Source organism: Scardinius erythrophthalmus (assembly GCF_964197995.2).
Source record: "Scardinius erythrophthalmus genome assembly, chromosome: 4".
Lineage (NCBI taxonomy): Eukaryota > Metazoa > Chordata > Actinopteri > Cypriniformes > Leuciscidae > Scardinius > Scardinius erythrophthalmus.
The window spans coordinates 50989737-51278094 of NC_138224.1; the positions used below are offsets into that span (position 1 = coordinate 50989737).

Below are 288358 nucleotides of genomic sequence, written 5' to 3' on the forward strand. Positions count from 1 at the left end.
TGAGCCGGTGGTGTCTGTTCCTGAGCCGGTGGTGTCTGTTCCTGAGCCGGTGATGTCTGTTCCTGTTCCTGAGCCGGAGCCAGCGTCTGTCCCTGAGCCGGAGCCCGCGTCTGTCCCTGAGCCGGAGCCCGCGTCTGTCCCTGAGCCGGAGCCCGCGTCTGTCCCTGAGCCGGAGCCCGCGTCTGTCCCTGAGCCGGAGCCCGCGTCTGTCCCTGAGCCGGAGCCCGCGTCTGTCCCTGAGCCGGAGCCCGCGTCTGTCCCTGAGCCGGAGCCCGCGTCTGTCCCTGAGCCGGAGCCCGCGTCTGTCCCTGAGCCGGAGCCCGCGTCTGTCCCTGAGCCGGAGCCCGCGTCTGTCCCTGAGCCGGAGCCCGCGTCTGTCCCTGAGCCGGAGCCCGCGTCTGTCCCTGAGCCGGAGCCCGCGTCTGTCCCTGAGCCGGAGCCCGCGTCTGTCCCTGAGCCGGAGCCCGCGTCTGTCCCTGAGCCGGAGCCCGCGTCTGTCCCTGAGCCGGAGCCCGCGTCTGTCCCTGAGCCGGAGCCCGCGTCTGTCCCTGAGCCGGAGCCCGCGTCTGTCCCTGAGCCGGAGCCCGCGTCTGTTCCTGAGCCGGAGCCCGCGTCTGTTCCTGAGCCGGAGCCCGCGTCTGTTCCTGAGCCGGAGCCCGCGTCTGTTCCTGAGCCGGAGCCCGCGTCTGTTCCTGAGCCGGAGCCCGCGTCTGTTCCTGAGCCGGAGCCAGTGTCTGTTCCTGAGCCGGAGCCAGTGTCTGTTCCTGAGCCGGAGCCAGTGTCTGTTCCTGAGCCGGAGCCAGTGTCTGTTCCTGAGCCGGAGCCAGTGTCTGTTCCTGAGCCGGAGCCAGTGTCTGTTCCTGAGCCGGAGCCAGTGTCTGTTCCTGAGCCGGAGCCAGTGTCTGTTCCTGAACAGGAGTCAGTGTCTGTTCCAGTGTCTGTTCCAGTGTCTGTTCCAGTGTCTGTTCCAGTGTCTGTTCCAGTGTCTGTTCCAGTGTCTGTTCCAGTGTCTGTTCCAGTGTCTGTTCCAGTGCCTGTGTCTGTTCCTGTGCCTGTTCTTGTGTCTGTTCCTGTGCCTGTTCTGGTGCCTGTTCTTGTGTCTATGTCCGTTCCTGGGCCGGTGGTGTCTGAGTCGGAGCCGGTGGGACTAGTTCCAGTGCCTGAGCCAGTGATGCCAATTCCAGTGCCTGAGCCGGTGGTGCCAGTTCCAGGGCCTGAGCCGGTGGTGCCAGTCCCAGTGCCTGAGCCGGTGGTGTTTGTTCCAGTTCCTGCGCCGTGGCCGCCCGAGGGGTCTTCTCCGCCCTGGCCGCCCGAGGGGTCTTCACCGCCCTGGCCGCCCGAGGGGTCTTCACCGCCCTGGCCGCCCGAGGGGTCTTCACCGCCGTGGCCGCCCGAGGGGTCTTCTCCGCCCTGGCCGCCCGAGGGAAAGTCTCCGCCCTGGCCGCCCGAGGGAAAGTCTCCGCCCTGGCCGCCCGAGGGAAAGTCTCCGCCCTGGCCGTCCGAGGGAAAGTCTCCGCCCTGGCCACCCGAAGGAGAGTCTCCGATCTGGCCGTCCGAGGGAAAGTCTCCGCCCTGGCCGCCCGAGGGAAAGTCTCCGCCCTGGCCGCCCGAGGGAAAGTCTCCGCCCTGGCCGCCCGAGGGAAAGTCTCCGCCCTGGCCGCCCGATGGACAATCTGCTCCACCCTGGCCGCCCGAGGGACAGTTTGTTTCTCCCGTCCCGCCCTGGTCTGTTTCTCCAGTCCCGCCCTGGTCTGTCCCTCCCGTCCCGCCCTGGTCTGTCCCCCCCGTTCTAGTGGAGTGTCTGGAAGCCACTCCTTAAGGAGGGGGTTATGTCACATGTCTGTCCTGTCTTGTTCTGCACTTGGGTGTCTGTTATGTTGAGCCATGTGCTTGTGTTATTGTTAGCCCCGCCCTACTTGTTATCTGATTATTGTTTGAGTTCTCCCACCTGTTCCCCCTGATTAGTTTCCCTTTATTAGTTCCCTCTTGTTTGCAGTCTGTGTGGATCGTTGTCTCTGTTTCCCCCTGTGTTATGTTTTGAGTGTTTGCCTGCCTTGTTTTTCCCCCACGAGGGAGTTTTGGTTTTTAGTCTGTTTTGTTTGTTATTCATTAAAATTTTCCTTTCCTGCACTTGAATCCTCGCTTCACCTTTTGACTTCCCGTGACAAAAGCAAGATTTTTAAATCAACAATAACTCAGTTACTACTGAGAATGGTCTGGTTTTAACCAGGCTAGTCAAACACTGATGTGAGAGAGAAACTCTTCAGGAAACACTCTGAAATCTTTTTTTTGAACCAACTGCATTTTTGCAATCCCCATTCATACATTGTATGGACATCGATGTGGTCATAAATCATTTTGACACAAGCTGAATGACATCATCATAACTACTAACATGAACTGTTGATGAAACGCGCTCATGCCAACTAGAGATGAATGCGAGTGAGCAGCAGACACAGAGCTCTTTAGTTCACGATCAACCTCATTTTATTGTTTATCGGTTTATTGTAAAGTGAATTCAACAAGGCATTCCTTTTCTTTGAAGCAACAAAGGCTAAATAATTTGTTACAGTTATTTTTTGTAACTGGTGTGGATGACTATACAGTTTTATAAAGTCAGAACGTCTGAAGCACAGAGAGACACGTTAAAGCGTTGACCACCCAGCTATCGTCTGAACACTGTCATATGAGCATGAGTTTAACGCTTTATGCTTAGGCTGCGCAAAGCCTCATAGATGTGACATTTTTCTATTGCAATGTTTATGTTGAAATGTTTTCGTTATTTATTAAAGAAAATAATGCAAATCATAACAACCTACTATTTAATTCTTCATTAATCCTAAAACACAAATGCTGCCGACTAACATCGGTTAGCAAGTAATTTTACGATCATTTATTTTAATTTATTTCACTGTTATGTTCCAGTTCATAAATCTAGGCCTACTAACAAATTAAAATAACATGAAGTATAAGACGCATAACCTTGACATGCATAGCCTTTCTAGCTAGAGAAAATCTGGGCACACAATGTTAACGTTTAGCCTACTTTGCTCAAATTTGATGCAATGATAGAAGCCTACATTTGTTTCATTTCTAAATTTGTACTGTAATTTCAGTATTGTGATTATGAATTCGTTTAACTACAACGTTTCACTTGAACTTATCTGCTACCAGCTCTCAATCACTCTCTATTAGCGGTGGCCGATTATGCAATAGAGAGAATAAACTGACACTTTTTAAAGTCTGTGATTGTAGCGCATCTTAGCGGTAAAAGGCAGCAAATACACACCCCAGTTTTACCACCGCGGGAAAGGCAATGTACTAGTTGTTTGCAGAAGATTTAATTAGGGTTTTTAGACCATTGTAAACCATTTAACCATTTTGTAAAATCAGACACTGTTCTATTAAATGTACTTGTATAACATCTGTTGCTATTCTTGGCAATGAAATTGTTGCTTGCTTTTATACTTTCTTGTGTCCATGTACAGGAAGTACACATATATCTGTTTTGAATGAGCTCCAACAGCGACAGATGTCTTCATGTTGCCTGTCACCTACATTACAGTCACAGTGAATTAAACATTACCTTGTTTGTGTTGCTTGTGATTGTTCTCCAGCTGCTCAGCCAGATTATTCTGGTTCATCTTCCTCAGGATCTCCACTGTGTTATTCACAGCTTTGTCTGGTCCAAAACATGCTACCATCTTATCCACAGTTTTCAACCTATCTACTTTATCCATTTCAGACTTTTTTATACACTCATGATCTTTCACTAGGTGCCACTGAAACATCTTCTGTTCATCTTCTCTCAGGTCCATCAGCGAGTTCAGAAGCAGATCTTCGTCAGACGCCATCATCCTTCACTGATTCACACAGATTCACAGCTGCAGGGTAAAAAGAAAAAGATCTGAAGTAGTTTCACTCCTAACATTTGGACCTAAGCACTCAAATGTTATTTGGGTTATGAAATGAAGCTGTGATTGGGTTCGCTGATCGATTGCTCCTGTCTGCCTCGTTGCTTCGTCTAAGTTCGTAAGGAGGAGTTGAGACAGCAATTACCACTTGAAATAAAGAAAATATTTTTTATTGGTACCAGTTTGTAAACACAATTGATAAAACAACAACAACAAAATACAATCATCAGGCCTGTTTGGTATAACAAATAAAATAAATGGTTCCCCAAACACAATTCAGAAAGTCTTTTCCTTGTGTTCTTATTTATTTTCTTTTATAAAGTCTGATCCTTCCAGGAAAGAAATATTGAAGTAGAAAAAAAATAGAAGCAGAAGTAGTCACGTGACAAAAGAAAGATTTACTACCCGGGTAGTTTTAAACTCAGTTTCACTCAGGTATCCGCAGTGTATGGTGTGTTGTATTCTCTTATCTGTTTGATGACAGATTAAGGATACTGAGCTCACTCCAGATAAAGATGAGTTGTGACATCAACTAGGCAATGTTGGCTCAACTCAAGAAGTACACACCAACAGGAAACAAGAAGAAGAAAAAAAAACTGCATAATGCAGAGAACTTGTCACTCATTCACATTCACTTCATCTGAATTGACAACAGATATAAATCACATGAAATTTCAGATCTTTCACTTTTCTTTCTTCAACTGCATATTAACTCATTAACTTGTTTAACAAAGACATATTATTATTGTATGACTCAAACACTAAATGTCATACGTATTCATCAAATCACATACTCCGATTCTTTTACAATAAAATATCCCCAGAGTTAATTAACAATATCAAACTATCATCAAATGGCTCTGTTTACACAAACCAATGCACATTAATTAGTATGTGACGCAGGTGATTTTAACCCTCTGGGGTCTGGGCTGTTTTTGGGGTCCTTGAGATGTTCTGACATGCTCTTACATTTGTGCTTTTTTCAGTTGCTTATAAACATATTAATGGCAAAGGTGTAAATTCACTCTATATAGCACAAACAGGGCTACCATAATATGTGAGCAACATCATGGGCGTCAGTTTGGTTTGAAATGTGCTGGGGACAGAGACGCATTCGGAAGTGCATTTTCGGAAGTGCTGGGTACAATGACGCATTCATTTTTTTTCTCTCTTTCGCGCAGGTTATGTTTTGAAAGACGATGTCCTGTAGCTCAGGCACGGCCCCACTTTTCAACAGGCCCACCTAAAACTTTCAAAAAAAAAACAAAAACCTTTTACTATATTATAATTTTGTCAATAATTATAAAAAAAATCGCCAATAAGCTCATAATTTGTGCTAAAATAGTGTTTAGTTTTAAAAAACATTTTAAAAAGCTGGTTATATTTTGATGTTTTTTGCGCAAGTCCAGCTGACAGTGAGGTTCGGGTTTGTTCCGATCAGAGCTCGTGAGTGGAGAACGTATTTCTGAATATTCCACTCCGCTCGTTCATTCCGCAGGGTCAACCCAGATGTCCTCTTGCCTGGTTCGAAAATATGTGGAATAAGGGCTGCTTCCGACTAAAAGTTTTTTTCCTAGTCGACTAGTTGTTCATTTAAGTCATTCGTGGACAAATCGCCCCTTTATATTAATTTAATTACTTATATAGCCTACAGGCAGGGCCGGCGCGTCCATATAGGCGAACTAGGCAATTGCCTAGAGCGGCACTTTTGTAAGGGCAGCAAAATGTGTGCCAACCGGTAATGAACAATTCACAAAATAGGCTATATGATTTGCTGAGCTGCCGCTCCCCCGCCCCAGCCCCCTCTCCCCGAACCTTTAAATATTCTATGTTCACTACCGAAGCTTCGAAGCTCAAAAAAATGGTATTCGGACCAGCCCTAGGGGCGGCACAATTGTTTTTCGCCTAGAGCGGCAGAAGTGCACTCGGCGGCCCTGCCTACAGGATAATGAGCTTACGTAATATAGACGCACTCAAGCGCACGACCGCACGCATAAAGCTTGCCACAAAGAACCGGTAAAAGTAATGATTATGACTGTGTCTAAATGTGTCTAAATACGCTGTGAATGTGAATGTGCATTATACGCTGAGTTTCGGTTAATTTATGAGACGAACTCCAGTTCACTCGCCGGCGCCTCTATGTCGTGATTCTGCTATATTTACTTCTTATTTATTAAATCTAGGCAATTGGTTCATGAAACATTGATTAAAATTAAGATATAATTCATACAAAACGAAATTCACTTTAAAGAAAGGCAGCTGTTCTGTTTGAGGTCTCTGTGAAAGTTTTAAAGCAGTCTTTTAGTGCCGCTTTCAGAGCGCTCACGTCCGTAACCGAGAACTGACACGTTGTTTTTTCCCTCATAAATGCGAACACGGAAAATAAAACAAAATGAATATTATAATGTTTTTTTGTTGGGTCAGACAATTATTACCAAATTTCTCTCTCATATTGCTCATCACAACCACTGAAAACGGTAAAAAAAAATCGAACCAAAAGTCAAAATAATATGGACGGAAGTTAAAAGTGGTGGGTACAAAATGACTCATGACGAAATCTGGTGGGTATGCGTCCCCCCCGTCCCCCCGAAATCGACGCCTATGAGCAACATGTATGTTCATGTTTGTATTTTTGAGAGAATAATGCTTATGCATGGTTATTGAAAAAAACTAAAAATGAAAGTTTCTGAAATAAGGCCACAAAACACATACTAAATGTGTGTCAATAAGACTTTTGACTAATGCATTTTGTCGCTTAGAGTTTTTTCTTCAAAATGATGTGAAAATCACCCTGCCTAATCATTCACATAAAACAATACATTGATTTCAATTTTGTAAAAGGATAAAATATATATATATAATTGGTTCACAGTTGGAAACACAGTTGTTGTTTGTTTTTTCCACAAATTGCAAATTGTATAATATCTAAGGTAAACATTTCTAGTAATTGTGCAGTTAATTGTTCTCATGCTGTATTTTCAGATTTGGAATATATTCTCTACCCAAATGTGTCACTAATAAAACACAATAAAAATAATTTAAAGAGAAGGCTTATATTGACCTTTTAAGTTTTTGTTTACATCTATCCTTTTTTTGCTATTTTATTAAAAAGGTTATACAATTACAACAACAATTAAAATTGTAACAATGTTATCTTTCTTTGTAAAAAACTAAAGTATACATTTTATCATACGTATTTCAAAGTTAAGGATTCATTAGTTTGAATATAGCCTACATTGGAACAAACACTATAATAACATCTTAGTTGATGACTTTATTTTTGACAAAACATAGTATATATATATTTAACATATGAGCAGAAATTGGCAACATTATAAGCTTATTTGATGTGGCAGTATTTTACAGTAAAAACTTTAGAATCTATCCGATTTTACTCATCTCAGTATAGCAGTAGAGTTTGGTAAAAGCTGTTCATTCATTCACACACAGAAACAAGATTCATATTTAAACAGTATTTTTGCGTGTACAAACACTTGCGATTAGAACAAAGCAAATATAGAACTGACCTATTCCTCGGCCAGATCCGTTGCTCCTCGAAATGAAACTTCCAGCACTTCTGAGGTAAATTTTCCAGGATTATTATTAAGATAGTATTATTCCTCACAGCGTCGTAAAGTACATGACTCTGATTACTCGCGGTGTGTGTTATCCAGCTGATTGTGGGCGTTTCACAGGTGTGCTTGGATTGTGTGATAATTTGCGTTTGACTAGCGCGCTCTCCGTGGGCGGGGTCACATTAAAACATAATGAGCTGAGATGAGAACGACTGACATCTCTCTCTTTTCATACATATTACATAAACTGTGAATATTTGTTTTTTATAATAATTACTTAATTTAAAAGAAGAGAATTCAAACTTCATGCCTGTGTGTCTGTATGCCTGTTTGACTGAGTATTCGCTGAGTTACTGTTCATTTTCGGACGCGTTTCAGAATGGACTTCAATGACAGAGAAAAGGCAGAAATCGCTTCGTGTTTATTTTTCTTTATTTGGCGAAAAGCACACTTTGTTTTTATTGTAAGTATACACAAAAAAATACACATTTAACTGGATCGATTCATGTATGAAACTTGTATGCAAGATCAAAGTCAACAGAGTATTTTGAGTCTTTGCACTGATAAGAAAAAAAGCGAGCCTATCGCGCCAGCGCGATTGTCGACCCCAGGGGGTTAACATCACATTGGATTCAACATTGGATTCAACTCCGATTGGTTTAATGACAAAACTATCCTTTATCTCTTCATCACAACATGCATATTTCAATATTTACTCATCTTCAGTTAGTTATCAATCATATTTATTCTGTAAATTATTAATTGAACACATATGACTGAATGTACATTTCCTGAAGAAAATGTGAGTGGTGCTTGCAGTGGCAAAATTCGGCACGGTTGCTAGGGTCTTACTAGGAGGTTGCTCTGGGCGGTTTCCAAGGTATTCTGGGTGGTTGCTAGGGAGATGCTAGGCAGTTGCTAGGGTGTTCTGGGTGGTTGCTAGGCGGTTGTTAGGGTTTTCTTGGTGGTTGTTAGGGAGTTCTGGGTGGTTGCTAGGCGGTTGCTAGGGTATTCTAGGTGGTTGTTATGGTGTTGCTAGGCAGTTTCTAGGGTATTCTGGGTGGTTGCTAGGGCGTTGTAACAAAACACTCACCGGAGTTCCTTGAAATAACAGTATGAAAATATGTTTCTTCCCCCGGATTTCACTAGAAAAGAACTGTGTGAGGCACTGTAGTCGCAGGACAAAACACCGTTCTTCCGTTCCAATTACAACATCAAACAGATTCTCCCCACTCAGTGAAACACCCACTGAGAATCCTGTTGAATGTGCCCTAGTTATTGGCGATTCTACGCGGAACGTGAAAATAGAGACACCAGCCACCATAGTCACATGTTTGCCGGGAGCCAGAGTGCCTGACATCAAAGCAAATTTAAAAGTGCTAGCTAATGCTAATCATACATTTTTCTAAGATTATTATTCACGTTGGCACTAATGATGTTCGACTCCGCTGGTCTGAGATCACTAAAATTAACGTTAAGGAAGTTCAGAAACAGTGCACACTGTCACTCCAGCAAGATTTATTCTCTATATCAAAGTGCTTTTTCGTGCACAAACAGCAACATTACACATTAAATAAAGTTGAACATTTAAAAAGGCATAATATGAACTCTTTAAAAAGTTGATTCCTCACACAAGAGTCACACAAACACTGACACACAAAAACAGGCAGACGGGCGTCAAGCTCAAAGTGAGGTAATCAGATGTGCAGGCCGAGGTTTGACACAGAATGTTTCTGTGGACAGACTGAATTATGAATAATATACTCTCACATGATCTAAATTATTTATTTAAAATAAAGGTTCTGAGATGAATGTGTGTATTTATAAAGAGAGAAATGAGATACTGTCTGATTTGAGAGACATACATATGAGGCATCAGAAAGCTGTGTTGGTTAAATCTGCTAAAATTACTGTAAAAGATCAAATATTGCTTTGAGTTTTGTTAGCAATCAAAAAGGTAATATGTCACAGGTCGGGGTGGAGCGCCAGCGGGCCGCCCACCCCTTCGCTTGCGTGCCGCCCCTGAGGAGCCGGCCGTGGACACGAAGGACACAGCATTCAAAATAAATATACTCTTTATTAAATAATAAAAACAATGTTAAAAGTCTCTTCAGTTCAAGTTATCTCTTCATGTATCTCTTCGCGTTTCTCAGCACCTTCGGACAGAGAGAGGAATGGACATAATCCACAGCTTCCGCATTCTCTTCAGCGTTCTCTTCGTGTTTCTCGGCACAGCATTAGCAGGCTCTTCACTGGACTCAGACAGAGGGAGGAATAGACACGTGTAACTCACAGCATTAGCAGGCTCTTCACTGGACTCAGACAGAGGGAGGAACAGACACGTGTAACTCACAGCATTAGCAGGCTCTTCACTGGACTCAGACAGAGGGAGGAACAGACACGTGTAACTCACAGCATTAGCAGGCTCTTCACTGGACTCAGACAGAGGGAGGAATGGACAGCTGTGATTGCGAGTGAACAGCAAAAACAATTCCCACACTCACTTTTCCACCACACACTGTAAGGTTTCACTCGTGCTCGGTTTCACTCGTGCTCATTTCCACAATAAAACTGCAACTCAACAGACCCACAGTGTACCAAGGCCTCCGCCCGCAATCCAGCCGAAGTTCCCTCTGGCTCTCTCATCTGTCTCTCTCGTCTGTCTCTCTCATCTGTCTCTCTCGTCTGTCTCTCTCGTCTGTCTCTCTCGTCCTCTCTCTCCCGCGGCCTCCCGCCGCGACCGCGGCCACGGCCGCTCACGTGCTGCGCGCCTCACCTCACCTCTCTCGTCGACTCCCTCTCTCCTTATATCCCATCCTAATAACAACGTGTCTCATAGTGCACAGCTGGCGGCAATTTCGGCTAATTATCCTGAGTGCGGAAGATTTGCGCTCGCCCGGAACTAAGCCGGAGTTCTCGTATTTTGGGTGCGGCGGGAAGCAAATCCCGGCGGACTTAAGTTCCGCCTTGACTCAACCTAGAATTTTCGTCACCCCGTGACAAATACACAGTGTGTCAATGCTGTTTGATAAGTCTAGATCAATGTGAATGGATTCATGACATTGTTAAATCTATATATGTCAGTATTTTATGAAGTAGTATTTACTAACCATGAATAATGACGGTGAAGATGAGCCTTGTTCCTCCACTGAACTTGAACTGTCTTGAGCAGAAGTTGCTTTAAAACTGCTTTAAGTTCTGAGTTATCATAAAGGACTGTGGAGGGGGAAGTTTTCTTAAGAACTTAAACCTGTTATACCAGAACTTTTTCTTAAAACTAATAGAACAAGTTTTTTCAAAAGGACTCGTGACGTAAGAGTGAAACTATGTGGAGAATCACAGTCGTCAAAAGACTTACACACGACATATCTGAAATTACAGGTAAAAAAAGACAAACAGACAAACAGCACCGAAACACTAAAATATATAGTTGAGACACAGACAGACAGGTAAATAGACAGACAGCACTGATATATATAGTTAGGAGACAGACAGACAGACGGGTATATAGGTGTCTTGGACATTGGCTGCTGCTCGATGAAACATGAAGTCGGACACTTTCTGCTTCCCGTAGTGACGCTCACGTGGTGTTTGCATACTTTATAATAGCTGGAGTTAAATAAATGCAATATTTGTCAAATACACAGACGTTACAGATACATTTCCATTTAACACTTTATGTACTGCTTAATACAGCATCTGTTTGTACAAGAATAAAGTTCAAAATAAGCCTATACTATTTAAATACAAATGTAGTGGGGTCTACGTTTTTTTATCAGTTTTATTTCGATAAACATGACACAATATAACATCACGACTACATGAAAAGAGTCAGTTGTGGATCAGTTGTGTCGTCATCAGAGCTCGCGAGTCGCTTTGTAGAAACTGCTCTGAGTCCTCCGGCTGCTCTCGAATCGCTCTCGCCGTACTTTGATGACGATAGATTAGAAAAATAGATTCCAATTCTGGAATCGAATACTTGAGGTCAGGAATCGGATACTTGTTATAAAATAAAAATTTCGATTGCTCTTATCGATTCCTTTGTGAGCATTTCAAATGACTTTAAACAATTCAAGCGCGAGACGACTTGCTCGTTGTTCCCTGTGCTGAGCACACATCCAAAGCGTGCGCTCAGAAAAAGTGATTTTAATGTCAGTTGTATCTATTCATTATGATTTTTTTATCTTTAATAATGGTTGAAATGTATATTAGTTCGGCTAGTTGTTTTTCTATGGTATTTTTAAACCACAGGCACAAGTTAGATTCCGGTTACTTAACTGTAACCTTGTTCCCTGAGAAAGCGGAACGAGATGCTGCGCTGCTCAGCGCATTGGGAACGTCTTTAGTCGTGACCAGCTGTGAATATTGTGTGTAACACGTTGGGCTTTATGCACAGCTGCACTACTTCCTGAACTTCAGCCAGCTCTTTGTTTCCTGTCTGTCATTATTGGACAAACTGATTAATCCAGGTGTGCCTGATTATTGTTACTGAGGTCAGACACACCTGGATTAATCAGTTTGTCCAATAATGGCAGACAGGAAACAAAGAGCTGGCTGAAGTTCAGGAAGTAGTGCAGCTGTGCATAAAGCCCATTGACAGATATAATATAGCCTCGGTCGATGACGTCATCGGGACGGACCCGTCTCTTGCTCGTCATGCAGATCCATACGAGAGCCCCACGATGGTAATGTGGGTGCGGACTGGAAATAGTTGAGACGAGTGCGAAGCATCTTAACTGTGAGCTGCTCACAATGCTCGCACTCGCCCTTCTCTAAAGCCAGAACCGCGTGCTCTTCCCCCAAACAAACAAAACAGTAATCGTGTGTATCCAGCTCAGACATGGGACGGGAGCATGGAGGAACACAACGCTTACTGATTTGTTGGCTCATTTCTCTTCTTTTTTTGCTTTTTAAACTCTTTGTTGTAACGTGAGAGAAAAAGATTTGAGAATGAGAATTTTCTGCACACTGCCTGACAAAAACTAACTCCTAGCAAAAGATCTGATACAACAGATGAGAGATAGAGAGTGTTTGCGTTCACACATGCACAGAATGGTCTGAAGACAAAAGACCTGACGATGAACCTGTGGCTCATCTATTTATAGCCTCGTGTTGCGGGTGCGCGCCGATGACGTCATCGACCGAGGCTATCACTGCATGAAAAGAGGTGTATCCGGACCAGTATACTCCTGTATACACTGCTGGAATTCGGAAGAATCCGGGAGTATACTGGCCGGATAGCTCAAATTCCATGGGTCTGTATATATCCGTATACATCCGAAATGATACCAAATCGGATGTATGTTGTGGACGTATACTCCCGTGCTACAGCCATTTGTTGCCATGGCAAGTAATCCCTCAAAGGTTTTTTCAAGAGAACATTTTCACACCTTTGTGCACCTTTTGGCCTTCCCCCCTATTGGTCCTTTTCTTTTAAAACCACTCCCATTACCCAGACCACTATTGGAGGACAGGATACATTGAAAACCCAGGAAAGTGATTTGATTGGTTACTTTTAGAACATAACCCACCCTAGGCCTTTTCGCACAGTGATTTGATTGGTTATAGGCCAGCTATGCAGATATTGCTCAGTATACACTAAACCCCCATTACCCCAATTTTAATACATTCAAATATAATTTTAAAAACACACACAAAGAACAATGAGAAAGTCTGACATTTTTATTAAGGTAAATAAAACATTACAAAGAGCATTATAAACAAGCATTAAAAAGGAATGGGGGAACAAAAATATTTGAGGGGATGAAAATTTAAAGGAACAAAAACAAATATAACATGAACATTATAAACATACATTAAAATGAATGGGGAAAAAGAAATGTTAACAAAGGTGTAAAGGAATAAAATACAAAACGTGGAGATCAGCAACATGCACATCAAAAAGGAACAAATATACAAAGTATACAATATAAAACAATTTAAAATCAATAAATAAATATAGAAATTAAAGTGTATATATGTAAATATTAATTTTTTCAAACTGCCATGATGCACTGGTGGTGTGACGTAGCGTGGGTCAGCCTCTAGTCTGGTTTGTAGTACCTGGCAGAGAGCAGATAACTCTGTGGTTCTGTTTGGTGGAGACCTCAGCATCCACACTGGCCTTCCATCAACAATAGCATCTTCATCAGACATCAGTTCTATTGTTGCAGTCTTCCAGAGGTCCCTTTATGTGTTGGGTTTGTACAACACTGGACATGGTCTCCAGCAACTGCAAAACATGACAGTAATTTAACCACTAAAACACAGAGAGGAGGACAGTTACATTCTGAAGAAGAAAAAAACAACAACTGCTTAACCAGTTTCTTAACTTACCCGTCTCTTTCTTTGACGGTTCTTTGCAGTGTTCTTCATAGTGTTTCTTTTCTTGGCCTTTTCAGGCTGAGCCAAAGAATACTTCCTCCGCAAAGTCTCAAAATACGTCTTGCAACCTGTTAAATAAATCATAAATAAATGTAATGCCAATAAAACTAAGTAAAACAGAGGACATTAAAATGATTACAACATCTTTAAGATTACCTTTTGCACATTCAGGGTCAACGTCTGTAAAAGTTGTCCTTAATTCTTTGAAGAGATAAGTGGTCACAGCCAGGTTATGTGATGAATTTATTCTGGGGGAAAAAGTTGCAGGCATCATTAATGAAATTCAGTTTTAGTATTTCAAATCCATATAGTGGTAGATTAAACTAACATTTACAGTATACAATACGCAGTCTTACCCAGTTTGTGGATCGTATTTGTGTGGGTTGTTCTCTGAATTATGGAGGCGCTTTACGGGTTCCTGTAAAGTTTGAAATTAAAAAGCGTTTAAATGGATTCACAATCTGCAAGAACCTCAAAAGTGAATTTTCAGTTTGAATAAGTTGGCCATCACAGTAAACATAAGAGACAAAACATATCAGTTCATAAGTCTTTAAGATGTCACTCAGCGCCTCTGATATCTTACCGGTTCGTGCCGCCTTCTGCCTATACAAGGCCACCAGTGCAGGTGTGTGTTGGTCAAGCACAGCATAGAACTGGTTCCGTATGTTGACGTTTGTGATGCGTTGGAACTCAGCACAAAGCTACAAAAACAAACAAAAATAATTATATAAAAAGACTAATACTCGATTTGCAACAGAAAACACATTTGTGATGCAACATGTTCCGTTAAAATACATTGTTGAGCAACATGGTCACATGCAAAGTGATAGTTCTTACACACAGTGAATAGTGGCATTTGCTGTTCCATTTGAATGTGATACATATAAAAAATTTGGCAGTGAAATATGTGTGAAGAGTGGCAGAAAAGAGAAGTGAGTCTGTTTTACCTGTGATTCAATCCGAAGAGCCGGCCATTTCCCCAAGAACTCCTTCACCTGCACAGATAAAACAATCAATATGAAACCAGTCAAATTATGCAATCAACCTCTTTAATGACAAATTAATGATACAGAATTTCAAGTGAATGTAACTTACCGATAAAGTTGCTCTCTGGTGACAATGTAGGTCTGCACATGCACACAAAAACAGACAGCAAGAGATTTAATTTTTAAGAGACGTTTGATTGATGCTAATGAATTAGGCTCCAAATAAAAGAAATGGTGAAAAATAGTTACAGACTAAATTAACATTTGAGTCACCTTGATTTTGGGGATGCTCACTGCACTCCTTCCACTTAAACCTATAATGAAAAGACGTTTGTAAAGGGTTTAATAAAAACTTGCATAGTTCATTCGGTAACTATTATGTCCATAACCTTAACTTTGTTTGAGTAAAAGTTAACGTAACTGCTAACGTTAGCCACTAGCTCATTTGGGTGTATCAGCATGTAGATAACATCACATTGAACTTGCCAGAGCAGGGCGCTTAACACAAACAGCAGCAACACACTCAAAAACAGAAGGACTATCACTTGCTGAAAAGAGTTATTGACTAACGTTAACATTATTGCCCTGCCACGACATTAACAGTACACAGGATATTATCTGTAACTAGCAGGCGGACTGACGGCAATCGCGCCCGCGGAACCACGCTTGCAACTTAAAAATAGCCTCGTCTAAGTCAAATATCACGTGTAATATGATATTCTTACAATATTACAACAAGCAAAGTAGTTTTGAAGTGTTTTGGTTTACTTACAAGTTGTTTCATTCTTGATACACGTCGCTCAAGAGGGTAGCCATCTTGGACAGATTTTTCAGGTAACGTCAGCTGCACGTCATGACGTCATATCACGTGATCGACAGTACACTTTAAAATAGTGAGTAAACCAGCGGTGTTCACTCAGAAACGCTGAGGCACACAAACATAAAAATACATAGGCTATTTGTTCATAGACATTAATAGTTTAAAGGTGGATTAAATCAGCAAGAGATTTTAACTGTAGTGACCTCGGTCTTCAATTCAGTGGAGTAGAAAAGCTCAGGTTCCTTCTACCTTTTTAATAAATATCAAGTCACCTTTATTTATACAGTGCTTTTTACAATACAGATTGTTTCAAAGTAGCTTTACAGAGATAACAGGAAAGTAATGCAAGACAGTTTGTTTCCAGAAGAAAATAGCTTCACAGTCCAGCTTAAGTCAGTTCAGTGGTGATTCATTTTGTTGTATAAATAAATAAATAAATTTAAATGTGGATATATATAGCCACTTTGGAGAAAACCGTGATGTCATCGTCCAGCTCAGCTCAGATCTCATATAATAGTGTCAACGCAGGCAGATCAATAATATTGTTGAATATTAAATTAAATTTCCCCAACTAAGCAAGCTAAAAGCCAATTGTAAAAAAGGTGACAATTGTTGTTGTCTGCAATTTGTAAAACTTCACAATAAAATTTGAGATATTCTGAAATGTTTGGTTCATTTTTCTTTATTTGTTCCATTAAATTTATTGCTGGGAAAAAAATTAATTGCGATTAATCGCATCCAAAATAAAAGTTTGTGTTTGCATAATATATGTGCGTGTACTGTATATAATTATTTTGTATATATAAATACACACATATGCATGTATATATTTAAGATTTTTTTTTTTTTTTTTTTATTAAATTATTTATATTTATATATAATATAAATTGTGTATAAATGTATATACAGTATATACATGCAGATATTTCTTAAATAAATACATGCATATGTGTGTATTTACAGAATAATTATACACAGTACACACTATGTGTGTGTACTGTGTATAATTATTCTGTAAATACACACATTATTATGCAAACACAAACTTTTATTTTGGATGCGATTAATTTTTTCCCAGCACTAATTAAATTCCTTTGTTTATTTCATTAAATATTCAGATGTTTTTGTGAACGTATATGTTCAGACTGGGTGTTTATTTTGTCCTGTTTTTATAAAAAATATTTGATTAAGAGACTTTTTTTCATGCAGTGGTTTTAAGGCCCTGACACAGGCGACGTGAGCCAACCCTAGAGTCGGCTTTAGTCATTGCTAGTTCTTTGACGTCGGTTTTGTGTTTCAGGTCCTTAAGAATTTATTTATTTTTCTGTACAAAAAGCTTGTTTGCTTTAGCCTATGGTAATCCAGAGATAATTCTCAACCCTGAAGTCCTCCCTGGCCACCCCTCCCTCTGAGAACAGCCAGCACCTTTAGTGTCAGTCATGAAAGGTCTTCACACCTAACAGTTGTCAGTCCTCTCACACCCAGCAGTGTTTCAGCTGTATATGTCCGTGAAATTTCACGGATTCCTGTATATGTCCGCATATGTGAGGTTTCCGGGTTTATCTGGAAATATACTGTTCCATGTTACTCTGATCCGCTTTTTCCCGCATACATCCGGCAAACATCAAATTACACAGGAGTTTACCATGCCCGTATTTTGCCGGATTTGAGTCTTTTCATGCAGTGTATATTACCTCCGGGTCAATTCTATCGGCGTGTTACACACAATAACAGCTGGTCACGACTAAAGACGCTCCCAATGCGCTGAGCAGCGCAGCATTGATTGTAGCTTTCGAAAGGGAACTTTGTGTAAGTGTTCTTTAGCCTGTTGATTTTTGTTCATGATATTCAGCTACAATTAAATGTTTTGCAATAAGACTAAATGTGAATGATATCTAAGTTTTTTTCCCCTTGCAATCAGAATGGACTGGAATTGAAATTAGGAATTGATAAAAATTGGTGTTCAATGACCATGTGAGGTAAACAATGAGTCCGCACGCCAGAAAATGCTCCTAGCAATTTTAATGGTTGCTCACCACGTGTAACGTTTCGGGCCCAAGCCCTTCATCAGACATGATGACCGTGTGAGGTCACCGGAGAATTTGATGTTCTGTGATTCAGCTTCCGTGCATTTGATGGATTAGGGCTGGTGTTGGGTTTCGGTGTGTCTAAAGTCAACGATCATCTCTTGTCTTGTTGACTTTCACAGAGAGATTATTGTAGTCGTGAAGGCTATGAGTTGGTCCACTTCATCCCTGTATGCTACTTCATCATTGTTGCTGATGAGCCCCACAACTGTGGTATCTTTGCAATTCTATCTTCTAATGATTCACAAAAGTTTCTTGATTGATGATGTATCTGTCAATCAGATGCACTGATAGCAACAGTGGGCTCCGGCACATTTTTTTCTCATACCCCAGTTTGTTTTACTTGAACTATTTTATTCATACAATTTGAATCCCTCATTTCTTTGATCAGACCTCTCACTTCCATTCTGTGCTTTTGCCCTTCTTAAAAAAAACATTCAGATGATCTTAGGTGGACTTCCTTTTCAAAATCAGGAATAAAACAATCGCTCTTGGACTATCCCTGTCGTCAGTATGGTTGCTTAACATAGTGAGATTAATATCATGGTTTGCTCCAAAATCACTATATATACACGTCAGTCGTGTTTGAAATAACTTGCTTCTGTGGTGCCATGTTGTTACTTAACACAAAATTATATAATTTATATAATTTTATAAAAAATTCTATACTCCGATACGAGCTGTCGGTTAGCACTGCATTATATACATCATTCTGATGAAAATACCTGAGATGGCTTGAAGAACACATTGCAATCTTGTTTATTGTCTTCATGTTTCATTAGTCAGAGCGTCTCTATCTGCATGTTATTCAGCTGTAGATTTCTGATGTCCATATAAGGGGTTTCCTATAAGGAAATATTCCTCCAGTATGAATGAAACCGAAATTACATCAGAGTGTTTAACACGCCTCATTCTGGATAAAAATAGAAACGTATACTTAAGTACTTTGTAACATAGTAACTTGAGTAGGTTTTCAGCAAACTACTTATTTACTCATATTCATATTATTTTCCATTACTTCTACTTGAACTCAGTAAATTATTTATTAAGTAGCAATAACACCTATCTGGATAAGTGTCTGCTTCCGATCGCCACAGTCGGGAAACCAGGTTTTGTGCACCTGATCAAGACCATAGACAAACGGTACAACATTCCCTCTCTGTCCTGTTTCCCACACTGCTTTCCCCCAAATATACGAGTATACTCGCGACTGTCATGTTGGAACTGAGAGATGTCGAACATTTAGCGTGTACGACAGACCTCTGGTCCAGTAGGACAACAGAGCCGTACATTAGTTTAACAGTTCATTTTATTGACCAAGACTTTAAAATGAGAAGTTGGTGCTTACAGACGGCATATTTTCCCAGTGAGCACAGCAGGAAAACACAGTTCTGGGACTGCGAGAGGCTTTTTCTGCTGGGAATTTGAGTCAGGCACGTCTAGTGTGTTTTACCACGGACAATGCAACTAATATGATCAAAGCTGCGGTAATAAATGGTTGACCCCGACTTCAGTGCTTCGGCCACAGACTACACCTGGCTATTGGTAAGTGTGAAGTTAATATTTTAGTATTATGAGTTATTTTAACATATAATAATTTTACATTAAACATGTTTTATTGTATATTCTGTCACACCTTTTCTAGTGTTCACACTATTTAAATTAATAAAGCATTATAGATAAGTTACATTATAGATGTAACAGTTTTATTAAAATTAATTTGTATTTATTTTATGTACAATTTTAATTCAATGAAACTATAACGGGTTCCAGGTGATGGGAATCTACTCGTTGTGTTGATGGACTGAATAAAGACATTTCAACCCTCTTGGTGTTCAGCACTGTATTTATTTTGTTGATTTATTAAAGTTATAAACGTGTATTTTGTGTCTTTCTCTGCATGTAATAGCACCTGTTGGCAAACGGAGAGTAAATAAGACATGCTCATACAATCTCCAATAGAGTCACAATCAGTCACAAATACATTTTTATAATCCCACATCACAAAGTATGTTTTACAAACTGAGAAACAGCTTAAGTTCAAAACATATCATCAAATATAAGCAATATTATCATTCAATGGCTCATTGAGCCGCGAGACAACCTCCTCTCTATCCAGAAAATGCTGTTAAAGGTGACGCACACATCAGTCATGCTGTAGGAATGTGCAAACGGTTGGAGGGACGTTTCTCTCATAGTTGGAAAAAACAACAGAGAGAACTTAACCTGCCAGAACATGATCTGATCACAGAGTCTTCAACACGATGAGGCACTGAACAGCAGATGATGGGAAGGACACTGGAACAGCAGAGGGATCTGTCACCAGTTCTCTCAGAGAACACGACATCTGCGGGACATTGATGTCCTCGAGTCAGTAAACAAGGTATTGAAGCCTCTTTAGGAGATTACAGATGAACCTCTGAATCCTCTGACCAAGCAATCGTTGAAGCAGAATTTAACAGACACTGTTCTTGTGGGGAATTAAGGCCAATGTTCCCCACTTTAGCAAGCTGGTGTTAAAGTATCTGTCTGTGCCTGGCACTAGCACACCCTCTGAAAGACTACAACACCTCAGGCAATGTAGTTACATGTCCACACACATCTCTCAAACCAAGTGTCATTTTTTTAATGCAACAAAAAATATACAAAGATTTGTACATGCATACACACAGTGTTGTGCCTGAACGCGTTCATTGAACGATAGTTCATGAACTCGTTCATATTTTGGGCAAACGTGAACTGAACGTACCGCATTACTGCCTGATGAACGTTACTGTGAACTCGTTCATTCTGGTGTCTGTGAACAAAATGAACAAATCTTTTTTCGAGTCATTTCGTTCATTTAAGGGGCTTTAAATGTTACTATTAACTGGCAAATTCCCCGAACACATCCACCTACGCAATCTTGATCATATTCTGAATTAAGAAATCATTATAATGCAGTCAAAAATCGCAGGGAACATAAATAATTACTGCACCTCGAGTCTTTCATGAACGACTCATCACTTACGTTACAAATCAAAACAAAAAGCAGCAAGGAGGCGTCGTATGATCATTTAAACGAGTTTTATGATAAGGTCGGTGAAGATGGGAAAAAATCTGACGCATATCTTCAGTGTTAAAACTGATAAAATAATTGTCTGTGGTAGCCTAATATGGGCTGTGGTAATCATTTTGAAAAATAATATCTCGCAGCAACATGGAAAAAAAGAACTATGAACTAGTTCATTTTTGGAACTGTGAACTTAGTTCAAAATTTTGAGTATATGAACTATGAACTGAACTAGTTCATTTTAAAATTTTTGAACTGAACTTTGAACTAGTTCATGTAGAAAGTGAACTTTCCCAACACTGCATACACACCTCACAAGTAGAAAATAACATACATAAGAATATGTAAAATAAAGTAGGTCATGCCAGGGGTAAAATTACAACAATTTAAAGTAACAAAAAGCTTCATAAGTCTTTCTTGCTTTTTTTGCTCTTAATTTTATCTAATGTAGTACCATATTGTTTAATCTCTTTTATAAAATGTTCAAAGCTTGGCTTAGTTTTAGTAAAAAAATAAATAAAAAAAAAACACATGAATATGATATTTTCAAAGTAAAATAAAAAGTTGTATAAGGAAGCACGTCGTACTTTTGGAAACAACATTGTCTTGTACAAAAAAATAAAAATAATACAACATCATACAGATCAATTTGTAAACATGTTCCAAACAACCTAGAAATTAAATTTGAAACATCAAACCAAAACATTTTTGAATATATACAAGAAAAAAAAAAAAAGATGAGTCACAGATTATTTGGCATTGGCACAAAATTCACATAATTTTTCAATATTCAAATGGAAACGTTCAAGCAACTCCTTGACAGGGTCAATTCTGTGTACAGTTTTATAGGATACCTCTCTAATTTTATTATAAACCACTCTTTTCCAGTTCATATTTTCATATTCAGTAGACCAAAACACTGCTGAACAAGGCAAATAGTTTGTTTTTAAAATATTTCTAATATATTTGTTACTGCATTTATCTATGAATATATTAATATCCCCAATAAGTATTGCATCACTACAAAAACTGGTTTGACACCCAACATTTATAGGACAGAATCCAGGATTTCACAATATTAATACAACTCTGCCAGGGATTGCATCAAAAATAATAGCATATTCTTTTGGCCTCACAGGAATCATACATTTGTTGAGAAATTCAGAATATGTTAAAAGTAAACCTTGTTCATTAAGCAACAGATTAACAGTAAGAGTTCCATTGTCGTACCATGTCTGATTAAAGATTGACTTTTTTTGTACAAGATATCTTTGTTATTCCATATAAAGTATCGATGCGGTGAAAAGTTATGTTTATAGATTAATTGCCAAGCCAGCAGTGCTTATGAAAGCTTGCCAGTTTAACTGGGATTTCTTTCAACTGAGAAATTACATTTTAAAAGAAAATTAATGCCACCCAAAGAGTTAAATATGTAATTTGGGAATAGTTGATTATTTGAACTATACAATTTACTATAAAATTGATTAACAAAACAAAAAATATCCTTGGGATTATCATTAGTAAGTCCATTTATTATTAATTTGTTTACAGAAGTTATTTCTCTATTTCTTATTTCTAAACCAAAAAAATATTTAGTATTTTTTTCTCCTGCTTCCGTCCATTTTTGTCTAGACATAACAAAAGCACCCCTAGCTTTCTCTTCATAAATATTATTCAGCTCATTCTGCAGTGTAGCAAGCTTTAATAATTCACTGCTTGACATATTTTGGGGATATAAGGGATATTATTTCATTAATTATTTTGTTTTCATTTTCTTTTCTTTTTCATGGATTTTCCATACGATATTGCGAATTTCCTTATTTCAAATTTTGTTTGTTCACATAATTTCCCATAGGTTTGAATCAAAGAAGCTTGTTGCCTATATTTAACAATTAAATTCTTAATTTGGTTACAAAAATAATTATGTTTCAATAGACTATTATTTAACTTTCAATGTCCTCGTTTAACTCTACTTGAATGACAAATTAACACATTAATTTTAATAGATATGCCTTTGTGATCTGTTGAAACTGATGGTTCAATAGTAACAAATTCAACTCTCTCTTTTATATGTTCTGAAATGAGCCAAAAATCAATATGCGATTGTTGAGATCTGTCCCTATTACTCCATGTATACAAAAGTGACTGTGGATTTTTACACCTCCATATGTCAATTATGTTCAGTCGTAAACGGACATTACTTAATGCACTTGCCATATTGTCAATTCTAGGTGGCAATTGATCCGTAACACTTTATAATAACGTTCAGTTGTAAGCCATTAATAAGTGGTTAGTTAATGATGAACTAATCATTTACAGAACATTCATAAATGACTTGCAAGTGATATACTAACATTGTATGTATGTTTTGTCGATTCAGTTATAAGTTATTTACAATTCTAATCATTTACAAAACATGAATATGCATTTCATAAATGTTTAATAAATAATGTTATTATTATTAAAAAAAATGTATGTATGCAGCAATTAGAGGGTGCAGAAAGTGTTGTAAATGCCTTGAATACACGTTCAGATCATTTGTAACAGGTAAGTGTAACATATTTACAAGTGATGAGTAGTTTACACTTTAGATTAGGGGATGCAGAAAGTGTTGTAAATGATTTATTCATGCGTTATAACAGGTGTTGAACACTGTAGTGTGTAGTGTAGTGTAAGTGCTGACTGGTGAGGGTATAGACAGCTGTCTTCTGTAGTGTAGTGTGTAGTGTAGTGTAGTGTAGTGTGTAGTGTGTACTGCAGTGTAAGTGCTGACTGGTGAGGGTATAGACAGCTGTCTTCTGTAGTGTGTAGTGTAGTGTGTAGTGTGCACTGCAGTGTAAGTGCTGACTGGTGAGGGTATAGACAGCTGTCTTCTGTAGTGTGTAGTGTAGTGTAAGGTGTAGTGTAGTGTGCACTGCAGTGTAAGTGCTGACTGGTGAGGGTATAGACAGCTGTCTTCTGTAGTGTAGTGTGTAATGTAGTGTGTAGTGTAGGGTGTAGTGTAGTGTAGTGTGCACTGCAGTGTAAGTGCTGACTGGTGAGGGTATAGACAGCTGTCTTCTGTAGTGTAGAGTGTAGTGTAGGGTGTAGTGTGTACTGCAGTGTAAGTGCTGACTGGTGAGGGTATAGACAGCTGTCTTCTGTAGTGTAGTGTGTAGTGTAGTGTAGTGTGCACTGCAGTGTAAGTGCTGACTGGTGAGGGTATAGACAGCTGTCTTCTGTAGTGTAGTGTGTAGTGTAGTGTAGTGTGTACTGCAGTGTAAGTGCTGACTGGTGAGGGTATAGACAGCTGTCTTCTGTAGTGTGTAGTGTAGTGTAGTGTGTAATGTAGTGTAGTGTGTAATGTAGTGTGTAGTGTAGTGTGTAGTGTAGTGTAGTGTGTAGTGTAGTGTGTAGTGTAGTGTGCACTGCAGTGTACGTGCTGACTGGTGAGGGTATAGACAGCTGTCTTCTGTAGTGTGTAGTGTAGTGTAGTGTGTAGTGTAGTGTAAGTGCTGACTGGTGAGGGTATAGACAGCTGTCTTCTGTAGTGTAGAGTGTAGTGTGTAGTGTAGGGTGTAGTGTGTACTGCAGTGTAAGTGCTGACTGGTGAGGGTATAGACAGCTGTCTTCTGTAGTGTAGTGTGTAGTGTAGTGTGTAGTGTAGTGTGCACTGCAGTGTAAGTGCTGACTGGTGAGGGTATAGACAGCTGTCTTCTGTAGTGTAGTGTGTAGTGTAGTGTGTACTGCAGTGTAAGTGCTGACTGGTGAGGGTATAGACAGCTGTCTTCTGTAGTGTGTAGTGTAGTGTGTAATGTAGTGTAGTGTGTAATGTAGTGTGTATTGTAGTGTAGTGTGTAGTGTGGTGTGCACTGCAGTGTACGTGCTGACTGGTGAGGGTTTAGACAGCTGTCTTCTGTAGTGTAGTGTGTAGTGTAGTGTAAGTGCTGACTGGTGAGGGTATAGACAGCTGTCTTCTGTAGTGAAGTGTGTAATGTAGTGTGTAGTGTGTAATGTAGTGTGTAGTGTGTAATGTAGTGTAGTGTGTAATGTAGTGTAGTGTGTACTGCAGTGTAAGTGCTGACTGGTGAGGGTATAGACAGCTGTCTTCTCTGACACACATGGAGTCTTTAACCACTGTGCACCTGATGTGAGCAAAACATACCAAAAAAATTTAACAATTTATTAATCATTTATGAATGCATAGTCATGTTTTGTAAATGATTAGTTAATCATTAACTAATCAATTGTAAATGACTTGTAACACAATTTACAAAACAAACATAAAATGTTAGTATATCACTTGCTAATCATTTAGGAATGTTTTGTAAATGATTAGTTCATCATTAACTAACCACTTATAAATGACTTACAACTGAACGTTATTTGGTTTATATCAATAAGTAGAGCAATCCAATGACCTTGATCATCTGTTTTGTGACTTATAACCTTCCCTGAAAACCTGTCCTTTAAAACAGCGACACCTGCTGTCCTATTTGAGGCACCAAAAGAAACCAAATTTCAGATCCACACTGATTCTTCCAAAAAAGCACATCATCTTTGCAGGCGTGGGTTTCTTGAATAAAACAAAAATCAGCTTTTCCTTTACAAAGCAAAAACAGAGCTTTTCTTTTTAGCATGTCTCGTATACCCCTAGCATTAACAGAAAATATTGTTATTGACACAGACTCGAACAAGAAGGAAAAAAAACCCTAATAGAACAATTATGTGAACAGTGAGCAAATTAAAGCGCAACTCTCGCCAAAATGCAACCTAGGCTCTTTATGTGAATCTACCCGAGGCAAACTTTAGTTTAAAGCATAATTAGGATGGAAACGCGACTTTTAAGTTTGACCGTATTTTCGTTTTCGGTCAAAATGCCTTTTGAATGGGAGTGCTTGGGGCACTATATATATATATATATATATATATATATATATATATATATATATATATATATATATATATATATATATATTTTTTTTTTTTTTTTTAAGGGATTATAATTAATTATAAATATTTTAATTATTTTTAGAATTGACTGTAGAAGAATTAATAGTACAATTATTTAATCAGTTCATCCAATGAACAGAAAGCATAATCAATTATTGATTCTAGGAAATATATCTTCCCGGCCAAGAAAGAATATTGTCAATTCTAGGTGGCAATTGATCCGTAACACTTTATAATAACGTTCAGTTGTAAGCCATTAATAAGTGGTTAGTTAATGATGAACTAATCATTTACAGAACATTCATAAATGACTTGCAAGTGATATACTAACATTGTATGTATGTTTTGTCGATTGAGTTATAAGTTATTTACAATTCTAATCATTTACAAAACATGAATATGCATTTCATAAATGTTTAATAAATAATGTTATTATTATATAAAAAAAAATTGTATGTATGCAGCAATTAGAGGGTGCAGAAAGTGTTGTAAATGCCTTGAATACACGTTCAGATCATTTGTAACAGGTAAGTGTAACATATTTACAAGTGATGAGTAGTTTACACTTTAGATTAGGGGATGCAGAAAGTGTTGTAAATGATTTATTCATGCGTTATAACAGGTGTTGAACACTGTAGTGTGTAGTGTAGTGTAAGTGCTGACTGGTGAGGGTATAGACAGCTGTCTTCTGTAGTGTAGTGTGTAGTGTAGTGTAGTGTAGGGTGTAGTGTGTACTGCAGTGTAAGTGCTGACTGGTGAGGGTATAGACAGCTGTCTTCTGTAGTTTAGTGTAGTGTGTAGTGTAGTGTAGTGTAGTGTGTAGTATAGTGTAGTGTGTAGTGTAGTGTGCACTGCAGTGTAAGTGCTGACTGGTGAGGGTATGGACAGCTGTCTTCTGTAGTGTGTAGTGTAGTGTGTACTGCAGTGTAAGTGCTGACTGGTGAGGGTATAGACAGCTGTCTTCTGTAGTGTAGTGTGTAGTGTAGTGTAGTGTAGGGTGTAGTGTGTACTGCAGTGTAAGTGCTGACTGGTGAGGGTATAGACAGCTGTCTTCTGTAGTGTAGTGTGTAGTGTAGTGTAGGGTGTAGTGTGTACTGCAGTGTAAGTGCTGACTGGTGAGGGTATAGACAGCTGTCTTCTGTAGTGTAGTGTGTAGTGTAGTGTAGTGTAGGGTGTAGTGTGTACTGCAGTGTAAGTGCTGACTGGTGAGGGTATGGACAGCTGTCTTCTGTAGTGTGTAGTGTGTAGTGTAGTGTGTAGTGTACTGCAGTGTAAGTGCTGACTGGTGAGGGTATAGACAGCTGTCTTCTGTTGTGTAGTGTGTAGTGTAGTGTAGGGTGTAGTGTGTACTGCAGTGTAAGTGCTGACTGGTGAGGGTATAGACAGCTGTCTTCTGTAGTGTAGTGTGTAGTGTAGTGTAGTGTAGGGTGTAGTGTGCACTGCAGTGTAAGTGCTGACTGGTGAGGGTATGGACAGCTGTCTTCTGTAGTGTGTAGTGTAGTGTGTAGTGTACTGCAGTGTAAGTGCTGACTGGTGAGGGTATAGACAGCTGTCTTCTGTAGTGTGTAGTGTAGTGTGTAGTGTAGTGTGTAGTGTAGTGTGTACTGCAGTGTAAGTGCTGACTGGTGAGGGTATAGACAGCTGTCTTCTGTAGTGTAGTGTGTAGTGTAGTGTAGTGTAGTGTAGGGTGTAGTGTGTACTGCAGTGTAAGTGCTGACTGGTGAGGGTATAGACAGCTGTCTTCTGTAGTGTAGTGTGTAGTGTAGTGTAGTGTAGGGTGTAGTGTGTACTGCAGTGTAAGTGCTGACTGGTGAGGGTATAGACAGCTGCAAAAAGCGAGCTTTTCTTTTTAGCATGTCTCGTATAGCCCTAGCATTAACAGAAAATATTGTTATTGACACAGACTCGAACAAGAAGGAAAAAACCCTAATAGAACAATTATGTGAACAGTGAGCAAATTAAAGCGCAACTCTCGCCAAAATGTAACCTAGGCTCTTTATGTGAATCTACCCGAGGCAAACTTTAGTTTAAAGCATAATTAGGATGGAAACGCCACTTTTAAGTTTGACCGTATTTTCGTTTTCGGTCAAATTGCCTTTTGAATGGGAGTGCTTGGGGCACTATATATATATATATATATTTTAACGGATTATAATTAATTATAAATATTTTAATTATTTTTAGAATTGACTGTAGCAGAATTAATAGTACAATTATTTAATCAGTTCATCCAATGAACAGAAAGCATAATCAATTATTGATTCTAGGAAATATATTATCTTCCTGGCCAAGAAAGAATAACCTTTTCCAGCTAAAGTAAATAAAGCACTAGCAGGGTAATAGCAGGTATCGCTAGATCAAGATGTTTAAGTGACTTCGATATGTGGCAAACACAGAAACAATAAAGCGTGGATATAATGGTTTAATAAATTAAACTACAGTAGGCTACACACACAACTAAACTAAGCAAAGATTGTATACAGAATCAAGAAAGTAACGAAAAGTGAAGAAAGAGACACAACCTATGAGAAACATCAGAGGATCAGGGTCACCTTGAAGGGGCACAGTAACTTACAAACGCATCTTAACCACGGTTACACTGAAACTACATTAGCCACGGTTACACTGAAACTACATTAGCCACGGTTACACTTAAACTACATTAGCCACGGTTACACTGAAACTACATTAGCCATTAGCCACGGTTACACTGAAACTACATTAGCCACGGTTACACTGAAACTACATTAGCCACGGTTACACTGAAACTACATTAGCCACGGTTACACTGAAACTACATTAGCCATGGTTACACTGAAACTACATTAGCCACGGTTACACTGAAACTACATTAGCCATTAGCCACGGTTACACTGAAACTACATTAGCCACGGTTACACTGAAACTACATTAGCCACGGTTACACTGAAACTACATTAGCCACGGTTACACTGAAACTACATTAGCCATGGTTACACTGAAACTACATTAGCCACGGTTACACTGAAACTACATTAACCACGGTTACACTGAAACTACATTAGCCACGGTTACACTGAAACTACATTAGCCACGGTTACACTGAAACTACATTAGCCATTAGCCACGGTTACACTGAAACTACATTAGCCACGCTTACACTGAAACTACATTAGCCACGCTTACACTGAAACTACATTAGCCACGCTTACACTGAAACTACATTAGCCACGGTTACACTGAAACTACATTAGCCACGGTTACACTGAAACTACATTAGCCACGGTTACACTGAAACTACATTAGCCATGGTTACACTGAAACTACATTAGCCACGGTTACACTGAAACTACATTAACCACGGTTACACTGAAACTACATTAGCCACGGTTACACTGAAACTACATTAGCCACGGTTACACTGAAACTACATTAGCCATTAGCCACGGTTACACTGAAACTACATTAGCCACGCTTACACTGAAACTACATTAGCCACGCTTACACTGAAACTACATTAGCCACGCTTACACTGAAACTACATTAGCCACGGTTACACTGAAACTACATTAGCCACGGTTACACTGAAACTACATTAGCCACGGTTACACTGAAACTACATTAGCCACGGTTACACTGAAACTACATTAACCACGGTTACACTGAAACTACATTAGCCACGGTTACACTGAAACTACATTAGCCACGGTTACACTGAAACTACATTAGCCATTAGCCACGGTTACACTGAAACTACATTAGCCACGCTTACACTGAAACTACATTAGCCACGGTTACACTGAAACTACATTAGCCACGGTTACACTGAAACTACATTAGCCACGAGTACACTGAAACTACATTAGCCACGAGTACACTGAAACTACATTAGCCACGAGTACACTGAAACTACATTAGCCACGAGTACACTGAAACTACATTAGCCACGAGTACACTGAAACTACATTAGCCACGGTTACACTGAAACTACATTAGCCACGGTTACACTGAAACTACATTAGCCACGGTTACACTGAAACTACATTAGCCACGGTTACACTGAAACTACATTAGCCACGGTTACACTGAAACTACATTAGCCACGAGTACACTGAAACTACATTAGCCACGAGTACACTGAAACTACATTAGCCACGAGTACACTGAAACTACATTAGCCACGGTTACACTGAAACTACATTAGCCACGAGTACACTGAAACTACATTAGCCACGGTTACACTGAAACTACATTAGCCACGAGTACACTGAAACTACATTAGCCACGGTTACACTGAAACTACATTAGCCACGGTTACACTGAAACTACATTAGCCACGGTTACACTGAAACTACATTAGCCACGGTTACACTGAAACTACATTAGCCATGGTTACACTGAAACTACATTAACCACGGTTACACTGAAACTACATTAGCCACGAGTACACTTTAGCCATGGTTACACTGAAACTACATTAACCACGGTTACACTGAAACTACATTAGTCTCTAAAGGGCCTGTTCAACACATTTCATATTGTGTGTCTAGATAATGATCGCTTTATTCTAGCAACTCTATTTGTTATAACTTGCACAGAAAGGCCGTGCCAGCTTATGTGTCTGAAAGGGCCTGGCCATTCAACAGCCTCATTTAGGTTAAATATAGGCTACTCTGATTTTAGCACAAATGAGATGCAACATTTTTTACGATATAGCACACGATTGAAATCTCGTTTCCACAACACTGTTTTCATGGCCACACATTGCCAGTAGCCCACATTTATTCAACGGTTTGTGTGTTTAAAACGCAATCGAGGGAACGTTGTTTGCTGTCATGGTCCTGAACCGGGGAAATCTGGAAAATATTATTTGTTGTGCGTGTAAAGGATGACATGCCATGACACTTCTGTAAATGTAAGAGTTTATTAAATGAAGTAGGCTATTTTTTATATTAATTTTAATCTGAACCTAAATTAACAGACCAGCTCAAATTTTCTAAAAAGTGAACACGAACATCACACATCACATAGAAAACAACAAGTCTAAAAGAATATAAGAAAACAAAAATCTTTCTAACATTCTGTTTAGGAAAAATGGGTTATTCCGTAATCCCGATTGTAGGGCTCCTCTGACTGTGACCTTGGGTACTGGACCGGTGTCATGATCCAGGGCTGTAACGGGTAAGCACGGTCACCTTCAGCATAAGAGAGAGAATGGATTCCCAGAAGTCATTTAGTAAATATGGGCCTTGGAAAAGGCTAATTGACTCTATTGTGGTTTGGCTGGAGAAGGCAGTTCGAGATGAACAACATCCATGCCACTTCTGCAGGCTTACTCTGTGAGATAAACATTCACTCTGTTCATAGCTTATGCTCTGAGACGGTCGCTTAGTATCTCTTCTGCTCTTTGTCCAGCAAATAATCCCTCATCACTAAATGAAAGCTTATTTCAGGGGCCTTGTCACAAGTCCATTATTTCTGAATTTCTGTTTTACTTTTGCTATATTTTCACACATAAAACAATTATTTGGTAATCATTATAGTAATCATATATAATTCACACACATCCCTTTAGGTACCTTTTCATTTCAACCAAAAACAGACAAACAGAAATAGCAAAACTAAAATCATTAATTGTCATATTTAATAGTTTTCTTAAATGCATTCAAACAGCATTTTGTGAACGGTAACCAATTAAAATGCATGTGACAAAAAAAAAGTTCAGTGCAATATAAATATAATCAGATTAGATGTAGCACAAACTATTTCAAGTGCATCACTTGTTACTTAGTATTATATATATATATATATATATATATATATATATATATATATATATATATATATATACATACTGTGTACACATATATAAAAAACTTTGGGGAAAAAAATATATACATACTGTTACAACCCTCCCCGTTTGTCTAGGGGTAGAAGAGGAAGTAACAATTGTAGTAATCAAAAATCAACATAAATGTAACATAAATTAGCTAGCTAGTGCTGTCTAACTCTCCTCAAACAACACATTTGTTTAGAAATACATCCACAGGACATGACAGTTTTGAATTAACATTTAAACAGAAAAGTAATATTATCCTCAAAGATGACAAAATGACACTATCAAAAAGGCAAGAAGTATGGAGCAAATGGAAACATGATTAAGATGTAAACTGAAGTGCCTCACACAGTCTTACAGCCTCTTGCTATATGTCTGTGCCGAAACAAGTGCTGCTCATCAATGGATCAATATTCTCTCGAGGCACAGCCAGCAATGCATCCTGGAGAGAAGTGGGTGATCCCGGGATTTCAACACTCCGGGAATCATCTGGTTGTGGTACTGGTCCATCCCAATCTACGGCCCAATAGGTGAAATCAGTCTAAAAAACATTAGAAAATTCACTTGTAGTGATTACTTTCAGCTCTTTAAGGTTATGCTGAAGAAAACAGTGTCAGGCTCCTCACTGGATCATTTGGCGTCTCTGTTGTTAGACCAAAAACATTAGACACCTTATCAGGCTAACTAAGTGCAGTGAGTTTGCTTCTTTCTTCTCTGAGAAAATCAATAATATCAGAAAGGTGATCAGCACATCCTTGAGGTGCACTGGGGTCAGACAGATCAAACCACCTGAGAAAGTAGTTACTATGTCTGACTTCAAAGAAATTGATGGTAAAATTTTGGAAGAAACCGTACAGCACCTTAAAACATCAACCTGCGCTCTTGACACACTTCCCACATCTTTTTTCAAAAGTGTGTTAAACAGTCTAGAAGCAGATCTTCTAGAAGTGGTAAATGCCTCACTTCACTCTGGTAGTTCTCCAAACTCCCTGAAAACTGCAGTTGTCAAGCCCCTCCTGAAAAAGAGCAATCTGGATAAGACCATATTAAGCAACTATAGACCGATCTCAAATCTTCCTTTCATAGGCAAGATCATTGAAAAAGTTGTCTTCAATCAGCTGAACAAATTCTTGAGCTTGAATGGATCCTTTGACCATTTTCAATCTGGTTTCCGACCGCACCACAGCACAGAGACAGCGCTCATAAAGATAATAAACGATATTCGCTTAAATACTGATTCAGGCAAATTATCAGTGCTGGTACTACTCGACCTCAGTGCTGCATTTGACACTGTCGATCATAACATACTTCTGGACAGGCTGGAAAACTGGGTGGGGCTTTCTGGGATAGTCCTAAAATGGTTCAGGTCATACTTAGATGGGAGAGGTTATTATGTAAGTATAGGAGACCATAAGTCTAAGTGGACATCCATGACTTGCGGAGTCCCTCAAGGCTCAATTCTTGCGCCACTCCTGTTCAACCTGTATATGCTCCTAATGAGCCAAATAATGAGAAAGAACCAAATCTCTTACCACAGCTATGCAGACGACACACAGCTCTACTTAGCCCTATCGCCCAACGACTACAGCCCCATTGACTCCCTTTGCCAATGCATTGATGAAGTCAACAGTTGGATGTGTCAAAACTTTCTTCAGTTAAACAAAGACAAACCTGAAGTCATTGCGTTTGGAAACAAAGATGAAGTTCTCAAGGTAAACGCATACCTTCACTCTAGGGGTCAAACAACCAAAAATCAAGTCAGGAATCTTGGTGTGACACTAGAGTCAGACCTTAGTTTCAGTAGTCATGTCAAAGCAATAACTAAATCAGCATACTATCATCTGAGAAATATTGCAAGAATTAGATGTTTTGTTTCCAGACAAGACTTAGAGAAACTTGTGCATGCTTTCATCACCAGCAGGGTGGATTATTGTAATGGACTCCTCACTGGCCTTCCCAAAAAGACCACAAGACAGTTGCAGCTCATACAGAACGCTGCCGCCAGGATTCTGAGCAGAACCAGAAAATATGAACATATCACACCAGTCCTCAGGTCTTTACACTGGCTCCCAGTTAGATTTAGGATTGATTTTAAAGTATTATTACTGGTATATAAATCATTCAATGGCCTAGGACCTCAATATATTGCAGATATGCTCACTGAATATAAACCCAACAGATCACTCAGATCATTAGGATCATATCAGCTAGAAATACCAAGGGTTCACTCTAAGCATGGCGAGTCTGCTTTTAGCTATTATGCCAGCCGCAGCTGGAACCAGCTTCCAGAGGAGATCAGATGTGCTCCTACTGTAGTCACATTCAAATCCAGACTCAAAACACTTCTGTTTAGCTATGCATTTACTGAATGAGCACTGTGCCACTGTTCGTCCGACTGTTTGTACTGTACTGTATTTTATTTTTCTAAACTGTTTTAATTATTTCTTTTATTATTTTAATTTCTTCTATGTAAAGCACTTTGAATTGCCATTGTGTATGAAATAAACTTGCCTTGCCTAACTTAGGTCTAAGACTCTGTTACCTTGGCAACCAGCAGTAACAATCAGTTACATCACAAACAGACAAAAGAAAAGGGAAAATGGCTCATAATTTAAACATTTCTTCTTGTTACTACATTCTCCGCTAAATTTCCCAAGTAAAATCTCCTTGTAACTGTTATACTCCTCCAGCAAACACATATTTCCCGCTGGGGTAAACTGCACTGAGCGGCTGAATGCGCTTACTCGATCCGCCATGTTTTTTGTTTTGAAAAGTGTCTTATTTTACCCAGAATGCATTGCAGTGTAGTCCTACTTAAGATAGTCAGAGTCTTAAGTGCTTTGTGCAACGGTGTGATTTAGATGTCTGACTATCTACTATATCTAAGCCATAGTCAAAGTCTATCTTTGTGAAACCGGCCCCAGGTGTTATATTAGTGTCTGCTCTTCTGACATTCTCCTGGCTCTTGTGCTTACTAACAGAGGGACGTGACCTGAGTCCCAGACCTTTTTGCTCTTCTTGAACCAGTGGTCTACAGCTGGAACTTTAGAAAGCTCTCCTGACCAGGGAAACAGGGGCGGCTGGACACTGAGCATACAAGCAGTGAGTCTGTAATTAATAATACTGCTTCATTTGTAGTACTGCATCTGTCAACTTTGGCATCACTAACAGTCTTGCTAACCCTCCCCAGTGGATCCACTGCTTTAAGCATGGCTAGTAGCCGTGATCATTGTCCTCTAGTGGTAAAGAAGGTGTGTAAAATAAATAAAACATCTGTTGTAGAATACACTTAGAAGCATATCATTTTTCATTGGTATGAGAGATAAACATATATTTAAAAATATATATTTGAAAAGCAATTGTTTCAGCAATTGATATTAATGAAAGCATGTGAGGATGTATCTGTATGTGGAGACATAACATTGCTCATAAGCTCTTACCTAACACCACGAGCTCACAGAAGACCACTAGCCCGTCTGAAGCCAGAGTTTGGGAACCGTGAAGTAAACTCTTCTAGATGTTGTCTGAGGTCCTCATCAGAGATAACGCTGTATGCCTGTCTGACTGACAGACTGAACTCACAGAGTCTTCTCTTGACAGTTGATCGACTCACACTCAATAATCTGGCCATGTCTGGGACTGAAAACTGCAACTCGAGCAGAAACTCCAGCTGGTCGTAGGTGATTATTAAAGCTGGTCGCCTCTGTCCCGCTACATAAAGCTGGAACTCTAAATCGTGTGGTTGTATTGTTCATGTTTGCTTGTAGAAGATCACAAGCTCTGGATATTTGTTCAGTTGTGGGTTCGATACACTCATGAGGCAGATCGATACACTCATGAGGCAGATCGATACACTCATGAGGCAGATGGATACACTCATGAGGCAGATCGATACACTCATGAGGCAGATCGATACACTGCAGCAAAAATGCCATAATGTTTTCTGCCTGCTGGAGAACAGCTTCTGTCTGTTCAGACGGACCTTGTTCAATGTTTTCACTGAGGAGATTTAGGAACTCCCCCAAAACTTGCTTGATGTCGTCAGGAAGTCTATCAAAAAAGAGAGAAGTTTCAATTCACAAAAACACAACAATAAAGTACACAAAGTGATGTTTAGATAGCCTTCAGGTTGACCTACTCCCGCTATCAACATATCTTTCATTATGGTTGTCAAATGGTTTGGGTTTACTCATGCCTGACTTAGAATAAACTACCAGTTCTGTGTATTTTAATGGTATCTTGAACATTCCTAATTATTTTGTATTTGTGCACTTTTTCCGATACATTTTACAGGGAGAAAAATTATTAACTGCAATTACAGTCCCCGTGAACCGGAAGCTGCTGCTGACTTTACTTCAGTGTTGTGCCGAAGAGAGTGGTGGAGGTGTGACACATTTTTATAGGCCAAAACCATTTCCGGTTCCATCACCCCGAAGTCAATGAGTTTTTTTGAATGGTATTTTGGTCAGACGGCTGAAATAAGGTTATTTATAAGGTTGGAGGGGAGTGGTTAAAGGATATTCAACCCTATAGCCTTCAAAGTGACGTCATCAGAGAAGAAACGCAATTCCAGAGCGAAAGTACATTTTCAGACTTTGATTAAAGTCTATTTTTTCCTGTCTATTTTTTTGCACAGATTAATTGTTCACCACAAGACTAGTAATGTGCGCTACTAACAAAGTAAATAGGATCAATTCAAAAACGTAGTGGGCGTGGTCAACCGAGAGTGACCAATAGAAAAAGGCCTTTCATCCTGGTGGGTCTAGATGTAACGGGTACAGAAAGTGTTCTGTTAAAACATATGTATTGGTTGTTATAATTCACACAAAATGGTTAATTTCCATATATCTGGTACGCCTGCCTGAATGAGCGTTTTTCCCCTTTAATTGCTGTGATGTCATCATGAGCCTACATCATTTCCTGTTTTGTCTCCTCCTCTTCCTCTTGGCATTGTTAATGCACTGAAGAGGTGACTTATTTTTGGCTCCTGTTAATCTTAATCTTTAATTTTAAGTGTTGCTTTTATGTCTATATCTTCACTGCAATGTATGTGTATTGTGTTATTTTAATCACCTGTGTGGTTATTTTTGTCATTTTGCCCCATTTAAGTTATATTTTTGTCTTTGGCCTATATGTGGAGATGAAAGCACATGGTGATTAAATGTACATCGCATTTGTTTTATAGAGCAAAATAAGGGTGATATTCTCAGAGGCTGCTTTTATTTGTCTTTTATATCAGATAAAATCCAGTGAAACTGCCGCCTGTTGTCCCGCGTCTCCACAACACTACACAACGCAGACAAGTGTTTGTATAACTGGTGTCGCGAGCCACCGCTTACACAGAGCCCACTGAAAAGCAGCTTCAAAACTTTTCAAAAAGATAATAAAAAAAATAAAATAAAAGTGCACTAAGATTTACACACACTGCAATGCATTTTATCAACAAGACTTTTATTACAAAATAATTACTTTAATAATAACTTTCCAACACACTATGTTTGATTGAATAAAAAAGACACAAAGGAAACTTTATAATAAACTTAGAGTTTCCATAATCGCCTACAAAAGTCTCAATGTACGTTTTGACACCTGATTTCTAACTCAATTTTAGATATGATGATTTCGAATATGAAATTTAATCCAGGTGAACTGCTTTGGAGAATTTGAGGTTTCCCCGTTCACAGAGATAGGATCTGCACTGAGCGGCGGGTGACATTATTTTAATGATTTTAAATGATTTAAATCTATGGGATTTTTTTCGAGTTTTATTCGTCATTTCTAGAAAAAGTCTGATCAGTTAACAAAGATGTAGTGACCTGAGTTAGTAGGCTATAATCTGAAGGTCTGCCTTGTTTGCTGGTTCTAGTTTTAAAGCACTTGAAATAACCGATAGAAATTTTAGTCTAATCATAATTAGTCCACCTAGCATTTCAAAGTTGTCGTTCTCAAGACACATCTTCCCTAAACCGAAACAGCGATGATTTATTTAGCCTGATAGACAGCTAAACAATGATAACCACCAATATGCTGAAAAAACATTAATTTGGTCGATAAGTTACAGGTAATATGTGGTAAGAAACTTACGCTAAACCTGCTTCCATTCCTGCAACTGGTAGCCGACAAATGATTAAAACCTGCAAGAAGAATCTCCTTCTGCATTACCTATCGCCACCTATCGTCCTCCAGATACTGACGCTACTAGGCTACACCTTTACATATAGGAGGAAATTTGAATAGAAAAAAATTAAAATAATTATTTTACTATAATAAACTTTATGTTTAGATTAAATGTTCAATAGGCTGACTAATATCTGCTGAACATTTGGAATACAAAATATGCTGAAAACCCAAACAACATGTGACAAACGAAACAACTTAGGCTATCGGTTTATGCTTCTGTTATGAATTTTGAATAGCCTAAATAAATAAATAAATAATTAGGGCTAAATAAATAAACAAACAAACGACGAACTACAGTAAAGTAGGCATATAGCCTAGCTAGGTCATAAACTGTTTTGATACCCTAATAGTTTGTTTGCAGATTGCAGTTGCAATTGGTGTCTTCACACGTAAACAACACGTTGAGAAGAGATCAGTTACTCACACTTCTATGGCGTGCCCCGTGCCAAAATGAAACATCCGAACGACCGACCGACCGAACGTCTATCCGAACGTCTTGTACTTTTGAGCGTCTTACTGAATGGGTGACCCACGTGACGACCTGACGTGACGTCAGCGTCTTGAAATTAGCTATTTTTTAACCATGCAAGTGTAACAGAGTTAGAAATGTAGGTTTGTGTTTGTATTAGTGGTCGACCGATATATCGCCGAGGCCGATATATCGGCCAATATTTGGATTTTTTTAGATATCGGCATCGGCCGATAAATCTTTCCGTTTGGCCGATATATTTCAAAACAGTTTGTGACTGTGCATTAGCGCTTTTTTCCACTGACGCGAACAGAGCGAGCATGAATGAACTGAATACACTCGTTCTGCTCCGCCCAGCACCGTAAAACAAGCCACTCAGAAGTGAAGCAGACATCTGACAGACATGACCAATCAGCATTCGCTTTCTAACCTGACGCTACATTGTGTTACACACAAAAACACTCCGGCGTGCAGCAGAGTCTATTCAAACAGTAGCCTACGGTGATATGTCAGATCCAGCGGTAGCTCCAGTGGGGGTCACAGATGTGATATAAACGAATTCAAACAAAACGGAAAACATTTTACCTCACAAACAGTCAAAAATCCTGTGACTGGCTGTTCCTCAGATACGCGCGTTGTTCTCGGGTTACATTTAAACTAGACGCTGTTTTCCAACGGACTCGCGTGCACGGAAAAGCTGGGTCGCGTCACTCGCGTGCATTACAGATCAGTGGTCGCGTGAGGTGGATGAGAGGAGAACACTGCAATAATATTACGTTTGAAAATAAATCCTTGAAAATGTTATGCACTATAGTTTCTACTGTATTTATTTATCCATGATTGGCGTAATATGTAGTAGGCTATACATTTTCATATGTTCATGTATTAGTAAGCAACAGATCCGCACACCGAATAAGCTCCCATTCAAAAAACTTTTATTAGTGACGTTTCGGGCCTCACATGGCCCTTCCTCAGACTAACAGGAAGTGTACAAAACAGTTACCCCTTTTTAAAGTCTGTATCACGTGACCCCACCATCACACAAATTGGATACATCCATCAACATACATTGATATTTACATATTTATACATCGTGTCCAGCAAGGATTAAGAATTATATATTAACATATTTACATATTGATTCCCACTGTTAAATTGTCTAACATACATTTTTTTCATATTCCAGTGTAAAAAACATATCAGATGGTACATCACACTTATTACATTATTTGTACAGAAAAAACTAAGAAATTCAAAAAGACTATATGTATTACCATTCATAAAGACTATCCGTACGTCAAGACAAAAAACATAGAGAATCAACAAGCATTATTGAAAAATCCCTATTAAGGTAAAAGTCAGATGGGGATTCGGACAATTTTCAAATTTGATCAGACAAGTAAAAAAAAGCATCTGTTATAAACACAGCATTTCATTATTTATATACAGAGGACCAAGTTATTCAAAGAGACTATACCTATACATCAAGAGACTGTAGAAAAAATAGAGAAAATAGAGAAAATAGCAAAATAGAGAATCAAAGAACCATATTGTTATTTAAATCATCCATTAATTTAGAAAAGGTCTAATATCAAAATCCTCATTGAGGCCTCTGGGAGCTAAAGTGTTTAATGTGTAAATCCAGAACAGTTCCCTTTTTAAAAGCAAATTATCCACATTACCACCCCTTCTAGGACATTTGATATTCTCAATTCCCACATATTTTAAACTAGATACATTGTGTTTGGCTTTCATGAAGTGTACAGCCACAGGGCTAGATGTCACACCATTTCTAATCGCACTACGATGTTCGGAGATTCTAGTTTTTAATGCTCTAGTGGTCTTGCCTATGTATGATAGTCCACAAGGGCATGTCAACATATAAATTACATTCATAGTAGAGCATGTGATTATCTCTTTTATCTTGTATTTAATGCCATTATGCGGATGGTTAAATGTATTAGTTTTGTAAGTAAAGTGGCATTGTTGGCATCTTCCACAAGGGTAGTTACCTGTAGGTAAATCGTTTAAGAAATGAGGTGTAATCAAAGAAGGTACATCAGCTCGTACTAATCTATTACGTAGATTAGCTGTTTTTTTAAATACCACTCGAGGAGGATATTGAAAACAGGATTGTAATGCTGGATCTGTATTAAGAATGTGCCAATGTTGTTTTATGGAACCCTCTATAGCTTTAGCTACCGGTGAGTACTGAATGGCACAAACTATTCTATTCTCATCCCTCCTGATCTTTTTCTTTTTTAAACAATCTGATTGTGATACATTTTCAAAACGTGTTGATGCCTCATCTATCCAGGATTCTTTATATCCCCTTTCTGTAAAACGTTTTTTTAAAATCGATCCCTGACGCATAAAATCATCATCAGAACTACAGATTCGTCTGATCCTATTAAATTGAGAGATAGGTAAATTTCTTTTAAGGTGAATAGGATGGTATGACTCACCATGTAAGATGGAATTTCTGTCTGTGGGTTTACGATAGAGATCAGTTTTCAACCTGTTATTCTCCTTAACAATCAAAATGTCCAGAAAGTTCATTTTTTCTTTATCCGATGCAATAGTGAATTTCAAATGTTCATTCTTGGAATTGACAAAGGAAAAAAATTCTTCTAACAGTTTTTCAGATCCTGTCCACAAGAAAAATATATCGTCGAGGTACCTCCTCCAGACTGATATGTGGTCCAGGTAAGGATTTACTTGAGCGTTGTAGATACTCTCCTGTTCAAACAGTCCAACATATAAAGAAGCAAAGCTGGGTGACATTTTTGACCCCATCGCGACACCCGAGATCTGAAGAAAAAAGTCATTGTCATATAGAAAGGCATTAGATGTCAGTACCTCTTTAGTCAACTCCAACAGACATTGGGTACTAGGAATAGTCTCAGATCTGGAATTTAAAAAGGTCTGTGTAGCACGTAATCCCTCTTCAAAAGGCACATATCTTCAACGCTCAAGTAAATCCTTACCTGGACCACATATCAGTCTGGAGGAGGTACCTCGACGATATATTTTTCTTGTGGACAGGATCTGAAAAACTGTTAGAAGAATTTTTTTCCTTTGTCAATTCCAAGAATGAACATTTGAAATTCACTATTGCATCGGATAAAGAAAAAATGAACTTTCTGGACATTTTGATTGTTAAGGAGAATAACAGGTTGAAAACTGATCTCTATCGTAAACCCACAGACAGAAATTCCATCTTACATGGTGAGTCATACCATCCTATTCACCTTAAAAGAAATTTACCTATCTCTCAATTTAATAGGATCAGACGAATCTGTAGTTCTGATGATGATTTTATGCGTCAGGGATCGATTTTAAAAAAACGTTTTACAGAAAGGGGATATAAAGAATCCTGGATAGATGAGGCATCAACACGTTTTGAAAATGTATCACAATCAGATTGTTTAAAAAAGAAAAAGATCAGGAGGGATGAGAATAGAATAGTTTGTGCCATTCAGTACTCACCGGTAGCTAAAGCTATAGAGGGTTCCATAAAACAACATTGGCACATTCTTAATACAGATCCAGCATTACAATCCTGTTTTCAATATCCTCCTCGAGTGGTATTTAAAAAAACAGCTAATCTACGTAATAGATTAGTACGAGCTGATGTACCTTCTTTGATTACACCTCATTTCTTAAACGATTTACCTACAGGTAACTACCCTTGTGGAAGATGCCAACAATGCCACTTTACTTACAAAACTAATACATTTAACCATCCGCATAATGGCATTAAATACAAGATAAAAGAGATAATCACATGCTCTACTATGAATGTAATTTATATGTTGACATGCCCTTGTGGACTATCATACATAGGCAAGACCACTAGAGCATTAAAAACTAGAATCTCCGAACATCGTAGTGCGATTAGAAATGGTGTGACATCTAGCCCTGTGGCTGTACACTTCATGAAAGCCAAACACAATGTATCTAGTTTAAAATATGTGGGAATTGAGAATATCAAATGTCATAGAAGGGGTGGTAATGTGGATAATTTGCTTTTAAAAAGGGAACTGTTCTGGATTTACACATTAAACACTTTAGCTCCCAGAGGCCTCAATGAGGATTTTGATATTAGACCTTTTCTAAATTAATGGATGATTTAAATAACAATATGGTTCTTTGATTCTCTATTTTGCTATTTTCTCTATTTTCTCTATTTTTTCTACAGTCTCTTGATGTATAGGTATAGTCTCTTTGAATAACTTGGTCCTCTGTATATAAATAATGAAATGCTGTGTTTATAACAGATGCTTTTTTTTACTTGTCTGATCAAATTTGAAAATTGTCCGAATCCCCATCTGACTTTTACCTTAATAGGGATTTTTCAATAATGCTTGTTGATTCTCTATGTTTTTTGTCTTGACGTACGGATAGTCTTTATGAATGGTAATACATATAGTCTTTTTGAATTTCTTAGTTTTTTCTGTACAAATAATGTAATAAGTGTGATGTACCATCTGATATGTTTTTTACACTGGAATATGAAAAAAATGTATGTTAGACAATTTAACAGTGGGAATCAATATGTAAATATGTTAATATATAATTCTTAATCCTTGCTGGACACGATGTATAAATATGTAAATATCAATGTATGTTGATGGATGTATCCAATTTGTGTGATGGTGGGGTCACGTGATACAGACTTTAAAAAGGGGTAACTGTTTTGTACACTTCCTGTTAGTCTGAGGAAGGGCCATGTGAGGCCCGAAACGTCACTAATAAAAGTTTTTTGAATGGGAGCTTATTCGGTGTGCGGATCTGTTGCTTACTACTGCATGGATTGTACTGGTGGTCCAGCACCCGTAGTGAAAATAAGATGTGCGTGATTTACTCCTGTGGATACTATATGTTCATGTATGTCATGCAAATACATGTGACGGCTTGCAACGTTTTAAAGAAACAAACAAGCAAAACTAAACACATAAATCATTATTATTTAAATATACTTGAAGTAAAACAACTTGTTTAAAATAAATCGTGTAAATAAACTATGTGAGATTTATATTTAACTATGTATTGTACATAAAATATATGTAATTTCACATACTATTTTGTCAATAATTTATGAATATTGTTTAGATTGGTTCATTAATGATAAATGTTATTTGTAACCTGCAGTAAGCAGCAGTAATTATTTATGTGACTGAAAAAATTACTGTAAATATTAAAGCAGACAAGAAGCTGCACTAAAACTTTATTTATTGAAGTGTTACCTTACCTTTTTTTTACATTTTAATTTCTTAGTAAATATTTTTTTTATTGCAAAAATAATTGTGCATAAATAGTATGTACAATAAATGTTCATTTAGTTTCACCAATATTCTTTATGTCTCTCATTTACTGTATTCACATGTATTGTATCGGCCTCATATCGGCCAGATTGCTTTCTCAATATCGGCATCGGCATCGGCCATTAAAAATCCCATATCGGTCGACCACTAGTTTGTATGTGATTTTTGCCGTAATTAAGCAGCTGTATTGAGTTTGGTGTTTTGGAGCCCCCTTTGGAGAAACGGTGTACTGCAGCTCTGCTACGTTTTGTCCTTGTGTTGATGCCGTACCCGATCAGAAGCGGTATGCTTTACATTGGGTAGGTGGACTGTATAAAGTCAACCTACCCCACTTTGTTTTAATTTTGTAACTGTAAAATGTTAAGTTGAAAACTTACCTTTTTTCCTTACCCCTACCTTACCTCGTTACCTATATAACTTTACATGTATTGTTAAGATTTGGGTGCAATTCTAGCAACTTAGAGAAAGTTTATTAATGTTTTCATTATGACCACGAGTTCATACACACTGAGTCTTACGTAACTAGCTGTAAACTCCGCTAGCAACTTTCCATGCATTCAGTGTATTTCTTTTATTTTGTATGTGCATATGCTGTTTTATGTACGCCAGTGCCTGAAGGCATGTTTTGTGTTCTGATTTTCCCAAAGGTATGTTGTTCCATATGTAAAATGTGAATTAGTTATAGAATGAGGAAATATATTCCTGTGTATTTTTCTTAAGTTTATTTTATCCCTGTCTAGTATGCTAAAGGTGTATCCTTCTGTATGAATGTCTCTTTTTATAATAATTTACAACAGACGATCAGAAGCGGTATGCTTTACATTCGATGCTGTTTTATGTACGCCAGTGCCTGAAGGCATGTTTTGTGTTCTGATTTTCCCAAAGGAATAAATGTAAAAAGAAAGAAAGCCAGTTTTGGTGTCAGTCCCTTCACCGCCTGACCATCGTTACATAAGTATCCAAGCTGATATGCAAAGGCTATAATTGGACATATATATTATACACGTAATGGCGCTTTTCCACTGCATGGTACAGTACTGCTCGGTTCGGTACGGCTCACTTATGGCACATTGCCACTGCATGGTACAGTACAGTACGGCTCGCTTTAAATGGTACCTGGTCTGTTGAGGTTCCAAGCGCACCGTACCGATACTACAATGTGACGTGAAAACACTGCAGATCACTGATTGGTCAGACAGAATCGTCACTACCAGCGTCATTGTATTTGCGACACGAGACGCTAAACCCGCTAGATTTAAATAGCCAGTAGACAACAGCCAACGCTGTAGCACCTGTCAAAAAAAAAACGCCCACAAAACCTCTCGCAATACAACTTTAACATTGTAGGATGTCCTGTTACTTTATCCTCTACAGTAAAAGACCTGGGTGTTATACTCGATTGCAACCTGTCTTTTGAAAATCATATTTCATATGCAGGGTATATGCAGGAATCTTGAAGTTAATTTTAATACCTTTTCAAGACTTTTTCAAGACCTTCTCAATATTTTTTAATACCTCACCGCCACTTCAAGCGTGGCCACGAATTAATAATACCTCAGCAGGTTATACTAATTTGTTCCCTCGTTTTACTATATTGTGGCCACGTTGTAAATTTGTAAAACATGCTGAGGTATTATTTATTCGTGGCCACGAAACACTTCACCTGAATATTCACCAATTCACAAAAAAAGGAATAAAAAGCTGTACGAGAATAGTCGGCCTTCACTGAAGAGCTATCTTCACAGGTAAGAAAAACAGTTTAATAATTATTATTAATTCGTGGCCACGAAATAATTCACCTGAATATTCACCAATTCACAAAAATAGCTCTTTAACATTCACTAATTAATAGTATCAAACTGTTTATTAAACGATTTAGTAAAACGAGGGAACAAATAAGTTGTCGTGACAACTAATTATTTAGATCAGTGGACAGGGCGCAAGAACAAACAGAGAGAGAGAGAGCCCCGGCCGCGCGCGCGCACTCTCACCGCCTTCAAACAACACGAGCGCTGTATTGCTCTCTCTCCTACAGCTAATTCAGAAAAAAATACTTTCAAAATTTAAGACTTTATAAAGCCTTGATAAGACTTTTTAATACTTTTTAAGGGTCTTAATTTTCCCAAAATTGATTTATCACCTTTTAATACTTTTCAAGACCCCGCGGATACCCTGATATGTTACAAGAACAGCCTTTTTCCACTTTAGAAACATTGCTAAACTACGTAATATGCTATCAGTTTCTGATGCAGAAAAGTTAGTTCATGCGTTCATGACCTCGAGACTAGATTACTGTAATGCTTTATTAGCTGGTTGTCCTGCATCCTCAATAAACAAGCTACAGTTAGTCCAAAATGCCGCCGCTAGAGTTCTTACTAGATCAAGAAAATATGATCATATAACACCGATTTTATCATCACTACATTGGTTACCTATAAAGTTCCGTATTAATTACAAGGTATTGCTATGGACTTATAAAGCCCTAAACGGCTTAGCTCCAGTCTATTTAACGGATCTTCTATCGCCCTATAATCCATCGCGCTCTTTAAGATCAATAAATTCGAGGCTTTTGGTCATACCTAGGATATCCAGATCCACCAAAGGAGGGAGAGCATTTTCACATTTAGCTCCAAAACTCTGGAATAGTCTTCCTGATACTGTTCGTTGCTCAGACTCACTCTCCCAGTTTAAAACTAGATTAAAGTCGCATCTCTTCAGCCAGGCATTCATATAATATTTGTAATCTTACAGTTCAAACTACAATCCGGCCTCTAGTTCATAAACGCCAGAGGAGAACTGGCCCCCGACTGAGCCTGGGTTCTCCCAAGGTTTTTTTTTCTCCATTGGGTCACCTGATGGAGTTTTTGGACACCATTAGGTCACTTGATGGAGTTTTTCGGTTCCTTGCCACTGTTGCCTTTGGCTTGCTCAGTTGGGGATATTTTGGGGATATTTAATTTAATTTTATCAATCAATAAATTCCACTAGAAATAAACCTTGTTGTATTATTTTAATTTAACACTGTGAAGCTGCTTTGATACAATCTGTATTGTGAAAAGCGCTATACAAATATACTTGACTTGACTTTTTAAAGTATTTGCTTGGAAAAATAAGATTGTCCATTGCTCCATTGTTCCTGTGTTGTGCGTTTGAAATGTGGCACGTTTAAGATGATGTCATGGCAGTAGAGGCAGCACAACTATAACGATCAGTCCCACCCACTGTGAAGCGGTACTAACTGAAGTGGAGAAGCGACCGAGCTAAAGCGAACCGAACCATGCCGTACCGAGTCGAACCGAACAGAGCCGTACTGAGTCGTACCACGCAGTGGAAAAGCGAAGCGAGCCGAACCGTTCCGCGCCGAGTCGAACCGAACAGAGCCGTACCATGCAGTGGAAAAGCGAAGCGAGCCGAACCGTGCCGTACCGGGTCGAACTGAACAGAGCCGTACCATGCAGTGGAAAAGTGAAGCGAGCCGAACCGTTCCGCGCCGAGTCGAACTGAACAGAGCCGTACCATGCAGTGGAAAAGTGAAGCGAGCCGAACCGTTCCGCGCCGAGTCGAACCGAACAGAGCCGTACCATGCAGTGGAAAAGTGAAGCGAGCCGAACCGTTCCGCGCCGAGTCGAACCGAACAGAGCCGTACCATGCAGTGGAAAAGCGCCATAAAACAACACTAAAATATTTACTGCATCCTGCTGTATTGTAGCCTATACTTGAATAAGACATTTACAGTTTTTCTGAATTGCTAAAACACTAAACTCCATTCTCTGAACCATATTCTCAATCGCCTAAACCAATCTGTCGAATAAATCTCTATTTCTGCAAAACCTTAAACAAGTTCAGGCAGTCAGACACTGTTTGCAAATCTCCTGCACTCTTTTTGCAAAACTCTAAACACATTCTCCCTTATTAAAACACATATCGCACTGTGACACATTTGTGCCGCAAATATTTAATTTTAAAGCTACCCTAAAAAATTAGTTTTAAGGTTTTGTGACATTCAATAGGCCTACTATTCAATATTCAGTAAAATACTATACTTGCAGTGCATACAGTACCTATACAATATGTTCACCTCATCAGTAGCCATTACTAGACTTTATGTAACTGCAAAAATTGTTTACTGTACACAATATTATTATTTTCTGTAACGCTTTAGATGCTTTATTCTCCTTTTTTTATGTAGCGTCTAATGAATGATTTGTAGTGCTTATTTTATTGACTTATGTGTATTTTTAGTACAGCAGTAGGCTAGTTGCACGTGGCCGCCATTTGGATTTCGGATCAGCGAGTGTGCGGTTAGACACTTCCGGTTTCGCATTACGCCCGGTGCAGGGAGCCGGAGAAAGCCGAAAATTATCTTTTATAGTTATTTATAGAATCAATTATCATTTAAAATACTACTAAGATCCATATTACTATCACACGAGCCAATGGCAATTAAATGCACGGATGCATAGTCAGATTAATGAATGAAATACAACTGTTCACGAACAGAAGATTGTATTGGACTCATACTGCATACACATATGCAATGACAATTATGCCTACTGTAAATATAGAGTTACAACTACGATTAGAGTTGTTTGCATAAAATGCACCGTGAACATTCACATGTTTGCCCTGAGATAGGCTACAATTGATCTCCATAAATACTATTTTCTCAATTCTGCACATATATTTTTACTTACTTACATCAATTGCTCGATCAATATTATCATCACATATTTTACATTTACATTTTTTACTGTAGGTGCCACAAACAATTTAATATAGGTAAGTTTGTGTATATTTTACACGTAGTACTGTACAATACTGTATGTGCTGCTTATAAACGCCAGACAGATAATGATTTATGAAACAGATCTTTACTCATCTCACTTGCACAAAATAAATGCAGTAATAGAAAGCATAGAAACGCACAGGTGAAATACACTGAAAATGATATGCATTTAAAAATGTGGTGGGGTTGAAGTCCTCCCTCCGGATCTTCTGTATCCACTCAGCCCGTACCGCAGTGTCAACGGGGGAATGCATGAAAGCTGACTTCTCTGTTGTAACGTGATGAAATGGTACATAACGGCACACAGCGATGAAGTGCTGAGACTGTCACCGTCTGAAAGGCAAGTCGCCTCTCTTGAATCCTAAAAACACTCATTGTGAAAAAGTATCTCTGTGGTAATGTAACTCGGTCGCTGTTGTCTCTCGCTCTCGCTGTCAGATCACCGGAAGTACTGGCCCACACACTCAAGTTCGAACGTCAACGGTCGCCGTGCACGGAGCGAATTGTTTGACTTTTTGAGAAGAGTCGATGGTTTTGTGAGTTTAGTTTGAAAATGTGGATTTGTGTTTACAGTTTTTCTGAATGGCTAAAACACTAAACCCCATTCTCTGAACCAAATTCTCAATAGCTTAAACCATTTTTATGTAAAACATTACGTTCACAGGTAGTTAAAACACTGTTTGCACATCTCATGCACTCTTTTTGCAGAACTCTAAACACATTCTCACTCACTAAAACACATTTCTCACAACGATGCACTTATGTTTCAAAATGCTGAACACAGGCAGGCAATATCAAACAAATAACAAACAAATACAGAGTGGATAAAATCTAATCAAGCATGATCTTTTATTTCAAGAACTAATTACAGATCTCAACACTGACTCAATCCTAATTACTAAATTATAATCTATCACAAATAAACATCATAAATGTTAAAGTGGAAAGGTTAGAAACATGTATAAGAGTTCTAGAAGCCTATTACATTTGGACATAATCTGCTGAATATACTTTACTTTGTAATTAAGTTTCGTTGATTTTCATGTCTGCCACATAAACTAAATCATTGATCATTTTCATAAAATCTTATGTAACACGTTCCTACATGTGCTCACGTGTTGTTAACGCACTCCTAGACTTTTTATTTACAGTTTTCTCTGATGGCTTAAGCACATTTTTTGTAACTATTGGCTATTTTTGCCAAACTCTACACACAAAATCAGCAAAACATTGCAGTTCTCTTGCAAAAGCTAATAAACCTTGCTTAACTCTTCAAACCTTTGTAAAAATGGTATTTTCGTATCAAACCGTTAACACTAGCCATCACATTAATAAGCACACAATGCGCCAACTACACACTGATGGTATGAATAAAGAACACATCTGGCTTTTGCTTTCTCTGTGCACAAGGTAAGCTGTGTCAGTTTGAGGTCATACTTCTGTCATAGTTCTGTAAACATACAGGGATCCAAACTTCAAGTATTGGTGTTTATTTACACACATCAAAACAAACACAAGTGTTATTTTCAAAGTCAAAACACAAAATAGTATTTTCACTGAGAAAATAAAATAAATCAGTCTACATCATGTCGTCTCTCTGGGTCCGGCCACAAAATTTCGTCTACATCACATGCAATGTCCTCTAGTCCAAGGCACCGGGGAAAATATCTTCTGGAATGCCGTATCCAGGCCTGACATGATGCCTGCTCAATATCCCCACATGCCTCCTCCATTGCCTGTAAAAGGGCTATGTGTTGATGGGGATGACGGTCATAGACCTTCTAGCGCCAGGCAGAGAAGAACTCTTCAGTTGGATTCAAGAATGGAGAGTATGGGGGAGGTTGACTACAGTGAAGAGTGGGTGATCTGTAAACCAGTTGCGGACCAAAGCAGCCCTATGGAAACTAGCATTGTCCCATATGATGACGTATCTGGTCTGCTCTGGTCTCTGAACATTAGTGAGCATGTCATGTACGGTGTCCAGGAATGTAATAATGTGTGCAGTGTTATATGGGCCTAGGGTTGCATGATGGTGAACAACACCATTTTGACTTATAGCTGCACACATAGTTATGTTACCGCCACGTTGTCCTGGGACATTGATTATGGCACGGTGTCCAATAATGTTCCTGCAACGTCTCCTTGTTTTAGTGAGGTTAAGACCTGCCTCATCCACAAAAGTAGCTCATGACCCATGGCATCTGCCTCTAGCTCCATCACTCTCTGGACAAGACACAACACATGCAGCACAGCAGGCCCATGCACAGCACTACAGTACGCACTTCCAGATTCAGTCCAATGATACTATAGCTTTCCTGCACATAGTCATATCGCAGTTGTTTTACACGTTCACTGTTTATATATATATATATAATATCCTAATGATGCTACAGTGTAGCGGCTCAAGTCAGGCTGAACCCGTTGGCCCTCAGGGTCATTCCATGGTTGATTACAGGGTCCACTATTGTAGCTCTGATGTCATCAGTAATTCTATTTCTTACTCTTCTTACCCTTCCTCTTCCTCCTCTTTCTTCTCCTCGTCCTCCTACCCTCTAACTTCACCTCCTTGTCGTCCTCTTCCTCTCGCTTCTTCACCTCCGCGTCCTCTTCCTCCTCCTCCTCCTCCTACTTCATCACCTCTGCGTCCTCTTCCTCCTCCTCTTCCTCCTACTTCATCACCTCTGCGTCCTCTTCCTCCTCCTCTTCCTCCTACTTCATCACCTCTGCGTCCTCTTCCTCCTCCTCTTCCTCTTCCTCCTACTTCTTCACCTCCGCATCCTCTTCCTCCTCCTCCTCCTCTTCCTACTACTTCATCACCTCTGCGTCCTCTTCCTCCTCCTCTTCCTACTACTTCATCACCTCTGCGTCCTCTTCATCCTCCTCTTCCTCCTACTTCTTCACCTCTGCGTCCTCTTCCTCCTCTTCTTCCTACTACTTCATCACCTCTGCGTCCTCTTCATCCTCCTCTTCCTCCTACTTCTTCACCTCTGCGTCCTCTTCCTCCTACTTCTTCACCTCCGCGTCCTCTTCCTCCTCCTCTTCCTACTACTTCTTCACCTCCGCGTCCTCTTCCTCCTCCTCTTCCTACTACTTTATCACCTCTGCGTCCTCTTCATCCTCCTCTTCCTCCTACTTCTTCACCTCTGCGTCCTCTTCCTCCTCCTCTTCCTCCTACTTCATCACCTCTGCGTCCTCTTCCTCCTCCTCTTCCTCCTACTTCATCACCTCTGCGTCCTCTTCCTCCTCCTCTTCCTCCTCATCCTCTTCCTCCTACTTCTTCACCTCCGCGTCCTCTTCCTCCTCCTCTTCCTCCTACTTCATCACCTCTGCGTCCTCTTCCTCTGCCTCCTCTAATTCTCACTCTTCTCACTCTTCCTGCTTCCTCCATTGTACTCCACAAGCACAGCTTACCTGTGTCTTATTTATAGTGCTTAGGCTGATTGCAAAGTGAACTAATTATCTAAAACAGTTTTCCCATGTGACAGTGTGCCGGACAGTTGGCAAAATAGTGTAAATAATAGCCATACATGTGTATAGTTTTGCTAGGAGTGTGTTAATCACTTGGAAATTGAGTGTAAAGCAGTGAGTTGTGTTTACAGGTCTGCAGAATGAGTGCTGTGCAGTGGATTGTACCAACAGTTTTGCAAAGTGTGTGTTACAAAATTGCAAACTGAGTGCAAAGCAGTGTTTGTGCTTTTAGTTTTGCAAACTCAGTGAGTGGTTTTGGTATAAGTATTAATAGTTTTAGAAATTGTGTTATAAGAATCACGGTTAGGGTTTAAGCGTTCAGAAAAAACTGTAACAGGTATATGTTGTGTGAAGACTCTTATTTTGATATCCGACAAGAATTCTTCTCCTTTTCTCTGGGTTTTTATTTATTTATTTGTCTATTAAAAATCAAAAGTTATTCTTCAGTGAGTATGTCAGACTTTGCTGGATCACCTCCGCCGTATGTAGGCTACTAAAGTTTTTCTTTTTCTTTTTTAATAATCAAATTTATTCAAATAATCGGGACAATCCTACTGGATAATAAGCTCGATAGCCTAGCGTAACCTGTTTCATTGGCTTATTGGCTCTCTTCCTCGTCAACATCAACACCTGGCCTGTCATGTGGACACAGTGTCTGGCGAGGTATCTTTGCCTTACTTTGAGGTTCCAGGTATAGCTTATATTTTTGCCTATTTCTACGCATATTTGTTCCAAAAAAATACTAATAATGATGGAAAGTGCTGGAGACGAGTTGTTGAGTTCTTATCCCGTAATAAGGGGGCGGAGCTTAGCTTGAATCCATCTGTAAGCGGTGTAATTCATCTCTTAATTAATACAATTGAGTGCATTATTGCTGCACTTTTTTCAGCAGCGCAGGTTCCGGAAGTAGTTTTTCCATTCATTTATCCCATAGGGATTTAACAATAGTCTCCATTAAAGTGTTAAACCAATCAGCTATGAGGTGAATCATATTATTATACACTTTATACACATCATACGCTTGTTTCGGGTCTCTGATTGGTGAAATGATCTAAATAGCATCATGGGAAATGTAGTTTTTAACCACAAATTCTGCTGTTAAACTATCTTTTTCTTTCTTTTTTAAGTGTGACAAGACAAATGACAAGACAAAAAAAAAAAAAGGGCAGCAGTTAAAAACATACAAAAAATGAAAAGTTTAATGGATATCCTTAAAGAAAAGAAAAAAGTTGACAAAACACACGAGTATGTCCCCATGGCTGTGCACAAGGAACTGCAAGACAAGTACTACTACCTCAACAAAAGGAGGATATGAGTAATAAAGAAAAAGAATGAAAAACATGAAATGTTTAAAAGAAGAGAAAAGGGACACGAAAGCTGAACTGCAGCAACTAAGGCGGTTAAACCTTCATCTCCAAGAGGAGCTCTTCCAAAACAAAAAAAGTAAGCATTTTCAAACTGGTTGGCTATTCATTTAGCATAGATGGTCCTTAGAAAGAATTGGACACTTTTAACCCTCTGGGGTCTAGGGTGTTTTTGGGGCCCTTGAGATGTTTTGACATGCCCTGACATTTGTGCTTTTTTCAGTTATTTATAAACATCACTCTATATAGCACAAACAGGGCTACCATAATATGTGAGCAACATGCATGTAGATGTTTGTATTTTTAAGAGAATAATGTTTATGCGTGGTTATTGGAAAAAAATAAAAATGAAAGTTGCTGAAATAAGGCCACAAAACACATACTAAATATGTGTCAATAAGACTCTGTGTGTGAATGAATGATGATGTTTTAGCAAACTGTATTGCTATACTGAGATGAGTAAAAATCGACTGAAATATGTTGAAATAAAATGTAGGCTATTTGTATAAGCAACGTATTAACCCCCTGGGGTCGGCTATCGCGCCGGCGCGATAGGCTCGTTTTTTTCCTTATGAGTGCAAAAAATAAATAAATAAAAAATATTAATTTTTATCTTATATGCTTGTGTTATACATCAATCGATCCTGTTTAGTGTGTATTTTTTGTGTATGCTCATAATAAAAACAAAGTGTTGTGCTTTTCGCCAAATAAAGAAAAATAAACATGATGCGAGTTCTGCCTACTCTCCGTCAGTGAAGTCAATTCTGAAACGCGTCCGAAAATGAACTGTAACTCAGAGAATACTCAGTCAAACAGACATACAGACACACAGGCATGAAGCTTGAATTCTCTTCTTTTAAATGAAGTAATTTTTATAAAAAACAAATATTCACAGTTTATATAATATGTATGTAAAGAGAGAGATGTCAGTCGTTCTCATCTCAGCTAATTAAGTTGTAATGTGACTCCGCCCACGGAGACTGCGCTATACAAACGCAAATGTGAGGTGATGCATACAATACAAACCTGTGAAACGCCCACATCCGCTGGATAAGGCCGGTGAAACACTGGATGCGTGGCGTAAGCGTCTCAGCTGCATGGCGTGTCCGTTTTTATTTCGCCTAATATTTCATAAAAACAACGTTACAGTCAGGCGAAATATGAAAGAAAACATTTTGTTGACTAGATTTAGGTACAGTTTTTACTGTAGAATATACTGCCACATCAAATAAGCTTTTGTTTAGCAATTTCTGCTCATATGTTTTCTCATATGTGTGCTCAAATGCAATTTTCAGCGTGGCATGGTTGTTGGTGCCAGACGGGCCGGTCTGAGTATTTCACAATCTGCTCAGTTACTGGGATTTTCACGCACAACCATTTCTAGGGTTTACAAAGAATGGCGTGGAAAGGGAAAAACATCCAGTATGCGGCAGTCCTGTGGGCAAAAAAGGCTTGTTGATGCTAGAGGTCAGAGGAGAATGGGCCGACTGATTCAAGCTGATAGAAGAGCAACTTTGACTGAAATAACCACTCGTTACAACTGAGGAATGCAACAAAGCATTTGTGAAGCCACAACACGCACAACCTTGAGGTGGATGGACTACAACAGCAGAAGACCCCACCGGGTACCACTCATCTCCACTACAAATAGGAAAAAGAGGCTACAATTTGCACGAGCTCACCAAAATTGGACAGTTGAAGACTGGAAAAATGTTGCCTGGTCTGATGAGTCTCGATTTCTGTTGAGACATTCAGATGGTAGAGTCAGAATTTGGAGTAAACAGAATGAGAACATGGATCCATCATGCCTTGTTACCACTGTGCAGGCTGGTGGTGGTGGTGTAATGGTGTGGGGGATGTTTTCTTGGCACACTTTAGGCCCCTTAGTGCCAATTGGGCATCGTTTAAATGCCACAGCCTACCTGAGCATTGTTTCTGACCATGTCCATCCCTTTATGACCACCATGTACCCATCCTCTGATGGCTACTTCCAGCAGGATAATGCACCATGTCACAAAGCTCGAATCATTTCAAATTGGTTTCTTGAACATGACAATGAGTTCACTGTACTAAAATGGCCCCCACAGTCACCAGATCTCAAGCATCTTTGGGATGTGGTGGAACGGGAGCTTCGTGCCCTGGATGTGCATCCCACAAATCTCCATCAACTGCAAGATGCTATCCTATCAATATGGGCCAACATTTCTAAAGAATGCTTTCAGCACCTTGTTGAATCAATGCCACGTAGAATTAAGGCAGTTCTGAAGGCGAAAGGGGGTCAAACACAGCATTAGTATGGTGTTCCTAATAATCCTTTAGGTGAGTGTATATGTATGTATGTATGTATATATATATATATATATATATATATATAAAATACTATTTTTGTCAAAAATAAAGTCATTAACTAAGATGTTAGCTGTTCCAATGTTGGCTATATTCAAACTAATGAATACATATGATAAAATGTAGGCCTATAATCATTTTTTTACAAAGAAAGAGTACACTTGAAATATTGTTGAAATTGTAATTATTGTTGTAATTGTAACCTTTTTAATAAAATAGCAAAACATATTTACAAGATAGATGTAAGCAAAATCTTAAATGGTCAATATAAGTCTTCTTCTAAATATATCTTTTGTCCTTGCATTCATTCTTGGCTCAGTCAGTGTCACACCTGAATGAATGGCTCATTATGCAGAGTCATTACGCATAATGGGTGGGACATTGTATTCTCAAGTGTAAACCACTCCTCGTTCACGCCCCCCTCGCATATTGGCTTTCCAAGCAAAACCTGTCTTACACAATTTAAATCAATGTATTGTTTTACGTGAACGATAAAGCAAGACTATTTTCACATAATTTTGAAGCCAGAACTCGAAGCGACAACATCCATTAGTCAAAAGTCTTGTGGACACATATTTAGTATGAGTTTTGTGGTCTTATTTCAGCAACTTTCATTTTTATTTTTTTCAATAACCACGCATAAACATTATTCTCTTAAAAATTAAAAAGTACTACGGCCAGAGCACCATCAAATACCTGGCCTCCTTTGCACCATGTGGACTGATCATGTTCATCTCACCAGCGTATGGAAGAAGGTGCAGTGATAAATTCATAACTACAAATTCAGGGTTCCTGGAATACCTTCGTCCAGGCGATGAAGTAATGGCAGACAGAGGCTTCACTATTACCGATCTCATCTATGAAAGGAAGGTGAAACTTGTCCTTCCAGCATTCTCTCTGAAGAAGACACCACTAACACTAGGCGCATCGCCAATGTACGTGTCCTCGTTGAGCGGGTCATATGCCGACTTAAAAACTTCAAAGTCCAATCCAAGTCCAAGTTCCAATTAACCTCACCCCTAAAACTGATAAAATTCTAAGAATTTGTGCAGCCCTGTGCAACCTGCGAAGCGGCATAATTTCTGATATAGAGGATGAATAAATTAGTGCTTCTAGATGTGCTGTGTTTGACAGAAACCTGGCTAAAACCAAGCGATTACATTACTTTAAATGAGTCCACCCCGCAAGACTACTGTTATAAACATGAACCTCGTCTTAAACGCAAAGGGGGTGGTGTTGCTGTAATTTATAGTAATATTTTCAAAACCACTAAGAAATCAAGTTTCGAATATAATTCTTTTGAAGTGTTAGTGCTTAATGTAAAAATATATAGTATAAATGATAAATCACGTTTGAGATTTGTGCTGGCTACTGTATACAGGCCACCAGGGCACCATACAGACTTTATCAAAGAATTTGCGGACTTTCTATCAGAGTTAGTATTGGCTGCAGATAAAGTACTAATTGTTGGTGATTTTAATATACACATCGATAATGAAAAAGATGCATTGGGTTTGGCATTTAAAGACATTGTAAACTCAATTGGAGTTAGACAACACGTGTCAGGACCTACTCATCGTCGTAATCATACTCTAGATCTAATATTATCACATGGAATAGATGTTGATGCCGTTGAAATTCTGCAGCAGAGCGATGACATCTCAGATCATTATCTAGTCTCGTGTAAATTACATTTAGCCAAGGCTGCAAAGCCGACTCCATGTTACAAATATGTTAGACCTATCACTTCTGCTACTAAAGATTGCTTTATTAATAATCTTCCTGATCAGTTTCATCATTTTAGCATCCCGGATAGCTTAGAAAAACTTGATATTGCAACAGAAACTTTTAACTCTCTCCTTTCCAGCACTTTAGACACAGTTGCTCCTTTGCGCTTAAAGAAGATTAAAGAAAATAATCCAACGCCGTGGTACAACGAGCACACTCGGGCCCTTAAGAGAGCAGCCAGAAAAATGGAGCGCAACTGGAAGAAAACAAAATTAGAGGTATTTCGCATTTCATGGAAAGAGAGCTCGATTGCTTACAGAGAGGCTTTAAAAGCTGCTAGATCTGCTTATTTTTCAAACCTATTAGAAGAAAATAAACATAATCCTAGGTATTTATTTGAAACAGTGGCTAAACTAACGAAAAAGAAAGCTTCAAACACAGAAGGTTCCAAGCAGCACAGCAGTAATGACTTTACGAACTTCTTCACTTATAAGATTGATAATATCAGGGACAAAATTATAACTATGCAACCGTCTACTACAGTATCGCATCAGGCAGTGCATTGTAGTCTCCCTGAGGAAAAATTTGATTCATTCATTGCTATAGGAGAGGAAGAATTTACTAAACTCGTTAAATCATCTAAATCTACAACATGTATGCTAGACCCTATACCGACTAAGCTACTGAAAGAGATGCTTCCAGAGGTCATAGATCCTCTTCTTAATATCATTAATTCATCTTTGTCTCTAGGATACGTACCAAAAAACTTTAAGCTGGCTATGATTAAACCGCTTGTTAAAAAATGCAACTTGATCCTTCAGAATTAGTCAATTACAGGCCGATCTCGAATCTACCTTTTCTGTCAAAGATACTAGAAAAGGCAGTATCTTCACAACTATGTTCCTTTCTAGAAAGAAATGATATCTGCGAGGATTTTCAGTCCGGATTTAGACCATACCATAGTACCGAGACAGCTCTCGTTAGAGTAACAAATGATTTGCTCTTATCATCCGATCGTGGTTGTGTCTCTCTATTAGTGTTACTCGATCTTAGTGCTGCGTTTGACACCATTGACCACAACATTCTTTTAAATAGACTAGAAAACTATGTTGGCATTAGTGGAATTGCACTAGCATGGTTTAAATCATACTTATCTGACCGTTATCAGTTTGTAGCAGTAAATGAAGAGATGTCTTATCAATCACAAGTTCAGTATGGCGTACCACAGGGCTCAGTACTAGGACCGCTGCTGTTCACTCTGTACATGCTACCATTAGGAGATATCATTAGGAAACATGGAATTAGCTTCCACTGTTATGCCGACGATACTCAGCTCTATATTTCTTCAAAACCTAACGAAACTTACCAATTCACTAAATTAACAGAATGCATAGCTGATATAAAAAATTGGATGACTCGTAATTTCCTACTTCTAAATTCTGAAAAAACAGAGATTCTAATTATTGGACAAAAAACTTCCTCACGTAATAACCTAGAATACTGTCTAACACTTGATGGCTGCTCTGTTAAGTCTTCGTCGTCGGTTAGGAACCTGGGTGTGCTCTTTGATACCAATCTTTCATTTGAAAGTCACGTGTCTAGTATCTGTAAAACCGCATTTTTCCATCTTAAAAATATATCTAAATTACGTCATATGCTCTCATTGACAAATGCGGAACAATTAGTCCATGCGTTCATGACCTCAAGGCTAGATTATTGTAATGCTCTACTGGGTGGTTGCCCTGCACGCTTAATAAACAAACTACAGCTAGTTCAAAACGCAGCAGCTCGAGTTCTTACCAGAACCAGGAAGTATGACCATATTAGCCCGGTTCTGTCAAAACTGCACTGGCTCCCTATTAAACATCGCATCAATTTTAAAATATTGCTGATTACTTACAAAGCACTAAATGGTTTAGCTCTGCAGTACTTGAGCGAGCTCTTAACGCATTATAGTCCTTCACGTCTATTGCGATCTCAAAATTCCGGCCAGTTGATAATACCTAGAATATCTAAATCGACTGCTGGCGGTAGATCCTTTTCCTATTTAGCACCAAAACTTTGGAACAGCCTTCCTACCATTGTCCGGGAAGCAGACACACTCTGTCAGTTCAAATCTAGATTAAAGACACATCTCTTTGACAGAGCGTTCACATAATACATTATAGACTTCTATAATTCAATATTAGGCTGCATAGATTAGGTCAGCTGGAACCGGGAACACTTCCCATAAATCCTGATGTACTTGTTACATCATGAGAAGAATGGCATCTACGCTAATTTTAGTGTCTTTGTTTATCCCAAGGTTTTCCCGCAGCCTGCCGGATCCAGGCCGTTTCCAGATCTGATGAAGGACCTTCGCCTGGACCCGATGTCAACGCAGTGCTGAAGTGCCAACTAGTCTCTCCCTATGGAGGATCCCTTTCCCACTCTACAGATAACGCGTCGTCGGGAAAACTCAATTTGCGTATCTACCCCGAATTGATAAAATAAAATAAAATTCTGAATCAAAACTATAAGGAAACACCAGTAATTTGTTTAGGCTTGGTTTGCAGGGAATTCCAAACCTGCACACATATATTCAAACGCACATAACTATAGAACCCGTTCTTAATGCGCATCTGAACGCCATCAGCGTTTCTCACAGGTTCGCTAAAGTCTGTGTAGAGAGAATGGTGTCGTCTTGGCGGCCCTAATTTAAAAACAAATGATCGTTGCGACGGAAGCGAATCAATCAAAACTAACTTTAGCTGGAAAATAAAATAACTTTATTAAAGAACCGCTATAAAGCCAAAACAATCTTACGTTAAATTATACATTTATCTCTGTAAAGCTGCTTTGAGACAATCTACATTGTTAAAAGCGCTATATAAATGAAAATGACTTGACTTGACTTGACACTAAAGAAATATCATTCTGTAACACAGGGACGTCGTTAGGCCTATTTTAGGGGGGCTGAAGCTACCCCAAAATGGGTAAATAGGTAATTCCTAAGCCCCCCTAAATGATAATAAGAAGAACAATAACAATTTGATTTATCAATAACCGTATCGTCATTCATATTTAGACGCAACAAATGATATATATCCAGCTACAAAAAATAGCCTTTTGGAAGTTGGACAGAAGTACAAATAGTCGTATTACAGAGCTGCCAACTCTCATGCATTCACCGTGAGACACACGTAATTGACACTTTTCACACACTCTCACGCCACACATCCATTTTCTCACACACGAAATTCTCTTTTTACGAAATTCAAACAGTAAATACCGTTTTGGCGCTTGTAAATGTGACGTGACAGATCCCTAGTGCACGTGAACCGATCGTCTACTAGCTAATAGTAAAAAATCACGAACACTGTTGAAAGATACAGTAGTAGGCTACAACTTACCGAAATGTATATTCCTCATACATAATATCGATCAATTCGTGTTTTCTATCAGCGTGAAGAGGTCAATAACATAGCTGGAGAACAATTATGTCACATTTACCTCAGGAACTCCATTTAATGAACATAATATAGGCTATAGCACGTAGTTGGCAAGAAAAAAGAGCTATAGAGAGTATTTTGCTAAATATGTGTTCAGTGGTGGACAGTAACGAAGTAAATGTAATTCGTTACTGTACTTAAGTAGCTTTTTTGCGTATCTGTACTTTACTCAAGTATTTAAATTTGGGAAGACTTTTACTTTAACTTTACTACATTTCAAAGTCAAATATCTTACTTTTTACTCTACTACATTTTCAAATCAGTCGTTCCTTTTTATTTATGAGTGAATAAAAACTTAACTGGTCAAACGAGCCTCCAATCACAGTACAGCACGCGTTTTGTTTTGAACTTGCCTTGGCGGTATCTACTATTCGCGAACCAGAGCCGTTAAATATGAGAGTTGCGACCATAGACGGTTGCTACCATATAGTATATAAGGTTGCGACACACTAGGCTTGGGCTTGTTCGACTTGAACCGGAGCTGCAGAGACCGATCAGTTTATTATGACATCAAAGTATAGAGCGAAATCGCGAGAGCAATTGAAAAGCATACAGAGCCGTCTACTCTCTAATCGCTCTCGCGATATTTTAATGTCATTTACCGATTGGTCTGTGCAGTGCCGGTTCAAGTCCAACAACCCTACTGTGATCTCGCCGCCGCGCGGTCCCGTGATTCGTCTAGCTCTCAATAGTTCCAAACGAATCGCGTTTGCCAATGATTTTTAGCAGGGCAGACTCAGAGAGCAGCAGCTATTATTGCAGCAATTATCGGTAAATATTGACGCATAATGAACATTGCTTATTACGTTGACACTAAAATTACTTGCATATAATAGCATTTTTCTGGGGAGTAGCAGAAACACTGCATTAATATGGTTTGGTGTTTAATTTTGGAGGGATTTTGCTTTTTAATTTTGCTCCCATAACGTAGATGTGTGTGTGTGTGTGTGTGTGTGTGTGTGTGTGTGTGTGTGTGTGTGTGTATGTGAATGTATCATAACATTATGTTTATAATTATGACCATAGACGCTCGTGAAAAATATATACAGTAAATACTGTAAATGTATTATACCTTATGGGAACAGTCCCATTTCCTCCAAAATTAAACACAAAAAATGAATTCAATTCAAATATATATATATATATATATATATATATATATATATATATATATATATACATACACACTCACCTAAAGGATTATTAGGGATTATTCAATTTCTCATTAATGCAATTATCTTCAATGCATTTAGGGGTGTGGTCCTGGTCAAGACAATCTCCTGAACTCCAAACTGAATGTCAGAATGGGAAAGAAAGGTGATTTAAACTATTTTGAGCGTGGCATGGTTGTTGGTGCCAGACGGGCCGGTCTGAGTATTTCACAATCTGCTCAGTTACTGGGATTTTCACGCACAACCATTTCTAGGGTTTACAAAGAATGGTGTGAAAAGGGAAAAACATCCAGTATGCGGCAGTCCTGTGGGCGAAAATGCCTTGTTGATGCTAGAGGTCAGAGGAGAATGGGCCGACTGATTCAAGCCGATAGAAGAGCAACTTTGACTGAAATAACCACTCGTTACAACCGAGGAATGCAGCAAAGCATTTGTGAAGCCACAACACGCACAACCTTGAGGCGGATGGGCTACAACAGCAGAAGACCCCACCGGGTACCACTCATCTCCACTACAAATAGGAAAAAGAGGCTACAATTTGCACGAGCTCACCAAAATTGGACAGTTGAAGACTGGAAAAATGTTGCCTGGTCTGATGAGTCTCAATTTCTGTTGAGACATTCAGATGGTAGAGTCAGAATTTGGCGTAAACAGAATGAGAACATGGATCCATCATGCCTTGTTACCACTGTGCAGGCTGGTGGTGGTGGTGTAATGGTGTGGGGGATGTTTTCTTGGCACACTTTAGGCCCCTTAGTGCCAATTGGGCATCGTTTAAATGCCACGGCCTACCTGAGCATTGTTTCTGACCATGTCCATCCCTTTATGACCACCATGTACCCATCCTCTGATGGCTACTTCCAGCAGGATAATGCACCATGTCACAAAGCTCGAATCATTTCAAATTGGTTTCTTGAACATGACAATGAGTTCACTGTACTAAAATGGCCCCCACAGTCACCAGATCTCAACCCAATAGAGCATCTTTGGGATGTGGTGGAACGGGAGCTTTGTGCCCTGGATGTGCATCCCAAAAATCTCCATCGACTGCAAGATGCTATCCTATCAATATGGGCCAACATTTCTAAAGAATGCTTTCAGCACCTTGTTGAATCAATGCCACGTAGAATTAAGGCAGCTCTGAAGGCGAAGGGGGGGCAAACACAGTATTAGTATGGTGTTCCTAATAATCCTTTAGGTGAGTGTATATATATATATACTAATTAATGTCATTTTATTAATAGATTGGTGTGCCCAGAGTAACATTATAGTCTTCACGTAGACTGAGTTAAGCAAGAGTCTGGTGACAAAAATTATAATTGGACATTATAGCCATAAAAAAAGAATAGTACTTGGATACTAAAGTACATTTGAAGGCAAATACTTTTGTACTTTTATGAGTAATATTTTACCTTGAGTATCTTTACTTTAACTTAAGTACATGGTATGTGTACTTCGTCCACCACTGTATGTGTTCTATATTACATATTTATTATATTTTTACTTATATCATTAAATAAAGTTGTTATTATAATAAAAAAATGCATTATATTTAATTTGAGTTATTTTGAACTTTAAATAATACTACCAGCTCATAGGGCTATCTGTATGTTTACAGAATTAGGCGAGTTTTTTTTTCTTGAGAAAAATTAACGCTATTTTGAGTACCTAATATTTATCCAAATTAGTCAATATTAAATCAAATCACAATAATTGAATTGAAATAATAAAAAAGCATAGCTTACTAGAAATTGTACCATGCACCATAACATTTACATATAATTTTACACTTATGCTATACTAAAGCCTTAAATGGGCACTTTTTGTGACAGCAACTTCATCATTTTTGATCAGAGATGTGGCTTAACTTCAGAATTTGAACTAAAATCAGTATTCTTATGATTGCTCTGAACATTTCTGACTAAGTTCAACAAACATTAAATTACTTATTCATAAACTTAAAAAAATAATTAATACAATTATAGGTGTGACAGGGTTGAGACTAGGGTAACAGGGTTGACGATGGTAACGGGGTTGAAGAGACAAATACAGCGTATTGAGTGTGTGTGTGAGAGTGTGTGTGTGTGAGTGAGAGTGTGTGAGCAAGTGTGTGTGTGTGTGCCTGTGAGTTGTGCGTGCGTGTGTGTTAGAGCTTGTGTGAGTTTCCGTCTCTGTGTGATTGTGTGTGTGTGAGTGTACAAGTGTGTACGTGAGTGTGTGTGTGTATTTGTGTGTGTGTTTATGTGAGTGTGTGTGAGAGAGTGTATGTGAGTGTGTGTGTCTGCGAGTGTATGTGTGTGCGAGTGTGTAAGTGTGTGTGCACTTGAGTGTGTGTGTATTTGTGTGTGAGTGTGTGTGTACGTGTATGTGAGTGTGTGTTTGTGTGTGACTGCACGTGTGTGTGAGTGTGTAAGAGTGTGTGTAAGAGTGTGTGTGTGTGTGTGTCTGTGCACGTGTGTGAGTGTGTAAGAGTGTTTGAGAGTGAGTGTGTGTTTGAATATGTGTGTGTGTGTAAGTATCCGTATGTGCGTGCAAGTGTGTGTGCAAGTGAGAGAGTGTGTGTGTGTGTGTGTGTGTGTGTGTGAGTATCCGTGTCTGTGTGATTGTGTGTGTGTGAGAGACTGAGTTTGCGTGTGTATATGTGAGTGTGTGTACTGTGTATGTGTGAGAGATTGTGTGTGCGAGTGTGTAAGAGTATGTGTGTGCATGTGAGTGTGTGTGAGACAGTGTGTGTGAGACAGTGTGTGTGTCTGTGAATATATGTGTATGTAAGACTGTGTTTGTGTGTGTGACTGTGTATGTGTGTGTGAGTGTGTATGAGTGTGTGTGTGTACGTGTGTGTAAGAGTGTGTTTGTGTGTGACTGTGTAAGAGTGTGAGTGTGTAAGAGTGTTTGAGAGTGAGTGTGTGTGTTTGTGTGTGTGTGTGTGAGAGAGAGAATGTGAGTGTTTGTGTGTAACAGAGAGAATGTGTGTCTGTTTGTGAGAGACAGAGAGAGAGAGTATGTGTGATTGAGTGTCCTTATGTGAGTGTAACTGTGTGAGCGTTTGTATTTGTGTGTGAGTGTTTATGTGAGAGTGTGAGTGTGTGTGTGAGTGCATGTGTAAAAGTGTTTGTGTGTGTGTAAGAGTGTGTTTGTGTGTCCGTGTGACTGCAAGTTTGAGTGTGTAAGAGTATTTGTGACACAAATGAGTGTGTGTTAGTTTTGAGCGTGTGTGTGAGAGTGTGAGAGAGAGAGAGAGAGAGAGAGAGAGAGCACGAGCGAGTGTTTGTGTGTGTGCGTGCAGGTGTGTGTCCGTGTGTTGTGTGTGCATGTGAGCGTGTACGTGTCTGTGAGTGTGTGTGTGAGTGTATGTGTAAAAGTGTTTGTGTGTGTGTAAGAGTGTGTTTGTGAGTCCGTGTGACTGCAAGTTTGAGTGTGTAAGAGTATTTGTGACACAAATGAGTGTGTGTTAGTTTTGAGCGTGTGTGTGTGTGTGTGTGTGTGTGTGTGTGTGTGTGTGTGTAAGTGTGTGAGTGTCTGTGTGACTGTGTCAAAGTCAGCTCTGTAGATAAAATTGTGGTCACTGTGGGAAGCTAGTTTGATTTTGACAGACTGTACAGACATGACTATAATTATTCTTAGTTATGTTTTTTACTGTTTCTAAACATGAAGATGCTGTGTTAGTTTGGGCCACGAGTCTACGTGTATGTCGTGAAATCTGTTAACACAGCACTGCTATTTCTTCTGACCGCCGGTAGGGCTGAAACGATTAGTCGACATTGTCGGCAACGTCAATAAAAAATTGTCGACAAAATATCTTTGTTGTCGAGTAGTCGTTTGATCCCATGTGACCTAATGTAAGGGCCTGCAATATCGCGATTTGACCGCTACGGCGCTGTAGCGCTAGAGTGTAATGCAGCCGTTACAAATGCTATAGAGCTGGTAAGTCCCGCCCATCCGTAAAACCCCGCTGGACCTCTAGGTTGAAAAATCGTCAATGCAAGTGAATGGGAGAAAATAATTATTTTCTGGTCCCGTTTGAATTGTGCCATGAATGTGAACATATGTTGTCTGTGAATTTTTTATATAATCTTTCATGTTACGAGTTTGACAGTATATGGTATGATTCTTCGACTAGCAGTTGTGGAAAAGACATAACGAGAAAGACTACATGTCGCCTATGTGACGTCACCCCATAAAGTTGACTTACCCGTGGTTTTCGCCAACCTCAACGATTTTGTCCTCTCCCTGAAAGAAGGCGGTGAAGTGCACCAAAGGCACAGTCATGTTTAGCGGGATCCATGAGCTAGAGCCGTGTGCTAGTGGTGGTGACGTTTCAAACGCGTCGAAAGCAGCGAAGAGTTGTAGTCCACAAAGTGCTTTCACACAAAGTCTAACCGTATCAAACTTCTACCCGCTAAATTGTAGCATTCTTTACACGAAAAGTTATATAAAAAATTCACAGACAACATATGTTCACATTCATGGCACAATTCAAACGGGACCAGAAAATAATTATTTTCTCCCATTCACTTGCATTGACGATTTTTCAATCTTGAGGTCCAGTGGGGTTAGCGGAAGGGGCGGGACTTACCAGCTCTATTGGGGTAGATGAAAACACAGCGTGAATTATGACGGAGTGCAAACGAATCTAGCTAGGTGTGTGAAAGTTTCACAAAACTTCAAACCAAGCTGTCGTGTGCAATACATGCCAGGCAGAACTTGCTTTTCACGGGAGCACAACATGCAGGTTAAAGCACTTAAAGAGGAGCCGGTGAGAGGTGAATGTTCTCCCGCTGGAGCTAAATAACTAGCAGTAAATCTCTTTATTAGAGAATGCAATACAACTAATAATAGTAATAATATAAAAAATAAAAATATCATTGCATTTGATTGGTTTGTCCTGTGTTTGTTTGTTCTTGAAAGCATCATCAATCTTCAGAAACTCATGTTCCTGATTGACATCTGCCATATCTCCCTCTGTGATGAACAGTTCTGTGTAAACAGCTCTGAGATCTGCTTTATTTTCCTTTTTCCCCTCAAATATACATTCTGCTTTCTTCTGCATGTTGGCTTTGTGGTTTTCCAAAAACTTTTGCAAATTCTCTGTATTAAAAATAATGTAAGCAAATTAAATTACAGGCAAAAAGAGTTTTATTTTTAGACCACACTTTTTATCAGGTGCCTTTACCATATACAAGAATACAAGATTATGGATTTACTGTGTGACTACACTTTGTTCTGGATGATTCCCACATTTCTGCTAATGAGCTGAGTTATGGGTTTGGTTAAGGGTTAGGATTATTGGGGTCAGAGTTAGCTTTTGGGTCAAGGGTTGGGCTACAGTTAGGGCTAAAGTTAACTGTAACTACAAATGTTAATTAAATGCATGTACTTTAAATGTAACTGCACTATGGAGGCTGTTGAATGCTTGATTCTGATTGGCTGACAAACTTTCTAAGGTGTGCAATTATTTTCCAGGAAATGCACAGCTAAAGTAGTTCCAGGCAGGACACACACACACACACACACACACACACACACACACATGCAGCAATGCTCCACAACTTTAGCAAAAATAGTTTTTCAACTGAAAAGAGAAAATGAGTACATTTATACAAAGGAAAGAGACAATTACACAGAAGAATAAAGTGACAAGTACCTAAAGCATTTCTGAACAATATGGCTACACACTAAACTTTAGTGTGCATTATTTCATATATGATTGTTAATAAGCAGTGTTTCTCAGAAAGCAGTTATTGTGTCTTTTTAAACAGTACAATTTATTATATTTTCACTATATGAATTGTATTATAGTCATTATAGTCATTATATATATATACTATATTACCATGTCCTGCAGTGTTTAAGTTGAAGGTCATTGGGGCTGTGAAGGTGTTATCACTGACTACAGGAGCATTGCTCCTCATCTGGCCTGGAATAGAGATAGAGAGATTAATGACATTGCTTAATCACAACTTTAACATTTCCAGTGAGTACACATCAACACTGACTCCAGTGTCAGCATTGCTGCTCATCTGGCCTGGAATAGAGATAGAGAGATTAATTACATTGCTTAATCACAACTTTAACATTTCCAGTGAGTACACATCAACACATGCTAGTAGTGATTATGATATAGCATGGTATGCTCTAGGCCAGGGTCTAATATATCCGTTTGATCAATTTAGAAGATTTTGACTATTGAATCACACACACACACTAATAATTGTAATTATGCATAATTGATAGTTATTACTATAGTAACAAGGACAAGGACACTGTAAAATAAAGGACTACCGAAATTTCTTTTAAAAAATAAGAGACTACATGAGTAAGAAGAGAAGGAAGAGAAGAAGCGAGACAAATGAGAGAAAAGAAAAGATAAGCTAACAAAAAAGACAAAATGAGAAGAAATGAAACAAGAAAGGATGAAATCAGAAAAGATTAAATGAGAAGAAAATATATGAGACAAGAAGAGATGAAATGAGAAGAGGAGAGTGAATGTGAGGAGTGGAAGGCATCATGTAAAAGAGGGTGTCACACACACACACACACACACACACACACACACACACACACACACACACACACACACACACACACACACACACACACACACATTTCATAAGATTTCACACTAACTAAAGTTTAAAAACATTATTCTTTTAAAAGTGTATAAATTAATATATTTCTCGATATAAAAATAAATATCTTGCTAAGTTTAGAGAAACAATTGAAACAGTTAATTATGGCTATTATGAATAAACAAAACATCTTGCATGTTCAGCGAGATAAAGAGCTTAGCATTGGAAATGTGTTCAGTGATGTGGTTTACAAAATGCAGTAAGTTTAAAGCTGAAAATCTCCTGAGTGTTTCTTAGAGAGATAGAGAGACAGACACACAGGTGTGAGATCACTGCACAGAACACACTCCCATGGGGAAACACTTGCGCTCCACACACCAGTTTTCTAATGACACACTCTGCATTCTTTGGATGCCCTGCGGTTGTAAACTGCTTCAATATATTTGCAGAAAGCAAATTTGCAAATGGAGTGACATCTCGCAACACACACACACACACACACACACACACACACACACACACACACACACACACACAGGTTCTATAAAAGGAGCTTATCTCTATTTTAAATTAAATGATTATAAATAAAATATAGAACTCAGTGAAAAATAACAAATATTACAAAAACTGATTTAAACAGTTTTAGTTATACAAATAATTTGGTTAAAAATAAATAAATACATATAAATATGAAAACACCTTACATTTTCAGAGAGCTGAAGAAGTAGTTCTTTATGCAATGATAAAAAAATAAAAAAACAATCCAAATAGTGTAAGTTGTCATAAACAAGACAGTCCCAGATCCTCAAGTGATAAACCACAGTGTGAAATGAAGCGTCAGACGCTCACAGAGACGGAGGAGTTACAGACCAGACGAGCCTCGAGACACAATGACACAGTAAAGCTAGTCTGCGCTCCAGAGGTTTATTCACACTAAATTCATTTAAAAGCATAAAGTTTGAATTAGATCTTTTACAATTAAAAGACTGTTTAAATAAAATCTTTAAAGTTTTATCAAAATGCATTTTCTATTTATCTTCTAGAAGACTTCTGTATGAGATAAAGGATTTTGCTTAAATTTTGATTTTGATTTGGGGGATGTAAAAAAAAATCTTGTATCACATTAAGTGTATTGTTAGTGCTGGGAGGTTTGACCAAAAATCCACATCACGTTTTTTTTCTAAATTATACCGGTTTCACGGTAAATGAGTTTTTTTTTTTTTTTTTTTTTTAGCATAATGGGTGGGTGCAGCCGCGGCGCTACCATTGGGCCCGGGTGGGCCTGGGCCCACCCATTTTAGGTCCGGGCCCACCCATTTTCTACTATGGTTTTGTACGTTTCTTCATTCGGATCTATTTGCGATCCATTCCATTCTAAACAAACAACGCAGTTTAGCCTACATGCTTTGTCCTTGTTACATTATTCATTAAGATAATAATTAATAAATGCACGCATAATTATCAGTGGACTTGATAAATGTTGCAGATATGTTTTACTATGCACAAACAAATGCCTTTTAACTTATGTGTGCAAAATTCAGAATAAAATTAATGTGCAGCAATTTGTACAAATAGAGAGTCTGTAGGCCTACTATATGTGTTGTAGCCATCAAGATCATTTAGTTTCATATTTGTTCAAATATTATAATGTTATTTTTTCTTCTAAGTTGATTAAGAAAAGTGAACCGCACGAGTAAGATAGGATATACAATATCGAGAGACATGGAGCGGGTCAGACATGATTTTGACCACTTAATTAAGTTAGAAAGCCCTTTTTTAAGTGAATTTCGTTTTGTATAAATTGTATCTTAATTTTAATATTTTTTTTTTATCAACCAATTGCCTGTATTTAATGAAACAAATAGGAGATGTAGGATTGAGTGCGAAACAAACACAAATGAATCTTCCAGGTGAATTGTTCAAACATAGTTTCTCACAGAACTGAACATTCCAGACACCAAATCACCAACCCCAGAGCCATAAAAGAAGGCTCCAGCCAGCCAGTCTCCGCTGACCAACGAAAACCCCCAGCTAAGAACTTTATGGCCATGCAAGCTTCAAAGAAGATGAGCCCAACTAAAGAAAGAACTGGTCAATGTAAGATAGCTTGGAAAAGAATGATTGGCTCAGAGATAGCACAATTCAGCCCGATCAAGATAACAGCAGAAGCTGCTCGAGCCCACAACATTCCAGACTCCCCCCCCCCGTAAGGACCTCGGATAGACCTCAGGGTGTAAAATCGTTTCAAACCACAGAGCTGAGATTTTACCTATAACATAAATAAAATCATTCAAGAACAATTTTCAATGGACTTATAGATCAAGCATCATGCAACGACATGATTCTATATTGTTCCTACAATAGATGGGTGTATCTGATATGCTTAGATGCCATACAATTCATGTAATTGTAATAATTGATAGATTTTTGAATGAAAATGTGTTGTGTTTCATATCGATATGATCTTATGTTCTTAATTCAAAGGATGGCTTGATTGAAATCTGTGGAAAATGTTTCGGATTCTTATAATAGTAATAATGTCTTAGCTGTGGCCTCTGTACTCTTTGCTAGAGCTTAGAGAGTAAGGAGAGCACAGATAAGCTTGATTTATGATAAGAAGTGAAGAGAACGCCACCTCCTAAACAAAGACAGTGTCTAATTGGTTAGAACTGATCCAGGAGGCTGGGTGGACATTTGAGTTTAAAATCTTAACACCAGAACAAAGTAGAGTTTCAGTGCAGAACCAAAAATGCAGCGGGAGATGAAGATCTAAGACAGACAAGTAACCATGTAAAACGCGCAGACGAAATAACCCAAATCAAGATCTGAAGAACATGGGTTAAACAGCTTCATTCAAGCCATCATCTACTCTTCTCAATTTCCTTTCTTTTCTTAGTTTCCTTTCTTTTCCGTTGTGAGTCTCGGTTCTAAGTTAAGTTTTGCGACAAGATTTCGAGCCACGTTTCTTCTGCAAAGCCAGCTTCAAACAAAGACTTTCATTCCGCCAGCACGCCACGTGACTGACCACGTGACCCAGACATCAGGCACGCGGAGACCAGCCAACGAACGGACCGGGAAAACCCTTTACACCCAACAAAAGGGAATCCCCAAAAGCAAAGACAAGCAAGTACTGCCTCCAGACTCTTAAACTGAACTGGTGTATTTGATACTGATTTAATAACCTAGGAAACGATAAAAGGGTTAAACTAATGATTGATGGTTCATTCAGGTTGTGTTTTATAAGTGCATAGAAACTTGGGATTACATCATCTCACTCTTAAACTCACTCTTAAAACTTAATCTTTCCTTACTCTCTTTCTTTCTGCAACGCGTATGAATGTGTGTGTCTGTGTTAGATATTAGTTGTATGTGTTAGAATAATCAATAAAGTCTTGTTTGTATTTTAAAGAGAAATATTACTTGTGTTATTGTGCTTACAAATTTAATGTCTTAAACTTCTGATCTAAGTTACCTTGCTAACTGATAGTGTTTCACTATAGTTCGGATATTTATATCCGTTGCAGAGTTGATAATTGCAGCCAGTTCAAATGAACCGCGAACAAGTCATTTGCTCGGTTGTAATAAGTGACTCTTTTGAATTCCCTATAAATTAATTAATAATTCCTTTGAGCTAAATTGTAATCACTACAAATTACAAATATCTTACATATTGGTGGAGAATGCGGGCAGTTTAACCTAAAATTGTAAGCATATACGAAGTAATTATATTGTCATAGTAGCCTATGCGGAGAGATCCGAACCTCCGAGTCTGTGTGTGTGACGTATGCAGCGCGCGCCGCGCGCTCTGTTTGAATGAATGACCTGCTGCTTGAGCTGTTACTCTAGTCTAGTCTGCCTCCCCATTTTATTCTTTTTATTTGTTATTTTATTCAAACTGCAGTAAAATAACCCAAGATATAAGATCCCACGCAACGATAAGGTAACAATTGAGCGTGTCCCTCGATTCTGAAATACTTTATTTATAGCTTAAGACATCTGCGTGTTCCAGAGTCTTTCAAATAGCTATAACGTTATGTGTGTTTGTATCAGTCAGAGAGATGAATTAAATTAAAACTGCAGTAATTAAAATAACCATGTAAAGGACGGACGAGCGTGTCCCTCGTCTAACGTGAACGTTAGTCCTTATTTATCTGATCGTCACTCAGTGCGTGTTCCACTGGGACAACATTCTCCTCACAGAGCGATGAGCGTGTTTCTAACGTTATTTGTTTGATTCACCGTGCGTGTTCCACGGCGATTCGTGATAAACTTAGAAGCCTATATTTGTGACTGGCAGTGCGAGTTCCACTGCTAGGACGAATATTCTCAGTTAAGTTTTAGTTTTTCCCAGGTTGTCAGTGCGTGTCCCACTACAATCCCCGTGATAAATAAGCTTATCTGTGTCTGTTCAATTAATTTTCGTATAAACACTGCGTATGTCCGAGTGTAATTGAATAGGAGTTATTTAAAGTTGTGTTCAAGTAAAGCTTGACGTTGAAACTCAACCAACAGTTAAGAACCCTGTTGTTTTCGTGTGCTCAGATAAAATTGCACAGAGACGATCCACAGAGATCGCTATAGCGATATATTGTTCCATCTATTACAGCACAAAGCTGTCCTTTAAAGTTAATCACTCTTAAACAACTGAGTGAAGCCCCACGTCGTAAAAACAGCTACGAGTGGTGTCCTTTATTTGTATTTTTGAAATGCGCCGACATTTCACGTAAGATGATCGACGTGTATATTCTTTGAACATTGTTGAAATGCGCCGACATTTCATGTAACATGCGTAACTGTTTACAAACTGTTGCAATTCACATGTTTGCCCACTAGCGTTGTTTTGTCGCCATAGTTACAATCGTGACACGGAAGTCTTAACCAACGCTTCCGGGTGAACTCTGACCAACGCCAAAGTGTAAACAAACTGAAACAAAACCCAGTTGTGGCTAAGCTAAGGCTAAAGCTAAGCTAAGTAGTTGTTTACAATTGAGGCCTAATATTAAATGCTAAAGCCTAAGCATTATTTCCGGTTATCAGTAGTAAAATCAGTGGTTAAATACAGTGTCTGTTTGAACAACGTTAAAGTGATTTAACCATTTAAACACCTTGACTTTTATACCTGTTGGTTCTTTTCTTCTTTCCTCTTTTACCTGTCTCATACTTTATTTTTCTGTGAAAAGGAAACTTCGGTTCACAATTATTAATTTCATTTACCTGCATTTTACTTGAAAATAAAAGACTGGTTTATGATTATTAATTGCCAAATTCTAATTTGATTTAAAAAAGGAAATATTAAATCAAGATTGAAGTTTTATTTTTCTAAACAGGTAATCTCTAACGATTTCTAGATTTATTTTTAATAAATCTAATTTCTTAATTCTCATAATTTCTAAATTTATCTTTTAGATTTAATCACTTCAGGTGAATAAGTCTTAAACTTTGAAAGTTAAGTAAACTTATTCAACCAACATTTCCCTATTACAAATATTGTTAGACTCATACTTGCTCCTGTATTGTTAGTGCGTTGTATCCTCCGTTTCTCCTTTCTTTTTGTTACGGTTATAAACCTAACTATTCTATCTGATTTAGTCATTTACCTCTTTATTTTAATTTCCCTTTTGCTTATTTCGTCCATTACATTATTACTTTCTTTCATCTTTTTATTACCTTTTTCTTTTCTTTTTACTCTAGCTTGGGAGTAACACACCTGAGCCTCAATAGGAGACATTGGTATCTCACTACAAGTGTCAAATAAATCAGAGATAACCCTCTCCTACAAAGTTTTATTTTTGAATGTTTAGTTGTTGGCAACTAGCAATTCTGCACTCGTAGTTCGACAAAGGCTCCAGAGCCATTTGTGGATCCAATCTCCTTCCCTCCTTTCCTTCTTACATCCTTCCTGTTCTGTCCTGCTTTCCCATTCTTCACATTTGTAGGGAACAAACCTGGAAGAACCATAAATCGAGTCTAAAGAAAGAGAAAGATAATTTTTCCAAAGAAAACAATTATTAGGTATTTGATTTTTGATCAAACCCTCTCTGTTCTCCATACTCTCCCTGCATCTGTAAACGCAATTTACAATTTGACATCTTATCCAAGATCAATTAACAGAGACAAGTGTTGAGCAACCGTCGCCTTCAAAGCATCCCATCAGAGCTGTAAGCGGTCCAAACTGAAGGTGTGTCAATCCTGTCAAACTTAGAAAAGAGGTATCAGCATTATTATTGTATTATTTTTCGTTGGAAAACAAACAATTATATTGTTTACCTTTCTGGAAACAGATTCTCTTTGATAGGAAACGTTTACGAGAAAAATATTTCTCATAGTTAAGAACTTTCTTTCTTTTTGTTATTGAATTTGTTTTAACCTTTTTCTCTATTTTTCCCTCACTTAGTTGAGTGACAAAGTTTCCACATCACTAACCTACCTGTCTACACTGAGACCAACACTTAGACATTGCAACACTTCACTATTGTTGTACAGTCACTGAAACGACACTTAGTGTTCAACCACATATACTGTAGCTCATACCCCTCACAGATCTGTGTCAGTCTCTTCACTCCAGCGTGCCAACATGCCGTGGACGACAAACCCCACTGACGACGTGGACGTCTGGCTCAGAGGCATCACAGACTGCCTCACACCAAAGACAATTGAACTGTTATTATTTTTAATAATAATCATAACGCTGAGAAGATTCCTGACAAATGATTCAAGCCAAAACCACAACCACGTGGAACTAACCAAGATCATCTGTTCCCTAAGCAATGCCTTTACAGCCCAGCTGACACTAAGCGACAAGCACATCACCCACCTTCAGGAGGAGCTGACACGTGCCCAGAGCCGCATAGACAAGCTGGAAGTGAAAGTCCAGGACGACTTCAAGCGTCAGACCACTGAGTTCTTGAGAGAGCTGATGCACACTCAGCGCTGCACAGACCAGCTCAAAATGAAAGCTCAAGACAAACTCATGCCTGATGTAGTGGAGCAAGAAACAAAGAAACAAGTTGACAAGCTCCAAGAAGCCCTTGCAGTCACTGAACGTGACAAACAAGAATTAAAGACTGTCCAGAAGCACCTGGTAAACCAACTCCAGGCTGCTGAACATCAGCTAGAGAAAGCTAAAGCTGACATTAAAGACAAGAACTCTAAAATTAATGCTCTGAAAGACCACCTGGAAAGGTGCAGTGCTGACATTGACCATCTGACCCAACAGCGAGATGACGCCAACGACGAGCTCTACGCGGTCAGAGGTGAACTCCAGCACATTTTCCAACAGAAACCAGAGCCAAGAAGGGAGAGACCTCCCTCAGCATCACCACTGCTGAGCAGAACAGAGTCCTCCATCCAAGAACTGCCATACAACAGAAAAGGTGAATGGCCGCAACCCAAAACATCACCAGCCTTCACTACAGAACTGTTCACTGCCAACAAGCAACGAGAGCTCATCCAGGCAGACTCCAAAGCTGCGCAGGCGATGACCTTTAAAGATCTCAACAAGCTGGTTAAGAATATCACTCAGTTCAACCCGAACTCCACAGAGGGCCAAGACATTGAAGCCTACATCCGAGATATCAACTTCCACCTAGAGGTGAGACCACATGTGACTGACAGAGACAGGTTCTACCTCCTCCGATCCACCTGCAGTCCAGAGGTACGAAGCTTCCTAGACCGACAACCTGCTCATGTCAAGTCAAACTACCAGCTGCTATGTGAGACACTGATTAAGGAATTCACAGGCCCAGAGTCGGAACATGGTGTGTTAATCGCCTTGGAAACCAAACAAGGTCGACACGAGACTCCCCAAGCCTACTACCACCGTTTTCGACAAGCCTTCTTTGGTGCACATAACTCACCTGAACATGAAGAGGATGTGAATTTCAAAACCCTCTTCCTGAGAAACCTGCACCCTGGATTGAGTCATCATCTTTATCTCATGGCCAGCCCAGACACAATGACAATTCAACAGCTACGTGACCTGACACACAAGGCCCACATCAAACAGAAGATGTCCTCAAAGAAAGGTTTGAAAACATCCACAGTGTCAAACTCCTTCAGCCAAGACACAAGCTATGCACTGGAAGACACCCAGTGGCATGACAACACCACAGTCCTTCGCAAGGTGCACAGAGAACGTGACCCCCAGGCCAATGACGGCTACCACACCAACCGCATGGAAAAGCCATGGGACCAGCCACGCTTCTCAATGAACCCACAAGAAGGAAACAACTGGAATCCTAACTGGATATCCAAAGGCTGTCAACCAACGCATCCAAAAGCATTCAATGTGAGTAATCGACGACGAAACTCACCTCGGCACCACTCAGTCAAACACAACACTGAGTGTGCCCAAGAACAAGACAGTTTACCCTCAGAAGACATGGAGCAACTAATGAGGCAAATGAAAGTGTTCATAGAAAACAAGCTGAACACGAATGACCAACAAGATGAGTCAAATTCACTATGACTAGCGATGGAACGGAAGACCAATGATCATCTGGTACACCTTCATAATGAAGATGACGACCACCTGTTCTACAACAACACAGAACAGAGGGGTCTCTCACAGCCAACCACTGACAAACACCCAGAGGTACCAGAAAACACCACACTGGCTTCCCATTACTCACAAAGAAACCATCACACAAGCTCCAAACTCAAGAACCACGTGTGTGCTACAGTAACCACAGTAAGCACAGAAGGTCAGAAAGTCTGTCACAACCAGAAGGCATCACAAGAGGAGTGCAACAACGGAGACAAAGTTTTGCACCACAGCTTCACGCATCCATGCCAAACTGCCTCCCAATGTCTGCCAGAGAACTTCCTGCCTTACTGGACTGACCCCCAGCAGATCATAGAAGATCCCTTTCCTAAGGCAATGATGCAACAAGCCAACCTTCATCTAAGCTCATCAAAGCTAAGCCAAGAAGCACGTGGGCAAGCCTTCAAGAAAAGGGGGGGAGCCAAACAGACTGAGACAGATCTGACCATACATACATACATACATGCATTACCCTACGCCACTAACATGCTCACTAACACGTAGAGGTTAACCACATCTACCATGGAAAACATTCAACAAACATGTTTTCCCCACAGGTAGAAAACTAACTTCAGAAACTAGCTTAACGACTTAGCTACACTTACCATAGGAAACATACTAGCTATCCATCCAACAAGTAGAACACCTCTCATTACCCTGTGATACCTGACACCTTAGCTGCACAACAGTAGTTATAAGCCATACTAGGAACACTCAATTGTTTTGTTTTACCTCTTCCTTAACTTTCCTTCTTCTTGTATTAGGTAAAATGCATGTCTACCCCCCCTAAGGGTCAAGGTCACGGTAATAGGATTGACGCACCACGCCTGACACTTGTAAGCCGCCTTAAAACGAATGTGAGCCAGAGAGCTCCATGCATGATGGGTCACATAATTGTTACCACAAATTATTTCACCAGAAAATAAAAGGTAAAACGTCTTAACGTGAAACAACTTAGAAGAGAAGATAACAAACAAACGTAATCACAGAATTTGATCAAAGAATCACCGTACCGAAACAAATTAGAATAACAATCCCAAAATTTAAACTCTACTCAATATAATAGACCATATTGAGAGAATGAACTTGAACTTTTAATACTTAAGTAATCTAATGCCCTGCACCAGTACAGTGACCAGTCATGGAGGTGTTGTCTTGTTGTTTGCTTTGTATGTGTCTGTTTCTTCTACCCGTGTTTCTCCAGCGTTCACCGATGTCTTCATCTTAACACATCGCCGTACGAAGAGGGGATATGTAGGATTGAGTGCGAAACAAACACAAATGAATCTTCCAGGTGAATTGTTCAAACATAGTTTCTCACAGAACTGAACATTCCAGACACCAAATCACCAACCCCAGAGCCATAAAAGAAGGCTCCAGCCAGCCAGTCTCCGCTGACCAACGAAAACCCCCAGCTAAGAACTTTATGGCCATGCAAGCTTCAAAGAAGATGAGCCCAACTAAAGAAAGAACTGGTCAATGTAAGATAGCTTGGAAAAGAATGATTGGCTCAGAGATAGCACAATTCAGCCCGATCAAGATAACAGCAGAAGCTGCTCGAGCCCACAACATTCCAGACTCCCCCCCCCCGTAAGGACCTCGGATAGACCTCAGGGTGTAAAATCGTTTCAAACCACAGAGCTGAGATTTTACCTATAACATAAATAAAATCATTCAAGAACAATTTTCAATGGACTTATAGATCAAGCATCATGCAACGACATGATTCTATATTGTTCCTACAATAGATGGGTGTATCTGATATGCTTAGATGCCATACAATTCATGTAATTGTAATAATTGATAGATTTTTGAATGAAAATGTGTTGTGTTTCATATCGATATGATCTTATGTTCTTAATTCAAAGGATGGCTTGATTGAAATCTGTGGAAAATGTTTCGGATTCTTATAATAGTAATAATGTCTTAGCTGTGGCCTCTGTACTCTTTGCTAGAGCTTAGAGAGTAAGGAGAGCACAGATAAGCTTGATTTATGATAAGAAGTGAAGAGAACGCCACCTCCTAAACAAAGACAGTGTCTAATTGGTTAGAACTGATCCAGGAGGCTGGGTGGACATTTGAGTTTAAAATCTTAACACCAGAACAAAGTAGAGTTTCAGTGCAGAACCAAAAATGCAGCGGGAGATGAAGATCTAAGACAGACAAGTAACCATGTAAAACGCGCAGACGAAATAACCCAAATCAAGATCTGAAGAACATGGGTTAAACAGCTTCATTCAAGCCATCATCTACTCTTCTCAATTTCCTTTCTTTTCTTAGTTTCCTTTCTTTTCCGTTGTGAGTCTCGGTTCTAAGTTAAGTTTTGCGACAAGATTTCGAGCCACGTTTCTTCTGCAAAGCCAGCTTCAAACAAAGACTTTCATTCCGCCAGCACGCCACGTGACTGACCACGTGACCCAGACATCAGGCACGCGGAGACCAGCCAACGAACGGACCGGGAAAACCCTTTACACCCAACAAAAGGGAATCCCCAAAAGCAAAGACAAGCAAGTACTGCCTCCAGACTCTTAAACTGAACTGGTGTATTTGATACTGATTTAATAACCTAGGAAACGATAAAAGGGTTAAACTAATGATTGATGGTTCATTCAGGTTGTGTTTTATAAGTGCATAGAAACTTGGGATTACATCATCTCACTCTTAAACTCACTCTTAAAACTTAATCTTTCCTTACTCTCTTTCTTTCTGCAACGCGTATGAATGTGTGTGTCTGTGTTAGATATTAGTTGTATGTGTTAGAATAATCAATAAAGTCTTGTTTGTATTTTAAAGAGAAATATTACTTGTGTTATTGTGCTTACAAATTTAATGTCTTAAACTTCTGATCTAAGTTACCTTGCTAACTGATAGTGTTTCACTATAGTTCGGATATTTATATCCGTTGCAGAGTTGATAATTGCAGCCAGTTCAAATGAACCGCGAACAAGTCATTTGCTCGGTTGTAATAAGTGACTCTTTTGAATTCCCTATAAATTAATTAATAATTCCTTTGAGCTAAATTGTAATCACTACAAATTACAAATATCTTACAGAGACAATATAAGAGGCGTGCCCGCGCGGTCACTTGCATTGCTCGTGAACAGGAGCGCATCTCATCCTAACTTAACGAAACTCAGCATATGCCTCACAGACATGAAATCTATCTTAAAGCTTGAAATGTCTTTTTAACAATTTAAAACGAAAAGAAAAAGGCTAGGCCTACTCTCTGATTATGCAATCCATGATGTGCATTTCTCTCTATAGGCGCGTTAACGGAGTTGACGATCGACAACTTCATCTTTACAGCTGTTGCTGCTGTTAATAAACTAAAAATAATAGGCCTATAATTTTGTTAAACAATACATTAAATGAAATTGTAATTTTTTTTTTAAAAGCAACAAAAAATTCCTGTTTAAGTTTTTCTTTTCTTTTTTACCTGTGCTAATTACGCATTAAATTCAGGTAATGAGTCGCTGTCCTCAGTGCCGCAGAAAAGCGCTGAAACGGAGATGAAGGGAAACCCTTTTTTTTTTTGGCTTATTTTAACTGGCCCATCCAGTTTTCTGGAGGCCCACCTACAATCAAAATCCTGGTGCCGCTAGTGGGTGGGTGTTAACCACATTTTCTACTGAGTGAGAGAGTTAATACTGCAGTAGATTAACTTATAATGCCCTATTTTATTGTCATGAGTGAATATTATAGAAAAAATATTATCCACTCTAATATTAATAATACAGGTTTGCAAGGCTGTTTACAAAGAGTTTCAACAGGTAACGGCTGTAACGTTACACAAAGCAACAATGCTCATAAACGCTGCTTTATCAGGAAAAATAAATAAAGATTCAATCGTAATAACAAAGAAACTTTTCCAAAGACCGTCAGTTCACTTCAGATATGTTCATACAGTATAAAAACACGCGCGCGCCGCGAGAAAAAAGACACTCTCACCCCCACACGTCTGCGGCGCATTACGGCTCTGCGACACGGCTACCGGAGCTGATCGCGCCCATTCTAGTCAATGCCTGTGTTTCAGATCGAAGCTTCCCAGAAGCGGCTCTCCACGCAGCTTCGCTAAATATAGGCGCCTAGTCTATTTTGACGCACCGCGTGGAGGACGGAATAAAACCTTGTCACAGCCGTAATGCGCCGCAGACGTGTGTTGTAAATGAGGGGTGAGACAGTGTCGCGCAGCGCCGCGTTCCGATTAAAGCGACATACACCGGTATTGCGGTATATTAAAAATTCATATCGTAACAAAAATAAACACCGGTATTCGGTATGAACCGGTAAACCGCCCAGCACTATGTATTGTGATTGTCAAAACATTTTAATAACTAAACAGAATTTTATTAGGTTAAAGGACCACTCCACTGTTTTTATAAATAGGGCTTATTCACCATCTTTCCTACATTTAGATAGGTGGGCAAACGCATTTCTGTCAGGACCACTATCGTCAAATACGATTGACAATCAGCATACAGTTTGGATTGGCGGTATGATTCTGTTCTGGGCAAGAACTGTAGCCTAGCATGGATAAGAGCAGGAGAGCAGCATGTCACGATACCACACACAGGAAACAAAGATAGATCCAAGAGTAGTTTATTGGGTAATCCATAAATCATAAACCAGTCCAGGCAGGGGTCAAAATTCATATAAGCAGTCCATAACGAGAAACAAAACAAGAACAGGCAAGAAACAGACTTTCAAAGTGGTGTGACGAATAACAAGGACTAAACAGAACAAAACAAAACAAAAACACTAAACAGGCAGGGTATTTGTACACACAGAAACTAACAATCATGATGGGGAACAGCTGGGTGCAATGAACAGCGATGAGTGCAGACAAGGATTGTGGGGAATGCAGTTCCTAATGTGAATGACACTGTGGGGAAGAGGACCTCTAGTGGACACCCAGGGAAACACAAACCAGACACTGTGATATAACCCCCCCCCCCTCCCTCTACGAAGCGGCTACCACGCTCCAAGACCCACAAAAAACAAACAAAACAAGAGTCCAGGAGGGAGGTGGAACGGTGGAGGATCAGGGGGAGGGATGGGGGCCAGGTCCATGAAGGGGAACAGGAATAGGGGGTGACGGCTTAGCCGGCGGCCAGGGCGAAGCAGATAGTCCATCGGGTGGCCAGGGTGAAGCAGACGACCCATCGGGCGGCCAGGGCGGAGCAGACGACCCATCGGGCGGCCAGGGCGGAGCAGACAATTCATCAGGCAGCCAGGACGGAGCGGATAGTCCCTCAGGCGGCCATGACGGAGACCTCCCCTCAGGTGATCAGGGCGGAGAAGATAGTCCATCGGGCGGCCAGGGTGGAGACGACCCTTCAGGCAGCCAGAGCGGAGCAGACCCTTCAGGCAGCCAGAGCGGAGCAGACAGTCCATCTGGGGGCCAGAGCGGAACAGACAGTCCATCTGGTGGCCAGGGCGGAGCGGACAGTACATCCGGCGGCCAGGACGGAGACGACCCTTCGGGCGGCCATGGCGAAGACGACCCTTCGGGCAGCCACGGCGAAGATGACCCTTCGGGCAGCCACGGCGGAGACGACCCTTCGGGCAGCCACGGCGGAGACGACCCCTCGGTGGCCACGGAACAGGAACAGGCACCGGCTCAGGAACAGATACCGGCCCAGGAACAGGAACAGGAACAGACACCGGCTCAGGAACAGGAACCGGCTCAGGAACAGGAACCGGCTCAGGAACAGGAACGATCACCGGCTCAGGAACAGGAACGGACACCGGCTCAGGCACAGGAACGGACACCGGCTCAGAAACAGACATAGGCTCGGCGGTGGCCATCCTGTCTGGAGACACTGGCTCGGTGGCGGAGACACAGGCTCAGCGGCGGACATCTTGTCCGGAGACACTGGCTCGGCAGACGTGACCTGAACAGTCTCTGGATCGGCAGACGTCCTGTGTCTCCTCCACGCATGCAGTACCACCACTGCATAAAAGAGGAAGACAGCCCTCTTGGCTGTGGCAGGACTGATGGTGGGCAGCTCTGAGACGATCTCAGGGACGACAGCGGGCTGCACGGGGACGACCTTCGGGACGACAGCGGGCTGCACGGGGACAGCCTTCGGGACGACAGCGGGCTGCACGGGGACGGCCTCCGGGACGACAGCGGGCTGCACAGGGACGGCCTCCGGGTCTTCGGGGAGGCTGGAGCTCTTCCTCCTTCTCCACCGTTTCTGATGGCGATGTACAGGCTCTGGGCTGGATGGGAACCGCGGCGAAAGAGCTCTGGGCTGGGCGGAAATCAGCGGCGGATGGAGCTCAGGACTGGACATCACCAGCCCAGGTTCGAAGAGGGGCCAGAGTGGAGAATGGTGTCGGGATTCCTCTCGACCGCCTCCTCCACTGCGGCCTCCACGGGTCCCGGGAAATTTGACCAACCGGGTCCCCTCAAAAAATGGTCTTTTCTCCCGCTCGGTGGCTGGGGAAGAGACATTAAAAAACATACCGCTGGATCTTGTGTAGACAGAGTCCTTCTGTCACGATACCACACAAAGGAAACAAAGATAGATCCAAAAGCAGTTTATTGGGTAATCCATAAATCATAAACCAGTCCAGGCAGGGATCAAAATCAATATAAGCAGTCCATAACGAGAAACAAAACAAGAACAGGCAAGAAACAGACTTCCAAAGTGGTGTGATGATTAACAAGGACTCCGTAACAAAACACTACACAGGCAGGGTATTTATACACACAGAAACTAACAATCATGATGGGGAACAGCTGGGTGCAATGAACAGTGATGAGTGCAGACAAGGATTGTGGGGAATGCAGTTCCTATTGTGAATGACACCATGGGGAAGAGGACCTCTAGTGGACACCCAGGGAAACACAAACCAGACACTGTGACACAGCAATAACCCCCCTAAGGGTAAACAGAACAGAACCAACATGAATGTATTGCAAATGTCATTAATTCAAGATTTTAAAGTACAACATAATTTGAGAATTTATTCTGATTCAAAGAGCGCTCAGGAGGCCAAATCCTGACTGACGAGAGGAGGAGCTGGGGAGGGAGGAGGGTAATCAGCTCCTGAGAAACGCGATAGCTGCTGATAATACTGAAGGAGCTTATATATGTAAACTGTGATAGGCGTCTTGTTCCCATAGGTAGACGGTTATGTGACATAATTGTTCTCCAGTTGTTTTACCTCTTTCTGCTGTTGAAAATCAGAATCAGAATCAGAAAGAGCTTTATTGCCAAGTGTGCTTGCACCCACAAGGAATTTTTCTTGGTACTGAAGCTTCCAGTGCACATATACAAATACAAATACAACATAGTAAAAAACATAGTAATACAAATTCTAAGAATAAAAATATATAAAAAATAAATAAAAATAGTATAAAAGTAAAAAAGTAGGGTCACAGTTGGGTTTAGTCTTAATAAACATTTACAGATTATGAACATATTTACAGTATTTTGAGTAGTATGAATAATATAAATATAAATATCACCTGAATTAGAGAATATTACACTAGACAGTGGGAGTCTAGCGCATGTTACAGATTATAAACATATTTACAGTATTTTGAGTAGTATGAATAATATAGATATAAATATCACCTGAGTTTATTGCACTAGACAGTGGGAGTATTGCACTTACAGGCATATGCCTTGGGGGGCATGTTAAGTGTTCAGAAGGGAAATGGCCTGTGGAAAGAAACTGTTCCTGTGCCTGGATGTTCTTGTGGCCAGTGATCTGTGTCGCCGTCCTGACGGTAACAGTTCAAACAGGGGGTGTCCAGGGTGAGTGGAGTCCGTGATGATTTTACCTGCTCTCTTCCTCACTCTGGAAGAGTACAGGTCCTGGAGGGTTGGCAGGGGGGCACCAATAATCCTCTCTGCAGTCCGGACTGTCCGTTGTAGTCTCCTGATGTCCGATTTGGTAGCTGAACCAAACCAGACAGTGATGGAAGTGCTTAGAACAGACTCAATGACGGCTGAGTAGAACTGGATCAGCAGCTCCTGTGGCAGATTGAACTTCTTCAGCTGGCGAAGGAAGTAGAGTCTCTGCTGGGCCTTTTTCACAATGGAGTCAATGTGATTTGCCCACTTCAGGTCCTGGGAGATGGTAGAGCCCAGGAACCTGAATGACTCCACTGCTTCCACAGTGCTGTTCATGATGGTGAGAGGGGGGAGTGCTGGGGTGTTTCTCCTGAAGTCCACGATCATCTCCACTGTTTTGAGCGTGTTCAGCTCAAGGTTGTTATAACTGCACCAGACAGCCAGCTGTTCAACCCCCAGTCTGTAAGCAGACTCGTCACCATTTTGGATGAGACCGATGACAGTGGTGTCGTCTGCAAATTTCAGGAGCTTGACAGAGGGGTCTTTAGAAGTGCAGTCATTAGTGTACAGGGAGAAGAGCAGTGGGGAGAGAACGCACCCTTGGGGGGCGCCAGTGCTGATGGTGAGGGTCCTGGATGTGAGTTTCCCCAGTCTCACTAGCTGCTGCCGGTCCGTCAGGAAGCTGGAGATCCACTGACAGATTGTGGATGGCATGGAGAGCTGAGTCAGTTTGGCTGTGAGAAGATCAGGGATGATGGTATTGAAGGCCGAACTGAAGTCCACAAATAAGATCCGTGCATAAGTCCCAGGTCTGTCAAGATGTTGCAGGATATAGTGCAGTCCCATGTTGACTGCATCATCCACAGACCTGTTTGCTCTGTAAGCAAACTGAAGGGGATCCATCAGGGGTCCAGTGATGTCCTTCAGATAGGCCAACACCAGTCTTTCAAACGACTTCATGACCACAGACGTGAGAGCGACAGGTCTGTAGTCATTAAGTCCAGTGATTTTAGTTTTTTTGGGAACCGGAATGATAGTGGAGCGTTTGAAGCAGCAGGGAACTTCACACTGCTCCAATGATCTGTTGAAGATCTGCGTGAAGACTGGGGCCAGTTGGTCAGCACAGGCTTTTAGACAAGCAGATGAGATGCCGTCTGGGCCTGAAGCTTTCCTAGTCTTCTGTTTTTTGAAGACTCTGCTCACGTCCTCCACACAGACCTTAAGCTCAGGTTGGATGGCAGAAGGGGGGAGGAGAGGGGTTGCAGGAGGTGATGGTGGATGTGTGAAGTGCACATCAGGGCGGGTGTGAGGTGTGAGTCTGGGCTTCTCAAACCTGCAATAGAATGCATTGAGAGTGTCAGCCAGTTGTTGATTCTCCACAGATGGGGGGGATGGTGATTTGTAGTTGGTGATGTTCCTCAGGCCTCTCCAGACTGATGCCGGGTCGTTGGCTGAAAACTGGTTTTTCAGCTTTTCAGAGTAGCTTCTTTTAGCAACTCTGATCTCCTTTGTCAGTTTGTTTCTGGCCTGGTTATACAAGATTTTATCCCCACTTCTGTAAGCATCCTCTTTGGCATGACGAAGCTGTTTGAGTTTCCCAGTAAACCATGGTTTATCATTAGTGAATGATAAGAATGTCCTGGTAGGAATGCATGTATCCTCACAGAAACTGATATATGATGTTACAGTATCTGTGAGCTCATCCAGATCGGTGGCTGCATCTTCAAAAACAGTCCAATCAGTGCAATCGAAGCAGGCCTGTAGATCCTGCTCTGCTTCGTTGGTCCATCTTTTTACAGTCCTTAATACAGGTTTAGCTGATTTCAGTTTCTGCCTGTAGGTCGGTATAAGATGAACCAAACAGTGATCAGAGAGCCCCAAAGCTGCCCGTGGGACGGAGTGATACGCATTCTTTATCGTGGTGTAACAGTGGTCCAATATATTACTGTCTCTGGTAGGACATGTAACATGCTGTCTGTATTTTGGCAGTTCACGGGAGAGATTTGCTTTGTTAAAATCCCCAAGAATGATTAAAAGAGAGTCTGGGTACCTTTGTTCCATTTCAGCTATATGTTCAGCCAGCTGTTGTAGCGCCGCGCTCACACACGCGTCTGGAGGAATGTAAACATTCGCGAGAATGAATGAGGAAAACTCCCGCGGCGAGTAGAAAGGTTTACAGTTTATGAAATGTGCCTCTAAATTAGGAGAGCACATCTTCTTCAGTGTTGTTACATCTGAACACCAACTTTCGTTAATGTAGAAACACAATCCACCACCTCTCGTTTTCCCCGTTAGTTCCGCGATGCGATCCGCTCGGAACAGCTGGAAGCCCGGCAGATGTAGTGCGTTGTCCGGTATGGCTTCACTCAGCCAGGTTTCAGTGAAGCACAGAGCAGCGGAGTTTAAAAAATCCTTGTTAGTGCGGGTGAGGAGAAGAAGTTCGTCCATTTTGTTAGGAAGAGATCGGAGATTCGCAAGATGAATACTGGGTAGTGCAGTGCGGAGGCCGCGCTCGCGGAGTTTAACCAGCACGCCGGCGCGCTTCCCGCGTTTGCGTCTGACCGCGCGTTTTAACAACACCGCTGCCCCTCCAACGAGAATGTCCAGTAAAACGTCTGAGTAATCAAAATCTGTAAAAAACTTGTCTGGTGTGTGTTTCCTAATGTCCAGAAGTTCGTCTTTGGTGAAACTGATAGGAAAAGAATGACTAAACGCAGAACAAACGAACAAAAACAACACAATGACTGGAGAGCTCCACACCGAGGCAGCCATCCGCGGCGCCATCTTGGACATCACGATGCGACCAAAACCCTGATTGGTTGATATTATGTATGAGGAATATACATTTCGGTAAGTTGTCCTGTATCTTTCAACATTGTTCATTCGTGTTTATTTACTATTAGCTAGTAGAGATGATCGGTTCACGTGCCGCTAGGGATCTGTCACGTCACAAGCGCCAAAACGGTATTTATTGTTTGAATTTTGTAATAAAATTGACAGAATTTGAGAGCTGATATTGTTTATATCATAAGTAACCTGCTCTGTCTAGTCTGTCGGTCTCCGTGTCCTCTTTGCTTCGCGATTTTTCTGTGCGTGAGAAAGTGGATGTGTGGCGTGAGAGCGTGAAAAGTGTCAATTGCGTGATTCTCACGGTGAATGCGTTAGAGTTGGCAGCTCTGCTTTTTCTACGGTAGCTATGATCTATTCAGTGTGGAAACACACAGGGTGAAACCCTTTACTGAGAATATACTATCTACTCAAAATATATGTAGAATTTAGGGCTGCACGATATTGAAGGAAAATGCGATATGCGATAACTCTTTAAATAATGCGATATTCGATATGCAATACAATAATGCTTAAAAAGTGTGTAAAGTAAACTTAAATTATCTTTAAAATATATTTAAAATGATATAACCTACATATGTTTCACATTCTTTTTGTGACAAGAAAACATCCTTACAACTTCTGACAGTGAACAGCAGTGTATAAATGTAAAATAAAAATAAATAAATGTAAAAATAAACACTGCTTAGTTATCACTGTATGAAGTAAATACTGATTCTTATTAAAGCTACAAAAGTTATTCAGCCGAGAGCAGTGACTGATTTTCTCTTTGTCTTTTGTTCATGACCCCAGTTATTGCAAGGTGTTGTGATATGCGTATTGTGATATATACATTTGCGATATTTCGATATATTGTGCAGCCCTAGTAGAAGTTTAAAGTGTTAGCATCTGTTGATGGACAGGCTGTCTGTCTGGTGGCCGCATGAACAGACTTTGAGGAGAGCTGATGATACTATAGCAGGACACATGACCTCTGACCTCCTCGATCTTGGAGGCTTTTTTTTGTATAAGATCCTAAAAGTTAGTCCTTAACCCCCTGAGGTCGGCGATCACGCCGGCGTGATCTGCTCGCTTTTTTTTAAAAGAGACTCTAAATAGTCTGTTGACTTTGATCTTTCAAACAAGTTTCATACATCAATCGATCCTGTTAAGTGTGTATTATTTTTATGTATACTCACAATAAAAACAAAGTGTTGTGCTTTTTGCCAAATAAAGAAAAATAAACATGATGTGAGTTCTGCTTTCTCTCTGTCAGTGTAGCCCATTCTGAAACGCGTCCGAAAATGGACAATAACTCCACGAATACTCAGTCAAACAGGCATACAGACACACAGGCATGAAGCTTGAATTCTCTTCTTTAAAATGAGGTAATTTATATAAAAAACAAATATTCTCAGTTCATGTAATATGTATGCAAATAGAACGATGTCAGTCATTCTCATTTCAGCTCATTATTTTTAATCTGCCCCGCCCACGGAGAGCGCGCGCTATTCAAATGCAAATGACTGAGGCATCCATGCAAACTGTGAACGCCCCCATATCAGCTCGAGAAAACACATCAAGTTTATTCAGATCATTGTACTTGTTTACACCGTCTCGCAGCGCTGTGTGGAATAATACTATCGTAATAATAAAAAATGGAAAATGTACCTCAGAACAGAAGTGCTGGTATTTCGAGGACGATCCGAGCTGAGGAATACTGTAGTACGTTTTTTTTCATTCTCAAGTGAATCGCGTTTCTGTGTGTGAATGAATGAACGGCAGAGACGCGCGCTGTTTACCACAGCTCGCAAAAAGACAGTTTAAATTTGAATTGCGTTTCTGTGTGTGAATGAACGATGATGTTTTAGCAAACTATATTGCTATACTGAGATATGTAAAAATTGACTGAAATATGTTGAAATAAAATGTATTTGTATAAGCAACGTTTTAAACTGCAAATTAACATTTATATTCCTTATAATAAAAACGGAAGGCCTATGTTACAGACATATGAAAGACAACATTTCGTTGACTAGTTTTGGATAGATTATACATTTTTACGGTAAAATATCTGCCACCTCAAATAAGCTTTTGTTTGCCAATTTTTGCTCATATGTTAAATATAGTATATGTTTTGTCAAAAATAAAGTCATCAAATAATATGTTATAGTGTTTGTTCCAATGTAGCCTAGGCTATATTCAAAGTAATGAATCCTTAACCCCCTGGGGTCGGCGGTATCGCCGGCGATACCAGCTCGCTTTTTTTATTATGAGTGCAAAGGAGACTCCAAATACTCTGTTGACTTTGATCTTAAATACAAGTGCCATACATCAATCGATCCTGTTAAGTGTGTATTATTTTTGTGTATACTCACAATAAAAGCAAAGTGTTGTGCTTTTTGCCAAATAAAGAAAAATAAACATGATGCGAGTTCTGCTTTCTCTCTGTCAGTGAAGTCCATTCTGAAACGCGTCCGAAAATTAACTATAACTCAGCGAATACTCAGTCAAACAGGCATACAGACACACAGACATGAAGCTTGAATTCTCTTCTTTTAAATGAAGTAATTTATATAAAAAACAAATATTCTCAGTGTATGTCATATGTATGAAAAGAGAGAGATGTCAGTCGTTCTCAGCTCATTATGTCTTAATGTGACCCCGCCCACGGAGAGTGCGCGCTATTCAAACGCAAATGATCTGAGGCGATCCACGCAAACCTGTGAAACTCCCACATCAGCTGGATAACACACACCGCGAGTTATCAGAGTCATGAACTTTACAACGCTGTGAGGAATAATACTATCTTAATAATAATCCTGGAAAATTTAGATAGGGTCTGGAAGGGTCTGGAAGTTTCATTTCGAGGAGCAACAGATCCAGCCTGAGGAATAGGTCAGTTATATTTGCTTTGTTCTAATCGCAAGTGTCTGTATGCGCACAAATACTGTTTAAATATGAATCGCGTTTCTGTGCGTGAATGAATGAACAGCTTTTACTAATGAATTATACACGTATGATAAAATGTATACTTTAGTTTTTACAAAGAAAGATTACACTGGAAATATTGTTAAAATTTTAATTGTTATAATTGTAATTGTATAACCTTTTTAATAAAATAGCAAAAACTATATAATTACAAGGATAGATGTAAACAAAATCTTAAAAGGTCAATATAAGCCTTCTCTTTAAATTATTTTTATTGTGTTTTATTAGTGACACATTTGAGAATATATTCCAAATTCCATTAACTGCACAATTACTAGAAATGTTTACCTTGGATATTATACAATTTGCAAGCACAATTTGAGGAAAAAAACAACAACAACTGTGTTTCCAACTGTGAATCAATTTTGTATATATACATATATATATATATATATATATATATATATATTGTCCTTGCATTCTTTCTTGTGGCTCAGTGACACACCTTAATGAATGGCTCATTATGTATGCGGGCCCCATTGTCTCCTCAGGTGTGCTGATGACCACTCAATATGCATGATGGTGTTGGACTCTGGCCCACTCGCATATTGCCTTTCCAAACAAAAAGTGTCTTACAAAATTTAAATCAATATATTGTTTTATGTGAATGATTAGGCAGGATGATTTTCAGATCATTTTGAATTATTTTCTTCAATTCAATTCTTCTTCATTCTACAAATATCAGCCTGATAAATATGGAGTTAATACACAATGAAACATGCTACCAAATACGTCTGACACAATGTTTTTAAGAAAAAGCAGTGTTTTAAAATACAACTAAACCAGATGATTTTCTTTTGACAGTCCTAGAGAAATGCATGTTGATTTCTAAGTTTCAGGAATAGTGCAAACATGCAATGTTCGAGAAAGCTAATATTCCGGTAATACCATGGAAATAAACAAGGCTTCATTTTACAGTACAGTTTCACTTTACTTACTGAGTAAATTGTCATGTTTTCCTTGGTAACGTTGCAGGACAAATGAGGTAAAAAATTGTGACTATATGGAAAAGGGAATGATCAAGTTACATGGTACAATTCCGATAATACCATGGAAATAAACAAGGCTTCATTTTACAGTACAGTTTCACTTTACTTACTGAGTAAATTGTCATGTTTTCCTTGGTAACGTTGCAGGACATATGAGGTAAAAAATTGTGACTATATGGAAAAGGGAATGATCAAGTTATATGGTACAATTCCGGTAATACCATGGAAATAAACAAGGCTTCATTTTACAGTACAGTTACACTTTACTTACTGAGTAAATTGTAAAAACATTTGCAAGAACATACCCAGTATTTAAGATGTGCCATGACATTAGGGAAAACTGTTCCTGCGGGGTAGTTACCAGGTAAGTGTAAGGTAAATTATTTGACAAACCCTCTATAAATGGGTGTAGCAATGAACAACAACTATGTAAGACAAGGTAATTAATTGGAAACTACCGTCTTAATTTCAAGATAGTAATAAATAAACATGGACTGTTACCAACATAACCCTAGGATAACTACAAACCTAACTTGAATTGATGGGTAATACTGGAGGTGTTTCTAAAAATAGTCTGCCTACATTCTGAGGAAGTACACAATTAAATCGGAGTTATTACCAACCTAAACAGGTAACAAGTACACAGTACTTTGTTGAGTTGATATTTAACAGTGGTGTTTTTTTCCCTGGTAGTTTCTCTGTAATTGCATACTAATCACCTTAAGTAATTACACACTAAAATACTATAATTTACCATATGCTTACCAGGTAAATACTTAGTAGTTTCTCTGCATTTACATACTTGTTACCTGTGGTAATTACCAATAACCAACTAAAACTTACCATATATTTACCAGGTAAATATCTAGTAATTAGTTTGTAGTTTCTCTGCATTTACATACTTGTTACCTGTGGTAATTACCAATAACCAACTATAACTTACCATATATTTACCAGGTAAATACCTAGTAATTAGGGGACTGTAAAAGAAAGGGTTACAAAAATACATGAGATATTACAATCTAGAGTCTGTTATCAGAGAAAACTAAGTTTTGTATTTCAGAAATGTACATATACAAATCACAGTTAGCTAAAACTGTATTAATTTAAACAATCTAATATTTTAAGGCAGATGTCAATGATTTTATTGAAGTATTGAATACTTGTTTGTTAACAAATGATTATGAGATTTAGAAATATAGCATTGGTAAGTGTTGATTCACTTTTAGAGTATTTTGACCAACATTAATGAAGGAAAACAACATTTCACAAGATTAAGATCAAGAGGAAACTCAAATATGAGCAAAAACAGCAAAACTAAACACAACCCTGACAACAACTACACTCACCTAAAGGATTATTAGGAACACCATACTAATACTGTGTTTGACCCCCTTTCGCCTTCAGAACTGCCTTAATTCTACGTGGCATTGATTCAACAAGGTGCTAAAAGCGTTCTTTAGAAATGTTGGCCCATATTGATAGGATAGCATCTTGCAGTTGATGGAGATTTGTGGGATGCACATCCAGGGCACGAAGCTCCCGTTCCACCACATCCCAAAGATGCTCTATTGGGTTGAGATCTGGTGATTGTGGGGGCCATTTTAGTACAGTGAACTCATTGTCATGTTCAAGAAACCAATTTGAAATGATTCGAGCTTTGTGACATGGTGCATTATCCTGCTGGAAGTAGCCATCAGAGGATGGGGTACATGGTGGTCATAAAGGGATGGACATGGTCAGAAACAATGCTCAGGTAGGCCGTGGCATTTAAACGATGCCCAATTGGCACTAAGGGGCCTAAAGTGTGCCAAGAAAACATCCCCCACACCATTACACCACCACCACCAGCCTGCACAGTGGTAACAAGGCATGATGGATCCATATTCTCATTCTGTTTACCAGGCAACATTTTTCCAGTCTTCAACTGTCCAATTTTGGTGAGCTTGTGCAAATTGTAGCCTCTTTTTCCTATTTGTAGTGGAGATGAGTGGTACCCGGTGGGGTCTTCTGCTGTTGTAGCCCATCCGCCTCAAGGTTGTGCGTGTTGTGACTTCACAAATGCTTTGCTGCATACCTCGGTTGTAACGAGTGGTTATTTAAGTCAAAGTTGCTCTTCTATCAGCTTGAATCAGTCGGCCCATTCTCCTCTGACCTCTAGCATCAACAAGGCATTTTCGCCCACAGGACTGCCGCATACTGGATGTTTTTCCCTTTTCACACCATTCTTTGTAAACCCTAGAAATGGTTGTGCATGAAAATCCCAGTAACTGAGCAGATTGTGAAATACTCAGACCGGCCCGTCTGGCACCAACAACCATGCCACGCTCAAAATTGCTTAAATCACCTTTCTTTCCCATTCTGACATTCAGTTTGGAGTTCATGAGATTGTCTTGACCAGGACCACACCCCTAAATGCATTGAAGCAACTGCCATGTGATTGGTTGATTAGATAATTTAATTAATGAGAAATTGAACAGGTGTTCCTAATAATCCTTTAGGTGAGTGTATAATAATAACATGATAAATGCTGTAAATCAAATGATAACTACATACATGACTGAAATACACACACACACACAGGTTTCTATAGAGAATGAGATCCTTCATTCACACAGGAATTGATCAACAAACTGTGATATTGATTCATTCTCTTGAATATGTGTCTTAATTCCCTCGACTTTAACTTTCTGTTCCTGTATTTCTTTCATTGTTGCTTCTAAGTTTAATATCTTTGTCTTCTGACATCATCTTTAAATGTCTCTGTTTTATGATTTATTTATTGAATTTTCACAGCAACAGAGACAAACAATCAGAAAAGTAAAATAAAGAAACAATCACACATCTATAATAAAACAAGAATAATAATAAAAAGATAAAGATCAATCCAGAAACCCCCACTAACAGGTTTAGTACAGTACACAATAGATAACAACAGAAGCGTCTTTAATAATACAGACATAACCCAAAGCAGAGGAATCATGTTTTGAACAGATCCGAGAAGTTGAGATAAAACATCTCTGAATGTCTTAAACTGAGTTTAGAGTTGAAAGTCTAGTTTTGCTCGTATCATCCAGACATGTTTCAGTGAGTCTCATTGTGTCTCATATTTCCTCTCTCTTCTCTGTGTATCATTGTCTTTTTCTCTTTATTTCACTGACAGAAGTTCAGCTGTGTTATTAATGTAATGAAGAGACAATAAGAGACTCTAGAACATCTCACTGTCACTGATTTATCATGCAGCTCAAAGCATTATGGGTAGAATCTCTCATCAGTCTATTCTCATTCATCAACAGAGTTTCAATGATGATTCAAGATGATAAACCCTAAACCCAGGATAGAGCTTGTGTGTGAATGTGGTCTGGACTGTGTGTATGAGGCTCAGTGTGTTTCTGTAGATGCTGTAGAAGGACAGAGTTCCTGCTCTGTAATCCACATACACTCCTATTCTACTGCTGATGGACTCTACAGGGAGTTCAGTCACTATGTTATTGTGTCTGAATGAGTAACTGGAGGAAGAGCAGTCCAAACTCCAGGACTGATCATTAGATCCAAACCGACACTCATTACCTGATCCCTTCCTGCTGATGCTCTTATATGACACTGATATTAACACACCATAACCACTCCACTCAATCTCCCAGTAACAGCGTCTACACACACTCTCTCTACACAACACCTGATACACATCAAATCTGTCTGGATGATCAGGATACGGCTGGACTGTGTCAGTGACATTAATCATTCTGTTCATCTCAGACAGACGGAGGAGTGTATTCACTGTGTTCGGATCCAGAGTGAACTGATGAGAATCTGATGGAGAGAAAACACATCAGTGAATTACAGAAACTTTTTATCTTGAGTTTTCATTTCAGATCTGACTAGTAAATTAGCATTTTTCACAAGTTTGTATTACAGAAGCAAATCTTAACTCTATTTAGGATTCTTATCCTATCTTACAAAATTTCCTCTGATCTGCAGTGAGGAAATCGACACTCGGTCACTAATGAAACCTTGGTTCTCTCTAGAGAGGGAATGAGTGTTGCTTAAGTTTAGCTTACGCTACGGGAAAACTCCTTTTCTCGAGAATACTGAAGCAAAAAATTATCCTTAATTTTTAGAATGTAAAACCCATTTGCTGCAGCAAGCAGACCTCACGCGCCTATTGGCTGCTCTGCGGCAACTGCTGCAACCTATCAGTGCGTCAGGCATGACGTCAGCGCCAATGAGAGGCTCGCCTCGTGCTGTCGTCATGGCCCGCCAAGATGGGTGTGGCCTTAGCCTATAAATACCCACCGCTGATGTTGCACAATGATTTCAGTCAACTGGAAGCGAAACCATAGCGCAGCACAAGCACGGCAGGCTACACAACTCTCGTTCCCTCTTTAGAGAGAACCAAGGTTACGTTAGTAACCGAGTGTCATTCTCTTACGAGAGTACTCTCGTGTTGCATAAGTTTAGCTTACCCTACTGGAACCCTATGTAAAGCGTTGTGCGTGCTGAGGTTCCAACACTTATGTCCCAAGGGCAGTAGCCCGGGGCTCATGTATAAGTGGAACGGTTGCAACGGCAGAAGAGGGCGGGACGACTCGGTATTGTGAGATAGGTTCATACACATATATACAGTTAAGGCAGTATATCAACCTTGAAACTGCATAAGCCCATAAGCATATCAACAGTCTAATCAAACCGAGTTGGGTAGACAATGTTAATATGGCATAATCAGACTGAGAACAGTCTGACCTGTAGGGCGGGTACTTCCAGGTTATAGAACCTTGCAAATGTAGACCGTGAGGCCCAGCCTGCTGCCATACAAATGTCATGAAGTGAGACCCCACTTGTCCAGGCCCACAACGAGGCCATGCCTCTAGTCGAGTGGGCCCTAACCCCTAAAGGGCAATCCAGGCCCTTGGACGCATAAGCCGACGCAATAGCGTCTACTATCCATCTGGACAGGGTCTGTTTCGAGATGGCTAGCCCTTTGACACAGCCACCGAACGAAACTGTAACGAATGAGACCAAATCAGACACAATTATTTGGTACATGTACCATGAAAACTTTCAAACTTCTCTGGGATCTGCGTCCCATCCCCAAACAGGACAAGACGGTCTGAGTTACCCTGACAACGATCAGATAAGTTAGTTTTATGGCCTGTAGCAATGTGAATAGGGTCCTGCTACAATACCTACAGAACACATTAGAACAGACTCTCCTGCATTCATTTATTGATGAACTGATTAACATGAAATTAACATGCATTCCAGAACATTTTGTGAATGATTTACTTTGGTAAAGGATTGTCTTGTGTTGTGTCTTGTAATACTGTTATCTGTTAATACTATTATCTCTTTGATACTATATATCTATTATGGGACCCACAGCCAATGTAACCCCACGTATACCATGTTTGGTTTCTATAAATTGGTAATTTGAAGAGCGAAATGATTGTGTACATGATATGCCAATAGCTGTACAACATATTAGTATTACAAGAATCTATCTTAGTTTCACCTTCAGAAACCAACCCAGTGTGCCACTGCAAATGAGCACGCTTAGTACAAAGGCTCGTAAATCCTCGTCACAGAGGAAATTCCCACCAGAAAGTCCACCCTTTTCATTGGTCCAGCAAAACCCAGAGAGGTGGAACCGTTCTCAGTAGGGGTGTAACGATTCGTTTTAACAACGATTCGATTCGTATCGCGATTCGTGGTTGTCGATACGATTTAAGGACGATATTGGTTCATTTAGAACGATACGATCCGAAACGATTCAGTGACTTGAAATCGATTCAGTGACGTTTTAGCCAAAAATTCTTTTAAGGGAATCAGGTATCAATTAATTATGGATATAAACAAACAAGTAAACAACAAATAATGTCAAATGCATTCACATTTTATTTGAATAAAGTAGGACTGAACGATTATGACAAAAATTATAATTGTCGATTATTCCCTTGAAATTGTAATTGCGATTATTAATTACGATTATCACAACATTGAATGATGTTTTGAATAGTTTGGCCATGGGACCCACATTTCCCCATGGTCATCAAGCCGCGACCCACCTTTTTAGGAATTATATAGGCCTATTATAATACATTTGTTTACACAAAAATTGTTGACACACAAGTTCTGTCCCCCTTTACTTAACATACAAAATTTTTTTTAAGAATATGACAAACACTGATAAACAGTAGGCACTGCGAGGTTAAGCTATTAAATAGTAGTCCCAAACTAGTTTTTGTTAATACAATCTTGGTATGAGCCACCACAGTCATATAAAAATATACAAAATAACCAGTAAGTGGCATTTTGTTATGGAAACAAACAACAATTAGGCGACCATGGTGATACACAATACTTAGAAGAATTGGTAAAGAAACATGGAAACTGCTCCTGATAAATAGCAACACACATGACGTACCAATAACGTAATTTATTGGTATTTTACTTTTATTTCTTAACTTACTAATTTACGACGTTGCATTCTCGTATGTCTTTTGCACTTTAGTGAAGTGATACAGCGCGCTCCACCGCATTTGCGCGTGCAATTGAAGAGTGCGCGCTTCTGCAGTATAGCGGCTGAGAGGACAGGAAAGTCCGTTTTTCTGAGGTGAGAGACTTTGCGCCGCTTGACTGCCCTATGCTTGACTGTTGTCTTTGCGCTGCTGCTGGCGCGTCACGCATGGCGACGACGTCACAGATAGGCAGACTGATTCGAGTAATGTTTAACGCCTTTATCATTAAAAGTGCTAAGAAAAAAACCTCCATATAAAGTCTGACGTGCTTAAATCCAATGCGTTATTTCCTAGTATCGATACAATCGATTCATTACCTTTTCAAACGATGTTAGATCGATATATGTCGTCCGGAAGACCAACTTGCCGAGCATGGATCGATGTAGTTGGATCGTAGGAATATAAATCGATACATCGATGTAGTTGATGAATCGTTACACCCCTAGTTCTCAGGCTTTATTAGAGACAGGCCACAGTGACCCACTGGGGCCCAGAGCAATGCCTGCCATGCTTTCATGCTCCCAAAAAGGGAGACTGCAAAACTGCAAACCTACCATCACTGAACGGGCAACCATCAACTCTTGGCCTTTTTGGCACTTCAGGATGCCACGGGACGTCCAGCGTACCCTTAGCAGGCCAGGGGACTCACAACAGCCATGTGATCGAAGTCACCATGCGAGCTCCGACCCACAACAGCGTCGGAACCACACAATGGCAACTTGCACCAGTGACTTTTGACACTCAGGGACCCATCAACGCACTCCAATTTCAACCACTTCAAGAATTGTATCCACTGCAACCGACTATGAAAGTATCAATTTAATGAGGTGCTCTGAAATAAGCTGATGGTTCTTTTCATACTGAAATAGATCTTGCTCCATAGTTCTATTTCCTGCTTCCGGTTCAATAACACTCACCCCTTTACCTATGCATGTATGTATGGATGAATGTATGTATGTATGTTTGTTTGTTTGTTTAGTGTTAGTTATGTTTGTGAGTTAGTTAATAAAACTTGTGCACAATATGGATGTGGTTTCTAAGTATCTCTGCTTGCATACAAAGTCCCTTTTACGATCTTGATCTTGTTACATGCTCTAAGTGTCACGTTTTCATGGACTTTCTGTTTGTTTTCTTTGTCATTAGTTTCATCATCATCATTAGTTCAGTTCTGTCACCTGTGTTTAGTTAATTAGTCAATCTTCATCATCACCGTCACCTGTCGTCACACATTATCTTCTGTGTATTTAAGTTCCTGTCTTTCACCTTTCCGTTGTCGGTCAATGTGAATGTTAGAGGTTAAGTCTGTGCTCTGCACACACGCTACCTGTTTTCTTGTATTTGCCATTTTGAGAATTAAAACCTTTGATTTATTAGTATCTTCGTGTTCGCCTCCTCCATCATCTACCCAGAACCTGACACTTAGCACTGTACATGCTAAGGAATAATTATTTTTCAGTGACCATGAAAGATACACTTTTCTTAGAATAAATGAATAATCAAAGAGTTGGTTGGAACTGATTAATTGATTGTAATATTAATTGGCTTACCTCAAAGTTAATCTAATTAACTGACCCAAATATTAATAATTAATCATAATTAGTAATTATGGATTATTATTAATATTTCCCCTTTGAGCTAATATCATTACAAAACAAAAAGCTGCTCTGTTTGCCTAAAGGCAGCAGAGCGCTCCACATAAATCCTTAAAGCCCTTACTGGGCAAAGAAAGTTAACCCTCTGGGGTCTAAGGTGTTTTTGGGGTCCTTGAGATGTCCTGACATGCCCTGACATTTGTGCTTTTTTCAGTTGCTTATAAACATATTAATGGCAAAGGTATAATTACACTCTATTTAGCACAAACAGGGCTACCATAATATGTGAGCAACATGTATGTACATGTTTGTATTTTTGAGAAAATAATGTTTATGCATGGTTATTGCAAAAACTAAAAATGAAAGTTTCTGAAATAGGGCCACAAAACACATACTAAATATGTGTCCACAAGACTTCTGAATAATGCATTTTGTCGCCTTTGTTTTTTCTTCAAAATGATGTGAAAATCATCCTACCTAATCATTCACATAAAACAATACATTGATTTAAATTTTGTAAGACACTTTTTGTTTGGAAAGGCAATATGCGAGTGGGCGTGATTCACACCTAAGAAGACAACGACCCGCATAATGAGGCATGCATACATAATGAGCCTTTCATTCAGGTGTGTGACTGAGCCACAAGAAAGAATATACACAGTGTGTATTAGACATGTGCCGGTATTCGGTAATGCGATAAATCGCGGTAATGAATATGCACGATTTTGTTATCGCGGGCACTTCAAAATATCGTGAAAAATAATAGATCAGAATTTATATTTATAGAACGCGCATTAGCTTATTTTCCATCAACCACTTAAACAAACACTGCTTGTATGCTGCGCGAAACACGTGCGCACTCTGATGTAAACAATCCCCACATACAGCACTGTGTGCATGCGGCGCAGTGCGCACTCTAGTCTAATGTAAACAATCCTCACAAGGAGAAGAAGCACGGCGGAAGGAGGAATGCTGCAGACGATTTATCCATAGACAGTAAAATAAAGGATTTATCCCCCTTCTAAAAGCAGGGCTGCCAACTCTACGCATTCAGCGTGAGACTCACGCAATTTACACTTTTCACACACTCTCGCACCACACATCCATTTTCTCACGCAGAGAAAAATCACGGAGCAAAGAGGACGCTGACACCCGACAGACTAGACAGAGCAGGTTACTTTTGATATGAAAATATTACATTTGTATTATATTTTTACTTGTGTCATAATTGTTATTATAATGAAAACCAAATTATATTTAATTTAATTTGTTAATTTTTAACCTTTAATAATACCAGCTGACAGGGCTCTCTGTATGTTTACAGCATTATGTGAGATATAGCCTATTTTTTCTTGAGAAAAATGAACATGTAGGCTTATCTACTGTAGCTTACCTAATATTTATCCAAAGAGTCAATATTGAATCAAGATTGAAATCAAATCCCAAGAATTGAATTGAAATCGTGAAATTGTGTAAAATTCTGTTTAGTTACCAAATGTTTTGACAATCACAATTACACCTATTGTGATACAAGTTGTTTTTTTTCTACATCCCCTCCCAATCCATCCGTTTCTCTTGAGCAATTAAAATATCGTGATAATACCGTATACCGTGATAAAAGCTCAATCAATTAATCGCAGCATGAAAATTTGATACCGGCACATGCCTAGTGTGTATATATATATATATACAGTGTATATATTTATATATATATACACTGCTCAAAAAAAATAAAGGGAACACTTTTTAATCAGAGAATATCATCAAGTCAGTTAAACTCCTGGGATATTGATCTGGTCAGTTAAGTAACAGAGGGGGTTGGTAATCAGATTCAGCTGCTTTAGTGTTAATGAAATTAACAGCAGGTCCACTAGATGGGCAACAGTGAGACAACCCCCAAAACAGGAATGGTTTTACAGGTGGAGGCCACTGACATTTTTTCCCTACTCATCTTTTCGGACTGTTTTTCACCAGTTTTGCATTTGGCTAGGGTCAGTGTCACTACTGGTAGCATGAGGCGATACCTGGACCCTACAGAGGTTGCGCAGGCAGTCCAGCTCCTTCAGGATGGCTCATCAATACGTGCCATTGCCAGAAGGTTTGCTGTGTCTCCCAGCACAGTCTCAAGAGCATGGAGGAGATTCCAGGAAGACAGACAGCTACTCTAGGAGAGCTGGACAGGGCCGTAGAAGGTCCTTAACCCATCAGTAGGACCGGTATCTGCTCCTTTGTGCGAGGAGGAACATGATGAGCACTGCCAGAGCCCTACAAAATGACCTCCAGCAGGCCACTGGTGTGAATGTCTCTGACCAAACAATCAGAAACCGACTTCATGAGGGTGGCCTGAGGGCCCAATGTCCTCTAGTGGGCCCCGTGCTCACTGCCCAGCACCAGGGAGCTCGATTGGCATTTCCCATTGAACACCAGAATTGGCAGGTCCGCCACTGGTGCCCTGTGGTTTTCACAAATGAGAGCAGGTTCACCCTGAGCACGTGACAGACAGGAAAGGGTCTGGAGAAGCCGTGGAGAATGTTATGCTGCCTGTAACATCGTTTAGCATGACCGGTTTGGTGGTGGGTCAGTGATGGTCTGGGGAGGCATATCCATGGAGGGACGCACAGACCTCTGCAGGCTAGACAATGGCACCCTGACTGCCATTAGGTATTGGGATGAAATCCTTGGATCCATTGTCAGACCCTATGCTGGTGCAGTGGGTCCTGGGTTCCTCCTGGTGCACAACAATGCCCGGCCTCATGTGGCGAGAGCATGCAGGCAGTTCCTGGAGGATGAAGGAATGATATCATTGAAGGGCCACCACGCTCACCTGACCTACATCCAATAGAACACCTCTGGGACATTGTGTTTCGGTCCATCTGACATCACCTGGTTGCACCTCAGACTGTCCAGGAGCTCAGTGATGTGCTGGTCTAGATCTGGGAGGAAATACTCCAGGACACCATCCGTCGTCTCATTAGGAGTATGCCCCGACTTTGTCAGGCATGCATACAAGCACGTGGGGGCCATACAAACTACTGAGTACCATTTTGAGTTGCTACAATGAAATTTCAGCAAAATTGACAAGCCTGCTGCATCATTTTTTCACTTAGATTTCCGGGCGGTCTTTGAATTCAATCCTCTGTAGGTTGATTATTTTCATTTCCATCAAACGATGTGGCATCTTTTCATTCATAACACATTACCCAGTCCATATTAGTATAGATATCCAGCATGATATTTTTCCCCATTGAGATCTGATGTTTTTTCAAAGTGTTCCTTTAATTTTTTTGAGCAGTGTATATATATATATATATATACACTCACCTAAAGGATTATTAGGAACACCATACTAATACTGTGTTTGACCCCCTTTCGCCTTCAGAACTGCCTTAATTCTACGTGGCATTGATTCAACAAGGTGCTGAAAGCATTCTTTAGAAATGTTGGCCCATATTGATAGGATAGCATCTTGCAGTTGATGGAGATTTGTGGGATGCACATCCAGGGCACGAAGCTCCCGTTCCACCACATCCCAAAGATGCTCTATTGGGTTGAGATCTGGTGACTGTGGGGGCCATTTTAGTACAGTGAACTCTTTGTCATGTTCAAGAAACCAATTTGAAATGATTCGAGCTTTGTGACATGGTGCATTATCCTGCTGGAAGTAGCCATCAGAGGATGGCTACATGGTGGTCATAAAAGGATGGACATGGTCAGAAACAATGCTCAGGTAGGCCGTGGCATTTAAACGATGCCCAATTGGCACTAAGGGGCCTAAAGTGTGCCAAGAAAACATCCCCCACACCATTACACCACCACCACCAGCCTGCACAGTAGTAACAAGGCATGATGGATCCATGTTCTCATTCTCTTTACGCCAAATTCTGACCTTACCATCTGAATGTCTCAACAGAAATCGAGACTCATCAGACCAGGCAACATTTTTCCAGTCTTCAACTGTCCAATTTTGGTGAGCTCGTGCAAATTGTAGCCTCTTTTTCCTATTTGTAGTGGAGATGAGTGGTACCCGGTGAGGTCTTCTGCTGTTGTAGCCCATCCGCCTCAAGGTTGTGCGTGTTGTGGCTTCACAAATGCTTTGCTGCATACCTCGGTTGTAACGAGTGGTTATTTCAGTCAAAGTTGCTCTTCTATCAGCTTGAATCAGTCGGCCCATTCTCCTCTGACCTCTAGCATCAACAAGGCATTTTCGCCCACAGGACTGCTGCATACTGGATGTTTTTCCCTTTTCACACCATTCTTTGTAAACCCTAGAAATGGTTGTGCGTGAAAATCCCAGTAACTGAGCAGATTGTGAAATACTCAGACCGGCCCGTCTGGCACCAACAACCATGCCACGCTCAAAATTGCTTAAATCACCTTTCTTTCCCATTCTGACATTCAGTTTGTAGGTCAGGAGATTGTCTTGACCAGGACCACACCCCTAAATGCATTGAAGCAACTGCCATGTGATTGGTTGATTAGATAATTGCATTAATGAGAAATTGAACAGGTGTTCCTAATAATCCTTTAGGTGAGTATATATATATATATATATAATTGGTTCACAGTTGGAAACACAGTTGTTGTTTTTTTTCCACAAATGAGAAAGTGCTTACTGAGTGCTTGCAAATTGTATAATAGCCAAGGTAAACATTTCTAGTAATTGTGCAGTAAATTGTTCTCATACTGTATTTTCAGATTTGGAATATATTCTCTTACCTCTCTGAGGTAAATTTTCCAGGATTATTATTAAGATAGTATTATTCCTCACAGCCTTGTAAAGTACATGAGTCTGAAAGTGAACTCGCGGTGTGTGTTATCCCGCTGATGTGGGCGTTTCACAGGTTTGCATGGATCGCCTCAGATCATTTGCTTTTGAATAGCGCATGCTCTCCGTGGGCGGGGTCACATTAAAACATAATGAGCTGAGATGAGAACGACTGACATCTCTCTCTTTTCATACATATTACATAAACTGTGAATATTTGTTTTTTATAAAAAAATACTTCATTTAAATGAAGAGAATTCAAGCTTCATGCCTGTGTGTCTGTATGCCTGATTGACTGAGTATTCGCTGAGTTACAGTTCATTTTCAGACGCGTTTCAGAATGGAATTCACTGACAGAGAGAAAACAGAACTCGCATCATGTTTATTTTTCTTTATTTGGCAAAAAGCACATCACTTTGTTTTTATTGTGAGTATACACAAAAAAATACACACTTAACAGGATCGATTGATGTATGAAACTTGTATGCAAGATCAAAGTTAACAGAGTATTTTAAGTCTCTTTTGCACTGATAAGAAAAAAAGCAAGCCTATTGTGCCGGCACGATTGTCGACCCCAGGGGGTTAACCCCAGCCTCACTGTCAGACGCAGGGAGGGCCAAAAGGGAAATGACTTGCGCTCTAAAAGGGGTCACAAGCACCTTTGGGACATAACCATGCCTTGGTTTGAGGGTGACCTTAGAGCAGAGGTGCCCAATAGGTCGATCGCGATCTACCAGTCGATCGCAAAGACAGTGCTGGTAGATCGCACAAAATTTTAATATATGCTTCTGTTAAATTTGAAAAAATAAATAAATATAGCATTGTCCTTCCTTCTCCTTTTAGTTTCTGTCTGACTTGCACTTGATGAATGAATTTTGACCAGGCGGGATTTTTGTTTATTCGGTTGCCATGACAACTAGCCTGCTTCTGCTTTCCAACTCAAGAGCTTCGGAGAACAGAGCACGAAATTGTGAAGCTAACAGTATTCGGAATCGGTAGCGTACACAAATGACAATCATTCATTCATAAATTCCAACCATTTGAAAATGGGTGCGGTACCAAGCAAAAAGCCCAAAACCTGCCATTTCCATGCGGAGTGCTAAGGAGATTTTTTTTTCACAATGTCCTTTTCTAAATGCATTTGCCTGATCTGCCAGACAAGTATTGTTAGTCCAAAGAAAGGAAACGTTGAGAGACATTTTCGGACACTTCATAAAAACCATGAGAACGATTTTCCTGCAAGAAGCGAGTTAGAAGAACAGAGGGGAGAGAACTGAAATCTCAGTTAACTGGTCAACAGTCACTCTTTTCTCGCCCAGGCCACGGAGGTATCATCCCGGGTCATTCCGAGTCATAACCTCGGCAAACATAAAAAATCTTTCCAAGATGGACAAATGATAAAAGGCTTGTCGAAGCAGCAGACTGTTTGCTTCGGGATTTTAAAAACAAATCTGAGATTGTGTCCGCTATCAAAACTGTCAAACTTTCGAGAAATACAGTTACACGTCGTTGACTTGACACAGCAACGTAAAAGGGACATAACTGACTGTGAACGTTTCTCTCAGCAGTCGACTGTTCGATCGGATTCATTGCCAAATGCACGGAGGAGGATGCTTTTCCCGACGTCCTTAATTATCATTGTATAATTCACCAACAAGCACTATGTGCGAAATGGATTTAATGGATATGTCCATGAAAATCGTGCGTATCTGGAGGAAGCGGACTGCAACCACACGGATCTCTACTGCATACAGATGTCAGATGGGTCACATGGGTGATCAGGGGCAAATTCTTGGAAAGATTTCGCGAGCTACTGCCTGAGATAAAGGAGTTTCTCCTTTCTACAAAAAATACAGAGTACAAACAACTTGAGGATGATAGTGGCTTTTAGATTAGTTGTTTTGACTGACCCGACTAACATGCTGAATGAGCAAAATTTAGAGCTACAAGGTAAAGCGACTGGACATTCAAAGGCTTCGTAAAAAACGTTATAGCCGCCACATACACCTTGAGCGGGGATGGGATTATCCCGCTGTCCAACAGCTCTTGTAAGAAAGAAAGCACCACCGTTACCTCACAATCTAGCGGATTTAAGCCATGAGCTGAGCACCATTTAGCGAACACTGACCATTTAGATGCATAGAGCCATCTAGTAGACGGGGCTCTAGCCTTTGAGATCGTGCTCAGCACTCCCCCCGGGAGGTGAAATGATGATAGTTGATCGCCCACACATGTAGGGCCCACAGCTCGGCGGATGGGTGCCAAATTGCGCCGTGGGCCTGGGACAGCAGATCCTTTCTCAGCAGAATTGGCCATGGAGCTGTGTTCCCCAGTTCCATCAGTTCTGGGAACCAGACTTGATTCTCCCATAGCGGGGCTACCAGGAGTATCGAGCATTTGCTCTCCCTGACTCACTTGATTACCTGTGGTAACAAGGCAACCGGGGGAAACGCATAGAGAGGACGCCTGGACCAGTTTAGGGCCAGCGCATTTCTTTCTTTTGAAAAGAACATTGGGCAGTGAGTGTTGGTTTGCGGCGCGAACAGGTCTACCTCTGCTCTGCCGAAAATGTCCCAGATGTTTTGCACCATCAGGGGATGCAGGGACCACTCCCCTGGGGAAAGTTTTGCCCTGGATATCATATCTGGGCCCACGTTCAGGACGCCCGGCACATGAGCCGCTCTCAGCGAGCACAGATTGTGCTGGCCCCATATGAGGAGGCGTTTTGCTATTGCAAGAAGGCTCCGGGACCTGAGGCCACCCTGGCGGTTTATATAGGACACCACCGACGTGTTGTCCGTTCTGACAAGAACGTGGTAGTTCCTTAACGTGGGGAGGAAAAACTGAAGGGCGTTTTCGACCGCTTTCATCTCTAGACAGTTTATGTGTAGACGCTTCTCCGCGTCTGACCACAGGCCCATAGAAGGTCTCCCTTCGTATAGGGTGCCCCAACCCATGTTGGAAGCATCTGTCGAGACAACTTTGATTCGTGAGGCGATGCCCAGGTTCACGCCGGACTGGTACCAGCCGGCTCTCATCCATGGTTTCAGAGCTGCAGCGCATGTCTGATTCACCATGAGACGAAGCAAACCTGATGTCCATGCTCGCGCTGGCACACGCCATCTCAGCCACAGCTGAAAAGGGCGCATGTATAGCAGACCCAGCTGCAGCACCGTCGAGGCTGAGGCCATGAGACCTATCATCCTCTGAAACACTCTGAGGGGGAGGTTCTTCCCTACAGTGAATGTCGCTGCCGCGCGTTCTCGCGTCAGGCGCGCCACCGTAGATCTGGAGTCCAACTCTATCCCCAGAAAGGATATTTCCTGGCTGGGGGATAGAATACTTTTGGCCCAGTTGATTCTGAGACCCAACTGTTCCAGATGGGCCAGCAGTAATGCTTTGCGTAACACCAATTCCTTCTTCGACTGTGCTATAATTAGCCAGTCGTCGAGATAGTTCAGGACTCTCACGCCCCTTCGTCTGAGGGGCGTGAGCGCCGTGTCCATGCACTTCGTAAATGTACGAGGTGCCAAAGACAGGCCGAATGGAAGGATGGTGTACTGATAAGCCTGGCCCTCGAAGGCGAATCTCAAGAATGGCCTGTGACGGACTGCTATTTGGATATAAAAATAGGCGTCTTTCAGATCCACTGATATAAACCAGTCCCCCGGTCGAATTCTAGTGAGGATTTGTCTGGTTGTGATCATTTTGAACGAGCATGTCATCAGCGCTTTGTTCAAACGTCTGCGATCTAGTATAGGGCAGAGCCCGCCATCCTTCTTTGGTACTAAGAAGTAACGGCTGTAGAACCCCGACTCGCTCTCGACCAAGGGGACGGTCTCCACCGCCCCTTTTCTCAGCAAATTCGCTATCTCTGTGCGAAGTAGGTGTGCTACTTCCTGATTCACCGAAGTTTCGACCCGGGCTGTAAAGCGCGGCGGTCTGCGAGCGAATTGTAGCGAGTAGCCCTGTTTTACTGTCTTTAGCACCCATTTTGAGACCCCTGGGATCAATTCCCATGCTTTCGCGTGAATGGCCAGGGGTAGAATGAAATCTGGGCTCCGGTCGCTCGGATTCGGGGACCCGGCAACCCAGCCATGATGACGTACTTCGTTCACCATGCTCATTTCGAATGGGGCAGACAGCACTTCGTGCGGTGGCTCTGTGACTGGCACCCCGGCCGTAGAAACAGGGAGATGTTGTATTACAGACACAGCTGTGTGGGCTTGTGGTGCAAGGCACAGAGTGCTTTTCACAAAGTGTGTGCGCTGAGAGGCAGACACGTGATCTGCACTTGAAACACTGCTAGCTCGAGCGCAGCGCAGATACAGTTGTTTTCATTGGCAGGTGTGAGCGCTGTACAGCGGGCACATTTCCAACACTTAAAACATAAATGACATGAGCCGATTTGACTGATATGGACCCTGTGGTGGTGTGAGACACTGTGTGGGTAGTGCTTGTGTGTAGGGGTGAACACTGGGTAGCGGGCACTTTTCCTACACTTAGCGGTCGAGCGGCCTGAGCCAGCTTTATTGTTTTCGACCCTGGATGAGTGTGACACACAGAGAGAGTAGTGTTTGTGTGCAGGGGTGGGCACTGGGCAGTGGGCACCTTTCCTACATTCAAAACACCTTCGGCATGAGCCGGACCAACAGACATAATGAGATTTACCTGGGTTGCCGTGAAAACGGCGTTTGGGTACAGGCGAGCGGGTTGTATAACGGGCTCGTTGGCTGCAAAATACACTCCTCCAGTCACATCTGCTGTGGGAACTGTGCGACCAAAGCGTTGGGAAGAGTACAGCGAGCTCAGAGGAGAGTGCAGTACAATTTATATCTGCCACCAGAGCCGGGATTCGAACACGGGTCTCTGGCGCAAAAGCTTAGATTTCGCCACAGCGAGAAATGACATAAGCTTTCATAGCGTGAGCAGATAAGAGAGCGTCATGTGAGTCACGCGGGGCACCGGCGTGGGCTCATATGTTTAAAACGCTCAAAATACTCGAGCCCCACCATTTGAACGGGAGGGCGCGAGGGGCGGGTTCGCTTTCTGAGCTCACGATGCACGTGGGGATCCACCGGCGTGCATTCACGAACAGGATCGCATTCTGGTGTTCTCTGCGGGCGTCGCTTTTCGTCGCGACCCGAACGAGAGAGGCGGAAGCGGGGTCCACGAGAGGCGAGCCTCTCATTGGCGCTGACGTCATGTCTGACGCACTGATAGGTTGCAGCAGTTGCCGCAGAGCAGCCAATAGGCACGCAAGCTGTCTTGCCTAGTTCTGCCTGCTGCAGCAAATGCGTTTTACATTCTAAAAATTAAGGATCATTTTTTGCTTCAGTATTCTCGAGAAAAGGAGTTTTCCCGTAGTGTAAGCTAAACTTACGCAACACAAGAGTACTCTCGTAAGAGAACTTGAGTTTGGTGCTCGACTCTCAGGTCTGTTGCCAATGTTATACTCATACACTGTGGTTTGCTTAATTTTACAGAGACTCAAGTTGTTGAAGGTAGAACTGCATCAACTGGCTCCAAATTACATAACATTACACAATCATCTGAAGTTGTATAACATGAGAATTAAACCCACAATATATGGGTCAGGTGCTTGTCACTCATCCCATTGTGCCACTGAGAAGAGACACACGTGCCAATCTCTGTAGTTCAAGTGAAAATCAACTCAAAATAATTAAAATACTTGTGTATGAATGCAGTACATTTTTTACCCCATTTAAACTAAGTCACTCATAAACGTACATGTAGAACAAAAATAGAATCAACTGAAGCATCTTTTCTTGCCACTGTATCTCTAGTGGTCTGGGCATATGCCACACAGGATTCAAACCCATGACCGGAATGGTTCAGGATTCTTGACACTTGGTTTAGCAACTTGCGCCACTCAGAGGACGTGAATTACAAATCTGCAGAGAGGCTTCAATGTAAGAATAAGCACACAAAATCATGTTAACGAGATTAGCATGCTAAGCTAGCTTAATGCTAATGTAGCTTATGGTTATCCTGATAGCTGAAGAGCCACGTTAGAAAGAATGGCATCTGGTTACAGTTTTTCTCAATCGATTTGGTACATTTCTCCAAACTCAGGTAACTGCTCTTAAAACATTTAACACAGTGATCTGTACACTTTGTAACTGTCCTAAACAGATAGTAAATTTCCTTCATTTCATACAAATTACAAATCAAAAGCATCGTTTTCTCAAAACACTGTGCACAAAATTCCCTAATGTTATCACAGCAGTTCATACAGCCAACCAAATCTTTAATATATCACGAAAAACATTTGCAGCTTTTTTATTGGTCTTCACAAAGATCACAAGCATTTTGTACCATTTTCAAAACACAACAAACAAAACTCTGTGAATTGTAAAATAGTCAGTTGCACACCTTATGTCCTCAATTAACCCCAAATTGATATCTGACGAGTTAGTAATCCACTCAATAAAGAAAAAGCCTATTTCCTAATTGTTCAAACAGCTGTCTTAATTACAACAACTACAAAAGGGGAAGAGAAAAACAACAAAGACGACGAATGTAGTACATTTTATTTACATATGTACTTATTTGCTTTTTTTTTTTTTTTTTTTGTGGGGTGACAACTCATTGTTATACACCTTACAGTAGCATGGAATAGTTTATTGACACATACTTAAAATTCAGGAAATATATATCTTTGTGTTGACTGTAAAAGTGCAGTAATCGGGTTGCACATACTTCAACAAACTGGAATCGCAACTCCTTCACTCTAACGGAGTTCCTCTCAAAGGGCACTGTGTATACTTGTTTCATTCGGTTTGCATTTCTCCTTAGAACACGATCAATTGTGGAGAGACTGCATTGGTGGATATTGTGGAACAGTTGATTGTCCTGTGTTATTCTTTGCTGAATTTCTTTGAGACGGAGGGTGTTGTTCTGGACCACCATGTCAACAATGGCATGCTCCAATCATTCTCTAACTTCAATTCTGAAAATGTTTGGACAAGCAGGAACATTTACTGTAGAAATCTAGACCTGTGTCAAACAAGACTACATGGACTCTCATTGTAGAAGTAGAATGATATAGTTACCGGTTTTCCCTTTGAAATGTGCGGATAATTGAAGCCGCTGTGGATCTGTTTATATTGGACTGAACTCTCTGCCCAGTTTCTCTCAGTGAGAGACCATGATTTATGACATTGTCAATAAGTGTGGCTCTGATTTCATTTGAAACACGTGTGTACCCTATCCTTCTACCTCTCCTCGCTCCTCTTACACCTTGCGCTCCTCTTCCTCTCTGTCCATCTCTTCTTATAGTTTCTACTCTTTCTCTTTCCACTATACCATTGCCCTCCAATCTATCCATCTCTTCTTCCTCTACTCCTCTATATTCTCCTCTTCCTACATCCTCAGCTCTTCTTTCTCTTTCTCCTACATCCTCAGCTCTTCTTTCTCTTTCTCCTACATCCTCCGCTCTTCTTTCTCTTGCTGCTTGACCCTCAGCTCTTCTTGCTCCTTCCCCTACATCTTCAGCTCTTCTTGCTCTTGCTCCATCTCATCTCATCTCCTCTTCTTCCCCCTCTACCCTGTCCACCACCTCTCACTCTTATACCTCTTCCTTTTCCATTGCTCATTCTTCTTCTTTTTATTGTCTTTTCTCCTCATTCGTCTTCTTTGTTGTTTTTCTCTTCCCCTTTTGTAGTTGTTGTAATTAAGACAACTGTTTGAACAATTAGGAAATAGGCTTTTTCTGTGTTGAGTGGATTACTAACTCGTCAGATATCAATTTGGGGTTAATTAAGGACATAAGGTGTGCAACTGACTATTTTACAATTCAGAGTTTTGTTTGCTGTGTTTTGAAAATGGTACAAAATACTTGTGATCACCAATAAAAAAGCTGCAAATGTTTTTTCCTGATATATTAAAGATTTAGTTGGCTGTATGAACTGCTTTGATAACATTAGGGAATTTTGTGCACAGTGTTTTGAGAAAACGATGCTTTTGATTTGTAATTTGTATTAAATGAAGGAAATTTACTATCTGTTTAAGACAATTACAAAGTGTACTGATCACTGTGTTAAATGTTTTGAGAGCAGTTACCTGAGTTTGGAGAAATGTACCAAATTGATTGACTGTAAAGAACTTAATGAAAAACGTGTATTTTCATTTATTTCTTTGTGTATCTTCAGCTGAATTTGTTATCAAATCAACCGAGAACACACTTTTAGTTTTGATGTTAATATTGAATTTCATTTACTAGAATAAAATGCTGTGTTTCATTGTGCAGGGAATACTTAACTGTTTCGCCAACATACAGTGCTGGTCAGAATTATTTGCCCCCTTGGTAAATATGATCAAAGATGGCTGTAAAAAATAAATCTGCATTGTTAATCCTTTTGATATTTTATAAAAAAAAATTGCAAAAGTCTAACCTTTCATTGAAGTAAAAGAATTGAAAGTGGGGGAAAAATCACATTATAAAAAGAAATGTTTTTCTCCAAAACACGTTGGGAACAATTATTTGCCCCCTTTTATTAAATACTTTTTGCAACCTCTTTTTTCCAAGATAATAGCTCTGAGTCTTCTCCTATAAATTCTCCTATTCTCGTATAATATCTCCAGATCCTTCAGATTACCAGATCCATGTTGGCGCTTCTTCTCTTCAGTTCAGCCCACTCATTTTCTATAGGGTTCAGGTCAGGGACTGGGATGGCCATTACAGATGCTTGGTTTTGTGCTCAGTGACACATTTTAGTTTTGATTTTGATGTTTGTTTTCGGATCACTGTTCTGTTGGAAGATCCAAACATGGCCCGTTATTAGATTTCTAGCAGAGGTTGTCAGGTTTTGATTTTTTATCTGTTGGAATTTGATCAAATCCATGATGCCATGTATCTGAACAAGATGTCCAGGACCTCTGGTAGAAAATTAGGCCCACATCATTAAAGATACAGCAGAGTATTTCATTTTACACATGGGCTACTTTTTTTCCCCCTGTATGAAGCAAACCCATGTTAAGTGTTTGCTGCCAAAAGCTCTTTTTTTGGTTTCATCTGGCCATAGAACGTTAGAAAAGTAACTGACACTACTGGAACTTCAAACGGGACAGGTTCTATGGCCAGATGAAACAAAAAAAAAGAGCTGACCATCCCAGTCCCTGAACCTCATACCTGAACCCTATAGAAAATGAGTGGGCTGAACTGAAGAGAAGAAGCGCCAACATGGATCTGGGAATCTGAAGGATCTGGAGAGATTCTGTATGGAGGAATGCTCTCTGATCTCTTGTCAGGTGTTCTCCAAACTCATCAGTCATTATAGGAGAAGACTCAGAGCTGTTATCTTGGAAAAAGGAGGTTGCAAAAAGTATTTAATAAAAGGGGGGTAAATAATTGTTCCCAACATGTTTTGGAGAAAAGCATTTATTTCATAATGTGATTTCCCCCCCCACACTTTCAATTCTTTTACGTCGATGAAAGGTTAGATTTTTGCAATCTTTTTTAATAAAATATCAAAAGGATTAACAATGCAGATTTATTTTTTACAGCCATCTTTGATCATATTTACCAAGGGGGCAAATAATTCTGACCAGCACTGTAAGAGTGTGTTTAGTTTGCTGTGTTAAATGTTTTGAGAGCTGTTACCCGAGTTTGGAGAAATGTACCAAATCGATTGAGAAAAACTGTAACATGCTAACCAATTATTATGCTAAGCTAACTAGCATAAGCAACAAACACAGGCTAGGTCAACTTTGCAGACAAATATCTTGGGAACAGTAGTGAAAATCAAAAATCTGCTCAGTCATTTCTATGCGGCTTGGTCCAAAGATCATCTGAGCAAACTTTGGGCAAAATTGAGCAAGATTTGAAGGAGGAGTAGCGAAAAAACTGTTTACCATTTGCTTCAATATGACGGATAGTCACATTGTTGGAAAATGAGATATCGTCTGAATTGGCATAACCCAAGGAACATAATGACATAAATAAATCAAGATTTTAACAATATTTTCAAAAGTTATAAGCATTTTTGCAAAAAAAGTATATCTCTAGAACACTAGGTGGCGCTCTGTTCAAACTTCTCATGTCCCTTCAGGACATTGTGTCGATGATCCATACTAAATTTTGTGAAGATATGTCGAATAGTTTAAAAGTAATTGCAAATTATGACAAAATTAAAAATGGCAGACACATGGTACATCCCATCCTGGCAAAATTGGTATCCACGGATTCGGCATGACACAAGGAATCCACAGACACCAATATTATGATTTTCTGACAAACTGTTCAAAAGTTATTGGCCAAAATAGCCATTTTCCAGATCTCATGACCTGTAGGTGGCGCTGTTCCCAACTTTGGCATAGATCCTCAGGTCATGGCTCTGATGAATTTTAGTTTTGATTGATCAAAGTTTGGCTGAGCTATTGCTTCAAAACCAATTTTGGGTCGACCTGGTTAACTTTTCGACATCATAACTTTCGAACAAAGATTAATAAAAAAAATCTGTTCGGTTATTTCTGTGCAGCTCAGTCCAAAGATCATTTGAGCAAATGCTGGATAAAATTGGACAAATTTTGAAGGAGGAGTAGCGTAAAAACTGCATACTGTACTTTTCAAAATGGCCACTACTGTAATTGGCGGAGTCTTAATGTAAGATATTGTTTGTGATCACCATAATGAGTGGAATCAGGTGTATAAAGTTTAATTTTTCTAGATCAAAGGGTTCAAAAGTTATAACCATTTCAATTTTGAAATTTTGAACTGGTGGTGGCGCTATAGAGTTGGTCCTAGAGTCTCAAAAATTGGTCCAATTACTATTCATTACCATCACTACAAATGTGCCAAATTTCATCATTTTCCTACTTACGGTTCATAGGGCTGCCATTGAATCCCATTTGGGAAGGAGGAGAATAATAATAAGAAAACTAACAGATACAATAGGGGCTATGCCCTTTCAGGGCTTGGCCCCTAATAATAATAATAAGAAAACTAACAATTACAATAGGGGCTATCCCCTTCGGGGCTTGGCCCCTAATAATAATAAAACTAACGGATACAATAGGGGCTATCCCCATCGGGGCTTGGTCCCTAATAAATATAGCTGCAAGCAGCGATACAGGGGCCAAGCCCTGAAGCAGCAGCAACTCTCCCCTGCCCCGCCCTGCCCTCCCCGCCCCGTTCAGCGATCAGGTTTGACTCCGGCTCAGCATGTTTTGTGACTTTGCGAGCCGCTCCACTTCCGAAGATGCACAACTTTTCAGTGTGATCCGCTGTGTGTGCGCTGTGATCTCCTCTCCGTGTTTGCAACATGTTCCGCTGTGTGTGTGTGCGCTGTGCTCTCCTCTCCGTGCTGACGCCCTGAATCTAACGAGACCACTTTTATGATTTTTGGACAAACCGTTCAGAAGTTATAAGCAAAAACAGCCATTTTTCATATCTCCGGACCAGTAGGTGGTGCTGCGCCGAAACACAGCATGTAGCCTCAGGTCATGCTTGTGATGATATAAGCAGAATAAGACGACAAGACATGCCAACACGGTGTCAGACCAACTGCAACAATGAGCAATTAAAGACATTTAAAGAGGATTTTAGGTGAAATGGCTGAAAATCATTTAAAAAGTAACTTAAAATATGATTTAATGGATTATCACTTTCAACCAATAGGTGGCGCAGTTACAAAACTGATGTGATGTGGTCAGAGTGAAGTGACATTGACACATACAAAGTTTGGTGTCAATATGTAAAGGCATTGCAGAGATAAAGCCTGAATAGTCATATTTGCATCATGCCTCAAATTTGCTGCTGCGCTATACGAAAACGGTTTCGTCAATCGACACGAAATCTATAACTTCAAGTCGGCACAGTCTGGATATAATACGATTCGATTTTGGTGAAAATCGGACAAACGGTCTAGGAGGAGTTCGAAAAAGTAGGTTTTGAATGAAAATCAAGATGGCGGACAGGAAATTCGGCCAAATAAAGTAAACTTTGGTATCTATGTTCTCGGCGTGACCCAGGGAATCTATTAAGACCAGTGGCATTAAAAAAGGCAGATTTATTCAAAAGTTATTAGCCTTTTAGGAAATTGTTATAACTTTTGACCAATAGGTGGTGCTGTCTCAAAATATTTTGAGTACCTTCAGGGGATGGTGCTGATGGCACACTCTGAGTTTCGTAACATTACACCAATGCATTTATTAAGTATAGCATTTTATGTCACAGTACTGTATTGAAGTCAATGGGAATTTCATGTTTCATTCTATTATAGCGCCACCAAGAGGCTCAGTCCCACAATTTTTTTTATGTGTCATCAGAGTGAGCCCATACATCTGTGTGTCAATTTTGGTGAAAATATCTCAATTCGTTTCGGAGTTCTAGACATTTATATGAAAAAACACGTAAAAAATGACTGACACATGACTTTGATTGGATTTTACTATCCCTTACTATCAATATTTTGGCATTTGGGCATTGATGTTTAGCCATCGACCTATGTTTCCAAACTTCTGACGTTGGTTTCGTCTCGATCGGACTAGTGGTTTCGAAGATATCGCCAAATGTTTTTTAAGTGCTAAATCACAATGCTACACAAACCGTAAGGCGAAACCTAGCATGTTTGGTATAGTTGGACTCAGCAAGGATTCAGGAGTCTAATCAGATTAGTCTCGTGAAAATAAGTCGACCACACCCAAAGTTATAAGCATTTGGGAAAAAAAATCACCACTAGGTGACGCTGGTTCGAAACTTCTCACGCTCCTTCAGGGCATCGTGCTGATGACCCATACCAAGTTTTGTAACAATCCGTTCATGCGTTCTTAAAATACAGCATTTTAGCACAAAATTATAATACATATATATAATAAAATATAAGCAAAAATGCCATTTTCATATCTCCGGACCAGTAGGTGGCGCTGCGCTGTAACGCAACATGTAGCCTCAGGTCATGCTTGTGAAGACATGTACCAAGTTTGGTCTGAATCCGATAAAGCGTTGCGGAGATACAGCCTTACGTGTGACTGTGCATGTGAGTTTGAGAGAGAGTGTGTACGAGTGTCTGTGTGTGTGTGTGCCCGCGAGTGTGTGTGTGACTGTGTATGGGTGCGACTGTGCATGTGTGCATGTGTGAGTGTGCCTGCGAGTGTGTGTGTGAGTGTGCATTGGTGCATGTGTGAGTCTGCCCGCGAGTGTGTGTGTGACTGCATGTGTACATGTGTGAGTGTAAGAGAGTGTGTGTGCGAGTGTGTGTGTGACTGTGCACGTGTGTGTGCTTGTGCACGTATGTGTGAGTGTGTAAGAGAGTGTGTGCATGCGAGTGTGTGTGTGTATGCGAGTGTGTCTGTGCATGCGTGTGTGTATGCAAGTGTACGTGTGCATGTGTGAGTTTGTGTGTGTGAGTGTGTAAGAGTGTGTGTCCATGCGAGTGTGTGCATGCGAGTGTGTGTCTATGCGAGTGTGTGTATGCAAGTGTGCATGTGTGAGTTTGTTCGTGTGAGTGTGTATGTTAGTGTGTCTTTGTGAGTGAGCAAGTGTGTGTGCATGTGTGACTGTGCACTTGTTTATGAGTGTTTGTATGTAGACATACATTTCCGTACTCCTGCTGTAATCCTGATCTCTCCTCCATGAGCCACACTAGAAAACACACACAGTGACACAATCAATCATAGATGTAACGGTTGTTATACTGTACAAATATATATTCTCTTCATGGAAGATTAAAGGGATAGTTCACTTTAAAATGAAAATTAGCCTATGATTTACTCTCCCTCAAGTCATCCTAGGTGAATATGATAAAGTGCATCTATCCATGATAAAAGTGCATCTATCAATGGTAAAAGTGCATCTATCAAAGGTAAAAGTGCATCTATCCATGATAAAAGTGCATCGATCCATCATAAAAGTGCATATCCATGATGCAAATGCATCTATCCATCATAAAAGTGGATCTATCCATGACAAAAGTGCATTTGTCCATCATAAAAGTGCATCTATCCATCATAAAAGTGCATTTATCCATGATAAAAGTGCATATCCATGATAAAAGTGCATCTATCCATCATAAGTGCATCTGTCCATCATAAAAGTGCATCTATGCATCTATCCCTCATAAGTGCATCTGTCCATCATAAAAGTGCATCTATCCCTCATAAAAGTGCATCTGTCCATGATAAAAGTGCATCTGTCCGTCATAAAAATGCATCTATCATTAAAGTACATCTATCCATGATAAAAGTGCATCTGTCTATCATAAAAGTGCATCTGTTCATCATACAAGTTTATCTATACTGTCATGTGGTTGAAGGAGAGAACCCAAATGCAGACGATATGCAGACACTCAAGGTTTATTATGACACAAAACAGAAAACAAAACCCACAAGGGGGCAAAACAGGACTGGAGGGGAATTCACCTAGACTAAGACTAGATAATAAACAAAGACTGGACTCTGACTTGACAGGAAACAAAACAGCAATACAATCTCTCAATTCTCATAAAACAGGATTCAGACGAAGTACTCACAGGACAGTCACAGAGTTATACACGCAATGTTTGACAATGTACCGACACCGGACAGAAAACGTGAGGGGATTAAATAGGGAGCAAACTAATCAGGAACACAGGTGAAGGTGATGATAAAATAATTACAAGATGAGATAACAAGGGGGCGGGGTAAGGTGACAAGACAACGCAAGCACACAGCCCAAACAAATGGCCATGTGCTTACACATAAAACATGAGTCTGCCATGATCCCGCCTCAAGACAAGAGAAGATCTGGTACACAAAGGCAGAATCATGACATATACATCATAAAAGTGCAATTATCCGCCATATAAGTGTATCTATCCATGATAAAAGTGCATCTATCCATCATAAAAGTGCATCTATCCATCATAAAAGTGCATATCCATGATAAAAGTGCATCTATCATGATAAAAGTGCATCTGTCCATCATAAAAGTGCATCTATCCATCATAAAAGTGCATCTATCCGTGATAAAAGTGCATCTATCATGATAAAAGTGCATCTGTCCATCATAAAAGTGCATCTATCCATGATAAAAGTGCATCTATCATGATAAAAGTGCATCTGTCCATCATAAAAGTGCATATATCCATCATAAAAGTGCATCTGTCCATCATTACGTCACATGCTCTCATTGACAAATGCGGAACAGTTAGTTCATGCGTTCATGACCTCAAAGCTAGATTATTGTAATGCTCTACTGGGTGGTTGCCCTGCACGCTTAATAAACAAACTACAGCTAGTTCAAAATGCAGAAGCTCGAGTTCTTACCAGAACCAGAAAGTATGACCATATTAGCCCAGTTCTGTCAAAACTGCATTGGCTCCCTATTAAACATCGCATCAATTTAAAAATATTGCTGATTACTTACAAAGCACTAAATGGTTTAGCTCCGCAGTACTTGAGTGAGCTCTTAACGCATTATAGTCCTTCACGTCTATTGCAATCTCAAAATTCCGGCCAGTTGATAATACCTAGAATATCAAAATCGACTGCTGGCGGTAGATCCTTTTCCTATTTAGCACCAAAACTTTGGAACAATCTTCCTACCATTGTCCAGAAAGCAGACACACTCTGTCAGTTCAAAGCTAGATTAAAGACACATTTCTTTGACCTAGCATTCACATAATACATTATAGACTTCTATAATTTAATGTTAGGCTGCATAGATTAGGTTAGCTGGAACCGGGAACACTTCCCATAAATCCTGATGTACTCGTTACATCATGAGAAAAATGGCATCTACGCTAATTTTAGTGTCTTTTTTTATCCCGAGGTTTTCCCGCAGCCTGCCGGATCCAGGCCGTATCCAGATCTGACGAAGGACCTTCGCCTGGACCCGATGACAATGCAGTGCTGAAGTGCCAACTAGTCTCTCCCTATGGAGGATCCCTTTACCACCCTACAGATAAAGCGTCGTCGGGAAAACTCAATTTGCGTATCTACCCCGACTTAATAAAATAAAATAAAATTCTGTATCAAAACTATAAGGAAACACTAGTACTTTGTTTAGGCGTGGTTTGTAGGGAATTACAAACCTGCGCAAATATATTCAAATGCACATAACTATAGAACCAATTCTTAATGCGCATCTGAACGCCATCAGCGTTTATCACAGGTTCGCGTTTAAAGCCTGTGTAGAGAGAATGGTGTCGTCTTAGCGGCCCCTAATTTAATAACAAATGATCGTTGCAATGGAAGCGAATCAATCAAAACTAACTTTAGCTGGAAAATAACTTTATCAAAAAACCGCTATAAAGCCTTACCTTAAATTATACATTTATCTCTGTAAAGCTGCTTTGAAACAATCTACATTGTTAAAAGCGCTATATAAATGAAGATGACTTGACTTGATAAAAAAAGTGCATCTATCCATGATGTGCATCTATCCATGATAAAAGTGCAGTGCAGCATCTATCCATGATAAAAGTGCATCTATCCATGATAAAAGTGCAGTGCATCTATCCATGATAAAAGTGCATCTATCAATTATAAAAAGTGAATCTATCCATCATAAAAGGGAATCTATCCATCATAAAAGTGCATCTATCCATCATAAAAAGTAAATCTATCCATCATAAAAGTGCATCTATCCATCATAAAAAGTAAATCTATCCATGATAAAAGTGCATCTATCCATCATAAAAGTTAACTTATCAATTATAAAAAGTGAATCTATCCATCATAAAAGTGCATCTATCCATCATAAAAGTGCATTTTTTAATATAACTCTGATTGTATTCGTCTGAAAGAAGAATGTCATATACACCTAGGATGACTTGAGAGTGAGTAAATATTGGGCTAATTTAAATTTTTGGGTGAACTATCCCTTTAAGAACCCGCTCACACAGAATGCGATTTTTGCAGTGAGATGCGCCTTTAAAAAAAAAAAAATATATATATATATAATGTTTTTATTTTGAATTTAAGGCAACATATGGGGGAATGGGGGTGATTTTACAACTGTTTAATTGTATCAGTTCCTCTTTTTTTATACATATTTTTATTTTTATAATGCTATACATATATTTCTAGGCCAGTGGACTCAGGCAATGTGGTGATCACTTCCTGCTCAGCTACTGTTCGGACGCTCTGGCTTACTACTCCGCGCTTATCTCTATCGCTTTTACATTTTATCTCCTATATTTTTATATTTTATTTCCTTTTATCACCTAATTTTAACTTCAGCAAATCAGCACAGTGCTCATACGACAAAGTTTGGAATACCACAAAAACGCAGAATTCTTTTACCCGACCAGCTTACATTCCGGGAAAGGAAAACACAACTGCCTACAAGGATAAGAGAGAAAATGCCTCTTCTGGTTCAAGAATCTACTTGCTGCACTAACTGCCACAGACTGTTACAAAGGATTGCAGTTCTTGAAACAAAGTTACTTACGGGACCACCAAACCAGACGGAGCACATAACAGAGCTTCGTCATGGACACCCTCAGCATACCGGTGAGTCCCATGAAACTAGTGCTCCTCGACAGGTTGAGAAACAAGCCGATCGACTTACTAATCGATGGCACAAACAGGGAGCGAGACCCAAAGGCACTCGAGACATCAGATTGTCACGAGCATCACATATTGCCGCAGTAGCATCCTCTACCCCAGATACAGCTCTGACAAGGATTGCAAACACTGGTCTGCTACCACCGCCTATACATCTTGAGAACAGATTTGAAGTACTAATGAATGTAAATGTAACAACATTGGCTATCGAATCATTCGTCGTTTGTTCTGAATTAACAAATTCAGACTCTCTTTGTTTTCTAAGCACATTCCTTCCCAAAACGTTCTTTGCTAAGCTTACTAAAGCTTGTAACCTCCTGACTCCCAAATGTATATCATACGTCGGCTCCAGCTAGTCGGACTTTTACGACACTAAATTGCACCTCAGAGACACTCCAGAACCTGAAACTAACATTCCTCTCTGTACCAAGAAGATAACGAAACTTCCTCCTGCTACGTAACATCACACCCCCACACACACACAAACATCCCTTTGTATTTAGAATTAGGATAGAATATCCTTTAATATAAGTACAAGTACATTATGCATATTTTATTAGTTTGTTTGATCATATAATATGATTTTCTATTGTCTAGCTCTGAAATGTATTGTTGAAGAATGTCTTTCCAGTGGAATCGCATTCCGTAACCCGACTCCTCTTTCTAAAGGGTTAACACTTTACGACCCTGCACGAAGCTGCAGCCAAAGCTTCTCTGCAAGAGATAACGGGAAGCGCAACGTGACAGACATTTCAACACGCACATTAACGCACACACATACACTAACTTTGGACATTAAACTTAGAATATAAGCATGTAATTTTTCATATACTCCTGAGTGTTTCCTAGGTTATATTCACTTCGTTTATGACGTTTATTTGAATGAACAAAGCTTAAATGTGTGTAATTATGCGTATCTTATGTAACTTTGTGTATTCCTATAATCTTTCATATGACATGTTTTATATCATTTTAAATCTTGATACTTAACGGAGTTGAATCTCGATAATAGATTGCAATGATATGATTATTACTATATGAATCGTCTTACTAGAGTATAAAGGCTCAAATTCTGACAACACCATAACTCCCTCGAAAGGAACTTTCCCGCTTCAGATCTCTGGACGTTCATTGGTTGTTCGCGCGAACCGAGGCGTCAACCCATATTTTCCATAAAAGACCGACTCAGGAAATCTTAAAGGAGCACTTTTACGAACCCTCTTCGCCAGCGAGAAGATCCAAATGGCTCCCTAAGGGAGCATTCTCCGTTCTTTTATTTTCTTTAAGTCTTTTCTTTATTTTCGTATTCGGACTCAGCGAAGCAAACGCAGCAAACAACTTCAACTCAAAGAAAAAGACTCTTTTGAAAATCCCGCGGCCGCGCTCAACCAAAGCAAGCCCTGCTTCCTTAAAGAAACACACGCACGCTGCTCATTAGGACACACGCACGAACTCGGCGTTCTTCAACAAAGAGAACCATTTTGCAAGATAAGTTTATTGAACTTTTAATGTGATTTGATTCCTTGTTGTCTCTCAAGGTTACCCTGCCTGTGACTTTGCCTAACTGTGATCGATCTTTGATCGCCCATGTTAGTTTCACTTTCTCTCATCTCTCTTATTGTCCAATCTCTCTCTCTCTCATTTTCGTTATGCGTTTAGTCTTGTATTTGTTTACGTGTTCTGTATATACATACCTATTTACTCTGTGTGAATCGTAGTTATGTATTCATTAGTTCAATTATTAAATTCCATATATTCCTGATTGTCTCAATGCTCATTTACGGAGTCAATGATTTGTTGATCTTAAGCTACAGAGCTGATTTGTTACTTTTAAGTAACCTAATTTTATAAGAACAGGAGAGTTGTTTTCATGGCCAGAAAATAGCTTTCTTTGAATTATAAGAAAGAGATAATTTTGTTGAGAAGTTGATGGAATTAATTTCACGACCAGTTTGCGGGACAAACAACTGTTTAATTAATACATTAATTTCCCTTAAAAATTATTCTGATTAATTGATCTGAAAGCGGGACCTTTTTGTATATTAATGATTAAATTATAATTCATTGTAATTGAATATTGATGTATACGAATGGGTCTAAATTTCAGCTTCAATAATTTATTAATATTGTAAGAATATAGATGAATCAACCCGATTCATAATTTTGATTCCCTATAATCATTTGAGCTAAGTCATATTCCTTACAGTTTGGTGGAGAAAAATGCGACGCATATCAAACTTCGTTTATGAGCAATTCAGTTTCAATCTGTTTATATGAATATTAATAATGTTTTGTGCGCTATGAAATTATGAAATCGTGAGATAAGTCGCAAACGCGAACTCACTCCTAACTGACCAAGGCAAAAAGCCGAAGTCAGTAACGTTAGCCTACATTTTAACAAGTTGCTAAAATATGCCTAGACAATTTTAGCACTGTTAAATGCTATACACTGCAGTATTAATATTACAGATGTCCTGTTAGAGACGAAAGAATCTCTCTGCAGGTGATACATTTCTAATATTTGTTTTAAATCGCTGTGAATGAAGAATTCTCACATGCGTAGTACCGGTATTAATAAATATGTTTTTAAGAGAGATTCCTTTTAAACATAGGCCTTGCATGCAAATATCGTTATTGAATTTGTGGTGAACCACAGTGATATTCAAAAACGATAAAACTCCTGGTTAACATTGACCTAGCTAATCAATCGAAAACCTAATACATTTAAAATCATAAGTGCTATTGTGATAAGTGTGTACGGGAGTCTAGCAACAGACGGAAAATTCCTGTTGTCCACATTTGAGTATTTGCGGCGAAGAAACCCCGCCATACTCTCTTGTACAATATAGCACCCAAAGGTCCTAGAAACCTTTGCCTGCTGTTTGTCTATTTGTGATTTGGTTGTAGAAAATCAGCGCGCGACGCGAGCTGAAAGCTCTTAGCTTTTGAAATCACATTGTAATGGGTTGTAATTCCGCTGACCAAACACCAGAGGGCGTCCTTTAAGTTTTGCAATCTCCAATTAAGCCCCGCCTTCTGATTTCAGCCTGCATTTACAGCTTGGCTTGTGCAAATATTATTTCATGTTTGACAAATTTTTCTGCTTTTGACTGGTATATTTACTTTGAGTTTGATTCAAAACGAGATTTGAATTAAAACTTGAATTAAATCCCAGCTCAGCCATAGAGAGCCACTTAGAAGTCCACCACCTAGTGGCCGTTCCAGATAATGCTCTCTTATTTCCCTGTTATTATTGAATTAGCCCTCTAACTTCTCAATAACTATTTGCAATTACAGCTTTGCTCGTGCGAATATTATTTTGTGTTAGACAATTTTCCTGCTTTTGACTGATACATTTACTCTGAGTTTGGTTCAAACAAGATTTGAATTAAAACTTAGATTAAATCCCAGCCATTCACGTAGAGGAAACAACGGCACCTAGTGGCCGCCTCCCGCTAGGTCGGTTCACTCAGCTCTCTTTTCTCTCTCTTCAAATCCTGTCGGGAATTGTTTATTTCCACTTTTCTCTTTTGATTATCTTTATAATTATGGATGAGAGGTCACTGTTACCATTAATTATTATGGGATATTATTCTGAGTTCTCCTTTTACGTTTTCTTTACATGCTCATTTTAATTTGATTTAAACTAGTTTGAATTTTAAATTTAAATTGAGTTGCCTATTCAGCCCCTGATATCCACTTGGAGGAAACAGCACCATCGTGTGGCCTTGTGGATACTAAGTCGGCATCACTATTTTCCTCCTTTCACTCTTTCATATCGTCTTTCTCTCCTGATTATTTTTATAAATAGGACTGATACTTTAGTGTATCTGGATTATTATAGGATATCATTCCGATTTTTACATGTCCTTGCATGCTTATTTCCAATTTTAATTTAAACAAGTTTTGAATTTTTAATTTGAATTAAGTTTTCGGTTTGCCAGGTTAAGCACAGAGAGGGAGCACGCCCCCTTGTGGTGAAAACACACTACTGCGGCCTGCCTCTTCTCCTGGGTTCATCCTGTCAGTTCATTTTGATTTTGATTTGCAATTTCTATTTTTATTCTATTATTTTATTTCTTTTGGGTTAGGTTATTTCGATAATTACCATCATTATCATAATTTCCTTTTCATTTTATTTAGTAAACCCTTTGACTCTGATTGCTACGCAAATAATTAATCCATTTGGTTTAAACAAACTAGCCTTAATTCACTTTAAGTTTCACTTGTTTATCCTTTGTGTATTTATAGGTGGCATTCACTAGAGCACAGGGGTGAGTTGCAGTCATCTCGGGTTGGTTTCCGCGAGCAAGGTTGCCTGACCGGCGTTACTGACGCTGGCCGTACGTGAGTTTCGGACACTTCCAAATCCCGTACCATCGTTGCGGCACGCAACTGCGACATTAGCAATTTGGCACTCCAAAGGTCAACCGCGCCAGCCGACACACACAAAGCAATTTTGGGACAATAAACCCGAACTGAGGCCTAAAAGTGGGCCACTCTTCGGAGAGTTCCGGGCGAAAACCCACTTTTGCCGTGTTGTCTGGCCGGGGACACCTTGGTGTTGCCAGGTTGTGTTTTAAAGTCGCAAGTTGTCTGAGAGGGCGCAGCGAGGTACAGGGAGAAAACGAAGTTGCCCGAGAACACTGCGGTCAAGTGTTGGGAACCGTCGGAGGGGTTGACTGAGCCACGGGTTCCCACCAGAGGGACCTCAATTCACCACAGGTAAACTAAATTTAGTAAAACCCATTTCCTGTCTAAGCCACAGAATATTAGATATTCCCCCGGGTACATTCTAGATGTATGGCCCACCTTTATCTCTTCTCTAAGCCATACCATCTTCCTAGGCTTTCTACCCCGATAGCCCCCACTCACCTGTAGGCCCTAGCTTAAACCCTAGTAGTAGGCTTAAGCCTCCTCATTCTCCCTAACACATACCGTGTTATTATTGTTTTATCTCATTTCAAGTGTTTTGTTTCACTTTGATCTTTTCTATCCCTTGTTCTGTTGTGATTTGTTTCTTTCATTTCACCTAGAGACGGTGTCCTGTGAGAGCCACCAAGGAAGCTAAATAGTAGAGTGACAACCAAGCAGCCGGTGTCATCACGTGACCCGCTAGGCTACTGCCTGTCAAACAAATCTCTAGTTCGGGTCCTTCGTTGACCCAAGTCAATTGGCTCTGCTAACTGTCTAACTGTCTGCATCAGTTAGCCCAAAATTCTCATAAACGGCATAGCCCGTATGAGTATAGCTCATCAACCTTAGAACGAACTTGCATTGGTCTCTTTGTGTGTGTGCTGTGCTTCTCTCGCCTACAGTGAAGCCAATATGTCCCGTGCATCCACTCCCGCGGTCCGTCGGGAGCACTTAGCCAAGGACGCCAGTGACCTGCAGCATCTGAGCCAAACGCAACTGGACACCGAGTTAAACGAACTGATAACACACGATCCTACCCAAAGCTACAACTACAAAGACGGGGCCAGGATCGTCAGCAGCGTCGCCCACAATGTCGTCGCCCAGGCGAGGCTCAGCGAACGAAGCAACATCGACCTGGAGCAGCAAGCCGCAACGCTTAAGCTTCAAGCGGAGGAGGCCCGGAGGGACCAGGCCCAAACCCAGAGTCGTCTAGATCAGCTCCTCCTCAAGACCCAGTACCGGCGCGAGAAAGAGGACGCCACAGATCCAGAGCTACAGAAAGAAGTAGAAAGACTTCGAAATGCCCTGCAAGATCTGCGCTTTGACACAGACCAAAGAGAACAGTTGGAGAGGGAAACCAGAAAAGAACTCAACGAAAAACTCCAACAAAGTGACGCTCTCCTACAGAGAGCCGAGACTGAACTAAAAGAAACAGACGCAAAAGCCAGGGCCTGCGAAAAACATTTGCAAAAGGCCCGAGCTAAAATCGGCGAGCGTACTCTGCAGAAAGACGAGCTCCAAGATGAACTTGACACTGTTCATGCAGAACTGAGACATTCTGACAGACTGCAGAGTGGCTGGAACGGAGAAACACACATCACAGAGTTTCTCCCGGCCAGCCACCCCAACCCTTTCAGCCAAGAACCCAGAGCTGAAAAGGGAGATGTAAGCCCACCGCTCAAGACATCACCAGCCAGCTTTCAAGAACACCTGTCAGCAGCAAAAGGGGGAGGACCCCTTCAGACAACCCATGCCACTAACCACGGCACGACCCCCTGAGAACTTGACAAACTAGCTCGAAACATTCCTATGTTCGATCCAGATTCTGCAGAAGGTTGTGACATTCATGCTTATTTAAAAGACATTGACTTTTACTTGCAAACTGTCGCCAACGTGACAGCTTGGGACAATTTGTATCTGTTAAGAATAACGGCTAGCAGTGATGTTCGTAGCTTCCTAGACCGTCAAACTGAGGCTGTCAAAACGGACTCCCAACGATTACGGCAAGCTTTGATCCGTGAATTCTCTGATCCAGACTCCGATCAAGGTTTCATCGTTGCTGTAGACCTCAAGCAAGGTCGGCGTGAACACCCCCAGATCTACTACAACCGACTCCGACAAGCCTTCTTCGGAGCACGGAATGAGCCCGGGATGGAACAGGATGTTACCTTTAAAACTCTTTTCCTGCGGAATCTCCATCCAACCTTATCCCATCATATTGGGGTTTTGGCCAATGCACGGACCATGTCTACCCAACAGCTGCGTGACTTAGCCCATAAAGCTTACACCAAGCAAAAGACTATTTCTGAAAAGACTGTGAAAAACCCCACAATCTATTCTGTCTCTGAGCACTGTTCAGAACTGACTTTAGAGGGTGCCCCACAACACCACAGTCACAGACATTTTTACAGAGAGTCACGACCGTTCCAAACCAGCAGAGGGCAACACAATCGCGGTGGTGCTCGTCCAAAGCACCAGAGCGAGCGCTCTGAAAGATTCTGGGAAGCCGGCCGGCGACCCAAGAAGAGCCGATCTCCACCGTCCAGGACAACAAGCCCCGACAGAGAGTGGAACCACTCTCGACACGACACTGGTAAGCTCAAGCCTGAGCTCACATCAGATAACCACAGTGCAGCCACGTCTGAAACAGCAGAGATCCTAAGGGTGCTGAAAGAGCTTCTTCACCAGGAACGTCGCAAGAAAGACAAGAAGGACGAGCCAGACATCTTATGCCTAAGCATAAGAACTGAAACCAAACCGTCTGACCGCCATTTGACTGAGCCAAGCACCTCGAACACTGCTCATCATCCACAGACCACAGAGCTAACTGTCACATCACAAGGTGACAGCATCACCAAAGCTCCACAGCTGACAGCTGCACACCCTGAACGAGACGGCACACTTCCTCACACCAGGTACCAAAATACCAAGGTACCAGGAAACGCTGTTCTGTCTAACTGCCTCCACAGCAAGCTACACGAGACCGGTCCTAACCACCCAACGACCGTTACACCTGTCCCGATGCCAATGTTTTTGGGCAACCTGATCAAAAAGGGGGTGGCCCAAAAACTCTACCTGTACATCACGTTGGAAAAGGCAGTGAGCATGGAAGCCCTGATAGACACAGGATCAGACATTACGGTGATCTCAAATCAACTTTTCAAAAGACTCCAATGTGAAGCTAAAAGACAAGATCAAACTCTTACACCTCAAACTTGTGAACTGAACGTACAGTCATACAGTCAACATGACATCCGGCTCGAACAGGTAGCTCACATTCACCTGACAATTGGTCCTCTGAGTCTACTCCATCCAGTGTTCATCTCAAAATGGACACTTTTCCGTTCCTCATCGGCAGAGACCTTCTAGATCGTTTTGAACCATTACTGGACTTGAAACAGCTCAAAGTCTGGGCTCAAGTGCGAGAACCTCTTCCTCTTCAGCCACACAGGTCATCTGAACCAGACGGTCAGGTCACAGAGGTCACGAGAACTTCCGCAGAGCCAGACTTTCAGGCCACAGAGTTCATGGGAACTCCCACAGCCTGCCATGAAGACACAGACTCAGCACCAACTGAAGGTTCGAATCCGCTACCCTGCACCTTACAGCCCACCAAAGACTTTGACACCTGCTGCCTCAAGGTCATGACTGACCTGCAGCGACATGACCTCACTCATGCCATCGCCAAACCTGGCGCACTAAACAACAAGCTGTGGTCACTTCAAACCCACCCACCCACCCTGGGTGAAGTGATTACACACAGCATAAGAACTTTACAAGCTACACTGCCTACCTCAGAGCGTATAATACGGTCCTCTGAGTCTACTCCATCCAGTGTTCATCTCAAAATGGACACTTTTCCGTTCCTCATCGGCAGAGACCTTCTAGATCGTTTTGAACCATTACGCTGTTTACGCTTACGCTGGCTCCGCTGTTTACAAAGAAAAACATAATGGACATGCGGGCTTCTGACATCTACATAAAGACTTTGCTTATCCACCCTCACACGCCGTCTGACCTCACTGACAACCAATGCCTCAGAACACTGCATGACACCAAGCACATGCTGCGAGCGCGGAAAACAATTCTGGGTTGTGCACCGTCTGACATCACAGCGCCAAAGCTTGTGAGGCAACGGAGCAAAGGGGGGGTAATATATGCCCACGACGCATCATGCGCTGCACACTGCAGCACCAGAGACACTGACGAGACACTGAAGCAAGCGACAAGCCGACAGCAAGATGTGGCAAAACATGGGCCAAGGCGAACTAAACCCAGTCGCCGCCCACGAAGTAAAAAGACTGCCCTGTCCAATCAAAGACAACCCTTGCTGGCTTCTTCCTCCCCTTTCTCTCTCTCTCTCCCTGTTGTCTGTACCAGGTTGCTGCTGTGGTTCGCCATGCTGTACTGTCAGCCAACCACAGGACAGCTGCCACCGAGAGAACAACTGAGACTCCAGATCACCGACCGCAAGACCTACCCCCAGCAAGTGCATGTTCGACTCATCCAGGCCTGCCCGGTCTACAGAGCACACTACCCCAGCTCCGTAGCCCAATACATCGGGGCAAGTGCCCGACGGACAGAGGACTCCCTCTCTCATGCCGAGGCCAAGGTCGAACACATGTTCAACCAACTTGAGAAAGTGACTGTCACACAATCGGGACTCCTAAGCACCAACCACCACTCCAGACGGCTCCTGGGAGTTTTGCTCCGAGTCGTAGCTGCCACCAGAACTCTGTTTAACATTGGTACTTCCAGTGTAAATGCAGCAAACCAGAGCGCAAACTCCATGAAGCCGCTGTTTACTGTCTTACAGAGTGACTTTGTCCAGACTCAGCTGGTTACAGCGCTAACGACAGACATGCTGTGGGAGGTTAACTCCTCCAATGACAGCCTAGCCACAGGTGTAATCCCACCGTACCTGATACTAAGCCTGATGCTAACTGTGCTGGCTTCCGCCATCAACACGCCAGCTGACCTCCTACAAATACACCTGGCCTACTCTCTGGGTAGCGCCATCTCACTCTGCGTCGATCCCGAGCAGAGAGAAGTGGGTTTTCTCCTAAATCTGCCTATCATCGAGTCAAGCCAAGTCTACAGACTTACAGACATTGTCAAGGTCAGGTTTTGGAAAAACAACACCCACATCAGGATAAGCCCTCCAGACGTGGTGGCCCACCACGACAGCGACACACAACGGTACTCAGCTCCAAACCTGCACCTGTGTACTATGACCAAAGACATTCATTATCTCTGCCTTAGCAAACCCTTGCTCAGAGACAACGCTGAAGAAATCTACGGGTTGCACCCCCTGGTCAGCAAAGTCACCAACACACAAGCGGAGATTGCAGGTGAAAGGTGGCGTGCTAACACACCTGTGCACACCGCCACTGTCACTCACGACCAGCATGACACAACCAGCCGTGTCAACATGCTCAACCAGAAAATGGGACTTCAAGTACCGAAAGGTGTCATCCTACACCTTGATGGCCTGACATGGTACCAGCTTCCGAGCAAAGAGTACCAGACAGCAATGAAACTCCCATCCTCCAAGAACTTCAACTTCACCTTAAATCCAGGACTGGAACTCTGGATTGAGAAAAGGGGGTCCCAACTCACTGACCCTGCTCCTGTCAACACAGCCCTCCGAGCACCGTCTCGACGACCTGTTCTGAACACTTCATCTGCGGTCCAAGCCGGGACCGCCGCCTACATTGGGCTGTGCACCTCTGCAGTTAATCAGCCACACCCTAACACTAGGTTGGCCTCCATCCTGTACAGAAGACTCAACAAGATGCGATACAGCCAAGCTCACGAAAGCTGTGTCCGAAGGTTTCAGACGGAATCCCCGGAAAGGGGGTGCCAAATCAGAGACCACGCCGAACCTCATCGAGCTGAATCCTCAGCTCCAAGAACCACCTGCCTTCCTACCGTCATGATCCACCTGCTACACGACTGTCATGATTCACCTACCATGTGACCATTGTGATAATTGTCGTCCGATGATGTCCACGCAGGGACTTCATCAGACGAAAAGGGGGAATATGTAACAACATTGGCTATCGAATCATTCGTCGTTTGTCCTGAATTAACAAATTCAGACTCTCTTTGTTTTCTAAGCACATTCCTTCCCAAAACGTTCTTTGCTAAGCTTACTAAAGCTTGTAACCTCCTGACTCCCAAATGTATATCATACGTCGGCTCCAGCTAGTCGGACTTTTACGACACTAAATTGCACCTCAGAGACACTCCAGAACCTGAAACTAACATTCCTCTCTGTACCAAGAAGATAACGAAACTTCCTCCTGCTACGTAACATCACACCCCCACACACACACAAACATCCCTTTGTATTTAGAATTAGGATAGAATATCCTTTAATATAAGTACAAGTACATTATGCATATTTTATTAGTTTGTTTGATCATATAATATGATTTTCTATTGTCTAGCTCTGAAATGTATTGTTGAAGAATGTCTTTCCAGTGGAATCGCATTCCGTAACCCGACTCCTCTTTCTAAAGGGTTAACACTTTACGACCCTGCACGAAGCTGCAGCCAAAGCTTCTCTGCAAGAGATAACGGGAAGCGCAACGTGACAGACATTCCAACACGCACATTAACGCACACACATACACTAACTTTGGACATTAAACTTAGAATATAAGCATGTAATTTTTCATATACTCCTGAGTGTTTCCTAGGTTATATTCACTTCGTTTATGACGTTTATTTGAATGAACAAAGCTTAAATGTGTGTAATTATGCGTATCTTATGTAACTTTGTGTATTCCTATAATCTTTCATATGACATGTTTTATATCATTTTAAATCTTGATACTTAACGGAGTTGAATCTCGATAATAGATTGCAATGATATGATTATTACTATATGAATCGTCTTACTAGAGTATAAAGGCTCAAATTCTGACAACACCATAACTCCCTCGAGTGGGTGTTTCCCCCAGAGACAAAGGAACTTTCCCGCTTCAGATCTCTGGACGTTCATTGGTTGTTCGCGCGAACCGAGGCGTCAACCCATATTTTCCATAAAAGACCGACTCAGAAATCTTCAAGGAGCACTTTTACGAACCCTCTTCGCCAGCGAGAAGATCCAAATGGCTCCCTAAGGGAGCATTCTCCGTTCTTTTATTTTCTTTAAGTCTTTTCTTTATTTTCGTATTCGGACTCAGCGAAGCAAACGCAGCAAACAACTTCAACTCAAAGAAAAAGACTCTTTTGAAAATCCCGCGGCCGCGCTCAACCAAAGCAAGCCCTGCTTCCTTAAAGAAACACACGCACGCTGCTCATTAGGACACACGCACGAACTCGGCGTTCTTCAACAAAGAGAACCATTTTGCAAGATAAGTTTATTGAACTTTTAATGTGATTTGATTCCTTGTTGTCTCTCAAGGTTACCCTGCCTGTGACTTTGCCTAACTGTGATCGATCTTTGATCGCCCATGTTAGTTTCACTTTCTCTCATCTCTCTTATTGTCCAATCTCTCTCTCTCTCTCTCTCATTTTCGTTATGCGTTTAGTCTTGTATTTGTTTACGTGTTCTGTATATACATACCTATTTACTCTGTGTGAATCGTAGTTATGTATTCATTAGTTCAATTATTAAATTCCATATATTCCTGATTGTCTCAATGCTCATTTACGGAGTCAATGATTTGTTGATCTTAAGCTACAGAGCTGATTTGTTACTTTTAAGTAACCTAATTTTATAAGAACAGGAGAGTTGTTTTCATGGCCAGAAAATAGCTTTCTTTGAATTATAAGAAAGAGATAATTTTGTTGAGAAGTTGATGGAATTAATTTCACGACCAGTTTGCGGGACAAACAACTGTTTAATTAATACATTAATTTCCCTTAAAAATTATTCTGATTAATTGATCTGAAAGCGGGACCTTTTTGTATATTAATGATTAAATTATAATTCATTGTAATTGAATATTGATGTATACGAATGGGTCTAAATTTCAGCTTCAATAATTTATTAATATTGTAAGAATATAGATGAATCAACCCGATTCATAATTTTGATTCCCTATAATCATTTGAGCTAAGTCATATTCCTTACATAAATGAGGAATCCCCGAACGTGATGAATGTGATCGAACACAGACTGAATGGGCCAGTAGCTAACACTGATGCTAACTGGCGCTCAAGGTTGAGCAGACAGCGGTACTCAGCTCAGAGCGCAGCCGAGCCCAGGACTCTGATAGTGGGGGACTCCATAATCAGAAACATTAGCGGCAGGGATACAACTACGTGCTGCCTTCCACAAGCAACAACTTCTGATATAAACAGGGAACTTCAGAACATTCTGATGAAACACAAGACTGCAAATCGACTCATCATACATGTGGGGAAGAATGATATTCATAAAGAGCAGTCAGAACTCCTTAAGAAGGATTTCAATGAACTTTTTGAAACACTTAAAAGACTGAGGGCCAGATCTTGCACCCAGCGCAATTGACTTTGTACACTGACGCATGTTTCATTCCTATTTTGCACCCGCACAAAGCGGACTTTTTCCTCCACAGACGCACGTCGGTTAACTCAGAAATACACGTGCGCTCCCCGGGGCGGTTCGGCGCAAAGAGGAGGCATGTTCTGGCGCAAACGTTCCCTCATGCTATTTTGCAGGTTTTGAAAACAATTCCGCCACTGGCCGAAAAAAAAACAGTTTAAAGTCAGTGGCGCGTTGCGCATGTTATTCATATGCTATTTTAAGGGCCATAATCAATGTAGCGTGTGCTCAACGCGCATACACTTTGATTCTCTCATCTACACACAGACGCAGCAGTTATCATTTTTGCAATTCATACATTATTACGATAGATAGATAGATAGATTGATAGATTATTATAAAATCATACATCTAGCTTACACATTTACCCAAATTATTATACGCCTGTTTAACCGAAGTTAATTTGGGTGTGTTTCTCCATCCCCAACATCCCTGACGAGAACGTCGGTCTCCTCGGCTGTGAACCGCTCCTGTCGTGCGCCTGGCAAATCCGCCGTTATAATAGGAATCCGCTTTAGAACAAGCGCGCCTGCTCTTAAAGGGAATGTGAGATGATGCTCTGATTGGTTTATTTCACGTTACGCCCAAACCACCCCTATGAATAATGAAGCTACTTCAGACCAACCCCTTTTAGATTTGCTTCGGGCGCAAGAGTCATTTATCCCGCCGGGAAAATAGCAACAGCGCCGAGACCCGCCAACAAAGTTACTTGCACTTTGCGCTTTGACACTTGCTTTTCAGATCGTTAAAATAGGGCCCTGAAAGTTCAAACATACATCAGTGGACCACTCCCAGCAAGAGGAACAAACAGGTTTCCACGGTTGCTTGGGCTTAATACATGGCTGCAAAAAACCTGCAATATAAAAGGAGTAAACTTAATTGACAATTTCAATCTTTTCTGGAGTCAATGACAACTGTTTCGTCAGGATGGCCACCACCCAAACAAACTTGGTTCAAGAGTGCTAAAGGACAATATCTACTTCTCCCTCAATCATCCTTCTGCAGTGTGTGCCAATCCACTCAATCTGAACGGCACACACACACCTGGACACAGTATGAATGACCACGGGACTTCACTTCAGCAGCAAAATGGACATGCGGTTGACATATCACACAAGGACAATGATAACTCCACTCCGCCACAACAACCTCTGCTCACGGACTCAATCTCAGCTGAGCCCTGCCCACAGAGCTCACCACAGACAGACATATTAGAACTGCTCCAAGATTCAGCATCCAAGGACGACTTCCTGGAAAACAGCCAGGGAAGCCAGGACAGCATATTACAGCCTCCGATAACACCAGAGCAACAGCCCCTTTCACCAGACACTTTATCCCTCTCTCCAGCATCGCCACTTCTGTGCTTCTCACAGAAAATGGAAGAACTGGTGTATGCTGGAACCAAACTATCCCACTCTTTTTCAAGCCCCCAGATACCAACCAAAAAACGGCAGGCACCTCAACCACCCGCACCAAAGCCTGCACCAAAGCCTGCAGGCCCAGCTCGCCCTCCCCCTCCTCCTGTGAGAGCTCTTCGGCCTCTGCCACAACGCCAGGGCCCACACCCTCCTCCATCTGCTCGAGGTGAACCAAAAACAACTGATACCAGCTCTCAGTGATATGTGTCGGGTCCCTGCTATGATAACAGTAACTTTCTCAAATGTTTACAGAACAAGCGGGAACCCAGTGTGCCTGTATCTTTCTCTATTGCTGTTCTATTACAAGATAGAAAGTCTAAGGCCTTCAATAGCTGTACAGCAAACCAAACTAATCTGGTGCCTATTACACGTCTAACTAAGATGTGGGGGCAAAAAGTAAGACTGTTAAGTTAGCACTTATAAACATTCGCTCACTTAAAAATAAATCACTTCTAGTCAACGACTTAATAACCACAAACAACCTAGATTTTATGCTTCTAAATGAAACCTGGCTAGAAGACAGCTGCAGTGCAACAGTCCTCAATGAAGCAGCCCCTCCTAACTTTACTTTTATGAGTGTCTGCAGAGCTGTTAAGAGAGGTGGGGGTCTAGCTGCTCTTTTTAAAGATATCTATCAATGTAAGCAAATATCATTTGGGAATTACCCTTCTTTCGAATATCTGGGTATTGTGTTAAAAGGTGCTCCACGCATTTTACTTATCATTATTTACAGGCCTCCAAAATACTCTCCAGCCTTTGCTGAGGACTTTACAGAACTGTTATCAACAATTACCTCAGAGTTTGACTGTTTTGCCATTGCTGGAGATTTTAACATTCACATAGATAGTGCAGAAAACAATATGGCAAAAGAAATCAATACTGTTTTAAAAACTTTTGATCTGACTCAGCATGTACATGGACCCACACACAATCGTGGACACACTCTAAATTTACTTATCAGTAAGGGTCTAAACATTTCATCGATTGTTATTAAGGATGTAGCACTGTCTGATCATTTCTGTATTTTCTTTGATATATTGATCTCTCCTGCCACTGAAGCTAGATCTGTGTCTGTCAAGAAGAGATGCTTAAATGAGAACACTAGTGTACTATTTATGAAGGCTATATCCTTAACACCAAGCATATCTGCAGACTCTGTTGATTTTCTCCTTGATTCTTTTAACTCAAAAGTTAAAAGTGTAATTGATGATATTGCTCCTGTTAAAGTCAGGAAGAAGAATGGCAGACAAAAAGCACCTTGGAGAAACTCAACAGCAGTGCAAAATATGAAAAGACAATGCAGAAAAGCAGAGCGCATGTGGCGGAAGACAAAACTTGTAATCCATTATAACATCTACAAAGACAGCCTTCATGCTTTCAATATGGAACTAGGCAAAGCTAGACAGACTTTCTTCTCAAATATTATAAACAGCAATTTAAACAACACACGCACTCTATTTTCTACTGTAGAGAGACTGACAAACCCTCCAAGCCAGATTCCCAGTGAAATGCTCTCAGACAACAAGTGCAGTGTGTTTGCTTCTTTCTTCTCTGAGAAAATTAATAATATCAGAAAGGTGATCAGCACATCCTTGAGTTGCACTGAGGTCAGACAGATCAGACCACCTGAGAAAGTAGTTACTATGTCTGATTTCAAAGAAATTGATGGCAAAATATTGGAAGAAACCGTACAGCACCTTAAAACATCAACCTGCGCTCTTGACACACTTCCCACATCTTTTTTCAAAAGTGTGTTAAACAGTTTAGAAGCAGATCTTCTAGAAGTGGTAAATGCCTCACTTCTCTCTGGGAGTTTTCCAAACTCCCTGAAAACTGCAGTTGTCAAGCCCCTCCTGAAAAAGAACAATCTAGATAAGACCATATTAAGCAACTATAGGCAGATTTCAAATCTTCCTTTCATAGGCAAGATCATTGAAAAAGTTGTCTTCAAGGCTTCAAGGCTCAATTCTTGCGCCACTCCTGTTCAACCTGTATATGCTCCCAATGAGCCAAATAATGAGAAAGAACCAAATTGCTTACCACAGCTATGCAGACGACACACAGATTTACTTAGCCCTATCGCCTAACGATTACAGCCCCATTGACTCCCTGTGCCAATGCATTGACTCCCTGTGCCAATGCATTGATGAAGTCAACAGTTGGATGTGTTAAAATTTTCTTCAGTTAAACAAAGACAAAACTGAAGTCATTGCATTTGGAAACAAAGATGAAGTTCTCAAGGTGAACGCATACCTTCACTCTAGGGGTCAAACAACTAAACATCAAGTCAGGAATCTTGGTGTGACACTAGAGTCAGACCTTAGTTTCAGTAGTCATGTCAAAGCAATAACTAAATCAGCATACTATCATCTGAAAAATATTGCAAGAATTAGATGCTTTGTTTCCAGACAAGACTTAGAGAAACTTGTGCATGCTTTCATCACCAGCAGGGTGGATTACTGTAATGGACTCCTCACTGGCCTTCCCAAAAAGACCATAAGACAGTTGCAGCTCATACAGAACACTGCCGCCAGGATTCTGAGCAAAACCAGAAAATATGAACATATCACACCAGTCCTCAGGTCTTTACACTGGCTCCCAGTTAAATTTAGGATTGATTTTAAAGTAAATCATTTAATGGCCTAGGACCTCAATATATTGCAGATATGCTCACTGAATATAAACCCAACAGATCACTCAGATCATTAGGATCATATCAGCTAGAAATACCAAGGGTTCACTCTAAGCATGGCGAGTCTGCTTTTAGCTATTATGCCAGCCACAGCTGGAACCAGCTTCCAGAGGAGATCAGATGTGCTCCTACAGTAGTCACATTCAAATCCAGACTCAAAACACATCTGTTTAGCTATGCATTTACTGAATGAGCACTGTGCCACTGTTCGTCCGACTGTTTGTACTGTATTTTATTAAATTTTTCTTAACTGTTTAATTATTCTTATTTCATTTTATTATTTTAATTTCTTCTATGTAAAGCACTTTGAATTGCCATTGTGTATGAAATGTGCTATATAAATAAACTTGCCTTGCCTTGCCTTGACCATGCAAACAATAAAAGCATCAATCATTTAAACGGTTTATCTTTGACATTTGAAAGATGATTAAGAAAGGGTTCCCAGGTGGCCTCAAAGCCAGTAATGTTACCAGAGAGGTTGAGGCTAAGTCTCTCTAAATGCAGTGGTAGAGAGTTCAGACAGATCTAAAAAGCAGTTTTGATGCCTTTTTCCATAGACAGAGAATTTTTTTTTTTTAAGCTACCACCATTCCATATTGGACGGCTGTTTGAATTTGATGTGCGAAGCCATTAAGAGTTTATCGAAATTAGTGAGCACCCTGGGTTTGGCATAAAGCATTTTCACCCATAGAGAGAATGATTCTCCAAGGTTAAACTCCTGGAGCACTGAAATAATATAATTCCATTCAATTTGGTCGAATGCTTTTTCAGCGTTCAGAGATTAGATGGCGACATTCGAGAGAGAATCATGTTTCGAGTATAAATTATTAATTAAACGTCTCACATTAAAGAAGGAAAAGCGCCCTGGGATGAAGCTGGTCTGATCCGGATGAATGATTTTTGTTCTATATTTATTTAATCTGTTTGCAAGGATCTTAGTGAAAATTTTAATATGCGAATTCAAAAGGGCTTAATTTTAAGATGTGAATTCAAGAGGGCTATGGGGCGGTATGATGCTGGATCTGTTCTTCGTTACCTTTTTTAAGAATTAAAGAAATGTTGGAATTGTACACTGATTGTGGGAATTTTTGGTTGTCAATAGAATGATTGAATAATCTCAGCATCAGGGAAGCAAGTTTCTGAGAATATTTCTTATAAAATTAAATTCCAAAGCCGTCAGGTGGGGGAGTGGGGAAAGATCCGTGGTGCGTTTCCATGCATTCAAAATCCAAGAACGTTTATTGATATGATGTAACAGACAATCCATGCAGAAACAATTGGTGATGAGAAACGTAGCCTACTTTATCAATGTATAAAAACGGTCAACAGAAAGTGAGCACTCCTCGCTACTCACCCCCTCTCTACACAATGTTAACACAACAGGAAACACTACCAGGTTAATACCCACCTATACCCATGTGACCAAACCACCTGGAAACGTACGCGCAAAATATGAAATAAAAGACAAACATTTTCTGCACTTACTGTGTTGTTTTGCTTAGTCTTATAATAAGCAGACGAGGTGTGATTGAAGGTTTCTTTATCTTTACTAGACAACTTGCACATCAACACTGTACCGTGCTACCCATATAGCTACAAGCTCCAGACGCGTTTCCGCGCATGCTCCTCACTAGTGTGGCATGCTGGGTAATGTAGTTCTGAAACTAGTGTACTCGTAACATCACATCTTTCCCCGTATAAAGAAATAATATTTACCCTGTAAAACAGCCATCTTAAAGCGCTTTTAAATTATTATTATTTTTTATTTTTTTTTACATTGTAACTTACTTGTAAACAACTTTTCCCAACTTAAACACTCTTTGTTTCTTTTTTTTTTTTAATAAACAACAATAAAGTGCAAACTGTCTAAGCATCAAAACACCAACATAGAAACCTGGCAACATTCAGTTTTCTCTTTCAAAGATATAGACTAACTTAACGTCCATGTTGCTCTTTTGTTCAGCAAAACAAACTAAAGAGACTTTAGCAACTCTCAATCAACCTCTGAGGTGGCTGAACATGTCTCTTAGGTCTAGCCTGTCTTTCAGCAGCTGGCGATTTCAACAGTTCGGAAGGTATCTCAGCAGCTGGTGACGCAGATGCTGCTGTCTGACCACAGTCAGTTAGCTCTATAGATTCAGCTGTGTCCTGCTGAACCGTCTCCTGAGCTGTAGTGTCCTTTTCAATCGGCTGTAGTTGAAGATCCGTGCGGTTCCTCCTCAGAGACAATCCATTCTCTGTCTGGATCCTGTAGGAGCGTGGAGCAACTTCCTCCTCTACCTGTCCCTTTTGTCTCCATGTGCCTGTAGAGATGTCCCTGAGACGCACCATGTCTCCAGGCTTCAGCCTTGGCAGGTGTTTTGCCGTTTGATCATATAGCTGTTTTTGTTTCGCTTTTTGTTCCACCTTTACGTTTCTGACTTTGTGTGCACTTTTGGGCGTAAGCAAGTCTTCATTCACTGGTAGGTTAGAGCGAATGCGTCTACCCATCAGCATTTGAGCCGGTGAAAGTCCGTTCTGTAGAGGTGCACTCCTATAGATCAGTAAGCTTTTCTGAAAGTCATCTCTGTCCTGTGCTTTTTTCATCATGTTTTTTACTATTTTCACAGAGCTTTCTGCCAAGCCGTTGGATTTTGGATAGGTTGGACTCGACGTAGAGTGTTGAAACCCCCATTCTTTGGCAAAGGCAGCAAACTCACAGCTGGAAAACTGGGACCCATTGTCCGAAAACGATCCAACTTTTGGATAGTTTGAAAAGTAGTCGGTGACCACTATGTAACTCTTTCCATCACAGTCAAATAGGTCAGTTCCCACCTTGTAGTAAGGTCTGTGGGGCACCGGGTGAGTCATCAGCGACTCAGCTTGTTGTTTTGGCCTGTGAGTACGACAAAGTTCACATGACGCTGTTGTCTGGCTGATATCTTGGTTGATTCTCGGCCAGTACATTACTTCTCTTGCCCGTCGTTTACACTTGACTTCTCCGAGGTGGCCTTCGTGTATCTTTTGGAGCACTTATTTACGTAGTGATGATGGAATAACAAACTTGCTCCCCTTCAACACTATGTCATCCACCACGGTAAGCTCTCCTCTGCAGTTCCAGTAGTCTTGTATTTTCCTGGGGCAGTCCTTTTTGTTTTCAGGCCATCCTGTCTGTACTGTGCGCTTGAGTTCTTTCATTGTTTCGTCTGCATATGTCTCTCTCCATATTTGTTCTGTTCTACCAGCTGTTACTGGCAGAGACGTCACAATCATGTCCACGTTTGCCTGTATTTCTGCAGCGTTCTCGCTGTCCGCACGTTCCTCCTTATCCACTGCTCTAGACAAGGTTTCGGCAGTGTACATGTATTTTCCTTTTGTGTATATCATGTGCACGTCATATTTTTGGAGCTTGATTAGCATGCACTGTATCCCTACAGGACAGTCATTCAGCAGTTTGGACATGATGGACACCAGAGGTTTATGGTCAGTTTCTACTTCAAAAGCTTGACCATAGACGTATTGATGAAACCGTTCACATGCATACATGCTTGCTAACAGCTCCTTCTCTATTTGAGCGTACCTGGACTCGGCACTTGTCAAGGCTCTGGATGCATAGGCGACAGGTAGCCATTGCTCATCGTGTTGCTGCAGCAGCACCGCTCCCAGGCCATACTGTGACGCATCTGCTGAGATTCTTGTTCTCTTCTCTGGATCATAGAACTTTAACACGGGTTTGTCAGAGTCTTTTTCAGTTTCACAAAACATTGTTCCGGCTCATGGGACCAGATCCATTCATTCTTTTGTTCGAGAAGACTCCTTAGAGGTGCTGACTGTGCTGACAGCTGTGGGACAAGATAGGTGACCATTCCCAGAAATCACTGAAAACATCTCCCACAAAGGTAAGTGTTTTCACTCCAAATTCAGTCTTTGTTAAGCTTCAGATTCACTTCCCTTGTCTTGTCTAGCACTTGTCTCAGTCTTTCGTCATGTTCTTATCGAGTCGACCCCCAGACTATGATGTCATCCATCATTGCCTCTACTCCTGGTATGTGCTCGAAGATCATGTGAATAGTCTTATGGTAGACTTCAGGCGCTGATAAGATACCATACGGCAGAAGAAGAAACCTGTACCTGCCCTCAGGTGTGTTGAACGTGCACAGCTTCGAACTGTCCTCGTCCAGCCTCAGCTGCCAGAAACCTGACGAAGCGTCTAGTTTACTGAACCATTTAGCTCCAGCAAACTGTGCCATGATTTCTTCTCTGGTTGATAATTTAAAGTGTTCTCTTTTGATTGCTTTATTTAGGTCCCTTGGGTCCAAGCACATTCTCAGAGCACCTGTTTTCTTTTGCAGAACAACCAGCGAGCTGACCCATTCGGTTGGCTCATCTATTTTCTTGATGACCTCTAATTTTTCCATGCACGCTAGTTTTCCACACAATGCAAAAGGAATTTTCCTAAAAGGATGCACAACAGGAGACACACTTTTATCCACACAAATTTTTTGTTTTCCAGGTAGACATCCAAGTCCTTCGAAACAGTCTTTATACTCCTCCATGAGTGAGTCATGATCATTTGCAGTATCTGATGATGTCACTACAAACACCCTATTGACCAGATTGAGCTTTGTACATGCCTTTAGTCCCAGGATTGGTTTTGCACTCATATCCACGATCAGCAGCAATGCTCTTATCTGCTCTCCTCTGTGTTTGAAGGTTGCGATGCATCCGCCTTTAACAGGAACGCGTTCTCCAGTGTATCCTGTCACTTTTGTTTTTATAGGTTAAATATTTTTTTCACAGTCAATGTTTTGTAATCTTCAAAAGATAGCAGGTTTATGTGGGCACCTGTATCTAACTTGAATGGTATTAATGTTTCATTCACCTCGATTGGCACGATCCATTCCTCTTTTTCAGTTGTACGAGCCTGCACCACATCCACAATGAACTCCTCATCATCCTCTTCTTCCTCAACTGTGTGAACTTTCTGCTTAGAAGCTGATTTGCAACATCTTGCATAGTGATTCACACACTACGCTCCTCCAACCTGCACACTGCTATTTACCTTTTTCCGGCTACAACTGAGTTCCCACGGGACTTCAGCTCGAGACTTCAGCTAGCTGTCTAAAACACTATTTAGGTGAATTTAAACAATGGCTAAGTTGCTAAACGCATCTTGTTGTCATGTAAGGGCCCTGTTCATGTTGGACAGACATTTTAATTGCATTTTGTGTCTGTTAAGAGACAAGGCAGTCATCCACATAGAAATGGGGTAAATACCACAGACGTCCGTCACGTCTCTCCAGTTCAGCCGCAGGTGCCCTTTCTGCATAACCCTTATGGATCACATCCTCCATAAAGGTGGTGTAATCTGCATGAAAGGAAGAATTCACTTTAACCCTCTGGGGTCTGAGGGGTTTTTGGGGTCCTTGAGATGTTCTGACATGCCCTGACATTTGTGCTTTTTTCAGTTGCTTATAAACATATTAATGGCAATGGTGTAATTACACTCTATTTAGCACAAACAGGGCTACCATAATATGTAAACAACATGCATGTACATGTTTGTATTTTTGAGAGAATAATGTTTATGCATGGTTTTTGAAAAAACGAAAAACGTCTCGGTTACGTATGGTAACCCTCGTTCCCTGAGTCCAGGGAACGGAGACGCCTCGTCGGGGGAGTTCCCCTGACGAATTGGGATCACGCTAGGGAGACCAATTGCCTTCGAGTGAATTAAAACGAGCCAATGAACATTGGCATGCAAGATTTGCATTCCGCAGCCCGCCTACCAGTGCGGGTTTAAGGCGGAAGCAAGCGCATACACAAACGCTTTTCGCTGAGGAGCCGAACGGTGTCCAGTCCTCCGCGAAGGTACAGCAGCATGGCGACGGGACGAGGCGTCTCCGTTCCCTGGACTCAGGGAACGAGGGTTACCATACGTAACCGAGACGTTCCCTTTCGTCAGCAGGGAACTCTGACGCCTCGTCGGGGGAGTTCCCCTGACGAATTGGGATCCCTACCAAAACGCCATGGTGCTGGCCCCTTCCAGCGCCCAGCTAAGCTACAGCCCTGCAGCAGTTTCCAGAAATTTTGCGGGAGCTAGCTAGGGAATCACACTGCTGTTCCGCAAGACCCAATCAGTGGATATTGGATAACACTGGGAAAGCGTGCCCAACCCCAAGGAAATAATGGGGGGGGGGGAACGCTGCGGAAGCTGAGGCAGCCTAGAGGAAGGCCCTCAAATACACACATGTACTAACCACGTAGGGTAGTGAAACATATGGCAGTCCATGAAGGTAGTCCCAGTCCGGAGGAGTGAGGAGAGTACTCAACAGGGACGACAGAATGAGTCTGTCAAGGGGAAGACACGGCTGAACTGCACGTGGCAATCACGGGTCGCCGCAGGGACCACTGGAAAAGCACCCAGTCTACTAGCAACTCCTTACTGAAGGTAGCAGACCTGGTGCCGGGCGGTCCGTAACGCCTGGCACCGGAGGGGGTGATGGAGGAACTCACGAGGTTAGCCGTTTGTTGGGTAACCAACGGAGCAAGAAGACGCACGTATCCGTTCACGGAATGGCGTCGCAAGCCGACACACCTATTCCCTCTAATTATTGGCCGTAGCAAGTACTCGGGAGGAAAAAGGTTCCACACGTAGGCTATAAAACCTAGCGAACGTGTTCGGTGTCGCCCAGCCCGCAGCTCTAAAAATGTCTGTTAGCGAGGCGCCTTATGCCAGAGCCCAGGAAGCGGCAACACTCCTAGTGGAGTGAGCCCGCAACCTGGGTGGGCAGGGCTCACCCTGGGACTAATAAACCCTGGTGATAGCATCCACTAGCCAGTGGGCTAACCTCTGCTTGGAGACAGCCTTCCCCTTCTGCTGGCCTCCGTAACAAACAAAGAGCTGATCTGAGGTCCTGAAGCTTTGCGTTCTGTCTATATTAACCCGGAGGGCCCGGACGGGACAGAGAAAAGCTAGGGCTGGGTCTGCCTCCTCCAGGGGCAGCGCTTGCAGGTTCACCACCTGGTCCGCAAAGGGAGTGGTAGGAACCTTGGGCACATATCCGAGCCGGGGTCTCAATATAGCATGAGAAAGGCCAGGCCCGAACTCTAGGCACGATTCGTCGACCGAAAAAGCCTGCAGATCCCCTACCCTCTTGAAGGATGCCAATGCTAACAGGAGCGCTGTCTTAATGGACAAGAAAAAATGCTCAACTGTCGGCAAAGGCTCAAAGGAAGGACTTTGGAGTGCTTTAAGCACTAAAGTTAAGACCCAAGAGGGTACAGGGTGCAAATCGCGAGGCTCTTGGATTTAACCTCCTAGCACCCTTAAGGAATCTGATGACCAGGTCGTGCTTCCCCACGGACTTACCTTCAACTACATCGTGATGTGCAGCTATTGCGGCAACATACACCTTGAGGGTGGAGGGAGACAGCCTTCGCTCCAACCCCTCTTGTAGGAAGGAGAGCACGACTCTGATCGGGCAAGTTCGTGGGTTCTCCCGGTGGGAAGAACACCAGCCGACGAACAGGTTCCACTTCAGAGCGTAGAGGCGCCTCGTAGAGGGGGCTCTAGCTGAAGAGATGGTGTCCACCACTGACTGTGGCAGGCCATCTAGAACCTCCGCGTCCCGTCCAGGGACCAGACATGGAGTTTCCAGAGGTCTGGACGCGGGTGCCACAGAGTGCCCCGTCTCTGAGAAAGTAGGTCCTTCCTCAGAGGAATCGGCCAAGGAGGGGCTGTCGCAAGGAGCATGAGTTCTGGGAACCAAGTCCGGGTTGGCCAATACGGGGCCACCAAAAGGACCTGCTCCTTGTCTTCCCTGACCTTGCACAGGGTCTGTGCAAGAAGGCTCACTGGGGGAAACGCATATTTGCGTAAATCCCGGGGCCAGCTGTGTGCCAGGGCATCCGTGCCGAGAGTTCCTTCGGTCAGGGAGTAATACCACTGGCAATGGGTCGTGTCCGGAGAGGCAAACAGGTCTACCTGTGCGGCTCTGAAGATTCGCCAAATCAGCTGGACCACCTGGGGATGGAGTCGCCATACTCCTGGAAGGGGAGGCTGATGTGGAAGCTCGTCGGCCACACAATTGAACTCCCCTGGGACATGAACGGCACGAAGCGACCTCAGATGCTTCTGACTCCATAGGAGGAAGTGGGAGGCGAGTCGCGACATACGACGGGAGCGCAGACCACCTTGTCGGTTGATGTACGCAACGGTCGCAGTGTTGTCCGTACGGACCAGTACGTGCTTGTGTTTGAGAAGCCCCTTGAGGCGACACAGGGCTAAGCGTACTGCTTGCAACTCTAGGCAGTTGATGTGCCAATGCAGCTGGGGCCCCGTCCACAGACCCGAGACTGCATGCCCTTTGTACGTGGCCCCCCAACCCTTGGCAGAAGCATCTGTGAACACCACAGCATGCCTGGAAACCTGGACTAGGGGCACTCCGGCCCGTAGAAACACAGGATCCGACCAAGGGGTGAAGGTTTGGCGACAGTGCGGGGTGACTTTGACCCGGAACGTGCCGCTCTGCCACGCCCACCTCGGGACTCGATCGCGAAGCCAGTGCTGGAACGGTCTCATATGCAACAGACCGAGCGGCGTTACTGCGGCTGCGGCTGCCATATCCCCCAGGAGCCTCTGAAACTGTTTCAGTGGAACCACTGACTTGCCTCAAAGACTTGAGGCAGTTGAGCACCGACTGGACGCGTTCCTCCGTGAGGCGCGCAGTCTGGGCGACCGAGTCCAGTTCCATACCGAGATAAGAGATCTTCTGCAAGGGGCAGAGTTTGCTCTTCTCCCAGTTGACCTGAAGCCCCAATTGGCTGAGGTGCCGAAGCACCTTGTCCCTGTGATCGCACAACACATCTCGCGAGTGTGCCAGAATGAGCCAGTCGTCGAGATAGTTGAGAATGCGAACGCCTTGTTCTCTCATGGGAACAATGGCCGCCTCCGCGACTTTCGTGAAGACACGGGGTGACAGGGCCAGCCCGAAGGGTAGGACCTTGTACTGATATGCTCGACCCTCGAAAGCAAACCGAAGAAATGGTCTGTGTCGGGGAAGAATCGAGACATGAAAGTACGCGTCCTTCAGGTCGATCGCTGCAAACCAATCCCGGGGACGGATGCATTCTAAAATGCGTTTCTGTGTGAGCATCTTGAACGGGAGCTTGTGCAGGGCCCGATTCAATACTCGCAGATCCAGGATTGGCCGTAACCCACCGCCTTTCTTGGGTACAATGAAGTAAGGGCTGTAGAACCCTGACCTCATCTCGGCTGGAGGGACCGGCTCGATCGCGTCCTTCGCCAGCAGGGCATCGATCTCTTTCCGCAAGACAGGAGCATCCACCGGACGCACATGGGTGAAGTGGAGGCCGGCGTGCAAACTGAATTGCATAGCCGAGCCGGATGGTGCGGATGAACCAGCGCGACGGCCTCAAGAGCCCAAACCAGGCTCCGAGAACCCGCCGCAACGAGCCCACCCACAGCACCGGCGTACCCGCGGAGGGGCAGCGAGGTGGAAGGCAGGGATACGGCTCCGGTGGCATTGCAGCGGCCGAGAGCGGGGTCAGGGTGTGTACTTGGACAACACCTACCTGCTTCCACCGGGGGACAGACGGCAGAGAAGACCCGGGAGTGTTCTACTGCGGGCTGTCGCCTGGCGAAGGAAGGGGAGGAGACGAGGAGCGAGGCCCAAGGGCGGCTGCTGGTCTCCGAGCCTTCCCGCCCAGCGGCAGACAGGAGTGACGTGACCGAGGTGGCGCCACTGCTATCTGCAATCTGGGGAGAGGGGAGCGGGAGTGGCGCCGTTCGGGGGCGGCGCGCACTGCCATTCTGCCCCTCTCGAACGGAGGAGACTGGCCTTATTTTACTGCCAGTCTCGACCGTAAGGGGAAACGAGGAGCGAGGCCCGGGGGCATCGAGTCCTGGTTTCCTCCTCGCCCAGCGAGAGACGAGAGCGACAAGGCCGTGCCGTGCAATGACCAGCGGCGGAACAGAAACGAAATTCTCCACCCGGCCCTCCTCCGGGGGAAGGAGTGGTGATGACACGCACTCCCGAAGAGCAGACGTCACATACTCTGGGTCGCTCCTCTCAGGGTCATTTCCCTTCCTTTTGCTGGGGGGAAACGAACTCCGAGCGGGCTGGTTCTGGGGGACTTCTGGACCACCAGTGTGGACATCGTCTGACCGAAGGCCAGCGCTGTGACTAATCACGGTCAGTCATAAAGCACAGCTCTACTCCGAGTCAGAACTACCCACATGCACTGAATGTGCAGGGGTAGTGAGAGAGGAAAAACTTCTGCAGATTTAGGCATGTTTGGCTTGCCATATTGGCACCAAAAAGCTTCCATACTGCCAAAAATGTTCACACCCATCCAGGCACTTTAGAACAGCCCAGGAAAGTGTGGCTGTCAAGTCTGAATCTTCAGCATGAGAACACACCATTATAGTAGGAACTCAGCATCATTTTCAGAGTATAACAGCCCTCTCTCTGATGTAGCGATCGACATCTGCCCTCCCCTGGGGCCCCGAATGAAATGCTTGGTCCCTCATGAGAAAGACCAGAATCCCATCCGAAAGCCTCGACGGCACACGGCACGCTGAGCGGCTCAAGCCCTTACGAGAAAGGGGAGACGAACAACGTGCCGACGTGGTCATGCACTCATGAGAGAACATGAACCACCCACGAACGCAGTCTCAACACACTGATTAGGCATGTGAAACAGTGATCGTGGCCGTCAACCAGACATGCAAGACAGTGAACGTGGCCATCGTGTTAGATGACACACGGCACGCTGGGCGCTCAAGCCTTCAGGCAAGGCGAACAACGCGCCGACGTGGTCATGCTCTCATAAGAAAGCATAAACCACCCACGAACACAGTCTCAGCATGTTTGCAATGCGCTAGAGGAGTGGGAAGCTCGTGAGGGTCTTTCACCTGGCGAGACATTCCGCACTGTAACCCCCAGATCACCAATGCTATTAGCCAAAGTAGTTCTCTTTTTTGAAAAGGAACTAGATGGGGAATAAGCAAAGGGACTCAACCTCATGGAGGTACACGAGTCTCGATCGCGCATCTAGAGCGCCGAATGACGCGCGCTGGGTTGCCGTGACAACCCGCGCTGTCAGCCGGCGCTCGACGGCACACGGCACGCTGAGCGGCTCGAGCCTTTTAAAAAAGGGGAGACGAACAACGTGCCGACGTGGTCATGCACTCCTGAGAGAACATGAACCACCCACGAACGTAGTCTCACACACTGATTAGGTATGTGAAACAATGAACGTGGCCGTCAATGAGGACAGGAAACGATCACATCCAGAAACACACAAGTGAAAAAAAAAATTGAGTAAAACGCGCCGGCGTTTGTCGATCCCAGAGGCTTAATATCCTATTTTCTGTTTAATTAATTCTTTATTTACTATATATATATTATATAAGTGTATTATAATTATCACTAGAATAGAATATATCAGTGTCATCAGCAAATATCTATTTCAGTCATTTAGATACAGGTTAACCCCCTGGGGTCGGCGGCTCGCTTTTTTTCTTATCAGTGCAAAAGAGTTAAGTGTTAAGTGTCCACTTAAAATCCTGTTAAGTGTCTATTTTTTTGTGTGTATACTCACAATAAAAACAAAGTGTTGTGCTTTTTGCCAAATAAAGAAAAATAAACATGATGTGAGTTCTGCCCTTCTCTCTGTCAGTAAAGTCCATTCTGAAACGCATCCGAAAATGAACTGTATTACTTGTCACACAGGAAAGAATGATATGTCTTTATAAAGCTTGAATTCTCTTCTTTTAAATGAAGTAATTTATATAAAAAACAAATATTCTCTGTTTATTTAATTTGTATGAAAAGAGAGAGATGTCAGTCGTTCTCAGTTCAACTCATTAACTGTTAATGTGAACACGCTCACGGAGAGCGCATGCTATTCAAACGCAAATGGTCTGAGGCAATGTATGCAAATGTGTCAACGCCCACATTAGATGGATAAAACACATCAAGTTTAATAAGACTTGTGCACTTTACATCATCTTGCTTCGCTGTGAGGAATAATCCTGGGAAATTTACCTCAGAAGTGCAGGTTAAGTTTCACTTCGAGGAGCAACGAATCGAGCTGGGGACTGTGAATAGTAAGTTCTTTATTCTTATGCGCTTGTTCTAATCGTGATATGGAATAGTGTCTGTAAACCGCAAAAAGACTGTTTAAATACGAATCGCGTGTCTGTGTGTAAATGAATGAACGGCACAGCTGTAGTAAACAACAGCGCGCATCTGTGCCATTCATTCACACTTGCACTTAAATTTGTAAACATGTTATTTTTACATGAACACATCTACTAGTTTAGCTTTTACCAAACTATATTGCTTTACTGAGATGAGTAAAAATCGACTGAAATATGTTGAACTAAAATGTCTTTGTATAAACAATGTATTAAACTGCAAATTAACATTTATATGCTAATATATCATAAAAACGATATGTTACAGACGAAATATGAATGTTTAGACAAGGATTCATTGATTAGTTTTGGATAGATTATAAAAAATTTTACTGTAAAAAAGACTACTATCACATCAAATAAGCTTTTGTTCGCCAATTTCTGCTCATATGTTAAATATACACTCACCTAAAGGATTATTAGGAACACCTGTTCAATTTCTCATTAATGCAATTATCTAATCAACCAATCACATGGCAGTTGCTTCAATGCATTTAGGGGTGTGGTCCTGGTCAAGACAATCTCCTGAACTCCAAACTGAATGTCAGAATGGGAAAGAAAGGTGATTTAAGCCATTTTGAGCGTGGCATGGTTGTTGGTGCCAGACGGGCCGGTCTGAGTATTTCACAATCTGCTCAGTTACTGGGATTTTCACGCACAACCATTTCTAGGGTTTACAAAGAATGGTGTGAAAAGGGAAAAACATCCAGTATGCGGCAGTCCTGTGGGCGAAAATGCCTTGTTGATGCTAGAGGTCAGAGGAGAATGGGCCGACTGATTCAAGCTGATAGAAGAGCAACTTTGACTGAAATAACCACTCGTTACAACCGAGGTATGCAGCAAAGCATTTGTGAAGCCACAACACGCACAACCTTGAGGCGGATGGGCTACAACAGCAGAAGACCCCACCGGGTACCACTCATCTCCACTACAAATAGGAAAAAGAGGCTACAATTTGCACGAGCTCACCAAAATTGGACAGTTGAAGACTGGAAAAATGTTGCCTGGTCTGATGAGTCTCGATTTCTGTTGAGACATTCAGATGGTAGAGTCAGAATTTGGCTTAAACAGAATGAGAACATGGATCCATCATGCCTTGTTACCACTGTGCAGGCTGGTGGTGGTGGTGTAATGGTGTGGGGGATGTTTTCTTGGCACACTTTAGGCCCCTTAGTGCCAATTGGGCATCGATTAAATGCCACGGCCTACCTGAGCATTGTTTCTGACCATGTCCATCCCTTTATGACCACCATGTACCCATCCTCTGATGGCTACTTCCAGCAGGATAATGCACCATGTCACAAAGCTCGAATCATTTCAAATTGGTTTCTTGAACATGACAATGAGTTCACTGTACTAAAATGGCCCCCACAGTCACCAGATCTCAACCCAATAGAGCATCTTTGGGATGTGGTGGAACGGGAGCTTCGTGCCCTGGATGTGCATCCCACAAATCTCCATCAACTGCAAGATGCTATCCTATCAATATGGGCCAACATTTCTAAACATGCTTTCAGCACCTTGTTGAATCAATGCCACGTAGAATTAAGGCAGTTCTGAAGGCGAAAGGGGGTCAAACACAGTATTAGTATGGTGTTCCTAATAATCCTTTAGGTGAGTGTATGTCTACCCAGAGGTGAAAATATAAAATAAATATTCTGTCCATCCAGAGGTGAGAACTAAATATGCTGTCTATCCAGAGGTGAAAATATAAAATAAATATATGTCAATCCAGAGGTGAAAATAGGAAATAAAATTGCTGTCCATCCAGCGGTGAAAACGGAAATTAGCGGCGAAACGGAAATGACGGAGAAAATGGAAATGACGTAGGCTGTCTATCCACTGGTGTCCAACCAGTGGTGTCTAGCTGGAGGTGAGTCTGCGGGGCTGCAGCTGGATGCTATTGGTGACGTCCTGGAATGTCACATGATCATGGCTCTTCTTCATGTTCCATATATGGACTATTATTGTGCATATAGCGCCCTCAGGCTATTGGTATGAATTGAAAACACAGTATATATATATATATATATATACATTTTTTTTTTTTATTAGATATACAGAAACAAAAGTCAACAACTAATGGATTCTCAACATGAAAACACAAAACGGAACATACACCAGAGGAGAGAAGAATAGTAAAAAATAAAAGATAAAAAATAAATAAATAAAAAAAATAGACAAGAAATGACAATAATAATAATGATAAATATAGCTGCGAGCAGCGATTACGGGCCCAAGCCGGTGGCACCGCAACCCCGGTGCCTTTAGTTACCTAAAGGGTGGCGGTACCGCCGGCTTTGGCCCTCCCTCGCTGCTGGCAGCTATATTTATATATATATATATATATATATATATATATATATATATATATATATATATATATATATATATATATATATATATATATATATATATATATATTCATATATATTCATATATACAAACATATATATATATATATATATATATATATGTATTTATATATGTGTATATATATAATATATATATATATATACCGTTCAAAAGTTTGGGGTCAGGAAGATTTTTAATGTTTTTAGGAGAAGTCTCTTCTGCTCACCAAGGATGCATTTATTGATTAAAAATACAAACAAAAACAGTAATATTGTGAAATATTATTCCAATTTAAAACAGCTGTTTTCAATTTTAAAATATTTTACATAGTAATTCATTTCTGTGATCAAAGTTGAGTTTTCAGCATCATTACTCCAGTCTTCAGTGTCACATGATCCTTCAGAAATCATACTAATATGATGATTGATGCTCAATAAATATTCATTATTATTTTCAATGTTGAAAACAGTTGTGTACAGATTTTTTTTTTTCAAAATGCTTTGATGAATGTAAAGTTCAAAAGAACAGCATATATTTCAAATATATATATTTTTTAACATTATAAATGTCTTTACTGTAACTGTTGATCAGTTTAACTCATCCTTCATAAATAAAAGTACTGATTTATTTTATTTCTTTCCCCCAAAAATAAAATTTTAATTATTACTAACCCAAAACTTTTGAGCGGTAGTGTTTAACGTTACAAAAGCTTTAGATTTCAGATAAATGCTGTTCTTTTGAACTTTCTATTCATCAAAGACTGTACACAACTGTTTTCGACATTTAAAATAATAATGAATGTTTCTTGAGTATCAATCATCATATTAGAATAATTTCTGAAGGATCATGTGACAGTGACGACTGGAGTAATGATGCTGAAAACTCAGCTTTGATCACAGGAATAAATAACAGTTTAAAATATATTAAAATAGAAAGCAGCTGTTTTAAATTGGAATAATATTTTACAATATTACTGTTTTTGTTTGTATTTTTAATCAAATAAATGCAGCCTTGGTGAGCAGAAGAAACTTCTCTGTTATGTGCGCGCCACAGACTGCATGCACGTCCGCTTAGAGTTCCGCCTTTTGCCTTCTGTCAATATTACGTTATTAGAAAAATATTTTTTTAGAGATTCGATTTTTTGACATTTGTGAATCGATTCAGAATCGTCCACGTCCGCATCGCGATGCATCTAAGAATCAATTTTTTCTCCCACCCCTAGATTTCATACAACAGGTTAATAAACAGTTACAATTAAGTCACTTACATTTTAGATGCAATGTTGACTGTTTTTGTTCTGTTTCAGCAGCGAAAATAGTTAAACAAAGATCACGGTAGAACCATCACGCATCACGTGTTTTCTCATAACTGAACGATTCAGCATTTTTAACGAATCGGTTGACTCAAAGATTGAATGATCAATCCATAAACATCTGTCTTAATCATGATCGACTCATTCGAACGAATCGTGTGAACGAATGGATCAATGACTCGCTTATTAAGATGGATGCCTGGCGACACCTGATGGCGGTTTAGTGTTGTTTAAAAGCATCATTCTTTCCCACATGTGTGTGATTTGTGTGTGCAACATTATCATTATTTTTCTTTCACTATTATATTAGCGATTTAAAAGCACCCACTCGTGTCACACGTCGATTAACCGGTGGGAAAATATCCCCAGACACATACCTAATAAATGTATATTTAAATACAATATTGGCCTACCTGGTAAAAAGTTTTATATACTATTTTGATGTCCTTTTGGACACAAGAGGGCAGTATAGCCCTATGTTTGCTTTTTTGTTGAACCAAATAGCACTAAATAGCCTGTTTTTAACTTTTTCATTCTTCTTGAATTGCAAAAACAGAATAAAATGGGTTTAGTTGTGATATTTGTATACTTTTATATAGAAATACAGATGGTGCCCAACCAGAATGAGACTTTTACCGCCGCCGTTCCCGCGGCGGCAAAATTGGGATGTGTATTTGCTGCCTTTTACCGCTGAGTGGCGCTGTAATCACAGACTTTGAAAAGTGTCAGTTTATTCTCTTTATGCCGTAATCTGCCGCGGCAGTAATCTGAGCTGAGGCCACAGATAAATTTAAGATAAATATTGTGGTTAAACGAATTCAAATTCATTTAATTTAAACAAAGTAGACACACGTTAACATTGTGTGCCCAGTTTTTCTATAATTTAAAAAGGCTATGTCAATAGGTTACTTGTCATTTACTTCGTGTTATTTTAATGTGTTTGTAGATTTATTAACTGAAACATAACAGTGAAATAAATTAAAATAATTTACCGTAAAATTAAAACATTTTCAGGACTTGCAGTTACTAACCGATGTTAGTCGGTTTAAGCATTATTTGTTATATTCAGAATTAGGCTTACATGTTGTTATGATTATCAATTGAATTATTTAATAAATAATCAACCACAATGCCTAAACTGCCGCAGCAAAAATAAACCAGTCGAATTTCAAAGTCGTTCGCGAAATTACTATAGGCTATACCGGGCAAGTGACAGGGCAAAACAGCAGCAACTGCGGCATTTTAAAAGGTAAGTTTCCTATCTGTTTATTTAAAAAAAAAAACATTTTAAAAAACTTTTTTCATTATTTGAACAAAAATGAGACTGATTTAATATGTTAAAATATAAAAAAACAAAGCAGAGAATAAAACAAACTTTTAGGGAAAAAATATAGGCCTATTATGCTCAGAATTGTTTAACATTAACGAAAGCAAAATATGTAAAAATACATTTCAAACAAAATAAAACAAAATAAAACAAAACAAATTCGTGGCCGAGTGGTAGGCTATAACTTACGTTTCAAATCCCGAACAAACATGGGCTACTTTTTTGTTATTAATTTGATTTGATAGTTCTAAAATATTGCTACACCATATTGTTTTTTTCTCCTATAGCCTATAGGCTATTAAATATTTTATATTTATAAAATAAAATTACCATTCATTTCCATTTTACATTAGGGACAATTTTTTTCCAACAGAATGGCTGAATTGACATCTGCATAATAATAATAATAATAATAATAATAATAATAAATAAATAAATAAACAGCACAAGGTCTTGTAAAAACACTTTTTAAAAAAAAAAATTTTTGACACATAATTTTTTTTTTACTTTTAAAACAGAGAAAATAGTAGACCTAGGCTATTCAGACGATATCTGTGGTCAATGCATTAACAATAGACTCTCGGAGCTTCAAACTATCTGAGATCGAATCTCAGTATAGCCGACAGTGTTTATGTTTTTCCGTTCTTGATGCTTAAATATGCATCTGTTTATTAAAGTCAATCATCTTGTTTAATTATCAATTGTACATTAACATAAATTTGCTACATTCCAGTTGAGCCGCTGCACGCTATGACATATCTGCATGAAGGAAGACTGTCAGCCGATTGCACCAGAAAATGAAGATGATGAAGCTCGTCTTTAATCTGCTAAATTATGTTTTTTTTGTGTGTGTGAATCATTCACGAGATTGAGATGACTGACAGTGATACCCGGCCATAGCAACGGAAGACATTTTCCAAAACAGATCGAACAAATCAGAAAAATACTTTCAATATGCCTACAATATTGCTTTCAATTAAAAAATAAACAATGAAAATGTAAAAGAAAAATAAAATTAATTAAGTTTGAAAACCCATCGCACATTTCAAGGTATGAATAAAGTGTCGGGACAGTTTATTTATTTAAACAGGGTTGCATCGATTCGATAGTTTATTCCCTTTGTGATGCAAAATAAGAAACATTTTAAATTTATTGTCAAAGAAATTGCAGCTAAATTAAAAAATGAAAACGGTACAAAACGAAAAAAAGTTCAAAGTAACATAAATTAAGAACAGGCGTTTTTCTTTGCCTCTCTCGCGCTGGATATTTTTTTAGTAAGTTTGGTCTCCCTCACTGCGCGCGGCGGGTCTTTCTCGAAATTAAGCTTTTCAGCGTAAAAAACACCATACAGCTGATAATACATATGTCGCTGTGTGTCATCCACACAAACCACGAAAGAAAAAACTGTAACAAATAGCTTTTGTTCCTTCAAAGATACAACATGCCTTGCTGAATTCACCTTACAATAAAACGAGGTGGGTCGCGAATTAAAGAGCTCTGTATCTGCTAAATTGAAATTGTGTGTGGAAAACCTTTAAATACAACCAATAAAACTACAATATATAATTTAATAAGATATAGGGCCTACTGTACATAGGCTATGGACTTTTGGAGATTTTGAGATTAAACCTTAAAATAACTTTGCCTTTGCCTGCTCATTAGGCTGGCTCCGACACTCTCCATATGAAAGACGGAACATTAACACCTCTGTCCTGCACCCCCACGATAAAGCAACTATTGCCTTCTCCAACCCCCCCACAGGCTAGCTGAGTTTGCAAAACAAAACAAAGAGTTTGCCACTCGTCGTGGTGTGCCAAAACACTTCATTATAAACTTCAATATTTCATTCAAAACAATCTCAAAACGCTTTGTGACATTTTGAAAAGCCGTGGATGCATTACTGCCACTGGAACCATGAAGGCAAATACTGGTTCTGATTTTATTGTTTGTCGTTTAAACGTCATATATATATATATATATATATATATATATATATATATATATATATATATATATATATATTAACAGAACTGCTTTTGAAATTACGATTGGAATTATTATAGGCTACAGAAGTAAAGTCATTGTATAATATTTGTTCCTTAGTGTAAAATGGAAATGCATGGTGATTTTATTTTGTAAATACGCTATAAGCAAAAAACTATGTTTTAGAACTACAAATCTCTCTGCATCAACAATAGACTATAAAATGCATTAATAGGCTAATATAAAAATATCAGTAGTCCGAGTTAGTTCGGGATTCGATCCCGTGTCATCTAAATGATCGTAACGTAAGTTCAACCACTCGGCCACGATTCACTCGTTGCGACATGGCCGTGTGTGTTCGCTCACACGAGCGAGAAGCTCTCTTTATTCAAATGAACGCGCTGCCGCGTTTGTCGAACACTAATTCAACATGCCAGAATAAAACCTGGCTTTAGAACAATGCATAGCGCCACTCGTGGTGTGCCAAAAAATTTACAATAATTTAGTTTTATTTATTTCAGTGTTAATGTTTGAGTTAAAAAAATCCTCTACAAATTAAATTAACACAAAGTCGGCTATAAGAGTCCTTTATAGGCTAAGTAAAAAGCAAAGGGCTTACAGTCTTAACATTTAGGCTACTTTGCTTAAATTCGATAGCCTATATTTATTTTCAGTAGGGGCTAATAAATTTGTAGGGATGTAATTTCAGTATGCTTTACCAACGCTATGTATTCAATTAAAGTTCCAAGAGGTCTGGTATATATTTCCTTCCCAGCTGACACTAATATGCAAGTGCACAACAAAAATCACAACTTGTGCTTGCTGCGAACGCAAGTTATTTAAGGTGTCTCAACTGTACACAGTCTACCCTACAATGTGAATTCGTTACAAGGTTTCATTTAATTAATTTTTTTCCATCTATGTTGAATATGAAAAGTGAACAGCACGAGTAAGATAGGATGCATTAGGCTATATCGAGAGATGTGGAGTGGGTCAGACATGATTTTGACCACTTCATTAAGTTTTGTTTAGAAGAAAACCTTTCTTTAAAGTGAATTTCGTTTTCTATAAATTGTATCTTAATTTTAACCAATTTTTCATCAACCAAATGCCTGTATTTAATAAGTAAGAGAAGCAAATATAACAGACACTAATCATGGAGGCGCCCGCGCGGTCACTTGCATTGCACGTCAGCTGGAGCGCATCTCATCCTCCTAACTTAACGAAACTCAGCGTATGCCTCACACAGACATGATAAATACATCAAATACACAAAGCTTGAAATGTCTTCAAACGAAATAATTCAAAACGAAAAGAAAAGGCTACTCTCTGATAATCAGATTATGTCTTTATGTGCATTTCTCTCTAGGTGCGTTCACTACAAATATGGCGATTGTCAACTTCATCTTTGCAGTCGACACTGTCAGAAAACACTAGTTTATTGATAAAAATCAATGCACGCATCACCGGATTTACAAATACACATCTTGCTTGTTGCATGCACACATATTATGTCGACAAAACGATATTATGATATAACGAAATATTATGTTGAAATAACATTATTATTAATAATACATCTTTTAGAATATTTGATTAAATGCTGATTGTTGCGCTTGTTCAATTTAATAAAATTAAAACTTTAATTGTGATAATTAAAATAATTGAAAATTAAATATTTAGTGGCCAAGTTTTGCTAATTTATTATATAGGCTATTATATGCCTATTGCCTATATTAAGTAGGTCATATTAAGACAAGGCATATATTAAGTTATTTTAGCTGTTATGAGAAAAAATAAATCTAACGAAATCTAAAATCTAAATCTAATAAATCAAAAAAAAAAATTCTAACGCCAATTCAACATGCCAGAATAAAACCTGATTTTTGAACAATGCCTAACGCCACTCGGCCTGGTGTGCCAAAACACTACATTTTAAACTTCAGTGTTTAATTCAAAACAATCTCAAAACGCGTTGTGACATTTTTTTAAAGCAGTAGCCTAGCCTATATACATTAAGGGCATTGAAACCAGGATCTTAACTAAAACGCGTTCCGAGTAATCTCTCAAAATTTATGCCACACTACTCCATGTATTTTTTTTTTTAAGGACTGCTTTTGAAATCACTATAAATTACTATGCAATTGTATCGCTCACGAGAGCTCTTCATTTATCTAATTCCTCAATAGAATAGCGTCATTGCTCCTAATATCGTCTCTATTTTTAACTTTTGATTCTATTTTTTCAGTTCTAAAATTGATTCTATCTTTAGTTCTATTCTGTTGTAGCCTTATAGGCCTATTTATATATATGAAAAATATGCCTATTAGGCTTAGGGTTTTATATTTAACCCACTTACATTTTAAAATACGGCAATTGCTGCTGATTTGCACAATGTCCCTTTGCGCCACCTGGCGGTCATTTCGGGAACGACTTTGAAATGCGGCTGGTTTATTTTCGCCGCGGTGATTTCGCCGCGGCAGCTGGCGCGGCGGTAATAGGCATTCTGGTTGGGCACCATCTGTAAATGGTATATAATTACATTTTTAGAAGATTTTTAGTGTTTCCTTTTTGGACATTACTTTAATCCCTCGCCATAGCAAAACCGTTTGAGATATTTATTGTCCATTCACAATTTAGCATATTTAATGTAGTTTCATCATGTTGAAAAAGTTTGGTACGAATAAAATAAATAGTTTAAGAGGAGTGGCTAAAAATTCAGAGGCTGATTTTGCAAAAAAATTCACATTCAGACCAAAATATCTGACTTCCTGATGGCCAGAGCTATTGAATGTAAATTAGAAAGTTGTCCGGCTTGATGAGAACAATATACAAACTATTTTTTCTTTACTGTAGTTAAAAGTAACCCCCCCACTTTTGTCAAAAGCATGTTGAAAGTGACACACTTCCTGCTGCCAGTTGGTGGCGCTATAACTTTGACTCACAATAACTACATCCATCTGATCGGCCTCTTACCACGAACACACTGCTGAAGTTTCATCAAGATCAGTTAATGTATGCAGAAGTTATTCCACTTCCGTGTTTCTCTTTTCTCGCCATAAATTCGATTCCTCGCCACAGCCAAACCGTTCGAGATATCAAAAATCCGTCCGCAATTTAGCATCCTCAAAGTCTTGACTACATGCACACCGAGTTTGAAGGGGACACGGTGAATTTTCTAGGAGGAGTATTTCACATTCCACAGCAAGCGTTTTCCAAACAACCCATAATAGCCGACTTCCTGTTGGGCTGGCGTAAAACTTGACCGGGGTAAAGTTGTTCGGCCCGATGAGATCTATATGTGTACCGAGTTTCATATTAATTCATGCGAGCGTGTTTGATATATGGATCAAGTTTTAGAACCCCGTTCAAGGGGGCGCTGTTGAGCCCCCCAGCCACGCCCGGGTACCAGCTTCAGCCCGGCCCTGACGGCCGTGGGTTCTGACCTGTGTGCAAAGTTTCAAGAGTTTTTGAGCACGTTAAGGACCCCAAAAGCCCCTGAAACCTTGATTAACAATATAAAAGCAATAGTCAAATCCCCCCCCTCCCCTCACACACACACAGACACAGAGAGAGGGAGAGAAAATTCTTCAGAAAATCCACATTCAAACCAAAATATCTCTCTTCCTGTTGGTCGGAGATGGTTCATGTAAATTAGAAAGTTGTCCGTCTTGATGAGAACAATACACATACCAAGTTTTGTGATTCTAGGAAAAACTAAACCCCCATTTTTGACTAAAGGTGGTGCTACTGAGCCATTCCACCACCCCCGTTTCTGAAACTTTGCACATGTCTACTGGCTAATAAATGTGATGTGTCTGTTGAGTTTCATGCAATTTCAAGTATGTTAAGAGTCTCAAAAGCATCAAAAAAGAATATTAAAGTTTGATGCGTTGCCACGGCAACAGTATCTAAGATATCAATAATCCTTTCACAGGTTTACATCTGCCGTGTGTCTACATTGTACACATAAAGTTTGAAGCAAATCGGGTAAAAATAAGACACTGATTTCAAAGCATTTTGAAAGTGATGTACTTCCTGCTGCCTGTTGGTGGCGCTATAACTTTGACTCACAATAGTCACATCTGTGCGATCGGCCTCTTACAACGAACACACTGCTGAAGTTTCATCAAGATCAGTTAATGTATGCAGAAGTTATAACACACTTCCTGTTTCATTTTTTCGCCATAAATTTGTTTCCTCGCCACGGCCAAACCGTTCGAGATATCAAAAATCCGTCCGCAATTTAGCATCCTCAATGTCTTGACTTCATGCACACCGAGTTTGGAGGAGAATCGATGAATTCCCTAGGAGGAGTACATTAAATTCCACAGCATGCGTTTCCAAACAACGCTAAATAGCCAACTTCCTGTTTGGCTGGCGTAAAACTTAGAGCACGAAAGTTGTTCGGCCGGATGAGATCTATATGTGTACCGAGTTTCATATTATTACATGCAAGCGTGTTTGATTTATGGACACGTGTTCGGATCCCGTTCCAGGGGGCGCTGTCGAGCCCCCCTGCCACGCCCGGGTACCAGCTTCAGTCCGGCCCTGATGGCCGCGGGTTCTGACGTGTGTGCAAAATTTCAAGAGTTTTCGAGCATGTTGAGAGCCCCAAAAGTGCCCGAAAGGTTGACAAAATAATAATAATAATAATAATAAATATAGCTGCGAGCAGCGATTGCGGGCCCAAGCCGGTGGCACCGCCACCCTGGTGCCTTTAGTTACACTAAAGCCACCGGGGTGGCGGTGTCACCAGCTTGGACCCTCCATCGCTGCTCGCAGCTATATTTATATATATATATATATATATATATATATATATATATAGATATATATATATATATATAAAAATGTAACAAAAAAAATAAATATATATATATATATATACATTATATATATGTAACAAAAAATAAATAAATATATATATATATATATATATATATATATATATATATATATATATATATATATATATATGGCGAGGCGAGGAACGGGCAGAGAAGAGCGAACGTTTTTGGACATTCATCATATTGCATTGGTTTTCATTTCTTGTCCTCAAACCGAGCACTAATCTGTTTATTTTTAAGTCACACATTCTCCATTGATTAAAAAAGACAATCAAATGTATTTTTTAATGGTAGTATTATTTTATACAGAAATAAATTATTTATAATGCAGATGAGAATAAAGTTAGTGTTAATTAAAATTGTAAGGAAAACAAATATATTGATCTAAAATCTACTATCATTTGCTGCAAATAGGTTGACTATTTATATTTATTATTATATTTTATTACGGCTGTAATGAACCGGCTGCGATGTCAAGATTGCAATGCTGGAATGCACAGTGTGTGTGTGTGTGTGTGTGTGTGTGTGTGTGTGTGTGTGTGTGTGTGTATGTGTATGTGTGTGTGTGTGTGTGAGGCGTGGGCACGATCGAACAGTGGAAACATAAAAACATAGGCTACTCCGTCGGTTTGTTCATACAGGACATCATTTAAACTGCACTGTGTTTACTTATATTTATGTACACTCGCAAAAAAAACACAACATTGTGCTTTTGTAAAAAAACATTCAAGCAATCCCACCCCCGGAATGGCGCTATTTTTTAAAGGAGTCATAACCTTGTATTACATTGGATACCTACTGCTGTATTATAGTCTTTCAGGCCCTTCTAAAAAAGAAAAGTGGAAAAAAAAAAAACACAGACCTACTTTTACCCTTATTTCTGAAGGCATTATTGTCTCGCGAGATCAATGCGATGTTTTGGCTGTCGTGGACGCTCTATATGGCTCTGCACGCCAGTTGAAAGGGTTGTTGGGACAGCGTCATTAAAAATGAATTTCATCCACTGGTCCCTGATAGTTTCGTCCGATTTTGGGAGATAAAACACATTTACATGTTTTTTATGGCAATCAACCACAGAGCAAGTCCGGTGTGCACTCGGTTTCTCCATCTTTCCCGACTGAACTGAATATGAGGGGGAGAGGGGAAGGGGGGGCTTCCTGCTGCGGTGTCCATATATTGTATATCCTACTACCTCATGACATCAAGAGGGAGCTGAAATCAAAATCTCGTATTTGAGTGGGCGTGCACGCGCGCTGGTTTATTTACCCTGAGGTAAACAAACGCTTCACTTTTAAAGGAGTCATAACCTAGTATTACATTGGATACCTACTGCTGTATTATAGTCTTTCAGGCCCTTCTAAAAAAGAAAAGTGGAAAAAAAATAAACACAGACCTACTTTTACCCTTATTTCTGAAGGCATTATTGTCTCGCGAGATCAATGCGATGTTTTGGCTGTCGTGGACGCTCTATATGGCTCTGCACGCCAGTTGAAAGGGTTGTTGGGACAGCGTCATTAAAAATTAATTTCATCCACTGGTCCCTGATAGTTTCGTCCGATTTTGGGAGATAAAACACATTTACATGTTTTTTATGGCAATCAACCACAGAGCAAGTCCGGTGTGCACTCGGTTTCTCCATCTTTCTCGACTGAACTGAATATGAGGGGGAGAGGGGAGAGGGGAAGGGGGGGCTTCCTGCTGCGGTGTCCATATATGGTATATCCTACTACCTCATGACGTCAAGAGGGAGCTGAAATCAAAATCTCGTATTTGAGTGCGCGTGCACGCGCGCTGGTTTATTTACCCTGAGGTAAACAAACGCTTCACTTTTAAATATCGGCTTCCCGGCCAGTGTATAATCGTTAGTCGATCATAACATACATTGATTCTCGTGGAAAAGTGAAAATTGCAGGTTATGACTCCTTTAAATATCGGCTTCCCGGCCAGTGTATAATCGTTAGTCGATCATAACATACATTGATTCTCGTGGAAAAGTGAAAATTGCAGGTTATGACTCCTTTAAATGAAACTAAAATGCTCACGGCTGCATGGGCAATAACGCGTCTACAGCGAGGAACGAGCAGAACAGAGTGAATGTTTTTTAGTTCATTTCTACTGGACGACCGTATTTCACTTTCGCTTTTAAAGGGATACTCCACTTTAAAATGAAAATTCTGTCACCATATTCTCACCCTCATGTTGTTTTAATCCTTTATGAATTTCTTTCTTCTGCTGAACAGAAAGGAAGATATTTAGGAGAATGTCAGTAACCAGACAGTTTCTGATCCCATTGACTTCCATAGTAGGAAAAAAATGTATACTATGGAAGTCAATGAGACCAGAAACTGTCTGGTTACTGACATTCTTCTAAATATCTTCCTTTCTGTTCAGCAGAAGAAAGAAATTAATAAAGGATTGAAACAACATGAGGGTGAGTATATGATGACAGAATTTTCCATTTAAAGTGGAGTATCCCTTTAAGTTAGCGATTTAAAAGCCCCCGCCGCGGTGTCACACATCAATTAACCAGTGGGAAAAATTTCTCAGTCACATCGCTATTATATTTATATATAAATACAATATACAATGGGCCTACCTGATTTTGAACACAAGAGGGCAGTATAGCCCTATGTATGACTTTTTTTTTTTTACTAAATAGCGCATTCTGGCTGATTTTAAACTTGTACATAATTCTTGAATTGAAAAAAACTGAATAAACCCAAAACTAGTTCTGTTTCGGTTTAGTTCTGATATTTGTATAATTTTATATAAAAATAAATGGTGTATAATTAAATTTTAAGAAGATATGAGATGTTTTCTGATTCCTTTTTTGACATTATTTTAATCCCTCGCCATGTCAAAACCGTTTGAAATATTTAATATCCGTTCACAATTTAGCATCTTTAATGTATTTTCATCGTGTTAAAAAAGTTTGGTGTGAATAAAAAAAAAACACTTAGCAGGAGTGGGTAAAAAGCAGAGGCTGAATTTGCAAATAAATCCACATTCAAACCAAAATATCTGACTTCCTATTGGTCGAAGCTAATAACTGTATATTAGAAAGTTGTCCGGCTCGATGAGACCAATGTACGTACTGATTTTTAAAACTGTGGGTAAAACTAACCCCCCCACTTTTGTCAAAAGCATTTTGAAAGTGACACACTTCCTGCTGCCAGTTGGTGGCGCTATAACTTTGACTCACAATAGTTACATCCATCTGATCGGCCTCTTACCACGAACACACTGGTGAAGTTTCATCAAGATCCGTTAATGTATGCAGAAGTTATACCACTTCGTGTTTCTTTTTTCTCGCCATAAATTCGTTTCCTCGCCACGGCCAAACCGTTCGAGATATCAAAAATCCGTCCGCAATTTAGAATCCTCAATGTCTTGACTTCATGCACACCGAGTTTGGTGGGGATTGGATGAATTCTCTAGGAGGAGTACTTCGCATTCCACAGCAAGCGTTCTCCAAACAACCCATAATTTCCGACTTCCTGTTGGGCTGGCGTAAAACTTAGAGCACGAAAGTTGTTCAGCCCGATGAGATCTATATGTGTACCGAGTTTCATATTAATTCATGCGAGCGTGTTTGATATATGGATCAAGTTTTAGAACCCCGTTCAAGGGGGCGCTGTTGAGCCCCCCAGCCACGCCCGGGTACCAGCTTCAGCCCGGCCCTGATGGCCGTGGGTTCTGACCTGTGTGCAAAGTTTCAAGAGTTTTTGAGCACGTTAAGGACCCCAAAAGCCCCTGAAACCTTGATTAACAATATAAAAGCAATAGTCAAATCCCCCCTCCCCTCACACACACACAGACACAGAGAGAGGGAGAGAAAATTCTTCAGAAAATCCACATTCAAACCAAAATATCTCTCTTCCTGTTGGTCAGAGATGGTTCATGTAAATTACAAAGTTGTCCGTCTTGATGAGAACAATACACATACCAAGTTTTGTGATTCTAGGAAAAACTAAACCCCCATTTTTGAGTAAAGGTGGCGCTACTGAGCCATTCCACCACCCCCGTTTCTGAAACTTTGCACATGTCTACTGGCTAATAAATGTGATGTGTCTGTTGAGTTTCATGCAATTTCAAGTATGTTAAGAGTCTCAAAAGCATCAAAAAAGAATATTAAAGTTTGATGCGTTGCCACGGCAACAGTATCTAAGATATCAATAATCCTTTCACAGGTTTACATCTGCCGTGTGTCTACATTGTACACATAAAGTTTGAAGCAAATCGGGTAAAAATAAGACACTGATTTCAAAGCATTTTGAAAGTGATGTACTTCCTGCTGCCTGTTGGTGGCGCTATAACTTTGACTCACAATAGTCACATCTGTGCGATCGGCCTCTTACAACGAACACACTGCTGAAGTTTCATCAAGATCAGTTAATGTATGCAGAAGTTATAACACACTTCCTGTTTCATTTTTTCGCCATAAATTTGTTTCCTCGCCACGGCCAAACCGTTCGAGATATCAAAAATCCGTCCGCAATTTAGCATCCTCAATGTCTTGACTTCATGCACACTGAGTTTGAAGGCGAATCGATGAATTCCCTAGGAGGAGTACATTAAATTCCACAGCATGCGTTTCCAAACAACGCTAAATAGCCAACTTCCTGTTTGGCTGGCGTAAAACTTAGAGCACGAAAGTTGTTCGGCCCGATGAGATCTATATGTGTACCGAGTTTCATATCATTACATGCAAGTGTGTTTGATTTATGGACAAGTGTTCGGATCCCGTTCCAGGGGGCGCTGTTGAGCCCCGCTGCCACGCCCGGGTACCAGCTTCAGCCCGGCCCTGATGGCCGCAGGTTCTGACCTGTGTGCAAAGTTTCAAGAGTTTTCGAGCATGTTAAGGGCCCCAAAAGCCCCTGAAACCTTGAAACACACTGAAATCAATTGGAAATTCCCTCCCACCCCTCACACACACAGAGACAGAGAGAGAGAGAGAGAGAAAATTCTCCAAAAAATCACATTCAAACCAAAATATCTGACTTCCTGTTGCTCTCAGCTAATAAGTGTGAATTAGAAAGTTGTCCGGTTTAATGAGAACAATATACATAGCGAGTTTAGTGACTCTATGTAAAACTAAGCCCCCATTTTTGACTAAAGGTGGCGCTACTGAGCCCCTCACCACGCCCGTTTCTGAAACTTTGCACATGTCTACTGGCTAATAAATGTGATGTGTCTGTCGAGTTTCATGCAATTTCAAGTATGTTAAGAGTCTCAAAAGCATCAAAAAAGAATATTAAAGTTTGATGCGTTGCCACGGCAACAGTATCTAAGATATCAATAATCCTTTCACAGGTTTACATCTGCCGTGTGTCTACATTGTACACATAAAGTTTGAAGCAAATCGGGTAAAAATAAGACACTGATTTCAAAGCATTTTGAAAGTGACATATTCCTGCTGCCAGTTGGTGGCGCTATAACTTTGACTCACAATAGTCACATCCATGTGATCGGCCTCTTACCACGAACACACTGCTGAAGATTCATCAAGATCAGTTAATGTATGCAGAAGTTATAACACACTTCCTGTTTCATTTTTTCGCCATAAATTTGTTTCCTCGCCACGGCCAAACCGTTCGAGATATCAAAAATCCGTCCGCAATTTAGCATCCTCAATGTCTTGACTTCATGCACACCGAGTTTGAAGGCGAATCGAAGAATTCCCTAGGAGGAGTACATTAAATTCCACAGCATGCGTTTCCAAACAACGCTAAATAGCCAACTTCCTGTTTGGCTGGCGTAAAACTTAGAGCACGAAAGTTGTTCGGCACGATGAGATCTATATGTGTACCGAGTTTCATATTATTACATGCAAGCGTGTTTGATTTATGGACACGTGTTCGGATCCCGTTCCAGGGGGCGCTGTCGAGCCCCCCTGCCACGCCCGGGTACCAGCTTCAGTCCGGACCTGATGGCCGCGGGTTCTGACGTGTGTGCAAAATTTCAAGAGTTTTCGAGCATGTTAAGAGCCCCAAAAGTGCCCGAAAGGTTGACAAAATAATAATAATAATAATAATAATAATAATAATAAATAATCCTACCGGAAACAATAGGGCCTTCGCCCTTTCAGGGCTTGGGCCCTAATAATCCTACCGAAAACAATAGGGCCTTCGCCCTTTCAGGGCTTGGGCCCTAATAATAATAATAAATAATCCTACCGGAAACAATAGGGCCTTCGCCCTTTCAGGGCTTGGGCCCTAATAATACAAGAAAAGATAAAATAAGCAAATAAATAAGGAGATACAATCAATTAGAGCATGTTAGGAAAGTACAATGTGACAAAATTTAAAGGGGGATTTTAAAGAGAGCACAACAAGACAATGTTTTCCTTGCTTTGTTCTTCTCTGAAACAGAAAGCGTTTGAAGGTATTGATGGAATTCGTTGAGAAAAACTTTGAATAGTGGCTTATGATTGGAAAATTTACATTTATGAATATGAAATTTTGCTAGGAGAAGTAAAAGATTTATAAAGTAAAATTCTTTCTCAAAGTTTTTCTCCGTATTAATAAATCCAAATATAACATGTTTCCAAAATAAGGAAAAATGAGGGTACACAAAATCAATAATATACCTGCAAAAGTTCTTCCAAAACATTTTGGTATAGCTACAGTCCCAAAACAAGTGTACAGTAGTTTCATCTTGTGCATTACAGAAATCACATTTTATATCAATGTCAGGTTTAAACTTTTTTAGGTAACTTTTCACTGGATAGAATCTATGAATTAATTTATATGAGACTTCTCTGACTTTATTTACTATAAGGTATTTATGTGGCAATAACCAAACTTTTCTCCAGTCCACAATATCCACAAAATTGCTCCAATAGGTAATTACATAAGGTTTGGTAATAATATCTTTCTGAAAGAGAGCACGAATGGACCTATTGCTAGAATATGGAACTAAACAAATCTTGCCCACCATTGTTTGAGTGGGATCAAAAATAGGTGGTGTGATAAACAAAGTCCTATCCAAACCTCTAAACAATGTAATAACACCTGTGGGAATAGCATCGAAAACGATGGCAAATTCTCTAGGCGTGACAGGAAAATTAAACTTTTCCAGGAATTCGCCATATGTATATAGACATCCATCATCATTAAAAAGATCACGTACTAACGTAATACTGTTATCATGCCAGTTCTGAAAAAATAAGGACTTGTTTTTATAGAGAATATTATGATTGTTCCATATGAAATATGAGTGTGGGGAAAAGTTGTGTTTATAAATAAGAGACCAAGCTAGAAGCATTTGTTTGTGGAATGAAGAGAGCTTTCCAGGTAATTTTTCAATGTTATAATTGCATAACGAAAGAAACTGAGGACCACCCAGCTGGGAAAATATATAATTTGGGATAAAGTTCCAAATTGAAGAGGGGCATTTTAAGAAGTGTTTCATCCAATTAATTTTAAAAGTGTAATTTAACGTTTTAAAATCTAGAAAATTTAGACCTCCATTTTCATACGTGTTCATTAACACAGTTTTTTTTAATATAGTGAGTACGATTCCTCCAAACAAAATTGAATAAAAGATTGTCTATCATTTTACAAGTTTTATTGTCCAAATATAAAGCTATTGCTGCATATGTTAATCTAGATAACCCTTCAGCTTTAGTAAGCAAGACCCTGCCTTTTAATGAAATATTTCTTTGGAGCCACTGGTTGAGTTTTTTACGGGTTTTGTCAATAGCAGGAATAAAATTTTCAGAACATCGTGTAGCTTGATTCCTAGTTATAACAACTCCTAAATACGTGACTTTGTCTCTGACAGGAATATTACAAATGGATGAAATATCACACTCTGTAATAGGTAATAACTCACACTTAGATATATTAAGGAATAAACCAGAAGCTTTAGAGAATGCATCAATTACCCCTAGAGCTACTGCAACTTGATCACTATTTTTTAAGAAGAGAGTGGTGTTATCAGCCAACTGGCTGATGATCACCTCCCTGCCTGCAATTGAGACACCTACAAGGTTGCTTTGCTTAATATGGTCTACTAAGAGTTGAGCTGCTAATAAAAACAAATAGGGAGATATAGGACAACCTTGACGTATACCCCTTATAACATCAAATCTAGAAGAAGTCCCATGTTTTAGTTTAATTGAACTGTTGGCATTACAATATAAAGTTCTAACTGCATCACAAAAAAAAGGGCCAAAACCAAATCTTTCCAGACTAAGAAAAATAAATTTGTGCTCAAGAGTATCAAATGCTTTGCAGAAATCCAAAATTAAATATAACTTTGATCCGAAATCAGATGAGAATAATCAAGAACATCTAAAACTAATCTAATATTATTGGAAATATGTCTGTTCTTCATGAAACCAGATTGTGTTTGATCAATAATCGAATCTAGGGCGGTCTTAATTCTCTCAGCAAAAATACTCGCAAGTATTTTATAGTCGTTGTTTAGAAGGCAAATAGGACGCCAATTATCAATAAATAATAAATCCTTTTTTGGTTTCGGTATCAAAGTAATAGGCCTTTTCAGAATGTTTGTAAACAATAGGCGCCGAGTAACTTCCGGGTGGCAGAACGCGAGCGGCTTCCACTGACTAACTGAAGAGATCCAGCCGGCGACTGGAACAGTCACATAGTTAAAAACATTGTTGTTGATCAAAGTTGAAACGATGATGAAAACGTGTTGTGTTTGGGGTTACGCTGCCAGATATACAGCAAAAGGTGTAGGGTTTTATCGATTTCCTGTGGGTGGTTATAGCGACGTCGTGTCGTCAAAAGTAGGAAATCTTAACGATCCCGCTAAATTATGATTCATCCAACGTTTACATATCTGCTGCCAACCCTGCTTGCCCTTCAACTCTGCTTCGTGTGTTCTCAAAACGGTCCATCTACAAAATCACAGCAGAGCATTTATCTTCCGCCGGGGAAATTCAAGACTAATAGTAAATTGTCTCTTTTGATGAAGAGACTGCATTGACCGTGAGACTCACGCAATTGTATGAGGCACCACATAGGATTTAAATCAAACTTCGCTTATCAATACATACATAACACACGTGCATACACCTATACATTACTCGCATGTACATGTATACTATTGGATGTTCAAAATACATATATGAAATACATGTGCACACTAATATGAAATTCATACATATTATGTTAGTAATGAATGCATATGAATATTGCATATATAAAGTTGACGCACGCATACACCTATACTCGCATACATATAGCCTACACAACTAAAGCATGCATCATTGCATCCGCGTTTTATTTATGCGCGAGTGTTTTATGGATGTGTATGCGCGCATCGAGTTTATATGTAGGCCTATGTGCGAGAGTTTATAGGTGTGTCTGCGTGCTGCGAGTGTATATGTATGTGCGAGACGAGTGTAGGTGTATATGCATGGAAGTTTATAGGTATTTATAGGTGTATGCGTGCGTCAAGTTTATATGTAGCCTATATATGCAAGTTATTCATAAGCATTCATTATTATAGTGTGCACGAGTATTTCATATATGTATTTTGAACATCCAAAAAATGTATATGCGAGTAATTTATAATTGTATATGCACGTGTGTTATGTATGTATTGATCAGCGAAGTTTGATTTAAATCCTACGTGGCGCCTCATACAATTGTCACTTTTCACACGCTCTCACTACACATCCATTTTCTCGCGCAACTTACCTAAATATTCCTCAAACATGATATATCGACCAATCAGTGTTTTTCAACCGCGCAAAGGTCGATATAACAGCTGGAGAACCATTGTCACATAACAGTTACCTCAGGAAAGCCATTTAATGACCATGATAGGCTATATAGCACGTTATTTTGGCTGGAAAAAAAGAGCTAGAGAGTATTTTGCTAGTTATGTGATTGTGTAGGCCTAAGTATATTACATATTTATTATATTTTTTACTTTTATCATTAAACACAGTTGTTATTATGATGAAAAAATGCATTATATTTAATTAAATGTTTTATTTTTATTACACTTTTACTGTCAACGGTGGGCCTCCTTTCCAAGCAATTTACTAGCGTTGTCATAGGAACGCTTTTGCTTTTGCCACCCGGAAGAAAGTCTGTTACTGTTGTGACGTCATGGTGAATTGTCGTATAAGACCCTGATTTAAGCTTGGTGGAAGCTGGCCAACAGAAATACTTTCATTAAAAACGTTAAATAAAAACGGCGCCAGTTTTGGGGCAAAGCACTTATAAAATTCTCCAGTAAGCCCGTCCGTCCCAGGAGATTTGTTATTTTTTAATCGAACAATTGAGTCTGTTATTTCTTTAATACTTAGAGGTTTGTCACAAATATATTTATCCTCTGGTAGTATACTCTTAGGTTTATCTAGAGAGGCAAAAAAGGAGGATGTAGATTGTTCAGAGTAATTAGAGGTATAAAGCTTACTATAGAACATTGAGCAGAATTTAGAAATCAACTTCAAATCAGAGGTAACGGTGCCATTAATACTGATTTGGTGTATAGTATTGTAATTAGCACGTTGTTTTTCCAAGAGGAAAAAATAAGCAGAATTCTGCTCCCCCTCCTCGAGCCATTTCTTTCTGGAGCGAATAAAAGCGCCCTCAGCTTTCTTTTTATAGATCTCGTCTAATTTGTTCTGCAATTCTGCTAGACTTAATTGATCTTCATTTGTAAGTGTATCTAACCCCTTTTCCATAATAGAAGAAATGCTTGATATAACAGTATCCTCCTCTGCCCTTCCAGCCCGGATATAGGAACTACTAAAAGACCTTAAATATTTTGAGGATTCGTACTTAAATAACTCCCAATTATTCAAATAAGAATTTTCTGAAATAGCTTTCTTTAGATAGCAATCAAGTAAGCGATTAATTTCTACCTTAACAGTTTCCATTTTTAAATACGAGTTATTGAGCTTCCAATAAGACGTTCTGATTCCCTTGTCTAGTGCGAAAAAATTTTTTCTTATCATTATTGCTTTATGGTCTGTCAAAGGAGTCGGGTGAACAGAAACTGAGATATCTTCTTTATTTAAGTCCTTTGATATCAACCAGAAATCAATGCGCGAGCAGCTACTAAGATTCTTGTTGGACCAAGTGAATCCTGAATCATCTGGAAATTTTTCCCTCCAAATATCTATTAAATCGTATCTATCTAAAAAAAGATTTAGTTGCTTAGTTGTCGAAGAATCCTTACCAGGGGGCCAGCGATCGATTTGGTTATTAAGAGTGATGTTAAAGTCCCCTCCAACGATAACATATGCACTGGGAAATTTAGACAACCAGTGTTTCATTCTACTTTCTATCAAGTTAAGTAGTCGTGAATTTTCTGCATTGGAGTTGTAGCCGTACATATTAATAACTAAAATTGTAATATTAGTAACAGCTATAACATGAATAAGAAAATGACCATTACAATCCCCTTCAGAATGTAAAACATTGCCATTAAAACGATTCAACATAGTAATAACACCAGCTGAACGTTCAGAACAATTGGAAAACCATACATCACTCCCCCATTGCGATCTCCAAAACTTGCTATCCTCAGGAATAGAATGCGATTCTTGTACAAAACAAAAGTCGGTTTTAAATTGCTTGAGAAACAAAAAAAGAGCTTTACGCTTTAAGATATGTCTCAAATCCTCTGGCATTTAAAGATAAAATCGAAAAAGACATTAACAACAAACTTGAAAAATCAAAAAGAACAATCCAATGTCACCTTTGTAACGGAAAGTAAATATCCTTGAGAGAAACCGAACACGGCGCATCAACACCAGCAGTGACAAGTGAAGTCAGTTAACCCCCTGAGGTCGGCGGTATTGCCGGCGATACCAGCTCGCTTTTTTTTTATCAGTGTAAAAGAAACTCATAAATACTCTGTTGACTTTGATTTTCCATAGGAGTTTCATACATCAATCGATTCTGTTAAATGTGTATTATTTTTGTGTATACTCACAATAAAAACAAAGTGTGGTGCTTTTTGCCAAATAAAGAAAAATAAACACGAAGCTAGGTTCTGCCTTCTCTCTGTCCGTGTAGTCCATTCTGAAACGCGTCCGAAAATGAATCATAACTCAGCGAATACTTCTCACACAGGCATGTGAGTTATGTCTTTATGAAGCTTGAAATCTCTTCTTTTAAATGAAGTAATTTATATAAAACACAAATGTTTTCAACTCATGTAATCCGTTTGAAAGCAAGGAGAGGTACCGTTTTTCCTTCTGCCTCATTATCTTTATAATCAGCTGCGGGCGCCCCGCCCCCGGCGCGATTCACATGTAAATAGTTTAGGTGATCTAGTATGCATCGCATACGCCCCCCGATCAATGCCATAAAAACACAGTTTCTATCAGACTTACTGATAGTTCATCGCGTTTTGAGTATGGCACGCTTCTCCGGTAATAAAGACGCCCTTCAGATGATTCTGGACAGCGAGGAAGATGTTTCCTCAGAGGAAGATTGTAACAGACGACGAACGGCAGCATATTGAAGAGCGAATTCCGCCGAGGACACAATTTCGGAGTAAGTTTTACTTAAAAGTCTTTTGTCTTTTATTTTTCGTGTTCGCATTTATGAGGAAAAAAACAATATTACATGACAGTTCTCCATTATGGACGCGAGCGCTCTAAGCACTAAAATACTTTCAAACATTCACAGAGACCTCAAAACAGAAAGTACAAATCCTTTCTTTAAAACGAATTTCGTTTTGTATCAATTGTATCTTAATTTTAATATTTTTTTCATTAACAAATTTCCTGGATTTAAGTAAATATAGGCTAGCAATCACAACATAAGGTCTGAACTGGAGATCATCATGAACCCGTAGCCTACTCGCCTCACGTCTAAATTTTTTTTGATATATTTACAGAAAGCTGGTTCTAAACAAAACCATCCAAAAAAAAAACTATGTAGCCTAATAAATGTGCATTTCTCCGGTGCGTTCACTAGCCTACTGCGAAGATCGCGAGTCAATAGCCTATCATCAACTTCATCTTTGCCAGAAGTTAAATTTAAATCGCGTGTGTGAATGAATGATGTTGTTTTAGCAAACTGTATTGCTATACTGAGATGAGTAAAAATCGACTGAAATATGTTTAAATAAAATGTAGGCTATTTGTATAAGCAACGTATTAAACGGCAAATTAACAATATGCACTAATATTTCATGAAAACAACGTTACAGTCAGGCGAAATATGAAAGACAACATTTTGTTTAGTAGATTTGGGTACAGTTTTTACTGTAGAATATACTGCCACATCAAATAAGCTTTTGTTTAGCAATTTCTATATATAAAATAGCCTACTATTTTTGTCAAAAATAAAGTCATCAACTAAGATGTTAGCTGTTCCAATGTTGGCCATTTTCAAAGTAATGAATACATAGATAAAATGTAGGCCTATAATCTCTTGAAATATTGTTGAAATTGTAATTATTGTTGTTGTAACCTTTTTAACTTTGAAATATGTATGATAAAATGTATACTTTAGTTTTTACAAAGAAAGATTACACTTGAATTGTTGTTGTAATTGTAACCTTTTTAATAAAAAAAATATATTTACAAGGTAGATGTAAACAAACTATTAAAAGGTAAATATAAGCCTTTTCTTTAAATAATTTTTATTGTGTTTTATTAGTGACAAATTTGGGGAGAGGATAAATATTCCAAAACTGAAAATACAGTATGAGAATTAACTGCACAATTACTAGACATGTTTTCCTTGGATATTATAGGCCAAATTGCAAGCACAATATGTGGAAAAATAAAAAAGAATTGAGATGCTTCCAACTGTTGCTCTTGCATTCTTGTGGCTCAGTGACTCACCTGAATGAATGGCTAATTAAGTATGCAGGCCCCATTGTCTCCTAAGGTGTGAACCACTAAATATGCATGATCTGTGACGCCCACTCCGCATATTGCCTTTCCAAACAGAAAGTGCTTTGCAAAATTCAAATCAATGTATTGTGTTATGTGAATGATTAGGCAGGGTGATTTCGACATCATTTTGAAGAAAAAACACTAGGCAATGACATCTATTAGACAAAAGTCTTATTGGCACATATTTAGTATGTGTTTTATGGCCTTATTTCAGAAACTTTAGTTTTTAGTTTTTTCAATAACCACGCATAAACATTATTCTCTCAAAAATGCAGACATGTACATTCTTGTTGCTCACATATTATGGTAGCCCTGTTTGTGCTAAATAGTGTGTAATTTTTTTTTGCCATTAATATGTTTATAAGCAACAGAAAAAAGCACAAATGTCAGGGCATGTCAGAACATCTCAAGGACCCCAAAAACACCTCAGACCCTAGAGGGTTAACCGCTGAGCAAACAAGACCTTAGGTGATCTTTACCTGAACTAAAAAAGTCCCAAAAGCACCCAGACGGGCAACATACGATACGGGTATTAACATATTAAGACATAATGTCCTCGCCACCTATTGCATTCCGCTGATCCTCCTCGATCTGTTGTAGACGAAGTTCAACGCCACCGATGAAGGTACGCGTAAAAATGAGTTGTTCTTCGCCGCGGCCCATACTGCATCCCGATATGATCTCGATAGAAAGCGAAGTATGACGCCTCTTGGTTTTGTCACACCCGGTTGCCTCTTTCCTAGTCGATGTACGATGTCAATTGCCTCCGCCAATTTATTCTGATCTTGAGGAAGTATGGCTTGGCAGATCTGAATGGTCTCGATCTTAACATCCACAATCGATTCCGGAATTCCATAAAGTTTCAAGTTCCATCTTCTTGAGTAGTTTTCCAGCTCTGTGACTCTGACTTTAAGATGAACGACCTCTTCTTCTTCTTTCTTCATGCATTTCTCCACATTTTCAACCCTTTTTTTCACATCCTTTATTTCTCTGCAGGCGAAGTCGATTGTCATCTTTAGACCCTCTATTTTCACGGTATTTTCACCTACCATTTTTTCAATGGCGTCCGATCTCGTGTTGATCAGTGACGAGAGGGTATCAACAATGTCCGAGTTAGATGGAGAGCCTGCATAATCATCTCTCAGAAGAGCTTTTTTAGATGCAGGAGGCTTACATGGTGTAGCCGGGTACGAGGGAAAATCATCTTCAGAGGCCATCAAGGACAGCTGGCCTACCGAGTTAGAATAGTCATGACAGCTGGACACGAGAGGGTTTGCCGAACCTGTTGCAACAGCCTGTTTAGCAGCCTTCATCGCTCTCTTTTTATCCCGTGTAGACATATGGGTAATCTATTGATCATATCCAGCCTCTGCTCAGGATCTAAATATAGTCAGTCACTTAACTTTCGTATTTTTTGCACACGCGCTCGGTAAAACAGGAGCGGTTAGGTCGCCATCTTGGAAAAACCAAAACACAGTATATAGAGTACCAAGCGCTCATAATTTGCATTTGGACGCATTTGGGTATAAATTCAATAAATATTATTCCTGTCTATAGAAATATAATGTAAACCTATGAGAATCTATCAATATTTCTCCAAATCTGCAAATTTTTGAGCTAAAGCCCTGAGGGACGTTGTTTTGTCAAGCGCTGTCATGACGACAGCACAGAGTTTTTTTATGAATGAGAGCTGCTGACGCTTATAATTCATATTACAGGTATCGACTCATTTTTTCATTTCATAACTCCTGACATAAATTAAGAAATAACTGTCGCTATAAGTTTCTCAGAATACAATAGTGGTCAAATACTGAAACGAGTCTTATATCTTTTTAATGATGTATAGCAGGGTTCACCAATCTCCCTGTCCTGCAGAGTTTAGCTCCAACCAGCTCCAACACACCTGTTTGAAAGTTCTCTTACGAGAGGTCTCTCGTACTGCGTAAGTATCTTACGCTAGGGGAAAATCCCTTTTCCACGAGATACTGAAGCCAAGAAAATTATCCTTAATTTTGTATTAATGTAAAACGCGTTGCGGCAGCATGCAGACATAGGCAAGACGGCTCGCGTGCCTATTGGCTGCTCTGCGGCAACTGCAGCAGCCTATCGAGCGAGGCCTAGCGTGACGTCAGACCCAATGGGGTGCTTCGCGCCCACTGCGTCACGTCTCGCCGAAACGGGCGTGGCCTAGGCCTATAAATTCAGCTCGCAGGCAGCTATTTCTGATTTTTCATCTCTTCAGCGAAGCACACGCATCGCTGGATCCCGAGAGAAGCCGCGCCGTCTGAGGAAGCCTCTGCAGCGGGACGAGTCGCCTCTGAAGTCGCTGGCCGCGCCGCCTTCAACCGCCTTCCCGCCGCGCTATCCGGCGCTCATATCCTTTTCTCTCTGCTGCGTGTGTGTTCGCCGCCGCCGCGACACACACTGCGTCTTTTTCAAGATGCCATCCTGCAGAGCCACACTCAGTGACGGGGACCGCCATATTATCTGCGCTTCCTGCCTGGGTGAGGATCATGCAGCTCTCGCGCTCGCTGACGGCGGCTGCCCTCATTGCGAGCTGTTGCCCATGGCGACTCTGAGGACTCGCCTGGCACTCTTCGCCGAGACTGCACCCCCGTCCGCTGTAGTGCCGCGCCGTAAAAAGCGCCGTGCTCAGCGGGTCCCGGAACCTTCCCCCACCCGTCCAAGCTCGCCGGTTCGCCCGCCAGCTTCACCGGTCTCGTCAGCGTCTCTTCCTGACGGACAGCGGCCGCCGTCTGCCGCCGCTTCCGTTGTTGACGCTGATGAAAGAGCCACGTCGGGGGAAGATGATTCCTGCTCTCTCCTGGCATCGGGCTGTGAGGATTGGGCGAGCTCTGCTGATCTCGCACCATCTGCTCGCGCATCGTCAGGCAAGAGAGCCAGCATCGAGTCAGAGCTGATGCGTGTACTCGCACAGGCCGCGGCGAGCCTCGGCCTCGAGTGGACTACGCCTGAGCAGCCTGCTCACAACCGGCTGGACGGATATTTTCTCCCTGGGGAGCGCGCTTCGCCTGCTTCCAGACCAGCGCCTTTTCTTCCCGAGCTTCATGAAGTAGTCGCTAAGTCTTGGAGCGCCCCCCATTCTGCTAGAATGCGCTCTTCTGTTTCGCTAGCATTCTCCGCTGTTGACGATGCTAAAAACAGAGGCTACCATTCGCTGCCGCCGGTCGAAGAAGCGATAGCCAACCACTTATGCCCGCCCTCTGCTGGACGGCGCGCTAAGCTGGTGCTACCTTCTAAAGCTTGCCGCACTACGTCAAGCCTGCTCGGTCACGCTTTCTCCGCCGCTGGGCAGGCTGCGTCAGCGCTGCACACTATGGCCACGTTGCAAATTTTCCAGGCCGATCTCCTCCGAAAGCTGGACGAGAGAGGACCAGATGCAATTTGCGTGCCAGACTTAAGAAGTGCTACGGACCTCGCTCTCCGCGCTACTAAGTCTGCTGCACAGGCCATAGGACGGAGCATGGCCTCTCTCACCGTAGCTGAGAGACACCTTTGGTTGACGCTTTCCGAAATGTCTGAGTCTGAGCGTGCCGCGTTCCTCGACGCTCCGCTGTCTCCCGCTGGCCTTTTTGGAACTTCCGTTAAGGATTTAGCAGAGAGATTTGCAGAGGTACAGAAAGCGTCACAGGCTATGAAGCACTTCCTACCGAAGCGCTCCAGTTCTGCAGCAGGCCGTGCAAGACCGTCAGCCCAGAGCTCTCAGCCTCAGCCTCCGCCCACCGCCACCACTTCGCAGCGCCGACAGGCCTGAAGCGCGAGACCGCGCTCTCGCTCATCTGGCCGCCGCCAGCCCTCCCCCTCTCGGTTTGCCACTGCAGAGGAGTCGAGCGCGGGCAATCTGCCCGCTGTCATCAGCGCGCCCTCTGCCTCAAATGTCATAGACGCGACGCTTATGTTGCGGCACACCGAAGCCCCCCGGTCGCCAAGCGACCAGCGTGCGCTTCGCATTCAACCCCTAGCCACCCGTGCAGATGCATGGGCAAGGCTGCCCGGGGTTACGAAATGGGTGCTAGACATTATAGAAAGAGGCTATTCGCTACAGTTTCGCCGACGCCCGCGCCGTTATACAGCGCGCGTCGAGACCACGGTAAAAACAGAAGTAGCACACCTATCTCAAGCTCAGAGCGAAGGGGGGCTGTACAGCAGATACTTCCTGGTACCGAAAAAAGACGGGGGTCTCAGACCCATTCTAGATCTGAGGCAGCTGAACAAAGTGCTTGCAAAGCGAAAGTTCAGAATGCTCACGACCAGAAAAATTCTCGCGCAGATTCGCAGAGAAGATTGGTTTGTGTCAATAGATCTGAAAGACGCGTATTTTCAAATACAGATAGCGTCACGTCACAGGCGATATTTGAGATTCGCCTTCGAGGGCCAGGCATATCAGTACACAGTCCTTCCGTTCGGCTTGTCCCTGGCACCCCGTACATTTACGATGTGCATGGACGCGGCGCTCGCACCCCTCAGACTACGAGGCATGCGAGTATTGAACTACTTGGACGACTGGCTGATTCTAGCTCAATCTCACTCGGTGCTCATAGAGCACAGGACCATTTTACTCAATCACCTCGAGAATCTGGGTCTCAGAGTCAATTGGGCAAAGAGTTCTTTGTTCCCCAGACAGATAATATCTTTTCTGGGCACAGAACTGGACTCGCTCTCTATGATAGCGCGACTGACACCTCAGCGCGTACTAGACATTCAGCGCGCAGCGAGCTCTTTCCGCTGCGGCGCGTCTGTCCCGCTCAGGAAATTTCAGAGGATGCTGGGTCTCATGGCCTCAGCATCGTCAGTACTCCAGTTGGGCTTGCTACGCATGCGCCCGCTACAGTTCTGGCTGAAAGCGCGAGTTCCGCGCCGAGCTTGGGCTTCCGGTCTGTTTCGTCTCAAAGTCAATCAGAAATGCATCGCAGCTCTGAAACCTTGGAAAGCGAACAACTGGTACCAATCAGGTGTAAGCCTGGGGACTTCCTCGAGTGTGAAGGTAGTGTCTACGGACGCGTCCTCCACGGGATGGGGAGCGCTGCTTGAGGGCAGACCGTTCTTCGGCCAATGGTCAGAACGAGAGAAGCTTCTCCACATAAACTGCCTCGAAATGCTGGCAGTAGACAACGCGCTGACGCGTTTTCGTCCCCAAATACAAGGACACCACGTCCTGGTCCGCTCGGACAACATGTCAGTGGTGTCCTACATAAACCGCCAGGGCGGCCTCAGGTCCAGAAACCTGTACAGGCTGACAGAACGCTTCCTGGTGTGGGCTCAGAGCAACCTGCTCTCACTGAGAGCAGCGCATGTGCCAGGGCTCCTGAACGTAGGACCAGACAGACTGTCCAGGAACAATGTTCCGACAGGCGAGTGGTCTCTACACCCACAGACAGTCCAGCTGCTGTGGAAGAAATTAGGCAGAGCGGAGATAGACCTGTTCGCGTCTCAAGAAAACGCTCACTGCCCAGAATTTTTCTCCAAGAGCTGAAACGCGCTGGCTCATGTTTGGCCTCGCAGCCCGCTCTATGCTTTTCCTCCCGTCTCTCTCCTGACTCAGGTGATAGAGCGGATCAGGGAAGAAGGATGCTCAGTGCAACTCGTAGCGCCGTTTTGGAAGAACCAGCCCTGGTTCCCAGTTCTGATGCAGCTAGAGAGCACTGCCCCATGGCCAGTGCCAGTGAGGAGGGACCTCCTCTCTCAGGCCAAGGGCTCGATTTGGCATCCGCGCCCAGAGCTGTGGTCCCTTCACGTTTGGGCCATCAACGGGTACCCGCTGACCTCCCAAGCGGAGTGTTAAGCACGATCACGCAGGCTAGAGCTCTGTCTACGCGACGTCTCTATTCCTCAAAATGGTCAGTGTTCTCCAGCTGGTGCACGGCTCGTGGCGTGTCGCCCCCGGACTGTGGGGTGACGGAGGTTCTCTCCTTCCTACAAGAGCTGTTGGATAAGGGCAGGTCCCCTTCCACGCTCAAAGTCTATGTAGCGGCCATTGCAGCGTTCTCGAACGCAGAGTCCGGTCAGTCAATAGGAAGGAACGATCTAGTCATCCGCTTCCTTAGAGGAGCTAAGAGACTGAATCCACCCAGACCTCCCTCAGTCCCCGTATGGGACCTTTCCACGGTGCTAGAGGCCATGAAAGGTCACCCATTCGAGCCTTTACAGACCATCGGTCTTGAACACCTGTCTTTCAAGACAGTGTTTCTTTTGGCTCTCGCTTCAGTGAAGCGCATAGGGGACTTACACACGCTCTCAGTGAGTGCGACTTTTTAAATCAATATATTGTCTTATCTGAATGAGTATGCAGGATGATTTTCACATAGTTTTGGAGCAAATATTTTAGGCTACGTCATGCATTTTCAAAAGTCTTGTGAAGAAATAATCAATATGGGTTTTATGACCTTATTTCAGTGACATTTTTTATTTATTTTTCACAAACCACGCATAAATGTCATTATCTCAAAACTACAAACTTTTACATACATGCTGCTGACATATTATTGTAGCAGAGTTTGTGCTGAATACAGTGTAATCAGACTTTAGCCATGAAAATGTCACAAGTAACAGAAATAAGCACAAATGTCAGAGCATGTCAGAACACCTCCAGGGCCCAGAAAACACCTCAGACCCCAGAGGATTAAGACTAAATATGTTACAGATACTTCTCTTTTTGCAGTCCCTGCTGAGGTGTCCTGTATGCAAGCAGCCAAAGCAAATTCCTCTCGTCATCAGAAAGTTCATCTTTTTTCCATGACTTTTTCTGGTAAATTTATTACAAACATCCAGTATGTGTTCACAGCTACAGAAGAGACAGATTCTGTTGGTTAATATCTTACAGTGTAGTTTTATTTCAGGTATAGCAGCCCCTCCTTGAAATGCTACCTTACTGTGGTGGAGGGGTTTGAGTACCCGAACGACCCTAGGAGCTATGTTGTCTGGGGCTATATGCCCCTGGTAGGGTCTCCCAAGGCAAACAGGCCCTAGGTGACAGGTCAGACTAAGAGTGGTTCAAAAACCCTTTATGATGCCTATAAATTTAAGGACCGTGACGTCGCCCTGCATGGCACAGCCGGGGCCCCACCCTGGAGCCAGGCCCGGGGTTGGGGCTCGTATGCAAGCGCCTGGTGGTCGGGCCTCGCCCCATGGGGTTCGGCCGGGCTCAGCCCGAAGGAGCGACGTGGGGCCGCCCTCCCGTGGACCCACCACCTGCAGGAGGGACCATAAGGGGCCGGTGCTTAGTGGATTGGGCGGAAGTCGAAGGCGGGGGCCTCGACAACCCGATCCCTGGACGCGGAATCTAGCTCTTGGGACATGGAACGTCACCTCTCTGGTGGGGAAGGAGCCTGAGATTGTGCGTGAGGTTCAGAGATTCCGACTAGAGATAGTTGGGATCACCTCCACGTACGGCCTGGGCTCTGGAACCACACTCCTTGAGAGAGGATGGACTCTTCACCACTCTGGAGTTGCCCATGGTGAGAGACGGCGGGCTGGTGTGGGTTTGCTTATAGCCCCCCAGCTCAGCCGCCATGTGTTGGAGTTCACCCCGGTGAACGAGAGGGTCGCTTCCCTGCGCCTTCGGGTCAGAGATAGGTCTCTCACTGTCGTGTGACCCTATGGGTACTCAGTCTAGAGTACCCGGCCTTCTTCTACAGCTGTCAACTGATCACCACCTGGTGGTGAGTTGGATCTGATGGCGGGGGAGGAAGCTGGACAGACTCGGCAGACCCAAACGTACTGTGATGGTCTGTTGGGAACGTTTGGCCGAATCCCGTTAGAGAGATCTTCAACTTCCACCTCCGGCAGAGCTTCGACAAGATCCCGAGGGAGCCTGGAGATATTAAGTCCAAGTGGACCATGTTCTCCACCTCCATTGTCAACGCGGCCACTCGGAGCTGTGGCCGTAAGGTGTCCGGTGCCTGTCGAGGCGGCAATCCCCAAACCCGGTTGTGGACACCGGAAGTAAGGGATGCCGTAAAGTTGAAGGAGTCCTAACGGGCCTGGCTGGCTTGTGGGACTACTGAGTCAGCTGACTGGTACCGACAGGCCAAGCGGACTGCAGCCCGGGTGGTTGTGGAGGCAAAAAAATCGGGCTTGGGAGGAGTTAGGTGAGGCCATGGAGAAGGACTACCGGTCGGCCTCGAAGAGATTCTGGCAAACCGTCCGGCGCCTCAGGAGGGGGAAGCAGTGCCCTACCAATGCTGTTTACAGTGGAGGTGGGCAGCTGTTGACCTCGACTGAGGATGTTATCGGACGGTGGAAGGAATACTTCGATGATCTCCTCAATCCCGCCGTCATGTCTTCCATTGAGGAAGTAGAGGCTGAGGGCTCGGAGGTGGACTCGTCCATCACCCAGGCTGAAGTCACCGAGGTAGTCAAGAAACTCCAACAGTGTGGTTTTCGTCCCGGTCGTGGAACACTGGACCAGCTCTATACCCTCTACAGGGTGCTGGAGTGTTCATGGGAGTTTGCCCAACCAATCTACATGTGCTTTGTGGATTTGGAGAAGGCATTCGACTGTGTCCCTCACGGCATCTTGTGGAGGGTGCTCTGGGAGTATGGGGTTCGGGGCCCTTTGCTAAGGGCTATCCGGTCCCTGTACGACCGGAGCAGGAGCTTGGTTCGCATTGCCAGCAGCAAGTCAGACTTGAATGTTGGACTCCGCTAGGGTTGCCCTTTGTCGCCAGTTCTGTTCATAATTTTTTGGACAGAATTTCTAGGCACAGCCAGGGGCCAGAGGGTGTCAGGTTTGGGGACCGATTTCATCTCTGCTCTTTGCGGATGATGTTGTTGTGCTGGCCCCATCAGACCAGGACCTTCAGCATTCACTGGGATGGTTTGCAGCCGAGTGTGAAGTGGCTGGGATGAGAATCAGCACCTCCAAATCCGAGGCTATGGTTCTCAGTCGGAAAAGGGTGGTTTGCCCGCTTCAGGTTGGTGGAGAGTTCCTGCCTCAAGTGGAGGAGTTTAAGTATCTTGGGTTCTTACGATGGAACGGGAGATTGACAGACGAATCGGTGCAGCTTCTGCAGTAATGCGGTCGCTGTACCGGTCTGTCGTGGTGAAGAAGGAGCTGAGCTGCAAGGCGAAGCTCTCGATTTACCGGTCAATCTACATTCCTACTCTCACCTATGGTCATGAGCTGTGGGTCATGACCGAAAGGACAAGATCCCCGATACAGGTGGCCGAAATGTGCTTTCTCCGCAGGGTGGCTGGGCGATCCCTTAGAGATAGGGTGAGAAGCTCGGTCACTCGGAAGGAGCTCAGAGTAGAGCCGCTGCTCCTCCACATAGAGAGGGGCCAGCTGAGGTGGCTCGGGCATCTTTTCCGGATACCTCCTGGACGCCTTCCCGGGAAGGTGTTCCGGGCATGTCCCACCGGGAGGAGACCCCGGGGAAGACCTAGGACACGCTGGAGGGACTATGTCTCCCGGCTGGGCTGGGAACGCTTCGGTGTCCCCCCAGAAGAGCTGGAGGAAGTGTCTAGGGAGAGGGAAGTCTGGGCATCCCTGCTTAGACTGCTGCCCCCGCAACTCGGCCCCGGATAAGCGGAAGAAGATGGATGGATGGATGGATGGATGGTATAGCAGTGATAGTGGTTGCAAAACTGCTTCTGGTTTTTGGCAGACTTGCTTTGATGTTCATCTTCCTACCAAGGTGGTTTGATTGTGGCGTCGCTCCTTTAACTCACAGTGACTCTCCATCTGTCTTTGAGTTTATAAGGAAGCATTGAGAGGATAACTTGCATGTTAGTGGTGAGATTCAGCTCATTCATATAGTGAATGTCTTGCATAGCCTTGTAACAACTCCTTAGGAAAATACCATACTCTTGTATGGACTTAGCATCTTCAGATTTTATAGCTTTCCATAAAAGAGCCTTTTCCATATATGATGAAGCTATTTTTACCTCATTGCCAAAGTTCTCCTTAAGCAATGCCTTAGCCTTTAGGTAAGCATGTGAAGGGGTCATGAGCTAGCAACTTCTAACAGGTTCTTTCTGCTGTCCTCGTGTATATTGCTCCAGGAAGTGCAGATAATCTCCTGGGTTGTCTGCCTTCTTTTCCACCACTTCCTCAAATGTGCGCATGAACTCAGAAAGCGCTATGGATCTCCATCAAAGTATTGTATTTCTCTGGGTGGAAGTGAAGACAAGTTATGCTGTTTAACCAATAAAGTAGCTATTTCATTTTGCTTACCCATGAGCTGAAGCATGCTTGCGTTGCTCACATCATTTTGAAAACTTGATCTTGACCCATGAGCATATCCAATATTCTGATTATCCAATGATGGCATGTTGTGAAGGTTTCATTTTAGAACTTGTTGACTGTTGTACTGGCTGAAATAGAGAATAATTTGAAATACTTTGTGTGTTATCGACATTTTATGTATGCGTTACAGGTATGGACTCTGATGCCGCTGGCACACTAGCTGAAGGAACAAATGGTTCCGCCTCAGGATGAAGAGGTTTAGACACAATTCTATCAACAAATGAATGAGATTCAGAATGCACGTCTTGATACACCTTTACTCTTGCCATTGGTTCTGCTTATTTAGTTTCCAGCTCCAGTTTTTCCCTCGTTCTCCTCAACAATTCCTCTTGTTCCTCTAATTCATGTTAATTCATGTTTCAAACAGCATTTGTTGAGAAGCCAATAAAGCAACCAGTTCTTCCTCAGCCTTAATACGAGTGGTAGAAATGGAAGATCGGCTTGATCGGGATCCATGAGATGTCACTCCAGAAGATCTTTTTCTGCTTATATTTGAAACACTGTCAATTGGTTGAATTTCATTTTCGATGTTCCCAGAATCCATTCCAGCTTGTAGATGTGCATTAGGGAGCTGAGTATTGTGTGTTGTGGACACCACATCAACAGAGGGTGAAATATCAGATGCACGATCCCCTTGAGATGTTGCACATACTTCCTCAACCCTAGGCTCACAGGTATCAGAAAGAGCAGTGCAGGGATTAGATTTCCCAATTTCATTCCTCCATTGTTGAACATCACCCACAAATCCATTATAGTATTTTGCAATTGAGTCAAACCATTCATATTTTGTTCCTCAAGAGGTAGTAGGGACAATACACTTTTATATAGCACAGTTGCATCATCCATAAGCAACTGTATTGTTTTCAGCATTGAACACACTTGAGACACATTGTCATCGCGTTTCATCTGCTCTTTCATTGACCCAATCAAATTCTTCACTTTACTCTTGCCATCCCTTTGCAAGGCTTCAATTTTAGCCACCAGGCTAAGCAGCATGAAAGATCTGTGACGCGTTTCCATGCATTCAAAATCCAAGAACATTTATTGACATGATGTAACAGACAATCCACGCAGAAACAATTGGTGATGAGAAACGTAGCCTACTGTATCAATGTATAAAAACATATAAACGGTCAACAGAAAGTGAGCACTCCTCGCTACTCACCCAGTCTCTACACAATGTTAACCAAACAGGAAACACTACCAGGTAAATAACCACCTATACCCATGTGACCAAACCACCTGGAAACATACGTGCAAAATACAAAATAAAAGACAAACATTTTCTGCACTTACACATAGAATTGATGGTCCACTCCTCTTCAATGGCTGTGAAAAGTTGTTGGATATTGGCAGGACCTGTAACACACTGTCGTATACGCCAATCCAGAGCATCCCAAACATGCTCAATGGGTGACCTGTCCATGGGGCCGTGCATTATCATGCTGCAACATGAGGTGATGGTCATGGATGACTGGCACAACAGTGTGGTTACGACGACGAACTGCAGTCAGGTCGAGACCCCGATGAGGACAACGAGCATGCAGATGAGTTTCCCTGAGATGGTTTCTGACAGTTTGTGCAGAAATTCTTTGGTTATGCAAACCAATTGTTGCTGCAGCTGTCCAGGTGGCTGGTCTCAGATGATCTTGGAGGTGAAGATGCTGGATGCTGGATGTGGAGGTCCTGGGCTGGTGTGTTTACACGTGGTTTGCGGTTGTGAGCTGGTTGGATGTACTGCCAAATTCTCTGAAACGCCTTTGGAGACGGCTTATGGTAGAGAAATGAAAATGAAATTCACGAGCAACAGCTCTGGTGGACATTCCTGCAGTCAGCATGCCAATTGCATGTTCCCTGAAAACGTGCAACATCTGTGGCATTGTGCTGTGTGATAAAACTACATATTTTAGAGTGGCCTTTTATTGTGGCCAGCCTAAGGCACACCTGTGCAATAATCATGCTGTCTAGTCAGCATCTTGATGTGAAACACCTGTGAGGTGGATGGATTATCTAGGCAAAGGACTCACTAACAGAGATTTAGACAGATTTGTTAACAATATTTGAGAGAAATTGGCTTTTTGTGTGTATAGAAAAAGTCTTAGATCTTTGAGTTCAGCCCATGAAAAATGGGGGTAAAAAACCGTGTTGTTACGGTATGAAGGTTTTAAAAAAAAATGTTTAGCCTATGTATTGGGGTTCTTCACCCCAGTTAGAACGGTAGAACTCGTTGGCTTCTCCTGGTGTGCCAAAGAAGTGTGTTTTCCCTTCGTGAAGAGACCAAATCTGATTCCCTTTTCATAGAGCCGAGACTTCACATCTTTGAACGCCGCTCACTTTTTCCCCAGCTCAGCTCTAAAATCCTCGTGGAAAAAAAGCAACTCTTGCTGTTGCTTACTGAATCTGAGGATGCGGTGCTTGTCATGGAAGAAGTGAAAAAGAACCAGAAACACTCTGGGTTTGGTCTTCTTTGCTCCTTGCATCTTTTTTTGAGTTGGGTATGACTCGGTGTACACGACAAAGAACAAGAGGACTCTTGAAGAAGTCTTTTCCCAGTACTGCCAAAAATAAATAAATCAGTTATAAATTTAATCGGGTCAGGTCCTTCCAACTTTTTAGGGATGCCCACCACTCTAATATTCGATCTCCATGAGCTAATTTTCGAGATCGTCCAGCTTTTCCTTCAGTAACACGTTCTCTTTCAGTAGCATATCCATTGAAGCCTCGACATTCACCAGCCAATCTTTAACCTCGTGAAGTCGCTTGTCATGAGCTCTGTAATATGATTTAACTTTATCCAATGTCACATTCACAAGGGACAATGCGCCAGCCAGTTCTGTTTTGTTTTTAAAAGAGTGAAACTACTTGCATCATATCAGAAAGAAGTGCTGACCGGAGTCTTTTGAGATCTTCAGGTAAAGCCTTTAAGCCCTCAGGAGATGGCGCCATATCGTAGGTCTTGCTCAAAGTTTCGACGTCTTTGTCGCCAGTTTTACTCCGAAGTTGCTTTCAACTCGCCATTTTTGTTCCACCGTGATTTCAAGTAATATCAGCTGCCAGATAATCGATTGTATGAAATTGAGATTTATACATCATCTGAAAGCTGAATAATTAAGCTTTCCATTGATGTATGGTTTGTTAGGATAGGACAATATTTGGCCGAGATACAACTATTTGAAAATCTGGAATCTGAGGGTGCAGAAAAATCAAAATATTGAGAAAATCGCCTTTAAAGTTGTCTATTTCTATTGGCGATAGTGCTGCATCCATTCACAAAAATAAATGTTTTATATATTTAAGGTGGGAAATTTACTAAATATCTTCATGGAACATGATCTTTACTTAATATCCTAATGGATTTTGGCATAAAAGAAAAATCTATAATTTTGACACATACAATGTTTTGTTGGCTATTGCCACAAATATACCCGTGCAACATAAGACTGGTTTTGTGATCCAGGGTCACATATAGAAAAAATAATGACTAAATGAACGAAAGAGGTTGGGTATCCTGTGTGAAATGAGCATACTTTCCATAGACAATAAAATGTAATTTTGTGGGGAAAACCATGGAAATAGTTTGTTATATTTATTTGTAAGTCAGTGTCTTTGTGTTTGTGTTTTTTGTTATTGTTTTTGCTGTTTTATGCTGGAAATCATTTGACGAAGTGAAATTGAACTGTAATGTGGTTAAGACATGACCGGAACTACTTTAGGTGTCAGTTCACTGGAAAATAATTAACACACCTTAGAAAGCTCAACCACCAATCATAATGAAAAATTCAATAGTATGACAAGCTAAACCTCTGTTAATTATCAATTAAACCTTTTGTAAATGTATGAAAGAAATAGTGAAATGGGTTCGTAAAAAGTGAAGATGTTAATGCTGTTTCTGGAGTTGTTAAATTAAAACTCTTCCTACTTCACATACTTGAGTTTGTCCAGTGTGCAGTTTGGATCCTCCAGTTTTTCAGTGAGCAGCTTGACTCCTGAATCTCCTGGGTGATTGTAGCTCAGATCCAGATCTCTCAGGTGTGAGGGGTTTGAACTCAGAGCTGAAGACACATAACCACAGCCTTCCTCTGTCACCATACAGCCAGACAACCTACAGACACACACAGCAACAGTCCACATGTCATGAACATTTATACATATTTCATCCATTCATTAGGTATTATTTATTTGTAACTGTGCAAAAAAAACTAAAATGATAAAAAGAATATGGCCAGCAGCCATATCACCCTGTAGCCCAAGACTGGTTACCCACTGAAGCTAAGCAGGGCTGAGCCTGGTTAGTACCTGGATGGGAGACCTCCTGAGAAAACCAGGTTGCTGATGGAAGAGGTGTTAGTGAGGCCAGCAGGGGGTGCTCACCCTGTGGTCTGTGTGGGTCTTAATGCCCCAGTGTAGTGACGGGGATACTATACTGTCAAAGAGCACCGTCCTTCGGATGAGACATAAAACCGAGGTCCTGACTCTCTGTGGTCATTAAAAATCCCATGGCATTTCTCGTAAAGAGTAGGGGTGTAACCCCGGTCTCCTGGCCACATTCCACCCATTGGCTCTTACCAATCATGGCCTTCTAATAACCCCATTACATTGAATTGGCTCTATCACTCTCTCTCCTCTCTCCACCTATAGCTGGTGTGTGGTGAGCGCACTGGCGCCGTTGTACTGTGGCTGCCGTCGCATCATCCAAGTGGATGCTGCACACTGGTGGTGGTTGAGGAGAGATCCCCTGATATGATTGTAAAGAGCTTTGGGTGTACAGTAGTACATATGAAAGCGCTATATAAATATATATGTATTTATTTAGCGCTTTCATATGTACTACTGTACACCCAAAGCGCTACAAATACACAGGCCACAATACATAGGCTAAGCAGCGACCAACGTTCAAGTAGATAAATAAATAATAAATAGATAATAATACTAAGTAAAAAATAAATAAATAATAAATACAGAAGTTTGTGATGCCTGGCACCTATCTAGTTGCCGCTGTCAACAGTATTTAAAAACCTGATGGCAGAAGGAATAAAAGAATTTGCATATCTGTTAGTTTTCCTTGGGAGGGGCAAGGTAGCGTCGTCCTGAGGGCATTAGACAGAATTCCTGATAACTCATGACCTGTCTAGCCTTCTGGAGCACCCGTTTTTTTCCAGAGGGAGCTCAGGTCTGTCAGCTGAACTCCAATTATCTTGGAGCAGATTTTAACAATACTGCTGAGGCTATTCTTGTCCCTCACAGACAATCCATTAAACCAGCAGATGAAAGAAAATGTTAAAAGGCTTCCAATAAATGAATAATAAAAGTTACATAAGATCCTTTGGGATACATTGAAAGAATTTAGCTTCCGAATCAAATGGATTCTTTGTTGTCCCCGCTTAGTGATTGACTCTGTGTTTTTATCAAACTTGAGGTTGGAGTCAAACGTGGTTCCTAAGTACTTATACGTCTCTACAATTTCAACATTTTCGCCATGAATAATGCTGGCTTCTGGGTTAAAACGGTTCTTTCTAAAATCAATGATTAACTCCTTAGTTTTTGTCACATTAAGGTCCAGGAAGTTATCACACCAATTCACAAATTGTGATAAGGCCCGATTGGTTCCATGTATTTTGGCACTTCCATGGCCCGATTGGTCCCCCTGAAGAAGTAACAGTAGGGCAGTGTCATCAGAAAATTTCACAAGGTAGCTACCCAATTGGGAAGTCCTGCAGCTATCAGTGTACACAATAAAAAGCAAAGGAGAAAGGACACAGCCCCAATAGCCGTGATGAAGACGATGAAGAAGGTTCCAAAACACAAAGTTTAATACTATTCTAACAGGCAGGAGAACATACAGATGCAAAACACACTTAACGTAACGGTAGCCTGAACAATGACAGACTGTGAAGGGAGAACTTAAATAGTGACTCAAACAAGATGATTAATGACACACAGCTGATACAAACAAACTCATAATGACAGTGACCATGGAGACAAATGAGTGGCGGGAACACAGAAGATTAATGAAAACAAACTAAAAGTCCATTAAAACTAAACCCCTTGAACATACTATGACAATTATCAGATCATTTTCAGCATATTAGGCATACTACATCAAATAATCAAAATCTACTTCAAAAACCAGTATCAAGTTAATATACTGCTATCAGTATCATTAGTTTAACAGTTTGAATTCTTAGCCTTGGAGCGCAAAGTTTCTAAATCACTTTGAATAACAGTCGTTGGTTGTTAGAGGACACATTCAGCTGTTAGCGGTGCTCTGCCCTCCTTAACCCTCTGGGGTCTGAGGTGTTTTGGGGGCCCTTGAGATGTTCTGACATGACCTGACATTTGTGCTTATTTCAGCTACTTACAACATACCATTGGCCAACATGTAATTTTGCTGTATTCAGCACAAACTCTGCTACAATAATATGTGAGTAAAATGGATGTACATGTTTGCATTTTATAGAAAAAAATATTATGCGTGGTTAGTACATTTTGGGAAAAACATTGTCACTGCAATAAGGCCATTTAACACATACTGAATAGTTGTCCACAAGACTTCTGAATTACTATTCTTGTAGGCTAGAATTTTTTCTACAAAATGATGTGAAAATCATTCTGACCACTCTTTCACAAACAACAATATAACGATTTTAATTTTGCATGTCAGTTTTTGTGTCAGCACTGCTGTATGCGTGGGCCATGAATATTAATGTGATTCACACCGGGGTGTGACTAAAGACACTCCCCCCATGACTAATGGCCCATCAAGATGCTGTGAGGCAGCCTGAACAAAGAATGAGGAACTAAGAATGATTCACTGATGAATAAAAAGTTAAAAAGTACAGCATTTATTCAAAATAGAAATCTTTCCCAACAATGGAAAGACTTAAAGTTATTACAATCACTTAATACATCCTTTCCAAAAAAGAAAGAAAAAAAAGACCAAACTTTAGTTTTTTTATATAAAGAAAGAATCCTAAAAAAACTATCACAGGTTATAAAAAAATATATTAAGCAGCACAACGGTTTCCAACATTGATTTAAAAAACACTGCCGTTTTCTGTGACACACCACAGAGCTCTGTTATAAGTGTCTCCATAATCTTTATATGGGACAAGTTACCATGTAGCTCTTTGTGCACAATGAAAGAGTTGGTGGAAGCAATGTCCAAGAAGTGTAGAAAAATCTTACTGTACCACTTCATGGTTTTGTGCTGTGTTGTGTAGTACTGAAACAGCTTATCAGACAGGTCAGCACCCTCCATGTGTTTGTTGTATGCAGTCACAGGTGCAGGACATGGAAATGTCCTTGTCCTCCATGTATCTTGTGTTTTCACCCTCCTCTGCGCAGTGTCTCCTGTATAAGCAGGATGGATGGTTTTTGTCATTTCACACAAGAATAGGTAGGCTACTTTTATATTATGATGATGTAAACACAATTAGGCTACATTTCATCTGTAAAATATTACGTCTATGCACTTACAGTATGATTCTTGATCGCACTGAGAACTGAACGACACCTGCGTGCCCCTCTGGTGCTGGAGAAGGAGAGCTTGATACAGCCACATTACTAAAAAACAACAACAAAATAAAACTGTTAGCATACATTATTCAAAGTAAACTGATGAGCAATTGATGGTTATGGACGAACAATGTATTTGTTGATGGGCCATAGGACGGAGAAATATCTATTTATGGTCCATAGACCGCGTCACCGCGAGTATCTGTTGATGGGTATCCGCACGCATTTAGTGATGCACGCAATGAACGGATCGTTCGCGAACGACACATCACTACATTTCAAACATTTACACCTGTATTCACAAACATCTGTGCATAAGGCAGTATTGAAGCATGTCATAGGCTAACCAAAACCGAACATTTATATAAAAATATAATGTATTTAGACAGTATCACATATTTTACCGGAGGCTGAAATATATTTGCACTAAATCACATTATATAACCTAAGCAGATATTCGCAAACAAGCTACATTACGCATAAGGCAGTATTTTAGCATGAATCAGTGTCATAGGCTAATCAAAACTGAGTGAAATATATATGAAGTATAGGCTACATTTAGCACTGAAAGGTTGCCTACCAGTCTAGTTCACATTTCAACATGTTTCTGTCTATTTATAGATACATATGTACTCCAATCTCATTTCATAACATACATTTTAATCTGCCAGTTTAACATGTCTTACCTTAAAAATCTTCTCATCTTCAAATCGCGTTCTTCAGAGGTAAATCCAAGGTAAACAGCACAGCACAGCACAAACACAGTTTTCCAAACTCGATGAAAAGCAGAGAGTAAGTTACCGAAGTCTCTGATTCTTTGTTTACAGGTCTGCGTTCCTCCGCATGGATCATTAGCATGTCATTCTTTATTTACAGGTCTGCGTTCCTCCGCATGGATCATTAGCATGTCAATCGCTCGTGCGCGCGTGGGCGTGGTCACATTATAGTTAATTAGGATGCGTTTGAGAAACTGTACATGCCGCTGCTTTCATACGGATTACTTAAACAGAAAATATTTGTTTTTTATATAATTTACATACTTTAAAAATAGAGACTCCAAGCGTTGTATAGACATGCGTTTCAAGTCTGTGTGACAAACATTCACTGAGTTACAGGTCATTTTCTGTCGCTTTTCAGAATGAGTTTCACATTGAGAGAGACGGCAGAACGCGCATCATGTTTATTTTCTTTATTTTACAAAAAACATAACATTTTGTTTTTATTATGAGTGAACACAAATAAAAGAAGACATTTAACATTTAAATTATGTAAAACACTTGCCTGTATGACAAAAATCGACGTTATTTTAGTCTCTTTTGCACTGATAAGAACAATATCCAGGGGCCAACCCCAGGGGGTTAATGTAACTCCTTTCTGATTTTAACTCTAAGGAATTAGTAGTCTTTGGAGACCTAAATTGGAACTGGTTACAACCAATATCTGATGATTTCAGAGCTTATTGTGTTTCATTAAATCTCTTGCTGACAGTCCCACACGGCGAAATTTTAAAAAGCCGGAAAAATCATCACTAATAGATGTGATTCTAACTAATGTTCCCTTTCGTACGGTCACAACGAGTTACGTCAGTGACTGACGAAATTGGGGGTTTCGCTAAGAAGCCTATCACCTTCGAGTTTTAGAAAATGAGCCAATGGCATGAAAATGCCTTGGGTCTGCTGAATTTGCATAGCGTAACTCCGCCCCACCTCGTGGGTATATAAGGAAGTATGCTGGCAACATGCAGTTATGTTTTCGCTTCGGAGACAAGAGTTCTCTTCACTCCACAAGCCATTCTGAGTTCTCTTCACTCTTCGAGACAAGCTACTCTTCAGGTGTTTGTGTGACGGCGAATTCCAGCAAATTGCATGCTGATCTGTGCAGTGGTCTGCCAGTCGTGTGTTCTCCCTGGGCGCTTCAGCACTCTGCAGAGTTTAAACTTCCTCTCTCAAAAGAGCTTGCGCGTGGCACATCTTTATAAAGAAGTCTCGCCTGTGCACTTTTGGTTGTGGTCAGACAGTTTCCAAGTCTGATGGGCACAATCGCTACCTGGCGTGTTTGGGCTTAGATCACGCTAAGACAGCGTTTGTGGATGCGTCATGTTCTCATTGCGGGACCTCACTAGAGGTAGAGTCCCTTCTGCCACATCCCAATCTATCCCCTCTTCGAGAGGCAATACTTTGGCTGGTGGCCAGGGTGACCTGATTTTTGAGTGCCCGCCCCAAATACCTTGCTTCCTGGAGGTGCTTGAGGAGGTCACAAGGTCCTGGAAGTCTCCTTTGACTTCCCGCGATCGCTCGGCGGCCTCCTCCGCCTTTTCTGCCCTTGATGGGGCCCCAGCCAAAAGGTACACTGGGCTACCCCTGATCGAACGCTCTGCTGCAATGCAACTGTGTCCTCAGAGCGCTTCTTCCCGGGGGGGAAATCCTAAGCACCCTTCCAAAGCCTGTAGGTTTTCCTCTACTCTGGTGGCAAAGACCTATAGGGCTGCGGGGCAGAACACTCTTTTCATGCCATGGCCATCCTGCAAGTTTATTAGGCACGGATGCTCAGGGAAATGCTCGAGGGAAGAACTTACCAAGGGCTCTTATATGAGCTGCGTGCTGCCACCGACCTCACTCTCCGGGCGACTAAGGTGACCATGCGCTCCCTGGGCCAGGTGATGTCCACTAACGTAGTCGAGGAGAGACACCTCTGGCTCATCCTGGCCGATATGAGAGATGCCGAGCTAATCCGTTTCCTTGACTCTCCCATATCCCAGATTGGCCACTTCGGCGGTGTGCTCGAGGACTTCACCCAACAGTTCTCGACCGCCCAGAACCAGACTGAGGCTATTAAGCATATTCTTCCCCAATGGCCTGCTGTTGCCTCCACCAGCCGTCGGCACAGAATCCTCTGTCTGCTCGCCGCCCTCCCACCTAGCCCCAGCAGCAGCCTCCACCCTGGCCAGCCCGTCCCAGCCCGCTGCAGCCCCCTCCAGCCCCATGTCTCCCACGTCAGGGCCGGTCATTCCGCCACGCTGCCCGTCTGGGCCTTCAGGTCAACTGGGAAAAGAGCAAACTCTCCCCCATGGAGAGGATCTCTTTTCTCGGTATGGAAATCGACTCGGTTGCCATGTGCACGCAGCTTACGAGTGAGTACGCACAGTCACTGCTGACTTGTCTGAGACAGTTCGAGGGCAAGAGTGCAGTTCCACTGAAGTTATTTCAGAGGCTCCTGGGGCATATGGCGTCCGCAGCGGCAGCCACACCGCTCGGACTGCTTCATGTGAGACCGCTTCAGCACTGGCTTCGCAATTGAGTCCTGAGGTGGGCATGGCAACCAGGCACGCTCCGAGTAACAGTTACTCGGCCTGCCGTCAGACCTTCATCCCGTGGACGAACCTCAGCTTTCTTCGGGAGTGCCCTTAGAACGAGTTTCCCGGCATGTTGTCTCAACAGATGCCTCCACCACGGGCTGGGGTGCCATGTGCAATGGACATGCTGCCGCTGGCTCCTGGACAGGACCCTAGCGCCTTTGGCATGTCAATTGCCTTGAGTTGCTGGCGGTACGTTTGGCTCTACACCGCTTCCGTGCATTGCTCAAGGACCAACACGTACTAGTCCGCTCAGACAATACTGTGACAGTAGCGTACATCAACCGTCAATGCGGTCTACACTCTCGCCGTATGTCACAACTCGCCCGCCACCTCCTCCTATGGAGTCAGAAGCAGCTTAGGTCGCTTTGAGCCATTCACATCCCGGGAGAGCTGAACCGTGCAGCTGACGAGCTCTCACGGTTTCAGCCACTTCCTGAGGAATGGAGTCCCCAGTCCTGCATCCTCAGTCGGTTCAGCTGATTTGGGAACAGTTCGGCGACACACAAGTAGATATTTTTGCCTCCCCCGACTCTTCCCATTGCAGCCTGTTTTATTCCCTGACTGAGGGCATGCTCGGCTCACGCACGGATGCCCTGGAGCACAGACCCCCACGTGTGTATTTCCACTGTAAACCTCTCTGAGCATGTGTCTTTTCCTTGGCAAGCCACCTTGCCACCCCTGGAGTTGAAAGATTCCACCCTCCAGCTGGATACCCCAGTGTTCTCCATATGCAGCCCGCTCGCAGGTCATGTGTTTTCTGTAAGTCCAAGGCATTTTCATGCCATTGGCTTGTTTTCTAAAACTCAAAAGTGATAGGCTTCTAAGCGAAACCCCCAATTTTGTCAGTCACTGACGTAACATCTCCATTCCTTACCCACGAACGAGGATTTCATACGTAACCGAGACGTTCCTCATAAGTACTTAACTACTTCCATATTTGCAAACGATATCAGTGACCACTGTGTTGTAGAAACACTTAGAAGTACAAAATTATCTAAAACCAAACCACGTATTATAGTCAAGGCAAGCTCTTCTCAGAACAAGAATTCCTTCATGATTTATCTGATTTTGACTGGAAAAAAATTAATATCAGTGCAGATGTTGATAGTGCCTGGAACCTCTTTCATGAGGGGTTTGCCAGTATAATAAATAAGTATGCTCCAATAAAGAAATACAGATTCAAAGGCCGAAACAATGCTTGGTTTTCTCCTGAGTTATATATCCTCCATTAGCACAACGTGGCATGGGCAAAAGCCAGAAAATCAAATGAGAACTCTGACTGGCTGGTTTTCAGGCAACTGCGCAATGCATGTACTCTCAAAATTAGAAAAGCCAAAGCTGATTATTTTCTTTTTCAAACCACTCATAACCTAAATAATCCATCAAAATTTTGGAAAACTATCAAATCATAATCAGAAACCAATAAAGACCAGGAGCTTCCATCAAGCATTGTGGTAGACTCTCAAAAACTTTCTGATAAGACCAAAATACTTGAACATTTCATAGCCTCAGGATTTTTATTTGAGTCACTCAACACTCAACATGAGTGTTCTTCTACAGTGGAGACTGTTGGTTTGGATCCTTCTGGTCAGTCTTTTAGGTTCAGTCCTATTACAGTTTCAGATGTAAATAAAGCCCTCAAGCATTTGGACACGACAAAATCTGCAGGCCCTGATAAACTGGATCCATACTTTTTAATGCTAGCAGCAAATTTTATTGCTGTGCCTTAAACTAATATTTTTATTCTGTGCTTGAACACAAATGTCATTCCTTCCATCTGGAAATCAGCTTTTGTGGTTCCCTTGTTAAAAGGTGGTGACCCTTCTATCTAAAATAACTACAGACTGATTTCTAAATTGTCTGTCCTGGTCAGGGTTCTAGAATCCCTTGTCAATGATCAATTAAAGAATTTTCTTAACAGTAAAAATGTTTTATCTGACTTCCAATCTTGTTTTAGAAAAAGGCATAGTACAACATCGGCATCTCTTAAGGTTTTAAATTACTTTATTGAATCCATAGACAACCAGCAGCATTGTGCAGCCCTTTTTATTGACCTTTCTAAGGCATTTGAAACAGTGGACCACACAGTGCTTAAGCGCAGTCTGTGTAGGTCTGGACTTTCCGAACAAACTGTCAGCTGGTTTAATTACCTTACAGACAGAACTCAGTGTGTGCAGGCGGAGGGCAACACCTCTCGCTATCTCAGAACAACAAAAGACTTGCCTCAGGGATCAGTCTTGGGGCCACTGCTTTTTATCCTCTATATAAATAACATTGATTGTATCGTGTCTAAAAGGAAAATTTTATTTTTATGCACCGCAGACCAGGCCCTCTCCCAATTACAACTTGATTTTAACATGCTTCAACGTAATCTTTATGATTTAAAACTTGTTTTAAATGCTGGAAAAACAAAAGTCATGCTTTTTTCAAATTCAAAATCAAAATCAAATCTGCCGTCAATCCTCACATCTCAGGGTACAAAGATTGAATGTGTTTCTAAATACTGATATCTTGGTATTTTAATAGATGAATCTCTTTATTTTACCCTTCATATTCAGCAGCTAGCAAAAAGATTAAAACTTAAACTAGGGTTTTATTTCAGAATCAAATCCCGCCTTTCATTCGAATCTTGAAAGAGGTTGGTTGCTGCCACTTTTATGTCTACACTTGACTATGGTGATGTTTTATACATGCATGCTTCGTCTCAAAGTTTACATGCACTGGAAACTGTATACCATGGAGCTCTGAGGTTCATCACTGGTTTTAAAGTCCTCACTCACCATTGTGAACTGTATGAACGTGTTGAATGGTCTACTCTATCAACACGGAGACTTCAACACTGGTATATCTTTATATATCAGGCTATTTTAGGTCTACTTCCATCATACCTTCTTACCTGCATCAGTGTAAATAATATCGGGTCTTACGATCTTCGTTCTCAGGATCTTTTCCTTCTGTCTGTTCCAAAGGTTAGAACTGAGATGGGGAAAATGGCATTTAAGTTTGCTGGTTCCTCTACATGGAACAAATTACAGAAATCCATGAAACTTAATAAGCTGGTCTCATTGGTCGCTTTTAAGAGAATGTTAACTGACATGGAGGCAGCCACATCTGGCTGCAGATGTTTTGCCTGATGAGTTAAGGATTGTGGTTGACTTCAAGGGATTTGCTATTTTCAGTTGTTTTATGTTTTTATAATTTTTTTGTGTATTTTGTGTCTGGTTTTGTGTATAGTTGTTCTGCTGCATGTCTTGGCCAGGACACTCTTGAAAAAGAGATTTTTAATCTCAATGAGTTTCTTCTTTGTTAAATAAAGTAAAGAAAGAAAGAAAGAAAGAGAGATAAAAATAAGAGTGAAAGTGTGCATATTATAAAATAAAATATTATTTGCAAAGAGTTCAAATGCAATACTTTGGACTGAATTTTATTTGCTAATAAATTCTTTCTTCATTTTCACTCAAATACCTTATCTAAAATACTTTATTAAATTACTTTAAATTGAAAATAACTAAATATTTTTATTTTAGCAGAAAACTGCTAAAAAACAGTGACACCTTAATGCTTCTCAGTTGTTGAGAAGATTTATGATAATTTTTATTTGCCCATTCAATTCCATTTTATGAGTGGCCCAAACTCACTTGTGCAGCAGCACTTCCTGGAGTGGACTAAAACTCCAGAGTTTGGCTTCACCCTAATTAAAAACATCTGATCCTGCTAATCAAAGTCTTCAGGATTACTAGACTTAGGCAGGTGAGTTGAAGTTGGCTGGAGCTAAACTCTGCAGGAAAGTGGCCCTCAGACCACTGATTTACTGTGCTTTTCTCAGACTTATGCAGTCCACGTGGGTCACACTTCTCAACTCTAAAAATATGGATATCTGTATAAATATGGACAAAAAAAATCATATTCCTGCCAATTTTGTTTAGTCTCTTGAACTGCAATTCCATTGACAGCAGATGTCAGATGTTGCAACAAAATTCATAGTGATAGTATGTCGTTAATTATTTTAAAACCATTTACTTCAGTATCTCCAGCTGACAGTTTGGACTCTTCATGCCATCAGAAAGAAGCTTCACTCCTGAATCCTGCAGGTCATTGTTACTCAGGTCCAGCTCTCTCAGGAAGGAGTTTGAGGATTGAAGAACTGAAGACAAACTCTCACAGGACTGAGCAGTGAGATTACAGCTATGTAGCCTGTGAAGAGAAGAAAACAACAGAAAAGTAATAGTGATGCTTATTAGGTCGGGTTTAAAATCTGGAGCACAGATCATTTGGAAAAACATTTGACTGAAATAATGTAAGCAAAGCAAAAAAAAAATCCTCTTTATAAAATAACCAGGATTTTCAGTTTCTATAATATATGATCAAATTAAGAATATTAAAATAGGTAAATTTAGGTATTTAGGATGCCTGACCCAGCTTGCCTGATGGTGGAGATACATTGGCATTTAACCCTCTGGGGTCTGGGCTGTTTTTGGGGCCCTTGAGATGTTCTGACATGCCCTGACATTTGTGCTTTTTTCAGTTGCTTATAAACATATTAATGGCAAAGGTGTAAATTCACTCTATATAGCACAAACAGGGCTACCATAATATGTGAGCCACGTGTATGTACATGTTTTCATTTTTGAGAGAATAATGTTTATGCATGGTTATTGAAAAAACTAAAAACTAAAGTTTCTGAAATAAGGCCACAAAACACATAATAAATATGTGTCAATAAGACTTTTGACTAATAGATGTCGTCGCCTAGAGTTTTTTCTTCAAAATGATGTGAAAATCATCCTGCCTAATCATTCACATAAAACAATACATTGATTTTACCCTCTGGGGACCAAGCTGTTTTTGGGGTCCTTGAGATGTTCTGACATGCCTTCACATTTGTGCTTTTTTCAGTTATTTAAAAACATGTTAATGGCTAAGGTGTAAATTCACTCTATATAGCACAAACAGGGCTACCATAATATGCGAGTAACGTGTATGTAGATGTTTGTATTTTTAAGAGAATAATGTGTATGCGTGGTTATTGGAAAAAATTAAAATGAAAGTTTCTGAATTAAGACCACAAAACACATATTAAATATGTGTCCACAAGACTTTTGACTAATGGATGTTGTCCCTTTGAGTTCTAGCTTCAAAATTATGTGAAAATAGCCTTGCTTTATCGTTCACAAAAAAAAATACATTGATTTAAATGGTGTAAAACAGGTTTTGCTTGGAAAGCCAATATGCGAGGGGGAGGAGTAGTTTACACCTTAGATTACAATGTCCCACCCACTCTGCATAATGACTCTGCCTAATGAGCCTTTCATTCAGGTGTGACACTGACTGAGCCACAATGACAAAAGATATATTTAGAAGAAGACTTGACCATTTAAGATTTTGCTTACATCTCTCTTGTAAATATGTTTTGCTATTTTATTAAAAATGTTACAATTACAACAATAATTACAATTTCAACAATATTTCAAGTGTACTCTTTCTTTATAAAAAAGAAAAAGAAAAAAGATTATAGGCCTACATTTTATCATATCTATTCATTTGTTTGTAGTTAGATATGAGCAGAAATTGCTAAACAAAAGCTTATTTGATGTGGCAGTATATTCTACAGTAGCCTAAAAACTGTACCCAAATCTAGTCAACAAGTGACTGACTGTAACGTTTTTATGAAATATTAGGGCATATAAATGCTAATTTGCAGTTTAATACGTTGCTTATACAAATACATTTTATTTTAACATATTCCAGTCGATTTTTACTCATCTCAGTAGGCTATAGCAAAGCAGTTTATTCTTTCACACACAGACGCGCGATTCATATTTAGGCTAAACAGTCTTTACAAATATGTACCCTTCATTCATCTCACAGAAAGGCGAGTCATATTATAGAAATGCGATTCATCTTTTTGCGGTTTGCATAGGCCTACACTAACGTTATTTCATAACGTTATTCCACACTTGAGAAAAGAAAACAGCCTACCTCACTCCTCAGCGGGATCTGCTCCTCATATCAGGAGATATTGCTCCTCATATCAGCACTGTTCTGAGGAAACTTTTCTCCATAAGGTAGGCTATATTATGCCTCACTCGATCGCGACGCGCTTTGTTTACAGCTGATGTGGGCGTTCTCAGAATTTGTGTTTGAATAGCACGCGCTCTCCGGGGAGTGGTCACATTACTTTTGAATGGCTCGTAATTAGCTCGACTGGAGTCGTTCTCTTTTTATACAGATTACAGAAGCTGAGAATATTTGTTTTTTATATAAATTACTTAATTTAAAAGATTCAATCTCAAGCTTTATGCCCGTGGGTCTGTTTGCCTGTTTGACTGAATTTTCGCGGAGTTATAGATCATTTTCGAACGCGTTTCAAATGGGAGTTTACTGACAGAGAGAAGGCAGAAATCGCATCATGTTAATTTTTCTTTATTTGTCAAAAAGCAAAACACTTTATTTTTATTATGAGTATACAGAAAAAAAATAGAAACTGAACAGGATCGATTGATGTATTACACGAAAATGAAAGATCAAAATTAACAGAGCATTTAGTGTTTATTTTCATTGCAAAAAAAAAAAAAACCGAGCAAAACGCGCGGGCGCGTTTTTGGTCCCCAGAGGGTTAAGTTTTGTGAAACACTTCTAGTTTGGAAAGCCAATATGCGGATGGGGCGTAAACGATCATGCATATTTAGTAGTTCACACCTGATGTGCTGAAGGGCCGCTGTGCCTTGGTGAAACGGTGTTTGTAGGCTACGTGAAGAGCTCTTTTCCAAAACGCCATAAACCTAAAAAGCTGCCTCAAAGATCCACCAAAAGTAATGATTATGAATATGTAAAATATTGCAATAAGACATTTTAATTGTTTATTAACTTCTGGCAAAGATGAAGTTGACGATAGGCTATTGACTCGCGATCTTCGCAGTAGGCTAGTGAACGCACCGGAGAAATGCACATTTATTAGGCTACATAGTTTTTTGTTTTGGATGGTTTTGTTTAGAACCAGCTTTCTGTAAATATATTTCAAATTTTTTAGACATGTGAGGCGAGTAGGCTAAGGTCTGGTTAATGATGATCTCCAGCACCTTATGTTGTGATTGCTAGCCTATATTTAATTTTTATGTATTAAATCCAGGAAATTTGTTAATGAAAAAATTATTAAAATTAAGATACAATTAATACAAAACGAAATTCGTTTTAAAGAAAGGATTTGTACTTTCTGTTTTGAGGTCTCTGTGAGAGTTTGAAAGTCTTTTAGTGCTGCTTTCAGAGCGCTCGCGTCCATAATGGAGAACTGTCACGTAATATTATTTTTTCCTCATAAATGCGAACACGAAAAATAAAAGACAAAAAACTTTTAAGTAAAACTTACTCCGAAATTGTGTCCTCGGCGGAATTCGCTCTTCAAAATGCTGCCGTTCGTCGTCTGAGTTACAATCTTTCTCTGAGGAAAAGGTGCATTCTTCCTCGCTGTCCAGAATCATCTGAAGGGCGTCTTTACCGGAGAAGCGTGCCATACTCAAAACGCGATGAACTATCAGTAAGTCTGATGAAGAAACTGTGTTTTTATGGCATTGATCGGGGGGCGTATGCGATGCATACTGGATCACCTAAACTATTTACCATGTGAATAGCGCCGGGGGCGGGGCGGTTTATAGAGATAATGAGGCAGAAGGAAAAACGGTACCTCTCCTTGCTTTCAAACGGATTACATGAGTTGAAAACATTTGTTTTTTATATAAATTACTTCATTTACAAGATGAGATTTCAAGCTTCATAAAGACATATCTCACATGTCTGTGTGAGAAGTATTCGCTGAGTTACAGTTCATTTTCGGACGCGTTTCAGAATGGACTACACTGACAGAGAGAAGGCAGAATTCGCTTTGTGTTTATTTTTCTTTATTTGGCGAAAAGTCAAGTCAAGTCAACTTTATTTATATAGCGCTTTTCACAATACAGATTGTATCAAAGCAGCTTCACAGTATTAAATAAAATAGTACATCAGTGTTAGTTTCTAGTGTAAAACGTCCACGTTTGGTAATGCTGATCAATAGTATTGTTGATTGATTCATTAAATTAAGTATCCCCAACTGAGCAAGCCAAAGGCAACGATGGAAAAGCACCACACTTTGTTTTTATTGTGAGTATACACAAAAATAATACACATTTAACAGAATCGATTGATGTACGAAACTCCTATGAAAAATCAAAGTCAACAGAGTATTTATGAGTTTCTTTTACACTGATAAAAAAAGTGAGCTGGTATCGCCGGCGATACCGTCGACCTCAGGGGGTTAATATCACCACACAAATTTATACATTTATTCCTTTTTTCTGAACTGTCTTGGCCATCGAAAACACGTGTTAGATTAACGTCCAATTAAAATGACTAACCATGTATGTAAGTGATTGTAAAGTAGACTCTTACTGTGCCAATTTGGTGTTTTTGATCACTGGCAGCAGTCTCATCACTGCTTCATCAAATTTTCTGTATTTCTGCAGTTCAAACTTCTCTTGAGTCTCTTCTGACATCAGGAGCACAAACACCAGACCAGACCATTGAGCAGAGGACAGATTCTGTGCTGAGAGATTTCCTGAGCTCAGATTCTTCTGGATTTCCTCCACAAAGTCATCTTTTAGTTCACTCAGACAGTAGAAGAGATTGATGGTCCTCTCTACTGATACCTCCATCTCTATTGTCTGTTTGATATAGTCAGCAGTGTCTTTAATGCTCTCTGTTTTGAGTTCCAGTCCTGGCAGCAGTTCCTTCAGGTCACTCTGATTGGACTCCAGTGAGAGACCCAGAAGAAACCGGAGGAAAAGGTCCAGGTGTCCATTTTTGCTTTGTAATGCCTTGTCCACTGCAGCCTTATGAAGTTTAAACAGTGGCTTTTTGGAGAGTTTCTGTGTCATTTCTTTCCAGAATGGAAGAAATGGGTTTGCCTTCTTGTTTTTGTTAATAAAAAACACATAGAGAGCAGCAAGGAATTCTTGTACACTGAGATGTACAAAGCTGTAAACATTTCTGGCTGAAACAGTTTCCTTCTGAAATATCTGAGTGCATAACCCAGAGTACACTGACCCTTCAAGGACATCTAGTCCACATTCCTCAAGATCTTCTTTGTAGAAAATCAGTTGACCTTTCTTCAGCTTTTGAAAGGCCAGTTTCCCAAGCTTCAGAATAATCTGATCAAAAGACAATGCATTGGAATTAGATTCAGGGCCATCACAGTATTTTTCTTCCATCTGTTGCTGCTGAGAAATTAAGAAACTTGTGTACATCCCTGTGAGAGTTGTGGGAGTTTTGTCATTGTTCTCTCGAGCCAGTAGAGGCTGAAGAACAATAAGAGAGATCCAGCAGAAGACAGGGATGTGGCACATGATGTACAGGCTCCTGAATTTCCTGATGTGACTGATGATGTTCCCAGCAAGCTCAGAACTGCTGTTTTTGATGAAGTAATGCTCTTTCTGCTCATCGTTAAATCCTCGCACTTCGGTGACCTGATCAATGTATCTTCGGGGAATCAGACTGGCTGCTGCTGGTCTAGATGTGATCCAGATGAGAGCAGAGGGAAACAGATGTCTTTTGATCAGGCTTGTAACTATCTTACTCAGTGTTGTTTTTTTGTGAACATCTGTAAATCTGCCACCCTCTTTAAAGCTCAAAGGGAAGCGACATTCATCCAGCCCATCAAAAATGAACAAGACTTTACCATCACCTTTAGGAAGAGAAGGTAGTTCTTTAGGATCACTAAAGAAGTGTTCGTGAAGCAGTTCCATGAGACTGCAGTTCTCCATATTCAGGTTTAGCTGACGGAACGGCAGAGGAAAAATAAAGGTTATATCCTGATTTTCTTTTCCTTCAACCCAGTCAAGGATGAATTTATTGACAGAGACAGTTTTTCCTACCCCTGCGATCCCCATCGTCAGCACCTTTGTGTTTCGTTTAAAAATGTCATTACACTTGATTCCCGTCTCCTTGGCAGTCGGTCGGTTGTGATTTGATTCAATCTGTGTCACCTCGTGCTCGTTCACTCTTCCTCCAGTCTCATTCTCCACCACGTATAAATCAGTGTAAATATCGTTCAGGTATTTCCGATGACCCGTCTGTGAATTACCAATCAATATCTGCTTGTAGTCCCGTCTTAATATGTCCTTCAGTCTGCGGCTGGCTTCTGTGTAATCAAGAGCAGCTTGACTGTCATCTGCAGTAGAACCTTTAAAAAAGAGGGAAAAGACAGCAAAGACTAAATTATCATGTTTTTTATAAAGTCTGAATAAAACCTATTTGTAATTTGTAACCTGGTCTGCAGTTCCAATTTCAAAAATAACTACAGCACGTGTCATCAAGTTTTTGTCATTAAAACGCTCTTGTATGTAGGACTCATTTCTTACGCATCTAATCCCATGCCTCCGTTGCTAATTCCAATTGCTAATTGAACACGTGTGCATGATCAGTCAAAAGCATCAGATTACATTGGGGGGAGTTCACAAAGCAGCCTGAACTCTGAAGGACAATCACACACACACACACACGCAGAAACCCACTACACAAGGGACTTTTACCCATAACGTCACTTTTCAATGTACTACATATATCCCTCTTGTGTTAAGACGCGTCTATAAACCACAGGAAAGCATATATATGTTCTATCGTAACATTAATCGAACTGTAAATGCCTATAATATGCATAATAATGTATCTTTGCATTGCTACAGCGTCTATATTCGGTTTTTATATCCTGTGTGATCCTCTCGACCTGACGAAGTTGAATTTCGATAACCAACTGCAGTAATTTGTATCATTTGACACATTTCATATGTCTTGAGCAAATCTTCTCAAATTCGATCTCACTCATGACTCATTCAAGTGGGCGTGTCTAACAGGACAAAGGAAAATCTTCCCGCCCGAGATGCTCTAAGATGATTGGTCCGCACCAAGTAGGCGTACGTTAAGTCTTTCCATAAGAAGACTTACCTAGAGTTCTTCAGCAAGCACTTTTACGAGCCCACTTCGTCAGTGAGAAGATCCATGGCTCCCTTTAAGGGAGCATTCTCCGTTTCTCTTTTCTTTTTCTTTAAGTCTTTTCTTTATTTTCGTCTTCGGACTCTCCCTACGTTCAGTGAAGCGAACGTAGCTGGCAACTTCAACTCAAAGAAAAAGACTCTTTTGAAATTCCCGCGACCGCGCTCAATGGAAGAGAGGGGAGTGCAAGCTCCTCTTCCTTAAGGACACACGCACGAGCATGACTCTGCGTTCTTCAGCAACAAAGAGAACCATTTTGCAAGATAAGTTTTATTGAACTTCTAATGTGATCTGATTCCCTGTTGGCTCTCAAAGGGATCTTTGTCTGTAGTAAGTTGCCAGTCTCTTCTTCAATTCTCCTTCTCATTCTCTCTCTCATCCTTTTCTGTCATTCTATCTATTTTATTTTTCTGTCTATTTTATTCTCCCTTTTACTGTTATTCGTTATCTTGTATTGTTTAACTGTATGTTATGTACATAGACATATAATCCTTGTATATTGTGTAGTTCGTATATTCTGTAGTTTTGGCATTTATTAAAACCCTTAATATTCTTGATTGATTCTGTCTATAATTCTCACATCACAAAGTCAATGAAATGTTTGATCTTAGCTACAAAGCTTTACAATTTGTGACTTTTCAGTAACCTACATTTTATAAGGACAGGAGAATAGTTTCATGGCCAGAAAATGAAGCTAGCGCAAGTTCTGCCAGGAAGACTCAATCGTTCGCATCATGTATTACCTTCTCTCCTATCCAATCATATCCTTATAGCCAGTATAAAAGGGCGGTACTTACTCATGTCTGAGTTCGCAGATGCTGTCGCTTCAACCAGTTCGCACAATCGACACCGGCGTTCACTCACTCGCGTTTCGATTTCAATCATAACACAAGTCTCGTTGATTTGATCTCAGCAATTTCTCGGGGTGCGCGAGCGCGACACCAAGGATGTGGCGGCTTTAAATCTCACGAGAGGCGATCCTCACAGGGTTTTTTCTAGTCCAAGTTGAAGTTCCACTTTCAAGGCTTTTACGTCGGTAGGCGCTTCCAGCGGCCACTGTTTACATGTCCCCATTAATATGATTAAACTTCATTCAGGTAAGTATATTAATTTGCTACTCCACTGCTACTTCATCAGCGGTAAAGTTCAAATGGTGACTGTGGTGACATGGTAGTTGTGCATTTACAGCTCGCGCTCCTCATCTGCTCACTCACCATGTTAGAGTGCCTTTCAACTTGATTTTCGCTTCTCTGAATTCGTTATTGCTTCGGCATTTATGGTGATGTTTTGCCAATCACTTCCCGACTGCCGGGAAGATTTCGACTTTTGCCTAGATGATTGCAGACTTCAACGTGTGTTCTAACGTCTCTGAACATTTTCATAGAAACCACCTAAACAATCTTCCACACAAACTTTTAAAGGGACATTACAGTTTGAGGTGGAAATGACACCAATACCGTGTAACAGCTATATTTTGTATAAAAAGTAATATTGATAGGTTGTCTCATATGAAATACTATAATGCATTATTTTACTAGTGCTTAATTTAGTATTAATAGTTACCAGTCAAGTCATACTTTTAAACTGCATTTTCATTGTCGAACTTTAAAATCCCGGGTGTGCGACAGGGAGAAAACAGTGATTTTGACACCTATAAGAGGTTGAAAAGCTTTAAAAAAAAAAAAAAAAAAAATATATATATATATATATATATATATATATTTCACTATAAGTATCTCATTAGACAGGGCATTTATCTCTCCTCTGTTAACAATGGCCACTCAGTGCTAATTAAGCGATCCGATCATCTAGACGAAGGATGCATATCCGTTCAGATTTGGACATTCGGAACAGCAAAGGTTAGACGAATTGCAGAGTCTGCTCAGGCTTCTTTCATTAGCGCTTTACCGGAATTATCTTATAGTGGCTGCTAACATCTTTTGGTTTCGAAATAGTGGCAAAACTTATGTTGTACGTGCTAACGAGCTCGGTTGCTTCACTAGGCAGATCCTCTTGTTAGACGATTATGCTATTCCTGAGACATTCATCTGGCAATCAGTAGTCTCCAATTTCATGATTAAGGTCATGCAAGCACATTTCTGACCTCTGCAATGCCATAGCTATGCACCTTAGTTTTCAGGCGGCTGTACCCTTCAGCAACCCTTATCCATCACCCTGCCCTTCTCTAACAGCGATCACGTATATTAGTGACTATGCTCAATCCAGCTAGACCATGTATCATCGAAGGTGTGGCTTCCTACACCTTAAGAGCTTATATTTCTGCAGAATTGATTATAATGTTTCGCTTTATTTCCCATCCTGATCACGGACAGTTGGTCCTCGCTCGTCTACAAATTACGAAATCGATGTATGGTGGGTCTTCAGTGTCCCCAGGGTGTGTGTGAGTGGTTTGGCTAGGAATGCCCAAATATATTTTCATATACTATGCCGGAATTATTATTGAAGGCGAGCAAAGCGCATGGTTGTCTACTCTGTCCCTTTGGATCCAGTCGGCTGCTGCTCCCAGCAAGGGGTGGAGTTCAACAGCTCGTTTTCCAGCTTTCAGGATGGTTAGTTGATGAATTATGTAGCTTATGTGTAGTTATCTTCTAGTTATTGATTAGCTCATTCTGTCTCGATATGCTATAAATCATATTCCGGGAGCTGGATTCATGTAGCTTTAGGGTTTGTGATGCCTCTAATCTAGAAGGAAGGCCGCACAGTCCCTCTCAGCGTTGTTGTAGTCCTTAAAAAGCAATCTCTTTAAATTATATATTCAATGCTTGAACTTCATGCATTGTAATTTTGCAGATATTGTTTATGCTTTAAAAGCAACATTACAGGAAGTGAAATCCATTTAACCCCCCTTTATTACCTCCATCTGTAATGGTCTCTTCTCCTCCCATTTTTCATGTTCAGATTGTAGCCACGTTTTAACAGCATTCATGGCTCATGCTTGCCTGGTAAAACCAAACTCCGCTACTTCGCTTTGCTTCGTGGACAGAGTCTGGAAGGGCATAATTGAAAAGCGTTTCTCTATCGTGGTGTGGGTGCTTGTCTGAAGTTTAAAATCATTGGTACCCGTAAACCAATCATATAACGTTCGGTTATGACGTGTGTTATGCGCAGGCTCAGCCGCATCTAATTTCCACTGTAAACACACGTATGATGAGAAAACAAAACCATCGAGCGAAATACTGGAGTGAACATGGCTGTGAACGACTTTCGCAGATTTTGTAAATCTACGCATCCATGGTACAATCAGTATCTACGTCACGGCTCTCAGCCCGCCCTCTGTTCGTTGTTGGCCGGCTGTTTTGCGGCCGGAGGAAATCTGAGAGATAGGTTGCTATCTCAGACCGCGCACAGAGCAAACTGAAATTGAGCGGAAGTATGAAGTCTGACGTAGTCAGGCTAGGCGCATGCATCCAGGGGAATTTATTTCAGTTCAAACACTCTAATCTCACCGCAGTCTTTCTTTTTCTGATTCACCTCCTCACCTAATTCTTTACTCTTTCTAAGCACTCCAACTGACTCAAGTTCTAGTTTCACATTAACAATTTCTAAAATAAGCAAAACATTTTGTCCTTCTCATCTGATTAAATCCTTAAAAACCTGCCCTAGATCCTCTGATCACTGGTCATTCCTTCAGGATCGGGACAGCCACTTCAGCAGATGAACGTGGCATTTCTACTCCAGCTATCAAGATGCTGGGCAAATGGTCTTCCTCTGCACTTGAGTCCTAAATAAGACCAGATTTAAAAACTATCCTCGAAGCTCAGCAAGCTCTCCGGTAACAGTCCAGGTAAATACCTATTTAAACACTGGTGGTGGTGTCTGGCCAAGTGGCTTTGCATGTATTATGATGGCTGTGGTCCATCGACTGAACTTAAAGACGGCCAGCAGCCACGTAGCAAATTAAATTGCTGCGATCAGTCGACAGATCCAAAAGTGGCTGAGACTCACGCGACATAACAAAAAGATGGCCGTGCCCCATGTGACAGGTCCAAAGGTGGCCGTGGCTCATGTGATCGTAACAATATAATGGTCAGCGGTCCATATGACAGAACTTAAAGATGGCTGTGGTCCATGTGTCCTATCAAAAGATGGCCTGCGGCCATGTGTCCTATCAAAAGATGGCCTGTGGGTTTTTGTCTGTTTAAACAGTTGTTACATTTTATGGTTTCAAGTGGCTGCGGCCAAGTGTACTACCAAAAGCGGCTGTGGCCCATGTGTTCTATCAAAGGACGGCCTGCGGCCTATGTGTCCTCTCAAAAGATGGCCTGCGGCCATGTGTTCTATCAGAGGACGGCTGTGGCCATGTGTCCTATCAAAAGATGGCCTGTGGCCCACGTGTACTATCAAAAGACGGCCTGTGGCCCACGTGTACTATCAAAAGATGGCCTGTGGCCCACGTGTCTATCAAAAGATGGCCTGTGGCCCACGTGTCTATCAAAAGATGGCCTGGGGCCCATGTGTTCTATCAAAAGATGGCCTGTGGCCCATGTGTCCTATCAAAAGATGGCCTGTGGCCCATGTGTCCTATCAAAAGATGGCCTGTGGCCCACGTGACTTATCAAAAGATGGCCGTATTATATATAAAAAAAAAAACACGCATAAGTCTAATATTTTTTCTTTCTATTTTAGGAACTTCAGGATTCACGACGGGTGGGTATACTTCCTCTACCGTTCTTTGGGGGTGGGCCCCGTCCCGGTGGATTATTACTCCACCTATCTTTGGGGGTGAGCTGCGCCCCTGCCTTCGTCTTCAGGCAGGATATGCAGATTCCGTACCCTCGGAATGCGAGTTACGGACGGGGCCTATGCCAAAGAATTCGATTGTTTGCTGAGCTCTTAAATAAATGTTTATTGTCACAGTATTAATTCTCCCGAATCTTTCTGGTAGAAATGAAGCTAGCGCAAGTTCTGCCAGGAAGACTCAATCGTTCGCATCATGTATTACCTTCTCTCCTATCCAATCATATCCTTATAGCCAGTATAAAAGGGCGGTACTTACTCATGTCTGAGTTCGCAGATGCTGTCGCTTCAACCACCTCCATCCTCCCCATCCACCACCAAGACGGGACTTTTCCTTCATCTCCCTAACATTCTATGCTGGGTCCTCCCCTCCATCACCTCCAGACGGGCTCTCCCCTCTACCCTGAAGACGCCAGGATGTCCTCTCCTCCTTCCACCCCACCACCACCAGATGGCCCCCTTCCTTACTTCGCAGGGGGTGAGCTGCGCCCCTGCCTTCGTCTTCAGGCAGGATATGCAGATTCCGTACCCTCGGAATGCGAGTTACGGACGGGGCCTATGCCAAAGAATTCGATTGTTTGCTGAGCTCTTAAATAAATGTTTATTGTCACAGTATTAATTCTCCCGAGTCTTTCTGGTAGAACTATTTTTCCTGAAATTATAAGAAGTGATAACTTTATTGAGAAGTTGATAAGTTAATCTTACGGGCGTTTGCTGGACAAACAGATTGTTCAATAACTAAATTAATTCCATTAAAGGTTATCTCATACAATCGATCTGTAGAAGACTGTCGATATATTAATGACGAACCATAACCCGTTGTGGTAATCATTCATATATACAATCGATCTATTTTCAGCTTCGATAATTTAATGTAACTGTAATATGCAATATAGAGGTCGACCGATTGATCGGTCGGCCGATTGATCGGCCGATTTTTTGCATTTTTAACATAATCGGCATCGGCCAATATCCAAGTGTATCAAGCCGATTATTAGGCAGGCGCATCTGTGGGCAGCCTAGTGTTGTTGTTGTGGAACACGCATTCGACGCACGCTGCGCCTAGAGTCATTCTCCAGCAGAGTGAGCAGACCTCATCCAGTGCTTAAGGAAGGAGCTAAGTTCCTTGGAGAAAACTCCTTTATATTTAATTAAAAACTTTTGATATGTTACTGCCAACTTAGAGAAAAAACATGAATAGGCGACATGACGTTCGGCTACTTTGAAATTGATAGCGTAGTTGAGGTTGCATTAGCACAGCAGAAGGGTTGCGATCATGTCACAATAAGTAAGCAAGAATTTACAGACAGTGAATCTGAGACTTTTATTTGTTCTGTTTGTGTGTCTTATATTTGAGAGGGTTGTCACTCAATGCAGAGAAGTAAGTAATAAAAAAAAGAGACCAACTATATGCTAGTGAAGGACTGGCTTTGCTTTGCTAGGGTTGGGTAGCTACAGACAGACCCAGTGCTAATACGGCACTGGTGCCTTAACGACCGTTATTTACCGGACAACGCGCATTTCTGTGCTTCATATCAGTGCTACTGTTATGTCTGTGCTTCTCTTGGATGCTCTGAAAACGGACGTTAGAATAACAGAAACATCGCTTCGCTGCACTTGACACTAGTCAGCAGTTAACTTTAACATTCCGTTAGCTAGTAGCTGGATTAAACACGGTTAAAATGCTGGCCAAACAGTATGTGTGACTGTATTTCACTGTAGACTAGGGGTGGAACGGTACATGTATTCGTATTGAACCGAAACGGTACAGGCGTCACGGTTCGGTGTATAAATTTCCACGGAGAATACACGCTATAAAAATAAATAAAACTCGCGTGCAAAGTAATGCGGAACTACTGTTAGATACGCGGGTTCTTTAGGGACACCTAATCTGTAGCTCCGCTTTAGCTCCGGCTGCGATGTAAAGATTGCAATGCGTTGTGTGTGTGTGTGTGTGTGTGTGTGTGTGTGTGTGTGTGTGTGTGTGTGTGAGAGAGAGAGAGCGCGGGCGCGATCGAGATCGAAAAGTTGCGTGTTTAAAGTCGCAAAGTGTTTACTTATATTTGTGTGCAAATGCGCGCGCGTGTGTGTGTGTGAGGCGCGGGCGCGATCGAACAGTGGAAACATAAAAACATACTCCGTCATTTTGTTTATCAGGACATCATTCAAACTGCAAAGCGTTTAAGTTACTGTTAATTCAAATGTTAAGGAAAACAAATATATTAATCTGAAATGTAGCAAATTAATTTTCAATTCATTCAGGTACAATTACCAAACATATCTCAAGTTCTTTTTGTCTTTTGTACAAGTGCAGATTGGTAAAGTGTTCAATAAATGTTTTTGTTGAGAAATCTTGTCTATCTTAAGTATTTATTTGTGTTACATTTTATCTTTCAAATAGAGGTTAAAAACAAGCACATAATCGGCCAAATATCGGCCAAAATAAATCGGCAGCATTTATCGGCCATCGGCCGACCCGGATTTCAAAAGATCGGCATCGGCCTGAAAAAAAACCATATCGGTCGACCTCTAATGCAATATATATATTAACCCTCTGAGGTCGAAAAACGCGCCGGCGCGTTTTGCTGGATTTTCTTCACATTGTAGCACTTTAAACTTAAATTACTCCGTCATTTATGGTCATACAGAAAAAAGAAATATAAAAAAAGAATCTGTGATATTTCTACTTTTGTATGTGTCCACTTACAATCAAATCAAAACATTGTGCTTTTGTAAAATAAAGAAAATAAACGGTGTGCGTTCTGCCTCTCCGTCGCAGTGAACTTTTTTTTCTTGAGCACGTCTATAAACTGAAACAAAACTCAGCGAATACTTGTCACACATTTATGAGCCATATACCTTTATAAACATTTAAGTGTGTACTTTTAAATGATCGGATTCAAACTGAAAACAAATATTCTCTGTTTAAGTAATTTGTATAAAACCAACAAGATGTCCAGCTTCTCAAACGCTTCCTAATTTGTTTTAATTTGACCACGCCCACTCACGCAAAAGAGATTCACATGCAAATCTCCACATGGAACGCGAACGCGCTCATTACCTCAAAAACAAAACACCAAAACACTTCATCAGTCTCTGCTTTTCGTCGAGATTGAAAGACGCGCCGTGAGCTTACATTGGCTTTACCCAATTAGACAAGAAAGATGTAAGGTAAGAAATTCTTACATATTAGTTTGTTATTGTTGCATAAATTTCACATTGCAGTTGAACTGTTGCTAGATATATGGTGAATATTATAATATTTAGACCCGTGTTTACTGTTACTGTGTTTGTGGATATCTGCTCAAACGTAGATATGTATATGGTAACCATAATGTTTTATATTTGAGCGCGATCGCGTTTGAAAGTATCATATTTTGGATTGTTTGAAAAGCAAAACGCACCAAACGGCTTCATGTTTTTACTATTATCTCATTTCATATCATCATAACGAATGGAAACATTTGAAGTAACATGATAATCAATATATTTTTTCTCTAGCTTAGTTGTTACTGAAATCTTTTGGAAGATTTATATGCTGCTATAGGTTATTGTTATTATTTTATGCAGCACTGCGCATAGCCTATGCCTACAAGGCACAACAAACCTGGTGTTCATTATATTATATATTGTTGGAAACATTTGTGTGTGTGTGTGTGTGTATTCTGTGAATTTTAAAAAGCAATTTCAATTCGTCCAAAATCGTGCAGGCCTTTCTCTTGATATCAGTATGTTCACTTTTTTCTTTCTTTCAGGGCCCAGATGCCACTGAGTCCTGATGACTTCAACATTCACACAAGTCTCTGTACATGAACATGGTAAAGTGAAAATCAAACACCTTGGAAATGAAAGGTATGTACAATGTTTTTAGGAATGGCACAAAGGTCTCTTTCTTTGGATCATTGTTTTCAATCAGTGCTTTTTTGTCATTTGTTGTGTATATTTGGATTATGTTGTGTTGTAAATAAATCCAAACAGTTTAAAAGCCATTCTTTTTTAAATCTCCTCATTCTTGGTGCAAGGTTGGTCAGAATGGCAGGGCTTGATAGCTCCTAATAGGGCCATTAGGGAGTGTCTTTGTCTTTCTCAGGTGTGAAAAGCTTACATATTAATGAGGTGATCCGCCCCTCCCGCATAAAGCTTTATCACACAAAACACGTCGTAAAATTTTTAAATCAATATATTGTCTTCTCTGAATGAGCAGTCAGGGTGATTTTTACATAGTTTTGGAGCAAATATTCTAGGCTATGTCATACAATTTTCAAAAGTCTTGTGAAGAAATAATCAGTATGGGTTTCATGGCCTTATTTCAGTGAGAATTTTTTTTTTGTATTTTCACAAACCACGCATAAATATCATTATCTCAAAACTACAAACTTTTACACACATGCTGCTGATATATTATTGTAGCAGAGTTTGTGCTGAATACAGTGTAATCAGACTTTAGCCATGAAAATGTCACAAGTAACAGAAATAACCACAAATGTCAGAGCATGTCAGAACACCTCCAGGCCCAGAAAACAGCTCAGACCCCAGAGGGTTAATCATATTCCTGATTAATTATTAAAATTCCCTATATATAATTTGAGCTAATGTTAATGTACTGCCCAGTGCGGTTACAGTTTGTCCCCAGCTTTATGCAGTTATTAATGCAGTTATGAGAGAGAGAGAGAGAGAGAGAGAGAGAGAGAGAGAGAGAGAAGCATGTGCGCCAATATTATTATTTATTTATTAATTCAATTCGTTTTAATTAATTCGTTCATTCTTTTTTTTTCTATTAGTGACAGTAGACTAGCCTAATAAATGAAACGCAAAGCCCTTTTAACAAGTATAGGCATGTCAATAATTATTTATTTGTTATATTATCTGCAATAATTACGTAAACTGATATAGCAAATTGGTTATCAGCATGATTAATAAATTATATTAACTGTATCCAGAAAGGGAGCAGAGAATGTGACCGATCTAGCGAGAGTTTAAGCACTCTCACAAACACTCCTGTTAAAATCACAGAAGCTGACGACACTGCGACATGAATCTCTTACATCGAAATCTGCACTTTGTTGTTTGACGGGAGAATTCACGAGTTTCAGTCAGAATTCAGACAGAGAGCGCGCACTGAACAAAACTCTTCGTTTCAGCAATGACTAATCTGAATGCCTCTGATTAGCCAATCACATTTAACAGAAACAGGTGACTTGTTATAATGCACAGCGCTGCAAAATGAAATCTGACGGAATTCTGCCGAATACATCAAAAAATACTTGACAAATGCATTCACAACCTTGCAACTATGTTATTGTACTTTAATAGCCTACATAAAGTAATACATCCTTTCCATTCAGAGTTTAGCCCGCAACAATAGAATAATTAATATATATATATTATATATATTAATAGGTTAAAATAAAATAAAACATCTACTACACTTTTTCAGTAAAAAAAACAAAAACAAAAAAACAATCCTCCTGAAGTTCTCATGTATACTTTCCTTATGTGGGCTTCTGGGTCGCTAGCACCTTTATTTGACACTGACACGTAAGTGCCAGCTTTGCAGGTCATGCATTCTGCTTTACACGGATCCCGACTGAAACGAAAACACGGGAATTTTCTCTGTAAATCATCTGTGAATTTACATTTGGGCTTTTTTTACGCTGTTCAGGAGCCATGTGCCACTGTTGATAAGCAAGCCGTGGTGCTGAGGGTAATGACTGAGATGCAGTTTGACCAATGTTTGCGTTACGTACATGACCAATCAAGGCGTGTGAGAAGGCGGTACCTAAAGCAATGCTAGAACACACATCAGCCCGATCACTTGTTTAGAGTTCATGTAAGACACGTCGCGTCTGAACACGTTGTTGTCTTTGGAGCTCCATCGATTTGATTTATAATTCTTGATTTTCTCTTTAAACTCACTTACAACGAACATTTTCTACTTTTCCTCACTGAGAAGCACTAACTTACTGCTCAAACCTCATAGTTACAACGCGGACTGTTGAGCTGACGCGTCTCAAGCCTATTAGTGATCCAACAACGGATACTCTTATAGGTTACTCCTGTGGATCACGGCTGAACGCGTCTTCTCCACACTCATTTACAAACATTTTTTCGCCTATCGTGCGTCTATTCTACACCCGTACCACTAAAAAACGGATTAGATCCAAGACTTCAGTCATAAACTAGTATTAATATTGATAGCATCACTGGTAGCGTCGTTGCTAACGTACTGTCCATCTGTTAAAATGGCGAATATATCAGATGTAAGTAGTCTACCTTTTGGTGCAGGTGAGGACATATTTGAGCTGCACGCGGTGCAGTCTGAACTGGAAGCTGTTAAGAAACAGATCCACGACCTTTTAGTCAGACAAGCCGAGCTGCAAGACCGGCGTCTAGCTCTTGAAACATCACGCACCGATGCACACAAATCAGTGATTAACGTTACTAACCCGCTGACTCCGACCTCGTCTACTCCGTGCGGTTCTCAGCATCGGTCCCGAGCGCCGAGTTCACGATCAGCCATGGTCTCGTTCACTCCGGCTCCAACACGCAATCACGAAGCCTGGATGGTTCCGCAGCGGAAGACGCGAGTCAGGTCTAGACCAAGAATCTCTCCGCCCTTCCCGGTTTTCGAGATATCCACCCAAAACCGCTTCTCCCCTCTACGCGAAACAGAACGCGATGCTGTGATCATCGGCGATTCCATCGTTCGGCACGTACAAGCCACGTTAGGTAAAAGTAAGGTGCACAGTCACTGTTTTCCTGGTGCTCGTGTTTCTGACATCGCTGCTCGCGTTCCCGAGATTCTAAATGGTGACGAGCGCGTCGGAACTGTGGTCCTGCACGCGGGAGTGAACGACATCAGGATGCGCCAGACGGAAGTTCTGAAAAAAGACTTCAGGAATCTGATCGATACGGTACGCAGCACATTGCCCGAAACAACGATCATTGTGTCAGGACCGCTTCCCACGTACCGACTAGGACTTGAAAAGTTTAGTAGATTATTCGCGCTAAATGAATGGTTAATTTCATGGTGCAGTGAGCAGAAACTGCTCTTTGTAAATAATTGGAATCTGTTTTGGGAGCGTCCTAGGCTTTTCCGTGCTCATGGCTTACACCCAAGTAGAATCGGAGCAGATCTCCTGTCGGATAACATCTCCAAAATGTTAAATAGCTTTTGACTAGTAACCAAAAGTCCAAATCATAGTCTCTGCTGCACCAATTTAACTGATATAAATACTAGTGTAGAACATTGCATAGAAACTGTGTCTATTCCTCGTTTAGTGCGATCAAATAATAAATCTGCAGGATCTTGGAAAAATCTAATTGTTATTAAAACAGAAAATGTTGCTATTAGTAAACAAAAACAATTTCTAAAGCTAGGTCTTCTAAACATTAGATCACTCACACCTAAGGCAGTTATTGTAAATGAAATAGTCACAGATAATAGCTTCGATGTACTTTGCCTTACTGAAACCTGGCTTAAACCAAATTATTATTTCGGTCTAAATGAGTCTACTCCATCAGGATACTCCAATAAGCATGAGCCCCGTCTGATTGGTTGTGGCGGCGGTCTTGCAACGATCTATAAAGATATTCTTAATGTTACTCAGAAAACGGGTTATAAGTTTATTTCGTTTGAAGTACTTGTACTAAATGTTACGCTCTTAGATGTTAAAAAAACATCCCTTTTATCTCTAGCCTTGGCTACCGTATATAGACCGCCTGGGCCTTACGCTGAATTCCTAAAAGAGTTTGCAGATTTTCTCTCAGACCTATTAGTCAATGTCGATAAAGCATTAATTGTTGGAGATTTTAATATACACGTAGATAATCAAAATGATGCGTTAGGGGCTGCGTTTACAGATTTATTAAACTCCTTTGGGGTCAAGCAAAACGTTACCGGACCAACTCATCGTTTTAATCATACACTCGATTTAATTATATCACATGGAACCGATCCAACCGATATAGATATCATTCCACAAAGTGATGATGTCACTGACCATTACATGGTAACTTGCAAATTACGTACTCCTGTAATATGTCATGCTGCACCGCGTTATCGACCAGGCAGAACAATCCTTCCATCCACCATAGATAATTTTTCAAATAGCTTATCTGATCTGTCTCAGCTGCTCAGTGAACCCAAACAAGCAGATGAACTAGAGGAATTAACTAGCACTATGAGCACCATTCTCTCTGGAAAATTGGATATTGTCGCACCCATGAGATTAAAAAAGGTCAGAGAGAAAAGTAAAGCACCATGGTACAATAATACTACGCATGTTTTAAAGAGAGAAACCCGTAATTTAGAGCGTAAATGGAAACAAACTAATTTAGAGGTCTTTAGAATCGCGTGGAAAGACAGTATGTCACGTTATAAAAAGGCCCTAAAAGTGGCCAGGGCTGAGCACCTCCGCAAACTAATAGAAAACAACCAAAACAATCCTAGGTTTTTATTTAACACCGTGGCTAGACTAACAAATAAACAGATGTCACCTGAACAAAATATTCCGTTACAGTTTAGTAGTAATGATTTCATGAAGTTTTTCACTGAGAAAATAGAAAACATCAGAACCACAATTGTAAACGTTCAATCTTCGATCGCGCCTTATAATTCAGCCTCAATTATCACCCTGCAAGAACAATTACAGTGCTTTACATCTATAGAACAAATAGAGTTAAATAAACTTATCACTTCATCTAAAACAACAACATGTTCATTAGATCCTATACCTACTAAACTATTGAAAGAAGTGCTACCGATAGTGGAAGAGCCTCTTCTCAATATTATTAACTCATCTTTATCTTTAGGTCATGTTCCAAGAACATTTAAACTGGCAATTATAAAACCTCTCATTAAGAAACCACAATTAGACCCACATAATCTAGCAAATTATAGACCCATTTCAAATCTTCCTTTTATGTCTAAAATACTAGAAAAAGTTGTGTCCGCTCAACTGGGCTCTTTCTTGCAAGAAAATGATATCTATGAAAAGTTTCAGTCTGGATTCAGGCCGCATCATAGCACTGAAACTGCGCTTGTTAAAATCACAAATGATTTACTTTTAGCTTCTGACCAAGGCTGTATCTCAATACTAGTTTTACTTGATCTTAGTGCTGCGTTTGATACTATAGATCACACAATACTCTTAGATCGACTACAAAATTATACTGGTGTTCAAGGACAAGCATTAAGCTGGTTCAAATCATACCTATCTGACCGCTACCATTTTGTCTATTTAAATGGAGAAAAATCGATCATAACTCCAGTAAACTATGGAGTGCCGCAGGGATCTGTGTTAGGCCCTCTATTATTCTCAATATATATGATGCCACTTGGAAATATTATAAGGAAACATGGAATTAGTTTCCATTGTTATGCTGATGACACTCAAATATATATTTCATCACGGCCGGATGAAAACGCTAAATTATCCAAATTGACAGAGTGCATTAAAGATATAAAAGATTGGATGACGCGCAATTTTCTTTTATTAAATCCAGACAAGACAGAGGTAATACTTATCGGTTCAAAAAACCGCCTACAAAACCTCGCTCCCTACAACTTTAATATAGTAGGATGTCCTGTTACTTTATCCTCTACAGTAAAAGACCTGGGTGTTATACTAGACTGCAACTTGTCTTTTGAAAATCATATTTCATATGTTACAAGAACAGCCTTTTTCCACCTTGGAAACATTGCTAAGCTACGTAATATGCTGTCAGTTTCTGATGCAGAAAAGGTAGTTCATGCGTTCATGACCTCGAGACTAGAGTACTGTAATGCTTTATTAGCTGGTTGTCCTGCATCCTTAATAAACAAGCTACAGTTAGTCCAAAATGCAGCCGCCAGAGTTCTTACTAGATCAAGAAAATATGATCATATAACACAGATTTTAACATCGCTACATTGTTTACCTATAAAGTCCCGTATTAATTACAAGGTATTGCTACTGACTTATAAAGCCATAAATGGCTTAGCTCCAGTCTATTTAACGGATCTTCTATCGCCCTACAATCCATCGCGCTCTTTAAGTTAAGGTCTCTAGTTCATAAACGCCAGAGGAGAACTGGCCCCCCGACTGAGCCTGGGTTCTCCCAAGGTTTTTTTTTCTCCATTGGGTGATGTGATGGAGTTCTAGGTCACCGTCAGGTCACTTGATGAAGTTTTTCGGTTCCTTGCCACTGTTGCCTTTGGCTTGCTCAGTTGGGGATATTTTGGGAATATTAATTTATTTTTATCAATCAATAAATTCCACTAGAAACAAACCTTGTTGTATTATTTTAATTTAATACTGTGAAGCTGCTTTGATACAATTTGTATTGTGAAAAGCACTATACAAATATACTTGACTTGACTTGACTTGACTTGACTTAAACACTACATTCATATTCACCAATCGGAATGAATTCAGTCCGATTGAAACAAAAGGTGTGCATTTAAACAATGAATGCCGAGTGCAGAAAGCAAAAGCCGAATCCCGGACATTTTGCGCGATCTGGAAATCCCGGCCGGACGCATTTTTGTAGGTCCAAAAAAGAGGACATGTCCGGGAAAAGGACGAATGGTCACCCTAGTTTAACCAATATTATCATTTTCTAGGTTTATTTATTTTTCCAAACTTTTCCAGGCTTGGTAATTGATTTTTTTTTTTTTTATGACTTTTCCCAGTTTTTCATGACTGTACGAACCCTGAATTTAAGACAAGGTTCAATATGTCATCTTATTATTATGAACATAATTTTAAAGTGCATTGACCAAAATTCATCATGAAAGATCTATTGTAAAATACATGATTGACGGGACGAATTGTGGCATGCCATGGGAAAAAACGTGCATTCTTAATGGCCAAATCTGTATATTTTCTTGTTTCTATGTACAGGCAGTGATTGTTATTTTCCCCAGCTCTGTTTTAAATGAGCTCCAACAGCGGTACATGTCTTCAAATTGCCTGTCAATTACGTTATAGTCAGAGTGAATTAAACGTTACCTTGCTTGTGATCGTTCTCCAGCTGCTCAGCCAGATTATTCTGATTAATCTTCCTCAGGATCTCCACCGTGATCTTCACAGCTTCTTCTGTTTTAAAAATCTCCACCATCTTATCCACAGTTCTCAACCTATCTGCATTCTCCATTTCAGATTTTGATATACACTTATGATCATTCTTTAAGTGCCACTGAAACCGACTTAGTTCAGCTTCTTCCAGTTCCATCAGTGAGTCCAGAAGCAGATCTTTAACAGACGCCATCGTCCTTCACAGATTCACACTGATTCACAGCTGCAGGACAAAAAGAAAAAGATCTAAAGCAGTTTCACTCCTAACATTTGGACCTAAGCACTCAAATGTTATTTGGATTATGAAATGAAGCTGTGATCGGATCTGGACTCTCATTGAACTCATCCAAACTCCTCTGTTAAAGAAGTCCTATAACGCTCCTTTTAACAAGATAATATAATAACACAAGGTAATATGAGTCTCAGGTGTCCCATAGAATGGTTCTGTGAAGTTTCAGCTCGAAATACCCCACAGCTCAATTATTATGCTATTCTGTAAATGCCCACTTTTGAGTGGAAACAAAGGCATGATGTTTTTGTGTGTGTGTCTCCTTAAATACAAATGAGCTGCTGCTCCCCATCCCCTTTTCCAGAAGTGGGCAGAGCCTTTACAGCTCCTGCCTCAGATACTCTGCCAGCAATAAATAAATCAGCTGTTTGATTTTGATTATCATCTCTGTCGTGGTCATTATGAAAAGGTTTTTTTTATTTATTTTTTTTTAAGCCTTGCCAATTTAAGCTTCTGATATATGGTTTTCTGAGCGCAAATACACAAAGCTCACAAAACCATAATTGGTTATGTCTCTGAACATAATCAGCTGCTCACATATATGTGAAATCACATATATATCAGTAGATTAGATCTGAGAAAGAGCATTTCTTGGACTCTCCAACAACACACTACTAATGCAACTCAAGGCCCTGTCTACCTAGGGCGGGAATTATTTAAATGAGGATGTAATTAGGTTTAAGCGAGTTCAGAAACAGTGCACACTGATAGAGAATAACTCCAGCTGGTTCACAGCATTTCTGAGCGTTTTCCCTATTTCTGTGTTCCTGGTTTTTTAAATCTGCCTGTGTCCTGGTTTTCCCGTTCCTGTCCTGCCCTCTGGAATTTTGTTTGATTGGACTGATTGTTTAATGGACTATGACTTTGGATTGTACCACCAATAAAACTTCACTTGGATCTTCTCTCATTGTCGCTCAGTGCTTGCCAACACCTCCACAACATCGAATCATAACAGTAATGAGGTTTAAGGGAGTTCAGAAACAGTGCACACTGATATAGAGAATAAATCTTGCTGGAGTGACAAAGTGCTTTTTCGTGCACAAACAGCAACATTACACAATAAATAAAGTTGAACAATTAAAAAGGCATAATATGAGCTCTTTAAAAAGTCGATTCCTCACACAAGAGTCACACAAACACTGACACACAAAAACAGGCAGACGCGCGTCAAGCTCAAAGTGAGGTAATCAGATGTGCAAGCCGAGGTTTGACAGAATGTTTCTGTGGACAGACTGAATTATGAATAATATAATCTCACATGATCTAAATTATTTATTTAAAATAAAGGTTCTGAGATGAATGTATGTATTTCTGAAGAGAGAAATGAAATACTGTCTGATTTGAGAAACAAATGAGGCTTCAGAAAGCTGCGTTGCTTAAAATTACTGTAAAAGATCAAATAATTGCTTTGAGGTTTTTTAGCAATCAAAAAGGTTATACACAGTGTGTCAATGCTGTTTGATAAGTCTAGATCAGGGGTCGGCAACCCAAAATGTTGAAAGAGCCATATTGGACAAAAAAAAAAAAATCTGTCTGGAGCCGCAAAAAATTAAAAGCCTTATATAAGCCTTATAATGAAGGCAACACATGCTGTAAGTGTCTATATTAGCTTTATTAGCCCCCTAGTATCAAAATGATAAGTAGGCTACAAATAATGAGCATTCATGATTAAATTTTTATTTTCCCTGCAGCGCATCCTGGAGAGAATGACGCACCACGTGACTACTCTGCTGTACGATGGTGCTTTAAGTTTAACTTCCATTATAATTTTAATGTATTATGTTTCGTTGCATTGATGAAATTAAAGAAATACAATAAAGAAATCAGATTTTTGATGTCATTTTTACTTTAGGATTCGAAAAAACAACAAAATGTGCAAATGCAGTCCTCTTCAATCCTCAATAATACAATACAATACAATCCAACAGATAGAGTGCAATAAAACAGCAGCCTTTTGAAACGAACTAGAAAAGTCTTTAAAACATGCATAAAACATTAAAACAGTATAAAATACACTAAAATTTGATTTCTGTGCATTGTCCTCTTTAGTTTTCTGCAAATGCCAAGTCAGTGCAAGGGTAAAATGCAGCATCATCCTCTTCTTTTTTGACACGCACAATAATGCAGCCATCCTCGGACCTGAGCAACAAAACACAATAATATCCCTATGTGTCATTCCAAATATATACTGACAAAAATCAGAAATCACTTAACAAAAAAGCCACTTTGTTACTAAATATGTGCCTATGTGATTGTGTTCTTACCCGTTTAATGTGACTTCTGTTTTCAGACATCACAGGACAGCTTCTCAACATCGGGCATGCAAGATGTAACTTTAATCTTCACGCAGGACTGCAGGCTCTCATCTGTGAGGCGGGTGCGGTATTTGGATTTGATGTAGTTCATGTTTGAGAATATCTGCTCACACAGGTATGTTGATCCAAAGATGGATAATACTCCAAATGCATATTTCTTCATGTTCCTATAACTGTCAGGGAGAGCATTCCATGTGTCAAACACAAGTTTCTCGATAGTTCGGAGGCTTTAAATTTCGCTCCATTCATGGCTTTGTGCAAGCTGGGCTTTCTGGCAAGTGACGTCTTCAAGTTTGGCTGTCAGACTTTTGAACTTGGACACCCACAAATCTTTGTCAGCTATATCGGCCATTTCCATTTCAAGGTCAGCTTGAATTACTCCTGGGAATGTGTTCAACAAGGACAGGTCAATCTCCAGGGGACTGACAGGGAAAGATAGTGTCATTTTTTCCTTTCGGAAGTCGCTGAATCTGCTCCCAAATGCAGTTTGCATATCCACGATCGCACCTTGTAAATAATCACCATTGAGTGTGTGATCATGATAGGCTTCTTTGAACTGTCTCAGGGAGGGGAAGTGAGAGAGCGTGCCTCGCTGTACATCTCTGGCGAATACAGTCAGCTTGCGCTCGAATGACAAAACAGCTTCCAGCATTTGCAGTGCAGTGTTTCCCCGCCCCTGGAGACTTTTATTCAGCATGTTTAGGTGACTTGTCATATCCACCATGAAGTGCAGTTTTTCCAGCCACTCGGTATCTTCCAGTTGCGGGTAATTCAGGTTTTTGCTTTTCAGGAATGTTTTCACATGTTCTAAACAAGCAACAAAGCGACGCAAAACCTCACCTTTGGACAGCCATCGGACTTTGTTGTGTAGCAGGAGATTGGAATATTCGCTGTCAACTTCATCTAGCAATGCACGGAACTGACGGTGGTTTAATGCTTTTGCAATTATCTTGTTCACCATCTCGATGACAAGGTTCATCACCTCCATACACTCCGGTGGGAATGTTTGTGCACACAGTGCTTCTTGGTGCAAGATGCAGTGAAATGCAAGCAGATTTCGATCCAACGCTTTCTGTAATAAAGTCACAAACCCCTTTTGTGATCCCCTCATACTGGGTGCCCCATCTGTAGCCACTGAAATTGTCACGGTTCATGGATTCATTGACTCGCCTTTGCTATGTGTGTGCGTGTTGTATGAATGGGCGCGGCTCATCAGCACGGCTCGTTATCGCTGATGAGCTGATCAGCGCCAGCTGTTTTGAATGAGAATGTCCTATATATTGTTTGTCACCTCGTCTTGTCTTTGTCAGATGGTTGTGGAGGTTCTCAGGCTCAGCTTACAGTCTTCTCTTCCTCGCTCCAGTTCCTGTATTCCTGTTCTGAGATTGTCTGCCTGTTCTGAGGATCGGACACGAGTTCCTGTATTCCTGTTCTGAGATTCGTCTGCCTGTTCTGTGGATTATCTGCGGTTCGTCCGTTGCTGTCTGCCCACGGAGTCCTGCGTTGCCGAGCCTGTTATTCTACTGTTGCCTGATATCTCAACCTGCACTTCCTCTTACTATTGTGTTAATAAACACCAGTATTCACTTGCTATTGAATCCTTGACTTTTCCTTCGAGCCATGACAGAACCATCTGACCAGATCATGGATTCAGCGAGTGCAGTCACATTGGAGCAGATGTATGCCGGTAATCACTCCTGCATGGACCGTCAGGATGAACAGATCGGTGCCTCGGGTCGGGCGATACAGGCTCTGGTAACGCAGGTGTCCGAGCTCACCTCTCAATTACAACGTCTGAGAGGTCCCACTGCGCCAGCACCGCCCCCGTCTGTTCCCCCGGAAAGACTCAACATCAACCGACCGGAGCCGCGCATCCCCACCCCCGAGAGATATTCTGGAGAACCGAATATGTGCCGAACTTTTCTAACCAAATGTTCGATTTACTTCTCTCTTCAGCCTGTGACGTTTTCCTCTGAGGAGAGTAAAGTGGCACTAGTGATGACGCTGTTATCTGGACGCGCGGCTCTGTGGGGAACAGCGGTGTGGCAAAATCAACACAGCTGCTGCTCCTCGTTCCAAGCACTCGAGCAGGAGATGAGGCGCGTGTTCGACCGCGAGGCGGCCCGCCAACTTGCAGATCTCCGTTCCGTCTGTTTCTCGTTCTGTGTTGCAGGAGGAGCCAGTGAATCTGTCTAACGTGCCACCGGAGTACCTCGACCTGAAGGAAGTGTTCAGTAAGTCCCGGGCTGCTTCTCTTCCTCCGCATCGTCCCTATGACTGTGCTATAGATTTACTTCCAGGTACGTCTCCGCCTAAGGGCAAGTTATATTCACTTTCTGTTCCAGAAAGGGAGGCTATGGAGAAATATATTTCTGATTCTCTAGCAACAGGGTTCATCCGCCCTTCTTCTTCTCCAGCGGGGGCGGGATTCTTTTTTGTGGGGAAGAAGGATGGTTCTCTGCGACCTTGTATTGATTACCGGGGGTTGAACAGCATCACGGTAAAGAATACTTATCCTTTGCCGTTGATGTCTTCAGCTTTCGAGAGGTTGCAGGGAGCATCAGTCTTAACAAAATTGGATTTACGTAATGCATATCATTTGGTTCGCATCAGGAAGGGGGATGAGTGGAAGACCGCGTTCAACACCCCCAGGGGGCACTTTGAATATTTGGTTATGCCGTTCGGGCTTTCCAACTCCCCAGCGGTCTTCCAGGCACTCGTCAATGACGTGTTGAGAGACATGGTAGATCAGTTCATATATGTTTACCTGGATGACATATTGATATTTTCTTCGTCTCTCCAGGAGCACGTTCAACACGTCAGACGAGTGCTCCAAAGGTTACTAGAGAATGGGCTTTTTGTCAAGGCGGAGAAATGCGATTTTCATGCACAGTCTGTTCCTTTCCTAGGGTACATCGTTTCGTCTGAGGGAATACGGATGGACCCTGAGAAGGTTAAGGCTGTGGTGGAGTGGCCAAGTCCAGATTCCCGTAAGGCCCTACAGCGGTTTCTGGGGTTCACCAACTTATACCGGCGTTTTATTCGCAACTTCAGCCAACTAGCCGCACCTCTGACTGCCTTGACCTCCCCCAGAACGGCGTTCAGGTGGTCAGACACAGCTGAGGCTGTGTTTGCTAAACTAAAAGGCCGCTTTGTTTCAGCCCCCATCCTTATTGCCCCTGATCCATCACGTCAGTTCGTGGTGGAGGTCGATGCGTCAGAGGTGGGGGTAGGAGCAGTGCTGTCCCAGCGTTCTCCCACAGACGACAAGATGCATCCCTGCACGTTTTTGTCCCGTCGTTTATCGCCTGCTGAACGTAACTACGACATTGGTAACAGAGAGTTGTTGGCAGTGAAGTTAGCGTTGGAAGAATGGCGTCATTGGTTAGAAGGGTCGGGGGTACCTTTTATCGTCTGGACCGATCACAAGAACCTGGAATATATCAGAACCGCCAAAAGATTGAACTCCAGGCAGGCTCGGTGGGCACTTTTTTTCGGTCGTTTAGATTTTTCTCTCTCGTACCGTCCGGGTTCCAAAAACATCAAACCCGACTCTTTATCTCGTATTTTTGACCGTTCCGAACGCCCGTCTACTCCCGAGTGCATTTTACCTGAGACCCTATTTGTCTCCACACTCACATGGGAGGTCGAGTCGAAGGTCAAGTCGGCCTTAGAAGGGGTAATGCCTCCGCCCGGTTGCCCACCGAATCGTTTGTTTGTGCCGGAGGGATTAGGGTCCGACGTTATTCAGTGGGGTCATTGTTCCAACGTGGCTTGCCATCCAGGAGTTAATCGCACTAGTTTTTTAGTCAAGCAACGATTTTGGTGGCCACTGATGGCTCGTGACATTCACAGTTTTGTTTTGGCTTGCTCGGTTTGTGCCACTGGTAAGACTTCCAATCGACCCCCAGATGGGTTACTTCAACCGCTGCCTGTCCCTTCGAGACCCTGGTCCCACAGAGCGCTAGATTTTATCACCGCCCTCCCACCCTCTCAGGGCAATACAGTCGTTTTGACTGTGGTGGACCGGTTCTCGAAGGCGGCCCATTTTATTCCCTTGCCCAAATTACCCTCAGCCAAGGAGACAGCGTTGACCATTGTTGATCAAGTTTTTCGCTTACATGGCCTCCCGATAGACGTGGTTTCTGACAGAGGACCCCAGTTTGTGTCCAAATTTTAGCGAGAGTTTTGTAAGTTACTGGGAGCGACTGCCAGTCTGTCCTCAGGGTTTCACCCCCAGAGCAATGGTCAAACCGAGAGAGCCAACCAAGATTTGGAAAGGGTGTTACGATGTTTGGTCTCCAAGAATCCTTCCTCCTGGAGTCAGCAACTTTCAATGGTGGAGTACGCACACAATACGTTGCCAGTGTCGTCCACGGGCTTATCTCCGTTTGAATGTAGTGTAGGTTACCAGCCACCAATTTTCCCCAGTCTGGAATCCGAAGTCGCGGTCCCCTCCGCTCACGCCTTCGTCCAGAGGTGTCACCGCACATGGACTAGAGCCCGTGAGACTCTACTCCAGGTGGGGGCGCGCACCAAGGCTAAAGCCGATCGCCACCGGCCTAAGCCTACCGTATACGTCGTTGGTCAAAAAGTGTGGCTTTCAACCAGGAACATTCCTCTCCGCTCCGTTTCTAATAAACTTGCTCCCAAATTCATTGGCCCGTTTACTGTCACCAAGATCATTAGTCCGGTGGCAGTCCGCCTCAACCTCCCTCCAGCGTACAGGAGGATTCATCCTGTCTTTCATGTGTCCAAAATAAAGCCCGTATTTCGTTCTCACATTAATCCGCCTGCCCCGGTTCCCCCCCCGCCGCGACTCGTAGATGGGGAACCTACTTATTCGGTTAATCGTATACTGGACTCAAGGCGGAGGGGACGCGGATTCCAGTACTTGGTGGACTGGGAAGGTTACGGTCCGGAGGAGAGAAGTTGGGTTCCTGCTAGGGACATCCTGGACCACTCCCTTATCGATGATTACAATCGACAGGTAAGGGTGTCTGGGAACGCCAGGCGGCGTTCCTAGGAGGGGGGGGTACTGTCACGGTTCATGGATTCATTGACTCGCCCTTGCTATTTGTGTGCGTGTTGTATGAATGGGCGCGGCTCATCAGCACGGCTCGTTATCGCTGATGAGCTGATCAGCGCCAGCTATTTTGAATGAGAATGTCCTATATATTGTTTGTCACCTCGGTTCTCAGGCTCAGCTCACAGTCTTCTCTTCCTCGCTCCAGTTCCTGTATTCCTGTTCTGAGATTGTCTGCCTGTTCTGAGGATCGGACACGAGTTCCTGTATTCCTGTTCTGAGATTCGTCTGCCTGTTCTGTGGATTATCTGCGGTTCGTCCGTTGCTGTCTGCCCACGGAGTCCTGCGTTGCCGAGCCTGTTATTCTACTGTTGCCTGATATCTCAACCTGCACTTCCTCTTACTATTGTGTTAATAAACACCAGTATTCACTTGCTATTGAATCCTTGACTTTTCCTTCGAGCCATGACAGAAATCAGGTGGTTGGTGTTTATTCCATTGTCATTTAAACACTTCAGCACAGCCTCACATATGTCCTCCCCTCGTGTTTGGCCTTTCAGTGGTATTAATTCGATCATTTTTTCTTGCGGCCCATCTGAGTTAACATACCTGCATAACAGCGCTGCCTGTTCAATATCGATCACATCACACGACTCATCACAGGCAATTGAGTATGCTGGAGCTGAATTAATGTCCTTGATTTGCTGATTGGTGATGTTGCCTGCCATTTTTATGGCCCTTTCCTTCACTGTCTTTGCGGAGAGAGGCATGTCTTTAATTTTCTGTATTATCTCGGTTTTGTTTTTGAAGTCTGAAAATAGGTGCTCTGATATTTTAATGAATGAATCCTTTATATAGTCACCATCTGTGAACGGTTTCCCACGCTTTATTATCTCCTGGGTTGCAACAAAACTAGCAGCAGTAGTGGAGTTTGGAGATGCAATCCACTTCTTAAATGTATCTTTGCGCTCCTCTAATTTCTCCAGAAGTAATGCAATCGCACTTTTTCTCTCACTCCCAACTGGGTACATGCCTTCCCTGGAAATGTCTTTCCACATTACTCTTTTTGTTATTTGACAACTTCTCATTACAAAGCAAACATGCAGGCAATCCTTCCGCATTGGCAATGAAAGCAAATGATTCGGTCCAAGAACTGTTGAATCCTCTGTTCTCCTCAACTATCTTTCTCTTTTTCCCCTTGGGATCCATGGCCCATGACACACCCGCCGGTTTGTTTGTTTGTTTGTTTGTCAGCCACCGGTCTGGCATTTTTCAAGGCGACCGTTATTTAGAATGTGTCACTTTATGGTTTCCATGGTGACGCGTCATTGCTTGTCACGTGACACACCGCAGCAACAACAGAGCTGAATGAATGATTATCTGCTTTTGTCATTTTTCCTTTTTTATTCAAAATATTCACAAATTTGTTAGATATGGCATGAACTATCTGATATTCCGATTGTCAAATATATGCAAGTAGAAGTGTTTTGTTGTTTAAACATCTTTATAACGATCGCGTTAGTTGAGCTATATGCGCGATGGGCGCCGCAATTTTAGTTTGTGCCGCAGACGCAGTTCAGAGAATCGGATCTGTTGGATTTACAACACGTGAATTCATCCACTTCTCCCGAAATACATAAAAGTAAGTGGCTGGTGAACTGGGAGAAGAATAGAGTAAACTTTAAAGTTACTTACACAATGTGTATCTGATATGAATAAAACGTGTCTAACTATAATGGAAAGGATTATTATTGCCTCTTCCTTTGACATCAGTGTGTATTTTACAAACTCCAAATATATTGTTTTTTTTAGTACTTAAATGTCTGAAACCTAAAACGTTATGTGGTTGAAAACACTGAAAAGTTGTGATATATGACAGCTCTGAGCACGCCTGTCTCTGGCTCAGCGCCAGCCAACGCGCGAAAGCACATTTGACTTTAGCAGTTGATCACGTCATGCACGGACTGTTCTAATCACACCGATGTGATCGTACGCTCCAGGGACCAGCCTAGAATGATCACGCTGGTGTGATCATACGTGCGAAAGGGTTAAAACAAAAAATATTTTTTCCATTTTCATATTTTTGAAAAAGCTCCAGGGAGCCACTAAGGCGGTGCTTAAGAGCTGCATGCGGCTCTAGAGCCGCGGGTTGCCGACCCCTGGTCTAGATCAATGTGAATGGATTCATGACACTGTTAAATCTATATATGTCAGTATTTTATGAAGTAGTATTTACTAACCATGAATAATGACGGTGAAGATGAGTCTTGTTCCTCCACTGAACTTGAACTGTCTTGAGCAGAAGTTGCTTTGAAACTCCTTTTAGTTCTGTGTTTTCATAAAGGACTGTGAGGGGGAAGTTTTCTTCAGAACTTAAACCTGTTATACCACAACTTTCCCAGAAAACTAATAGAACCAGTTTTTCAAAAGGACTCATAACGTGAGAGTGAAACTATGTGGAGAATCACTGTTTGTTGTCAAAAGACCTACACACGTACATATCTGAAAAGACAGATAAACAGAGACAGACAGACATACAGCACTGAAACACTGAAATATATAGTTCAAAGACAGAGAGACAGGTAAATAGACAGACAGACACACACACAGAAAGACAGACGAGTAAATAGGTGTGTTGGACATCGGCTGCTGCTGGATGAAACATGAAGTCAAACACTTTCTGCTCCCCGAAATGATGCTCACGTGGTGTTTGCATACTTTATAATAGCTGGAGTTAAATAAATGGAATATTTGTCAAATACACAGACGTTACAGATACTTTTCAATTTATTACTTTATGTACTGCTTAATACAGCGTCTGTTTGTACAGGAATAAAGTTCAAAATAAATACCAATGTCACTATATAATATCACGACTACATGAAAAGAGATTTTACTGTTATAAAAAACAGATCTGTGAGCATTAGTGGAACTGAAGTTGTTCGAATAAACACGAAACACACGTGATCATTGTCATGCGGTGGATCCGGCAAATCGTGGATCAGCTGTGTCGTCACAGAGCTCGTGAGTCGCTCTGGAGAAACTGCTCTGAGTCCTCCGGCTGCTCTCGAATTGCTCTTTTGCCATACTTTTTATAGCGTCCACGCTAGGGTTGGGAATCGAGAATCGATTCCAATTCTGGAATTGAATACTTGAGGTCAGGAATCGGATACTAGTTATGAAATAAAAATTTCGATTGCTCTTATTGATTTCTTTGTGAGCATTTCAAATGACTTTAAACAATTCAAGTGCAAGACGACTTGTGCGCTGTTCCCTGTGCTGAGCACACATCCAAAGCACACTCAAAAAAGTGATTTTAAACCCTTCAAGCGCAAGATGACTTGCACGCTGTTTACTGTGCTGCGTACACTTCCAAAACGTGTGCACAGAAAGTTATTTTAATGTGATTTTAAACCATTGAAGCGTTGTGTTCAGTGTTGCAGGCACGTGTAACTATATTGGGCAACTCTTAAAGTGACAGCACCTGGCCTCTCTATAATAACACTAATCAAACAACAGAAGACAAAGAGAAAATTCACTCGTTCTTGACTGAATAACTTTTGTAATTATATTTGTAATGTATATTTTATTTATAAAGTGCAGTGTTATATTACATTTGATTACAGTTTCTGAACCTCAATACCTGAAAATCATCGTATCTTTGTTCAGTTGTATCTATTCATTGCGATTTTTTTTATCTTTAATAATGCTTGAAATGGGTCCGGTCTGAGCGGTGCCATGTGAGGACGTGTTTTTACCGAGCTCCTCGCCAACACTATTAAGAAATATAGAAGTAGCAATTAAATGTAAATACCTTGAGTCACGCTCATTATTGAAGCCAAGACGTCGCACCAGGCTTGACATTTTGACCTAACGCTCGTTGAAAATGTCTAAAAAAAAACTAAAAGTGCCTGATACAAGGGTTAGCTCCAAGGCTAGCCCAGAGGCTAACGCTGCACCGGATGCTGTAACGTTACCTAACACCGCACTTGACCGCAGACCCGGACATGAGGCCATCCTCCAAGCAATCGCTGAGCTGAGGACTGAATTGCTCACCAAAGCAGAGGCACAATCCGCTGAAATTCAGAACCAGGTTGGCCAGCTAAGAGCAGAAATTAAACTAGCCAACGATAATGCTAACGCCAAGAGTGAACCCTAGATAAACGGGTGGTCCCCCTCGAGTCTGCAGCTGACAGCCACTCCGATCTGATTGCTGCTCTGGAGTGGGACATGGCTAACCTGTGGAGGGAGCTTGCTACCCAGAAAGCACGAAATGAGGACTTGGAGGCACGGTTGCGTCGCAATAACCTGCGTATTACCAGGATAAAGGAAAGACGGGAGGACAGGAAGCACGTGACGTATTTTATATCTCAGTGCCTGAAGGAGACGTTTGGTCTCGATAAGCCCCCTTTATTGGACCGGGCACACCATATGCTGCGTGTGAGACCGGTTAACCTGTTAACCGTTGCCAGTGCGCCTGCGCACTGAAGCGTTTTTTATTTATTTAATTCAAAGTTACTATCAGATTTAATGTTATACCTTGACAAACTATACATAATTAAAAAGATATAATACTCAAATTTCAGTATTTGCCCACTATTGTATTCTGAGAAACTCATAGTGACAGTTATGTCTTAATTTGTGTCAGGAGTTATGAAATGAAAAAATGAGTCGATACCTTTAATATGAATTATGCGCGTCAGCCGCTTTCATTCATAAAAAACTCTGTGCTGTCGTCATGACAGCGATACACAAAACAACGTCCCTCAGGGCTTTAGCTCAAAACTGTGCAGATTTGGAGAAATATTGATAGATTCTCATAGATTTACATCATATTTCTATAGACAGGAATAATATTTATTGAATTTATACCCAAATGCGTCGATGTAATGTAATAGTGTGAAAAATTTATAATTCATCAAACTTCTGCTTCCCAATCAGTTGCAGAGAGAGATTGAGCTTGAGAATGAGAGATGATCCATATCTCTTTAAAGTGGGGAAGGTTGGAATATTAAATTAACTCAGAAGGGAAATTGTAATTGTTTTATCCAGCATTTAATTTTTGTGCGTATCCAACATTATAATTGCACTACTGCCCTGTACTGTATAAGTTTGATGATAAAGATGTGTTGTGTTCTCTTGTTACTGATTTGGTATAAACCCCCTCTTCAACCAATGGTACTTTCCTCACGTGTTGCACTCTTCAGTTTGCGGGAAGCACTCTGAAGAGAGGTATGTGGCTCTGTTAATACACAACTCAAAACAAGGTTTTAGAGCATATTAAATAGAGGTTACTACAAAATATGCTGGTAATACTGTTAATGACCCCGTTGTGTGTTAAATAGATCGTTCTTCATGTTTAATAATCAAGTATATAAACTGTATTGCTTGAAACGTGCGATTGCGTCATATTTCTATGAGCGGTATAACATCTGAAGTACCAGTTAATGTCCATGTTAATTTTCATAAGTATGAGGACGCTTGTTAATGTTAATCTGAGTTTCACATAAATTTGTTTGATGACACGAGTGGTTAATCTTTGCTGCACAGAGTGAAATGCGCGCCAGTAATTGGCGGTGCATTATGGGTAATGTAGTTCATGACTTAAAACATGTTATGTGTGTTGAGAAGAAACTGAAACTCTGTATTGTTACTTTGATTTTGTAATTCGCCTGCATATTTGAAATATGGGACAATGTAAATAACTGAATGATGTATTTGCAGATTGTTGATCCAGAACAGATGATTGTTGTAACACTGTCCCATTTTGCTTGCAGGTATGAGTTGTATTCATTTAGTTTCATTAATGTTTTATTGATTTTCAAAATCCATAAGTCTTATTAATTCTACAAAACAAAATAATATGCTCTTGTGTTATGCATTTTATTAAATTCAATTGAACAACTTAAAATACTGTACAGAAAATACATCTTGTAATATGTGGGAGTTTGCGGGAAGCACTCTGAAGAGAGATTGTTGATCCAGAACAGATGATTGTTGTAACACTGTCCCATTTTGCTTGCAGTAAACACTCAAGAGTGAAAACACTTCGCTGGTGTCGGTCTTTATTTGGGCTGATCCTGTGGTGCGCCCAGCGGTCCGTTACAGTAATCTTTATGAGCGTTTTGTACTCTGATACTGTGTTTATTAATTCATACCAATAGCCTGAGGGTGCTATATGCACAATAATAGTCCATATATAGAACATGAAGAAGAGCCATGATCATGTGACATTCCAGGACGTCACTGATACACACAAAGCTAACAAGAGATCGCGCTGTAACATGCAGATACAGACGTTTTGAAGACAATAAACATGTTTGCAATGATATTTGAGTTACCTGTGTTTTTCAAGCCATGCCAGGTATTTTCATAATAATATATTATATTTATAATGTAATGCTAATCTATATAGACTATCATTGTGCAGAACACTATCCAATAGTATATTTTCTGTCTGATTTTTTTATCTGAAGCCAAATTAGATCACAGAAGATTATTTAAAACACTCGTCTTGCATTATAAAGTAAGTTTGGAACACAAACATGGTTTTAATCTCATAAATTGTCGTGTATTGATGGTGTGCTAGGCTAACATGCTAGCTAGCCCTAGGTGCACCTGCCACGTCTAGCAGTTATACTTTTATGATTTTTTGAATGCTTACTGAATTGTTTCTTTATTCAAGAAATGCATTTGATACAGTTTAAAATGTGAGGTGAACTTTGAGAAAAGAAATTAGGGACTGAAACCCTATGAATAGTCTGTGAATAGCCAGTCGTTAGTAACTATAATGCAGACAAAAGAAATGCATATTTAGAGCCATAACCAGGCTGGAGAGGTGTGAATGTGTGCAGGGGGAGATTGAGACTGAATGGGGATCGTTTGCACCACAAAACAATAGAGACAATATACTGGATAGATGGTTAGAAAATGACAATAAACATCAATAGCATTTTAGCATCAAATCAAAATAAAGTCACATGACATGGTCTTGAAAAACATTTAATTAAATACAGAGTTTTGGACTTATTATCTTCAGATTTTAAACATAAAATGTTTAGACATGTGGCTTTAGCTGTAGTGCATTTCTAGATTGCTCCAGTGCCAACTTCAATTTTATTTTCATGAGGATGTTTCATAAAAAATAATTTCTAATAACTTTACAAAACTTTGAAGCTATTTATAACAATTTTTGTCATTACGACAATAATTAATTCTACATTTACAATAAACTGCCAGGTGTCAGCTTTCAAACGAGATCATACTTGTGCTTTTAGTACCAAGGGTTCATGAACTGTATCTGTATCTGTTTCAGTTTGGGTATGTCATTTCTGGGGATTTTTCAAAAGTGGGGTTGCAGCTTAACAGGTTAACAGTGACCCGCCGAGAGGCTTCATCATCAGATGCCATTATTATAGACAGGGTCAAATTTCACAAAATCAGAACCCCGAAGGCATTTTGTGATTATTTATATTGTACAACATTTCTATGGGTATTAAGGGGTGCTGAATCCAAATCTGCTGTATATGAAGCTCAAAAATGTCCCAAAATGCCTCAAAATTGAGAAATTCAAAATGGCCGCCACCGCCAGGCTGAAATCAATTTTTCAGTATATCTTTTTGACTAAACAAGGTACAAACATGAAATAAATGTCCTTTTGTAAGTTTTCCCACATGGGCAATTCAATGCCATATTCAGATTTTAGATGTCATGTGAAGAAACTGCTTAGATATTGCAAAAATAGTTGTTTTTAACTATGAACTATTATTAACTAATTAATAATTAAGTTATTATCATTATTAATATTATCAGGCTACTTTTACTTAGTTTGTATTTTGTTATGAGGTAAAATGTGTCAAATGTGCTGCAATGCACTCCCAAACCTTTGCCCTCGCCGATATCATACCACCCCTCCCCCGAGCTTAGCCTTTCTCACACTTCTCAGAACAGCTGATCGGAAACATAAGACAGCTAACAGGTAAAGTCATGTCCAGTGTATATTTTCATAATGTGACATGTTTTCATAAACATCCCAAGGGGATCAATAACGTTTCTATCTATCTATGTAGTTTAAATAATTGCAATATATTTTAGCATTTTTGATCACTAAAAGAAGCCTATTAGCGCGATTAGCTAGATGACATCAAAGTCAGTACACTTAACACACTTGCTTTTACACTGACTGATTGGAGGAAATACTTTAAATTTATTTCATTTAACCCTTTCGCACGTACGATCACACCGGTGTGATCAGTCTAGGCTGGTCCCTGGAGCATACGATCACACTGGTGTGATTAGAACGGTTAGTGCATCACGTGATCAAGTGCTAAATTCAAATGTGCTTTCGCACGTTGGCTGGCACTGAGCCAGAGACAGGCGCGCTCAGAGCTGTCATATCTCAAAACTTTACAGTGTTTTCAACCACATAATGTTTATTTTAGGTTTCAGACATATAAATTCAGTACTAAAAAAAACAATACATTTAGAGTATGTAAAATACACACTGATGTCTATGGAAGAGGCAATAATAATCCCTTCCATTATAATTAGACACGTCTTATTCATATCAAATACACATTGTGTAAGTAACTTCAAAGTTTACTCTATTCTTCTCCCAGTTCACCAGCCACTTATGTATTTCGAGAGAAGTAGATGAATTCACATGTTGTAAATCCAACAGATCCGATTCTCTGAACTGCGTCCGGGGCACTGGCGGAGCTAGGGGTGGCCAGGGGTGGCCGTGGCCACCCTTGGTCTGAGCTTGGCCACCGCTCTCACAACTGCTGTTTCTGTCTCTTTTTTTTATTGACAAAAATTGCGTTTTTTTTAAACGCTGAACCGTCTCTTTAAGACCACAAAAAACGTGAGACTTTTCAGACGCACACTCCAACTTCACCTCAGCGCCAGGCGCAAGTCAAATGAGTACGGAAATGTGCAAGTGCCGAATGAGCTTCAGCAGAACATCAGACATGATATGCACATAGTAAAGATAGAGTCAATCTTTCTCAACTGGTGGGTTGCAAGACCGTTTTGAGGAAGTCAAATAGTGTGCAGTCAACAACAAACGTAATTCTCTTTTTTTTTTCTGATGCTACTGTAAGAAAAAATGAAGTGGACGTCGAAGATCTCAAAAATGAAGTTTATTACAGCATAGCAGTGGCAAGGTACAAAAAGCACCTTGGGTTCACCGGCGTCAGAATGAACCCCGAACATACCCAATCCTAAACCTTTTATCCTGGTCTTAATGTAAATGAAGTTGCTCTTCTTGCAACAGCTGTGGTCTGTATGCTAATGAAATTGAGACACCCCATGGTCCCTAGTGTCCCACAGAAGGTTCTATGTTATTCTTTCAAATAAGAACAGTCAAAGGTTAAAGTGATAAGATTGTTTGAAGTCCCTTTAATCAAGATGGTTGTTGGTTGCCCTCTGTGATACTATTATTTACTTATTACTGAGATTGAATGTAATTTTCTCTATATGATAATTAAACTCTTTTAAGTGAAGGAACATTTTGATATACATATATATATATATATATTGGAGTGGAAGTTTTTGGGAACAGAACATAATTTCTTACAGACCCACAGATTATTTTATTTTTTATACGAGGTAACCAAGAACCATCATATCCACTTGGAACATTCAATATTGATCATGGAATTATCTATAATCTAACTATAATCTAATGTTTAAACATAGAACGTATACATCAATCTATAATCTAATGTTTAAACATAGAACACATAACATAATGCATTGGCAAATAATAAGAAAGATACATACACATATAGCTGTTTTAAAGGTTACATTCCAAATTAAACCAGAATAGGCCATATCTCCATCATGCATTTGTTTTTCAAAAATCTTGTCTTTCTTCAAGGCCTTGTTTGGCTCTCACAATGTCAGATGTTCAGTGGTGTTCACATCAGTGATGTTAGCATATTGATTAGTTTTGATAACTCAAATAATCAACAATCAATAGACAATATAGTGTGTGTGTGTGCGTGCGTGTGTGTGTATCATTTTGTCCGTGTGGACATACTTTATCCACTTGTTTTCCCTCTGTGGAAAGACTGTTGTCCATAGTCTCGGAAATGGTTTGTTTCTGAAATCTCCTTTTCTTTCTCTTCTCATTGTCCATTCTTTTCTACTTGGACCATAAGTCCTTCTAGAAGAAGCAGTCACTGGTGTTGTTCGAGTCTGTGCCTCTTCATCAGTTCCATCCATCCCATGGTGGGTTTCAAGGTTTTTAGGTCTTTTAGGCCTGCAGTTCATGATTTTGCAGGTCTGGAAATCTCTATATTCTTTAATTTTTCATGAGTAAATCCCCTGGCTCCATTGGTTCTACAGTACTTCCTTCTCGTCCTTCAAACGGCCATGTCATGTTTCTACATGAGGTTACTCCTTTCAGGCAAACATCTTTATGCTTATATCTGAAATGATAATCAAAAAGAAGTTGCCCACCCTTTTCCCCACAATCATCTTTTCACATTCAAAACATTAAAGTCAAAGGTTTAATCAAATAAACATCAAACATCATTAATGTCATAAAATTTCACTTTACAATTGATGTCATTTAAACATTTATAAAAAATTATAACTACATATCAATGCTAAAAAAAAATCATAATGAATCAAAAATCATAAAGAATCATAAATAATCACCCCCCCCCCTTTTGATAGTAAACCTTTCTCTACAATGTGTTACTATCAAAAACTTATTCTAATTTGCATCAGCATTTGCTTGTGACTGAGCTACAGTCATGTTGCTGGTGCAGTGATATATTTGACAAGGTGTGAATGACTTCTTTATTTCCTTTCAACAGTGCCAACTGGGTTTCTAAATTGCATATTTTTTTAAGCAAACCACTATAGCCTATCTTTCTTTTGTGTGAAAAGTGACACTGTCTTGCCTTGTGCCCCATCATTCCACAAGCAAAACAAACAACCTCCTTATCTTCCTTTCTTATCTCTAAACAGTGCCTTGCAATGTGACCATCCTTTCCACATGCATGACAGACAACTTTTTGAAGAGGTCTCTCACTGTCTTGACAATGTCTAGCAATGTGACCAGCTTTTCCACATGCATAGCATAGAATAACACCTTCTGAATTTATTCTTGCAAATCTCCTTGTTCCCTGATAGAAACCATTAGGCAATGTAATAGAACATTCTTTCTCGCCAAAGGCAGCAACTGGATGTCTAGATTTGGCAGCTTTCATTTGACTATTTGCATGAACATTATTGTTGTAAAACTGTGTCATTTTAGCAATAATATCATTATATTCAGATAGTGGTGTCACATGCATTGTCACAGCAGACCGGATGAGTTTGTCACATTTGTTAATCAAGGCAGACTTGAAAGTGACATCATTCTTAGTAATGTCCGGATTGCCACTGAAAGTTTTAAACATCTCCAATAATCGTTCTGAAAATGCTGCTGGATGCTCCCCTTTCCTCATGTGCATCTCAGATATTTTATCCCAATTTACTGACATCACACCTAAGACTTCAAGCAGTGCCTTTTTCCTCTCCGACTTATTAGCATTTCTGTCCTTTACTTTCTGAGTTAAGGCTCCAGACAAAGTCTCAGGCAAGCACATTCTTAACAAAACGCACGCATCACCAGTAAAATTGTAAACTTCAGTATATTCCTCCAAGTTTTTCAGAAAATCTAATGGATCTTGTTTGGCAGGATCAAATTTCCCAATATTCTTGATCACAGCATCTAGTTCAGTTGGATTAAATCCTCGGACTATGGTGGTGGTCATTGGTTCCTCCCTTCCTTCACTAGCACGCATAGTCGTAGTAGAATGAACTGGTGCCATCGGAAATCTAACTCTACAGTCAGAGTATTGTCTACTGAATGACTGATAATATTTTTCCAAACCCTCAGCGCTGTCTTCCTGCAAATCTGGCATCTCTGGAACTGGGTTACACAACGTGACACCTAACAATGTCTTACTAGGGTTTTTCTCTGTTGAGCCATTCTTTATCATAAACTGACAAGTCGCCTTCGCTTCCTCCAAATTTTTAGACAATGTTTCCACAGATGATTTAAGCATACTATTGTTAGTTCTAAGAAGTGCGATCTCATTCAGCATCTTGACCTTTTCTTCTTTCCATATCGTTTCACTAGCCAGGTAATTTTTTGTAGAAATTACCCCAACACTGAGTCGCTCATTTTCAGCCTCTAACTCATCTACTCTCCTCCTAGTTACATTGTATGAGGCAAAAAGTGCTTGAAGTGCATTAGCAATTTTCCCATTTTTGTTCTTAGGCATTTTGGGATCATTTTCAAACTTAGAGATAGCCCACTTGTACGGTTTATCAACAATATTCTCTATTCCGTCAAACATTCCCTGAGAACCGTGTTTAGCGATGTATTTAACAATAATTTCTTCCATTTTCAAAGTCTTATCAAGCTTTAAAATATCTCGTGATCTAATAGTTATTCACAAAGTCTGATTTAAATGACTACACGTTATCTAGTTCCTTTAAGATATCCGTTAGTCTAATTATTCACAGCTCCAGTACTTTGGACACAAATGATCAAAATAGCCACACTACCTGAGGCTTCTAAACTTAACCACAGCCACAATCCATTGGTCCTTAAATTTCGTTATGCAAAACAGTTAAGAAATGTAACACTGTCACAGTATACGTCGGACAAAACCACACTACGTCGGGTTTTATGTTATTTTCTTAAAATAATTTACTTAGCCACAGTACTTCGGGCTTAAACAATATTTATCCAATTTAAAACACTGCCACAGTACATCGGGCAAAACCACACTGCTTCGGGTTCTTGTTTTAAACTTCACCGAGTCACGGCGCGTCTGACTCACTAGCCTACACTTTAACACACAATCGTTGTGAAATAATTCTGTGACCACACTGCGTCAGGTCTATTCAATTACTTTAGAATTTCCTCAGAATCATTACCACTTCCCAATCGGTTTCAAGTACGTTAGAAACATATACATTTGTTTCAGTTACTTTAGAAACAACCAATCTAATATAACTCTGCCACCAAAGTACTTCGGGTTTATTCAATTACTTTAGAATCTTAACAGAATTATAAGAGACCAACACCAAATTTCAGTTACTTTAGAAACTTTACACTTAAGCACTTTGTTTCAATTACTTTAGAAACAACAATTCCAATACAACTCTGCCACCACACTGCTTCGGGCTTATTCAGTTACGTTAGAATCTTAAACAAAATTGTACGGAATAGGCTTAACTCCTCCTGCTAATTCTGAATAAATCAAATTCGATCTCTTCTGTCCTTAATTTTTCTTTTCTAGATTTTTTTAAAACGAGGAATTCCTTGACAAAAAAAGCATAAATGAAAGAAAACAGCTTTTTCTTACCTTTTCCCTTTTTTGTTGGAAATCCGTCGACTGGGTCTGGCTCGCCAATGTAAGAAAAAATGAAGTGGATGTCGAAGATCTCAAAAATGAAGTTTATTACAGCATAGCAGTGGCAAGGTACAAAAAGCACCTTGGGTTCACCGGCGTCAGAATGAACCCCGAACATACCCAATCCTAAACCTTTTATCCTGGTCTTAATGTAAATGAAGTTGCTCTTCTTGCAACAGCTGTGGTCTGTATGCTAATGAAATTGAGACACCCCATGGTCCCTAGTGTCCCACAGAAGGTTCTATGTTATTCTTTCAAATAAGAACAGTCAAAGGTTAAAGTGATAAGATTGTTTGAAGTCCCTTTAATCAAGATGGTTGTTGGTTGCCCTCTGTGATACTATTATTTACTTACTGAGATTGAATGTAATTTTCTCTATATGATAATTAAACTCTTTTAAGTGAAGGAACATTTTGATATACATATATATATTGGAGTTGAAGTTTTTGGGAACAGAACATAATTTCTTACACTACTTTTATTTTAGAAGATGTGTGTGAAAGCTTGTGACACTTCTGTCAGATGCTGAGAAAAGCGCGTTGTCCTTGTTCAGTTGGCTATCTTCGTTAAGATGAGATGTTGTGAGGAAAACTAACTAACTTTTCTGTCATACGGCTGACAGCCGTTGTACTGTCCTTGCGCACATCACGCGCAAATGCGGCGTGCTATAGCCGTAGTAGTCGTCAATTAACTCATGTAAGAATCAAAAAGGCGATTAAAGCTGTCAAAACTGCATGCATGTATTTGTTATATATGCGTCACATGTCTCTGGATTAAAATATTCTATGTGAGATCACAATATAAGGTACAAACTGATATGTAATGTTTTAATGTCCAATGTTAATGTGAGCACTGTGCATTTGTAGTTTTTAATTCATTTTAATATGAGGTGGTGGATAACAATAAAAAAATATAAAATTCACTCAGCATTCCATGATTCCTAATTCACTATCTCAATTACAATTAAATACAAATTAACTTTATTCAGTTGTGTAGGCACTAAAACAGTTCAATACATAAATAATTTTTTATGATAAAATAATTAATATTTCTGTGCCACCCCAGACTGGTTGCTGGCCCTTGCCTGACCACCCCTATGAAAAAATCCTGGCTCCGCCACTGGTCTGGGGCACAAACTAACATGGCGGCGCCCATCCATCGCACATACAGCTCAACTAACGCGATCGTTATAAAGGTGTTTAAACAACAAAACACTTCCACTTGCATATATTTGACAATCGGATTATCAGATAGTTCATGCCATAGCTAACAAAGTTGTGAATATTTTGAATAAAAAAGGAAAAATGACATAAAAGCAGATCATAATTCATGCTGAGGTGTGTCACGTGACAAGCAATGACGCGTCACCATGGAAACCATAAAGTGACACATTCTAAATAACGGTCGCCTTGAAAAACTCTGGGGGGTGAGCCAGACTATTTTAAACTTACGTGTGAAAGGGTTAAAGATGCTCTAAGTGATGTTGGGTGACGTCACTTCTTGTTGACGTTTAAAGTATTGTCAAACAAAACGGAGGCTAGCTAGACCCTCCCTCATCTGGAATAATATCTGATAATCCGATTGTCAAATATATGCAAGTGGAAGTGTTTTGTTGTTTAAACACCTTTATAACAATCGCGTTAGTTGAGCTGTATGCGCGATGGGCGCCGCCATGTTAGTTTGTGCCGCAGACACAGTTCAGAGAATCGGATCTGTTGGATTTACAACACGTGAATTCATCCACTTCTCCCGAAATACATAAGTGGCTGGTGAACTGGGAGAAGAATAGAGTAAACTTTGAAGTTACTTACACAATGTGTATCTGATATGAATAAGACGTGTCTAATTATAATGGAAGGGATTATTATTGCCTCTTCCATAGACATCAGTGTGTATTTTACATACTCTAAATGTATTGGTTTTTTTTTAGTACTTATGTGAATTTATATGTCTGAAACCTAAAATAAACATTATGTGGTTGAAAACACTGTAAAGTTTTGAGATATGACAGCTCTGAGCGCGCCTGTCTCTGGCTCAGTGCCAGCCAACGTGCGAAAGCACATTTGAATTTAGCACTTGATCACGTGATGCACTAACCATTCTAATCACACCAGTGTGATCGTATGCTCCAGGGACCAGCCTAGACTGATCACACCAGTGTGATCGTACGTGCGAAAGGGTTAAATGAAATAAATTTAAAGTATTTCCTCCAATCAGTCAGTGTAAAAGCAAGTGTGTTAAGTTTACTGACTTTGATGTCATCTAGCTAATCGCGCTAATAGGCTTCTTTTAGTGATCAAAAATGCTAAAATATATACTGCAATTATTTAAACTACATAGATAGATAGAAACGTTATTGATCCCCTTGGGATGTTTATGAAAACATGTCACATTATGAAAATATACACTGGACATGACTTTACCTGTTAGCTGTCTTATGTTTCCGATCAGCTGTTCTGAGAAGTGTGAGAAAGGCTAAACTCGGGGGAGGGGTGGTATGATATTGGGGAGGGCAAAGGTTTGGGAGTGCATTGCAGCACATTTAACACATTTTACCTCATAACAAAATACAAACTAAGTAAAAGTAGCCTGATAATATTAATAATGATAATAACTTAATTATTAATTAGTTAATAATAGTTCATAGTTTTTGCAATATCTAAGCAGTTTCTTCACATGACATCTAAAATCTGAATATGGCATTGAATTGCCCATGTGGGAAAACTTACAAAAGGACATTTATTTCATGTTTGTACCTTGTTTAGTCAAAAAGATAATTGATTTCAGCCTGGCGGTGGCGGCCATTTTGAATTTCTCAATTTTGAGGCATTTTGGGACATTTTTGAGCTTCATATACAGCAGATTTGGATTCAGCACCCCTTAATACCCCTAGAAATGTTGTACAATATAAATAATCACAAAATGCCTCCAGCACTTTAAATAAGCTCATTTTCAGAAATTCTGCCTGGTCTATTACCAGGAGAAGGAGGAAATACTAAGGAAAGGTGGGCAGATAAAACAACTGACTACGGGGGATGGTGATAAGATCCGCATCCAACCAGACTACACACAGGCAGTGTCCAAGCAGCGGGTAGAGTTCAATGAAGTACGGGGCCTGTTAAGGAGTTGTGAGGGAATCCGCTACGGCCTGTGGTACCCAGCGGAGCTGAGGATAACGACGCCAGATGGTGTGCGCACAAGCTTCAAATACCCAAAACAGGCCAAGGATTTCATAATGGAAAACCTGAAGCGCGCAACCTAAAGATGTGACAGCGCAGAGTGACGTACTTTCCGTGGTTTCTTACATCCTGTATACAGAGGTATGTTTGACCAACCTTATCCGGACTACCATCCTGATGAAGACTATGTTTAAGCAAAGGGGTTTTTAATATATCCAATCACCAGCTAAAGACCATCAGCAAAGGTGCAAATTTACGACAAACTTTGTTTTGGGCTGATTTGGCCTTGATAACACATAACGGGTTGATTTAAAATGTACATTTAATTAAACCTAGAGCTTCACTGTTCATTTTTGGCCTAAGGCCTTGTTGGCATGACTGGACGGTTTGGAAACTCCATCGAAAGCTAATGTTGTTCTATTGTGTCCAGTATGCACCAGTAGAAATTTAATTTTGTATTGGATTTGTTTTTGAACTGTCGGGCCCTGTTAATGCATGACTGGTTGGCTCGGAGTTTTTGTTTATGTTGGTTAAGGTTACTCACATAAAGTGGAGTCATTTACTGAGTGTGTACTATATTTGATTACAGTTAAGATTAGCTGCAACATGTTATTTTTAACTATAAAAATATAGTTTTGGTGGGACTCGGTCTCACAAGGTAAGCTTTGTTATGTTGTGCGATAATGTACGACTGGGGGAGTATGCAGCCTTTCGTTTGGGGAGAGGCCAGCATTGGGGTTTTGTGAATAATATGTTTGATTTAGTATTTTCTGTTGTTTTCATGTTTTTTACTATTGGTTTTAGTTGCACAATGTCTAAACAGAGATCTGTCACTTGTGAAAAGGATTTATGATCAGGTTGTTTCTAGGCAGGCTGCTGTCAGGTCATTTCAGATACTAGAATATGCCGACCCCTAATTTTAGTGGTTCGGGGCAGGCAAACACTAAATTTACGAACTGGAATATCAAAGGGCTTAACCACCCAGTAAAGCGTAGTAAGGTGTTTTCTTATTTATCAAAGCTGCAAACAGACATAGCATTCTTAACCGAGACACGCCTGCTTGATAAGGATCACTCCAGACTTAAGAGAGGGGGCTTTTCTCAGATTTTTCACTCCAAATTTAATGCTAAATGCTGTGGTGCGGCCATTCTCATCCACAGGGAAGTGCAATTTGTACAGACAAAAATGATTCAAGATAAAGACGGTCGGTTTATTATTGTTCAAGGACATTTATTTAATTTACCAGTAGTACTGGCCTGCGTCTATGCTCCAAACTGGGATAATTCTACATTTTTCACTGACTTTTTCTCACTCCTTACAGAATTAAACAGTCACCAATTGGTCCTCGGGGGAGATTTAAACTATGTTCTGGATCCCACTATGGACCGTTCTAGAGCTGTACCGAGAACACTGAGTAAATCAGCAGAGACTATTAACGCTTTTCTCCAAGCGTATGGGGTGATTGATGCATTGTGAGGAAATAACAGGAGGATGCAAGATGCAAGTAAAACTCAGTTTATTAATAAAGGTCAGATGTAAAGACACAGGTCGGGGACAAACACTCAGGTGGCAAATGAAGCAGGGACGAGATGGCGATCCGGTGGTGGTGCGGTGGTAGCATGCTCAAGTGAAACCCAGGAACCGTGGAACATCCTGACGACACGAAGAACTGACGAAATCCGGATGACACGAAGAACTGATGAAATCCAGACGAAGAAGTTAGCAGATGAGGCACGAGAACAGGACACACACCAAGGAACAACCACAACGATCTAACAACATGAGAGGGAAATTACTGGGCATATAAAGGGAACTGGAATTAATGACAGCTGGTGACACTAATCAACACAACGAGTAACCACACCCACACAATACACTCACACAGACACATCAGCATGAGACAGCCGATTCATGAACCGTGACAGTACCCCCCCCCTAGGAACGCCTCCTGGCGTTCCCAGTCAACCTTACCTGTCGATTGTAATCATCGATAAGGGAGTGATCCAGAATGTCTCTAGCAGGTACCCAACTTCTCTCCTCCGGACCGTAACCCTCCCAGTCCACCAAGTACTGAAATCCACATCCCCTCCGTCTCGAGTCCAGAGTGCAGTTTACCAAATACGTGGGTTCCCCATCTACTAGTCGCGGCGGGGGGAGAACCGGGGCAGGCGGATTAATAAAACACGGGCTTGACTTTAGACACATGGAAGGCGGGGTGAATTCTCCTGTACGCAGGAGGGAGTTTGAGTCGGACTGTCACCGGACTAATAATTTTGGTGACAGGAAACGGGCCAATGAATTTAGGAGCTAACTTGTTAGACACGGAGCGGAGAGGAATATTCTTGGTAGAAAGCCACACTTTTTGACCCACGACATAAACGGGAGGCTTTGACCGGTGGCGATCGGCCTTGGCCTTCATGCGCCCCCCCGCTTGGAGTAGAGTCTCACGGGCTCTAGTCCAAGTACGGCGGCACCTCTGGACGAATGCGTGAACGGAGGGGACCGCGACCTCGGATTCCAGACTCGGAAAAATTGGTGGCAGGTAACCTAAACTACACTTAAATGGCGAGAGGCCCGTGGATGACACTGGTAACGAATTGTGGGCGTACTCCACCATAGAAAGCTGTTGGCTCCAGGACGACGGATTCTTGGCAACCAAACATCGCAACATTCTCTCCAGGTCCTGATTGGCTCGCTCAGACTGACCATTACTCTGGGGATGATAGCCCGAGGACAGACTGACCGTGGCCCCCAGTAACTTACAAAATTCTTGCCAAAATTTGGATACGAATTGGGAACCCCTGTCAGAGACCACGTCCATCGGGAGGCCATGTAACCGAAAGACGTGATCTATGACTGTGACCGCTGTCTCCTTGGCTGAAGGTAATTTGGGCAAGGGGATGAAATGTGCCGCCTTCGAGAACCGGTCCACTACGGTTAAAACAACCGTCATGCCATTGGAGGCCGGGAGGGCGGTGACGAAATCTAGAGCGATATGGGACCAGGGTCTCAAAGGGACAAGCAGCGGTCGAAGTAACCCGTCTGGGGGTTAGTTAGATGTCTTACCAGTGGCACAGACTGAGCAAGCCAAAACAAAATCGTTAATGTTGCGAGCCACTAATGGCCACCAGAACCGTTGCTTAACTAGAAAACTGGTGCGAGTCACTCCTGGATGACAAGCCACGTTGGAGCAATGACCCCATCGAATAATGTCGGACCGTAACCCCTCCGGAACAAACAAACGACTCGGTGGGCAACCAGGCGGAGGCGTTACCCCTTCTAAGGCTGTCTTGACCTTCGATTCGACCTCCCATACCAGAGTGGAGATGACAACTTTCTCAATACACTCGGGAGTCATCGGGCATTCGGAAGGATCAAAAATACGAGACAAAGAGTCGGGTTTGATGTTTTTGGACCCCGGGCGGTACGATAGAACAAAATCAAAACGTCCGAAAAAAAGAGCCCACCGAGCCTGCCTGGAGTTGAGTCTTTTAGCAGATCTGATGTATTCAAGATTCTTATGACCGGTCCAAACGATAAAGGGTACCCCCGAACCCTCTAACCAATGACGCCACTCCTCCAACGCTAACTTAACTGCCAACAACTCTCTGTTACCAATGTCATAATTACGTTTGACAGGCGATAGTCGATGAGAAAAAAACGCGCAGGGATGCATCTTGTCGTCTGAGGAAAAAACGTCTGCGTTGTGAAAGCACTGCTCCTATTCCCACCTCTGACGCGTCGACCTCCACCACGAACTGACGTGTGGGATCGGGGTGACAAGAATGGGAGCCGAAACGAAGCGACTCTTGAGGTTAGTGAACACTGCCTCAGTAGTGTTCGACCACCTGAACGTCGTTCGGGGGGAGGTCAAGGCAGTCAGAGGTGCGACTAGTTGGCTGAAATTGCGAATGAAACGCCGGTAAAAATTGGCGAACCCCAGAAACCGCTGTAGGGCCTTACGGGAATCTGGACTTGGCCAATCTACCACAGCCTTAACCTTGTCAGGATCCATGCGCACTCCCTCAGAAGAGATGATGTACCCTAGAAAGGGAACAGACTGTGCATGAAACGCGCATTTCTCCGCCTTGACAAAAAGCCCATTCTCTAATAGTCTCTGGAGCACTCGTCTGACGTGTTGAACGTGTTCCTGGAGAGACGAAGAAAAAATCAATATGTCATCCAGGTAAACATATATGAATTGATCTACCATGTCTCTCAACACATTATTAACGAGTGCCTGGAAAACCGCTGGGCTGTTGGAAAGCCCGAAAGGCATAACCAAATATTCAAAGTGCCCCCTAGGGGTATTAAAAGCGGTTTTCCATTCATCCCCCTTCCTGACGCGAACCAAATGATATGCATTACGTAAGTCCAGTTTCGTGAAAATGGATGGTCCCTGCAACCTCTCGAAAGCTGAAGACATCAACAGCAAAGGATAAGAATTCTTTACCGTGATGTTGTTCAGCTCTCGGTAAACAGTGCAAGGTCGCAGAGAACCATCCTTCTTCCCAACGAAAAAGAACCCTGCCCCCGCAGGAGAAGAGGAAGGCTGGATGAACCCAGAGGCTAGAGAATCAGAAATATATTTCTCCATGGCCTCCCTCTCGGGAACAGAAAGAAAGTAAAGTTTGCCCTTAGGCGGAGATTTACCTGGCAGTAGATCTATCGCACAGTCATAGGAACGATGCGGAGGGAGAGAAGCAGCACGAGACTTACTGAACACCTCCTTCAGGTCGAGGTACTCTGCGGGCACGTTAGACAAATCCGCTGCCTCACTCTGAAACACAGAACCAGACACAGAGGGACAGGCAGACACTAAACAGGACTCATGACAGTGGTTACTCCATGTGGAAACAGTGTTAGTGCACCAGTCGACACGGGGGTTGTGTCTGGAAAGCCACGGGTGTCCCAACACCACTGGTGCAAGTGGTGAGTCCATGAGTAAGAATGAGATGAGTTCTGTGTGATTGCCAGAAGTGATGAGGGTGATGTTTTCAGTAGAATGTGTAATACGGGGAAGTTCTTGACCATTGAGTGCGTTGACGGTAATCGGGTGCGAGAGAGGGGTGACGGTGCAAGTGCAATTTTGAAGTCCATGAAATTACCCTCCGCTCCCGAATCCAGTAGTGCGTTGGTGCAGTGCGTCGACGTTCGCCATCTCAGTCTTACCGGGAGGAGGGTCGATGATGGTAATGAGGTCTTCTCGGCGGAGATCCCACCCGATAGTAGCCTCATACTTACTACCGGGCTTGCTCTTTTACCGGGCAGGAGTGGATGAAGTGGCCCGGCCACAGTATAGGCGGAGTCCTTGGGATCTCCGCCTTTCCCTCTCTTCCCGGGAAAGCCGAGCTCTCCCCACCTGCATGGGCTCGTGGTTGAATGCGGGGCTGACCGCGCTCGCACCACCGGGCTGGTGGTCCTCCGTGCTGGGCTGTGGACGGCTGGGGCACGTCAATCTGGTCACACGATTCAGTCGAGCGTCTACTCTTAGAGCAAGTTCCACCAGTCCGTTCAGTGTCTCCGGTAAGTCCATCGCGTAAATCTCCTTTTGAACGTGGTCAGCCAGCCCATGCAGGAACATATCCCACTGCGCCTCCTCGTTCCAACGGCACTCTGCGGCCAGGGTGCGGAACCGAATGGAAAAGTCTGCCACCGAGCCTTCTCCCTGTCGCAGTTCGGCGAGTAATCTGGCCGCCTCCTTACGCACTGCACGATCGAAAACTCTCTTCATTTCTTCGGAGAGTGCCTGGAACGAGGTGCAGCAGTTGTCTCCGTTCTCCCACACCGCCGTTCCCCAAAGCGCTGCTCTCCTTGACAGCAGGGTTAATAAAAATGCCACCTTAGCCTGTTCGCTCTGGAAAGTGCGTGGCTGTAAGGCGAAATGCATGGAACATCTCGTGAGGAACGCTCGGCAAAATTCAGGCACACCGGAATATCCCTCTGCTCTGGTCTCTCCGCTGCTGCAGGCGCTGGTGGTGGGGGAACGGGCGGCGTGGGGGGCGCAGTGGGAGTCCGTAGAAGTTGTACCTGTTGGGTGAGCTCAGACACCTGCTTCACGAGTGCTTGCACCGCACGACCTGTGCCCGAGATGCTCTCCTCTTGTTGGTCCATACGTGAGATACTGTGAGCGATGAAGTCGTTGAGCTGGGACGTACTTGCTGCATCCATGGTCAGGTCAGATCGTTCTGTGAGGAAATAACAGGAGGATGCAAGATGCAAGTAAAACTCAGTTTATTAATAAAGGTCAGATGTAAAGACACAGGTCGGGAACAAACACTCAGGTGGCAAATGAAGCAGGGACGAGATGGCGATCCGGTGGTGGTGCGGTGGTAGCGTGCTCAAGTGAAACCCAGGAACCGTGGAACATCCAGACGACACGAAGAACTGACGAAATCCAGACGAAGAAGTTAGCAGATGAGGCACAAGAACAGGACACATACCGAGGAACAACCACAACAATCTGACAACATGAGAGGGAAATTACTGGGCATATAAAGGGAACTAGAATTAATGACAGCTGGTGACACTAATCAACACAACGAGTAACCACACCCACACAATACACTCACACAGACACATCAGCATGAGACAGCCGATTCATGAACCGTGACATATATGGAGAAATAGAAATCCGTTTTCTAGACAGTATTCTTTTTTTTCTCCAGCACATAATTCACAATCCAGGATAGACAATTTTTTGCTGGACAAGAAACTCCTCCCCCTGCTGAGATCTAGTGAATATGATAGTATCGTTATCTCTGACCATAGCCCAGTAACAATGGTGCTTTGCTTTCCACATAACAAGCCTCCACAACGCAACTGGAGACTTAACCCACGTCTTTTGTCTGATGAAGGTTTTGTTAACTTCCTATCCGCCCAAATTGACTTCTTTCTAGAAACAAACCAATCACCAGACAGGAGCCACTCTAACCTGTGGGAGGCAATGAAAGCGTATTTACGTGGTCAGATAATATCTTATAATGTAAGCATGAACATTAACCCTCTGGGGACCAAAAACGCGCCTGCGCGTTTTGCTCGTTTTTTTTTTTAGCAATGAAAATAAACACTAAATGCTCTGTTAATTTTGATCTTTCATTTTCGTGTAATACATCAATCGATCCTGTTCAGTTTCTATTTTTTTTCTGTATACTCACAATAAAAATAAAGTGTTTTGCTTTTTGACAAATAAAGAAATATTAACATGATGCGATTTCTGCCTTCTCTCTGTCAGTAAACTCCCATTTGAAACGCGTTCGAAAATGATCTATAACTCCGCGAAAATTCAGTCAAACAGGCAAACAGACCCACGGGCATAAAGCTTGAGATCGCAGCTTTTAAATGAAGTAATTTATATAAAAAAAAAATATTCTCAGCTTCTGTAATCTGTACAAAAAGAGAGCGACTCCAGTCGAGCTCATTACGAGCCATTCAAAAGTAATTTGACCACTCCCCAAATTAGCATTTATATGCCCTAATATTTCATAAAAACAACGTTACAGTCAGTCACTTGTTGACAAGATTTGGGTACAGTTTTTAGGCTACTGTAGAATATACTGCCACATCAAATAATATTTTGTTTAGCAATTTCTGCACATATCTAACGTTATATATATATATATATTTTTTTTTTTTGCTATATTCAAACTAATGAATACATATGATAAAATGTAGGCCTATAATCTTTTTTCTTTTTCTTTTTTACAAAGAGAGAGTACACTTGAAATATTGTTGAAATTGTAATTATTGTTGTAATTGTAACATTTTTAATAAAATAGCAAAACATATTTACAAGATAGATGTAAGCGAAATCTTAAATGGTCAATATAAGTCTTCTAAATACATCTTTTGTCCTTGCATTGTGGCTCAGTCAGTGTCACACCTGAATGAATGGCTAATTATGCAGAGTCATTATGCAGAGTGGGTGGGACATTGTAATCTAAGGTGTAAACTACCGTAAGGTTTTACACCATTTAAATCAATGTATTTTTTTTTTGTGAACGATAAAGCAAGACTATTTTCACATAATTTTGAAGCTAGAACTCAAAGGGACAACATCAATTAGTCAAAAGTCTTGTGGACACATATTTAATATGTGTTTTGTGGTCTTAATTCAGCAACTTTCATTTAATTTTTTTCCAATAACCACGCATAAACATTATTCTCTTAAAAATACAAACATCTACATACACGTTGCTCGCATATTATGGTAGCCCTGTTTGTGCTATATAGAGTGAATTTACACCTTTGCCATTAACATGTTTATAAATAACTGAAAAAAGCACAAATGTCAGAGCATGTCAGAACATCTCAAGGACCCCAAAAACAGCTTGGTCCCCAGAGGGTTAAGGCGTGCTGACCGTCTTCTGAGTTGATCTCTTTGATAAAGGATGTTGATCATAAAAATTCTGAAGCTCCATCTGTGGCTCTTTGTAAAGAGAGAATAGGTTTGCTAACAGAATTCGATACTCTCTCATCTGGAGTAGCTGAGGAGCTTTATCTTAAAGGGTTAGTTCACCCAAAAATGAAAATTCTGTCAGTAATTACTCACCCTCATGTTGTTCCAACCATGTAAGTCTTTCGTTCATCTTCGGAACACAAATTAAGATATTTTTGATGAAATCTGACAGAATTTTGACTCCTCCATAGGCTTCCAGTGTGACCGAAACTCACCGGCCCAGAATAGTTATTAAAACATCGTTAAAATAGTCCAAGTAACTACAGTGGCACTACATTAAGTTTATCATGCGACGAGAATACTTTTTGTGCACAAAAACAAACAAAAATAACGACTTTATTCTACTTTTCATTTCCTTCTCTCTGGGCCTCGTAGTGTTTTTGCGCTGCGCGTCTGTGTTGCACGTCATCACGCAACACATGACCGGCGTCGACCAATTGTGAGCCTACGTGGTGACGTGTAACACAGACGCGCTGCGCAAAAACACTACGCGAACCAACTAGAGGTCGAGAGAGAAGGAAATGAATAGTGGAATAAAGTCGTTATTTTTGTTTGTTTTTGCGCACAAAAAGTATTCTCGTCGCTTGATATACTTAAGATTGAGCCACTGGAGTCACTTGGACTATATTAACGATCTCTTTAATAACTTTTCTGGGCCAGCAAGTTTCGGTCACATAGAAGCCTATGGAGGAGTGAAACATGGCTCAGATTTCATCAAAAATAGCTTAATTTGTGTTCCGAAGATGAACGAAGGTCTTACGCGGTTGGAACAACATGAGGGTGAGTAATTACTGACAGAATTTTAATTTTTGGGTTAACTAACCCTTTAAATCTCGTAAAAAATTTTACGAGCATGGGAAACGAGCCAGCAAACAACTAAGCAATCAGCTAAGGCAATCCGCAGAGGCTGGATTTATAGCAGAGATTAACACTCCAGAATGGATAACCACAGATCAAAAAACCACAGATAACCACAGATCATAAATAAACAGTGCTATCACAATTTTCAGTGGCATAGAGGTCTTCATAAAATTTACTGAATTAAGTTAGCTCAGTTTTTCAACCGTAGGCCGATAAGACAGGGAAGATCTTGATAGTAACATTTCAGCAGCCGAAATTGATCGGGGAATAAAAAAAAATGAAGAGCGGTAAAGCTCCGGGGCCGGATGGCTTCCCTACTGAATTAAAAAAAAAAAATCTCAGTTAAACTAACCCCTCTACTAAACTAACTACTGAGGCATTGGAGCGCAAGACTCTCCCTCCTACAATGACCCAGGCCACTATCTCAGTCCTTCTTAACCCTCTGAGGTCGGCAATCACGCCGGCGTGATCTGCTCGCTTTTTTCCTTATCAGTGCAAAGGAGACTCTAAATACGCTGTTAACTTTGATGTGACAAACCAGTTTCATACATCAATCGATCCCGTTAAGTGTGTATTATTTTTGTGTATACTCAGAATAAAAACAAAGTGTTGTGCTTTTTGCCAAATAAAGAAAAATAAACATGATGCGAGTTCTGCTTTATCTCTGTCAGTTAAGTCAATTCTGAAATGCGTCCGAAAATGAACCATAACTCAGCGAATACTCAGTCAAACAGGCATACAGACACACAGGCATGAAGCTTGAATTCTCTTCTTTTGAATGAAGTAATTTATATAAAAAAAACAAATATTCTCAGTTTATGTAATCTGTATGAAAAGAGAGAGATGTCAGTCGTTCTCATCTCAGCTCATTATTTTTAATGTGACCCTTCCCACGGAGAGCGCCCGCTACTCAAACGCAAATGACTGAGGCATCCATGCAAACTGTGAACGCCCACATATCAGCTCGAGAAAACACATTGTACTTGTTTACACCATCTCGCAGCGCTGTGAGGAATAATACTATCGTAATAATAATAATGTAAAATGTACCTCAGAAGTGGTGGTATTTTGAGGAGCAACGGATGCAGCTGAGCTGAGGAATATTTTTTTTTCTTTTTTTTTTTTCTAGCGCTTTTCACAACATAGGTTGTATCAAAGCAGCTTCACAGAATACTGTAGTAAGTTTTTTTCATTCTCAAGTGAATCGCGTTTCTGTGTGTGAATGAATGAACGGCAGAGATGCGCGCTGTTTACCACAACTCGCAAAAAGACGGTTTAAATTTGAATCGCGTTTCTGTGTGTGAATGAATGATCCGCTTTTATATTCCTTATAATAAAAACGAAAGAACTATGATACAGACATATGAAAGACAACATTTCGTTGACTAGTTTTGGATAGATTATACATTTTTACTGTAAAATATCTGCCACCTCAAATATGTTAAATAAAGTATGTTTTGTCAAAAATAAAGTAATCAATAATATGTTATTAGTGTTTTTTCCAATGTAGCCTAGGCTATATTCAAAGTAATGAATCCTTAACTTTGAAATATGTATGTTAAAACGTATACTTTAGTTTTTACAAAGAAAGATTACATTTGAATTGTTGTAATTGTAACCTTTTTAATAAAAAAATATATTTACAAGGTATATGTACACAAACTATTAAAAAGTAAATATAAGCCTTTTCTTTAAATATTTTTTATTGTGTTTTATTGGTGACAAATTTGGGGAGAGGATACATATTCTAAAACTGAAAATACAGTATAAGAATTAACTGCACAATTACTAGACATGTTTTCCTTGGATATTTTGCAAGCACAATTTGTGGAAAAAAAGTAAATAATTGAGATGCTTCTAACTGTGAACCAATTTGGTAGAATATATATATATATCATTCTGATATGATTTTTTTTTTTAAATCAATGTTGGAAACCGTTGTGTTGCTTAATATATTTTTATAACCAATGATACGTTTTTTTTTTCAGGATTCTTTGAATACAATTTTGATTGCAATCAACAATTTTGATTATTTATTTTGCTCACATTTGATTTGCTTAGAGCCCGCATCAACGGGGCATAAGCATTTACCGTGAGATACCTGCCTTTACTTTTGTTTATTTATCGCTCACAATTGCTTTGTTTATAGCCGACTGATTCTTTTTTTATTTTGCTCACATTTGATTTGCTTAGAGCAAATTTAGAACATTTAGTTCCTCCACATAGACGAATTACAATAAAACAGATTGAAAAACAAAACATTTGAATCTCCTCTCATTCTTTGTTCAGGCTGCCTCACTTGATGGCCCATTAGCCATTGGGTTAGTGTCTATGTCACACCCCTGGCCTGAATCTCATTAATATTGATAGGCCATTACCACTTCCACGCATGAACCTCTTCTGACAAAAAAACGGACTTACAAAGTTTAAATCAATGTATTGTTTTATGTGAACGATTAGGCAGGATGATTTTCAGATCATTTTGAAGAACAAAACTCTAGGCGACAACATCCATTAGTCAAAAGTCTTATTGACACATATTTAGTATGTGTTTTGTGGCCTTATTTCAGAAACTTTAGTTTTTAGTTTTTTCAATAACCATGCATAAACATTATTCTCTCAAAAATACAAACATGAACATATATGTTGCTCACATATTATGGTAGCCCTGTTTGTGCTAAATAGAGTGCAATTACACCTTTGCCATTAATATGTTTATAAGCAACTGAAAAAAGCACAAATGTCAGGGCATGTCAAAACATCTCAAGGACCCCAAAAACACCTCAGACCCCAGAGGGTTAAGAAAGGAAAGGACCCTCTGAAATGTGAGTCATTTCGGCCTGTGAGTATACTCTGCTGCGATTACAAAATCTTGAACAAGGTTCTGGCTAGTAGATTGGAGTCTGTTATGCATAAAGTGATACATCCAGATCAGACTGGTTTTATTACTGGGCGGCAGCTTTTTGGCAACATACAAAGGCTTTTTAATATTCTTTACTCCTCGGAAACTCCACCTACAGCAGAGGTTTTGCTCTCCCTCGATGCTCACAAAGCATTTGACCGGATTGAGTATGAGTATCTTTTTGCAACTCTGCGGAGGTTTGGTTTTGGACCGGCTTTTTGTTCGTGGATAAGGATCCTGTATGCTACCCCGCAGGCCTCCGTCCGTACTAATAAAATAATCTCCAACTATTTTCCTATAGGTAGGGGGACAAGACAGGGCTGTCCATTGAGCCCACTTCTGTTTGACCACGCCATTGAACCACTAGCGGTTGCACTTAGGAGTGCCGAGGAGATCACGGGTGTTGTCAGGAGGGTGGGGCAAAAATCACAAACTGTCTCTATATGCGGACGACCTGATACTGTACCTGTCCGATCCTTGCACCTCCATTCCTAAGGCATTAGAAATGATCTCTAACTTTGGAGAGATTTCAGGCTACAAAATCAACTTTACTAAGAGTTTGCTCTTCCCTTATTAACCCTCTGGGGTCTGAGGTGTTTTCTGGCCCTGGAGGTGTTCTGACATGCTCTGACATTTGTGCTTATTTCTGTTACTTGTGACATTTTCATGGCTAAAGTCTGATTACACTGTATTCAGCACAAACTCTGCTACAATAATATATCAGCACCATGTGTGTAAAAGTTTGTAGTTTTGAGATAATGACATTTATGCGTGGTTTGTGAAAATACAAAAAAAAATTGTCACTGAAATAAGGTCATGAAACCCATACTGATTATTTCTTCACTAGACTTTTGAAAATTGTATGACATAGCCTAGAATATTTGCTCCAAAACTATGTGAAAATCACCCTGACTGCTCATTCAGATAAGACAATATATTGATTTAACCCTCTGGGGTCCGATGGGTTTTTGGGGTCCTTGAGATGTTCTGACATGCCCTGACATTTGTGCTTTTTTCAGTTGCTTATAAACATATTAATGGCAAAGGTGTAATTACACTCTATTTAGCACAAACAGGGCTACCATAATATGTAAACAACATACATGTACATGTTTGTATTTTTTAGAGAATAATGTTAATGCATGGTTTTTGAAAAAACTAAAAACTAAAGTTTCTGAAATAAGGCCACAAAACGCATACTAAATATGTGTCAATAAGACTTTTGACTAATGGATGTCGTTGCCTAGAGTTTTTTCTTCAAAATGATGTGAAAATCATCCTGCCTAATCATTCACATGACACAATACATTGATTTAAATCTTGTAAAAGACTTTTTGTTTGTAAAGGCAATATGCGCAAGGGGCGTCAACAATCCAACACCATCATGCATATTTAGTGATTCACACCTGAGGAGACAATGGGGCCCACATACTTAATGAGCCATTCATTCAGGTGTGTCACCTATAGCCACAAGAAAGAATGCAAGAGCAATATATATATATATATATATATATATATATATATATATATATTCTACCAAATTGGTTCACAGTTGGAAGCATCTACATTTTTTTTTTTTTTTTACAAATTGTGCTTGCAAATTGTATAATATCCAAGGAAAACATGTCTAGTGATTGTGCAGTTAATTCTCATACTGTATTTTCAGTTTTGGAATATGTATCCTCTCCCCAAATTTGTCAATAATAAAACACAATAAAAATTATTTAAAGAAAAGGCTTATATTTACCTTTTAAAATTTGTTTACATCTACCTTGTAAATATATATTTTTTATTAAAAAGGTTACAATTACAACAACAATTCAAGTGTAATCTTTCTTTGTAAAAACTAAAGTATACATTTTATCATACATATTTCAAAGTTAAGGATTCATTACTTTGAATATAGCCTACATTGACAAAACATACTATATTTAGATATGGGCCGTTTATCTGGAAAAACAATGAAATAATATTTTTTATTTTATTTATTTTTTTGTGCTAAATTTCAAAGAACAGACATTCAAAAATAATCTCCTAAAGTTTCGTAGTCCAGATAATTGAGTAAAGGTATTTAAATGACTATTAAAGTTTACAAAGTTTTACTAAATTCGCTGGAAATGAATATTGCTTTTCTCAACTCCTCTCGTCACCTCTGAGCATTTCCCGGGTATCCCCTGAAACGTCTCTGCTCTCCAAATATGGTGTTACACGTTGTATAGAACCAATCAAAAAGCTTAGAAATGTACACAAACGCTGATCATTTGTCAATGGGAAGCCCCATTTCGACTGACCGGCACGCGATTGGTCCAGCCATCCTCCTTTCAGACTAGCGGCGTTCTGTGTAAACAAGCTAGCAGATCTCCTCAGAAAGATTAAATATTATTAATTTGAGAAATGTCGCTGTCAAAAGAGAGCAAAGTCGCCAAAAAGTCGCCAAAAGCGTTGAACTCACTGGAGGCTTCTAACCTAAGCTCTGCTGCTGGTCATCAAGAGTGGCTAAGGCTAGTCAGTGATTGTTTTGAATCTGGAGACGTGTCATCCTCTGATGACAGCGACAGCGAAAGTGACAGCCCTGTGGTATTTATCGTGTATAGATGTGAGTGAGTGCAATTATTCTGTGAGTGTATTTATCTGCAAGGAGAATCCATTACAATGTGTTTGATTTATTTTAACCCAATATTTAACTGTTGGTATATCCGTTATGAATATGTTACACTGTTATTGTCAACTAGCCTACACAAAGATATGATTGCATAGGCTAACATTATTTGTTCTCTGTTTCCTTGTCTCTCTGCCTCTCTCACTTTCTCTCTCTCTCTCTCTCTCTCTCTCTCTCACACACACAGACAGACAGACACACACACACACACACACACACACACACACAGAGAGAGACACACACACACACACACACACACACACACCCTCTCTCAAGCAAAACTGTAGCACCTCTGTTCAATCTTTCTGATTTTAGTAAATGTTTGTAAAAGTGCCTTTTAAATTATTTATTCAAATAAAAACTTTAAAATAATTTGAGCTTCAGCCTGGCATAATAGCATATATTAATGTCTTTGGTCAAATTAAGCTGTACAATAAATAGTTCATCCCTTTAAATGCAATGGATTTTGAAAGATATCAACAAAAAACGGGCAAAAAACTTTAAAAGCGATTTTCTCAGGTTTTCAATTGGAAAAAAGAGGGCAGACGACCATAATTCAAATGTGTATATATTTACAACCATTCAAGGTATGACTTTGACTAGGATATCATTTGAAAGCTTATGGTCTCCTCTTTCCATTAATACCAAAATATCAGTTTTGAAATTTGGGTCACTGTGACTCATTTTGCTGGATCAGGTCACATATTAGCAAAAATTGGCAAACAAAAGCTTATTTGAGGTGGCAGATATTTTACAGTAAAAATGTGTAATCTATCCAAAACTAGTCAACGAAATTTTGTCTTTCATATGTCTGTAACATAGGTCTTTCGTTTTTATTATAAGGAATATAAATGTTAATTTGCAGTTTAATACGTTGCTTATACAAATACATTTTATTTCAACATATTTCAGTCGATTTTTACTCAGTATAGCAAAATAGTTTGCTAAAAGTGGATCATTCATTCACACCCAGAAACACAATTCAAATTTAAACCGTCTTTTTGCGAGTTGTGGTAAACAGTGCATCTCTGCCGTTCATTCATTCACACAGAAACGCGATTTACTTGAGAATGAAAAAAACTTACTACAGTATTCCATCCGTTGCTCCTCGAAATACCAGCACTTCTGAGTTACATTTTCCATTATTATTGTTCCTCACAGTGCTGCGAGACAGTGTAAACAAGTACAATGATCTGAATAAACTTGATGTGTTTTCTCGAGCTGATATGGGGGCGTTCACAGTTTGCATGGATTGCCTCAGTCATTTGCGTTTGAATAGCGCGCGCTCTCCGTGGGCGGGGCAGATTAAAACGTAATGAGCTGAGATGAGAACGACTGAAATCTCTCTCTTTTCATAAAGATTACATAAACAGAGAAGATTTTTTTATAATAAAAATTACTTCATTTAAAAGAAGAGAATTCAAGCTTCATGTCTGTGTGTCTGTATGCCTGTTTGACTGAGTATTAGCTGAGTTATGGTTCATTTTCGGACGAGTTTCAGAATTGACTTAACTGACAGAGGAGGCAGAACTCGCATCATGTTTATTTTTCTTTATTTGGCGAAAAGCACAACACTTTGTTTTTATTGTGAGTATACACAAAAATAATACACACTTAACAGGATAGATTGATGTATAACACAAGCATATAAGATAAAAAGTAATATTTTTATTTTATTTATTTTTTTCACTGATAAGGAAAAAAACGAGCCTATCGCGCCGGCGCGATAGCCGACCTCAGGGGGTTAAAAATTGTAAGACGTGTTTTGTGTGAGAAAGCTTTATGCGAATAGGTGTGATCACCTCATTACTATGTATGTTTTCGCACATGAGAAAGACAAAGACCCTCCCTAATGGCCCTATTAGGAGCTTATCAGGGCCCATCATTCTGAGCAAGCTTGCACAAAGAATGAGGAGATTTAAAAAAGAATGGCTTTTAGATTGTTTGGATTTATTTAACAACACAACATAATCCAAAGATACACAACAAATGACAAAAAAGCAAATTTTTGAAAAAAATGACCTAAAGACAGAGACCTTTGTGCCATTCCTAAAAACATTGTACATACCTTTCATTTCCAAGGTGTTTGATTTTCACTTTACCATGTTCATATACAGAGACTCATGTGAATGTTGAAGTCAGCAGGACTCAGTGGCATCTGGTCACTGAAAAAAAAAAAAGTGAACATACTGATATCAAGAGAAATATAGGCCTGCACGATTTTGGGAATAAATTTTAGATTTTTCTGGTTAAAATTGCTTTTTAAAATTCACAGAATACACACACACACACACACACACACACACAAATGTTTCCACAGTGGCGTAGCGTCTGGGCATGCAGGGTATGCACGTGCAAATAGGCCCGGGCCAATAGGTGGCCCGCGCGGCCGCCCATGGAGAACTTATAATTAAAAGGAGAAAATTCATAATAAATTTGTGGCCACAATAAAAATATTTTTGTATGCATGTCATGTGTAGTAATTTTTTACTTGGTTATAAAGTAATTTTTCCGTAATTTCTTGTGTGCGTTTGCCGTTTATTATTTTTTGCACCCCGCGGCTGCCGTAGAACTACGGTGTCATTTTTTATATGACGCTACATCGCCGCGACAAATTAAAAAAAGAAAACACAGTGTGAGAGGTTACAGCTAGCTGATTAAATTATGGACAAATACAAACATAAAAGTGGGGCCTTAAAGAGAAAAGTGAGGGTGGAGAAGTTAGTCGCGACGCAAAAACTACCCAAAATAGACAGTTTTTTGTGCCGACCTAACGTTAGTGCGAATGACAACAATGTCGAAGATGAGAGAGAAGTTTTGTCAGCGAATATTAGCAGTTGCACGTCTTTGGATGAGAACAACAATGCAGTTGCTGACAGCTTACAGTGCCAAGTGTCAGGGAGCGAAGAAGCAGTCGCAGCCAAAAGCTGGATATTCGGCGGGAAATATGTCAGCGGGTTACCCAACAGATAAAGGAAAATATCCAGACACACTACTAACGGATGGGCAAGTAAAGCATTTTATTGTGTCGCAAGGTTCATGCAAACCCCCCGGTCCCTTTCCTCGAGATCCATTGCAAGGAGATAGGTGCTTTTCGGCGAGTTTTTACTCCACCACAACAAAAGCTGGTATTCAGCTACCAAGATCTTGGCTGTGATACTTGCCTAAGCTTGACGCTGCAAATTGTGAACCATGCTGGTTATTTGCTGACCGCAGTCACAAAAGCTACAACATGGCATGGACACAAGGGATAAGAACATGGCAGACCCTGTCAAAAAAAATTTCCAAGCATGAGGTCGCAGAGTACCATGTAGCAGCTTGCAGTGTTTATGATCAGTGGCGTCTGCATGGCACTATCGACGAGGCATCAGAACAGAAAATCCGTCAACAAGTTAATTTTTGGAGGCAGGTTCTAGACCGGATCATTAATGTCACTTTAACTCTGGCATCAAACAACCTTGCATTTCGGGGACACTTCGAAGACACTGAAAGTGTCAACAAAGGTAATTTTCTCTCCATCATCGACCTTCTGGCCAAGTATGATCCATATTTAAAGGAGCTGCTCAGTCGCCCTGCTGGATCTGTTAAGTATCTCAGCCCAGAAATCCAAAATGAACTGATTGGTATACTCTCTGAGTCTGTCCAGAAAGAAATTATCAGTGAAATTAAAGCCGCACCGTTTTTCTCAGTGATCATGGATACGACTCAAGATATATCTAAAGTGGATCAGATGAGTCAAATCTTTCGGTATGTAACCATAGAGAGAGATAGCCAGGGTGCTGCAAGGGCTGTGAAAATCAACAAGTCTTTTCTGGGATTCCAGGAAATGCCTGACTCATCCGCTGGCACAATAGCCAATGAAATTATACGTTCGGTTGAGGAAAAAGGTCTCAATATTTCACAATGCCGTGGCCAAGTATTTGATGGGGCTGCGAACATGAGTGGCATATACACGGGAGTTCAGGCAAGGATACAGGAGAGACAACCAAATGCCACATATGTACACTGTGCTGCCCATAACTTAAATCTGGTCCTCAATGATTCAGTTAAGTTAATAACAGAGCTAACAAAGTTTTACAACACCATGGAAAAATTGTACGTGTTTTTTGCGCACAGTATAAAGAGGTGGAATGTATTAGTTGAGATTACTGAAAAGCCCAATCCGGGTGTCACGCTGAAAAAACTGTGCGCTACTAGCTGGGCATCGCGCAATGATGCCGTGTCTGCAATCAGATATGTTGACATGTTGAAGGCCCTGACCAAAATTTCACTTACGAGTAAAAAGACAGATGAGCGCAACGAGTCCATGGCTTTGATGAAGCTGATGGAAAGATTTGACTTTGTTTTTATTATAGTTCTTCAAAGTGAAGTCTTGGAACAGATCAGTGTCATTTCAAAAATGCTACAGGCGAAGAATGCTGATCTTCTTAAAGCTACAGAATTACTTGACACTGCCATCACTGAGTTGACAAGGTTCAGGGAAAGTTTTGAGGAGGCAAAAACAACCGCACAATCCATGGCTGAGAAGTGGGGGGTGAAACAAACCTTTGAAAAGGAAAGAATTAGAAGGGCAAAGCCCCATTTTGATGAATTCTGTCAGGATGAGCGTTTGGCTGATGCTGAAAGTTACTTTAAGGTAAATGTTTTTAACGCTTGCCTAGACATAATAATTTCCCAGCTGAGTCGGCAATTTTCAGCTTTGCGATCAGTTGCCGATTTGTTCAGAGTGGTCCAGCCACACATACTTGCAACTGAGGAGAAGAACGCGATATACCAAGGGGCACTGAGGTTAGTGGAGAAATACAACAACGACTTGTCTCCAGCTCTTCCACAACAATTGATCGCATTCCGTGCAGCCTTTAAAAGACAAATCTCTGAGATGACAAAAGTTCAAGATCTGGCCAGTTTTTTGATTGTTGAGAACAACTCTATCACATCTAGCTTCAGCGACATCTGCACCGTTTTAGTTCTCTTTCTTACCATCCCTGTTACTGTTGCTTCAGCGGAGCGCTCATTTTCAAAACTGAAGGGGCGGGGTTAGGGGGGGCCCGTACAATTTATTTTGCATATGGGCCCGGGACTGACTTGCTACGCCACTGTGTTTCCAACAATATATAATATAATGAACACCAGGTTTGTTGTGCCTTGTAGGCATAGGCTACGCGCAGTGCTGCATAAAATAAAAATAGCAATATCCTATAGCAGCCTATAAATCTTCCAAAAGATTTCAGTAACAACTACGCTAGAGAAAAATATATTGATTATCATATGTTACTTCAAATGTTTCCATTCGTTATGATGATATGAAATGAGATAATAGTAAAAACATGAAGCCTAATGTTTGGTGCGTTTTCAAACGCGATCGCGCTCCAAAATATGAAACATTCAAACGCGATCGCGCTCCAAAATATGAAACATTCAAACGCACAGCACGCTCCAAAATATGAAACATTATAAGTGAAAGTGAAAGTGAAAGTGAAAAGTGAAAGTGACACGTGACGGCCAAGTATGGTAACCCATACTTGGAATTTGACCTCTGCATTTAACCCATCCAAGTTAATGCACACACATTAGGAGCAGAGTAGTGAGTAGTTAACACACACACACACTGCAAACGTGGATACACACCCAGAGCAGCGGGCAGCCTTTGTGTGGTGCCCGGGGAGCGATTAGGGGTTAGGTGCCTTGCTCAAGGGCACCTCAGTCATTTCCCACCGGTTCTGGAATCGAACCAGCAACCTTGGGTTACCAGTCCAACTCCCTAACCCCTAGGCCATGAATGCCCCACAATGGCATGGTTACCATATTACAAGGGCGTAACTTTGGGTCTACCATTGGGGGGGTTAAACTCGCGGCATATTTATTAATTTATTTATTGAATAATTTTCTTGTGTACAAGGTAATTTGCCGTTCCTGTTTTAGAAAATACATTGTGATACTTTTACTGATTTAGGCTACTTAACGTAAATGCAGCTGTTCACTTGACTATTTATGCCATAATGACACAGTAGTTAAATTAAGTGTTTAAGCACTAGCCAGCAGTGGCAGCTTCCACTTAATTCATTTTTTGTGTGTTCAATATCTTATAAAAAAATTAAAAAAAGAACTTAAAGATTAATCAATTGCATCACTGTATTGGCACCCACATGCAGCAAATGTATTATGCACAATTCAAGTCTCAATATTACACAACACAGGGTGGCACACTGGAGTGCAGCTTGCACCTTTATTCTGAACAGATTTCACATATTGGTGGGCATCACCAAAACTCACAATCCACTAACAAAATCTTTAAGTTTATCTATTAAAATGTATTTTATTAACATCACATTTTAAAAACTTAACATCAAATAACAGCATTAAAAACTTTCAAATAGAGAAAATGAAATTGCAATTATATTAGCACTTTGCATGAAATAAGACTCAAAAGTAGAAAAAAAAAATTGTGTTTGTATTTAGCCTCTGATAACATCAAATTCAGAAACTGGGAAAGTGTGGACTAACGTTAGTTGTGCTTTGATTCATTTTGTCACTTTGCAAACTCCATGCAAAAAGAACAAAAAAATAATAAAAAAATTAAAATAATGATAATAATAATCTCAAATTGAGCCGGAGGTGGTAAATTCCTAATAATTTACGTGATTTTATTTTTAGGTATTTTAAGATAACTTACCTAAAATACGTTGCGCATACAGCTCAACTAACGCGATCGTTATAAAGGTGTTTGAACAACAAAACACATCCACTTGCACATATTTGACAATCGGAATATCAGATATATCCTGCTATAGCTAACAAATTTGTGAAATTTTGAATAAAAAGAAATAAAAGCAGATCATCAGTCATTCATTCAGCGCTATTGTGGCTGCGGTGTGACAAGCAATGTATGACGCGTCTGTCTCCATGGGAACCATAAAGTGATAGCCTACTACGATCAATAACGGTCACCTTGAAAAACTTTTAAACTTACGTGTGAAAAGGTTAAGCAAGGCTTACATTTAAATGTGTCTTTGTTTTGTTTTGAGTGTATGGTCAATAAATAAAGGAATTAAAAAGATGGGCACAAAACCTGTTTGTTGCGCCACATTTGTCATGCCTCTATTTCCCAACCAGCAGTGGGCCGTGCCCCACACTTTGAGAAACGCACCTCCGTTTGGTCAGGATTTTTCCTCTTTTTGGCTGGTGTCGACCATAGACTGTAAAAAATGGTGTCGACCAACAATGAAAAATCGTTGTCTGGCTGCCTTTCAGTGTCCTTTTTCATCTTTCCATCCGTTAGCATGCACCGTCAGCTTTTTCCAACCATTCATCCCAGCGACTGCGCAAAATAGTGAACAAACTTGGTAGAGAAAGCGGGTTGGGTAATACCAAGTAGTCGGTGTGGTGGGCGGGGGGTACATTACAGATTATTTCAAATATGCAGGGCCGGCGCTACCTATAGGTGGAGTAGGCAGTTGCCTAGGGCCTCGGGCTTGGAGGCGGGGCCTCCAAATCATCCCTATACGCTTGTCCACCAATCAAGAGCAGCAAAATACTAGGCTGTTTGTCCATTGGATATAACAATTGTCATTCACCTGTATTAAAACCAATTAATATCCCTGTTTAAACCTGAGTCACGCCCACCCTCTGAATATTTGAATGAAGAGATTACATACCGGTTTTATGAATGAGATCCAACTTTACTACAAATTGATCTGATGGCGCCGAAACGAACGCATCCTTCAGGGGCTGCTAAGCGCAAGGCTAAGCAGGCACGCAAAGAAAGTGCAGCTCGTCATGCAGGTATCATCTATTTTGGAGTGATTGTAATGTATTGTAAAAATAAATAAACTGAGCCTGACGATCAGCGTCGCTTTGGGATAGATCATTTGACGGTTATTCTGAGTTCAAAAGAGCGCGATCACCGTTGATGGACAATTCGCTTCTGACACTTTGAATCTGAGCGTACAATGCAGAATTTTGTTAGATACTGTATGTTACGAACCGTCCGAAAGATTCTGTTCGCGGAAATGAATCGTATTCCAGTCACTGTTTCACTGAGGCGAATTCATGATGAACGGTTGATCTGAATCTTACAAAGGAGTCGATTCTCCTCGATGGAATCGATTACAACCTGTGGAAACAAATCTTGATTCCTTACGCCTCTGAATCAAGGAATCGATTCCTTTCCTTTGGAATCGATTTCCAGCCCTAGTCAGGCGCTGACTGTCAAAATACTAAAGAAAAAGTAAAGTTTGTCAGTCAAAGAGCAAGCGCACTATACTAGAGCATTGTTTATTATGTTTCAAAACAGCTACCTCAACTGTCTGTATATCTTCTAAAATGCAGATGTTAAGCCTACATTTACTGCACGATCATAATATACCTACTTCATTGTTTTCGTTTTCCAATCATAAATACTGTTGCAATATTTATTGAAAATAATTTTAAGCATATGAATAAGCACACGATTACAGTTGAAGAAATTAACTAGACTTTTTATTTAGTAGTTTATTTCTATCACTTCCACTACTAGCAGCTGATTTGTGTATATTCATATTAAATGTATTTCTCTACAAAACATAATATGACATATTTAGTCTATCAAAAACAAAACTGTTCATTATCCCAAATAAGGGGTTAGTGTGTTAGCCTACTATAAAGAAATTACTGAACAAATTACTGAAAAAAAATAAAGATCCTGACTAATAAAAGAAAAACTGTCATTAAATGAACATTAAGAAGAAAATAAAAAAATAATAATTTTAAAATAATAATTAAAAAAAGACTTTTTTTACAGTGTAGAAAAACAAATGTAGCCTCTCTATTGACATTATTTGTTTTAAACATTACCTGTTGTAGGATCACTGATGAGGTTTCTAAAAACCAGTGGTGAGTCAGAAGAACTACAGGGCAAAGAGAGACAGGAGCAAGAGAGTGATTTTGAGGAAGACCAACTACAGGGCAAAGAGAGGATGGAGCAAGAGAGTGATTTTGAGGAAGACCAACTACAGGGCAAAGAGAGACTGGAGCAAGAGAGTGATTTTGAGGAAGAGCAACTACAGGGCAAAGTGAGACAGGAGCAAGAGAGTGATTTTGAGGAAGACCAACTACAGGGCAAAGAGAGGATGGAGCAAGAGAGTGATTTTGAGGAAGACCAACTACAGGGCAAAGAGAGACTGGAGCAAGAGAGTGATTTTGAAGAAGAGCAACTACAGGGCAAAGAGAGTGTAGGGCCAGAGAGGAGCCATGAGGTTGAATGCAATAGTAGCGATAAACTAGAAGTCATTGAGTCTGGAGACAATGCCAGACCTGGAACATCAACAAAAAGTAAAATAGGAAGCACAGAAGCTCAACCTGTTGATCCAGCCTTGTGGCCTGACACAATTGCGCAAAGTTACAGAGCAGAGGCAGTGCGAAGAGGACCATTTCAAGTCAGAGAAAGTTATGTTTTTCCAAAAAATTCAGATGGACGAGCCTTTTCACACAGTTTGTGTTATAGAAAAATGCCTAATGGTGAAAGAGTCAAACGATCATGGTTGTCATATTCAGAAGTGAATGATGCAGTATTTTGCTACAGCTGCAAACTTTTCTCTACCCAAGTAATTAAGCTCATTAAAGGAGGATTAAAAGACTGGAAGAACATCCACACCATCCTGCGCAGTCATGAGAACAGTTCTGAGCATATAAGCACCATGCAGAAGTGGAGAGAATTAGAATTGCGGTCTAAAACAGGTCAAACCATAGACCAGAGACAGATGACCCTTTTGGAGGAAGAAAGATAGAGGTGGCGGAATGTTCTCACAAGACTGTTAACAATTATACAGTCTCTTGCTGCGAGGAATCTTGGATTTAGGGGATCCACAGACAAACTCAATGTTTCTACTAATGGTCATTTTTTAAAGGAAGTGGAGCTCTTGGCAAAGTTTGATCCAGTCATGCAGGAGCACTTGGCTAAAATCAAAGATGGAAGTACACACACACACTACTTGGGGAAAGACATACAAAATGAGCTACTGAATCTGATGAGTAGTCAATTGACCAAAGAAATTGTTGCAAAAATCCACACTGCAAAGTACTTTTCTATCATCCTTGATTGTACACCAGACATTAGCCACCTGGAACAGATGTCTATCATTCTACGTATTGTGGAACTACAGCCAGAGCCAGAAATAAAAGAATATTTTCTTGGATTCTTGGTTGTGGAAGAGACAACTGGCAAGAATCTGTCTTCGGTAATCCTAAACAGGCTGAAGGACCTTCAGATTGACTTCATGGATTGTCGAGGTCAGTCATATGACAATGGGTCGAATATGAAGGGCAAGAAGCAAGGCGTACAAGCCAGGCTGCTTGAAAAGAACCCAAGAGCCCTGTTTGTCCCATGCGGGGCACACACATTAAACCTGGTTCTAGCAGATGCTGCAAGAGCTTCAAAGGATGCCATTGGATTCTTTGGACACCTGCAGAAACTATTCACCTTTTTTTCAGGATCCACTCAGAGATGGTATATTTTGAAAAAATATGTGGACCTCACTCTTAAATCATGGAGTGACACAAGGTGGGAGAGCAGATTGCAAAGTGTTCAGGCTGTCAGGTTCCAGGTTGCCCAAATCAGGGAAGCGCTTGTAGAAGTACGGCAGAGTTTGTCTGACCCTGTTTCTAAAGTGGAGGCCCAAGCTATGGCTGAAGAATTGTGGTCTTATAGCTTTTTGATTTGTTCTGTTGTGTGGTGTGACATTCTGACACTTGTCACCCAGGTCAATAAGCTTTTCCAGTCATCTTCTATGCAACTGGACGTTGCTTCAAACTTGATTACATCCACCAAAGCAGCACTCTCACAGTATAGGGCATCTGGCTTTGCTGCAGCACAAGCAACTGCAAAGGATCTATGTGAAGAAATTAATCTAGAGGCAGTTCTCAAACAGAAGAGACTGCGTAATACCAGGAAGCAGTTCTCTTATGAGGCTGCTGATGAGCCTCTGACCGATGCACTGCGAAACCTGGAAGTGACTTTTTTTAACGCAGTTGTGGATGTAGCACTTCATTCTCTTGAGGAGAGATTTCAGACCATGGAAAATGTTAGGGACACTTTTGGTATCCTTCTGAATTTCAATGATGTTGCAACCATGTCAAGAGTTACAGTGACGAAACACTGTGAAGACATTGAGAAGGCACTCAGCAAGGAAGGACATGCAGATATCTCTGGAATTGAAATGGCTGAAGAGATCCTCAACCTTCCACCATTACCATCAAAAAGCACAGCCCTGGAGCTTCTGAAATTTCTTCACCAGAAGCAACTGCAGGAGATATTTCCAAACCTCTGGATTGCTCTCAGAATTGCAGTTACCCTGCCAGTAACCGTAGCAGCTGCCGAGAGAAGCTTCTCAAAACTGAAGCTTGTAAAAAATTACCTGCGCTCCACAATGACTCAGGAACGGCTTAGTGGACTTGCTTTAATCAGCATTAACAGAGAACTTGCACAGCAGATTTCTTATGAAGTAGTTATTGATGAGTTTGCTTCAAAAAAAAGCAGAAGAGTGCCTCTGTAGGTAGCCATGGAATGAGAATAGTAAGTGCTGTTCCAGATTACTTTTCAGATTTTTTTATTAATTTTAATTTTTTTGGTGTGTTTAACTTAAAGTTATTAATATGCATATTTAAGTAAAAATATTAAAATACTTATAACAGGTTTTGTATAAATAAAATGGTTAGGAATCATTTGTTTCAAGTGCTTTTTATTTAATGATTTTTTTATTAACAAAGTTCGGGAGGAGCACGTTCAGATAATGAAACCTTATTAAATGCGAGTGGAGCACATTCAGTTAATCAACCCAATCAACGAGATAAGAGGTATATACTGCAGACTTACCTCTGCTCACTGATAGTTTATCAGTATCCCTCCACCACCTCATCTCCTCACTTTGATTTTAATAATCTCTTATTGGATGTAAACAACACAATCCAAAATACAATGCAATCTAGTTCTAGATTATTTCTATCACAAACAGGGGTTAATACTCTTGGTTCGGTCCAAAATTCAGAGCCCGGAGCCCTCCCCCGGACAGCTCGCCAAATAGGCTACGCATAATCTTTACTCTATTTAATTTGATGTGTAAGTGTGAACTCGTGAATTCTAAAAGGTGGAGGGGAGGAGGGTGTGGCAGGGGGGCCTCCAACATACATTTTGCCTAGGGCCTCCAAATGTCTAGAACCGGCCCTGCAAATATGATACTATCTTTCTTGCTGGCAAATGAAATTAATAAAGAAAACGAACAAAAGTATTAATTCAGAATATTTCATATTTATTTTAATCTGAATGATGTGATGATATTGGGGGGGGTTATATTAGCTGGATCAGATTTTTGAGGGGGTCATAACCCCCGTAACCCCCGTGCAAATTAAGCGCATGCCATATTATACATATCTACGTTTGAGCAGATATCCACAAACACAGTAACAGTAAACACGGGTCAAAATATTATAATATTCACCATACAGTGCCCTCCACAATTATTGAACCCCCTGGTAAATATGATCAAAATTGGCTGTAAAAAATAAATCTGCATCGATTATCCTTGTGATCTTTCATTCAAAAAATGCGCAAAATTCTAACCTTTCATTGAAGTAAAAGAATTGAAAGTGGGGGGAAAATCACATTATGAAATAAATGTTTTTCTCCAAAACACGTTGGCCACAATTATTGAAACCCTTTTATTAAATACTTTTTGCAATCTCCTTTTGCCAAGATAACAGCTCTGAGTCTTCTCCTATAATGCCTGATGAGTTTGGAGAATAACTGACAAGAGATCAGAGACCATTCCTCCACACAGAATCTCTCCAGATCCTTCAGATTCCCAGATCCATGTTGGTGCTTCTCCTCTTCAGTTCAGCCCACTCATCAGGTCAGGGGACTGAGACGGTCATGGCAGAAGCTTCATTTTGTGCTCCACAACAAATTTTTGTTTTGATTTTGATGTTTGTTTTGGATCGTTGTCCTGATGGAAGATCCAACCACGGCCCATTATAAGATTTCTAGCAGAAGGCGTCAGGTTTTGATTTTTTATCTGTTGATATTTGATAGAATCCACAATGCCATGTATCTGAACAAGAAGTCCAGGACCTCCAGCAGAAAAATATGCCCACAACATTAAAGATCCAATGGTATATTAAATTGTACACATGGGGTACTTTTTATCCTTGTGTTCACAAAACCCATCTAGTGTGTTTGCTGCCAAAAAGCTCTGTTTTAGTCTCATCTGACCACAGAACCCTGTGTTGTTTGAAGATCCAGTCGTGTCTGACAATTAAATTTGCTGGAATTTGTTTTTGGATGAGCGAGGAGGGTTTTTTTTAAACCCTCCCAAACAACATGTGGGGATGTAGGGGTTGTTTGATAATTTTTTTTTTTAGGCTTTCTGACCCCAAGACTCAACTAATCTCTGCAATTCTCCATCTGTGATCCTTGGAGAGTCTTTGGCCACTCAAACTTTCATACTCGCCGTGCATTAAGACAGTATAGACACACGTCCTTTTCCTGGCAGATTCATAACATCTTTAGTTGGTTATAACTTCTTAATTATTGCCCTGATGGTCAAAATGGGGATTTTCAATTCTTTAGCTATTGTCTTACAGCCACTTTCTAGTTTGTGATGCTCAACAATCTTTTGCTACGCATCAGAACTGTATTCTGTGGTTTTACTCATTGTGATGGATGATTAAGGGGATTTGGCCTTTGTGTTTCCTCATATTTAAACTCCTGTGAAACACGAAGTCATAGCTGGACAGTTTCATGTTCCTAGTCACCCTGGTGTACTAAAAAAGGTAAATATTAATGGGAATATACTTCAGAGATATTTTACTCGTAAAAAATTCTAGGGGTTTCAATAATTGTGGCCAACATGTTTTGGAGAAAAACATTTATTTCATAATGTGATTTCCCCCCACTTTCAATTCTTTTACTTCAATGAAAGGTTAGAATTTTGCACATTTTTTGAATGAAAGATCACAAGGATAATCGATGCAGATTTATTTTTTACAGCCAATTTTGATCATATTTACCAGGGGGTTCAATAATTGTGGAGGGCACTGTATATCTAGCGACTGCAATGTGAAGTTTATGCAACAATAACAAACTAACTAGAAAAAAAAGTTTGTTGAGACAAACTTTAAGTTGGCTTGAAAAAGCCGGACCAGAGAGTTTGAAGAAGTTTAAAAGTAGTTAGAATTTTAAAGTAGTTAGAAGTTAAGTAGTTTGAAGTTTAAAGGAGTTAGTTTAAAGTAGAAAAAAAAAAGATTAGTTAGAAAGAAGGAAAAAAGATTAGTTAGAAAGAAAAAGAAAGAAAGATTAGTTAGAAAGAGAGAAAGAAAGATTAGTTAGAAAGAAAGAAAGAAAAATAGATTAGTTAGAATGAAAGAAAGACTGATTAGTTAGAAAGAAAGAAAGCTGGATTAGTTAGAAATAAAGATAGATTAGCTAGAATGAAAGAAAGAATGAACGGTGGATTAGTTAGAAATAAAGAAAGATGGATTCGTAAGAAAGAAAGAGGGATTAGTTAGAAAGAAAGAAAGATGTATTAGTTAGTTAGAAAGAAAGATGGAAATAGAAAGAAAGTAAGATGGATTAGTTAAAAAGAAAGACTGATTAGTTAGAATGAAAGAAAGAAAGACTGATTAGTTAGAAAGAAAGATAGATTAGTAAGAGAGAAAGAAAAAAGATTTATTAGTTAGAAAGAAAGAAAGATGGATTAGTTAGAAAGAAAGAAAGATGGATTAGTTAGAAAGAAAGATAGATTAGTTAGAAAGATAGATTAGATAGAAGGATAAATAGATAGATTAGTTAGAAAGATAGATTAGTTAGAAAGAAAGATAGATTAGTTAGAAAGAAAGATAGATTAGATAGAAAGAAAGATGTATTAGTTAGTTAGAAAGAAAGATGGAAATAGAAAGAAAGAAAGTAAGATGGATTAGTTAAAAAGAAAGAAAGATAGATTAGTTAGCAAGAAAGATAGATGGATTAGTTAAAAAGAAAGACTGATTAGTTAGAATGAAAGAAAGAAAGACTGAATAGTTAGAAAGAAAGATAGATTAGTAAGAGAGAAAGAAAAAAGATTGATTAGTTAGAAAGAAAGAAAGAAAAGAAAGAAAGATGGATTAGTTAGAAAGAAAGAAAGATGGATTAGTTAGAAAGAAAGATAGATTAGTTAGAAAGATAGATTACATAGAAGGATAAATAGATAGATTAGTTAGAAAGATAGATTAGTTAGAAAGAAAGATAGATTAGATAAAAAGATATATTAGTTAGAAAGAAAGATGGATTAGATAGAAAGATATATTAGTTAGAAAGAAAGAAAGATGGATTAGTTAGAATGAAAGAAAGAAAGATATTAGTTAGAAAGAAAGAAAGATGGATTGGTTAGTTAGAACGAAAGAAACATGGATTAGTTAGAAAAAAATGGATTGGTTAGTTAGAAAAAAATGGATTGGTTAGTTAGAAAGAAAGATAGATGGATTAGTTCAAAAGAAAGAAAGAAAGAAAGAAAGAAAGAAAGAAAGAATGATTAGTTAGAAAGAAAGATAGATTAGCAAGAATGAAAGAAAGAATGAACGGTGGATTAGTTAGTTAGAAAGAAAAAAGGATTAGTAAGAAAGAAAGATGGATTAGTTAGAAAGAAAGAAACAAAGAAAGATGGATTAGTTAGTTAGAAAGAAAGATTAGTTAGAAAGAAAGAAAAGTAAGAAAGAAAGAAAGAAAAAAAGATTAGTTAGAAAGACAGACAGAAATAAATAAATAAATAAAGAAAGATTACTTAGAAAGAAAGAAAAAAGAAAGATTACTTAGAAAGAAAAAAAGAAAGATTACTTAGAAAGAAAAAGAAAGAAAGAAAGAAAGAAAGAATGATTAGTTAGAAAGAAAGATAGATTAGCAAGAATGAAAGAAAGAATGAACGGTGGATTAGTTAGTTAGAAAGAAAAAAGGATTAGTAAGAAAGAAAGATGGATTAGTTAGAAAGAAACAAAGAAAGATGGATTAGTTAGTTAGAAAGAAAGATTAGTTAGAAAGAAAGAAAAGTAAGAAAGAAAGAAAGAAAAAAAGATTAGTTAGTGTTGGAGAATTTTCCTTTGATTCATGTCTAAGTATGATGTAATGAAACAAAACAAAAAATGATGACAAGCATGAAAAAATAGGTCTGAAAAAGGATGAGAGAATGGAAAATAACCAGTATGCATCAGCAATATGAAGTGTCAAAACAAAGTATGAAACAGAGCACCATTGTGTGAGGTTTGACCAATTGAGAAGACATGTCTAACTGTGTCAAGGTCACCAGGCGTGACAGAGGGGAAGAGATAGATTTGAAGGTGCCCATTGGGCACCTAGCGATAAGAAAAAGTATAAGACATGAACACTGGCCAATGTAACCTTAGATGTCCGGACGGCCGGCCGGCTTCTCACTTTGTTGCTTGTCAATAAAGTTAATTCTTCTGACCTGGAACCTCGACTCTGAAAAAATTCTTCGAGACCTGAACCAAAAAGAACTACGAATTTGACACAACATAATTGTCGAGCCGAGCCAGGAGGGACAAGGGGTCGAGGAGTGACCACGGTGGACGTGCTGGCAGAGGCCTCACAAAACAAAGGCGCCATAAAAATAAGGTAAGCAAATTTTGCTTATATTTGTTTTGTGCTGCCCCTGGTAAGCTAACGCCCGGTTGGTGACTGCCTTAAACAAAAGACTCCACCAAAAAGAACCTAAAAAGTGATAAAAGATAAGGAGGTAAAAGGAGGGTAGGTTCCAGGTTTTGAGAAAAAGTGCATGCAGTATCTGTTTGTCTGTCCATACGCAGAAGTGCGTATTCCATTCGCATGAAGGTGCATTGTACATGTGTGCGTCACAGTATTTTATGCGAAAAGTGCGTTTGCAAGATTATATGTTGTATTGTCCCTAAACGCAGAAGGTGCGTTATGACGTGAGAAGCACGTTATTTGTGTACGCGGGAGGCGCGTACCCACGCGAGAAGCGCGTGGCCCCAACGCAGGAGACGCGTTGCACGTGAGAAGCACGTGATTTGTTATATGTTTGTAAGTGTGCGTGCAACGCCCTACGTGAAAAGTGCGTTTGAAATGAGAAGCACGTGATCTGTTTGTCTTGTCTTATATGTTGTAAGTGTGCGTGCAACGCCCTACGTGAAAAGTGCGTTTGAAATGAGAAGCACGTGATCTGTTTGTCTTGTCTTATATGTTGTAAGTGTGCGTGCAACGCCCTACGTGAAAAGTGCGTTTGAAATGAGAAGCACGTGATCTGTTAGTCTGTCCTGTTTTATGTGAGGAGAAAAGTGTTTTTTGTTTGTGTCTAAGTGATTTTTCATCTTAAGTAGAGGGAGAGAAATCTGTAGTCTGATCTGTTTTTTGTTGGTCTAAGAGATTTTTCATCTTAAGGGGAAAAGTCATTCAGGAGAAAATTAGCAAAAGTGATAATAATAATAAAAATACAGTTTACTTATAATGTATTTTTCCAAAAATCCAAAAGTGATAGAAATTAAAAGTTAGAAATTATACAGCCGTATTTGAGTAAAATTCATGAAAGGGACAGAGACGCAGAGATAAAGTGTTTTTTGACTGAGCTCTGTGCTTTGCATGAAATTACAGCTGAGCCACTGTCCCGAAATTGTTACAATTGTATGCAAGTGACCTTGGCACCGCTCAGTGAGAAAAAAGGGAGTAATTAGGTTGAGACAGACAAAGGCACATAAAATAAAACTCTTACAAGAAATAATTTTTGAATCAGTGTTATTAAAAGTTTAATGGATGATAAAACAAAAATTGATGACAGGAGAATTAAAATTAAAATAAAGAAATCAAGATATCAAAGAACAAAAAATATTCCACGAAATTGGCTTTGTCGGCTGTTTGGCCATCTTCCGGACTGTAATCGTTGTGATCCGGATAGGGAAACACGGCCGATATTGTCAAAAGTTTGATTGTCTTGTAAAAAAGGAAGAGTCAAAGTCAATCAAAGTAGGAAAATAATAAATAAGTGTGAGAGCGGCTGTCTGTGTGTGTGTGGCTTCGAGTGGGTGAGAGAGCAGTTTTGCGTGTGAGAGCAGCTCTGTGTGTGTGTGACTAAGTGTGTGTGTCTGAGCGACTCCCGGGTGTATGAGTGTGCGTTATAACAGACTGAAAGCATTTATATTGAGATAAGAAAATAAGGAGGGAGAACAGTGACAGAGATAGAGTTTTTTCTAACCTTTTGACACCTGAAGAAAAGTACACATGTGGTCCAGAGTGGGAGATAATTATGAGGCCGAGGAGACTAGGTTGCAGAAAGAAAGAAAAGATGAAAATGATTTTCAAGAGGCATTAAAACTAACCAAAGGAATTAAAAATCACTTCTGGTTAGAAAAAGAGTTCATAGATAATGAAGGACGGAGACAGGAGTTAACAGACCAAGGGAAGAATGAGCTTTTGAAAAAACTGACAGGAATAACAAATTTGAACCAGGTTGAATGAAAGTGGCCCTTAGTGGATTGGCGTAATGTGATAAAAAACCAGATAACTCTTGAAGCCCTGAGACCACATTTGAACAAATTTAATCTTCTAAAAACAGTTCTTTTGAACCCACAGCTCACAGCCATCGAAATAAAGATAGATCCAATATGGATTCCATATGTGAAAAGGAAGGAAAGGAGGAATTTGCCTAGAGAACTGAAAGTGGCAACCATTCTGAGAAATGTATATATAAAGGTGGATTCATACATTAGGTCAGTGAAATGGGAGAGTGACACAATCTTTGAAGTCAAGCAGGGAGAGGAAATCAGGCCAGTCTTTGTAGATAGTTGGACATTAGAAAGACTGACAGTGTTGGTTGTTTTTGAAAAACAATCCAAGAGAGTTAACTCATTTGTGGGTGTAAATTCACCGAAACAGGCAGGAGATAGAAAGACATCCTGCACCAACCGAGAATGCCGCAGTTCTGGAAGAACAGGAGGGGCGCGAGGGGCAATAGAGGGAGAAGAATTTTAAATAAAAAAAGGAAGAAAGACTTTAATTTATTTATTTGAACCATTTGAATCAGACACTTGTAGCAAAGAAGAATTAAATATTTCAGTCATCATGTTGAATGGCCATGAAGTGAAATTAACCCCATCTCTCACTTATCTATATAGGGCAGGAGAAGTAACTGCACGAGGACGGTGGTTGGAAAAGAACATTATCTGGAGTTTCTAACTGGTGTGCCTGGGGGAGGACATCATTTGGAAACGAAATATACACAACCAGCTAGAAAAAGTGATGCCGAAGCCATTGTCTGAGGTATAAATACAAACCATTTTGAGGTATCTTCAGAAAACTAAACAGATACCATAATTTTTAAACTTAACAGAAAACTGAGAACACAAAATTATAATTTGATTAATTGAATGAAGAAATAATTGAGACTTGCAGCAATGGCTTCGATGTCACAGCAACAAGAGACCCCTGTAGAGCAGATTATATCACAATATCCGATATGTAGAGATGCTATTAAAAACTTATCTCGGAGGTGGGAAAAAAGAACCAGAAAGTTAAACACTAAATGGCCAGCAGAGGGAACATTTGATTTGGCTATGTGCAGGGAAATGGGAGCACTAATAAAGAATCACAAAGCCCAAGATAGAAGCAAAAAAAGAGTTGAGAAGAGAGAGAAAGAGCAGTAAGTGTTGAATCTTTTTAGAGACATGGGGATAAAATTGATTAAGGGAATAAGGGAGAAGATAGAAAATAAAGGTGACATAATGGCAACCCCACCCCCTTATCTACCCCCATATGATTCAACCGGTAAACAACTGCCACTAGTGAATGCAACTTTAACAGTTCAAGGTAAAGTGGATTTTGAAGACGAGCCAAGTGATGAAGCAAGTAGAGAGGGAGGAGAGGATGACGACAGAAAAGTGAGCCCTGGCCACAGGGAAAGAAAAACTATAGACATCTTTGAAGTTTCAAAGCAAGACACACTGAACTATGGGGGAAGTCAAGACAGCAACCTAAGCATGAAACATCTGACCGGGGTAACCCCAGACCCCACCCTATCCAATCCTTATCATCATGCAAGCAAATCCCTGAAAGAACTTGAAGAGAGACTGCAGAAGGAGATGGAAGCTGACTCTCAGCAATCCGAGCCTGAACAGGATGAAATAGAAAGAGACATACTCATCACCAAAGAACAAATCCAAAGAGAGACTGAATCCATGCGAAAAGCCTTGGGGAAAAACATGCGAAGAGAACATCAGAGACTTAAGCACTACACAAGAAACAGACCCCACTCAGCCATCCTTAGCAAAGAATACAAGAACGTGTCAGGGACCCTGCTCTTGGAAGAACTCCCCCCCAAAGCAAACCACACTGGATAAGAGGGGACAATATGAGAAGGTCAATGAGTGGAGTATATCTGCATGAAGACGGAAGAGACCAACTAAGAGAGGAACAAAAACAGTGCCCCATCCTGATTAAAGGACACCAAGGACAGTACGTGCTGTGGGCGGAACAAGATCTGTAAGGACTGATAGCACGCCTCCCTGACATACACGAAGGGGCGGGCAAATGGATTCGACTACTGGAAGAAGAGACAATGGGCAAGATACTAGCCATCGGAGACATCAAAGCCTTGTTGGCAAAGTGTGTGGGAGGTGCAAGAACGAATAAAATCTTGGATGATTCAGGACTCAACCAAGCAGTTGACTCGACGAGGATGGATGCCATGCCACTTGACCATTACAGAACAGTGAAGAGAAGAAAACCCTACTACCAACGTCCAGAGACAATCATGAAGATGGAAGCAAGAGCTGGAAAAAGACCCTGAGGGCTGCTATAATGGAAGCCATGCCTCCAGTTGTAAAAGCCAAGCTGGAAGATGTAGTGGGACTGAATTCAAAAACAACAAGAGAGTTCTGTGACCATGTGACTCATGCGGTAGAACAATACAGGAAGAGTGAACAGAAGATGAAGAATCAAGAAAGAGAGCTTTAAAGAAGGCTGACCCAATTACAGCTGGATGACTTAGTCAACAAAAAGAAGAAAGTCCAAGCTGCCGTAAAAGATGTTGAAGATCAGTCAGCAGTGATGGCAGCGATGAATATACCAAACCCAGCTGCACAAGCCATGCCGCAGGCACCAGCCCCTATGGGTCAGAGCACATCCAACACCACAGGAAATCAGCAACAGCCAAGTGCACCAATTGTGATATACCTACCTGAACAGCAAAACAACAGAAATGGAGCAATGCCAGGAAGAGGAAGAGGAAGAGAATACAACAATTAACAAAGAACATCTGACATGTGTTGGGGGTGCAACCAGCCTGGACATATCAAGACAAACTGTTGTATTAACCCATGGCCCTAAAATGAACCGCTGCGTGACCAAATGTACCAACCATGGCAACAGACTGATCAGAACCAGCAGAACAGTTAAAAAAAAGTGTGCCATAATCTGAGTTTCATTGTACAATGATATATGACCCCCTTAGAAACCCGAGATTAGAAAATGACTGGTTAAAAAAAACGAGGGGACAGAGAGTATATTTTAATTCAAATGATATAATCGTAGGACCAGAAGAGACAGCATTGCAAATTGAAAAAATGTGACTTTACTAAAACATGGTTTAGAGTTTTAGAGACCATTTAGGCAATCATGCTGGTTTTGCTGTTGTACAAAGAGATGGAGATGATTTCAATTCTGTTTTGATGCAGCATTGTGAACAACCTTGCTCAGCACAATTGGCCGAACTAAAAGCACTTACTGAAGCTTGCATGTTGGCTAAAAACAAAGTAGCCAACATCTATACCGAATCTGCATATGCCAATGACGTATGTCATCTCTGCAGTATGGAAACAAAGAGGACTCAAAAAGAGTGATGGAACCCCAATCCAACATGGGGACCAAATTACTAAACTAATCACAGCTATGATGTTTCCAACCAAATTGGCCATTATCAAGTGTCAAGCTCATAAAAAAGGCAATGACTTTGTGATCAAAGGTAATAATGCGGCCGATATACAGGCTAAACAAGCCTCAGGATGTCAATTAGCAGTTATGGCACCATCTGTTTTGATTCAGCCCCTACCTGCTGTAGACAGCATTGCTCAAATGCAATCCAGAGCCTCTCGATCTGAAATACATATATGGCAGCAAAGGGGGGCGACAAGAGAGACACTAACAATATATATGGAGATCACATGAAGGCCATATGATAGACCCCACCCCATTGCTTAACATTTTAATTCCAGATGCGTATGTTGACCATTGCGCAAGGGGGGAGATTAGATTATTAGAAAAATTTAATTATTAGAAAATTTTAATTAGCAAAATAAAAAAGACAAAGATTCACAAAATAATGTCAGAAAAGGAACAGCAACTCCAATAGGCTCTATCCCAGTTCAAGAAGGACCCTTTAAACATCTAGTGATGGATTATGTGGACATGATAAAATCAGTAAAAGGAAAAGATACAGAGACAGTTTTCGTAGACAGATTTAGCAGATGAGTCGAAGCAGAACCCTCAGTAGACCAAGGAGCAGAAACTGATAAAAATTTTAACCAAAGAAGTCATCCCAAGATTTGGCATACCATCTCAGATTAGCTCTGACAATCAACAGAACCATTAACCCCCTGAGGTCGGCGGTATCGCCGGCGATACCAGCTCGCTTTTTTTTTATCAGTGTAAAAGAAACTCATAAATACTCTGCTGACTTTGATTTTCCATAATAGTTTCATACATCAATCGATTCTGTTAAATGTGTGTTATTTTTGTGTATACTCACAATAAAAACAAAGTGTGGTGCTTTTTGCCAAATAAAGAAAAATAAACACGAAGCTAGGTTCTGCCTTCTCTCTGTCCGTGTAGTCCATTCTGAAACGCGTCCGAAAATGAATCATAACTCAGCGAATACTTCTCACACAGGCATGTGAGTTATATCTTTATGAAGCTTGAAATCTCTTCATTTAAATGAAGTAATTTATATAAAACACAAATGTTTTCAACTCATGTAATCCGTTTGAAAGCAAGGAGAGGTACCGTTTTTCCTTCTGCCTCATTATCTTTATAATCAGCTGCGGCCGCCCCGCCCCCGGCGCGATTCACATGTAAATAGTTTAGGTGATCTAGTTTGCATCGCATACGCCCCCCGATCAATGCCATAAAAACACAGTTTCTATCAGACTTACTGATAGTTCATCGCGTTTTGAGTATGGCACGCTTCTCCGGTGACCCTTCAGATGATTCTGGACAGCGAGGAACAATGCACGATACCGGGTTGTTTCCTCAGAGGAAGATTGTAACAGACGACGAACGGCAGCATATTGAAGAGCGAATTCCGCCGAGGACACAATTTCGGAGTAAGTTTTACTTAAAAGTCTTTTGTCTTTTATTTTTCGTGTTTGCATTTATGAGGAAAAAAACAATATTAGGTGACAGTTCTCCATTATGGACGCGAGCGCTCTAAGCACTAAAATACTTTCAAACATTCAGAGACCTCAAAACAGAAAGTACAAATCCTTTCTTTAAAACGAATTTCGTTTTGTATCAATTGTATCTTAATTTTAATAATTTTTTCATTAACAAATTTCCTGGATTTAAAGTAAATATAGGCTAGCAATCACAACATAAGGTCTGAACTGGAGATCATCATGAACCCGTAGCCTACTCGCCTCACGTCTAAAAAAAATTTGATATATTTACAGAAAGCTGGTTCTAAACAAAACCATCCAAAACAAAAAAAAACTATGTAGCCTAATAAATGTGCATTTCTCCGGTGCGTTCACTAGCCTACTGCGAAGATCGCGAGTCAGCCTATCATCAACTTCATCTTTGCCAGAAGTTAAATTTAAATCGCGTGTGTGAATGAATGATGTTGTTTTAGCAAACTGTATTGCTATACTGAGATGAGTAAAAATCGACTGAAATATGTTTAAATAAAATGTAGGCTATTTGTATAAGCAACGTATTAAACGGCAAATTAACAATATGCAATAATATTTCATGAAAACAACGTTACAGTCAGGCGAAATATGAAAGACAACATTTTGTTTAGTAGATTTGGGTACAGTTTTTACTGTAGAATATACTGCCACATCAAATAAGCTTTTGTTTAGCAATTTCTATATATAAAATAGCCTACTATTTTTGTCAAAAATAAAGTCATCAACTAAGATGTTAGCTGTTCCAATGTTGGCTATATTCAAAGTAATGAATACATAGATAAAATGTAGGCCTATAATCTTTTTTTTTACAAAGAAAGAGTACACTTGAAATATTGTTGAAATTGTAATTATTGTTGTTGTAACCTTTTTAACTTTAAAATATGTATG

General features: G+C 40.6%; 2 protein-coding genes across 2 annotated transcripts in view; both read right to left on the reverse strand.

Moving 5' to 3' along the window:
- Positions 1 to 3854, reverse strand: part of LOC308689938 (protein NLRC3-like) — a gene marked incomplete at its 5' end in the record, with an annotated part of 165217 nt that extends 161363 nt beyond the window's left edge. Inside the window, one exon of the mRNA XM_081364063.1 lies at positions 3587 to 3854. Within this exon, the coding sequence (XP_081220189.1) occupies positions 3587 to 3854 (268 nt within the window). The remainder of the gene's footprint in view (positions 1 to 3586) is intronic.
- A 91059-nt stretch (positions 3855 to 94913) lies between these two features.
- Positions 94914 to 225126, reverse strand: LOC308689341 (NACHT, LRR and PYD domains-containing protein 3-like; the record flags this gene model as incomplete). Its single annotated transcript, XM_081362991.1, has 6 exons — positions 94914 to 95437; positions 118059 to 118105; positions 191152 to 191325; positions 202114 to 202287; positions 206518 to 208306; positions 224868 to 225126. The coding sequence occupies 6 exons, from the start codon at positions 225124 to 225126 to the stop codon at positions 94914 to 94916; spliced, it is 2967 nt and encodes a 988-aa protein (XP_081219117.1).
- Positions 225127 to 288358: the final 63232 nt, after the last annotated feature.